Source organism: Solea solea, chromosome 9 (genome assembly GCF_958295425.1).
Source record: "Solea solea chromosome 9, fSolSol10.1, whole genome shotgun sequence".
NCBI lineage: Eukaryota > Metazoa > Chordata > Actinopteri > Pleuronectiformes > Soleidae > Solea > Solea solea.
In genome coordinates, this window is record NC_081142.1 from 1,930,730 (window position 1) to 2,160,242 (window position 229,513).

General features: G+C 41.5%; 1 protein-coding gene and 2 long non-coding RNA genes across 3 annotated transcripts; all 3 read left to right on the forward strand.

Moving 5' to 3' along the window:
* The first annotated feature begins 937 nt into the window (after window positions 1-937).
* LOC131465997 (uncharacterized) lies at window positions 938-4,389 on the forward strand. Its single transcript, XR_009241366.1, has 3 exons — window positions 938-1,161; window positions 1,717-1,790; window positions 2,810-4,389. It is a non-coding gene; the product is annotated as an uncharacterized LOC131465997 (long non-coding RNA).
* A 47-nt stretch (window positions 4,390-4,436) lies between these two features.
* On the forward strand, window positions 4,437-7,601 carry LOC131465904 (uncharacterized). The gene is made up of 3 exons (XR_009241350.1): window positions 4,437-6,895; window positions 6,970-7,118; window positions 7,211-7,601. It is a non-coding gene; the product is annotated as an uncharacterized LOC131465904 (long non-coding RNA).
* Window positions 7,602-28,812: 21,211 nt separating this feature from the next.
* On the forward strand, window positions 28,813-201,611 carry sema6bb (sema domain, transmembrane domain (TM), and cytoplasmic domain, (semaphorin) 6Bb). The gene is made up of 17 exons (XM_058638409.1): window positions 28,813-29,758; window positions 108,236-108,361; window positions 110,234-110,348; window positions 117,781-117,841; window positions 117,972-118,034; window positions 130,796-130,894; window positions 134,352-134,442; window positions 134,848-134,967; window positions 137,832-137,920; window positions 138,647-138,864; window positions 147,425-147,556; window positions 148,620-148,769; window positions 150,785-150,964; window positions 154,277-154,417; window positions 158,150-158,227; window positions 164,584-164,642; window positions 195,401-201,611. Exons 2-17 carry the CDS (start codon window positions 108,253-108,255, stop codon window positions 196,306-196,308), a joined length of 2,613 nt encoding a protein of 870 aa, XP_058494392.1. The 5' UTR covers window positions 28,813-29,758; window positions 108,236-108,252; the 3' UTR covers window positions 196,309-201,611.
* Window positions 201,612-229,513: the final 27,902 nt, after the last annotated feature.

Genomic DNA, 229,513 nt, shown 5'->3' on the forward strand with positions numbered 1-229,513 from the left:
AAATACACATTTAATTAATTAATGACACATTTCATTATTTAATGACACATTTCATTATTTAATGACACATTTCATTATTTAATGACACATTTCATTAATTAATTAATGGTGTATTTATTTATTTAATTTTGGCCCTTTTGGTCCTCCATACATAATAGAAATACAACAAACATATAGAATTCAGATGATGGGACTCACAGTAATATGTTTATAGATACCAACACACATTGGCGGTACGGAATAGCAGACAAGGTTGGGAGGATATAGGATGTGTGTGCGTGTGTATGAATAGGTGTATGTATATGTATGCATATATAGGTTGTTGTTTTTTGTGTTGTGTAGTATGCAAAAAAAATTTGTCTGCTTTATTTTTTTTAATGTTTTTAATGTTTTAAACTGTTTTTATTTCTATAGGCTACTTGATTTAAAAAAAATTAAAATTGATTTTGTTTTAATTTCCAATGTATTTACTTGCTTCTGTAAAGCACTATGAATTGCTTTGTGTAAGAATGGTGCTATACAAATAAACTTGCCTTGCCTATGTATATCTGTATATATATATATATATATATATATATATATATATATATATATATATATATATATATATAATTATTATTTATTTTATTATTTTTACTTTTAAGTAATAGTTCAGGTAGATCAACATTTCGATCCACCATCCATACCAGATGGTGGCGGTAATGCACCAAATCGTTGTTTGCCAACCGCCATAAAAGCTCAGAAAAGTGACGACACACGACACACCTGCTCATCTCCACGCAGGTGTTTTTTAATCAGCTCATGACCGCTGATTGCTTCCTCCTCCTCCTCCTCCTCCTCTTCCTCTTCTTACTTAATCTCCCTCCAGCCACGAGTTCCGTGATGTCACTTTGAAGAGAAGCTGCACGAGCCGTGAAACGAAAAAACTAAACGTAACTAGTGAAAGTGTTCCGGGAGGAGGGAACTTGTGGCGCTAATGCACCAACCGCCATCGAACCTCAACAAAGTGAGGGAACTTTAAAAAAAGAAGAGAAAACTACCGCCGCGTGACGTCAGACGCCGAAAAGGTGACCGCGTGCATCAGCTCCTGTATAAGGACGCAGCAAGGCGCTCCAGGATGGCGTGTTCGACCTGGTCCAGATTGGTGGCCCGTCCAGAATGGTCAGTAACTTTAGTCAAGTTATCTTAATAGTGACTCTGTTTACTGAGTTATTTGCTCAAACGTAGTTTAAATTAGCCTTAACTTACCTCAAGCTGTGCCTCATTGTCAGCCAGTTATCTGAATTAGCAGCTGTTTTGTCTGGTTACAGCAGTTAAATCATTGGTTTAGATAGAGCTGCAACTAATTTATAATATCTGTGATTTATTTTCAAGTTTGGTCCATAAAATGTTAAATGTTCACTGTTTCTAAATTCATTTATATTATTAAATTATTTGGATTCAGTGATTGCTTAAATAGAAAAATCTGAAACTCAAACACTTAAACCAGTCCATTATCAAAATAGACAAAATAAGACTAAAAACAAGTTAAAATGGCTGCTGTGCTGTGTTAACTCACTGTTCTACTCATGGTCATTACTATTGAGTTTTTCACTGGAAAGACTTATTTGTTTTGTATGTTAAATGTTTACAAACAGATTCAGGGTTATACATGTCTTTTATAATTCGAAACTTTTAATGTAGTCATTAAAATACAAACTTTTTTATTATTTAAAGGAACAACCTGCTTCCTGCTCACGGAGACCTGGTCGGACGCACCATTTACAAAAGTCTGAGTCTGTCAAAAGAAGGTGAGTGACACCTTTAGAGATAATTTACTACGTCATTGAAAATGTTATGGCTAATTTAACTGATGGCAACATATCATATTAATTTAATCACACATGTATTTTGTGTTTTTAAAGTGTGAGTGTGGCTGTATGAGGTACTGACTAGTGATGGGAATTCCGGCTCTTTCAGTCCCAAGTGGCTCCTTTTTTGTTACTTAAATTAATTTATTACCAAATTATGTGTAAATTGAATAACTAATGTAAAAAACATAAAATATAACATGTATTGTATTTATATGGCGTTATTAATAAATTTAACTTATACATAAATGTATTTCAAATAAAAAAAGACCCATTTTAATTTGTGAAAAAACACAACATAAACTTCAGACATAGGTGCAGCAACAGTTGCAGGAGTTGACACACTGTCACCTTCATTAGCAGAGTCCCTTGCTGGTCTTTTCTACAACTCCATTAATTGCACTGTTGGATGATTAGTTCACATATGCCGGTGCAGGTTGTTTGTGGAGCCTGCTCGATATGACATTTTTATTTCACAAAGTGTATACGCTGCCTTTCCGGAGTCTAACACTTTAAAATTTGTCCAAATTTGACTCCTTTTCCTGCGGTCGCTCATCTTCAGTAAAATGGTAAAATCCTCTTGTGCTCCTCCTCACTCTTTATGGAGTGTCTGTAACCCCTCCCCCCTCCTGCTCAGTGTAGTCACAGACGCAGCCTCAGTCACATGTTGACCAATGCGACTTTAAAAAACAGTTTAAAAACTGACATTTCTATACTTGAACTTAAAAGATATTCCTTGAATCTTAATCAACTTTATTCTACATCACTTAGAATAGAATTTGTGCTGGCAGCAGTGTTTTCACTGAAAGTGAGTGTTTATATCTCAGGCTGGGTGAACCATGTCTGTACCTCATACAAACACCTTACCTAGTTATTTTACACCTGTAACAGTATGAACCTGAACATGATCGTGGCTGGAGACTGGACTCAAACATGTTTTTGTTTGTGTTTTCCCACAGATTGATCTTCATGAAGATCGTCAAATAGTAAGGTGTGATGATTAAATTCTGGGTGGCCGCTGTGTCCCCACTCTTTCTTGGCCGCTGTGCCTACATCTCTTTACATTGTCCAACATGGCCACGTTCTCTCTCTTCTCCTGCTTTCCATCTGTCAGATAGCTGAGGTTTGTACATGGAGCATACGCCACAGGTTGGTTTTGTATGTTCCTGACCACTTTATTTGGTGGTCTGATCTGGTCCTTGTTGGTTCTATTTTTGTGGAACTGCTGAGCGAGTGATTTGAAAGAGTGAGGTGACTGATGGAGTGTTGGAAATTCTCTCTCTGAATGAATGTGTTGTGTGTGTGTGTGACTGAGATGCCTGGATTGAATAGTTAAGATGGTGTGAGAGTGTGATTATGTTCAGCAGTTCACATTAAAGTAGATCTGGTGTCTTGAAGGTCTTAGATACTTGAGAAGTTATAATGCACTAACATTTCCTTTTTAGGTCCGTCTACAAAGGGTGAGTCCATATTTTCTTATGTCTTCTCTGGAGGGGGGCTACCTTCTTGCCCTCCATGTGTGGTAGGGTTTGCAGAGTAGGGGAATAAACAAAAGAACATTTGTGTGTTGTGTTTTTTGAAATGAAGGTACTTAGGTGTCGGCAACTGACTTGCTAGTCTGGCTGCTCACAGCTAACTACTGAGTGTACATGCAAAGGTAAGAACACGCCTCCACAGAGAGGCGTGTTCTTGCCTTGCCTCTGTACTCTTAACCACTTTTTCTTTCCAACTGTTACGCAGGCCGCGGGCCATCGCTGTTCCGGCCGCCGTGTCGATCTGTCCTGGCCCTCCTCGTGCCTTTCCTCACTTCCAAAAGGAAAAAAAAAAATCAACTTGAACAGTTTGTTTTAGTTTAGATGTTGGAGGACCAGATCTTTAATATGAGGTTTAAAAAGATGTTGCTGTACAGTTAAAGCTAGATGGTGGGAGTAAAGTTAATGTTGTGCCTTGTAGGCTCGGTCACAAGGTTTAGACTTCTTGGCCGCTTGGCCTTTTCTTTTTTTTTTCTCTTTTCCAACGTGGCCATTAATCTACCGTTAGCCCTAGAACGTTCAAATAGATCCTGGTGATCTACAAATATAGTACCTGGCTTTAGATGGCAGCCCTGCCATAGCCTTAGTATGGCCATTACGTCCTTTAATGCAAGTAGGCCATGATTGCTAACTGTGCCCGCGCCTTCGTGATCTACTTGTGTTCTTGTACGTGTGGCCTTGCGCGTATAGTCCTTTTACATAGACAAACATGGGTGCCTTCCGCGTCCATGCACAGTAAGTCAACTAACCTGTACTTTTCTTCTAGCATCAGTCAAGAGGAGCACCGACATCCCTGCATGTCCATCTTAATTAGATTGCGTTTTAGTTAAGGTAAAATTTAAAATCTTAAGTAGTAGTTTTTCTTTCTTGCTTGGCCGCCGTGCCATTACTATACCTGCTCTCACCTGAATCTTTAATTCTTCATGGCCACTGTGTCATGACTGTTCTTGGTCTTTATGCCAGTCTATCATCTCTGATCTGTTTTTCTTACTAAGTTTTCCTGCTTGAGTGTGTGTGTGTGTGTGTGTGTGTGTGTGTGTGTGTGTGAGAGATGACTGATGTCTGTGTGTGTCTGGTCTCTGTCAGTCTGTCCTGTGTGTCTGGTCTCTGTCTGTCTTGTGTGTCTGTCTGTCCTGTGTGTCGTATTTAGTCACTTTTTTAGTCTCAACTTAAATGGATGATTTTAAAGTTGATTAGTTTGAGGCGTCTGATTTTTGCAGGAAATTCTGGTACCTTATTTTGAAATGGCTTTAATTTTTAAAGTTAAATTTTGGTCTTAAATCTCAGTTATCGTAGTTGTAACTTGGACTGTTGACAAACGTGGAAGCCGATGAGTCGTGTAGTAAATGCATCAAAGTTTACTGTAACTTGTCTAAAGTTCTTTCAAAGTGTTGTATTGATTATGATGAGCTAGACAAGGTCTTCCTTTATTGTCAACTGGTAATTGCTTTGATAAGATAACTGGTTCCTTTTATATATGCAAGTGTAGTCACATTAGATTGTAGGTGTTATTCAGCCCATGGATAATGTTATGATATACTTTAAATCTGGCATTTGTTGGCACACTTTTGAATATCCATTTAAAGTCTTAAACTTTACGCTTTGTAGTCGCTAACTGAAATCACATACAATATTAATGCTGACTTGTCTCACTCGCCAAGTTTATTTCCCTCTAAAGGAGTTGAACCTTTTTGTGTTCATAGTCTTTTTGCGCGTCATGTTGGGAGGCCTCCCAGCAGGGGATTGTTATCGTCCCCTGCAGAACTATGCGTTACTCGTCTTAGGGATGCAGGGCTATCCTGCACAGTTTCTTTCAAAAATTAGATTGTAGGTTTCAGGATTAGAGCGCGTTTCTTTTCTTTAGGAGGACACAAACCTGGCAGAGAGACAACTCGGATTATTTAAGTGAAAGTTGCGCCATCATGTTAAAGACTGTTGTGAAGTGCCCTCTTGTAGCAGGAGTGAGCAGCTGCAGCTTTTTAATTTATTTTTGGTGATTTGATTTGTTTCTTGGATTGAGTTGGTGTCTGGAGCTTTGTGGTTAACAGTGATCATGTAAACGTGTAAACACAAGTGATCTTTTGCCTCTTATTTGCGAAACTGGCAGCTGGTTGTAATGATAGGACTTTATGGCTTTCCCAAATGTGGGATTTTTGATGGAGCATAGGGTTAACACCTCACCATACACTAGCTATTTCAGCGAACAAGTGTCTGTAGTCCGTTATTATCCATGACTTTCAAGTTTCACAATTTAGGCAGCTTGTAGAGTCTTTAGGAAGATGCTTAATCCCAATGTCTTGGTTGGTTGCATGAGAAACTTCTATCTCTTAGATGTGTTGGCGAAGTTCCTCCTCTGATTGTTGTAGACTTTCCCTAAAGTTTCTCTCCGCTTTAACTCTTGTTAAGCTGTGCATTAAATGATTCCTCCAACTTGTCTCCATATCCATTGTTTTCTCCCTGCAGACTTCCACCACCCACTGCTGCTGTTGCCTCTGCTGAAGGTAGCCGTATCCTGATTCACTGCGTCTTCATGTGTTTGGGTAAGAAGTGTCATTAGACTACTAACAATGTAAACACCTTTAAATGCTTGATCTAATTTACCCAAATGGTTCATCAGTTTAGGACAAAAAAAAGTCATTGAATTTGACATTGTTGGGGTCAGTAATCTGACCTCTTAATGTTTGGGAAACATGCAAAAGATCGCAAGCTCTCTGCATGACCCAACAGCATCCATGTTTGAGTTATTTCATTGCTCAATTTTTAAATCAGTCAAGATTTTATGAGCTGGATCTTCTTCACACAACAGAGAACAAGGTAAATAGAGTCGACTCGTAACATGGTAAGGCATTTCGTCCTTCCCCTTCTTCTCTTTGTGTGAGGAAATCTGGCCACGGATCCTGACTGAGTGGCATACCATGACTGTGCAGTTTCCAAAATCAGATAAGGATCCATCTGATTTTGTGACTCAGCTTGTCATGATATGCATTAATCTTCCTCCGAAACAAAGGATTGGAATGGACAGGTTTGTAGTGTAAATCACATCACATGTAGATGGTGAAGCATTTGTTTAAATTGGAGTCAAGCATTTTCAGGCGTCTGCTTTGTCAATACTCTGGTGCCACGTCTTGCTAAACACACGAGAAGCTCTGAATTGTGAAACTGCTGCCTCTTGCAGATGTTACAACAGCAATGGTTGTTGAAAGGCTGCAAGGAGAGAAAATGAGATCTGAGGACAGGAAAGTGGAATTGATTTCATGCTTAGCAAAATGAGGGTTTCAGCAGAGGACCTTTATGTGGCGAGGCTACGGAATCAGAAGGAACGTTTGTCTGGGCAACTGTGAGATTTACAGTTTTTCATGCAGCCAACCAAGACATTGGGGTTAGCATCATCCCAAATGGCTGGTGAAGATTGCTTGTAACTGTCAGTGTAGGACAGGAAAGGCAGGTTTAAGTTAGGGAGGGCATCCATCGGTGAGCTCTGACTGGATGTGAGGACCTGTCACACTTGACCAGGTGAGCTACCTGAAGATTTTTCATGTTTCTTTTTTTTTTTCTTGTGACTTATCAAATTCTTCCTTGTTTTGAAGAGATGAACGCTGCAGCACATTCCTGGATCAGAGGACTCCATGTTGGACACCACGACCTGGTGATGACCTAGCCCAAGATGAACCGGCCCTTCTACGACGAGGACTTCGCCCAAGATGAACTGACCCTCTTTTCCACGGGATTACTTCAGGTACGTTCTTTCATATGGTAATCAATATGTTTTAATCCATATTTACGTAATACTAAAGCGTGCTGACTCTATTTATTTGATTTTTTTGTTAGATGGTGGACCTTGTACACATGCCTCAATGGCTGCTACGTCACTCTGCCCATCAGGACATGGTCACCGAGATTTTTTTTTTTTTTTTTTTTTTTAATGGACTTTAACCCCCCGTCCCCACTGACCCACTATCATTGAAAACTTGTATTTATTGCCTTCTTTATATCAAGTAAAAGTTTTGTTCTTAACTTTATGGTTGACTTGTATTTTTTCAGTGATTCTGTGATGAGGGTTATTTTGACAAGTTAGTGCTTTGAACTTAAAGATGTGGAATTCTTTTAAAACGAATTACACTGATCTGTTACTGTAGACTTGGCACCTTTTGACACTGCTCCAAGTGTTCGGTTGATTTTAACTAGAAAACTCAAACCCTATATGGATTTGTACAAGGTTTTAAAGGGAATATAATAATGGTGATGCTGCCACTTGCCCCCATCTCACAACTTCTTTACTTACCACTAAATATGGCTAATGCATAAAAATATGCCACTGAACATTACACTACTGTGCTTTCATTTAACTACAAATGTATTCTTACTATTTTTTTCATTTTAATTTTTAATTCTGTCTTTACCATTTTAAGCTTAAAGGTTTTATTTTTCTACTATGGAAAGCACTTTGTAGAGTTTTGAAAAGTGCAATTCAAATAGTTATTTGAACTCGAGCTGCAAATAACGATATTTTCATAATCGATTAATCTGTCGATTATTTTCTTGAAAAATGTTCTTATTTTCTTTTCTTAAACCTTAAAAATGTTGATCGGTGTTTGTCAAACCTGGAAATGAGGATGTTCTCAAATGTCTTGTTTTGTCCACAAACCAAAATGATTCACTTTTAATGATTTCTTTGTTATCTAGAGCAAAGAAATGAAGAACATATTCACATTTAAGAAGCTTAAACAATCAGAAATCTTGTTTTAATCATGAAAAAAACTTCAAATCGATTATCAAAATAGTTGTCAATTCATTTAGGAATCGATTAATTGTCCATCCATCATTTACCGCTTTATCCTCCACCAGAGGATTAATTGTTTCAGCTCTAATTTGAACAGTGTTGCAGTACCATTAACACCAGCAACACTGCAATGCTAATATTTCTGACTGTCTCAGCCTCAGATGGGTGATGTGATGAATCACAGATAACGCTCCACACATTAGTGCAGGAAAATATTCAGCAGTTAAATAAAACATCAAAGTGTGAGGCACAGATGTACAAGATGTTTCCCAAAGTAAAGCTCAGACTTGGGAAAACCGAGCAGTAGACAAAGAAGTCAGTGGCTTGGTGGCAAACACTGGTGACCCAAGATGGAGACGATTCTTCCAGTCTCAGCATCCAGTGCATCATGAATTCAACAGGAAGAAGAGATGACTGACATTTTGGTTGTGTGATGATGCTTTTGTGTTGTGTTTTTTTTTTTTTTTTCACCAGTCAATTATTTTATTTTTCTTGGACCAGAAAATGTTGAAAAATGTTGATCATTGTTTCTCAAACCTGGAAATGATATTCTCAAATGTCTTTTGTCCACAAAAGGAATTGGTTTTAATGATTTGTGTTATATGGAACAAAGAAATTCAACAACTAGTACAGCAAGTGGTTCTGAACGGGTTCGAGCTCTAGGGCTTGCAAGTCTCCGTGTGCCCACGTCGCCATGCGCGCCTCTAGCTCATCTCCCGTTCATTCTCCGCTTGCGGTACTAGTTATTTTCAGCGGCATCCCTGCGCAATGTTAGAGGGCACTTTCTGTTTAAAATGGCCCACTTCCTGTTGGGTGGAAGGCGTGTCAGTAAACGTGTTAAGGGAAGTTCCCTTGACTTGCCGATCGGACAATGTTAGACTTTACTTCCTGTTTTGGGCTTGTACATCCTGTGGGGAGGTCATCTTTTACGGACATGTTCAGGATGGGTCTGGGGTCTCACATCAAGTTTCACATGGATACAACAATCCATGTTAGAGCAGCATCTATAACTGTAAGTGTAATTCTGTCTGCCATCACCAGGGGGCGCAGTTTTCTTAATTTAATATTTTCATACAGATGTCTTTAGGGCCGGACTATCATCAATCCTAGCATGTTTGGTTCAGATTGGACCAGGATTCGCAAAGTTGTAACAGTTTTTTTTTAATTATTTTCTGCTTCCACGAGGAGGCGCTGTTTTCAAAATGTACCGTCTTCAGCAATGACCCATCATCAATCATAGCAAGTTTGGTTGGGATCGGACCTTCCATCGCAAAGTTATAGGAGTTTCGTTTGTTGTGAAAAATCAGAATTATCGCCAACTTTGGCGCCCCCTATATCGTACGCCGTGCGACATTTTCCAAAAACTTTCAGCAACTTTAGATCCTCAACTTGTCCACAGTGACCTCACCAAGTTTGAAGGTGTTGTGAAGTGAACTTACCACTCTCTGCTGCTGGTTAGTTAAAGATGCTTCATCAGAGAAGTTATAGCTGAGACGTGACAGTGTTTGCTGATCCACTGCTGCGTCACACTTTCATGCAAGCATTTAAAAACCCGATTTAAGGGGGAAACCAAAAACAGCCAGGACAGAGTTCTTGAACAGTGCACTTGAGGTCAGCTCAGAAACGTTGTGTGCAGCCGTCTGCACATGGATGCACAGAGAGGTCATGCAGAAGACCTGTCACGTTAGTGCTGCGAGGATGAAAACAAAATAACCTGATGATGGGAAAGCATGACATGCTTATGTCTAAGATGCTGCTGCACGTTTATGCTCATAAGACTCAAAGGTGTAAGTCTTATGAGAGGGAAGAAGAGGAAGTTCACATTCACACAATCAGTAAAACAAGGTGTCTGTGTGACAGAACGTGGCAGATGCTGTGGAAGATTCACACACTCGGATAGTTTCAGTCACATGAATGTTGGTCCATGCAGACATAATCTATCCTCCTGTTTGTCCCTGACAATGTCTCATCCCACAAAGGTATTTAATAATTACAGCGTTTATTTAAAATGTTATCTTGCAACAACACATGTCTTTTATTCAGTTTTATTTATTTTAGCCGCGTGTTTGTGTGTGTTTCCGAGAACATCAGTCTCACAGGGATTTATTTATTTGTTTAAATATGTCTAAAATATTGTTGTGAGCAGTAATAATTTAATTGACACAGTGGCATCATTTTGAAAGGTTTTTGGTTGTTCATTCTTGGCAGTTTTCACCTGTCTCCCGCTTATGTGCATACGCATGTGTCAGAGTTCAGTGAAGGACGGCGTCTCTTACAGTCATGTTTGTTATAAATCCCACACTTTGCATTATAAACTTTATAAATGAGGCCCCAGGATGTACTTTATGCCCGGACCCTTCATTTACCACAATAAGAAAACTCTTAGTGTCCCTATAAATGCTCATGAAAGCATAATAATGTGTGATACAACCTGTTACTGTGTATGGAATACAACAATTACCTCTGAATCACATTCAGTTTTAAGCACACATTATGGCCATTACCCTAATGCTCATGCAGGCAGCTGAGTTGAGCATCATGTCAGATGCAGTTGATGTAGTAAACCCTGAGAGGGCAGTCTTTACCCATTAAGTCCACTTTAACTGTGTAGCCTCGCCCACATGGAGCCACACTCATTCACATTTACATCCTTAAGATCTCGTCACTGCAGATGCACAGCAACTCCACAGCAGCCTTTGTTGTATTAAATATTAATATTTAAATATTGCAAAGTAAAAAAATGGGTCATGACTGATAAATGAGAACATACTGTCACAACAGTCGCATGTCGTTCATGTGTGTAGCTCAAGGTCTGGGAGGTGATTCCCACTCAACTGCCCGCTTTGATAGGAAAGTCACGTAATACTTCATCACCATAAAAACCAACACAGTGAATACTGATACTGAGGATTTTTCATTATTGAAGACAGTGTGCAGTTTTCATTGTGTCCCATTGTGTCTTTTACAAAGAGAGCAGATTAACTCATTAATTCAATAACTTGCAGCTTTTTAAAATCCAAGTTACACTCCAGCAACAGTTTAGGTCGTAGCACTTGTCTGGAGCCATAGGAGGGAAACGATGGTCAGAGAGGGGATGAATATGGATATATGATAAATAATGATACATTTCACCATAGGTTGTTTATTAAAATATGGACGGTCTTTTGGTTTCCCTCTGAAGCCAACCAGGAAATATGAATATATTGAATAGCCACTAGAGGGCAGCTCGTACTCCATGATAGTGCAGTATGGTAAGGTTTGGAATGGTTTTTGATTGAGAACAATACTTTTATTTTGTAAGTAGGTTTTTGTGCAGGGCCAGATGTATCGTGGCGGCTTGACGACATGGAAACACGACACAGCAGACAACAATCAGACAATCATCCAGCAGCTTGGTTTGTGGCTGTTTGTCTCAACAACACGTCAAACTTTGATTAGAACAGACTGAGTAATGTTTTTCTGTCGTCCAATCAGCTGACTGTCGACGGTGGAGCTGGTCTAGCTCCACCTGGACCGTACTGTACTATTTTATCCTAGTTCTGCAGAGGAAGGGTGCCAAAAAAATGGAACCGTTGGGCCTGGTTATTTAGGTACCAAACTAAACCGCTCCACTCGGTCGAAACACGGCTCCAGGCCCCACTATCATGAGAAACAGAGTTGTGTGGAGCTGCAGCATTGTGTTCCCTCATTTGGTTGCAGGTTTAATCCTGGGATCCCTGAGCAAGGCACACAATCCCCCATTGCTCCCTGTGTGCAGGAGCAGCACTTATGTGTGTGTGGGTGTGTGTACACTACTGCTGTGTAATATGAATGGACTAATTCACTATCACAGACTGGTGTGTGTGTGTGCTCCAATGTCTAATTCATTGTTTTTTTTTTTTTTTTTTTTTTTTTTTTAAACTTTATTTTTCATTCAATAAAACAAGAACAAAACACAAATACAGGGGGTAGACACTACTATCTTGCATAGAGATGCCATTTTGTCCATCTTGCAGTACATAACTCTGATTTCATCCGTAGTCTATAGGTCATTTGCTCCATTGATCGAATTTCTTCAACAATATCTAGCCAGTGGCTCAATCCAGGTGGTTCAGTTTTCAGCCAACTTCTTGTAATGGCTTTCTTAGCCGCAAGGGATAGGATCTTGAACAGATATACATCATTTTTAGCTATTGCCCCATCTGGTATCAGTCCCAGGTACATATGCCTGATGTCATCAGGGATATTATAACCAAAAATTTCCCCCACGATCCTCAGAACCCCGTCCCAAAATGATCGTATTTTCATACAGGACCAGAATATATGAGAGTGACTGGCATTCAATTGCCCACATTGTCTCCAACAGAATTGTTGTTGACCCAATTGTTTATGTTTAATTTGCGGTGTAATAAAAAAACGTGTTATGTTCTTCCAACCAAACTCCCTCCATCTCTTTGAACTTGTGGATGTGTGTTGGGTCTTGTAAATGGAATGCCAGTCACTCTCAGACAACTCAATGTTAAACTCTTTTTCCCATTTCTCTTTTATATACAATGTATTCCTTCCTTGTTGTTTCATTAATCCTCTATACAGTTTAGAGACTATTTTTGAAGGAGTTTGTTTATATGCACCTGTCAACACCTCAATCACATCATTCCCTTCCAATGAGAGGTCTTTCTTGATTTCTGTCTCATATAAGTGTCTTAATTGAAGAAATCTGTAAAAATCTCTGTTGTCCAATCCGAACTCAACCTTAAGTTGACCAAATGATTTAAAATGTTGCTTATCTATGAGTGTACATATAGCTGTTATTCCTTTGTCTCTCCACTTTTTAAAGGTTTTGTCTATTACACCTGGTCTGAACCTGGTGTGAGAAGGCCAGATCAACAGCTTACAGTCACCTGTTAACTTGAATTTTTTAACGACGTCGTACCATATTTCGAACGATCCTCTCAAAATTGAGTTTTCAACCTTAAGATCCATATGATCTTTTCCACCTAACATAGACTGTGGGGGGGCCCGACCCAGGTTCATCTCAATGTCCTTCCATCTGGCTTGATAACACGAAGAGCACCAATAGACAACATATCTTAACTGTGCAGCATAGTAATAATCTCTGAGACTTGGCAATGCCAATCCTCCATTTTCTTTGTCTAGTTGAAGGGTCTTGAATCGTATCCTCGGTCTGGCACCTGCCCAGATGAACCTGGAAATTAGCTTGTCCCATGCTGAGAATTGAGAATCTGGTACTTTAACTGGGAGAGATAAAAAAAGGTACAACAACCTGGGTAAAAGATTCATCTTGATCACCTCAATTCTTGAGCTGAAATCCATCACTAACAATGACCACTTTGCTACATCTTTTTGAATTTTATCGTTAATTAGCCTGTAATTTGTCTCATAAATTGTGCTATATTCCTGAGTTATTATCACTCCTAAGTATTTTATTGACTTAGAATTCCAATTTAAATTATATCTCTTCCTGATTTCTTCTTTTGGCTTGAAATTAAAGGATAAAACCTGAGTTTTTGACATATTCAATTTGTAACCCGACATCAATCCATATTCTTCCATTATCTTTAATAATATGATAAACGTTGTGTTTGGATCTTGAAGAAAGGTAATTATATCGTCAGCAAATAGTCCTATTTTGTGTTCATCTCCTGCCATCGTGATTCCTGTCAACTTATCTTCTTGTCTGATTAGTTGAGCAAGTGGCTCTATGAAGATTGCGAAGAGGGCAGGACTAGCACAACAACCTTGTCGTGTCCCTCTGTAGAGTTTAAAAGTGCCCGTCAGATGCCCGTTAATTTTAACTCTGGCTAATGGGTCAGTATACAATGCCTTTATGCAATTTATGAATTTATTATTGAATCCCATCCTTTCCAGTACTTTATATAAAAAAGCCCAGCTGACCCTATCAAACGCTTTTTCAGCATCTAAGCTGATCAGTGCAGCGCTTGTATGGTGTTTATTAACATGTTCTATAATATGAAGTGTGCGCCTGATGTTGTCCTGTGTTTGCCGTCCCTTTACAAAACCTGTCTGGTCCTCGTGTATCAGGTCAGGCAAAAAACGTTCCAGTCTTTTAGTGATAATGGATGTAAACAGTTTATAATCTACGTTTAGAATAGATATTGGGCGGTATGACTCGCAGTATTCTTTATTTTTCCCCTCTTTCGGAATGACAGATATCACAGCATCTCTCCAGGAAGGAGGGGCTATCGCCTTCTCAAGCGTCCAATTAAATGATTCTAATAGTACCGGGGCAAGGGCTTCTTTGAATTTTTTGTACCATTCATTTGGATAGCCGTCACTTCCAGGGCTCTTATTAGTCGCCAGTCTACCTATGGCTTTATCCAATTCATCTTTTGTAATAGGGGCAGTCAAATATCCATTTTGCTCTAAGCCTATTGAGGGGAGGTCCAATGAGATGAGGAATTGCTTGATTTTCTCATCGTCAACTTTCTCAGGCTGTGAATACAAGGTCTCATAGTAGTTTTTAAAGATTGTATGGATTTCTTCTGGGTCATATTTCAATGTATTTGTTGAGGGGTCCCTAATCTTATTAATTGAATTTGTTATTTGTTGCGTCCTAAGGCGCCTCGCCAATATTCGAGCGGCCCTTGGGCCTGATTCATAGAAAGTTTGCTTCACGGATCTCAGTTTATTTTCTATTTCATTGTTAATTAAGTTCTCAATTTGTTTCCTCTTTTCTTTAATCTGGTTACCTATTATATCTTTATTGACATTTTTGGGTTGTTGTTTCTCTAGGTTTTCCAATTCCTCCTCTAATTGATCATATTTTGATCTCCAGATTTTCCTTAGGTGAGCTGTCCGTGATATTAGCTTCCCTCTCATAACTGCTTTGATTGTGTCCCAAAGAATAGTTGGGTCGACCTGGTCGTCCTTATTATCATTTATACATTCATCAATTTCTTTTGTAATTTCTTCCACTGTGGATTTATTATTCAAAATTCCTATATTCAGCCTCCATAGTGTATTCCTTGGCCTGCTGTTTAAATGTAAACTAAGGTAAACCATGCTGTGATCTGATATATCTGCCGTTCCAATTGTGCACTCTTGTACCCTGTGTCTATCAATGCTATTCATCAGGAAAAAGTCTAGCCTAGAGTGTACTTTATGTGTGGCTGAATAGTGGGTAAATTCCCTATCACTTGTATGAATACTTCTCCAGACATCAAACAAGCCTACCTCTCTTATCAGGATTTTTAGGTCTTTTGATTTTGAGGATCCAAGTCTGCTTGTGCTTGTCGTGTCTAGTCGATGGTTCAAAATTGTATTCCAATCTCCCGAACAGACCAGGATTCCCTCACTCTCAGAAATAATTAAATCAAATAGTTTCCTAAAAAAGGATCTGTCCCTCTCTGGAGGAGCATAAACGTTCACAAATGTGACCAAAACACTGTCAATCCTGCCCTTGATTATTATATATCTACCTTCATCATCTCTTTTTTCTCCAAGCAGCTCAAAGTTTAAAGAATTAGATATCATTATTACAACCCCTCTCCTCCTACTATTTTTACATGAACTATAATATGTGTTGGTATACCCGAACTTTCTTAGCTTCTCATGTTCCGGTTTTGACATGTGTGTCTCTTGTAAAAATACCACTTGGGACTTATCTTTCCTAATTTTTGCTAGGACCCTACTCCTCTTGACCGGGTTACTCAAGCCATTAACATTCAGAGAAGCAATTTTCAAATTCTGTGACATCACTTAAACATAGAAAAATGTGAATTACTTTGTAGCAGTGTAAACCCCTGATAACACAAACAATAACAAAGACAGAACAATGTCAACTGAACACAGTGAAAAACAGACCTCCAAACTAGGAGGAGAAAACTCCTCACCAAGACCCCGTTGGTGGGCCGAGGGTAGATCCTATCACTAAGACAGGGCCCTAAGTGTAGGGTGGCTAGGCCAAACCTTTCCATCCTAAAGTCCAACGTAAACTATTTCGACACTCCCAGACAGTTATTGTCATTATACCCTAAATGAAGCCAGAAATGAGACCAATTCAAATCTTGTGTTCCAGACTCGTAGTGACAGTGATGAATTCTATTTCTTCATTTTACCTCCCTTGCGCTGGAGATCAACTCTCTGAGCATCGGTGTGATCACTCTGGAAACCCTGAAGCTTAGATCGTGCTCTCTGGGCAACGTCGTCCTCAGCCTCATAACGACCCGGTACCTTCTGCCATGATCCCAGCAGCTTTCCCAGGTGCGTTCCCCAGTCAGTCTCACCTTCGGTCGACGTCGCCTCCTCCACTGTGATTCCTCGTCTCCTCAGCTCCACTCTCGCCTCTTCTGCGCTGTTATAAAATCGGGCTCCTGTCTCCCAGTGGATGCGCATGTTCACATTTGGTGTTTGGAAGCGAACTCCTTTCACTTTCAGAGCCTTTTTGATCCCGTTATACTCTTTACGTTTCTTGACCACCTCAGCAGTGTAATCGTGATCGAAATAAATGGTCTTATTATTCAGCTGGATCTTTTCCTTCTTTGTTTTATTCCATGCCTCCTTCAAAACCAATTCTTTGGTTGCGAATTCCTGGAAATGTAATATGAATGCTCTCGGGGGTTTGTCGGGAGCGGACCTCCGAGGTCCAGATCTGTGTGCGCGCTGAATATTTAACTCCATGTCAGCCGGGATCGGCAACTTGCTTCGGAGGAGCGCTTCGACAAACTCCGGCACCGAGTCTTCTCCCTCTTCTCCTTCTGCCACTCCGAAGATGCGGATGTTATTGCGTCTGGAGCGTGACTCTAGATCGTTTAATTTAAGTCGCAGCGCTTTTTGCTGTTTCAGGCAAGAGCTCAGAGCCTCGGTCGCTTCAGCAGCCCATCTCTCAACCGTCTCCACCCTGGTCTCCGCCTCGTCCACCCGGTCCGCTAAGCCGTGAACTTCTGCTCCGAGTGTGTCCAGTTTATCATTTATTTCTTGTCCGAGATGACTGAATTCTTGTCGCAAAGTGTTGTTATCGCCTCGTAGGTCAGTTTTGAGGTCGTTAATCGCCTGAATTATGTCTGCTGGCGCCATGACGGTCGGATCGACTTTACCGCTGCTGTCTCTGGCAGTCGTCGTGTTTTTCTGCTTTGCGGGCTCCTTATCGTCGACTTTTTGGCTTCTAAGTGATCTTCCCCAATCCATCTATCTTTATTTTCAGCCAAAACTGAATTAAATGTAAACTTGGGGTTAAATTGCGATTTGTCTGGGAGAGCGATCTCACGTGCGTCCGACTACTCCATGCGTCAAACCGGAAGCCCCTAATTCATTGTTTTAATATTTAACAGTGATGCACCACAGAAACACACACACTCCACCAAAGAGACCATCATGTGCCCCAAAGCCTTTCATCTGTTCCTGCTTCACTCGTAGCTGCGCCTCAGTGGGTCACTTATTGAGGCCAGAATTGTTCTGGATATTCACTAATTGAAGATTAGCAGATAAAAGAAAAAAATCTCTCATCCCTCAGAGTAAACAGGTTACTCTCTACACTCTTAACTTTTCCTGCCTGGAGTCACACCTTTCAAGATAAGTGCAATAAAATCACAATTTCAACAGTTATGAGAATAAAAATGTGATCTTATTCATATAAATGTATCCTCAAGACATCTCGGCCTTGAACGGAATGCTTACTTTTACATCATTTGGTCATAATAAAAATGAAGGCCACACTGTATTGCTTTAATACATTGCAACACAGGCATCATAATGAACGATGCGATGCACTCTGATTTGCAGTATAATAACTATAGTTCAGACTCCACTGAACCAAAATAAAATGGAAAACCACAACAAACTGAACCAAAAATGCAAAAGGGATCGCCATAAAAGACTGAACTGTTCAATTCCCAGGTGTGTTTTTGTGTCTTGGAAGCATTTCACATGGAGGATTAATAGTTTCAGTATGAAATGTATAATTATCAAAGAGCACTTTTGCAAGGATGTGGTCTTTGTCATGCAGTGGAAGAAGCATTACAATAACACCATAATCTGTGCCATGTTTACTGCTAAACCGAAGTCTCAAGTGGACTGCAAACAGATTACATCACAAAAAAGAACCCAGAGTTACTCTCTGCTCTTTATTATCATCAGAAATGACACACTGGCCCTTCCCCCTCCATACATTAATAGCCGAGGAGATCTGTTTGGTTTTATCTGCACTACACCGTTGACCGGAATCTGATTTCCAACATCCTGAAACAAGTTTCCGGCATCTTGCACCATGAGGTATCAGTAACATACAACACAGCGACAAATCATCTGCAGGTTGAAACCAGATACGGACCTTTGCCCTTTCTATATTTTGCCCAATAGCCTATTAATATAGCGTAACAAATTGTACAAGTTGCATGAGAGAAGTTCTGTCACGCTGAAGCACTAAAAAAAGACAGGATGTGGACCACTATCACATGCTGCATGCACACAACTGAATAGTATTCCTATTATGTACTGACTGCTCGTTTAAACGTCTAGTGTGTAACACTGAGGATAAGAATGTTTATATAAGTGGAAAATGGCTTTAGACAGACAGACAGACAGACAGATAGACAGACAGACCGACAGCATTCAGTGTGACCATGTGAGTAGTGCAAAAGTGAATGGTGTACAGTCCAAGGGTGATACCAGTGCCATAACCAAATATTTATCGACATCATAAACGTAAGAAGGTAAAAAAACAGAGGCGATAAAGTACAGTCCAGTCAATCAGCATTAAAGACGGCACAGTTTGTGCAAAAGTCAGTAAGTAAAATCATTTTTATACACAGTGGCCTTTCACCTCCATACGTCTACACCGTCCTCACGAAGCCAATGCCTAAACTTGTGAAGGAGGAAATAAGTAAAAATTGAAAGAGTATTTTGTCTAATCCAATCCAACTTTATTTATAAAACAACAGCTAAATAAAATATAAGAAATGACATCATAGGCCTAGACTACAAACAATAAAACATACAATAGAGAGAGTATTTTGTCTGACTCACAGAAAATCCATCGTCAGGCTAATGTTTAAAATCACACATGCATGTGCAGCTGACAGTGATTTGGGTGATGAGCAGCATACAGTAAGCAGAGGCTTTTTAAGGGAGTGTGAGGCCCCAGGCAGGAAAGACCTGGGGCCCCCGACTGACCTGAACTCAACCCCTAAATTGAAAGCAATAACCTATAATATATCTGCCATATGTTTTTTAGACTGAGAGGAGACAGAAGTTAGTCCACTGATGAACTTGTTGTGAACATTCAGTTGATAACAAATCAACTTTTCCAGCTGCTACAGATAAAACACTTGGCCCTGACCCTCCTCTTTCTGCCACTTTCTTTTTTTGATTTCAATTGTTTGTGCTCTTAACTCTAAACTTGTGAAAACTGAAGATGAGCACGAAGCTTATTTAGTTTCAGAAAGTTCTGCAAACGAGAAACAACAACGTTGAGAAGTCAGAGCAGAGATTTCTTTTGTGAGGACGACGACGTCGTGGCCGATAAGAATCAACCTGGAAGTGAATACATTTTTGGATTTGATCTAAAACGCAGTTGAGTGTGGATGTGAATTGATTAATTAATGCATCTTTAAATGAAAATGACGAGTATGGATGAAGTTATACCCTGACAGAAATTAAATCAGTGGATGCCATCTTGAACTTTGTGTCTGAAGTTTATACTGTATGCTCATATGCAGAAGGAGAAAAAAACCCTGTAACTAATTATGTGCATCAGAGTGAGTGAGAGCTGAGCTTTGCATGAAGGTGTATCCATTTATCAAGTGTGGGCTCAGAAAGAAAGCTCATAAAACTCATTAAACTTTTTTTTGTGCAAGTGTAATGGTCTTTAATCTTCTGAGTCGAATTGCCCTGCGAGGAAAACTTAACAGGCTACAGACGTTTTATGACTGTTGTGCCTTTCGGCTTAAAGGATATTAGAAAAGTGATTTGTGGTGAACCTGGAGCGGACTTTAAAAACACATCATCTAAAAGATTTGTACCTGCACTCAGACAACATGGGAAAGACCAGGTCCCAGCATGCAACTTACAAAATGAAAAGCAACAAATAACAAAGAGCTGCGTCTCGTAGCGTCAGCTAACTTTGCCTCCACCGCGAGTGCAACATTTCCTCGCCGCGTGCTTTACGACTTCCTCTCAGCGTCGCAGTACCAGCAGCTGCCTTTGTCTTTCTGTCGGTCCTCGGTTTGTTTCTGAGAGTATATTTCACTCCAGAGCTGCCACAGAGGAGATAGAGAGGAAACATGACTGTGAAATATTCACCAAACAAACGCTCTGTCTTTTGTGTGACTGTAGTGAGACGTGAGGTCAAGTGCACATCGATTATTCTTTCACATCTTTAATCATAAAAAAAACTCAATATCTTTTTGTTTTGATCGTTTTCTTCAGTTTTTCAAGATAATATTCTGGCTAAAATGCCCCCCCCCCACTCTACTCTCCTCTGCTGTCTCTTTACACTCCATTTCCAATCCCAGTTCCTCTTCCTTGTCATCACTGCACCACAACTCATAATGGCAGATTGATGGCCGCCGCTGCAGAACACCGCAGTCACACAAAAGTCGCCCAGATTGCTCCCAACGAATTTACAGCACGTTGTAAATTATGTCATATTTGGACATGCAAATCTTATAAATGAATCAACACCTAAATTACTTACAACATCACTCTCAGATGCAGCTGCGAGTGCCAGAGCATTTTTGAATTAATAAACAGGAGAACTATGAGAAGCAGACGGGGTACATTTTCACTGGCCACTTTATTAGGTACGCTACATGCTAGACCCATCGTTAAAACAGATGTCTATCAGCAGCCAATCACATTGCAGCAACTCAATGGATGTGGGCATGTAGATAAGGTCAGGAAAACCGGCTGAGATTCAAACTGAACATCAGAATTAGGAAGAAAGGGGATTTAAGTGACTCTGCATGTGACACGGTTGTTGGCTGGTCTGAGAATTTCAGAAAATGCTGATTTACTGTGATTCACACACAAACATCTCTAGGGTTTAGACAGAACGGCTCAAAAATAAGGAATAAACAGTGAGCAGCAAATGTCCTGTTGATGCCAGTGGTCAGAGGAGAATGACAGGAAACCATCTCTGGATGCACTCCTGAGTTTGCTCGCTTCACACACACACGAGCAGTCACAAAAAAAAATCCATTAAAACACACCAGGGTGAGATTGTGATGGTAAATTTTGACCTGGCCTTGAGCTGTGGTGTGCTTCACAATGTAGCTGTGAGCATAAACATGTTGATATGAATGCATGAAACATAACTCTGACACTCTCTTTCCTGAGAGTGCTACATTTCCTTTATGGTCTGCAGAAAAGTAAAACAGAAATGATTTTTTCCGAGATGGAGACGCATCCATCATTTATGAAGCACGCGTTTCTCTTGCTTTTATTCCAACTTTTCATTTTCAGACCCGTTTTTGCTGCTGTTGCTGTAACGTTTACGTCACACTGAGAAGAAGAGGAACAATTCCAAACTGTGTTCACTGCCTTTATACTTTGTCTCCCACCAGGGAGTGTGACCGCCACAGCCGTCGTACTGTATCTCCATTGATGGGATGCTGTGCTCTAGGGTCAAGGTTAGGCATGAAAACCAAAGGGGACAATGTAGTGATTTAATATAGGACTTCAAAGTGTCCGTCTCATGTCTACTTTGTTGCCTTCTACACGGACATTCTCCCATTTAAACACGAGTTTTGCGTTGTCAAACAATCAGTTATCACAAAACCTTTATGACGTGAAATGTTTCGCGTCATAAATCAGTAAAGATACAAACTAAACAAGGAAATATAGAAACACAATCAAAATAAACATAATATATATTAAAAATACACATACTTTCTTGCCAATGTAATGGTATAGGACATCGAATGATGTGGCAGGAGTCTGAAGTGTGGTGCTTTAAGAGGTAGTCTGGTTGTAAGGAGTAGTTATATGAATTATTGTTGTTTTTCCATCATTTCAAACCAGTCTGGTCATTCTCTGCAATCATCAAATATGCATTTTCACCCAAAGAACTGCAGCTCAGTGGATGTTTTCTCTTTTCCAGCTTATTCTGTGTAAATCTGAAAGACGGCTGTGTGTGAAAATCTCAGTAGATCAGCAGTTTCTGAAATAAATCAGGTTTCTTTCTCAATCTGATGCCCGGTTTGAACTTCATCAGTGCGTCTCGACCACGTCTACGCACCTAATTTAATCGGATCATTAGCATTAAAGAGCAGTTGCACAGGTGTACCTAATAAAGTGGCTGTAGTATATAGTGTAATATAATATAAGTGTATATGGTCAAATTAGTTTTGACAAAACTGGTGAAATGATTCTGCATAATGTTTCACATTAAAACAACACGATAATAATGTAATGAGACAATTAAAGTGATCAAGTTATAATTGGATCATTTATCATGTTATAATGTGAACTGTTGCATGTTATGAGATAATTCATCGTTTCTTGTCATAGTGTGATTAGGCTGTACGTCATAATAATGTGACAATAGTCTGATATTTGTTTCTTTCAGCTTCTTTCTCTCTGGGGGTCGCCACAGTGGAGGATCTGCATATTTCATCTTGGATTTATTTTCATTTTTCTAAGCCGGAGGACCTTCCTGACCCAACCTCCCATTTATCTGTGCTTGGGACCAGTACTCAGAGTGTCAGGGATTGGGTATCTTACGCAGGGTACCCCAGGCCTTGACCTGGCGAGGATCCATTATTGGCAACCCTCTGGTTACCAGCCCAATTCCTTCTGAAATATTCTGTATGCTGCTTTAACTTAAGCACATTTTGGTGGATTTATATTTTGTCGCGTCTCTACTGCAAAATAAGATCTCCTACTTCTCCATTGATTAATAACAACAGTAGACATTCCCCTGTGGAGTTCTGATGTTTGCATTTCACTAGTTTCAGCTCTTCCTCAAAAGAACATGATGCTGATTTTGTAAAATACTATGTTCCCATTCAGTTGTGGTTAGAACTTCCCATTCTCCAGTTTCTCCAGTTAACTTCCACAGTCCAAAAACAAAAACATGTGATATGGGGATCAGTTAAACTGACTAGACAGTAATTTGACTGTAGGGGTGAATGCTTGCTTGTCTCTGTGTGTCCCTGTGATGGACTGGCGATCTGTCCAGGGTGTGAACCCCGCCTATATCGCCCTATGACAGCTGAGATTGGCACAGCATCCCCGCGACCCTCATGTTGGGGATAAAGCAGTAGAAGATGGATGGATGGATGGATGGATGTTCCCATTCAGAGGAAAATTGGTGCACACCAGTGTGATTGACAGCTGGTGTTGTCCAAGAGGAGTCTGTTTGCAGGTGACATCTGTGTTTATGAGGTTGTAAATAAAAACACATAGGAGGATGGGGAAAGTTTTGTTTTTGTTTTTGTTGTTTTATTAAAAAATGGGACGACTTCATCCGTTGACCATGACTGACCCAGTGAGGTCACAGTGTCTGGTCACATGAGCCCAGCACACAGTCTGTGTGTCTGTCTCTGCAGCTGGATGAACCATGTGATTAGATAGACAGTGAGAGACTGAGACTGAGGAATTTATTTTTGCCTCTGTGTTCTTGCTGAAATGGAAGTTATCAGAGAGACACTTCATCCTCATCAGCACACCAGCATTCATAGTGAGGACACTCACAGGCATGATTCATTCCCTAACCCCTTAAATTAACCTTAACCATCACAGCTAAATGCCAAACCCTGACTCAACGTCCTTCTAAGGGTCGACAGAACACGAGGACCAACCAAAATGTCCTCACTCCCTGTGCTTTGTAGGTTTTTGGTCCTCACAAAGATACAAGACCACACACACACACATGCTTACTGTGCCTCATGGGGGAGTACGGCTGTACTGCCCTTCACCCTTTTGCCTCGTGTCACAGAAAGATTAAAAAGTGCATTTCCCATCAAAGGTTATTTTCTTTTTCTTTCTCTCTCTGTGTTTTTTTTTTTTGCTCAGCTTTCTCTCAGCAGCTCTTCTCCTTTTATCTGGCTCAGGTCTACAGCCTGCTCACACACACACACACACACACACACACACACACACACACACACACACACACCGAGTGGGATGAAAGCAAAACGGATAACAAAATGGACCTTTTTTTTATTTATTTATTGTCAGCACACAAATTTTTTTTTTACAGGAGATGAAATTGCATAAGTTTTTTTTGTTTGTTTTTTTGTGGTGAATGATTTTATGCAAAGTAGCTGGAAAAAAAGGACAATAAGCAAATCTGGGAATTTAAAAGAGAAGGCTTTTGCAGAGCAGTTTTATATTAGAGTAGAATTCCATCAGCAGTAGACTTTAGAGTCACTGTGACAGTTTTCCCTCGCTCTCTACATCTATCACAATGCAGGGTTCCCCCTCCCCCCCCCCAGAATAACTCATTTTTTGGAAGTTTCTGGACGATGTATTTAGAACAAATGAGTTTTCCCTTATAAGTCATGCATTCAAATGTTTGCATGAGTATGAAAACAAAAACACCATATTTAAAAAAAAAAAAAAAGGGAAAAAAAGTGTTTTACTCTTTCTGGCCTCTTGGGGGCAGTGGAAACAAGCAGTAAACATAGACTACACATTAAAAGAAATGTGACATTCTGGAAAGAGACGCTAATGTGAATGTTACTGAAGTCTTTCCAAATGTACTGTACTTGTTTTGTGTCTCAGAGTGAAATGAGGTGGAGTAAAAAAACTTCAGAGTTCTCATGGTCTGAAGACACACACACACACACACAGACAGATGGAAAACTCCTAGTGCTTTTCTCTTCTGAATCTCTCTGAAAAGAGTGGACGAGTCTCCAAGCGTGAATTGATTTGCTTCCATTCAAAACCTTCTTGTTGTGTTTGGTCTGAAAAGACAAACCACCTTGGGTTTGGGTTCTTTTAGAAACATTAAACATAATGGCTTTGTTTGTGAAGAGCAGCAGATGCCTAATAGATGCCCGAATAATGACACTGCTGTTAAAGTGGTGTCTTCTGTTGTAGCTGCTGTCAGCTTGAACAAAGACGTCCAGCAGGTCTTCTCTCGAGACTCCGGGCAAAGTTAAGTGGACAAAGGAAACTTTCTTTGTAGGTTTGCAACAAAGTCACATGCTGATCATTGATACTGTTGATAAGTGTCATCGCAATCAAACTAAAACAGTATCTTACAATAAGATCAATGTTGAATAAGAAGAGAATGAATGTCGTTGGATTAACCCTCACAACACAGAGCTTTAGTCTGTTTTTTATTTACTGTTAACCCTTTAATAACATTTTAGCCTCAAAATGTCTGTCTGGACTCGGTGTTAAAAGGTTAAAACACACTGTATAGGTTATAAGAATGTGCAGTACCGAGTGTCTTATATCCTTTTTTTCAGCACAACCTAGACGATTTGATAAAAAAGTAATTTTCACCAAATGTAAAAACACATTTTTAAAATTGGAACTATGTCACAGTTCAAAATGCACAGAACAAATAGCTTTAATAATCAGTATAGCTCACAGTTTTTACATGTTGATGAAATTAATAAATACAAATCAAAAGTACAGTATATATTGGGGGTCACAGGGGTCACAAATTTAAATGACCTGAGGGCCACTGAGCATGTAGTCTGGTCAGGAGGGGGCCGGTCATAATGTGTCAAATAAATATATAATAAAAAAATATATACATACAAATACATTTAAGAAAATAATTTAAAAAAAGACTATATTATAGATTAAAAGATTATAATAAGATATTCCATCATGATATCACTATAACAATATTTGTGACAATATTTCGCAGAATTTCAAATAAAAATGTTTGTGTTGATATAAATGTTCATGGTAAAAACGTATTCATGATGCAAAGTGAATCTATTCATTAAAAAAAACATAGATAAATATGTAATTATAACTCCATTTTAAGTCGGAGGACCGCATGTGGCCCTTGGGCCGCAGGTTTGAGACCTCTGAACTAGACTTATGCACCACATCTAAGTGCTTATCAAAAGACTTATTCCACGGCTACAAAAAACAATCGGTTTTTATTTTTAAATCACTTACGCAACCTATATTTTCCTTAAAGAGTGATGTGTGATTTTTAGACCCGTACTATACACAATGTATAGAGATCTCATACAAAAAGAGTCCAGAAGAAATGAAGCAGAGGCCTCATTATATTCTGTGTGATATCAGGGGACACTTTTGTGTTTGTCTCTCAGATCAGTGGTTGACTCATTTGATTTGGCTCCAGTGATTAGCTAAGTGGTTAAAGAAAAGAAAAAAGAAGCTCGTCAGATGCTGGGAGGAGCATTTATTTAGAACAACACAAATAATTTAAGGCTCGTATGGAACACGCTGCCTTAAATTGCAGTGAGAAACAATTAAAATGGGCTGAAGGCTTATTGAGATTTAATGAGACAAAATGATTCCTTTGTTGTGTTCATTTACGCTCAATGAGAGAGATGCAAATGCAGAGCGACGTTAAATTCGGGGACAGTAACGTGTTTGTGGAAAAAGTGTTTTCAGTTCAGTGAATTATTTTATGTCATTACAGTAAATGGGACTCGCGGGAATTCTAATTGGATCTTGAAAACTCGCCTGTCAATGTCGACTTTCAGATAATTATGGAACAAATTGTAAATGAATGCTAATGGAGCCAACCTGACAACGAGGGAAACTTTTTATAGCGCAAAACCACTCTGGGCTAAATGATTTGCCGCAGTTAATACAGTTCCCTTTGTGACATGGTGGTTCATTGAGTGTCTTTCAGGTGCTTGACTTTCCACATATAAAGCTCACTATTGTCCCCAAACCTCTTTGAATCAGCCTTGTTGTTTTATTTGAATGTCAGCACTTAAATACTTTAAACTCACTCTTGACTTTCAAGTATAAAGGTTTCTCAGAGTCACATTTGAAAAAGAACAGGGCTGTTGAACTATGAGTCACATGTTTTGGTTCCGTCTGAAGCTCCATACATTTGGGTCCAGTATAATAGGCTGATAACACCAGCTGGGTTGTCTTCATCGATCCACCTTGGACATCTGGAACTGTGAGATACCACGCTGTTTAAACCCGTTTAAACCCAATTTACAAAGTTTGAATTACTACTAACTATTACTAACTGCAACTTAGTACTCGGCGCTGCCCTCTAGAGGAAGTATTGCGTAAATGTCCATGCCAACGCAAAAGACATGCAGGGGAATGTAGGTTAGGGATGTACGTTTTTTTTAAAAATTTAATTTAACAGTGGCGAGCCCAAAATTTGTTTGTGACCATGTTTTTTTCCCGGTCAAATTGGAGGTGAGGCCACGCCCAGTTCCAACCTCCGACTTCAACACAGCATTAGCCTCACTAAACTAGCAATCAGCTTATTATACAGTACCTGCTATTTCCCCGCCCCCTCAATGTTATTGGCTGGAGGACGTGAATGTTGTCGCCAAACAAAACATCGCAACCCAAAACAAAGCGTAAACGGAAATACCAGCAGAGGGCAGCATTTCTGCAGATAGCAACACACACTTTTATTGGCCTATTAAGGATGATTGACAGGGATTCTTTTTGGATTAATCCCTCCCCTTCATACTGATGTCACAACTGGTTGGTGGGCAGAGAAATCAGAAGAGAATCGGTTAGAGCAGCTCAAACTTTTTTATACCAATAAATACCACCTGATTAAATACTGAGCTCTTCAAGTAACACCATCATCATCCTCCTCTTCCTCACATATACTTCACACACTGGTATAGTGAAATTAGATTAAGAAGGAGCGAGTATTAAGTATTATGTAATATATGATAATATATAAGTATTATTTTGTTATTTGTTTAATTTTCCACTCAGATCACATACCCTGGGATGAATACTCGGACAGTATTTTCCTCCAAGTACCACCAGAGGAAGCTCACGTACCACTGGTGCTATACCTACCACAGTTTGAGAACCATGGAGTTAGACAATTGCAACTGTTAACAGCTGTTAGATTTGAATTATTATGTATACTGTAAGCTTGTCTGGTGTTTTAATTACAATTGGCTGCATGTTGATTGTCTGTTTTTGTTATTTACAGATTTATTTTGCATCATCATTTCAACACTTTGACTTTGAAATATTGTGCAATATCATGCTAAATACTTTCAATTTGCAACATCACGATGGATTATCAAGATATCATTTTAATTTCAAATCACTTATTAGTTATTTTTCCCCAAACTGTCTGACATTTTTTTCATTTTGAAGTTCACTGCCTCCACCCCGGTCATTTTGAGTGAATATGCTTTTAGATGCTTTTAACACAGATATAAAACATCACTTTCTTGTTTTATATTGTATTTTTCTTTTTGTGTGTAATATACCTGCCTACACCAAGAGGAAAATAACAGGATATTTTTTTTAATTATTACAAAAAAGATTTTTTTTTGTTCAACTCTCTGTAAATAAAAGTCATAAATAAAATATAGTGGAAAGAAGAACTCTGCTCTCTGTCAGGTGCACGCCCTGAATTTGACGAATGTCTCCACAGACATGATACATTCCACATTGTTGTCTCTACACAATAAGTTTAAACGTTAAAAAAAACCCAAAAAAACCCACAACCAAATTGGCCTCTAATCAATTCCATTCCAGTCGCTGCGTAATTCTGCTTCAGGTTTTGGCACTAACAGGCTCCAGGAGTCTCTCGTGGATGACAGCAGGGAGCTCTGGAGGAGATGCTGTAGCTCAGACCACCGCTAGAAGACAAACAGTCATCCTCACATATTCCTGCAGAGGAGCGCGCAGGAGACAAGAGGAGCAACTCTCGTTTTTAATAAACCACTGAATGAGACTTTGCCAAGCGCTGGATTTTCTTCTTCTCAGTGTGGGAGCAGACAGAAGGACAAGTCCTCTCTCTCTCTGTGTGTGTGTGTGTGTGTGTGAGAGAGAAGGATAGCGGAGGTGGTGGAGGACGCAGCAGCAGCAGCAGCAGCGATGACAGAGCAGCAGTCGTGCGCAGCAGCGGCAAAATAGACCGAACTATTGTAAGGAGACAGAAGACTGATGAGACAACTGGGCGACAGATGTCGTTTTTTTCCGTGTCAGTGAAAAGCTGGATGTGTTGTTCCTGCGTTCTCCTCTTCATCAGTCGCTGCCTCCAGCGTCTCCACGTTACTTGAGGACCTCGGACGGCTGTTGGTGAGAGGAGTTGTGCTCGTGCTCGTGCTTGTGCCGCCACCGCTGCTGCTGCAGAGACATGTGTCCCTGCGCGGCATAGAAGCTCTTTGTGGGCTGTTGTGCACCGGGGACAGGTGCTGCCGTGTGTGTGTGTGTGTGTGGGGGGGACACACGCGGACACACACTCACACATCACACCCCCTGTGAGACAGTTGTCTTGGGGATGTCAGGCCGGCGCACGGGATCAGTTTGTATCAGAGACAGGTGCGACAGGGCGGAGTTTTTTTTCTTCTTCCAAAGCCCGACACAGGATCTGGTAACACACTAACGAGCCGCCGCTCTCCTCTGACCACGCGCGGATTTTGTTTGTTTGTTTGTTTGTTTGTTTGTTTGTTGTTGTCTCCACTTCACCGGGACAAACTACTCAACGCCACAGTCGCTGTTTCCTCCGTCGACAACCAGAGGTGAGTGTTCCGCTCCGCGCCGCTGCTGCGCTGCTGCTGCGCTCTGTGGGCACGTGAGGCTCCGCCGCGCCTCGGTGCAATCTGTAGTGACTCCGATTATAATCCACGGGATTTTTTTTACATGTCGAGTTTATGTGTAACGACACCAGACTGGGCTGATACTGTAGAGCTGTCCTTGTGCACACTGATTTCATTTCATACTGCGTAGCCTCGCAGCCATGCACGCGCACAACCATGAAGCTTTTCAGGCTCTCCATCCATCCATCCAGTCATCCATCCATTCGTGCGTCCATCCAGATCGTTATGTATTGATCATGTATTGATCATTCGTTAGACTACATGATGGTGACAGTCACTCTATACTGCAGCCTCACTGTCACTCACGCATCTTTATTAGTAAGCAGCAGAAAAACACCAACAGATTTATTCATGATTTAAACTTATCCTTATTTTCAAAATGACTTCATTATAGAAAGAGGGACATGAATCATCTTCACCGTCTTCCTCTTTGTGCATCTTCAGAACAAGAAATCCTCATTTTTAAAGGCTGATACTGCACAAGTTTCAAGTCATTGACATTATTGATAAATCTCGTGTTAAAATGTCAGGTTAAATTGTGGCTTAAACATGTTTTATCAAACACAGAAACGCTGCACAAATGATGTCGTGTCTCTTTGTATTGGACCTTTTGTTATATTGATTTTGAGGAGAATGATATCAGTGATGTTGACTTATTGCCCAGGCTTATGTAAGACTTCAGAAACAGGGACATCTCTCTCTCTCTCTCTTTCTCAGACTGTGCTTATTGTCTGTCTCAAGGATTTTGAACAATTTAAGTCACTTAAGAAAAGCTTACTCTGTAAAGTTGCAGGACAATGTGGACACCATCCACTCTCTGTGTGTGTGTGTGTCCACTCCCTCCCTCCCCCTTTGCAGTAGCTGCTATCTTTACAGTACATTGAGCTTGTTTGTGGGATGTGGTGACAGAATCCCATTTTCTTGCTTTTGTGCGAGAAGCTGCTAAGTCTCTATAGCTGCCTCCTAAAGTCTCCTAAAGTTTCTCTGTTTAGGAGCTGGACATTTTCTCTCTCTTTTTTTTTTTTTCTTGTGGCCCCTGTTTCAAATTCAAATTGCTTTTCAGACGCCCCTTTTGTCCGACGCCAAAGGTTTGTGGACTGGAAGGAGAGACAGCAAAGTAAGTGAAGTCCCCAAGGGTCAGAGGATTTCTATAATGAGCCCCAGTGTGTGAGAGAGAGAGAGAGGGAGAGAGACATCTGAAGAAAGCGAGACAGTTCCTCCTTGTCCAAATGTGAGGGTATAGAAGCAGCCAAGGGAATGGCAGCACCTCCACTAACCTTTCTGTCACTCTGGCAGTGTGGAGTCAGCCTCACAGGCCAAGAGCCTCTTTAATTCCCAGGCTGCCGTCACATACTCCTGACAGCCAGAGCTCAGGAGGTGCTGTCACAGGTTTAGGTGACTCAGACGTGTCATCACGCACCAATGTGGACGTTACCTTGCAGGGCCAGACGCGCTGTGACTGCGCTGTGACTGCGCTGACCACGTGTGAATCCATGGCTCATTTTATGTCCCGAACAGCAGCTCATAAAAGTACAAAAAACACAGCAGACAATAAACGATAAAACAATAAAAACGATTGTTAAATGTACGTTTGACGAGCTCGCAACCCTCAGCAGGCACAGAATGCAAAAAGTATGTAGAGGCCTTGACACAGGCAATAAATCTTTCTCCTCTGCTGCTCGGATGAGACATCAGGGGGCGATGTTCTGCACCAGACTCAGTTTTAGACCTCTTCCACAGTAAGAGGCAGAAATCACAGCGGAGTAGGTGGTGAAAGAGAAGATGAAAAGAAGGATGATCACAAGCGAAGCGGCGTTGCTTCTTTGCCTCGACGGAGACGAGCGGTGCCCCCCCGCTCTCACATGTACTGACATCCTCTCGTAGGCTCGTCACGGCAACAGTAATTACTCCAGAAATGCTATCGGAGGGAATAAATTAGCAGACGACACAGGAAGCACTTGTCTGATATGATCTCTGATCTTATTGCTGCACCGGGCCTGGTTTCCATTTGTGTGGGAGCAAAGGACAAAACACCACATGAGCGTCGGGAACAGAAGCAGCAGCTGCTGCTTCTACTGCTGGTGCCTCAGGACTTAGTCTTAAGAAAGGGTGAGAATGGAAGACCCACCCAGAAATAACTAAATAACTTACTTTATCATTTTATGATATAGTAAGTGTTATTCCAGCTCCAGGTTGTCAACAAGACGGAGGAACCAGAATTATCAAGAGGCAGACGGCGGAGCTGCTGCACTGATACAGACTGTATCAGACTGTCATAGCTGGAATTATGAGGGAGTGAAGGGGAGTTCGGCTCCTCTGAATAAGACACAATCTCCCCCTGAAACCTGCTGTGACACATCTGCTGCTTTTCCATTACACAGTTCTCGCACTGATCGCCTCTACTCTACCTGGATCTACTTGATCTATCTGGTATCAAGACGCGTGGTTTTACATCACATCAGAGTTCCTCTTCAACGCGGGTGGGGCCGTCGTTTTATACGCGAGCGAAGCAGTTGTTTTTGTCACTGAATCATTAGAATCTGTTCATTAAAGAGATTAGTTCAGTACTTCCTGACTCCGTCTGACACAGTCACAGACTGAAATACGGCTCACGATCACCGGCGTTGGGCAGCGCTGGGCAGTGCTGCGCAGACTCCTCTGTTAAATATTGAGATTTTAGACATTTCCTTTGCTAAATGTTGGAGATTAACACATGTTTTAAGTCTCTTTAACTGATCTACAGTTCAGCATAGTTCGGTTTGATTCTTGTGTCGGACATCGCGCTCATGACTCTTCCAGTGACGACACTCTGACCAATCAGTGGCCGGCAGTCTGTCGACGTCTGTCGATTTTAGTAGAGCCGAATCGATTAATCGATTAATAATCAATTACTAAATTAATCGACAACTATTTTGATAATCGATATAATCGGTTCAAAGCTTTTTTCATGATTTAAACAAGATTTCCGATAGTTTAAGCTTCTTAAATGTGAGTATTTCTTAATTTCTTTGCTCTGCATAACAAAGAAATCATTAAAAGTGAATCATTTCGGTTTGTGGACAAAACAAGACATTTAAGAACTTCATCATTTTCAGGTTTGACGAACACCAATCAACATTTTTTAAGGTTTTCTGATATTTTATGGACCAAACGATTAATCGAGAAAATAATCGACAGATGAATCGATTATGAAAATAATCGTTAGTTGCAGCTCTAGATTTTAGTATCGACTCAGCTCATTTGGATCCTCACCAGAGCAGGTACTGAAAAGAGCTGCAGGTACCAGAAACTATCACTAATGCAAAAGCCAAAAAAGTTGAGTCTAGCCGAGTCGTGCTAGAACTGTATAATGGAAAAGCACCAAGTTTGTTATTTGGAATTTAGCAGTCTCGTTTCTCCAGAACCACGACAAAGATGTTTGCCCTTTGTCAAGATATAGTTGCTATTATTGTAATATCAAAGCCAGGTTTGTTTGAATGATATTGAGGCAAATGGATAACATGCTTTGTTAAAGAAAAAGGTTTTAATTCTCAGTCAGTATGTAAATAACCAGGATCCAGGATAGCCAGAGGAAATGATGTAAGGCCAACATGAGGAAAGTAATCGTATATGAGCGGTGAATTTAACATCAGAGCTCCTGTCTTTTACACTTTCCATCATTTATATTGCATCACTGTATTGCTTATTGTTTTCTTTTTCTCACGTTCCATCTTCTCATATTGCAGTTCTTATTCTCAGGTTGCTTTTAAACATCTTTTTTATATTGTATTCTATTGCAGAGCCTTCTTAAATTTCTATTTATTTATTAATGCATTTGCAATTTTGCTGTATGGCTGCTGATATAATAACAACATTATTACTTATCCATCTCATCTTTTCATGAAGTGATATATGGTGAAACCTGCGGTGTTTAAGGGACTTTATCACTTTACTTTCTTATTTGACTCCCAGAAACAAGAGCAATGTCATACGATTGTTCCTTTTTTAATTGATCCTTCATGTTATCTATAGATTGATTTAGCATAATTTTTTTTGACTCAAAACAAACACTTTCATCGTGAAACTCTGTGAATCACAGATGTTGTTATAGGTCATACTGTGATACATGTTTAAGCTTATACGCCCCACCCTCACTGAACAGTTTTTTCTGGTGATCAGCCACATCATGACGACAGATGCTCTGTGGCCCCTCGGTCATTTGAGGTTGTGACCCCTGGGCTGTGTGTGTTGTCGCGGCGCCCCCAGAAATGACGAAATTAAGCCGATGAAGAAGCGTTTAGTGTGCAGACCCTGTGCTTAAGTTCCCTCTGATGCCAACCGGAGCCAAGTCTGATAAAAACCATGTGCACTGCAGAGTCTCTTGGTAGTGAATGCTGATGAAACACATTCGTACTGGTCAAAAGTGCATTTAAATCCAAGATTTAGATTGATAGATAAGATTTGCGACTAACAATTATGGTAACACTTAAGATTAGGGAACACACATTCACCATTAACTAGGTGAATTAATTTAAGTAGCATACCAGACCTTTATTAGTAATTATTAAGCATATATTAACACCTTAATCAGGAAAAATCTTAATTCATGTCGTAAAAGAGGTAGAATAAGGTTATGTATAATAAGGTGTTAATACGTGCTTAGTCAGCACCTAGTTAATAGTGAATATGTGTTCCCTAATCTCAAGTGTTACCACAATTTATTTAGTTGTTTTTTTTGTGCCATAAAATGTCACATAAAATGAAAATGTTCTTTTCTTTGTTATATATTATTTATTATAATTCTTTGTTATATGGAGAAAAGAAACCAGAAAATATTCACGTTTAAGATGCTGAAAAATCTGAAAACGTGTGTTGATTACAACCGATTCATTGAATGTCAAAAAAGTGGACGACTTATTAAGTAAACGATTAATAATTGATTTGTTATTGGAGCCCTTCGTTGATTACACAGATTTTTTGACCAGTGGGAATGGGGTAATAATCAACCTTTTTCGGGGGATCACAGTTGCAATGCCCCCAACAGAAAAAGGATCCATAGCATTAAGTCAATGTAGTTCTGTAGTAGGTTGGTGTCGATGAGAGCAGTGGGATAACAAGGCTACATGTTTGCCCAGGAAACCAGGTGTCCCAAGTGCTTCTCCTCACAGCTTTAACAAACAGCTCACTGGAGCTTCACTAATCCCTGGCTACCAGTGCTCGGTGATTTATTACGGAGTTGGTTGATTTGTGGAGATCGGCCTCGTCGCACCATAAACGGGAAACTCTGAGGAAACAGAGCGACGGACGGAGAGTTTGTCCACGTCCGTCACAGCGAAACACAAGAACAATTGTCCGTCACGTTGTGTCTGTTTGCCTTCCTGTCTTGTATGGACAGTGTCTCTGTGTCTGTGATTCAGCAGTGTTAAGGCGCGCTTCAATGGGCTCCCTGTTCGTGCTCCGCTTCTGACGCCAACAGCCGCTCTGCAGCCCTCGCCTCGGAGCAAGTGTTGCACTCGATGTGCTGAAATAACAGGTGTCTTCACACACTGACTTAATCCCTCACGCCGCTGCGTTACATCACCTGTGACCCGGGGCAGATACAATTCACAGATTAAAGAAACAAATGTGGGCACAAAGCTTTACCTCATCCATCCAGGAACGGTGAAAACTAATTAGTAAACATTTGATTTCATAGGAAGTGGGTGAGAGAGGGAATGTGGCTCTCAGGTTACATGATTACCACTTGTTGTTGTTTGTTTACATTTACGCATACGTTCCTTAAATATGTCTGCTGTCCACACTTCTGGGTTGTTCTAGAGGACAGAAAACCCAGAAGAATAAACTGTTGTAGTCTGCGTGTGCTGACCCTGTTTGTTTGAAAACTCCTGGGCTGCATTTAAGTCTGGACGGGCGAAAATTGAGACACAAATTTGAAAACATTTACGCAATTAGTTACCTCATTAGTTCTTGTCAACCACAAGTCGAGCTGTGCACGGAAAGATCCTAGAACCAGCTCTGGGTTTTAACCATTGTTGTTTCCCATGACACTGAAAGTTAACGACTGCAGAAGTGAGTGCCCAGCGTATTGTTAGTATGGCCGCTGATTATTTGAACTGCTCCCTGCACAAAGTTGTTTTAGACTCTCCACAGCTCACACTTTGCACTACGGGCAATTAAATTGTCACTCACACATTGTCCACAGCTTCATCCTCCACATGAGGGTCACGGGTGGCTGGACAAAGGCAGGGTTCCTCCCGGGGTCCAGGTCTGCAGTCCATGACTGGGTCGAAATGAAATAGTAAATTATCGAATCATAAAACTGAATTTAATTGTGTTTAATTGCGCTCCATGTTTTAAGTATCTTTCCTTTTCAATCGGTTGTTCCGTCACATTGTGGACAGTTAAATGTAACACTGGCTGAAAATGCTTGGTTGCTGTGTTTTCAAATGAAAGCATGTATGTGTGGATGTTGCTTTAGGAGATCCAAAGCTCCCTTTTCTCTCCTTTGTGTTATAAGTTGTAAGTGACCTTGTATCTGCACTGACTGGAACACTGCAGTGATTTTACACATGAAGGTCAGTTTGAGTGTGAGTAGGAATATCACAGAAAAAATACTAGCTGTGGTCCGGAGGGACTTCAGGGTTATTTCTGATTGGATATATGATTTAAAATTGCTTTACAAAAGGAAACGTATGTGGATTTTGAAAGAGCTGGACATTTGACAGACACGTTGTAATAATGCTATAAGGTTTCATTACCCTGGCGTCTGCTTGCAGCACTGAATATAAGTTCTGTACTCAAGTTAACTCTTATGAGTTATATCCAGAGATATTTATTGTCTCATTTATCTCCATCTCATTATGGAGGAAGTGTTGGTGATTCACTGAATCCACCTGAATACAGTGGAGATGAATAGATTGTTGGTCATGGTATTCACAGCTGAGAAAATAACTTTAAAAAGATTCAGAAAGAATTGTGTCCCCCATAATAACTCATTATTATGGCTGTTGTGTTGTGCACCTGCAGAGGTGAACAGAGAAGGTGACCCCGGGAGCTGAAGTTTCTATTTGGGCAAAAATACTGTCGTTCCTTTGTGTAAACATTTTATTTGACTCATTTAATTTAAAAACGCCTCTGCAGACTCAGGCAAATGGATGAGAAGTGTCCTCTGTGTGAGCAGAGCTGTCGCCGTCTCCGTCAGTCTAGTCGGTGATTGACAGACTGGTGTGATGCTGTTTTGCTGCCTCGTCTGTGGGTTTGTGTTAAACCTGGCACCCCTGCCTCCTTTTTTCTCCCCCCGTCGTTCTCTCTTTGAAGCATTTCACCCCCAGTTTGTTTTCCTTCGCACATTCTCCCTCCAAACCTTTGCTCCCCCTCATTACCTCTCTTCACCAGTTTCCCCCACTCTCCTCTGTGGTCCCCCGGCTTTTTTCCCCTCCTCTCGCTCTCCACCGGACCTTGATGTCAAGGCCTCTCAGGCAGTGTGGTCTCTGTCTGCAGGCTGTCAGAGCAGGGACACTGCCCACTGGGACCCTGAATGGGACAAATTGACCGTAACAATGTTCCCACTTAGCATGTGGAGCTGGGAGAAAGAGAAGGTGAAAGGAAGGGCCTGATGATTGAGGTGCAGGCCAGCCGCACTGGGGGAGCGAGAGAGAGAATTAGAGGGGGGGAGGGAGCAGGACAGCTATTTGAAATATATGAATTGAAGAGGGCCGTATGTAAGGCATGGATTCAGCCATAATGATTCCAAGGAAAGCAAACTTAATAATGCAATAATGCAGCTTTTCAACGCACAGGTTACCAGCAGAGCTACAACAGTTGTGAGGTGAAAAGGTCAAATGTTACTGAACCTTAAAAAAAAAACCTCTCAAAAACATCTTGATCAGAATTGAAGAAAAACAAGCCCTGCAGAGGAAAAAAAAGTATGACTTTCGGCAACAGAACTGCAGTTTATACGTCGTCTCATTCTAGTGTATACTAGAGTGTATACATGCAGGAGTAATCAGGCTATGAATCCCATTATCCAGGTATGTTAGTCCGACTAAGACTAGCTTGATCTTAGTCGGACTAACGTGTTTACATGACATTAAGAAAACTGAATTATTGTCTTAGTCCGACTACAATCTAACTTTTAACATACAGTATTGGCTAATGCTCGCTTATGCACGTTGTTGGAGGATATTTAATGCATATAATGTTTTTCTAGACCATTCTCATCACATCCTCTCATCACGTGATAATTCTCTGGTGCTGCCTGGAGTACGAATACTTTCCCTTTTTTATCTCTGTCTGTTGCTGATGTGAAACAGCGTCACATGGGAACGTTATGTGTGTGTTTGTGTGTCTATGTGCATAAATACAGTGTAAAGTGACCTCACCTGCCCGACAGAACCTCTGTCGCCTTCAGTTAGCATTCAAAAAACAAGGTGGTCCACCTCTGTAGAGCTGACCCAGCTCTTAAGATAAATTTTTATCAAATTAAAATAATTTCACCTACATTTTGCACACTGGACCTTTAAAGTGGCTGTTTTTTGTTTTTTTTTAAATCCCCATATTCTCTCTATGTTGTACACAGACACACACATGCACACACAGGACTTGCTTGTTGTTGTTTGCCCAAGGCTACTCTGTGGGGTTGCCATAGCAGCAGGATAAACACGTACATGCTGGTGACCCTGTGAGCCCTCACACATACACATAACACACCTCGCTCTCAAGGCCTAGATGCCTTCAAGGGGGTGGGGGGGGGTGGGGGGGGGGGGTTTTGTGAAGCCAGGCAGTTTGATCTGCACTAAGGTGCTGGTGCTGCCATACAAAGGGTCAAGGGTCATCCAGCCCCCCATTAAAATGCAATAAGGGCTATAGCCGAAAAGGACCACCTCTGCCACTTAATCACACACTGCTGCTCCCCCATCATCTGCTCCCTCCCTTTTATCTTTTAATCACTTGTTTTTTTTCCCGCCACGTCTTCCTTGCACTCTCATTTCTCCGTCTGCTTTACGGCTCGTATGCGTCCAGTTCAATGCCAGCGCAGCCAGAATAGATGAGGGACTTCAAAGAAGGAAGCCTGATATAGTCAATAATAAGCGCTCTTTCATTTCTCTTTTGAAGACTCTCTCTTATTGTTGCTGTCTTTGGCAGCCACAGGCTCGCCCCCTTCCCCAGAGTTTAATTTCAATATTATTTTTTTGAATGTCTTGGAGAAGTTGGGACGGTGTCACGTTGTGTAAAACCCGAGGTTGTGCATTATGTCAAGGACAAAGAATGTGACTCCTGTCTCCAAAGAGGCTTTCCCGTCATGTAGGCTTATTGTACACCTCCAACTCTTGAGCGTGTCTTTCATTCACCGCTGCAGTGAGAAAGAAACATTGCCATGAGTAGAAACTCTGTCCGTCCCACTGGCAGCCGTCCACGTGATACTATGGGAAAGAGAATGAAAGGACAGACATTGACAGAGACGGACACCGACGTCCACTTCCTGGATACAACTGAACAATCGCTCCGTGTGAATGTGTGTGAGCTGAATGTTTTTCACGGCCTGTTTGCTTGTCATTAAGTTGCATTGACATAGCTCCCCTCCCCACGCTCACACACACAAACTTGTTTTTATATCTTAGTGAGGACACAGCACAGACATAACGTGTCTCCTAGTTCCTTATCCTAACCATAACCATCACAACTCAAGGGCCTAAAACCTGAAAAATCCCTTTAAAGTATTGGGGCCCAGACAAAATGTCCCCACAAGATCAAACTGTTCTCCCAAAGCCTTTTTTTTGGACTTCACAAAGATATAAATTCAAGTCCAGGCACAGCTTCTCTCGTAGTGAAGACACTGTAATGGCTATGTGCAGGTGGACCCAACACAAGAGGGTTCAGACAAAAATCAGTGTTTACTGGATGAAAGAAGGTCAGTCAAGAAGAAGAAAGGCAAAAAAAAACAAATCATTGAGCGCGAGAGAGAGGAGTCATAAATACAACAGCTCATGCACAAGAGAACTAACACTGGGGAAATGCTGGGATGCTCACAGGAAAACTGAAAAGACGACTCAAACTGAGCTTATACAGTGCTAAGAACGGGTGTCTGTCAATTACTGGGGGGGCGGAGTCTGAAATCAGAGAGAGTGGTGAGTTTTTTTTGAATAAAATAGGATATATGCCTTTGCAGCAAGAAGACCCGGGTTCACGACCCATGCAAATATAGGGATTAGGTAAATTGGACACTAAATTAACCATAGGTGTGAGTGTGAGAGTGTGAGAGGTTGTTTCTCTCTATGAGTGGCCCCGTGACACACCGGCGATCTGTCCAGGGTGTGACGCCGCCTATCGCCCTATGTCAACTGAGATTGGCACCAGCGACCCTCACGTGGAAGATAAAGCAGTAGAAAATAGATGGATGATGATGATATAACAAAAAAAAACTGTGACAGACATTTGCATTCCGTAGCCTCACTAAATGCAGAAACCTAAACCAATTCTAACCCTAAAACCAAGCCTTTACCCTCAAAAAAACCCTTTAAAGGGGTGACAGAATGTCCTCAGTCTCACTGTCCTCATGTTTTTATGGTTTTCTCGCGGCCCTCACAAAGGTACTCATACAAGAACACACACACACACTCATTTTTAGCTTGTCGAGCGGCATTCTGAGTCTTCCTCCCATCTATGAACCTCTGAATATTTAATTCTTAAAGCTGACAGATGAACCTGTACCACCAGCCTGGATTTTGACATGTTTTTGTTTACCGCGGGTTTAATCCAAGGATGAGAACTGAGCCCTCTGGCCGGCCTGAGTCTGACCTTCATGTGTAAACTCACCGCAGCGTTCCAGTCAGTTCAAGGTACAAAGTCACTTTCAACTTAGATTGTAAAAAAAAAAGACGTCCAGTCTACTCCGTTTTTATGTAGTATCACGTGACCATTCAGTTACACTGGTGTAAAGTTTTTCTGTTGTTTCAGATCGATGGTGAAAATAAAGACCAAAAAGATTTCTGAGACAGAGTGAAAGTGGAAATGAAGGAATGTTTCCACAGAGCTTTTCATTCACAGCTGATAGTGGAGACATGGACGATGCTTTTTAAGGGTCTCCATATCTGCTCCTTAAAAGACTTAAAAGACTTTTCCAATGAACTAACTTTTCCTTTTTTGGGGCTGTCCATGAAATGTGGACGGCAGCTGTGTCCAGTACATAGTTTATGCATTTTTAAACAAAAAGGTAGTAGTTTGGATGTAGCCTCACACGGCAACGTTTGAGCACAACAAGTTTGGTTTCAATATTGTCAGATCTATTTATTTGATTAATTAATTATGAACTATTTTGATAATCGATGAGTTGAAGTTTCAGCTTCTTAAACGTGAATATTTTCTGGTTTCTTTGCTCCGTGTAACAAAGGAATTATTCAAACTGAATCCTTTAGGTTTGTGGACGGAGAACATCGTCTTTTCCAGGTTTGGCAAACATCGATCGACGTCTTCCAACATTCTCGGACGTTTTCTGGACCAAACAAGTGCTCGATTAATTAAGAAAATAATCGTGAGTTGCATTTCTAGTCTGATCCGACCTCTGTCGTGGGCAGTGTTTGTCATTGGAGCCATTTTTGTTGTGTGCAGAATTATATAATCTTATTTAATTTAATTTTAGTTTAGTTTAGTTTATGTATAGTGTTTGAAGTTGAAGGAAGTGGTAGCATCTGAGGTACATACAGAAGACAAATGAGAGAACCCGAGTGCAATTTATGTATTGTTACTCTGTGAAGAGGAACAGCAGGGAGAACATGTTTTGTAGCCTTGTAAAGAAAGAAAAATCAATTTCCTTCAAACTGTACACAACATTTGGGGTATTTTCAGTCGTTGTTCGAGCTGTCAGGCGACTCTTTTGGAACTTTATCCTCTGAATGTATTCCTACACGTATCAGTGCAACCGTGCAGAAGCTGTGGCAGTTACTGTGTGTTGGCCAAAAACTAATAGATAGATATTATGGTGCTGAAAATATGCAAAACATAGCACATTTCATTTTTATATGAAAAATACGCGTTATATAAAGAGCGACACTTTTGCGGATTGTTGCGGTCACAGACGGTTTGTGCGCCGCAGTTTCATTTGCCGTGCCAGGTTGCTTTGATAGCAAAGTAGATCGCTAATAAGGCGCAGTTTAACTGTTGTACGGTGGTGAGGATGCTGGTCACACACACATCCTGAATCATTCCCCACATCAGTACCGCATGAATCTGGAAAAAAGGAAACGTGCCCCATGGGCACGACTGGTGTTATCCTGCTGCTGTTTTATAGCTGATTCATTTCTTTGGGAACTTCCAGCCCAAACGGCTCTATCCTGTAGTTTTATGGTCGCAGAGAAGCTGCAAAAATAAATTGAGAATGTGCTCATTGGCGTTGTTTGTCTCTGGTGGTGGCAGAATTGTTTACTAGAGCCTCAGCTGTTGTTGCTCTTGTCTCTGCTTGTCCAATCCGCTGTTCTGCCTTTCAGTTTTTGACTGTACTCTTTGAAATGAGACGTAAATGCCTAGTTTGCTGCCAAGCTTCGACTTGTTTTGGTGTTTTGAGGTAATTAACAGCTTGATTTGCTCTGTGACCGGTGGCAATCAGGCATGCTGAAAATAAAGAGAAAACCCTGAAAGGAAGCGAAAACACTGGCGTGCTGGCAATGGGTGCCGGGCAGTTTATAAAGTGAGAGGACGGAGTGGAGACTGTGACCTGCTGCGTCACATTTAAGTGAAGGGAAGCGCTGAGACTTTGATGGTTGCATGTGGAAGCTGAGCTGTAAAGGCAGGGCGACACCAACACTGACGTTTACCAACTGCAATCATGACCTGAAACGTCGCATGGAATACTGTCAAAGGACTTTGAGTTGACGTGTCTTCTGCACATGTCTGAGATGCAACATCTCTCCACAGCAGCAGGTGGTGGTAGCCTGTATCACAAAGGAAACCGAAGAGACGAATGCTTCACCAAACACAGGAACACATGTAAAGAGAGACGTGTTTGAGAGGGAGAGAGACGGAGATGTCTGACATGCAGTTGAAGCGTTTGTTGTTTAAATGCATCCACACAATGTTTTTATTACCAGATACGTTGTTATAAAGAGGCATACAACTGTATTGGGCTGATATTGGTACAGGTAGACACTCAAAGTTGTATTTTCTGTATTGTATTGGACTCAAATGAATGGCAATGAGCCATCAGTGCCATAATCAGGAGAATGCATCATGTTAAATGAGTTTTTCTTGTGGTGATCAATGAGAAATGATAAAACTTTACAGTGTGTGCATTATTAATTCTGCAGTCATTGTTTGCTTGATGTCATCACCTCGGGATTGCTTTTCTTCTTCAGCTAATGGACACAGTCAGTGATTTGTCCTTCTCCTCCTTGTCACTGATTGACCATGCTGTCAATAGGACACACCATGCTAATGCAACCCCACCAACGCTGATCGACGCTTATTGATTGGCCCAAATTAAGGGATATAATTATTATAGATTTTGACGGTCTGATTATTGTGGGAAAAAAACACAGATTCATGATTTGATTCATGGTGATATATTTTGGAGAGAATTAGGTGCAATGCTGCTTTTCCTGCGTTGATGCTGTAGGTATGAAAACACTTGATTCACAGCTACAGCTAAATTGACTGTAGTGGTGCTTTTCTAGTATGACTTGGCTCAGCTTGACTCCACTCGGTTTTTTTATGCTTTTCCATTAGTGATAGTACCTGGTACCTTGTGCTTTTTTCAGTACCTGCTCTGGTGAGGGTCCAAGGTTTCAAGGTTTCAAGGTTTTTATTTGCCATTTGTGCTTAAACAGATTGGAAATCTTGTGCAGGTTCTACGAGTCAGTTTTTTAGGAGACAGAAACACAAACTTAAGTATAAATATAAAAGTATAAAAGTAGACCTCAAATTAAAATATGAAAAATATTAAGAAAATGTAGATGTAGAAAAAATAAAAATATACAGATATACAGCACCCTTTTATATATATATACATATATTTATACATATACATATATACACATAAACATACATATACATATATATACATGCACATACACATATATTGATGAATTGCAGTATTGCACTGGGATTTATTGCACACCAAGTGAGCTGAGCCGATACTAAAATGTGACGTCGACAGTCTGCCGGCCACTGATTAGTCACAGTGTGTCGTCACGTGATTCATGAGCACGACGTCTGACACAAGAATCAAACTAAACAACGCCGAATTGTCTTAAAAATCCTGAAAACGTGTTAATCCCCAACATCTAGTAAAGGAAATGCCGAATCACAACCTGTTCAGTTGTGTTTCAGTTCAGTGACTGTGTTTGACGGAGTCTGTGCTCCGCTCATGCAGGAAGTACTGAACTAATCTCTTTAATGAGATTGTAATGATTCAGCACGAATAGAACTGCTTTGCTGGAACTGCAACTTGGGACGTTGTTTACCTAATGTAGCCACGTAGCTGTCAGGTGGCAACAAGTGTTAACAGTGTAGTTCTGTGGCTGGCACCTACCATGCTCGTCCATAATTCTGTGTAACCGATCGTGTCACCACATAACACTTTAAGCTGATGCACCACACTCATATACTGCCTGTGTTCAGCCAGTTGCACCTGCTGTAGCTTATCATGTTCCCCCCCCTGTGCTACTCTGGTTCATAGGAAAATACTGTTCTACCGTTTTAAGAGTCTGACCACAAACACTTTGGTGTCGGTTAAATAACTGTGACGTTTTTAACCAAGGTTAGGGGTTAAACTGGTTAATAGTTCCATCCTCTGGCCCCAGAGCGATCATCTGTTGGAAAGGAAAGGAAATTGGAAAAAAAAAAAAAGTGTGTAGTAATCAAGCGGAAAGAAGGTCATAAGCTGAGAGGAAGCAGAGGTGGAAAATAGTGGAGGAGTGTGTACGAGGAGGAGGCTCGTTCAGCCTCGGCTGCTGTGGAGAAGTGGAGGGAAAGTGGGTCTTTGAGTGTTCTCGCCTAAATTAACCACTCAGAAGCACCAAATTAATGTACAGCCTCGCTGTGGGTGCTGATGTTGCTCATCTCACGTGCATGTGTGCCCTGACCAAAAACAAACAAACAAAAGCAGAGAAACTGCAGCCAAGAGCTGAGTGAACGCGTGATGAGACACATGGATCTAAAAGCTGAATGTCAAGGTTAAAGAACAGAAGGATGAGGATTTGGAGAAGAAGGGAAGGTTAGCTGAGAAGCAGGAGAGATGAAATAAAGAATGGGGAGGAGGAGATAGAATCAGAGCCAGGATCCATCTGGAGGCAACAGGTCTGGTGACAGCCGGTGGGATCATGATCCAAGTATCAGAGACGTGGATGACAGCCAGGACTCTCCTCATCCAAGACCCCCAGAGAACCGGCGAGTCCACCAGCAATCTGTCCCCTGATACTAACAATTAAACACTAGTGGTTACGAGACATGTTTTGTTCTAATGGATCATAATTGTTCAAACTAAAAGTGGACAATTGATTTCATGGTGTTAGCGCTGCTGTCAGAGATGAGTGGATTACATGGCCCGGGGAAAAAATGGAACGTATTTAAGCTTCTTCACTGCAGATCTGTTAATGCGGTACATTATGTCCCACTTTGAATTCATTTACATTCATTTCACTTGGTACAAGTAGCGGTAAGAATGGCAGCCACAACCCAATATGGCACAAAAGCAAGAATAATTGATATCCTACATGCATAACAGCTCCTTCTAAAGCCTGTGTGCGCTCACAATAGAGCTGTTGATTGGTAAGCCCTCAGCACTGGGCTCTCTGTGGTCACTGTGCATTCACAATACCATGGCTTGCGTGTTCACAGTTGCGAGTGGGTCATTCGAATTTGCATGTAAATGTTTTTCACCCCTTTGGCTGCACCGGTGGGGCAATCGGAATGACTCTCTGTCTGCGCCATTTAGAGGGAGGCTGCACTGACTGACAGTGACATTCAAAGCTTTCACTCGGTGTGTGTGTGTGTGTTGATGTGCTATCTCGTCAGTAGACGCTTTAGTGCCCAGTCGCATTCTTCATGGCCTGATTCGCTCTAAACGTCCGAATCAGACCTTGTCGTCCCACATCCTCCCACCTCATCATCCAGCCCTTGGAACCTGAGCTTGGCCTCCTCCATTGTCCCATGGCGCCACTGAGATCGACACTTGCAAGGCTTTTCTTACTCTCTCTCTCACACACACACACACACACAGACACACACCTCCCACATGGCGATGATAGATGCATGTGCAAACGCATATCTACACCACGGAGGAGTGTTTGTTCTTGACTCATGTGGCACGTCCCGAGGTTTTGCAGTCTGTCAGGCATCTATCAGCCTCTGCTGTCAGATGATACATGGTCCTTCAAGTCGCTGAGCTTCACTAACTTAGTCTCTGCGCTTGCCGGGCGAGGAAGACTGATGGGGCGTCGGCGGCGGGAAGAGAGTCACGAGGGAAAGAGACTTTGAAGGAAGAAAGAACTGGACAGGAAATGCACAAATGTTGAATGAGGGGATTAATAATCAAATATGAACTGTCATAACTGCTGGAGTGTGTATTTGTCAGGGAAGTGCATTTCAAGCAAAAGAATCTGATTTGATAGTCACCGTGGTTTATTTGATGAATTTTCCCAAACCTGGTTGCACACGGCCAGAGTGCACAGCTCAGAAGAAACTGCATTTTCTCATATTGCGACATATTGATGTTAAAATTAGAATGTCAGTTTCAAATCACGGCGCCTGGTGTGACATGTTATATGTACATAAGTATGTTATAAGTATGTACAGAGGCCAAATGAATGATAGTTGCACTGGTAATGTTTATCTTTGTGTTTCTGTTGGAGCTTTTTTTCATGACCAAACAACAAATATTCAAAATGTATAAGAAAATCCCCATTTGACTGATTACTGAACCATTTCTGTCAAGACCAACATGCGGTGCTTTTTCTGTCCGTCTCTTTGTTCCTCTCCAGTCTGGTTTGGGTGTATCTTGCGTCTTTGTCTGAGTGTATGAGACTGTCTCCATCATCGCGGGACATTTAGTGTGTATTTATACTGCATATAATCTAAATAAACACAGAAACTGCTCAAGAAGTGTCCCCCTTTTTTCCAGTTTACGCATGGTGTGTTTGATGTGACGACACTCCAAACATCTCTCTAATCCCCCTCTTTGACATTCGAGCACTCGGTTGTTTTATTACAATTATGGGATGTTGCCGTATGATTCCTTGGCCGTGTGGTAAATGGAAACATTGATTTGTTGCCGTTATTACGTCTGCTCTGCTGCTGTTGTGCACTCGGTGCTCGTCTAAATATAGCACAGCGGTGGCAATTTGTTTTTTTAAAGCCTGCTACTGCCCTTGTAAAGCTCGGGCTGAGATCCTTCAGCTCCTCGTAGCCATCAATAAAGTCGTGAACAAGAGAAACGAGCGTGTCTCTGGTCTCTGCAGAGAACAAACACGTGGTGTAGACCACATGGAGGGATTGGCTGTGTGTCGTGAAGTGACCCGTTGACCTGCACACACCCTGATGCATGGACCCCTGAAGTTAAAGATGAGAGAGGAAGTTAGTCATGGAAACAATAACAGAACAAAAGTGCAGCCAAAGTTGACAGTTCCTCTGCAGAGCTTTGATGGGATGGCAGACAGGAAGATGTATCAGATGCACTTTTTGCACCCTGCCATTGCTATGTATAGGTTTTCCAGACTGAAAATGTTGGTTCTAAATTTTGCTGTGTGGTGGCTAATGTTCAATTTTACGCTGGGTTCACACTGGATGTGTGACGGCAGGTCCATAAACAGATCCCTGGCTTTTTCACTTCTCGCCATGCTCGGATGTTTAGTCATGTGTGGCTCCTCCCCGCTCGCTCAGAGAGTTGTTTCCTCTTCCTCGCCTCCTCCGACAACATCTAAAATGATGCTATCGCCGGTACCTGGCTGTGGTGTGTGTTTGTGTGTGTTTGTGTGTGTTTGTGTGTAGTGCCGTAAAGCAAGAGACCTGAGACTTCAAAAGACCTCCTGATTCTTCAAGGCTAACAGACATTTTAACCCTCACCGGTGACTCTGAAGCTGTTAAATTAGGGTAAAAATCCTGCATTGTTCTTCTTCAAACGTGAATATTTAATAGTTTCAATCAGTTATGATAATAATCACAAGTTACAGTGATTCTATGAACCTGGCTTTAGTGTGTCCTGGTTTTGACAGAATACTCCAACGTCACGTCGAGACATTCTTATGTGTGCATCAACATGCAGTGCACTTGCTATCTGCTGCAGCTACTCTAACCTTTCAACAGTTTCCTGCTTGTGTTTTATACCATAAATAGCTTTGCTTTTCTGTGTGTGTGTGTGTGTGTGTGTGTGTGTGTTTTTATTTCTCTGCTGTCTGGCTCTGTGCAGCAGCACAGCGAAACTCAATCCCAGAGCCTCAACTGAAGTTAATAAACAAGAGCTCGCCTGCTCGCACAGGCTCAAGACATGTCGTGTAGTATGAAACATTATGGGTGCAGTAACAAGGCAAGAGCATTGACTGAGCCTTTCCGCTTGCATGCATTTGTTCAGAAGAAAAGTGGTAAAAGCCACGTTGTTCCTGTAACAGCAGGAAAACAGAGGCCTCAGCCAGAACGCCTAAATCATCCTGGAAACATGCAGCCAGTGATCGGCCCCCTGCCTTCCCAGCATGCCCTTAGCTCATAATGGCAGCATTTTTTCAACTCTCTTTTTACGTTATTGATGAGTCTCTGTGAGCATGTCTTTAATTGTGCCACCCTGAGGGAGAGAGCTGAGTGCTTTAGTTACAGAAACACTGGTGAGCACTGTTTCTGCCAAATGCTAAAGATGGTAGTAATTCTTAAATGAAGTTTTTTTTGGGTGTGGGGGGGTGGGGTTTTACGACTTGCCTGCCGGACAGTGCCACTCCCCTCTGGTGGATAACCTTGTTCATTCAAATGTTTTTCTTCTCTCCTTTTTCTGGGCTTTTTTGGCTTGGGCTGCTTCACCTGGCATAGATATCCCCTCTGCTGTCACCAGCGCCATTAACGGCCACAACAAAGTAGCTTTGAAGCTCTGCAGGGCTTAAGCCATAATAGGAGCACAGCTCCACACTCGCACCATAATAGATGGAAAGCTCAGGGGCTCCACTGTTTGCTCCTTAGTTCATATTTCTGCCCCTTTTCATTACACGAGGCTCTAAAGACGTTGGGACCAATTACGTTCTTCTGTCTTTTTCCGCCTGACTCTCATCTCTGTGTGACCAGACTCTGACATTAAAGGTGAAGTCACAATACAGACCATAACTATATAACACTGATGCTGCCAGAGTGGTGAATGTGTGGCAGTACAAATCGTACAAACCCCTCTGGAGCGATCTTCATAGATATAGCCGCTGGAAGCTCTGTATTTATTGCTTCATTTTCTGCTAATTAGATGCATTATGTTCATTGCCTTTTGTCGCTTTTCAAATTTCAATCAGTCTGTTAATTCGCCGCCTTGCAGTCTTTAACCAGCTGGCTCTAAATGCAGACTTTTTTCATGCCTTGGTCTTTATTGTGCGCTTGTTTTGTCGTCACGCCGGCCAGTGTTGCAGTCTCTGCTCGTGTGCGTGAGTGTAGGTGGGTCGGTGGAAGTGACAGTGTCCTGTGGCTGCTCTGGCATTAATATGAGGCCAAGGAGAATGTGAAGAGGATTATTTGTTGTGGCAGATTCTTGAGTCAGTCCACGGAAGGAAAAGGCCAAGCAGCTGCGAAAAGCCTTCATTAATATAATAACACTCAATGCTGATTACAGCTTGGAGGCCTCACATGCCTTGTGCGACATGAGCCGCCTCACCATGGTCACCATCCGTCATCTGAGGTGACGCCTATGAAAGTTGTGCCACAAAGTAATCAACAATCTAATGACGATGAGATGGCTCTCAGAAAAACAAGCACACAAGCAAGACTGTATTTGCCTTAAATAAATACAGTGGGAATAATACACAAGTCTTTATATGGGGTGTGTGTTTATAGGTCATATCTTGTGTTGTTGAGTCAAAGTTAGGATTCAGTTTATAAAATAAAGGGGGGTAATTGTGATAATTGTCCAGAAGTCACAAAATAGTTCATAAAAACGAGCCAAGAGAACTTTGAACTTTGACATATAAGACACTTATATCCTCTTATACTCTTATATTGCACATTCTTATTGCCTCTGTATATGTTTTAACAAAAAGGGTTAAACTTTAAACAGTTATATGCACATTTGATTATTATATTATTTATGAACCATATGAACCATATTTATGAACCACTTATAAAACACCATCCTTGGTCTGAAAAAAAAGAAGAACTTGAATATCCTGTCATGTAGGAGGAGACTTTTGTACCTGACATGTGCAGAACATCTCAGTCCACATGGGAACGCCGAGTTTGAAATGGAATTTGAAATAACCACCAGCTGCCTCCTCACTTTTTATTGACACATTTGCCACTTTACGATATGAACAAGCAAGAAGGAGGGGAAGCTGATTATGCTCTGCAGTCACCTTCTGCGTGTGTTTAACGGGCCATCGGCTCAGCATTTCCTCGTCTTTGTTGAGATGGTTCCCCGGTGCTGATAAGACATTAATTGCCCGTGTGCCAGTTTACGTGCTTCTTTCCTTGAGAGTTGCCAACCAGGCAGAAGCTGCCTTTGAGACATGCTTTGTTCCCATGAAAAGTCTACATCCATATCTTTGTCCGTAGGTGGTGGTGGTGGTGGTGGTGTGTGTGTGTGTGTGTGTGGGGGGGGGGGGGGGGGGGGGGGGAGGGGGGAGATTTCATTTCCATCTGATAATCCCTTTTCACTCCTGAAATTAGTTTCTTTCTCTTGAGGCTCACAAGCAGAAGAAAAATTACAAATGAGGGAGGATTACAAATGTAAAAATGTGAAACAGAAGAGATAGGGAAGTGTGTGTGTGTGTGTGTGTGTAGGAGGTCTCTCTGTCAGCAATTGAGGACCCTTACTGAAACACTCACCTGCCTTAAATGAATAGATTTCCTGGATAGCAGCTACAGGAGGAGGGGAGTGGGGAGTGTACACACACACACACACACACACACACATACAGGACTGTAGCTCATTAATGCACCTAAGCACCACTGGCTGCATCATGCAGGCAGCGGGTCAAACCAAAAGAGTCAACACTCACCACAGGCCATTCTGGACTGGGTAGAGTGGTACAGCTGAGCCTCTGGCAAGTTTTAGGTATCACTCATTAGTGCCCATGCACAAACTAATGAAGAGTCCGGGGAGGAGGAGGAAGGGGAGGAGGAGGAGGAGGAGAAGAAGAAAGACAGAGATAGAGAATGAGGTACAAATCAAACTGGGTAAAAGAAGGAAAACACAATCTTTAGCACAGACAGTAAGAAGCAGCTCAGCTAACAACCGATGATGTTTTTCACTGAGGAGTCAATGTCGACTCAGACTTCAGGCTTCAGGCGTGAATGTGTAAATAAAAGAAAATATGCGGTGATAAATTTTAAAGCAGGCATGTTTCCCCAAAGCTAATGCCACATTTTGGTGAACTAGTTTTCCTTTAACACGCACACACACACACATGCACGCACGCACACACACACACACACACACACACACACACACACACACACACACGCACACACACACACACAGGAGAACAGTTAGAAACCTGCATCAGCTTTAGGGCTGCAGCAATTAATCAAGTAATGGATTATAAATTGACCACTAAATTTAAAAGTAATTGTTCTTGATTATAACTGATTGATTTGTTCAAGTTTAAAATGGCAAACAAAGAAGTTCTCTGATTTCAGCTTTTTATATGTGAAGATTTCTGGTTTCGTTTCTTCGCTGTTACAAAGAAACCCAAAAAAACGCGCCATTTGAGGAATGTTGTTATTTTTTAAACTCATTTTCTAGACTAAACAGCAGGATTGACTGTGTATCAATGTGTAGAGGGGGTTGTCTTCTAACCATAAGTTTGGAGTTAGACTCCCGGTTCCTCTTGTCTCCATGCCAATGTGTCCTTGGGAACACGACTCCTGGCAGCATATGAGTAGATGTTGTGTGACAGAAAATATGCCACTAAAAAGGCTGCTCAGTTGCACAAAGTCAGTACAGTCCCCTGAAAATTGTTCTAAAAACAATCCTACATCTACATCTATATATATGTTTGTGGATCACCACCAAAGTCAAATAATTTGGAGGTGGAGGTATATGCACTGCAGAGAGGAGGAGAGGCAAGACAGGAGCAAGCAAACGTGGATGAGTTTGAAGACCTGGGGTCAACCAACCAAAGCAATGACAATGCACGAGAGCGGGGAAGAAGGGAGTGCAAGCAGGGTGGGAGTGGGTGGAGACGAGTGTCAGGGGTGACGTGTGACTGAAGAATAGTGGTCTGCAAGACGGTAGTGAGACCCGCTATGATGTATGGCTTGGAGACAGTGACACTGTCTAAAAGACAGGAGGCGGAGCTGAAGACGCTGAGATTGAGTGGCTATGATGGACAGGATTAGATATTAACATATTTGATGGACAGCTCAGGTTAAATTGGGTGGAAATAACTTGAGAGAATGAAGATTGAGACGGCTTGGTCATGTGCAGAGGAGGGATAGTGATTATATTGGACAAAGGATGTTGAAAATCGAGCTCAAAGGCGACCACAGTGAAGGTTTGTGGACGTCGTGAAGGACGTCATGAGGACGGCTGGTGTAACAGAAGAGGACACAAACTATAGACCCTTTCCAGAGCTACGTCACAGAAATGTGCGTGCCAGTGTCAGAAAACACACTCGTACCATTAACTTGCGTTTGTTGTGCTCACTTCATTTCATGTGAAATATCATTTATCAGCTCTTTCTGTTAGATTACGATGAAAAGCCTGGATTTCACAGAAATGTGAGTGTCAGTGCACATATGTATATGAAACCTATGCTGCCTAAAGTTATGTTGTGGTCTTGGAAGTTGCTAGCTTGTAGTTAGCTGCAGGCCGGCTAGCGCGTTGCCATGTAAACATGGTGTGCTAAAAGCGTTCCTTGTAAGACTTGGGCAGACTATTGTCGTTGGCTAGTACTGATTTATTTAGGTAAAGAGGACCGTGGACATACGTGCTATTTGCTTACCTTTGTATACAATGAAAGGGTCTACAGGACTAGATGGAGGCAGATGTTCCCGTGTGGTGCCCCCCGAAGAGAGACGCTGAAAGAAGAACATATAACCGACATCCTCGGAAAATTCACCCAAATCCATTCCTTACTTTTTGAGTCACGCTGCTCACAGACCACAGGCCTAAACCACCACCGACATTGTTGCCAACCACAAAGAAAGAACATATAAAATAGCCACCAGTGGACAACTCAGCTGGTTTAATCAAAAAAAATACAATTCAGTTTGAATGGAAGTGTAATGGCCGTCTGTGGGAAGATGAGTCCACCTCTCACATCATCATTAACATTTTTCCTGAAGAGTTAATGGTCTGAAATGCTGTTCCTCAAAAGAAAATGATGTCCATTTTGTAAATGATGTTCCCATTTGGAGGAGAATAGACGATAAAGCAGAGCACATGTGACGCCAGTGTGATTCGCGGCTGGCATCGTCCAATAGGAGCGTGGCTGCAGGTGACGGTCTGCTTGATTAGTAGTGGAGCCAGATTCATTTGGACAGTGTGGTTTCACAGTAAAAACATTGTTAATTAATCTCCATATACATCAGGACACTGTGTTGTTATCATTAATATTGTTATTATTTCTGAAGCTCTCTGTGTCTACATCCACGGCAGTTAGTTCCTCCTCCATGGCCTCCTGAGACTTTAAAGACCTGGACTAATTCTCCGGCTTCATATTCTTCTTGTCATTAATATGACTTGATTATACATAGAAAAGAGTGGGCCACAGCAGTGAGCCAACCAAAGCCCAAAAGTGTTTACTTGGCACCAGGAGTGAGAAATCAAAATGCCCACTCATGTTGACTCATTTGTGTCTTATATCATTCTGACGGCTGTGAACAGACCATTGACATCTCCTTCTCTGTCAGATATGGATTTCCATCTTATTCCGATGGTGATTTAGTAGGTGAGGTTTGGTCTTTGTTTGTGTCAGGCTATTTCTGCTCTTTGCGTAGTTGTTTTTATGATGATGAAGGAGAGATTTACAGTTAATATTGTTGATGTGCTTTGTTTCTATCACACTCTCCATTCACTTTTCTGTATTGCTCGAGCTGAAATGTGAAGCAGAACAAGTTTATGAGATGAACGTGCTGCAGAGATGAGGCAAAATAAGTCGTCATGGCGACAGGCTCGGGGGGGTAAAGGAGATACCTCGTGATCAGAGGGTTCGATCCTCGATTTCCTTTAGTGTGTGTCGATGTTTTCATGAGCGAGACTCAGAAAAGCACTCGGGAGAGTACGGTTAATTCTGTGAGGATTACTCAGATTTTTGTAATCCTCATCCATACTTAAGCATCCACATACATTGGTTGCTTAGTTGCAGAAAACACGAAGAATAAGGAACAGGAAAGAGTGAAAAGTAAAAGCATTTTAATTGGTCTGACATGGAGGTGAGACTGTAACCTCACTCCTGTTGACACCTTTCTAAGGCAAATTTTGAATATGGGCCATAGAAATACGATTTAATGATTGACTGACACATTTTATCAATACCCTTGTCATTCATTTAACACCTTTTTGTTATTCTTCACCTGGGCAGAAAATACTGTGCTAGATCTTCACCTTCGAAGAAAACACAGAGACTATTTTGGCTTAAATGAAAGAAAGGTACAGAAAAAAGCTTCATTACAGTTCAGGGCTGATATCAGAGGAGAGACTTCAAATTCTCTGTGTATTTGTTATTTTCTCAGTTGTTTAATTGTGCAGCCACTGAAACTGCGACATGTGTTTGATGCAGGGCCGTAGCTAAGTTTTTGAGGAGCCTAAGATTAAAATAACAATTATGATTTTTTTGGTGCATTCATTTTTAATTTAAATGCTACGAAAGGCTTTTGGGCAAGTGTAATTTTAAGGACATTAAAGTTGGGGAGGGCAGCCGTGGGGGCAAGGCTCTACATTAGCCCTCCTTGCCCCCCTGTAGATCCACCCCTGATTCTCTATTTTCCCACTACATGGTCCCAGCTCGCCTCGCCTCGACCTCGGCGCTTCATGGTTTGGTTGGTTTTCCATTAGAAGTAGTTCCTCAATGTGGGCGTGGTCATCACAGCAGCTAAAAGATTAAAGAAAGAAAGAATATAACCGTGCTGTGCCAAGTACTGTAGAGTCGATGACAACAAACAACATGTACGTGAATCAAGTCATTTTCAAAAGGTTTTGCACGTAAACAACATGGTTGTTTTTGTCTAAAGTTGTTTTTTTGGGTTGTATTTTTGAGAACATGATGTTTGCTCATGTGTTTGTTGTTTTAGAGATGTCAAAACAGTGCAGGAAATATCCAGCTAGGAAACGTGGGAATTGTAAAAATGAGAAAACGACTGCCTTGGTCTTCACGGTGCTCTTAATGACGCTCATTTAAGCCATTTTCGTGACAATTAGCTCTTGAAACGAGAGAGAGAGACAGACTTCAGAGGAAAGGAAAACACAACCCGGAGACATCACCCTGTCGCAACTACACAATTATGTCTTTCATTACAACTGGAACGCAGCATGGATTGCCTGTCATTGCAGCGAAGTCTGGTTCAAACACAGACGTTAAAATGTTTACAGGGCTTTCTATTGCTATGTTTTAAAAGTATTTTTAATCACTTGCTCCTTAATATAGACCATCCACAGCCTCACACACACACACATATACTCTCTATATATGTGTGTGTGAGAGGCACGATTATATATATATATCCATATATATATAGAGAGAGAGATAGATATATATATATAGATATCTGCTTTATTCAGTTCAAGTCTATCTTTATATTTAGGGCAGGGACACATTTACCTTTAAAAGAGACTTTGGTTTGGGGGGAAAAAGTGTAAAACAAAGACAAAGCTATTTCCTGAGTGCATTAAGACATAAGGCAGTGATCAGTAGTAACAACTGCTTATTTGTGTCATTACTGGATTGTCTGGAACTGGACTATCAAGCTTTGAATACCTGTTCTTCCTGGAGGACGGTGTAAATGGGTTAGGACTCCTCTTTAATGTAATGGTGTGTGTCAGTGTGTGAAATTCAAACTGGCATTTTAAGTGGGCACAAGTCTCTGCTTTGGATGGTTAAATACAGAGAGAGAGGGAGAGAGAGCTAGATATGATGAGATCAGGCTTCACCACTGTTGTCAAAGGGAACTAGAATAGAAACTTGAGAGGAATCGTAGTGACTGTATTCAGCCACAGTTCATACTGTGTTGTAAATATGCAACATATTTTAACTTGTACAGTAGGATGATGAGTCACGAAAACAACATAAGTATGAGCTGTGAGACTGGGCTTGAAATGGTGACCAGAACTTGACCTGAATCCAAAATAAATTATTGAACTGTTTTCATTGAAATAAAAACCAAAACAATAAAACTAACAGGTCAAGAAGGTTGAGCACACAGTGAAGAGATTTATTATCTCTGTCAATGAGGTTGTGTTTGTATGTTTATCTGTGAGCTGCATCACTCAAAAAGTAAGGGACACATTCTATGGAGATGAGGGTATATATATATATATATATATATATATACAGTACATGTACATCGAATCTTTTCTTTGTTGGCCTATTACCCTCATATATATATATATATATATATATATATATATATATATATATATATACATACACACACACACACACACACACACGCACACACACGGGTAGAACATGCAGACACCAAAGAGAAAGGCAGGTAACCAGGGGTAACCACTGCACCTCTGAGCCGTACTCTTAATGTGTTACAGTTGAAATTGTGAGATGCACCTTCCCGACATGTGTTGCTTAGAAACATGAGCTGCAGATTATTTATGCCTCTCACCTCAATTATGACATTTCGGATTCACTTCTTGCAAGGACGATGTGTAGCTTATGATGATGATGATGATGATGAGGGATGAGCATTGTGGAAAACCCAATTCCTGTGTGGTCTTGTGTTGGGTTTGATGCGATTTGCTAAGATAACTAAGCATTTGTCTTTTCTTTCACCTTGTGTCGCTGCCAAACTGCCGTTGGACGTGAGTTACGTCTTCCCAATTTAACTGCGACCACAAAACTTGGGTGTTGCAAGACGCTGTAGCTGTGTTCAGACATGAACTCTGAGGTAATGTCAGGAGAATTGTGTGCGGACTTTCTCAGGAGTTTGCCACATGTTCGTATAACGAGTGGTGTGGGAGAGAGTCTGGCTGAGACACATTCACAACACACAGGAGAATCTCTGGAGGAACAGGGTGATACCTGAATTAACAATGAGGGAGACGGAGAACTCACCCCCTCACACGCTGCGGGTTATGTTGATTTTTGTCCTTTTGTGTTCTCACATGAATTGTCTCCGCTATAATCTGGAGATTATATTAGGGAATCCGGCTGGAGTGGCTTCTGTGGACATTTGTGTTCACACATACAATCCCTGCAGATTGTGCATGTTTGTGTCTTTTACCCGGGGCATTAGTGATGCAGGACTTGCTCTATGCAGTTTCACACTTATGGCGTGAAAGTGGGCTAAGAATCTGACCCAGTTCTCTGCTCTATGGAGCCCTTTCTCTTATGTCATTGTATCTTTGCCCTCTGTCTCCTCACCATTGACCACTGACCTGCAAGCCTCTGGCTATCTGAAACAATTATCTAGATTGTGTCTATGGAGTCAGTGAAGGCATCACTATCCCAGTACATCCCAGGTCAGTGGCAGTGAATGCGTGCTAATGGCCTTTACTTACGACAGTGTGTGATTTCAGCTGAAATGAAACCAGCCAGAGAAGTGATATTTGTCTCCATGGGGGCGTTTGTACCAAGCAGAGCAGAAGGAAGTCTTTTCAGAGGAAACAAAACACATATGAGCTTGTGTTTCAGTCGAGGTTTTTGCCCCAGTGTCCCGCTGACCTGTGGTTTGTCCAAAGGCAACACAACAAGACGTTTCTTGACTCTTTTCCTTCACTTGGGTCACTTCCAAAATGATTCCCATTGCTTTCCAAAGTGGCTTTAGAAGAATGCAGCGTGGTGCATGCCAGAGGAGTAAAGAAATAAATGGCCCTCCAGTGAGAGTTTGAAGTGGTTGGAGGAAGACTGTGGTCGGCTGTAGTGCAGCTTTAGAGAGGCCATAAGAGCGAGCAGCTACAGATAAAGGCCAGCAAATCATAATAAACTGCTGAAGTATTGAGAAGACAGCGAAACCAGGGAGGGATTGAGAAAACACCAGTGAAGGGAAAAGCAATGTTCCCCCCTTTTTACATGTTTGTAATTGTTTTGGTGTGTGCATGTTCTCTCCCTCTCTCCCTCTTTCTCTCTCCCTCTCTCCCTCTCTCTCTCTCTCTCCCCCCGTCGCCTTTGCAAATGATCATCCTGACACCAGGGGCGGTCTCCCTGAAGTTCGAGTGCTTGATGGAGTTCTGGCGGTGCACAGACAGGGCCTGGAGACAGAGCTCGGTTAATTAACCAAAAGGCTTTAAACTGATTCTCCGGGAATGAGGTGAACATTTTCTCCACAGAGAGAGAGAGAGAGAGAGAGAGAGTGTAATCTCACAGGTAGTTTCAGGCTGTTTGCTTTGCTGCAAGCAACAAAGGCCGGGAGTCTTATCAGCTGGAGGAGAGGAAGGAGAGAGGAGGTACCACTCTCTGTACCATTTTGGTTGCATTAGTCACTGCAGCTGCTTTATATCCCCCCAACTCTCTTTGACACTCCATCAGTGTATTTTCTGCCATTTATGGGCATTTCTGTCTTCACACTGGGCTTTTACAGGAGACTCCCCACAGGCTCAGTCTGTCATATTTACAACAGAGAATGTGATTCCACTGACAAAAATGTACCTGCGCGTGTGTGTGTGTGTGTGTGTGTGTGTGTGTGTGTGTGTAAGACCTTTTTATGAAGCTGAACAAGAATGTTGATGAGGACGGTAAATACGCGGTGTGGGAGTGTTTGCAGACAAAGCACACGGGGTTCTTGTAAACCAGTGGTGGAGATGATTAAACATCCATATCATCCACACAACGAGCCCCGACCGCTTTACCTCCCTCTCATTCGTTCTCACTGTCTTGGGGCCTGATTTTTACTCATTAGAATGAAGGCGGTGTGTAATTGTTTCACTTTGTCTCAATCATTTTACACAAGTCTGTCTTAAATCACCTTCATACTGTGTAAATGTTTATATTTCTATTTTTATATACTGCAAAATTACATTTCACTCTGTGATATTTATATTCTATATGCTGCTAAAATCATATCTCACACTGTGATATTTATATTTCTATATTTCATATACTGTTAAAAAAAAAAAAAAAAAATACACTTCATACTGTGGAAATAGTCTTATTTATTATTTTTTATACCCTGCTATGGGTCACGTCTCATAGAAATGCACTTTTCATATTTAAACCCTGCTACAGACCTGCTATTTCATATTGTGCAATAAGAATTTGATGGCTGTATATCCTTTTAATGTAGTACGCTGCAACTGAAAACCCACCTCACGTTAACTAGGGTCACTTTTCTTTTTAATGTCCTTGACCCATACACTGGTTGTTGTTGTTGTTGTTGTTATTGTTCTTCGTTGTTAGCTGTATGCACTTTCAAGGTGAAGTCAAGTAAATCTCGTTGTACAACTTGTATAATGACAATAAAGGCATTCTATTCTATTCTATTCTAATTAGTGCCGACCGATAACCAAGATCAAAACAGTAACTACTAATATTCGTTGTGTAAATTATTATTATTATTCCTCCTCGTTCAGACATCTTGGAGAAAAGCCTCCACAAATCCTACATGGAAACATGCGCTTCAACCACGAATGGTGGGGTTTGGCTTTTGTAAATGTAAAAATGTTTTCCCATTGGAAATGAATGGAGACCGCAGATCAAATCAGATGAAATTCCACTGGCCTGGCGACCGACGTACGGATCAAATCATGTGCACTAATGATTAAGAACCTTAAGGAGGGCAGCATTAGACCTCTCAGTTTACAGCCTGCCAGAAATTATTATAATTATTAGTTGGTGTGGAATGCTGAGTCACGGTGTTGCTGTTCTCTCATTTCTGTCAGTAAATTAGGAGTTTGATGCCAAAAATGCTGCGTTCTGTTTCTTTTTCCTGGCTTTTTTAAATGTTTGTTAAGGCCGGGCGATGTGGCTTATGAATAATATTTTTACATTTTTAGGCTGTACCTCGATATACAAAATATATGGGGATATAAATCTGAGCACAGGTGGTTTCTCTGCAGTCATAAAAAGTTTTCTGTTTAGAGATGTTTGCGCTTCCCAAAGGAGAGTGAAAATACTCTAAATCTAATCTAATCTACTGTTTATGATCTGTATTAGAAGAACTTAAGATACACCTGGTTTATTTCTTTGGCTTTTAAATGACTATAAATGACTTAAAATGAACTTTTTAAAATATCATTTGCATGTAATACAATATTTAGTGTATTTCACAAATGTATTCAATATAATAAATATGATCATTATATACGTGAGAGTCTTTAAAACCAGGGAAAGTCATCACAGATTATTATGATATCACCGTCTCTCACGTATGTAGATAAAACATAGATATATTGTCACACCCTCCATCTCCTGTGTCCCGTGTCCTGTGATTTTGGAGACAGATAACGTCCTGGCCACTGTGTCGAGCGGCGGCTGCTCCGTCATCGCTGACTCCAGCAGATAACGTGCAGCTTGTGCTCGCGTGCCGTGACCTCTCATCTCCACACGTGACCTCTCATCTGCACACGTGACCTCTCATCTCCACACGTGACCTCTTATCTCCACACGTGACCTCTCATCTCCACACAATTTGCCTCCCTGGCCCCGTGTATCACAGACTTCTCGGCCTGACATTTCAGCTTTGTCCTCCCGCTTCGTCCTGTTCCTCATTATGAAACTGCATCCATCGTCGTCACAATGAAAAGGCCCTTTCAGATGGTGTAGCTTGTGTCCTCATTGCCCCCCCCCTCGCCCATGTAACTCCTTTTATTTAAATCATTGTCTGTACACTGCGTATTATTCCTCCCTCCATTTCTCCCACCCTTTCCTTTCAATCCCTTCACACTCTGCCATGGTTAGATCACCTGCTCTAGATTCTCACCTCCTGCTCAGCTCAACATTTCCCTTCATTAAGCCTTGTTGTGGTTGCTCTGTAAATTGGCCACATAGTAAAGAAGACGGTGCAGGTCTTTGAACGACCATGTCGGTAAGAGATGCCTGGCTCCCGCTCTGATTAGAGAATGAGGTAATGATATGACAAGTGCGAAGGCATGAGGTCGTGGGCGTGCTGTTCGTCTGTCATTCATCTGTGCAGCAAACCGATCGACTGTGAAGTGACGAGCTCTTGCTTGCTTTACACTTCTTTAGTTAAGACAGAGGGACTTTAGTGTTAATCAGCTGCAGAGTGAGACTGAGGAAATATTTCATTCACTTCAGGTGCACTTGAACTCCAAATGCTGCACATTCATTTTTTATGGGTCTGGCTGCTACAGGTGAGACTGTCGCTGGTTGCCCCCCCCCCCCCCCCCACACACACACACTCTTTCTTGCATTTTGAATTTTTTATTTTTTTTTCATTCTGTCACGTCTCTGATTCTAAATGTCAGCGACGCGGTTGGGTGGTAAAACTTATTTTTGGCCGAGAGCAGACTTGGAAACAGAAACACACACACACACACACACACACACACAGAGTGAAGGCAAAATGCAAATACAAACGTGCACAGAAACACAGCCACCACCCACTGTGGACAACTAGAGCCACTTTTCTCCTCGAACAAACTTTTGGGCCTCGGCTTTTTCTTTTTTCCTCTTTCAGCTGCAAATGAAAGTTGCATAAAACAGAGGACAAAGTGGACCCTCAGAGTCTCGACACTTGAATGGCTTTATTTCTTTCTGGTAGAGATGTAGTGTCCTGCTCTGCCAAGTGTTTTGTTGACGGGTCGCGGCCCCGCGACACCTCTGTGAAGGAGCCTACTGTACATATTGTCAGCTGACAATGAGATATACTCGACGTCCAACGGATCCCAGTCGTTTCAATCCTCGTCCCTCACGGCGGAGCGACTCGCTCCAAACACCAGCTGTAAGAAACACATTTAAAAGGTGCCATGTCGCTTCACTTTCCCACATACACACACACACACACACACACACACACACACACACATCCGAGAAGGCATATATCTGCTTACTGCTGCGGGGCCTCTGAATGAATGCCATACAATGAGGTGTGAAAGAAAGACACACAAAGATGTGGTTTGAGTATGTGACTCTGCTCCGAATCCATTTAACTCCATGTTCTCTTTACAAATACGTCGGAGCATCTGCAGATGGCATCGCGGCGTCCCAGTGGGAGATGAGAGAGGCTGGTAGAGGGTGCTTCACTACATGACTCCTTTCTACTTACTTGACACATATCTCACACACACACATACACTGACTGCCACTGAAGTCCCATTGCAATTTGCAGTGGAAATGAAAAGAACTCAAACAGCAAAGAGAGAGTTTGACAGGGTGTGAGTGCTTTTAAATATGGCCCCTTTTTTTTTCCTTTATGAAACACCACTCAGGTGAGATGAAGACATAAACACTGCTTCGTGTCTATGAGATGAATTGAGTCTAAGGTGTTTATATTATCTAAATGTCCTCCTCTATTTCAAGTCACTTTGGTTCCAAGCCGAAGGAAAACGGCTAACAATAGGTGATTTGTTGCCTTTGTGTGTTTATACTCAACTTAGAACTTTAAAGGACCATTGTGTTGGAATAATGAGCATCTATTAGCAGAGATGGAGTATGATATTCTGTTTTTATTGGTATATAATCTCTTGTTATACTGATGTTCATGCCTATGTAGTCTGTTGCACTGCTATTTTACTAGAGTAAACCTGAATGGACAACCCATACATTGGCCTTTTGCGTGTTTATGTTGCTCGACGGCCTCTGTAGATTCTCCTAAATACGTGGAGGATCACTTCGGATCTGGGCCGGGCGAAGTCTGTTTGACATGATGTGCTATAACCGAGTGGACCAGAGAAGATTCTGTGTCAGTCAGCACTGAAAAGAGGTCACACACGTGTGGAGTGTGCAGATAAAGGCTAACTGGCAACCGTTGCAGCAGGAGTTACAAGAATCTCACTGCAACAAAACTACAAAGTTGGAAAGCTGACAGTTAACAGTGTGTAACCATGATGTACGTGGACTTTTTAATCCTAAATATGAGTGGGTTAAGTTCGTCATGCTCCTATTTCAATCAGCTCGAGTGGCCGAGTCCCCAGAGAGTCCCCGGGCACAGGGGAGACGTCTACTGATGTTACTGATGTTACTGATGTTACTGATGTTACGTCACGTAAGACAAGTTTGATGGTGACACCTTGTAAATGAACTTGTTGAAACATTCAGAGGTTAGTTCAGTTCAGCTCAGGTCAGCTTTGGAACATTTTTCCGGGGGGGAGTTACAGGTTTGTGGTTCAAAATGTTTTAACCCATAATGCCAAACAATGGTCCCGCAATTATCCTTTATGTAGACAGTTATATAGACTTCCTGATTGAGTTATTGGAACCTGGCATGGAGCCTTCACAGCATATTTTACTCTGACAGTTATAGGAAGAGGAAGAGGACACAAGGGATAGGGTAAGATGGAGACAGATGATTCACTATGGCTTCACTCCTGTGTTCTCAGGAAAAGTCACTTGCTTGAATGCAGGATGAGTATATATGTGCTGTCTTTAAATTAAAATGCAAACCCCTCCTGCGGCGATTCTAAAGAGGCCTCAGACTTCCTAATCGACTTATCAAGCAGCACCTCGGGTCCTAATGTGCCCATTTACATTCATGCGGCTCTGTACGTTTAACTGTTGGACATGCACATGAGCTGTTGTGTCTGGAAGGCAAGGAAGAGAGCGAGGGAGAGTGAGCGACTTTGGTTTTAAATGACAGCATAAAAACAACACTAGGACCAGTGGAGTTGACTCACGACGTACTACGAGCGCTACTATTTGTACATGGACGCGACTACTTGTGGTTATTCCACCAGTATAATAAAAAGGGATGATCGAGCGAGTGCCGATCAGGTCATGTTCTGCTCTGTGGCTTTTAGGATGAGGGGGATTGTGTTGTTTGGCCTTTGTACAAGGATCAGAGGTGTAGGGAGCGATGCCAAAGAAATACTAGAGAACTGCCAAAGGACAGGGGGGCGAGTGTTTAACAAAGTTCCCCCGCACTTGTTTTATTTGGCCACCCAACGCAACAATACACATGACTCCCATTTGTCCTGTTAACTTAATCTCTCTCTCTCTCTCCTTCGCTCCCTCACCTTTTATTTCCCTCCTTCTCTCTCTTTCTCTCACAAGTTTAGAATCTCACGCTAAAGGCAAAGTCGTTTCTCATTAAAGAAACTGAATCAGCCTCAAACTGCCTGTGGTACAATAGGGACCTGACAATATTACCAGGCTACAGGATGACCCACCTTTTCCTGGCCGCCCTCCAGAACGCCAAGATTTATGAGTGAGTGAGGTTGTGAGTGAAATTGCAGAACCTGAACCACGGTTATTACTTCTGAGCAGCATGGACACCACACTCTGAACGAGTGGCCCGTGCTGTTGTGAACATTTGTTCTTCAAAACTCTACGTAGTCGAGGAGAAGGTGAATGACCACAGCAGAGGGAAGGTTGGTTTACTACTTGTGTATCTTTACACTGCAGGCAGGACAACGTCTTTAATGGATACTATTGCTCCTGGAAAACAGGTATCAGGTGCAGTCAGGAGTTGATGGAACATCACTTGGTTTAAGTCAAAGGCTTTAATGGAACGGGAGTGTTTTGATGATCAGCCACAAATAACACACTGCGACTAAAATCCTTAAATTTGAAGAAGCCACCGAAGTGTCCCTACGTCTGTCCACTTCACTTTGTTGAAAATTGACCTTCAGACGATCATCCAGTACCAGAGAAGTGTGTACGCAATGATACACCGGTGTTGTTAGAGTCGGAGTGCTTTAGTGACATAGTGGGGACTTTTTTTGTTAATCCTTTATTTCATTTCATTCATCCGTTTGACCGCCCACGCCGAGCGACAGCGAATATCCTCATTGTATGAGGCCACTCGCTCATGTTGTCCTCCCACACCCTAAAATTACACGGATGTGAAACGGACCCGCATTTTAATTTACGACGTTGTTAAGAAGGCAGACCTGCTCCATTCACAGATACGAGGAGAAAACAATACCGGAAGGTGCCACACGGTAAAATCAGGTCTGTGACACATGGTTACATCAGTGATGCCATATTCTAAGCCAGCCAATCACACGGCAGCAACACTCTGCCTTTCGATCAATGGTCCTGCTGAAGTTCACACTGAGCATCAGACTTTTTACTGACTTTAAACGTGTCACGGTTGTTGGTGTTAACTGGACTGGTCTGATCTACTGGGATTTTCATCTCAGGGAATTTATAGAGAACGATTTGAAAAAGAGAAAATAGTGCGGCAAAAATGCCTCAAATAATAATTTGTTCCAACCGCAGCGAGCAGGAGAACATCTCTGAATGCAAAACACGTCAAACTAGAAGCAGATGGACCACAGCAGCTAAAGACCTCACTGGGCATTTTATTATATACATATAATCCCTAAAGAAGTGGCCAGTGAGTGTATAAATTAACATGAAAGCAACAGATCTGCCCATGTAGACATGTCATCTATTGTCTGACTCTCTTTTACACTCGTTTTCCTTTATTTTTGACTGTTTTGCAGCACAGTCTATTATAACCAGTGTTGAAATAACAACTTAAGGGACATGTGTGCGCAGCTACTTAGAAGAAGAGCCAGCTTCTCTCGCTTTGAATTACTCGTTCATTGGTTAAAATCGCCTGTGAAGGGCTGGAAACAGAGCTAGACGAGGTGTAGAGGTGACGTTCTCGCTCAGATCACATGACGTACATTATTCTGACAGGTTATTATGGAATTGTTACTCAGTGAGGAAAAGTAGATGTTGTCTACCTCAGCTTTAAAGCACCAGTATGTAACTTCTGTTGCCCCCAGCTGAGGAATTCTGAGTAATTTCCAGAATCTGACACCGCTCCCATCCCTCATGCTGCCAATTTGAGTATTTATTTATTACAACAAACTGATGAACACCTTTTTTTTGCGTGTTTAAAGGTTACGTTTTTTTTTTAAACTCCTCATTCGCTCCAAAAAACTTGGACTCAACATTTATAGGTGCATGAACATCCATTGGCCTCAGAGGAGCTGTTCCCAGCAGCCACCAGGAGCACTTTATTCAGCTGTTTGTCACGCTGTAAGACATGGGAGACCTCAATCTCTGCTGTCTCCATCCACCATGACCTGCCACGGCTCCAGCCTGAGAAGACACTCGTGGAAACTCCCCAGTTAGTGCCACAGGTTTGACAGCGAGGTTTCTGCCTGACTGTCATTGTGACGGACTATTGGCTAAACGGGGGTCAAAAGTCATGTTTACATAGCAACTCCTCCTTTTCCCTGGTGTCGTGTCAAACAGGAGATATATGGCAGGCAGGGACGGAGCAAAGGGAAGCTCGACTTGAGGACAGGATTACAATGACTTTCACTTTCACAAACACAGTCCTTCTTTTTGCTTTGTCATTAAATGCCACACACACACCAGAGCAAACTTTAATATTATCATTTAAAATGAGTAACCACTGGAGGATTCACTATATCTGTGGCCAAACACCGTTTCTCTTTGGCTTCTCAAATGCTTCTCTTGGCTTCAGGAGAGGCACAATAACCCTTAATGTTTTTCCTCTGTATGATTAAGAGCTGTCATGATTGATTTCCATGCTGCCATGACTCTGCGTGCTGAATCCATTTGGCTCCGTCTTCATTCTCCAAACCTGTCACTCCTCCTTGTCTCTTCCTCGTGTTCTTGTTGTTTTCTTGCTCCGCTCCCACCGCTCGTTTGAAATAACTTAATGCCGTTGGCTCCATTGGACGTGGTCTGTTGTCGGTGTGTTGGCACGCGCAGATGTTTGGATTTCAACTGCCTCTGAGATGAATGCTAAAACTGTGCAGGCGGTTTCAGGCAGATGCTCAGCTGGGCTTGTGACGTCTCAAAGTCAGGGGAGAAACTTCTTCACAGCAATGTTGTGTCTGACACTGCAATCCCCAGCTCTACTTAGCTCTGCACTGAAGATCACAGGAAATATATCTCTGTATGTACTGGGGGGGGGAGATGATGGCAGCTGTGGTCCACCAAAGTGTTCTCTATGAGTCATACAGATGAAAGTCACAGCTCTGATTCCCGCCGGCTGTTTCAGGTAAGATTGGGTGACTTTTGCTTTATTAACTCCATCATTTGGCTGTAACTCCACCTGTGTGTGTGTGTGTGTGTGAGTGTGCTCTTGCATGTGTGTCTGTAGAGAGTGAGGACATTTTAGGAAAGTGAGGACATTTTGGCTGGTCCTCACATTCTGTCATCCCTGAAAAGGGCTTTTTTCAGTGTTAGGACTTGGTTTTAGGGTTAGGTTTGTGTTCAGTGATGATGGTTAAGGTTAAGGTGATGGTAAAGGGCCAGTGAGTGGATAGGACATGCCTTCTATACCATCTCACTTAGGTGCAGCTCACAGCTTAGCTGTCAGGTAAATCAGCAGATTTACCAGAAATGCTTCCACACAATGTTTTGTAGATGCTTAAATTGTCCACTCAGGAGGACGGTGTGGCTCGTGTCCTCCAGTGTCACAGCAGAATATCACAACATTACTGTCTTATTCAAAATGGATCCAAGCCGTAACGCGCCCGGCATCTTCTTTGACTTTCTCCCCCTCATCCTTCTTCTCTGTCTGTCTTTCCTGTCACCATTTCTGCCGCCCTGCTCCATTTCCTCACATCACCCCCCCCCCCCCCCTCGCTCCGTCATTGTCGCGACTCTGACTGGAGTAAACACAAGGTTGTCACACGATTCATTCCCGGCCCGTCTTGATGCAGCTGATGAAATGCTGTGTCCTGTCCTCACACTCAGAAGTGGGCGTAGAGCGTGAATGACAGCAAGCAGGTGGGATCGGGGGTTATAAATGAAGGGGAGGCGGCTTCTCTGAATGCAGAGGAGTTGAAACACTTGCCTTAAATCGCTTTAGGGCATAAATCACAGCATTTGATTTTGTTCAGTTGTTCAGTGTAACGCTTGATTCTCTCCCAAAGTCATGTGCTGTTTTTCTCTAATATGCAAAAATCCATCCTTAGATTTAAATCCAGCTTTTTTTTATTATTATTAGATTAGACAGACTTTTAGGATTTGAGCAGAATAATCACATTAAAGAGTGAGACCTTGCTAACAGGCTCTCAGTTTCTCCTAATTTACCAAATTGATTTAAATTTAATTCATCGCTCCTTGAATTCAGCTTCCCTTAGGAGACCCGTTAGTAGATAATATATACAATATAACATGGTTTCCAAGTGTAAGTAAGCAGGAGCATGGCTTTGCTCCTCATGATCCCAGTTATACGAGTCTGTGTCTCACAGACAGAGAAGATTTTAAAAAAACTGGGTTGGAACTGTGACAGGTTAAGATGACAGGGCTGGAGTCAGAAATAATGACAACAGGTCATATGTCAACAAAGTATGAAGTCAATTAAGACTTCATTTTACAGTCTCACAGTTAGATATCACTAATTCTCCCACATTAGGCCTTTCATTTGATGTACATGTGAGTTTTTGTTTATCTCAGTGTGTCGGCTCCGTGTTAGGCAAGTAACTCTGCTTCCTCGCCCAATGTCAGCTGGCATTGGCTCCCGCTCCCCGTGCGACCCTCAAAGGATAATTGATCCAGATAATGGATGGATGGATGGTTTTGAACTGACAAAGAAAATTAATTATTGATTCAGAGACATTTATTTGGAGATTACCAGGCCGCATAATAAATTCCATGACATTAATGTAACCAAATGGAGCACAGCTGCAGAGCAGAGACTGGCAGCAGAGCAGTTAAGTGCTCTCTACACATACACAGGTGCATTTCCATTGGTATTCTTCTCATTCACTGCACTAAAAACAGGTTAGTACTGTCAGGATTCAAGTCGGATAGCAGGGGATTACAGGGTAGGATGGCCTCTTTTCCTCCCAGGTCTCTCTTTCTCTTGCTCTGTGAACCTCCCTCTCCCTCTCCCTCTCCCTCTCTTTTTCGGCATTCTGTTGGAGTGTTGTTGAGACCTGACAAGATCCCTGATCAAGGGACTGTGCTGTGGAGCAGCCGATAGCTGCGTCTTCTTCTTATTTCTGCCTGAAATACAGACAAACAGCCTGGTGGACAGAGAGGCCGACAAGTAAAATACTGAAGGAAAGTAAAAAAGTACGGCTTATATGACAGTATTGATGATCTGAGAAGTTAAGAAGCTGTGGTTCACCTGCCAAGGTGAAGTCAACTTTTTATAAAGAGTAAAAATGTTGAAGAAGCAAAATAAAGAACATGCATCTTGATGATATAACATATAAAGTCTGATTTCTTACAGTATTTTAAAATTGTATCCTGATATTTTGGCCTTTTTATGAACTCTAATTTGCCAATTTAGCTACAGTGCACTGGTCATTAAACCATCTTCTGTGAAACATTGTCATATTTACACTGTAAGACAGATATTTACAAGTAAGAAAGACAAAGTGTGATATAGAGTTGAGGCGCTGTAGGCTGAGTCATGTTTGCATTGTTCGTGTTCAGCTACTGTCTGTTGATGGCTGGTTATTATGTGTCCTTAAGAACCTTTACAACTGTATCAGTCAATTTTCATTTTCAGCCTCTCCTGCACCAACATGGTGATATTTCACTGATTACGCCGTGTAATGTAATTGCTCAAATATGCAGCTGTTCTCTGGGGGAAGGTGTCTTGGTTCCTTAATCCATCTGAAAATATCATTAGCCACATTCACATTCTCCAATTCTCATCGCATTGGTGAGATATGAAATGTATAAATGTTGTATTACACAAAACAATACAATACAAACTAAAGTAATACAGTATTTGGTGCAGGGAAGAGGAAAAAAAAAATACTGTCACAGCCAACATTTTTCTTAAAATATTCAATCAAGTTGAAAACAATTTAAGCACTGACTTGATTAATATCGGCTCTTAGTAAGTTATTGGAAATGATGAGATCTATTGGTTTTTACAACTCACGTTATTGCATCAGGCTTAAACAATGCAACAGCAAATCCAAAAAGAGTGATGGAAAACCATTAAACACACAAACACCCAGACATTGGAACAGTTATCAATTTATTTGAACAATTTATTTTTTAATTCTCCAGGAAATGGAGGGAAAGGGTGGAGGGATGTGAGGTTCAGTGGTACAGAAGAGCCTCTTTAATACAAGGCTATTGATTAGTTGATATTTCATTTGCTCAGTCAGTAGGGAGTGCACAATGTGGTAAAGCTTGACAAGTGGAAAAAAGGACCAATTCATTTAAATGTTATTGTCTCAATTGGCTCCATTTTGATTAACTGCATCTGGCAAAGAGTCCGTTTATTCGAACTATGTTTTTTTTTCTTTTTCCGTCATGAGGCCATTTGTCATTGTCATTTGGTAATAAGAAAAACGAGGGGGGTGGGGGCAGAAAATTGACCGGGCTTGATTCATTGGATTGATGTATGGTACATAGTCCACCCATAGACTGTGTATAAAAATGAATGCAGTCTTCCTGTTGCAAAACAAACTTCTGCTTTAAAGCTTTAAGTTGGTGCAGCTGGAGTTCTAGTCTCTGGGTTTGAGAATGTGTGACTGATGCCAGGAGATGCATACATTTAGGTGTAGTAAGAGAGAGAGTCTGACCCGGTTGAAGGGACGAGAAACTGGCAGCAGCAGGTGTGGTGACAGGTCAGGTACTTAATATGACAGAGTGCAGTATGAGGCCATGGTTTACCAGTGGGACACATGGGATGAACCACTCGTCGAATAAGGAGTCAGTATTTATATTTATATTTTTATATTTTTATATTTTTTATATATTTTTTCTTTTTTCCTTTTTATACATATGTTTCAGTTTATATTTAGACTGTACATAGACCTGCATGCCTCTTATGTTTCTATTGTGTAACATATTCTGGAGCTGCTGAACTGTGAATTTCTCTGTGAGATGAATAAAGTATCTATCTATCTATCTATTTGGAGAACATGCCAGCTAGAAGGTGATTGGGGGAAATCAGACAGTGAGGACAGATCATAGACGTAACCATCACAACTAAGTGTCTAACCCTAACCCTTAATTTAAACCTAATCCTAACCCTAAAACCAGGTCTTAATCCAGAAAAAGCCCATTAAAGTTATGGAGCCTAAATATGTCCCCACAACGATAGGTTTGTACATGTTTGGTCCTCACAAAGATAGAAATACACATACACACACAAGATGAGAGAATAAAATCTCCAGAGAGGAGACTATGAAGCGGTGAAGGTGCTGATATACCACAATCTACTTTCACCTTCTCACAGTTAAACCTATTCTACCCTCATTTTATGCTTCTTTGTTCCTATATTTCTCTCCACTTTATGCAACCATTTCACATCTACTGTCTCCTCCCTTCTTTCATCCTCCTGCCTCTCCTCATAGTTCAGTCTAACTTGTTTTTTTGGGGGTTTTTTTTCTGTTCTTCTCTGTTTCTCCAAAATTTCCATACTCTGTCAAAGTTTGGCGGAGTGTTTTTCCATCCTGCCACAAGCAGAGGATCAAGACTTGTCCCCGGTCCATTTAACTGACTGATGACTTCAAATGCAAGACAGGTGTTCTGCTAAAATAACAGAGGGAGTGCAAGCACAAAAACAAAACTGGGGCCTCACGTTACAATTTAATTAATACATAATTAATGAGTTTCAGTCTCCTGTAGTTTTTGCCAAATTGGACAAAAATTGGATGAGACATCTGTTCTGGAACTCACAAGATGAGCCTTAAAACTCACCTTAAAACGTCCTGAACTGCCTTCAGAATCATCAGGACCAAACCGATAATTACCAAATAATTGCTTTATATGTAGGATTTAAAATCTGGATGATTTTCAGTAAGCGAGATAGAAATCAGGATGACTGATGTGACTGTGAAATACTTTTTGGTTTACATGCTACCGTAATCAGAACATAAAACACTGGTCTCATCCCCACATACCCATTAAAAGACTTAAAACCGTCAAAGCAGCTGTCAGTTACTGTTTGTTGTCTTTTGATTCACTTCCTGTATGTTAGTGCTGTTAGCATTCCCTCCTTCCTCCTTACATCCCCACACAAGCACATTAAATGGTGATTTGACATTTATTCATCAACAGACAGCAGAGGGTACATAGTTGTGTAGTTGGTTCGTGATGGGGAGTTGTTTTGTTCTCTGACCACTCCTGATCACAGAATTAATATTATTATTCAAATGTAATGGGAGAGTGCAGCTCAGCGTGTCAAAGTACCATAGTGGCGGATGTGTTTTGTGTGGTCAGCGTCCACTTCCCTCTTTAAAGCAGAAGTATGGAGTGTCTTTACCCGAATATAGCAGCTTCAGAGTCATTGTGATGGTGAAATGGCTTGACTGTCTCCACTCCCCCTACTGTCTGTACTGTTGATGACCCGATGATGATCCTCAGAAGTCTCAGGTCTTGTGAGAAACACAATTTGGTTCATGGAACTTCATATACACACCCCACACACACTATATCCGTCTGCCAGGTATAAGATCGAGCCAGCGTTAGTGTTATTTTAGATGATGACAAACTTTGGAGCAGCTTTTTTCAGATGGCAAGAACTGAAAAACAAGTGTTCACTGACTCTGTTGAAGACGAATGCACATGGCCAGGAGAGCGGAAGCAAGGGGGGAAGTGTAAGTGGTGGGTTTTTACATCTCAGTGAGGATAAAGTATTAGCCAGTGGAGGGATGTTTACGGTGGTGTCATAAAAATATGTACTCCAAAACTGCAGGGGGAGCTCCGTAGAGAAAAAGGTTGATAAAGCGTTGGATCTTCAGCGTGTAAAAGTGTTTCTCTGACAGCAGCTTTGACGAGGCATTATTTTCAACTCTTGTAGTGTGAACATGTTTGGGATTAGAAAGACACATATCTGTAAAGATTATGTTAAGATTATGTTGACTGAGCCCAGTTTTAGTAATCAAGTAAACAAGTTATTTAAAGAAATAATAATTCATGGTTGAATAATCCCTCGCTCACATGCCTTTGATGGTCTTACGCTGCGGCTTCTCTTCCATAACCTAACCCGCGCTGTTCGTAATCTGTAATCTGGCAGACAAAAGAAAACTGAAGATCGAATTGCTCTGAAAAATATCTTTAAACAAGCACATTCCCTGACAGCTGTAAAGATCCAGACTGGTGGGTCCGTTTAAAGCCTCAGGACAGTCTCATTTCTGATTTCCATTGTGTAATTCCAGCCCATCACACAAAAGCACTGCAATGGATTTGGGAGAGTAATTTGACCCCTGTCAGATGGTACAGCCCTGGGCACTGTTGCTTTACTAGCCAACGTAGTTTACCGTAGAACAAAGTAAACCAGGCCTCAGCCAGCTGGTAACATGATCTGCCCTGCAATGATTCCCAGGCATCTGCGGGTCACGCACACACGTCTCTCAGAGAAGATCTCACGTCGGAGAGGTCCAGTCCCTCACCCCTGGTTAAAAAAAAGAAACCTGATCCAACAAATACACACACACACACACACACACACACTTTTACACGCCCCCTCTGATGGTCACAGGAGTGTAAAAGGGACAAGGCTGACTTAAGTGTAAGACCATGAAAGAGAGAGGGAGAGAACATGATGTGTTCGGTATTGATTGGTATTTGATCCCTTCTAGTCGCTCCCCTGAAGGCCCCACGTTGACCTTAACTGAGTGTCTGAGTCCTCGTGCGCACACACACACACACACACACACACACACACACTGAGCGTGATATCTTGCCCTTGATGGAGATGGTGTGAGATGTTGCAGAGGCGTTGGGGGCAGGAAAAAAAAGACAAAGGGACAGAAAAAAGAAAGAAAGAATAAAGGACAGGATTTGGCTTTGGGCATGTGATGGGAGACAAACGGAGTGACTCACTGAGTCCATTATGAGCTGGGGAGGAGTGATGGTTGAGAGACGGATGACAAAGATGGGGCTTTTAGGGCATGTGAATGGATGAAGAGATGAGGCAATCTGCTTATCCAGCCTATTCACCACTCTCCATCCTCTCACAGTGTGTGTGTGTGTGTGTGTGTGTAATCAGACTTACTTTGCCATCAGTTATCATCATCATAAGTACACCATGCATGCATTAGCAGTCTGAACTAGGCCTGAACAATTTGTAGAGACTATCTAACTGAGATTCTGTGACAGATATTGGGATGTTTTTAAGTCTTGGTTCAGTTCATCATTCACTGTGTGATCGTTTTTAGAGCTGTAGTGCACAACGTTCAAATACCTGCATCCAAACTATTGTCAAACGAGTTCACGGCGCATGGAGTTTGTTAACAATCACGGCCACAATCAACTCACCGGGTTACACTTTTGTTTTTTTAACTTTGTTGCCGTGGTCCCTTGAGGAGGAGGAGGAGACGTCAAAGAGGCAGAGGTGCTGTTGCCAAAGCCCAACTAAACGTTATTCAGTGTCACTGAAATCTGCTCAGATTTGTGTAGTCTGATCCAGGCGTCGCCTGATGGAGGCAATATCAAGGACATTTTTAAATCCATACCCAGCCCTAGGTGCGAGTAGAAGATAGGACAATCAGTAAGGTGATAATTAAGCTGCAGCCTTTACGATTCGCTAATTGACTAGTTTTAAACGATTAGAAACATGTACAGGCCTAGTCTGTGTTGTTACCGGGCAAAATCTTCGGTTACCGTACATTTTTGCGTATCTCTCGCTCCGTTCGCTCGTCTCCATATTTCTACATGTTCCTCCCACTTGTGAATTCCCTTGTTTTTTATCTCTGCCAGCCCTGCCGTGCCCTTCTCCTTCTAATCTATGTACATCTCTTGCTCTTGCTTCACCCCGTGTCCCCTTTTCTTCTGCTTCCCCTCTATATATTTGCCGTGCCCTCTTCATTTGTGCTTCCTCTCGTCTCTGTAACTGTTAAGTCTTGTTTTATAGTTCTATTTGCTGGCTGGCCCAGACGCTGTAATAGAATTGCTCCTTCCTACATGGACAACAGTTTCCAGGGTAACAGAAACTGGGGGGAGAGAAGGCCACAGAGTGCACCGTGGTGTAGTCAGTTTTATCAGCAGAATGTTTGGGCCCATTTCTCTCTCTCGCTCACACACACACACACACACACAATCCCGGAGTTTAGAGATGAAGATGTACGACCGTAATGTTTCCATCACATTTTTACCGTTTTCATTTCCTGTGATTGCATTTACTTTTGTCAGAATGAGATAAGTGTTGGCTGCCTGTTGTGGAGGTTGAGGAGGTGATGCATGTCAATTGTCTGAGGTAATCCTGACTGGCATTTGTAAGGAGATGCAGTGTGAGCTGGAATACCTCGCAGCCATTCACTGGCATTTCCTTAATCACCCCATCTCATCTTTTATTACCTCGCAAAGTCATTCTCTTGTGGGGTTGTGCCGCCGCAGATGTTTGGGCTGCCTGCAGTACTGGACACAGTGGCAGAATAAAGGAGAGGAGACAGTCAGACATTATGACTGTGTAATATTTTCACTTTACGTCTGGGGATTTGTGTTAGAGCGTAGAACTGCAGCATATTCTCACAGGTCCACAAAACTACATTAAGAAAATAATCGTCCGTCGAATCTTTGTCCGCTTTGGGACTGAGAATAATCTGACAGGGTAAAGATCACATAATCTCCTGTTAGCCAGATTATTAGAGCACATTATGACACACATTGTTAGAGCTCTCTGTTCAGCCTTGCACATTTGAAGGAAAATAAACCCCAGTCTCAGCAACAGGCCTTGACATCCCGTGATTTGCCATAATCAGATTTTCAGATAAGCCTTTTGTCTGATTTAGTTTTTATTCTCTTTAGTTCATTGCAATAACTTTGTACGTGACTGTATTTCACAGTTTGGCAGCCAGACTCTCAGGTAGGGAGGAAAGTATAGTACGCTTTATCATCCACATGAGGGCTGTGGGGAGCTGGAGCCAAACCCAGCTGACATGGAGTGAAAGGCGGGTACGCCTGTGGTCAGTGTAGAGGTTCCCAACCTGTGGATATCCAGAAAAGTACCCATGCACACTGGGGGAGAACATTTGCCTCTTATGTATTGTCCGATACATCCGTTTTCTACCACTCTATCCTCCACATGAGGGTCACGGGGGTGCTGTGCCAATCCCAGCTGACATAGGACGATAGGCGGGGTCACACCATGGAGAGATCACCAGTCTTATCCTTATCCTAAGTTATTTGGTTTTATTTTGCAGTTGAAAATTGCACATTTAGTGCACAACTGTTTAAAAACCAAAGGCATTAAACTGGATTACTTGTCAAATGCAATGTTTTATTTTTTTATTCAAGATCAGTATTGCAACACTTTTGCTTCACTTTGAATAAAAAGCTTTTTTGAGGGGGGGCCAAATCAAAAGGCTTGGTTGTGTTTACGGCTAGAGTTTGCAGCACTCACAGACACTTTGTGATTTCGTGATACATGACTGTTGATGACGCGTAGAGGCTTTCGACAAACAAAGTGTTTCACAAACACATCAAACACCACGCCTTATACATGCACTTGAAATCAGACGTCATCATTTGTCTGATTTCCATTGACCCTCCGCTCCAGTAAACCGTCTAAAGATAGAAGCATATGAACAGACAGCAGCACTATAATCAGCCTGCTGCCCACCTCTCTGGTGCCAGTAGATCCCGGTGTGTTATTCCTGCCTACTGTAATGGCATTATGTTTCTATAAAAGGGGATGAGATGAGTGATGGTGTAACCCTGTAGGCCGGCCCGACCACCGTAGGAAGTTTAAAAGAGGCGCTGGTAGGGTGGGCAGTGTGTGCACCGCGGGCCACTGTGAGCACGGCTATATTTAGTCTGACCTGAGAGCAGAGGAGACCGGGCAGAGAGACAGGTGCACTGGTTGGTCATTATGGAAGAACACAAGAGTCTCACAGTCCAAGGCTGATAATGGGGCCTCTTCTGACAACTACCTATAGCTCGAGCTCACTGCCTATATTTAGCTCTGATTTGAGAGCAGTGGCTGCATTTCTTTTGAGTGTAAGTGTGCAAATGTGTGCAGGGACTCTGAGAAAACAGTGGGCGTGTGGGTGGGGACTGGACACTGGCGGACCTGTCTCTAGGGAGACTAGCATCTGTTCGAGGACGGCATATACAGTGTTTGCAGCATTTGCTCGGCCGAAGCAGCCAATCATTGCAGTGTTTCCTCCCTGCAGAGTAACGCATATCAGCGTTACAGAAACGGGAGCCGCCTTGCAGTTTGTGATATCTTTGTAACATCAAATGCAGTTGACTGGCAATATTTCTCTTTGTTTCTCGCTTAAAAAACTGTACAGATAGGAGTCTTTTTTTCTGACCCACACAGGACAAATGCTGCTGGTTGCATGTATCAAGTGGACTTCATGCCATTCTTGTATGCTATGCCTGTCTGCATGAGAACACCAAATCCCCTCAGGGAGTCACTGAAAAATCAGGAACTAGTCAGAGTTTCAGGCTGCTCAACCTTGGACTGCTGTGCGAGATAAAAAATGTTGCGTCACCATACTGAACTTTATTAAAATGACATTGCTTAAACTTTGTAAAGCTGAGTCTGTATTTGTGGCTTTTCAATTGAAAGAGTGCAGTGCCGGCCCAAGCCTTTACAGGGACCGAAGCTGAATTTGAGCTGGGGCCCCCCTCTCCCACCACTCAGGAGTGGTCGGTGCATGATAGTTGTGTTATTGTCACTCTTGTTGTCTCTAACCTTAGACGGCAGTAAAATCACAAAAGTGTGCAAGTGTGTTGATACTGAACTTGAATTCAATTAAACCAGTTTAATTAAAACTTAGTACAAATGTGCACTTAAATGAGCAATCATAAATATATCAAAGATATCAAGTATATAATAATAATATAATAATAATATGATATGTCAGTATGTTTTTTAGTCAGTTAGTCCAAAAATAACAATCATTATGATCCAGAAACAACAACTGAGCCGTATAATCTACCAGAGCCACTCTAGACATTTCCTTCAGTTTCTTAATGCTAAGCTAATCTAACTTGAGCTTTGTTTTTACTGCTCAAAAACAGTGTTGAATCTAAATGATCACACCAGATTAAGACTAAGAGACTCACACACTTCATGACCCGGGCTAATCTCTCCATCTCTGAAGTGACATGAGCCTAGAGGTCGGATGTAGAGGTCACTTGGTTTATCTTACACTGAAAGGTTGTCATGGACGTGTTTGATCAGTACCAACTCAAACATGTTGAAATTGAATTGCCCTACATTGGCCATTCATTCCGAAGCTCACAATCTCTATTGTGTCATTACAACTGTGCTGAATGAGAGTAAGTCAGGTTACAGTTTGGCATCAAGGTGTAAAAACAGAACTTGAACCCGGCACACTGCGGTAATCCTAGTCCCTGATACACACATTAACTCCTTCGTAACAAAACTCCTCATAACATGGATGACGGACTAATTCCCTGATGGTGGTGTTTTTTGGATTTCATAGAGAAAGAGCCGCGCTTTAAAGCACAGAGGATAGAAAATCAGATTTTCACACACTCTCTGAGTTGATCTGTGCATTTTTTGTCTAGTTTGTTGCATAACAGAAGAAATGAGTTGGGAATTCAGCGTGACACAGGAGATACTTTTATCCTGCCCTGCCTTTTGGCTGCACATTGCAACAGATGAAGAATGTTCCCTATTTCATGCACAGTCCATGGCAGTGCTCCGAAAACTTGTCTTGGTGCTGTGAGGGAGGAATTTGTTGGAACGGATTTGATTGAACTGCTGCACAAGTTGTGCTGTGTTTACTGTTGCTAGGTGAAGCTTCATAATTGAGGCGTAGGATTCACCGATGACCTTTAGTTGACTCATAAATTGTCAGCTGGACCCTTCACCTCTGGCCCATGTAGTCCGCCCTTAGATCTCGCGGGGAATGCACCATTTAAACCATTAGAGTGTAATTTGAGAGTTAGGGGCAGGTTGAATGGGTGGGTGGGTGCATGATGGTGTTGGGAGGCAGTCAGTGAGTCTTTATCAGTCTTATATTTCAGCTCAAAAAAGCCAAGGTCAGTGTCCCAATGGAGATGCTTTGCATTCTGGGTAAAGTGAGCAAGAGTCAAAGCGGTAGGGGGTTAGTGACGGCCTCTGCTTGAGGAGTAGGCGGCGAATGAGAGAGAGGAATGGAGAGAGGTAGGAGGTTGTGGAGGAATTTGGGGATATGGACGGTTGTAGAGGTCTGACCGGCCCGAGGCAAAGAAAGAAATGGAACAGGGCCAAGATGAGAGAGGGAAGGGGTGACGTGTCTGCCAAAGTTTATAATTTAATCTCTGGTTGCTGAATTGAAAGTCCGAGTGCATGTAGTTTGGTGTAGCGCTCATTTACGCTTCCTCCCAACACTTTTCTCTTAAGTAACTTAGTCTTTAGTAGCCTGTGTGTGATCTGAGCGGGAGATGTATGAATATGCATGAGTTGATTACATTAGTGCATTCCTCTCTTAGCATATTTTTTGAAAAGAAGCCGAGGAGCTAAAAGAGCTAAAAGAGGAGATGGAGCAAAGGCTGAAGGCAAGGGCCTAAGAAAAAGGGAAGGATATGACATAAGACTTTTGTGAATAGTAAAAGGAAAAGGATTCAGCACTGGAAGCTATGTGCATATTCTAAAAGAATCTCAGAATCTAGTCTAATTATGTTTTCTATCTTGTTAAAAATCATCCTGAAGTTGAAGTTTGCACTGTAAAAATAGGCCGGGCAGGAAAACAAGTTAATCCTATCATTTGTTTGTGGGCAACCAAATCCTGTAAATTAGATGAATAGATACATCTGTTGGTTTAACAGACATAAGAGACCAATTAATCCGGTGAAGTGCCGGAGTTTAGTCAGTCTGTGCATGCTAGTGCATGCGTTTCTGTTTACTTTATTGATTTAAAGGCTCCCAGTCCAGGCAATCAAGATTTTTAAGCTTTGCCATTGATTCCTTCATGTAAATCTGTGCAAACACGCTCACGTACACAGACAAACAAGCCCCCCTCCCTTCAGTCCTCACACCTCTTTACACATGCGTCCTGCCTGCGGCTCTGAGCTGCAGAGTCTGTATCTGCCCCACTTTTCTTTTCCTGCAGCTTCTCCTCAGCGGACACAGTCAGCAGACTCACCGCCCATTTATCAGTCAGCATTAGGCTGTGGTAGGTAGGAAGACAGGTCAATCCACCCACAGATGGACCTATATTAGAGACAGACGCTTCATCCTTCCGAGGCAGAGCTACAGTAAACCCGTCCTCTGCCAGGACTTAAGTTGAGGACGTCTCAGTGGGATATGAATTATAGAAGTTAACGCCGAAGAAGGAATAGAGATACGTTGAAGGATTAATGAAGGATTGATTAAGAAAGGGGTGTCCATTTCCCCCCCGAGTGGTTGGTTTATAAACACATCTAGATACATGAGCTGCTCAGGGGAAACACTTATGATAATGGAACAATATGATTCAATGAAATACAATTCTTTGTGCTTTCTCAGGTACAAATTAAAATCAGCCAAACCAGCAATTATTTCAGAACTGCTTACCGGCATTTATGTTAATTTGAGCACAGTTGGACAAAAACAACTATTGTATACTATAATATCACACATTATATAAGTATGATGTATGAGCAAACTTTGTCTGTTTGACACACACACACACACACACACACACACACACACGCTCGTCATCGCGTTTTTGCGTCAACGTCTGAAGTGATTCCGCAAAAGTAGTTAAATATTGAGTCTCACCAACATTGTGAAGCAGAGCGAGTCTTGCGGGTGCAGTGAATTTTGCAAGAGTCTCTTTTCTAAGACTTTGAAGACGCAGCGAGGGAGTAAAAGCAGAGCAGCTAAACTAAACCGATTCATTCTCGGGACACCGATCGCTTCATCGTGAATCATCTGCCTATTGATGCATTTCTATATTTTACTGAATAACCACCACACAATTCATGAGGAATAAGCCTGCGAGCATCTGCCTTCGTCAAACAAAGGACGTTGTCTGTCAATATCATTCTTTGCAGCCCGCGCTCTCTCTCTCCCCCTCCCTCTCTTTTCTTATCTCCACCTCTTTCTCTGTTTTCCCCGAGCCCATAAAAGTTGGAGCAGTAAAACAAGAAGATAAAAGGAGAAAGAAGAAGCGTGTGATGTGATGGAGATGAGAGAGATTATGATGAAATGGGGATAGATTGGATGTGGATGAGAGCCACAGGTGTCAGGTCTCATCCTCTCCTCCCTCACACAATCTTTGCTTCTTTTTTTTTTATTTTTAAACAAATCCCACATCTGCCTCTCATTCCAGCTGTTTCTTCTCCCTTTCACTCCCTGCCTGCCACTGTTTCTGTCTCCTTTACTCCTCCCTTCATATATATATAGGACGCCGCACATGGTGTGGAGCAGCGTTTGGATAATTAGCAGTTGTCCATTAAATATGAATGAGAGCGGGTTCTGTGGGAACCAGTGAGTGGGCCTCGCGCACAGACTCATCAATTAAACAACAGAGATTCGCAGCCTTTTGATTAAAGATAAAGAGGAAATAGGATGATGATCAATAGAGACCTGTTAGAGAGTGGCAGAGCAGATGAACAGAATGCATGGAAGGAAGGAAAGAGAGAGAGAGAGAGAGATGAGAGAAGAAAGATGCACAGCAGCTCCCCCTGAGACGAGCTTCATGTGACAGTATTAAAAAGTGACTGGATGTGTGTGTGTGTGTGTGTGTGTGTGTGTGTGCGTGTGTGTGTGTGTGACACCGGTGTGTGCGTCGGCGTGTGAAGACTTCACTTGACAGCAGCAACATGGTGGGAAAGTGATCGCGATCAGTCGCCTTCCATCGTTACTCTGCCCACGCAGACCGATGCTTGGTCCGATGCCAAGGTGCCAGAGTGCCAAACCCTGCTGTCTCTTCTCACCCTCCTTTTTCCCTCGGCTGACTCTCCCCTGCCTTCTCTCTCTCTCTCTCTCTCTCTCTATTGTTCTATCGCCGTTTCTCTCCCCTCCTCTCACTGTCTGTTGCTCCTTGTCTTCTCTCATCTCCCGCCTTCCAACCGTCTGTCGCTACATCTCTGTCGTGGTCAGTTGTTCAGCGTCTCTCTTTCGTCGCTGTGTTTTAGTTTGAAAACTCTGGTGCTGTGTTTTCCACATTTACTTCATGATTGGTTTTCACCGGCCATTGTGTCACCTGCACTCATTTGTGATGCTAGTGAACACACAGCCAGTAAAGCAGTCACATGGAAGTCCTGAGAAAAGCTCGTTATCAGTCCAAACCAATGATGATTCTCCATTCTTTTTTGCCTACTGGAGTAAGTTTTTTTTTTAGTGTGTGGATGTGATTATCTTTATTTTTTTTAACCGCAGTTTTCAAAACTTGTGTGGTCGTTTAAAATCTCCAGGGCTGCATTTCTACTATGGATGATAACGATGACACTTCTAATCAGCTGTGACTTGACCATAAAGACGTTAAAACAAATAGATTGACTTTGATGTTACAAGAAATCCTTGCTCTGACTTTTCACCATACTCGTTTCTCGTTGGTAATACTCAGCAAACAGCTACAGAGTACAGCATTATATTTGAATGGTTACATGAAGTGTTCATTTTTATACACGTTGGTATGGAAGCTGGACGTAGATCGTTTTATCTGCAAACGTAGTATAAATGTCGCCTCATTTTTCTCCCAACCCAGTAGAGATTTAGAGGTTTAACCCACTTTCAAACAATTGCATTAATTTAATACAAGGATTCATGTTCGGCAGCATGGAAGGAATTGCTCACAAGCTTGAATCCGGTTGTTTTTAGACAATGTTGCACATTCACCAGCAGGCACAGCCACCAGGACACCTCCATAAAACCTAGGGATTACACTCACACACTCACACACACTCACACACACTCAGCGCTGAACATATGGGCTTTTCGAGTGGCCTCCCACATGTTCCCCCCACTCAGCAGCCTTGAAGTTCAGGCCAACTGTGTCGTGAAAGGCCTGATGGGCGCCTGCACTCGTGCTGTTCATTGACGCCATGTCTGATTACTGTTTTGCACCATGCAAAGGAGGCGTTGTTGCTAGGCTGCTGTCCAATAAGTGGCTGTGAAAGTGGGCGGGCGGTGATGTCATGCTCCTCAAAAACACACGTGCCCGGGCTCCATCATGAGATTAAAAACCCGCTGCCTGTCCCTCCTTCCAGGTGATGTATGAACGGAAATTACCTTCCGCCCACATTTCCTGTTCATTTGCTTTTACTTTGCTTCAGGAATTGGCTGCAAAACAAACACACATCAGCTGGGAAACAGGTAGCTTTACTCTAACACTGTTCCACTGTGAGTTACACAACAATATAATATAAGATTAAGAGCTTCAAATGGGATCCACTTTGGCTCAGCAATTCATTGATTTCAAATTGAAATCACAATTTCAAACAACACAATAAGGAAATTGCAAAGGCTTCAATGTAGCATATTCTGTACGCACTCGTGTTGATAAAACAACATTTTCTAAAATGTTCTCATCCGAGTGATTTTTAATCTGAAGCTTAATTTAGAAATTAGAAATCAAATCAGGTTTGTCAATATCTGGCAGAAAAGGTGCAATTAGAGCGTCTACCGTGCAGGATATTTCTCATCATGTAATGACTATCAATGACTTATGCAGACTACAGATGAAAAGATGTAAAGCCAGAGCTGAGAATGAAAATACCAAAATTATTTATAGGGATTTTGTCTGACCTTGCTGCAAAATCCTGCTCCAGAAAAAGGTCACATTATTTATCAGTGCAATGTCTGTTTGTTGTCTGTGTTCTCTGTGGCTGTGTGACAGAGATACCTGTGGAGCTGTGAAAGCTCTAAAGTCTTGGACCTTCTCTTTGTTGTAATCGTGTGATAGTGTTATGATAATGGCTGAATGTGTGAGGCTGGCCTCATTATCACCGTGTGTGTGTGTGGTCGACCTTGCTTCATCCCAGTTCTCCCAAGTGTGCTGAGCTCAGACAGCATTGATGGTTGGCAGCTGAACGATTTTCTTTTTTGTTATAGGTTGTTGGTAAAAGAGAAAACAGAGCTGCTTTTTCTGTGGAAATGCAATCATTGCTCAGCTGTTGACTCTGTTGTTTTTTTAATGTGCAGCATTCAAGACACTCCGTGCTGTTAATGAGCAAACTTGTTGCACCTGGGTCACTGAGTGAACTGATGAACCACACCCAAGAGTATAAACCAAACACCCAGCCGGGGCGAGGCATTAGCAAACCCAGCGGCTGCTTGGGGAGCATGTGGAGAAAAAAAGCATTTTAACATATTAGAGAAATGTCGCTATATTAAGACACATAAATAGTGTTTATCTTAAGTTATTTGGTTTATTTTGTACATTTATTGTCCGATTGCACAACTAAGTTTTGAATCTTTAATCTTTGTAAAATTTGAATTTGATTAAAATCAGATTAAGACCTTTAAATTCAACTTGCTTCTCAGGTTATTTTGTTGCATCTGGTGCTTTTAGACCAATCAGAGTAAAACCAGCCAATAGACAATGCACCTCAATATCTTGTCAGCAAGTTAAGATAAGCTAAGATACATTTATTAATGCCCCATAAGCGAAATTCAAATTGACACAGAAGCACAAAAGGTCGGAGGTAAAGAAGTAAAGAACAGAAACAAAATGTAGCTAAAACAAAGGATAAATAATCTCCACATGTACAGTATATACATGACAATAAACAATGTGCAGTAGGTGAGATATGATATGAGAGTATGTGATATGAGAATACAGATCCAGTTTTCGGTTGCATCTTCTGCCCTCGGCGTCTCGTCTCTTCCCCTGAAGGCTGCAGTTCTGTTCTCTCGGCTTTACCCTCGTTACTCGACCTCCCTTCAAAGCAGTTCACTCATCATGCATGCAGGATGAAGTGAAAATCAGCTCTCAGCAGCGACTGCAGCTTGTGTCGCAAACGTCCTGTTTCACCTGTAAAAGTGTTGTGCTGTGTTTGCAGGTGCGAGCCTTTTTCTGCTTTGCTCCACTGAACTTTGACACAGTTCTCTCAGAGAAAGAGCTGCGTTTGCGTTCACATGCTCTCGGATAACTTTTAATTCAAAATGAAAGCTCTCAATTGTTCTGTGTGTAAAGTTTTCTCTCATTAGTTGTAACACAATGCTTAAGTGGATGCGTTGGCAGGGAAACATGGCCTGAGGCTGACATCAGCATGTGAGGACTGGGCAGACGATGCTTTGTAACGGAATTAAAAGAGCTAATGAAGGGTTTGTATTATTTTTGTTTACTTTGTCTCACTAATGGATTTGTTTCTTATTTAAATTGATTGACCAAAGGTGGTGGTAAATGTGCTAAATGAATTCTGTAAAACAGGGATTCTGCCTGATATGTGATTGGAGAATAAAAGCTTAGGGGGGAAAAAAGGCTTTTAAAATGGACTATAAAGATGTTGTTTTGATGATCATTATTTCCTGAAAAGGACCCACCGGTTTGATTCTTTGTTGCTCTGCAATGTAAGGACACATTTGGAGGAGCCTTGGAAATGGTACGGCCTCCTCGAGGTGCTGGGACTCAATTATTAAGAGGTGGAGACTCTTCTGCACACGCTGACACACATACACAATCAAATCTACCACCCGACCATGACATGAACCAGGAAGTCAATAGTTCCATCGTCCCAACAGTGCGTTATCAAGGTTCATTTCATCATGTAATCACTTCTGAGTGTTAACTGCTTCACAAATGAGGCCTAACGTTTGCACTGAGGCCAGAGACAAAAGTTAACAAGTTTATTGGCTTCTTTTCCGCCTTCAATAACATCTTTTTGAATTGAAATGATGCCAGCACAGTACAGAGACTTACAGAATGTTAGGCTGTTTATTACATCGGAATAGAAATGGTTATGTTTAGCGTCTTAAACCCTCTGTAGAGCCTGCAGGTGCATGCTGGGGGTGGTGGTGATGCATGAGCTTAATGCATGAGCGGCAACACCAGCACAGTGCAGAGAGAGAGAGAGAGAGAGAGAGAGAGAGAGGTGGGAAAACACTGCAGATTAAATTGCCCGCCAAATTGAGCGGGCGTGTACGTGAGGCGTGTCGCATGGACATTCAAATGCAGCTGGAGTCGACAAACTGAACTTGGTCATCATTGTCTCACGTGACCCATTCTGAAGCCTCAAGATTAGCGATGTGGCTAATGCTATGTTGACGTTTGCAGCCAGAACCTATTGTGTAACGCTCGTATTTGCCATTTCCTTTGAAATGTTACATAATTAACTAAATCCAAACTAGAGATTGAGAACATCATCTCCTCAGGAAAAACGTTGACGTTATAAATCAAATGGACTTCTATTTGCAACCAGTGAAGTCACTTATTTTCTGGTTGGCTTCGGGAGGAAATTGGAAAACTATAGTGCGTCAATATTTTTTTTAATACAGTTTGTGCTCTGCTCTAATGTGTTAAAACGTGTGCCCACAAGAAAAAGAAGATGTTCTGTGACGCAAACCACGGTCCCGGAGATTTGTCAAAGCAGTTCATGGAGCGGCTCTGCTCCTAAACATCGAACCTCCAGCTCTTTTAATTATCCGTCAACAGGGGGAAGCAAATACAGCTCACACACACACACACGTAGTTGATTCTCATATTCACTGAGGCTCTGCCAAAGTCAGTGTCTTGTTGCCATAGCGGCCACTGGCATTGAGAGAAGTAGCAAAGCTTGACTGTAGAATCTGGGAGAGCAAGAGCAAAAACATAAAGAGGCAGAAATACACAGGAAAGAAAGGAGAGTGTGCACAGCGAGCGCTGGAGGTTCAGGTTAATGAACATCATCGTGCTACAGCGTGTTTGGTCGTTAAATTCTTGTTGTTGCTTCCTTTATCTTTTTGTCCCTTTTGTTATCATCTCTCTGACGGATTCTGCCACAGCAGGACTGGCAGTCGTTTCAAAGCTCGCAGAGACTTTTGAGGTGATAAATTAATGTGTGTGTGTACATATATATATATATATATATATATATATATATATATATATAAAATGTGTTGAAGAATGGCGACAATCACGTTTAAAATGGTCACTGCAGTTGCCAGTTTTTTTGCAAAACATGGAAAGGTGGAAACAAGAAGCTGCACTTGTACTCAGTGTTGCACTGTGTTCACGCACAGACACATGCATATGGTAACTCTAAAACTGTCCGTTGTATTTTTATGTACATTGAACCTATTTAGTTGTTTTTTTACGTGCCAGCAACAGGCAGAGATTGAAAGTGAAAGTGTGTCTGAAGCGGTGGAGGATTATCACATGATGAGAGGAGATGAATAACAGACCATGAAAACACAAAGAGAGAGGGGGGAGTATAGCGTTAGTTAACCTTGGCTGAAGTTTCCTGTTTTTTTTTAAAGTATCCACACTGGCACGTCCTTTTTAGCTGTCTATAATTATAAATATCTCCCTGGCAGACCTTTGTTTTTCTTCTCCTCTGTTTGAGACATTTTTTAGAGGGGTACTGAGGCTTTGTATCATTCAGTATTTCCAAAGCTTAGTAGCAAGCTGCTCTGTGTTTGCTTTGCTGGCATCCCGTGTGTTCAAGTGCAACTAAAGCCGTGTTTCAGCCTGTTTAGGTACACTACAGTACATATTTGTTGCATGTCCATTAGGAGTAGTACCAAAACAACCAGCCCCAACAGTTTCACTCTTTGGCACCGTTCCCTTTGGGTACCAGAGTAAAATGGTATGGTCCGATCGTTGTAAATGTTCCATGGAAGTCGAGGCAAACGCACACAGTCACAGTCCATTCTCATACAAAGCTTGACAAACACCCGCAAACTGAGTAGGAAAAAAAGTAGTATAGTAAATATTGAAGTCATGGTAGTTTCATGTCTTAATATATATGACCTGTCTCACATATAGCACCTTTAATATATAGCGTGTGCCTGTAATCAGGAGTCTGCGGTGTAAAGAGAGAGAAGAGAAAGCAAAAATGAAGCGGCCATTATGGCCATAGTCTCATAAAGCCAGTGGTCTAAATCGGGAGAGCACAAATTGATTAACTGTGTCTGTCCTTTTGCAACGGTCCTTAAATTCCACTTAATGCCACTGTAGCGGCTTATCACGCGTGTGTTTCTTTGTGTTTGTGTGAGTTAGTGTTTGCGTGTCCTGAATAATAGTGATAACGGTTACGTGTGGAAAAGTTTTTGAAAGAAGTGTTATTCAAACTCTCAGTTTGAGTACAAACGGACGATGGGGTTGTGACGGCTGTCGTTATCTTGTCACAAGGCAAACTGCAAGCTGTCTTTCCGCTATCTTTCCATTTGTCTCCAGCCAGTCCAGTCCAACCCTGTATTTTTGCTTTTATCTCCGCGTGTCATTGAGCACTGACTCTGAAATTCATTTATGCACACTTTTACTCTTTGCTACCTCCATTTTGCCACTCTGTCTTTGTACCTTATATCTACTTTTTACCCTTCATCTTCACTGAAAGATTGCTAGATTGGTATCCCATCCCTCGTTTTCTTTTCTTCCCTTTCCATGAGGGCTTTCCAGGCCTGACATCTGTCATTCAGCTGCATGTGGTGTTTCCACGGCTGCAGATGGAGAATGTTTGGCTCGTTTGGACGCGAGTCCTGTGTAAACAGAGCTACTGTACGTCTTCAGCACAGCTTCATCAGCGCGGATTATACTGGTGCAGCTTTGTGATGCTGGAAATCCTGTTTACAGAGCACTGAAGCCTTTAGCTTTCACTTTCAGCTTGGAAATGATTGATTCTTTCCTTAGTTCCATACATTGAGGACATCAGAGGAATACCAAACTACAAGCGATCCATAAAATCATTAGGATTCTTAATCCACTAACAGTTTCATGACAGTCCATCATATAAGTCTCGATCTTTCATTGTGGATCCAGAAAAAAGGATAAAGCGCAGACCAGCGCAGACCATATATATATATATATGTATATATATATATATATATATATATAATAACCTTTTCAGCCACATTGTTCAACCCCATTATTTTTAGCTCTCTGGTTCTAGAACTACTAAGAACAGAACACACACTGAATTTGTGTTGTTTGTGTACTGTAGTGTGCACATCATAATAAGCTATTTTTCACACACTGTATTGACTGAATGTGAATGCAATGCTAAAATTTGTCTTTATCAAACTGTTATTCCAGTGCTGGTATTAAACATTAGCCTTCATGCTCTGAGGCTGGAATTCTCTTTTTGTTGGATAAACCAAGTCTGACATTGGCAAGATGATATTGAATAGTTCTCTTTCTCACATGGTCACAAAGAACAGGCAGTATGAGGGAGAGAGAGAGAGACAGAGGGTGAGAGAGACAGAGGGTGAGAGTCAGAGACCAACAAAGTGGCCCCAGGGCATCTGTGCAGCAGTGAAACCCTGGAGATCTGTCGATATACAGGCAGGTTGTTGTTGCAGGATCAATGGAGGCCTGGAGTGTCGTTTCATTTGTAATTGCCATGTGCACTGACAGAGCAGCACATGCACCATACGTTCATGTGTGCCAAAATCTTCACGCCACGTCTCACTGGCGTTCAACAATGTTTTCATATTCAGGCTGCCAGTGAGGAATCATTAAAGCCACACACACACACACACACACAACACTGTTAATTTAACTACATGAATAATATAAATAAATAAATAAATCCAAACTCAGCAGTTGCTACTCTGTGGCTTGTTTCTAATTTATTGACTTGGTGGTCAGCCATCCGCAGATGACTGACCGCAGGTAGTAAACGCGGTAAAACATCAAGGCGTCGTCAGCGTAGTGGCGCATCTTAAACAGCATTAACAGTTTAACAGCGGACTAAATGTTAAATGTCACCTTCCGTTCAGGTGGGAACATGAACCAATGTTTACACGGATCAGCTGATCCTCAGCTGCTGCAGCTACCTTCTGTTCCCTGATCGGCTGAAAACAAAATTTCATTTGTGGCTTTTAATTGCAGCTATGATCACATCCATGCTGGATATCATATATCAGGCATTTGCGTTGACATTTCCAACCACACACTGTAGTGTATTGTTATGTATGCAGCTAACACTGAGCAACACTGTGATGACTTGGATCCATTAACTCGTTTCCCATAGAGTGGTTTTGTTTTACCCCAGTTTGAGATGCCTATCAGAGTGGGCAGGAAGGCTGCTCGAATGGAGCCATTAAACTCTAACTCTACTTCATCCTATGAAAAGAAACTGTCTGACTGATTTTCTGTCAGAAACAATCATAGACTGAAAAAAAATAATGGACTAATTATCCTGGAAAGTGCCTGAAACCTGCATTCTTACTGAATGGTCATCAGGGAGCAACTCTCTGTTGCCAAAAGACGTCCATTAGTATGAAAATCTGTGACAAGATTAAATAGAGTTATAACGCCAGTAAATATTTTCTTGAGGAGTGTATGATCTCAGTCTCTTCTTCCAGGTTTTACAGCATGAGGTTCTTTTTGTAAGTTATGATCCCATTTAGAGTAAAATAGATGTTAACGCAGGGTCTTCTTTTAGGGCGTGGCTATGGAGTGATTTATTGTTATCATTTTATTTTATGATGATAATAAATACTTTATTTAACCAGGAAAGCCTCATTGAGACGAAAAATCTTTGGGTCCTGGCCAAGACAGTAAAGTGTCAAAATATAACATTTCAGCATTCATTAAAATAAAAAACATAAAACATCTACAGATTAGTGTGACTACAGTGTATTCACAGTTAATTATTTAAAAGCATTTGTGAGACCACTTATTTAAGATTGAGCTGTTATAGAAAATGACTTCAAGCTGATTGAGGTACATGGTGCGATGCCCTTTTTCTCAATTAACCTTTGGGACATTTAACAAAAACTCCCACTTTTAGTCAGATCCATCCCTCGCTTCTTCCTTCACTGGTCGCACTGGCTAAACCGCAAATCCCAGGACTTCAGAACAGCAGAATACAAACCCGAAGGTGACTTCACATTGGTCCCTGTAGCCATAATAATGTCTGCCGTAGCCATATGATGAGAGCAGCAAGAGATTATCAGGTCAGACGTGCTCATAACAGCAGGGTAATCGCTGAAGGATCCAGACGAGGAGGTGGTGCCTGCAGCCTGGTGGACGCAGAACACTTGACCACACATTTGGTGAGGAGTTTCTCCTGCTGTGTTCTCGCATGAGTTCACTGGGACATTATCCAGAGATTTTACCAAGGAGCTGGCAGGGGAATTTCTGGAGAGTGTCCAGAGCAACTTCAGTAGACAAGACAAGTCACAGAGCAGCTTATGAAGCTGTACTGTATTAGTTCAGTAGTCAGACATTAAGATGGATTGTTTTGGTATTTACAGCGCTCATTTATATTCATATTAGTTTTTTTATATTTATACTTATTCATAGAACATCCCACTAATCCACCCATCCATATATACCCAACAATTGCATATTACTCTCTGTGTACATATATATATATATATACATATTCTTGCACTTGTGGTGAGATGCAAACCTCATTTCATTACCCGAAACTTGCATTTGAGTAATGACAATAAAGTTGAATCTCATCTCATCTCAAGAGTATTTTGATTTGCACATGTATAGAACTGGTGACCTGTCCAAGGTGTAACTCGCCTTTTGCCCTTTGTCAGCTGGGATTGGAACCAGCAGCCCTGCGACTCCACTAAATTAGTAGACTATGGATGGATGGATAGAATACCTGTATACAAACATTGATAATTAAAAAAATACATAAATAAATGCTTGAGGGAGGTGGAAAAATTCAGCGTATCAATAAAAACGTAGATGCAAATGAGTTTCGTTTTTTACAAAAGAGGCTGTTGGGGAATCTTGTGACGCTGGAATTTCTCTCCCACTTCCGCATTTCACTGTACTGGAAAAATAGTGTCAGATATAGCAATACATTCATGGAAACCTCGCAGTGAAGAAAAACTGTGGTCATGCTAGTTTCTCCTCTCACAATAGTCTCCATAGTCCATCAACAGTGCAGCCTGAGGTCAGCCTGTTGTTGTGTTTCTGTACTGTCCGCACACATGCACTGAATGGATCATATTTACAAATGTAGAGAACCTCAGTCAAAGAGAAGTGACAGATAGAGACGAAGAGTACAGTATATGCAATTTTATTCCCTAAGCATCCACCTTTTATAATCTTCTTCTGGGTGAAATCAATTTTGAGATTATTTGTATGCATAGTCCTGCCTGATAAGAGTTTTGGAGGAACCTCTCTTGTGAAAATAAGTTCTTGAATAATAAGTAAAATAAATTTGGATTTGTTCCTCAATGCCTTGTTGTTTGTCCTCCTGTCTGTGTTTTTTAAATGGCAGCCTTTGTCAATGACCACAGCCACGGAAGATTAGTTTCCTGTCTGTTTGGTTCTGCTGTGTTTTACCCGGTTGCTCGAGAGCCGAGAGAAAGACCAATCAGTGAATGAGCCACTTTGTTATTTGGGGGACAAAATGTCTGTAACGACCAATCTGTGAGAATGGAAGGAACACAAACAATCTGTGCACTAGGCCGGTGCTTTAATGGGGTGATCAGAGCATCGGTGCTCTTGTTTCTTGTTTTTGTTATGTGGGGATTGTAAAAAGCTCAGATAATCTTCTTCATTCCTCTGCACTGACTTCATGACAGGTAACACAGAGCTCCACCATACAGCCTGTCAGCCTCACGTATCATTGAGCATGTGCTGTGCTCCAGCCTTCACGATCAATATCACCAACGTCCCGCATATGTCACCTCAGCTGCTCATTGGTAAAAAAAAGCACTTCACATGTCGGTTCATCTGCTTTGTGTAACCGGGAGCTCATCACGGTTTTCCTCTGCTCTCGTATTTTCATTTCTTCTTTTATTAAATTAATATGACATCCAGAGCAGCGGCCATTGACTTCCAAGGGAAATGACTTTCATTGATTTGATCCGCTTCATGAGATGCCAGGTACTAAACGATGCTGTTGAACATGCGAGTGATCTGGCAAGAAAGCTCGTACTTGAGCCTGCGCTATGCAAATAGGAATGGTTGTCATTGGCTGCCTGAGCAGAGAAAAACCAATTCAGATGTTATCTGTGAAGTGTGTCATGAATGTGACATCGTTCAGATCTGGTATAGACATCCAGCCTACGTGATCCAATCACAGGGAGATCAAGCTGAGTACAGGTTTGAATGCTCTTAATCAATCCTCAGCCCAAATCACATTTGTAAACATATCCAATCAGAATCTGATCTTCCTGACCAATTTTTCACATTATATATCGCAAGTGATCAGATCCGATCTGCGTGTGTCCATATTGACATGTTCTAGTCTTGTTTTCCACATGGATTTCTATAGTTACAGGCCACGCCCCGAAAAAACAACTAGTCTAAACAAAATCAACAAAGTTGGACGACATAAAACTGTGTCCGTTTCTTCTTATTTTTAAACTATTGTTTCCACTGTGATGATCGTTTAAACCACCTCTTCCATCTCTTCTGGATCTACGTCGTTGTCATTCCAGTCATGCTGGGACGGACACAGAATCCTATCTGAGCGACTGAGATGTTCAGATTGGAACGGATCTGTAAAAATCTGATCAGAATCGCATTCAAACCTCCGTTTGTGGCATTGGAAAAAATCTGATCTCATGGGTTCAAAAATCAAGCTAGATACAATGTGGATATGCTTAAAAATCTCATTAGGGCTGCAGTCTAAACAAGGCCAATGTGTCCTCAGATCTGATCACAAAAAACACAGTTGGAGATGGGTTGGGTCTGTCCTCAGGACACAATCGAGCCCCCGCCCCTATCTGACCAGCTGTTGTTATTTTTGTTTTTCTCCAATACTTTTATTTATACATTAATTTATTTGTAGCCACTGTCACAATAACATCACTGATCATACCATGATTTCTTTTATTACTGCGTATTTCATGTTACAGCAGCACAAATAGAGCTTGACTGGAGCTTTCCTTGTCTCATTTCTCGCTGTCTCTCTCACACACACACACTCAAGACACATCCAGGACACATTTTAATGCCATGTAGGAACAGTCTGTTCGCATGTGATTGGCTCACAGAGGATGGATGTCATTAGCAGGTCTGAACGTGTGTGACTCCACAAATGGAGGCCAAACCCTGGAGCATAATGGGGTAAAATAAAGAAAAGAAGCCGTCAAGCATTACACGTCCTCTCTGCCTGCATCACTGAGGTCAAGGAAGCAACATCTCTTTTAATTCGTCTCAGACATGCACCATTGTTTAGAAGCGCTCAGGGGCCTCTTTTGCGCTTTGTCTCTCCACAAGTAGAGCTAGTGAATGGGCACACTCTCTATCCTCTAAATTTACTCTCACCACACTCCTTCATGTTCTCCTTCTCTTCTACTGCACCCACCCCCCCCCCCAACCTCCCAAACCCCGTCCCTCTTTCACTCTACTCCATCGTCATCTGTCTCAATTGTTATCTCTGTCTGTATGGAGGCGACCACCACCACCCCTCACTCCCCGCACTCCCCTCACTCCCCCGCTTCATGACTTATAACTCTGCGCTTGGCTGAAAATCTCCCTCGGAACCCTCCATGTAAACACATAACTGCTATGGCTCTCTCTGCTCAACTGTCCTCCTCTTACAGGCTTCCACATCATTCCTCCCTCCCTCCCTCTCTCTCCTGTCTCCCTCTCTCTCTCCCTGTCTCCCTCTCTCTCTGCCCTTCAGCTTTCAAAGCTTGTTCTTCAGAACTCGTCCTGTGAAACTCATCCAGAATCCCACAGTCAGCCAGTCACCATAACCAAATCCACTTTTGCCACAGGCACAAACTGATCGCAACTCCTCAAGGGAGGGGGTGCTTAAGAAGTGGAGAGTGTTAGAAGGATGGGGGGGGGGGGGAGCAAGAGGGCAATAAAATGTCAGGCTTGTGGGTAAAAGCGAGCCAGCCTCCTCACCAGGCCCTTCTAAATAAACCATCTAATCTTTAGTGTCTCACCCGTCTAACTGAGGGTGAGACGCATTAAAACGCGAGAGCAAAAAGAAAGACTTGATTTGCTGCGAGGCTCGAGCGAGAGCAGAAGCAAAAGGAGGGGAATGTGAGATAAATGTAATGAGGTAGAGGTGGAGGAACTGCGTTTGACACGAGCAAAGACAGATTGGGGAGAATGGATGCAGATAGCGACAGAGAGATGGAGGCATGAGGAGAGAGAGGAAGAATACTGTTTAGTGTATGGCTGAGCTGGCAGCCCTCAGCACTGATTAACATGCTTCTGAAACACAGTGTGAGGCTTCACATTCATGCACAGCCAATCTATGTGTGTGTGTGTGTGCAGAGAGCGTGATGTTTGACATCAGCAACAGAATTGCATAGAGACATATTGGAGAGTTAAAATTGTTGGACCGTGGTCAGGTTTTTTTTGGTTTTTTTACGGTTTGGCTTGTACTCATCACAACAATTAGAATACAACTTGTTGATAATGTCACATTAAAAGTTCTCCTGAAGCAGTCAAGCTGTCGGCAGGTGAATTTGGTTTTCTTTAAATGCCTGAGCAGCAGCTCGTCATTGTTAGACAATGACTCTATGTCTCTTTCCAGGACCATTTTTTTCTGGTCTTTATAATTTATTCATTATTATACGTTGCTTTAGATGTGAATTCTGTGCCATTTTATTCATATGACACATGTTGATGTGCAAAGGTATAAAGACTTGGTGGTAGGGCTTTGAGTTGAGATCATTAAAGCAAGTGTCTGGAGAAACTAGCATTTGCAGACTACACCAAAGGAACTGGAGACATTCGATCCACTGCTGTCAGCTCTACCCTAAAGCTCCGCCCCATTGTTTGTACTAAACTATAAACTTTTTATGTGACTTGCTTGACAACGTTTGGCTATTCCCTCTGTTCAGGGGTGTATGGGTTGGTGAGGGCTACAGTCATAGTCTTTTATTTTGTGTGTTGGTTTTGAGTAAAGACCTTTGTTTGCTTCATCAAATCCGACGGTGAAGTCTTTTGATGGTTGCACAGTCCAACCCTTGAACCACAGGTTGTGTTGCAGATTGGACATGTGTGTAGTGTTAGTGGCAGTTGTGGGTATGTTTGTCCTGAGCCTCCTTTATTGTCTCCTGGCTGTCCTTTTCGTCCTCTACTATTTGGGTCCCAGTCAAACATATGTTGTGTTTTCATCATGGTAAACGGTTCAGTTTGGTACAGTACTGTGAGGTTGGGAATGGTAAAGCTCTGGGTCAGGCTTGAGTTTCAAGTGAGAGCAGTACCTTTCTTTGGTAGGCGGGGTGTAGCCACCATCGGACACAGCCTACACGTAGTGTGATGTTGTACCGGCGCAACAACAACTACAGCGGCAACAATTGAACCGTTCTACTTGGTGGAAACACGGATTTGGTCGATGGCAAACTCCATGTTCTCAGGTCTGGTGTGGCCCTTCTTTAAACCATAGTGACCACAGTATAGCTGACCATATAGCACTCTGTGAGGCAGCCGATGTCACGGCACACATATCACATGACTGAGCCATCAAAGTTGCTGGTTTGTGATTATGGGCTCACTCACACAGGAATGAATCCCAGCTCACACCTGTCGTTTGAGCACATTTGTCAGCTGGAGGCATCTGTCGATTGACACAGCAGTGTGTGTGTGTGTGTGTGTGTGTGTGTGTGTGTACCACAAGATATCTGACATTCAAAGCAACTGGCAGATAAAGCAGAGAAGAGAACCCAGAGTCACTGCTGTGCATGAACTTGGATGAGCAGGTGTCTGATAGGAGGGGAATGGGGGGAAAAAAAGGTGAAACGAGAGAATGAAAGAGGAAAGATGAGGTGGGAGATGCATGTGTGAGTGTGAGTGAGAGCTTGCAACCACATCTACAGCTTTGAGGTTCACGTGTATGTGATTGTCAGTGTGAAATCAAAGGCTGGGAACGTGCAGGTAAGCATTTCCATCATTACCAGTTGCTTTTACCGGGAGATGATCCACCTCCCTGTTACATGCAGTATTATTTTGGAGTTTGTGGCTTATAGCATTTGGTTTGGTGAAACGTGACTAAAAGAGCTTCAAGAACATGAGCACATGGAGATGTCGTTGAGGAGTTCAAGATGTACACAGACCTCCCTTTTCTTCTGTCCTCCTCTAATGACGGCTCTTTCCTTCACTAAAACAGAATCGCTTAGAGCGACAGTTTCATTCTGTCATGTAACAGTTGTATTATTCAGCGGTACCTGTGTATTGCACATTCCGACCTTGCACATGCTTTGTGCAACTATTCAGGTGTGCTTTAAAAGACCGGAGCGCTTCATTCAAGGCCCCCATACTTACTGCTCACGTCAGTCTAATGCTGAGATTCTAAGGAATAGTCCTAAAATGTGCACTGACATGCTCTCCTATGCATTTGATGAAAAGACCAGTAACAGTGTCAGCACAAATAAAAATTGCACACACTGAGAAAAGTCATCGAGTTTGCCTTCCAGCACCTCTAAAGCTCACTAATTAACACATTATATCTTGTTTGTTTTTATGGAGGTGGTGGTGGTGGTGGGGGGGGGGCTGTTTCTTGGCTGAGTGCAAGGATTTCCTGCAGTCAGCTTCAGGCCAAGAAGAACTCCAGCTCATATTTCTCATAAAAGCAACAACAAAGAGCAACAAAGTATCCTCCGTTTGACATACTAGACACTGTATGTGCTAGATATAACATTTCAATAAGACATGTTGTAAGTTTCCACTATTGCAGGCGTCATGTACTTCACTTCACTCATTCATTTCATTCATGTGTCAGCCAGTCAGGATGTCACCCATTGGTTTGTGAACTACTGTTGTGCAGCCTTCATTGAAGTGATTTGGTTTGTTTTGGCTTGTCCACTGAGCTCTCACCTCCGTCTGCAACCATGCAGTCACACATTGTCTCTTCCAGTGTTTCCCAAACCGTTTACATGGACACCAACTTTTTAAAGACGACCCACCATCGCCGTAATCTGTGGCAAGAGCATTCAAGGTCAATAAGGTTCACCGCAACGATGAATGTGAACTAAAAAGAAAAGAAGCCTTTATTTATTAGACATTTAGATTTCATTCAGGTTTTTTAAAAGTAGTTAAAGTTTTTTCATTTTTATTCCCTCAGTAAATAAGACTCAATACTTTCTTTTACAATAAGCGGATACAAACCAAAGTCTCTGTTGAAGTGAATGTGCAAAGTGAACAGTGCAAGCTGTGGAGTCTGTTTTCATTTTGCAGTGACCTGCACTTTGCCCTAACTGTTCTGTTTTTGGCTGGGCCTCATGCCCCCACTGATAGTCACTTCTTGCCATTTGAGTAAACGCTCCTCTCCGTATGGTTCACAAGCAAAAAGGACAAAACATCTCTGGATGGGAACGTATTGTCCTATTGAGTCACTGCTGTGTATTTATACAAGATAATACGTGTCCTTGGGGAATTTAAGCCAAATAATCACATCAAGAGGGGGTCCTGTCATGCTGCAGAACCTCTTACTGCCATTAACAGGGTTTCTGTATTATTTACAGCCATGCTGGAGATTATCGCCTTCTGTGTTTTCCTTTATTGGCTTTATGGAGCCTCCAGCTAGTGATAGATGGATTTGCTTTTAGTCTCCCGTCAGTCAGAGTGTGTTTTCCTTTCCTTTTTACTGCAGTGTAGCTGGGTTCCTCCTACATGGTTTGAGTGTGATTTATGGCCCCGGTCCCTGATCCTTGCCCTGCTAATGACGGTTGTAAACTGGTGGGAAGCCAAAGGTCAGGCCAGTCTTTGCTGTTGTGATGTGACACGATGGTTCATGCGTCGCTTTATCGATGAGTGAGATCCCAGTCAAAAGTGTTGAGCAGGAGAGGCACGCTGAAGTGACACGGTGGGAAGAAAAATGAAGGATAAACACGGGGACAGAGGGAAGGAAAGGATAATCTCAGTGCTTGTTCTTGGAGAGGCTCCATTCTGAAACACTGTAATTAACCTGCAGACACGCGGAGACGTCGACAGACAGAGCTGTAAAATCTTTGTTCTACTCTATCTAGATTGCAACTCGTGTCTCCGGATGTGTTTGCAGCTGTAAGTTTGAGGATCTTGAAGGTTAATGACGCTGACACAACTCCAGTGAGAGCTGCAGTTGCACTCAAATAATATCCATTCATCAACAATAAGCTATTACAGGAATTACATTTCTGCTCTGTCATCCAGCACCCGTTAGCCAGGCTACCTCTTGCCCATTAATGGGAGCGTATCTACAGCAGAGAGAAATAGCTGGAGATTATCTTATTTCACTACCAACCTTTAAATCCCCTGAAATGATATATCCATTAGACACATTCTCCTGTGGAAGAAATATTGTACTAACTGATAAAAGTGGCCGCTCTATCAGGGAGCAGAGACACTGATTATGATTCTGATAGAGGAGAAGTGCCATGGAAATATCCATTTACACATGCTGCACATAAATCAAGGCTGCTTCTCCTGCATGGAGAAATATGTGCAAAAAGGTCACTATTTAATTTTCAGTCACTAGCACTCCCCTTACTTTCTCTCCCCTCTCTCTCTTTAAACATGTACAATGTTATTAAACCTCCAGGATGTCGTGGTGATGCAAATATCAAGTAAACAGACCCAAGGTCACTCAAATGAGGCAAAGAGGAGGACATGCTGCGTGCATCTTTGGTCAAGTGAAGGGAATTTCTAAATCATTTTTGCATTGGGTTTGAGAGTGAAGGCTTAATACCCAAAGGACATTGTTGTTTTGTTGCAAAGCAGATTTGAAGCAAGCGAAGTTTATTCATATATATAAGATTTGATTTGAGTGTTGATACAGCACACAGACCCAAACACAAACAATCACAATGAGATACAGTCGACAAAGCCAAACTAATCTAATGCACTGTAGAAAGTAAGTGTTCTCATTTTGCTAAAGTTGGAGCACGTCTCAGATACTCTCTGAAAACCCCGGAGGTCTGGTAGGTCCACGCAGCTCAGGAAAAAACATGAATTTAAAGGTGTAGTGTTCACTTCATGACAGTTAAAGTGTCAGAGTGAATTTGTGAATTGTAATTTTATGCAAAATTAAGGAATTTTTTCTAACCAATAACAAATTTTCCTCCTCAGTCTGTTTTAGTCTAATTTCAATTAGGGATACATTGATTATTCGATTAATTGATTAGTAATTGATTACTAAATTAGGAAATTACTATTTTGATTATCAATGAATCGGTTTGTGTGTTATTTATATAATTAAAACAAGGTTTCTGCTATTTCAGCTTCTTAAATATGAATATTTTTGTTCCATATTACAAAGACATCAGAAACAGATTAATCGATGCCATAACCACATGATTTCTCTAAATATAGCATCAGTTCAAGTTGATGAAAGAAACTTTCATTGGTATCGTGGAATAACAAAAAAAAGTAAAATAATGATGATGATAAAATAAAAGATATAAAAAAGTTGCCAATGACTATGGGTTTTGGAGATCTATTACCAATATTCGTGTCTGGGGAGTCATCACAAACTATGCACATGATGTTTCTCTGTGTCTATTGATTTACTATGTTTTCAAGACATAAAAAAAAAGTTTTTGATTCATGGGAAATGAGCTTCTGGGACATAAGGTCATGCGCAACTATAGCACTAAGATTTACAAGCTCTGTGCTAAATGGGAAAATGAGAACATGTTTCCTACCACTGAGGGTGTAAACCACATTCTTGTTTTTTTCTTTGCTTGAGGTTTGAGATGTTGATGATGTAGAACATGCAGTTTATTATGTTTTTAATGAACTGCTAACTGCTAATTTAAGCCATGTTTCGACAGCCCACACCCCGCCTACCAAGTAAAGGTACTGTTCTGAGGCTGAAGCCTGACCCAGGGCTCTACCATTCCAAACCATACTGAACTATACCAAACCAAACAAACCGTACCACGATGGGAACACAGCATGAATGACCTGGCCTGATCTCTGCTAGAGGTGCTGGAGGCATGAGATAGTTCAAACTGCCAGAAAGAATCTTTGTACAAATAAACCTTTGCAGTCTTTTCTCCATCAATTTGAACCTATCCTGTGTTGCAACATGTGCAAGTTAAAGTGGTTCAAGTATTGAACCCTGAGGGACTCCACTTTCCCACACAGAAAAATAATACTCCTCTATGCAAGTTACAAACCAGGCAAGACGTGACCCAGAAGCTCCCTCCTACGACTCTGCTCTTGGCCCTGTGTGACAATAAATCTGGCAATGCAAAGGTCTCATTGGCTCTCTGCTTTTCTTCTTCTCCACTGGCTGTTTTTTAGTCTCTCTCATTCTGTACATTCTTTGGCTTCACTCTCTGGATATCCACTGTGACTCCCCCTCTCTGACTGAATGCTTCACTTGTCTTTCTTTAACCTCTGTTTCTCTTCATCACTCCCTGTAGTGCATTATTTTTGTCGTCTCTATCCTGTCTCGTCCTCTCCACATTCTCCCACCTCAGGTTTTTCTTTTCTTTTCATAACTTTTCATTTCCATCTCTGCCTTAAATCATCCTTCTCTCTCACGCACACACATCTTATTCTTTATTCTCTCTCTCTTCACTTCTTAGCAATGTAAAGCATCCTATGTGGTTCCTGTTTGAAGGAGAGCCCGGCAACATCAAGCTATCGCCTGTCTTTGATTTTACACACCCCATAAAGCAGCCTCTCAATCTAATGAACATGACAATTAAGCCACTCTGGGAAATCTATGGGGCTTCTTTTAAGTCCACTTAAAGAAAACAGTCCCCTACTGCTTACTTTATATCTTGTACTGACACATTCCTATGGACCAAAACCTCAAGGTCATCTAGGCGATGTGGTTCAATAAAAGTGGAGAAACCCAAAGGTCATCTTCATGGGTATTTCTTTGAACATTAACTCCTCTGCAAAATGTTCTAAGATTAACGCTAAATTCTTTTAGTTTTGAGCTGTAGCTTCAAACCCATCAGGCTGTTGCTGGCTCCTTTTCTGTGTTGTTCCTTTTTACTGAGCAGTGAAGTGAAATAAATGGGAGCAACACGTCATCCACTACTGCTACTGGAGCTTGTTCAACTGCCACGATTGCTGCCACTTCTATTGTTGCTGTAAAGAACAAACCGTGGAAAGCTGTTCCGCAGCTGTGGCAGTCTGTAATGAGGCTAGAGAGAGAAATGAGAATGAACCTAAACAGAAATCTTTGTGAGCCAGGAATCCAAGACAATTAACCTGAAATACTGTATGTTAAATAGCCACAGCACCCAATAGATTATAGACTATAGTTGTAATATATGCGTTATGTGCAAATTATAGTAAAGCAGAGTAAAAATGGAAAGGAGAAAGAAGTGATGAACAGCAGGAAAAATATCTATACAATATGGTAACATTTTGAGAAGAGAACGACGGTGGTGTGAAAATGGATCTTATGAGCGGAAGGATGGCTCAATACCACTTTTTCATGTCCAATACTGAAGTCCTCACTTATATAGATATCAGTCCAATACAGTTGTTTTACGAAATGAAACTTACCTGTTTTGCATTTGTTTCTCCTTGTAATCTTAAAATATAGTTTTCATGACGTTAATGACAAGCCTGTGCCTAGTGAAGCATTTATGTGGTGTTTAGGCTTTTTGGAGCATATTGGATGTTTCGTTCTCTTCCTCTGATGATCCAGTGAGTTTGACCAGTATTGGACTGATACTGACTTTCATATCAGCTCCTCACTATGATAATATACTATTGTCTCAAATACAGAAAACCTGAATAATACTCGTTTTTTGTCGACAACTGCTACCGTGCCCCCATTAAATCCCCATAAATTTCATTACCATTTAAAACAGATCTAGGACATGCATAATCTTGGTTTTCTCAGAATCACACAGAGAACGAGTATATCAACAAGGCCAGAGCTGAGCGAGAGCAAGACCGAAGCCAAGGTGTAAAGAGATGATGAAAGGGAAAGAGGTAGGGATGAGAGAGTGAGAGCCATGGCAACCATAATAAGTGACAAAAGCATTTCAGAGCATATTAGTGCTTTCATTTGATGATCAGGTGCTTTATTTGCATGCAAAGTATCCAAACACTATCCTGCAGCACAGGGCCACTGTGTCTGTGTCTGTAGAGCCAGCGTCTAATTCCACATCACCGAGATTCTTCACATCTCCTCTTTGCCATTAAGGCATTGTTCTCTTCTAAGCCTCTGCTCTTTCCCCTGTATCAGAACAGAATCAGACATCATTAGGGCCTCGCAAAAGACACAAGACGTCATTGATTTGCCGGTGATTTGTTCACTAAGTTATCTAAGCCGCCCTTTGCCGTTATCATTATACTGTATAAGGTGGCATTAATGATGTCCAGGGAGAAATAGCACCTTCTACGCCCAATTCCCTTCAGCTCTTACAGCAGCTAAATAATCTCTTAATGACTTTGTTTAGGAAATGACTTCGCTAAACGCCCATAACCACATGGATCTGGAGCTGCACTGGAAAAGAACAAGTCTATAAAGTGAGTTCAGGAGTCCTAATTCATTAAAGCAGTAGTAGGTAGGATTGCAAGTAAGCCCCTCCCACCAAAGAAGCCCCCTGTTACCAATTCTAGATTAGCAACCTTTCCACCAAAGGGCAGAGTATGTGCTGCTGCTTATTAAATCAGCCTATAGGTGTGTGTGTGTGTCCCCTCTCTTAGGTGACTATTAAAGTCTTCATTCAAAAGCTAAATATCCCCAAGTCTGGAAACAGAACCGAGAGGAATTGTACATTTCTAAGGCTGCATTCGCACTACTCCATTTTTGTTTTCCAAAAACTACTTTACTAACTACTTCACACTGAGGTTTCATAACACTGCTGACTCCTAAAAACAGACACCTTTGGAAGCTACATTCAATTCCTGATTGGTTCTTACAAGTCACTAGTACTAAACTATCAGCTGTGATCAACTTTAAGTCTCAATTTCACCTCATTGTTGGTCTCATAATTGATAATAATCAATCTCATGATCTTGGTTGTAGTTTCTTCTTCCTAATACTGAAGAATACTTGTGAAACTAAACAAACTAAAGCTGCAGAGGAGAGAATCGTCTTCCTGTTTACACCAGAATGTGCATGCTCAGCATTTAAGTATGGATGCAGATTATTTCTGGGACAGAGCTAAAAACGAATTTTCATCTGGAAAGTTGCTGTTTTAAAATGGAAACGTTGTATTAATGTCGGCTTTGTGTTTGCATGTTCTCCCTGTGTGTGTGTGTGTGTAGGGGGGTGGTATACAAAAGGTTACATGTTGCCTACATGCAACCCTGGCTTTAAGAGTTAACACAGGATAGTTGCAGCGGATGGAGGAATTGTAGCTGAAATGTGACCAGATACGGGTTTAATTTTTTTCCCTCCTCTGTTGTCACTTGCCATCTGTATTAACTTGGCACCCAAGTAAGGTTGCTGGGACAGTGCCTGAAATCAAGCTCAGTCCCTGAAAGTGTTTGTCACAACACTGAAAACAATAGTCCCTGTGGGGGGGAAAGCGGACACAATAATTTGCCTCTGACAGTATGTTTATTTGTAACAAGTTTCTTGTTAAGTACCTGAAGCCCACACGATGTGTGCCAACCTCAATATGGCATCAACTCAACCTTTTAGTTTCATAACTGGAGCACTGAAGCGCCGCAGGGTTCAGAGTAAAGATTAGCATCAACAACATATGGCAAAAATGTTAAATTTTGACTTTCAGTATGTCTCAGTGTGTGATGATAAAAGTATTTACCGCTTGTGCCACACATAAAGGATTTTGAATGGATTTGACTGAAGCCATTTGTCATGATTACACACACACACACACACACACAGAGAGAGAGGGAGGTTTGACCAGTTATTCTCCTTAGGACATTGACCTCCATTCATATGAACAGCCTAAGCACAATTCAAATCTTAACCAGTGCCTCAGAAATGAGATTCTGCCTCATTAGGATTAGTTTTGGTCTCCATGAGGACTACTGGTCCTGACAAGGTCAGTGTTTATACTATACACACACACTGACTCTAGTGTATCTACTTATTCTGCTGTCCCATGAAATTGTATAGCCCTGGGTATCTAATTATACTAATCGAATGCATACCGCCTGACATTTATTCATACATTATTAATAGCAGAAACAATCGAATCTCTGATTGGATATACCGACTTCCTGACTTCTCATCTCCCCTCTCTTTTCACTGTTTCCCACTTATCTCTCACTCCATCTCGCTGCCACATCGCGCTACCCCGTGACCTCCTTTCTTCTCTCTGTGTGACTCTTTCCCCTTCACCTCCTGTAATTTTGCTTGTGGGTGTTGAGTAATTAGCATGCCTCCCACTTTTATTCTGATGTCGGAGCACGGAATTTGAGAAATGTCCCATAAAGATTAAACATCCCGATAAGGTTATGTCAGGGACTCCATTAAGGAGATGGGCTGCACAATGGCTGTTTGTATCCTGCGGAGGAGAGAGAGCATATGTGAGAAAGAGAGAATGAATGTGTGAAGAAAGGCAGCTCCCTGTGTACTGTATCAGCCTTCTCCATTGGTCGCTTTTATTCCATTTTTACATCTTTTGTTTTCCTGCGCATGTTTTCTGATATAATATCATAGCTTATAGCTGTTGAATGAATAGAAAGTTGTTGTCGTTGGAGTGTACAGTTACACTGACTGATTTGCATGGTGAGTTTACACACAGCCGGAGAATTGAGATTCTCCGGGCGACGTCATGAGCCTCTGCTCAAAATGGAAAGAATTCAGTGTGTGGGCACCCGGAGCTCTATGGCACAAGTTGCTATATGTACTGGGGCAAAAACAAAAAGGGGCGAGCAAGGCAAATGGTCAAAGATGCCATAAATTTGGGCTCCGGCTGTTCAGCCAATGAACATGAGTGGCTTGATCCGACCGGCTGATGATGTTGCACAAAATCGTTGTGATCACAAAATTTGCGTTTGGTGTGAACGCAGCATTAGTTACTCTGATTTACTGGTGCCTATATGTTTACACCTTAAAAACCATCCATGTATTAATTCCTGGTTGTACTGTTGATACCGGCTCAGAGAAGACCGTAGGCTGTTAGCGACAATAGACAATAAAGGCTATAGCTATCGAGGAAGGTCATTGTGAAGGGCTTCTTTGTTATCGCTGCTTTGTTTGAATCTAAATTGCAGTTTTGTAGTAAAGATGAACTGAAGATGACATAAGACTCTCATATCTGGCTTTTGCTGTCAGTGTGAAAGGTGTGCTGTCCTTCTCCAGGTCAAATAACTCTGCAGTTGTCTCAGTTGTTTATCGGCTCAAATCACTAGACCTAAACATGACGGTCATAAATATGTTGATTTCGTCCTTTTCCGACAGTGTGCACCGACCTGCCACCTGCTTGGTGTTTAAACCAGAAACAGGGATGCTTCTGGGCTACATGCATAACTTAGCAGCTAACAGTGCTATCTATAGCGTAGCTGCTATTAGTATGCTTTAGGGCTTTAATAGTGAGAGCCAACGGTTTTATTTACCTACCAAAACCAGCTCTCATGCAGACGTGCCAACACTGGGATCAGATGTAACCAATATTAGCTTGTAGCTCACTCTAAACTGTCTATTTAGTAGCAGGTTTAAAGGTCCAGTGTGTGATAATTAGTGACATCTACTAATGAGATAACAGCAAGAAACAGAGTTTACATAGAAACCTTCTGTCTGTTTTGGCTGCTGCTGAAACATGATAGGGCAGGATGTCGGCCTCCATAAAGCAAAGCCCTTATAAAAGGCACAGTACATATAAAAGGCTACAGAAACCAAACTATTTTTATTTTATATTACATTATAAATACAGTTATGGGTAATTTATTTAATTTCTGGCAATAAAACCTGAATCAAATGACACAGACTGCTGCTTTATATCCAGAAAGTACAAATTGGACACCGTACATTAAGCAAGGTGTTTGTTGTTGCAGTGTTTTCTGCCTCGTGCTTGCGTGACCACAGTGAAATGCTTTGGTGTTTTGCATAGAGACGTCCAACCTTGAGTATTCAAATTAGAGATGTTGCAGTTGTGCCCGGATGAAAGAAAGGTTTTGTGTTTGTGGTGATGGGGATTTTCAATGCAAATGATTCACTGTTGCATCCAGCATTAAGATATGAACAAGATTAAAGTCGCGTTAAGAGGAAGTTACAGTGTGTTTGGGACAGTTCCAGGAAAACAGGATGGAGAAGGGAAAGATTTTACTCATGAAATTAGACCTTTAATATAATATAATATAATATAATAACAGCGTGAATAGAAGACCAGGTTGGATGGACATGGATTTTGACCACACATGCTATGAGGTAACACAGAGGTAGTGACCTGCTTTCATGTCTTCTGAGGTTTGTGGCTTTTCGTCTCATAGCTTGTTTCCTATGAGACGAAAAGCCGTGGGAGTCATTTTCTAGATGGATAGCGTAGAGTAGTAAGTTAATTTGGGTATGATTTGTATTTCCACATCCGAGACCTACGTGTGCCTCAAAGCCGCACGATGAAAAATACCGACCGTTTAACACTGCCGTCAGTGAAGTGATTTGCGTCGACGGCAATCGTTTAATTTAAGTAAACTACCACTTTGCTCCCTCTGTCATTCTCTTTCATGCGTAATGCTTAATGTCTGAACCTCTAAGGGACAGATTTTCTATTCATGTACAGGCCATGTCGTGGCCTCTGTCCTGTCATCAACCCTTCTTGTGACACTCTGTGTGTCATAGGTGATGTTTGATGTGGTTTTGTGACTGGACACTTCTCGCTCAGCAAATGACTTAATCGCTCTAAACTCTAAGCAGCTCTTTATCTTGGCTCACATCAGAGAGAAGAGACAGAAATGCTGTGGGAATGTAAAGATGGATAGATTGATAAAAAAAAAAAGAAAACGGCCACTTTTTGTCAGACAGTGATTAAGTGAGTGAATGTCTCTCTGTCTATGTACAATTACTGACCACTTTACAAGTGCACCTAATACAGTGGCTGGAGTGGCACCCGGTGTGGTCGTTCTCTCCCAGAGAACTGCCGCTCACTGGACCAGTCTCTGTAAACCCCAGTAGATCAGCGGTTCCTGTCTGGTGTCAACAACAAAGGCAAATTCAAAGTCACTCAAGTCCTCACATCCTCGTTCAGGTCTACATGGAAATACAATGACTTGTTACCATGTGATTAGCTGAGCGTTCTTGTGAGTGTACGTTTATATGCTGTACGTCTCACTCCTCTGCCTTAACAACCACTTTCTATTTTTCTGTCTTTTTATCTCCGCAGACTACAGTTCTGTTACCATGGCAACCACGGCCGCTCCCTCCCTCTTCTTGCTGTGTTGGCTCCTCCGAACGGCCAGCTCAGCGTTCCCAGAGGAACTCGGCCCCGTCAACTTCATCCCCACTGAAGGTACTGACCACGCAGAGTTTCTCACCTTCTATCTGCCTGCTCGTATGTGTGCCCTAATATGTCGGGTGCAGAATGAGGAGGAGGAGGGCCACGGAGGAGGCTTTAGGTCATGGTGTGGGCTGTTGAGGTCAGACACGGTCTCACACAAAGGGTGTCGAGGCCAGAAGGTGTGGGGTCATGCTTAGGAATGAGCTCAGTGAAGGAAGGGGTTGTCACATCTATGACTTTCCCACACACGTGAACACATATAGCTACACACACACACACACACACACACACACTGAGACCCTCAAGAGACAGAGCTCCATACACACCCAGACTTTGAGTCTCCATATCAGCTTGGCAGTCTCCAGTTCGGGCCAGCCCTTGATTGATTGCAGCTCAATACGATTGATTGATGGTTTACCCGATGAGTCCAGACCCCTCTCCTCATATCAATACGGCTCACGGTGGAAAGGAGTGGAGTGAAGAAGTGAAGTTGTCAGGCTAAACTGAGTGATACACTGCAGCGAGTCAGCAGTTGCAGTTTAAAGCAGGTATAAGTGAAGCCCCGTGTTTTGTGTCACGTGTGCGTGAACCAGCGTGAGAAGAAAAAACAACAACAACCTCATGGAGCTCAGCAATGTCACAGTTGTTGACGAGCGCTTTCCCAAGATGTAAAAATGTAAGGTTTGCCACTCAACAGAGGAAGGAAAATGAATATGTGCCGCACTTTTGCACAGGAAATGACAACCTGTTCTCATCCAGAGCAGATGCACAAGGAAAGAGAGGCACTCGGCTTCCCATGTAAACCTACTTCTGGTGGATAAATATCTAGGTTAGGCTTAGTGGACTTCATATTATTAATATCATGACCAGTAATACATCATATTTTCCTTGTGACTGACTGCTTTGTACTTGCTTGATGCTCACAGGGACATTAAAGTGTGGATGGACACTCGAGCATCTAAATGTGCCGCCCGGTGTGTCTCTTCCAGGTGTGGAAGGAGACTCTGTGCGTCTCAAAGACGACGCCAAGGGACATGAGAAAAGTGGTGTTATATGACGCTCTCGTAAATGAATAGGGGCTGAACTCATGCTAATGCTGATCGGACTCCAAGTAAAAGAATAATAATTTGTCCCCCAGAGTGAATACCAAGTAAAAACACTCCCACTGACAGAAATGTGGTGTATTAAAGTACATACATCATGCTCATGTGGACACACAGTGTGAGACAAACAGAGGGAAAGTGTGGAGGTGGAAAAGAATGAATCACAGTGGATCCTGGGAAAGAGTGATGCTATAGAAAGTGATTACATGATAGAAATGAAGCAGACAAAACACAGAGGTGACTGGGACGAGGAAATGGACAGAATGGAGTATGGTGTGGGATAAAACAATAATGATGGCAAGGACACAGAGAGAGGATGTGAGGATAATAGATAAAAATACTGTCTCATTCACCTCAGTCAAGGTCAAAAACAAAATAGCCTTACTGGTTTTCAAGCAGTGACTCATCTAATTGATTTGTAACTGTTATTTCCACTGTGTCACACCTGTGGGATAATATGGATGTGCTTTTGTAATCTCTATCTTATTTCTGTGTCTGATTGCTATGCTGATGAACACATCACCACCATGTAAAGGAACAATTCATCAGTCAGCAAAACGTGTGAATGTAACAGTGCCGTGTTTTCAGGAGCGTATTTGTTTGTGCTGTGCTCGGCGTCTCGGATGTGCTGCTCCTCTCCAGGCCTCAAGCTCCGTCTCCACATCAGCCCGTTACCGCTGACAAACTGTCAAAACAAACTAACACAAAACTCACATTTCCCAAAGATGGATGTCAGTTTAGGATCAGTCACCGCGTGTCTCTGTGTCTCGTTCTCCGACAGTGGTGAGAAGATACCCGGTGTTCCTGGGCCGACCCCACCGAACATGGCTGAGACAAGAGCCTCTGCACATCCAGAGGATCCTGCAAGTCAATCGAACGCTCTACATCGGAGCCAGGTACAACACACACACACACACACACAAGTTTCCCCAGTTCCTTTGTGATGACAGGTTACTATGAGCTTTGAGATATCTGGAACCATATGTGAGGTGTTTTTAATTGGTTGTACCACACAAGCACACAGCTACAGGTGACATCACATAACATTTCAGGTCTGAAATCCCTGGGTTATCAGCCATAATTACTATAAAGCTAATGGTATGCTACATCATACATGTATTAAGACTTTGTTTGGTTGACCACACATTAGTTTTTTCAAGTTCATTGTGTTTATTGGTAGAATTTGAATATATTCTGTGTATATATGACTGTGTATATATGACAGTTTGACAGTAGGCAAGATTATTGCTCAAAACAAGTCCGCCATCTTGTGCTGTTGGTTGAATACTGTTCAATACGAGTGGGTCAACATATTGATTTGGTGATATATCGTTGTCCTTCCTCGTCCAATACAATCATCGATATTTACTTAACAAATTAAGGCGCTCTAAGGTTAGCAGTGCGTGGGTACTTCATGTCTCCTTGCGGCGGCGCTTGGGCAGAAGTTACCTGGCCAAAGTAGAGGGTGTTTACAGCGGGATAATGGCGGAGAAAGCGAGGTTAAAAGATGCTCCATCCACGTTCAATACGTAGACTTTATGCAACTTTGTTCTCTATGTTGTGAATAATCATAGAAATCCTGCACTTGTTTTCTTCAGTTAGACAGATATCGCAATATGATTGTCGTGCAATATGTGGATTATCACGGAATTGTTGTATCGTGATATTATTGGTATCGTGGAGCATGTATCATGTATCGTATTGCGAGGTACCCTCTGATTCCCACCCCGACTGTTCCACATTACAGCATGCTAAGTAGAACTAAGCAGAAAGTAATATCAGTCAAGTACAATGTCCATCTGCACATGGCCTCGTGGACATAACTCATGTTAACATTTAAACGTCAGCTTTGGTTATTTTTAAGACGCTGCTGTAAATGTGTTGAGAAGTAGTCACATGTTACAGATGCTGCATCTGCTGAGGATACTTGGCCTGACAAATGTGTTTTGGTGTGGTCTACATGTGTTTGTGAGTGTGCTGAATGTGCTGATCATGGACAGACAGTAGCCGTGGAGGTCAGGAGCTCCTGACGAGAGGCCGGCCTGCTCAGCTGCACCAGCACCAGCACCAGCACCAGCTTCACACTGTAAAAAGAAAAAGCTACATCTGCTGCTCCCTGGAGCCAGTCAGGAGCCAGCCTGAGCTAACAGAAAACATGCACCTCAAGATTTACTGCCCATGTTGTCAAAAAATTTATTTGGCTTGAAACATGCTTAAAAAAAAAAACCTGAGACACAGTCAATTTTCACATATGGTGCTGGTTATTTGCTGTAGTGGCAGTCTGAAAGAAGATTGAAGTGGTTTCCAATAAGAGACGCCACTGTGGTCCAGGAAATGACCCGGTGCCTGGCCTCCAGCTGGTCTATGCTCACTAGTGAGAGCTGGTAGTAAATATATCAAACTATGTAACATGGTTCCAGCCATTATGTCTGTGCAGAGAGGCTCACACATGCCATGATAATAAAAGTGCACACAGACAACTACAGCTACTGTCGTCTGTGGGTCTGCTTTAAAACACGGCCCGAGCTGTGACGCAGTGTAAAATAATGTTGATTTCAATTCACAGCTGCAGAAATCAACACTGAAGAGCCCAGGTAAACTGATACGAATGTCTCAGCCAACAGGATGATAATGAAATGCGAGACTTGCAGGCAAAGAGGGGAGAGGTGTGATGGCAGCGAGTGAGATACAGAGAGTGTGTATTTATATATATTTTTTTTAAGTGGCTAACACTGTTTGCAGCTTCCCGAGAGAAAACGATCCATCTTGAATAGAAAAAAAATAAAAAAATAGGATCCGTGTGCAAATGCAGCCAGTGACAGCCCAGCAGGAAGGCAGAGTTTTTTTTTTAAAGGTGTAATGTATAAATAAGTACCTGTGGTGGCAGGTAAGACTGCCAAAAGCTCCTACACAGCGCACGGCTTGATAAGATGCTTCACTCATCACCAAATCCTGTCACCATTAGCATAGCTGCTCCTCTCACTGCAAGCAGCACTACATCTCTGACCAAGCACCTGCTGAGAGCAGCTCCTCTGACTGTCCGTGCTAAATGAAAACAAACTATGTATTTGCTGGTGGCAGGTGGAGTAAAGCACCTCGCTGTGTTTTAAACCCCGGGAAAAGATGAGCAGCTGTGGGTTCTCTGGTCTTTACATCCACAGAGATATTACCCAGCTTGGTTTGGAGCGTTTACCTTGAGATGACCGTAGACATGCAGCTCACTCTTGATTTGTTCCAGTTCTGATGAAGCAAAAGTGATTTTTGCAATCTGTGTCCAACCATCTGTGTGTGTGTGTGTGTGTGTGTGTCACAGGCAGAATGGGAAGCTCTGCTTCCTCTAAAAATGTCATAAAATAAATAGCCAAATATATTCTTTTGTATTTACATCTATTGGAGGAAAGGCGGAAACCACTTTTTTATCGTCAGTGTTGTTAAAATATATTATACGACGACACCAGAGTCGCCTCTGTCGCAGTCCCATGTGGATTTTGCGAGTGAAGCTCAGAAACACATAGCATTTGCTCTGTGACAGAGTCCATTTCCATTTGTACATTACTGTAGTAAACACTGTAAATGAAAACAATATTATATCATTTCCTTGTTTCAGTTTTACATAATTATTGCATTTTGTTGGTTATTTCATTCATTTTTATAGTTTGTTTCATGAATGCTTTTCACAAAGCGAGAAACAAAAATGAAACACAAAAGTCAAAGTATAAAAATTGCAGACACAGAGCGAGAGAGGGCAGAATTTATGTTTAAATAACTGGGTCTGAAATGAGCTTCCCCTTGTTCAGAGACCAGCAACCACCAACCACCACAGGTGTGGGCATGTTTTATTAACTGCAAAGGAGAAGTGTGCGCTCTTCCTGCCAGGTCGGGGGCCAGGTCAGTTTATTAGCCCTCAGACACTGACCTCAGAGGTCACTGGAGGGCACGCAGACTGGTCACAGACTGGTCCAATGACTCATGGCAGCTCTGGAGAATAAAGCAGCTGTAGTGAGTCAGTGTACGACAAATATTATATGCACTTAAACAATGATGTAGTGGAAGATGGGCACATACAATGAAACTGCAATTATTTATTGAATTTTTATTCTCTGTGTGTTTTTGTACATGTCGTTCTCTCTTTAGCTGATGAGAAACTGCACTTCTAAAGAGCTGTTGTGGGTGGATGTTGGACACCTCCTCAGTCTCTTTTGCCCGGGGTTTCCCTATTGTCCTTTAAAACACTGCTGCCCTGCAGCTTAGCCACTGTTGGTGGTGATAAGAAAGTAGGATGACTCACAAATGGCCTCTGATCAGATGTTAAGACGACCTAAGGAGGTGGATTCGTTCGCTGATTTGACAAACAACCAGTTATTCTGCTGCTAAATTTAACCTGCTGCTGTAACTATAGTAATTTATTCAACAATAACCACAGTCTGCTTTTTCTTTTCCGTCCCCTTGTCTTTGCTTCTTTCTTTTGACTCCCATAAGTGCACATCATTCTTGAACTCAAGTGACAGTGACATTTTTTGGCAGCGACTCTAGAGAGTGGCATTTGGCCTCTTAAGTGAGTTTGTGTTATTGAAGTCTCCTGTATTTTGCAGGTCGTTGAATGTAAAAAGGGTTTTTTCCTGCAAAGCACGCAAACAGAGAAGAGTAGAAAAAAGCTACTGTCTTCATTTTAGGTGGAAAACTCTAGGGAGTGAATGGTTGTTTGTCTCTTTGATGATAACCTAGTCTCCACGGTGTAGCCCACCCTTAGCCCTATGCATACCTAGTGTTCCTGAATGTTCTCGAGATGTTTCTGTATGGACACAGATTACTGAGGAGTTAGAAAAACTTGAACAATGTCAGATGGAGATGTTGGAGTATGGATATATAACCTTATAGAGACAGACAACCTTGCACAGACAGACAGTCTTCCTGCCTGACCTTTCACCAAGCTTTATATTAACATAAACTTGTACACGCTCACATACACAGACATGCTGCAGAACACCATCCCCCGTCAAGGTAACTAGTTATTTCAATTTTTATGCCTTCATCCAGCAGAGCAGATTCTCCTGCAGACTCAACGTGACTCAGTGCTGCTCGCACTAAACCTCAGCGCTAAGACGAGCATGAAGAAGACGAAGAGGGGGGAGAACTGAACTTCTTTCCAGGAGAAATTGGCAGCTTTAGAGGTCTCTGACTTGACCCGAGTCTGCTTTTGTTTCGACGAGTGGAGGAAAATTCATGAGCTAGTCGGGTTAGAAATGTGGGAAACACTGACAGTGTCCCTGTCTAAGGTCCAGGCACGTGCACATTACGCACGTGCACACAACTATGCAAAGGCTGCAGCAGAGTTTTTGATTTGTGAGATTAAGGAGAGTGATTTGTAAGCTTAGGTGATTCTGTACGTTATGCACCGGTGAGTTTAGGTGTTTCAAGGCTGTGTTCACATCCCGCAACAGAAAGAATAATGAAATGTTTAAATCTTAACACAGTTCACATGTTAGTCCCTGAATCCTAACTTTAAATCCACTGACACATACATAAACAAACAAAAGCACTCAGGCCGCAAGCTTTGCATTATTTAACCAGAAGCAGACAAGAAATGGGATGGGGAGAGAAAATGAGAAGCAGCAGCATAAATAATTCCCCCTCTTCTCCAGCACTATCATGGCAAAGCGCTGCTCGCTGGAAGGCCTGATGCTGTAGTCATGTGGATGAGATGACGCCCCACAATCAGGCCCGCTCCATTGTTTAGAGAATGCTTGAACTCTGACCTGTTAAGCAATGGACACATCAAGCACATGTTTAGTGATTTTGTAATTGTGCCCCCACTCAGCCATTGTTGTGGTTTGTGTGGTTGATTAAGAGCACGGATCTTCAAACAACAGGAAAGGCGATGAATTATTCAGGAGGAACCTGGTGGCACTCGGCCTACCTATGTCCTCGTCAAGTACACATTCTCACTGCTCCGCAAATACAATAGAACCACTGGGAAATTAATTGCATAAGCACTCTTGCACTAGAACTGCATTTTTATCTCTGATCCCAAACAAGCCAAAGCTACAACTAACTAAATCCGACTCAAGCCTTACAGGCATTTGTAGATTTCATATTCAAACCCGTCCCTGAGCCCAGCATAGTCTCAAACCCACTCCTTAGTCCTGTTTGTTTTGCTAATTAGGGATTGGACAAAACCACTTTGTGTGTGTACAACACCAATATCACAAACTTGATATTAGTCCAATAAAGTAATTTTAGGTCATTTATGAACTATGAAGCTGTTAACAACACATTTGTGCTGAGTCATTTCAAAGACATAATTCTCCAACTGTGTCACAAATATTGTTCTCCCAAAAAAGAAGGAATTCACGTCCCAAATATGACTCATTTTTTACATTTTTACAGTCTGTGCATAGTGAAGCATGCGTTTAAAGGATTTTTGGATTGCATCAGATTTGACATTTTTATCTGTCCGATATATGATCCAGTGATTTTGATCAGTATCTGACCCATACCTGCCCATCCCTATTGCTAATCTTAACCCAGTTTGTACTGCACGGTCAGGTGTTGTCATATAAATAACAGACCAACATAGACAGAAGATCCATCACCTTATTTATTAAAGGAATTGTTTTTTTCAAGTGTTATTATTTGAAGTATTGACATTTTGCTGTTGGGGTCGACAGTAGCTCGAGCGAGGTGGTAGAGCAAGTCGTCTTTCAACTGGAAGTTGTGGGAAGTTGTGGGTTTGATTCCCAGCCACCCATTCACACATTGGTGTGAATGGGTGTCACGTAGAGCAGCTCTGACTAGAACAGTGCTATGTAAGTACAGACCATTGACCATAGCACATTATCAACAATAATAACAACTTTTGTCCGATTTACTAAACTTACCCAACGAGGCAGCAGTAACCCGACAGCTTCAGTGTGCCCATCAAGTACAGCCATGTCCTGAATGTAAATGAATGTCCATTAGTTTCAAACGATAGTCATATGCGTTCACACGGTTCTGACTAAGCCTATTATCTCCACATGACTCTCCCTGTTTCTCGGTATAGTGGTGTTTAACTCTCATGTCGCCCAGCAACGTTTCCGTGCTGAACGCGGGGAGAGATTCATTTTATTTCAAGACCAAAATCAACAGCACTTGTAAAGTGGGACGGCTGCACAACAGGTTGGAGTATGATTGGGAACACAAATAAGTGCCCATGAAAAGATTTTAAAAGCTAAGAAAACTTTCTTTCTTTCAGCAGTTTGACAGGAAAAATACCACTTTCCCCTGCACTGCCAGTGTATAAACACAAATGCTTCCTCAGTCAGGTCTGATAGTATTACTTGACAGAGCCTGGAAGGATGCAGCATACAAACTAAACATTGTTTCTATTCCTGAACTAAACATTGAAGGCTTAAGTCCAACATTTAACTACTTCAACTGTTCACAAATGACATGTAACAAGTGATCTTGCCCCAACCACCTGACCTAACCCTAAACTAAACTAACTCAAGTCTGGCTCCTACGTTTCTGGCGACATGTGGATAGAAATGTAACTTGGACGTACGGCAAGTGGAAATAAATGTGCAAAGCCTTCACACAACTCTCTCGCCTTGGTGATTGATGAATTAAAACGGTACCTACGAGTCGAGCCGATTGGAACCTGCCTACAGCTAACAAAAGAGAACATGAAGCACAGCTGGGAGCCAGAGCTGGAACAGTGATACACCTTGATATTGCTCCAATTAAAGTACTACTGCAGATTAGCACATTGAAGGTTATTGCAGTATCTGAAAAGCCGTGTTTTGAACACCATGACTGTGTGTTTGGTGGCAGGTCTTAGACCACGTGTAGGCAGCGTGTGTCGGGGTGTTTAACCATCAGTAAAACAACTTGATTAAATCTCCCATTACTTTGAGTAAGATGGATAAGCCAAATTCAGGGGCCTGGCAGTAAATTCAATCCAGAAAGTCAAGTTTAATGAGCAGAGGCAAAAGGCAAACGGGAAATATGAGATGTCATTATGCAGTCAGACTCGATTTCTCATATATCTGGGCAGAAATGGAAGACATTGTAAAAGCTGCTTCCTAATCTCTGCAGGTCTGCGGGACTTTAAAGGAATTAATGTCTCTAATATGCTCACATTGCTTGAGCAGGATTATACACATGGTGGAGTACTATTTATAAAACCACAGAAAGAGATTGAGTTTATACTGGAACATCTTTATTCAGTTTGTATTAAGTGTGTGCCTGGAGTTCATCCAAAAGAAAAGCTGCATCAAATTGCTGTGAGCAGAGCAGTTCTTCTCCCTATAGACACTGTTCTTTAGCTCCCTGTCTCTCTCTTTCCAGGGATGACCTTTTCCGCGTGGAGTTGGACATCGTTGCGGGAGACGAGATGTTCTACAGTAAGGTGAGCACCTTCTGGACAGGACGCAAATAGGATTGCCGATCATTAGGCTGCAAACAATTACTTTTCCTCCGCTGAGGATTGTAAATGACGCTGACCAGCTGTGTGAATCTGTGTGCTCTTTAATGTACAGAAAAGAATCTGGGAGTCAAACAAGAATGACATCAGGATCTGCAGGATGAAGGGCAAGCATGAGGTAAGTCAGCCTACCGTCATCTTTCCTTTTTCTCGGTTTCACCAAATAAATATGGTTTAAAAATAATGCCGCACGCACAATAATAGCATGAAAACAGCACCTCACATCTGTGTTGTTTGCCCACAATTCTTCTGACAAACAAGCAGCTATTTAATCCTGATTTTGATTTCAGCAGCTTAGAAGAAGCTCATCATAAGTGAGAAGAAAACATCACTTGCCAGAGTGGAAAAAAACAGCATTTAAGTCATGTGTTGATTCTCAAGAGACTTTTTTTTCCATTGTGTCGTTTGCTGTAAACGTGAACCACATCTTAACTGCTTCTATTCAGCTTTTATATTTGTCAGGGTGAATGATAAATGGCCTGTATTTACAGTATATAGGGCCTATTCAGTGTTGGTGACAACTGAGAGGCGCCTTACAGTTTTGCCATTCACCCATTCACTCTTACATTCATACAGCAGATCTATATGCAGCGCTGTTTCTAACACAAATCAATTATTCCCATTCACACGGTGCCAATGACTTTGGCATGTCGAGCAAAACCGGGGATTGAACCCGGACCTTCAGGTTGGCAGACAAACTTCTCTACCACTGAGGCTCAACCATCCTCATGGCAAACCTGTAAATCAATGGGAAACCAACCACGGATGGTGACATCAGACATATTGGTGTGTTAGAAATAGAATCCATGCTGTTGTTGGATTAGATGTATCATTTCTATCACACTGGATTACGTGAAACATCGTAAACAGTGCATGGACATGCTTCATGGACATTTAAAGTCACTGTCAGTACCTCATACAACCACACTTAAGCCCCATTTCCACAAAGAGGTACCCGAAAATAATTCTTAACCCTCCAAAAAAGAGCTCTTTCATGTTGTGAGCGACAGTCCTGCCTGCTGGAACTGTGGAGAGTGGAGGCAGTGACTGTCATTGTCATCCAACCCCATCATCGGCTCCTGCAGTGCACCAGTGTTTGTCACTTGCTCCACCGTCAGGATTTTAGGAATTCAGTTTGTGCCCTCGTAAAATGCAGGTGGGCATCAGGAAACAGACGCAGTGAGGGAGAGAGATGGGGGGGGGGCTGGTGAAATGTCCCACAGCAGCGGACCTGCAGCCCACGCCTGAGTACCTCTAATGTGTGTGCATGTGTGTGTGTACTGGGGGATTGTTGTGGTTGACAGGGGAAACATGGGCTCTGTCCCCTGAAGGCAGAGGGAAAAAAATGACTTATTTAACACACTGAGAGAACACCTGACATTACATCTGTGTGAGACGGTGCAGACAGCAACACAATGGAGAATAGAGGGAGGAGGACGAGGGGAGTGCTGGTCCCTGTTGGCCGGCCCTGAGGACAGCTGTGGGGCTGACTGAGATATGAAAGGTCTTCTTGCTCCTAATGAGTGTGCTGCCTGGTAATACTGTGAGTCACACGGCAAATGTGAGCAAGATAAGAACACTGCCAGGTCGTCTCAGTCAGCTCTCTGGGCTCACATTCATACAAAGGGATGAGCCCGTGTGTGTGTGTGTGTGTGTTATGACCTCAGACGTAATCAAAGGCCATCAAATGAGACCGTGTCGTATCAAGGGCGCCCCACAGAGATCAGGTGCAAAACAGGAAATGTGTATTATAACAACATTAGCATTTAAAACAGGAAGTGCAATCCTAGTTCAATGCATTGGTGAGCGCAGGAAGTTTCTGAAATACAGAATTAAGGAGCTGTGTAAATAAATATAAAGTGTGTATATATCCTCTCTAAATAGATAGATCTGCACGGATTGGATGATGTGCATAACTGTGTTTTTACAAGCCTTCATTCTTTCCCCCGTTCATGAACGCAGCACTAGCTGTCCAATTAACTGTCGCTACATGAATGATGCGTCACGCAACGTTAGGAGTGAGGGAAAACGTAACGCGAGGAAAACAATACAGCAGGATTTCTGCAGCGAGTCATGGCAAGCATTGTTTAGTGAGTTAAGTATACTCACAACAACACATCCAACATAAACAATGAAGGAGTTGAATTCAGTCGGGAAGAAACAAGTTGAACTTCCCTTTTCCACAAAGTCCGAAAAAGTAATCACCTCTGAATGAAACATGTTGTTTTTGCACAAAACTAAATGTGAGCAAATGTTAGTTTTTCTTAATGTGCAAAAAATAGAACTGAGATTTAACCGAGACTCAAAAACAATACAAACTGAACCGTGGGCTTGTTGAACCGTTGCACCCCTGGTGTTCATGCACAAACCCATACACCTACATTACTGTCCCACGCTCTGTTTTATTTAAATAAATATCTAATGTTTTTGGTTAATATTCACAGCAATAGGTGCATATTGACTGTCTGTTCTGAGCAGCAGGAACAGAGTCACAGCAGCGGCGAGTGACAGTCATGTTTTTACTTAATATACGTTAAATACGTATTCACCAACAACGTGTAGAACATTGTCCTCACCATCATCCACCTTCAACTTCCTCTCCACTTTCAGCCGTTTATATTTGAACACATCTCGACTGTAGACCCTTGTCTTGCTGCCTCTCCGGTCAAGACGTTTTTGAGAGAGGTACTGAGGCTTTTTAGGTTTTTTTTCCGACACATACTGCAGCTGCAGCTCATTGTGTTCGACTAACTCTGCTGGCAAACAGTGTTGAAGTGCAGTACGCGCTGCATTATTCAGTGTTTGGCACAGCGGGTGACACAACAGACCAAAACACCAACTCCAGACATAAAGAGAGCTTGTGGGCCACAAATGAAAATTTAATTTGTGGAATAAACTGACCACACCATTGTAATCAGTGAAGCCAGTATTTCAATTTAATATGTTTCCTTAGTCTCTGATGACGCATCTTGGTCATTTTACGACTTAATGTTGTGCATTTCGTACATAATGTGGATGGGTGAATGGGTGAATGGGTGGATAATCACTTGCACTGACTGAATATTTAATAATAATAAAAAAAAGAAGAAGAGGCATCGTTTTCTGGATTAAATGAATGCACATAACACATAACAGAAGCTCTTACACACATGTAGGCGGGTAATCCTCATCTCCATCACCTGCTGCTGTATGTTCATAAATATTCATGAGTTCAGTTGCCTCTTTAAACTCTCCTACACATATATGAACACAATTAAACGACATCAGTCACTCACCTGCTCCTCACACTCTTTCTCTCCTTCACTTCACCTCCTGAAAATGTTCTGCTTGGGGGGGTTGGTTAAGTCAGATGTGGTGCATTCACAACCTCATAATAGGTTTTGTAATTAAATATTTCTGCTTGGTTGATCACAAAGGACATAGCGCTTTCCCTAATTAGGGAAAAAGAAAAAAAAATCAATATCCTAATTTTTCCGCCCTTTTTCTTCTCTGGTGTTGACCAGATGATTGTTGGTGAATGCAACAGTCGGCCCGGCCGTCACTCACTCTGCATATTCTTGTCATATTCTTCTTTGTCCTTTGCTGTCTCCTTATCTCTGCCGTGTTTGCCATTTTCATTGTCTCCCTCTGTCATTTCCTCCCCTTCCTTCTCCCCTTCCTTCAGTCCGTCCTCCAGTGAAAGTGCAAACACACACTTTAGGTGTTTCCCTGCGGTGGCTGTGTGCCGAGTCACGTCAAGCCGTGGCAGCCTGGCATTCTCATGCAAACAAAGGCCATGCCATATTTTAGAGAGCTTTTGGGGCCGCACTTAATTGATTGTTTGATCAATATTTGGTTGATCTTGCTCTTGGGAGTGTTTTCAGTCATCTAAACCAAATCCCTTCTCTGGGTTGAAGCTTCAGATTGAGTTTCACAGCCTTTTTTGTGGCAAGTAAATCGATTTGTAACATAAACACCTGGTCCATTTGTTTTACCTTCTGTTTGTGAGGTATCTTATTTCCCTAACCTTGGCTTTGACTATGGTTTGACTCATTTTACATTTAATTCTACATTTTGCCCACTGTTTTTCCCCCTTACTAAAGTCAAAGTACATTTAAGGTCAGCCTTAAATTTAGAGAAGATCATCACATTCACAACTTGTGCTGTAAGACGGCCAAGTTCACCAACTATAGACAAAAATGCTCCTGCTGGAAAACTGTGTCATGACACTGCTGAGATTTTGTTTCCTTTATGTTAATAAAAGCATAATAAACACAATTACCAAGGTGCTTGTTAACTGTTGATAAGTACATAATAAAGGGTTTATTATGTATTATGCCTCTATATGGCATTAATATTAGCCTCTTATAGTCTTATTTAATCCCAAATAAACCTATAATGTTATAACTTATTAGAATTTATATGTAGTCTGATTATTGTTGATAAATTTACTGTTTATAACAAGTATTTGAACTGTTCACAATCTCCCTTTAGATCCTACAAGAATTGTAGAAGCCATAATACATTTGTTAATTCTGACTTTATATATATATATATATATATATATATATATATATATATATATATATAATAGCTTTTAGTAAAAGCTTATTTCAAGGACCTCTAAATAAAGTGTTTTCCTCTCTCCCTCTAATTACTCGTGATACTTGTCAGCATTTCCTTTGGAGTGTGATTGGCTGTCAGTGTTAAGAGAAAGGGACTGTATCCACATTTGAAGTCATTATCAGTGTTTGTCATAAATTTGGCATCGTGGAGGTTTAGAGGAGATGACTAAACCACGTTTTATTCTCAGTGTGGTTAAAGGCAGGATATAAACGCTCTATTTCAGAGGCACGTTTTGATGAATCTCTTCAAATCCTCTTTACGTCCTGACAGCTTTGAATAAATGACAAGCTCTATCAACAAAAACAAATATGATAAATGTCATCCAGGGAGACGGTCGGGCTGTAAAAAAGCTCATCCCATCATTTCATCCCATCTCAGATGAAATAGTTAGACAGCATACACCTGTCTGTCAACCTGAGTGTGTGCTTACCTGCACACAGCTGTGAGGATACAGTTATTGATGCAGTGATCCTCTTCCCACCACTTTCTTTTTTGGTTCCATGCTTTTAAAATCTATTTATTAGAGCTGTCAAAAGATTCAAAACAAATTCATCTCACATTTTGAAATTCATTAATCTAGATTAATCACAATTAAAAGTTTGCTTTTCATCTAATGACTCCAGACACTTTGCATTTTAGACACCATTGTTTAATTGTATCTTTCTTTTTAAACACAGAACTATGTGTCATCTTAAAATAAAGGCTCGACATGGAGGACTGTCGTCCTGTATGCAACTATGTACTTCTTCAGCATCAGTGATTTTGTCTTTAGTTGGAGGGCGAGCCACATGGGTCACTTAGGTTATCGTCAAGGATTAAAAGTCAGTGTGTGTGTGTGTGTGTGGTCACCAGGGAGTGGACGTCAACTTACCCTATGATCTGTTGCTCTTGCTGCAGGTCAGCTCCACCGCTGAGACTGCCACATGGCTGATTCCCCTGTCTGTCTCTCTCCCTGTCTCTCTCTCCTCGGGTGTGTGATGTTTGTTTGAGGCGTGTGGTGTTTTCAGTCAGAATTACCATCAAACATAGACAGAGGGAACGCGGATTAGCATTATCACGCTGAGTAAGACCGTAGCACCCAGAACGGCACATTGCTGCTAATTTGGTACCACTGTTAATTTATCCTCCGCCCACGTCGGCAGAAACAAACACACACTTTTCCTCCTGTCACACACACACACACACGCACACACACACACACACACACACACACACACACACAGTCACTCAGGGATCAGAAGGGGATTTTTTTTTCTGGAAATGACTGACCTGTTGTTAATGAATTGGGAACAAGACCCGCCAATTTTGTGTGTGTGTGTGTGTGTATTGTGTATCAGTATAATGAGAATGTGCGAGTGTGTGTGTGTGTGTGTGTGTGTGTGTGTGTGTGGGAGAGTTCTGGCTCAATGGTGGCTCTTGGCAGAGCGACGCTCTCCTCTCCCTGGTCGCTAACATCAGGGGATCAGCCAGGCGTGTAATGGAAAGTGGAGATTTAGAGGAGCAGCTTGCTAAATATGACCCCCTCATGTCCTTCTTTAGATGCCTCCTATTGCACGACTGTTTGGCAGAGCAGGTCATCGTGATAACTTATTATATTTTATTCGATTACATAAAAGGCTGCGGCTGCTCCTTAAGCAAGGGAATGAGTTTATGCATGAACCTACTTTGTGATGTGATCAGACGAAACACTGGAATGTTAAGTGTAGCCGACGGTAAAACACCACCTTCATTATGTTATAGGAAAAAGCCTCGTCATCGTCATTAAAGCAAACACTGAGCTCAGGCTTAGGCCAAATGGAATCATCTCAATCTAAAGGCTGTCTTTGCGGACAAGAGATGAAAAGCAGATGCAGGAGGAGGGGGAGGAGGAGGAGGAGGAGGAGCCTCCTGACTGTTGCAGGTTGTGTTGTAGCTACGGTGAACTTGTCAATCCTCTGAACTGAGTGATCACTCTGTGATTTAGGATGTTTTTTTTTATGTGCATGTCTTTAAGGAAAATGTGTGTGCGTGTGCGAAAAATTACAAAAGCAAAGAATGCACCAAGAGCAGAACGAGCCTGGTGAACATCTGCCTCGAGAGCAAGGAGAGTTCCACTGCTTTGTGTCTGGTTCATAACCTGGAGTGATTATAATAAATTGACATCAATTTAATCATGAAAAACCTGTATTCTCTTGAGTTTCCATCAGGGGGCGTTTCCACTGGTTTGTATGTGATATCATAGCATTATCCATGAATATGAATTCTCACTGGTCAAAAAACCATCTAAAAATGGGACAAACATTTTTTCTATGAGCAGTGGGAATGTGGCCCGACATGTCACTTCATTACTTTAGTAAACATTTTTTGTTTATGGTCTCAATTAAGGTTCCTGCAGTATTGACTTTTTGTGACCCTTGTTTTTTTTTTGTCAAACTGTTCATGCTGCTGCGATATTAACTGCAAAGTAGTTAAAGTATGAGCTGCACTTATTTCCCTGGCGTGCTGTTGCTTGGTCCCTGCTCCTTTTCTAACGCGTTTGCCATTTAAATGACTGTTCATACATTACAGAGCTCAGCCAATGTGACAGAACCCGTCCCAAAACATTATCGTTTCTACGGTATATCGCCTCCTTTTGTGGTCAGCGGTTGTGGCTGCAGTTTTCCATGTAGCTGCAGCACAGGGAGAGACAGCACAACATGTCCCTTATGTGTTCTTATACAGTGAATCAGTGCAGAGACACATCTGACATCTCAGCTCCAGCTGCTGTCGTGACAGGAACACACTCATTGTGCCACCAGTGAACCAACCTTCAATTATCACTAAAAAGAAGGAAAAAAAAAAGGTGTAAAGAAACTGTTATTTACTGTGTGTGTGTGTGTGTGTGATCCACGGTGAGAAAATGACTTTGACTGCAGTGGACGTGATGAGACGGTGAATCTGCCAGACTGCAATAATTGCGACAGCCTTTAGTCTCGGTCAAGTTTCAGGTCTTGGTCTATACAGCAGGATTTTGTAAATGATGGTCCTAAAGGGTTTTCTTCAGGGTGTGGCTACAGTGTGATGAATGGTGACATGTTGCTCTCTCAGGAAGATCCACCCAACTATCGTCTCTTCTGGATTTAAAGCAGAACTTTGCAAGTCTGGTCGCCTTTTTCTCCACGGAGTACATATTTTATGACACCGCCGTAAACACCCATCCACATCCATTGTCTACCACTTTATGCCCAATGTCATAAAAACTCCCCGCTGATGCTCCCCCCTCCCTTCCCCTCTCCTGGACATGTGCATGTGTTTTCATTGGAGCCATGTCCGTGCCGGTCGGCATCTATTTTGCATGTTTCCAATTCACTCCCTTCGTGTTTACTCGTGTGTGGCCCCTCTCTCGTTCAGACAGTTCTTCCTCTTTTCCTCCGACAGCGATTTTCTCTGTCTCTTTTTCGCCAGCTCTGCCACGATGAAGATCTAAAATAACGCTATCGCAGCCTCCATCTTAAAGCCAGTACCAGACCTCCTGATACTGAGGACTCTGCGTCAGCAGCCCTGACCTTGCGAAGCTGGTTTTACCGCTAACAGATAGAAGGGGGAGTGGAGACGGCCCCTAATCTCCCCGCAACGAGCCACTTAACCATCACAGTGACTGTGAACATTCTGCATAGCTCTGCTTCATAACAACCAAGATGGTGCTGGACAAGTTAAAAGACGAGACAGTTCACAAACCAATGGGTGATGATTCATAAAGTCTGTGTTTGAAGATTCAAACTTGGTCGCAGACACTCGTGTCCAAATCTCTCCTCCGTCTTCTTAAAATGTCTCCCATCCATTTACAACTATGTCCATATTGTGTAACTCATCTGTGCTGCAGATTAATATTTTAGAGCCCAGGCAGCTTTGCCACTGTCGCAAAAGGGAGCAGGAGGAGAAGGAGAAAGATGAGGAGGAGGAGGACGAGGAGGAGGAGTTGGGCTGCAGTCGTCTGGGTTTAGGAAAAGCTTGCCAGCCTGCACAGGTGGTGTTTTGTCTGGATTCTGCCCAGAGAGGGGAGGAGGAGGAGAGGAGGAGGAGGAGGAGGCGGCATCAGGACAAACAGCATTTTCATTTATATATAAAAGTTTAATTTAGTGATTCACCACTTGATCCTTTATAATTAGTGTGTTTGTTTTTATCGTGGAAACCACAGTAAAACCTGATTCCTGCTGACTGAATTATTCGACTTAAATAAAGACAGACTCGTACCTGGAAGAGCCAATTTGCATGTTGGAACTGATGACGAGGGTTAATGAAATGCAGCGGGGGGCGGATTTCTGACGATGCCTGTAAAGTGCAAATGGAAATCGTGGCTCACTATCTGACGTCGGATGATGTCGGAAAGGATACAAGTCTTGTTTTTTATCATGAAGCGTTTCATTTAATATGTGCGAGCGCCGCCAATTGCCTACATTTGTGCAGCGGTTTGGCTCTTGCATGCAGTATTTACTGGGCTCTCTGAGACGCTGGCAGTGGGACAGGGTTGTTATTAGAAGTGCTTCATCTGGCTTTGTGATTACAGCTCTGACCAAGCTGACAGGCTGCAACCCCGCCGACAAACAGCATGCAAATGACTCGCACACAGACCAGCACGCATCTGTGCTGTGATGCAGACACACACACACACACACACACACACACACGCATATAAGACATGCAGCAACACGTGACGCACACTGCCACTCCTAAATGTTGTCACATAGAAATTTACACTTGACACATGCTGTGCACCTGCACACACACACACACACACACATGAAAACACATCCTCTCTTCTGTTTTTTTCCCTGTTGAAAAACGAGAACTCTGCAGGGAGCGAAGTGGGGGTGCAGGAGGTGTGTGTGTGTGGGGGGGGGGGGGTGGGGTTTAAGCATCTGGAATAACACTTATTCGTCTCTCATATCACTGCTTTGCCTCTGATCTCTTACACGAACGCACGCACATACACACTGTCATTCCACAAACCCACTATCACCACCACAGCCGCTTCAGCTCAAGCCCCGGACTTCTCTTTCCAATGACATCAGAGGGGTCAGTGGTCTCCAAGTAAATCTAGTGTGTGTAGTGTGTGTGTTTCAGGTATTCCTCTTGTTGTGGGGACCTACATCTGTTTACACAGTCACAATATGAACATTAAAAGTCAAGTCTGCACGACATGTTGTATGTTTAGATTGTTAGGTCAGTAGTCGTTATGGTTAAGGTTAAGGTTAGAGTACGTCTCTAGGAAATGGAATGTAGTCAAGGTGTCAGAACTGGTGCAGTCCAGACTGGGAGACCAGTTTTCAGTGTCCCCCACCCATGAGGTACTGTACATCAGCACTCACTCCACACTCCCTCACTCACACAGGTGGCAGACTGTGCAAATACAAGCTGCTGTCGACACCTTTCTGCTTTAAAAGTCAAAGGTCGTGTCTGGAATTTAGGTTCGATACTTCCACGGAAAACAAAGCAAAACAAAAACACACCTCCTGCTGCTGCACATTCACTGATGTGTTGACATCGCAGCTTCCCATGAGGACCTAAGATAAGTCTGTGAGGTCACACAGCATTAAAAGAAGCAAAGCTGGTGGTAGATCGAGTCTTCTGTCTCCTCCATACCGATATCTGTGGTTTAGAATCGGCCCGATCCCGATCCGATACATAAAAACAGCGCAGAATGGTGTAACAAACGGAACGTCTCATTGTGTGGAAAAGGCTGGGCTCATTCTTTTGTACAAGGCAACATTTCATTTTTAAAGCAGCTTTGAGTGGTTATCAAGACTACAAAAGAGCTACAGTATATAAATACAAACTATTTACTGATTACTGTAAATATGTTAATTTCTTTCTGACCTTTTCTGTTGTTGTTTTTCTACTTTTTAAAAAATACTTTAATTTGTTTTATCTCCTCTGGCTGAAAACTCCCACACAGTCAAACGAAAAGAAATATAGAAAAAATAAGAAAAGTAAAACTCTTAAAACTGCATCTGCTCCATTACATTTAGATTTAGATTTGGTGGCAATATTTTATTCTAAAAGACAATTTTTTTATTGTGTGTGTGTGTGTTTTTGCGTCTTTAATTCATTTCATATGCAGAGTGATGTTTGTATTTTTTTCTTCTAACAGTGACAATAAATCTCTACCTATTTAAACCCACTCATTAAGTCAGAGGTCACATGGTTCTTAAAGCTTTGACTAAAATTGTCTGAATATAAACAAACAAAGAAATCACTAGAACTACTTCAATTGCAAAGTGTTCATGCTCACAATTTAAATCCTATTTCATACTTTGTTTCCTTTGCGTCTCTATTTTAATCCACAAAACAGAAACATCATATAGGAGTTTGGTAAAAGCAAAGGAAATGTTGTTAGTCCAATAGTAATCCACAAGTCTAAATGAGGAGCAGACACGGAAAGTGAACGGACACTTTATATAAATAAAAGATTTAGTCCCTGGATAAAGAAAATGAAGCCAATGCAAAGCTCCCAGCTTTAAAAATACTCTTTCTTTCAGTGATATGTGAGGAAACATTTAGCTGAGGAGTTAAGGGTCTTGATCAGCTATCCCAGAATCTTCTTCAACACAGCACAATGTCCTCTTTGAAAATCATGGCTCCATTTGTAGGTCGTAAAATTAGGTATGTTATTTTCAAAGTTGTTAAGTTTCCATGGCAATTAATGGGAATTCAGAGTGATTCAAAACTGAAGGTTGGGAACTAAGATGGAGTTGGTAATTAATATTTTGCAGCTAAAAAAACAGATTTGATGGAAATACGGTTGAATATCAATTCTATTCCTCCAACATGCATGATTTATAAAAACCTGAACTGTTGAAGCTAAACATTTAAGCCCAAGGTCTAAATAAAGCCAAATATTGTTATGATTCTCAATAATTCCCATAAATGCCCATAATTCCCATTGAAAGGTTCAAACAATCCTGATCGTAAGCTCCCATGGAAAAGTTCTGGAAGTTGTCCATGAATTTTTCACCCTTTTTCGTTCTCAGTGACTCACACCGCTCATTTCTTCCACCATTTCATCCACATTATGGATATTATCAAATATCTATTTATATCAAAGTCAAGTCAAGCAGCTCTTTCCACGTCAGGTCCTATAAAGAGGAGGCCAGACCTCCTCCTGCATCACTGTGGAGGACACATAAATGGAACAGGCCTGCGAGTGTGCATCATTCATCATTGAGACATTTCCATCAAACAAAACATGCATGTGCACATGCTTGTGGGTTCTTATGCTGCACGACAGTTCTCTGTGAGAAGGACAGAGTGTCCTGTGTCCCTTTGTAGAATCTGAAGCCTCCTGCACTTTGGAGCAGTCCCACAGCGGGTAAACTCAGCCGTTTGAGGGTCCCTCCTTGACTTGGAGAAAGATCTATGGTCTCCTGCGGTTTGCAGAACTTGAGGCTTCCAAAACGGCAGTTCACAACCCAATGGGTGACGATACCGCGTTTGACTTTGACGAGTAATTGCACCAGAACCGGTTCATTGCACAGCAGCATCTTGACACATCGCAGCAGGAAAATCGCATGCGTAAACAATCCCATGAATTCCTCAGTTTCAGGGCACGCGCTGGTTAACTGTCCCATGATCTGAAGTGATCAGTAACACCTGTGCTTTGGCTGCTGCTGCGTGTGTCCAAACGGCAAAAGGCCCATTGGATGTCGCTGCCACGGCAAATACACACTAAAAAAAACAGAGTCACATGTGTTTAAAAATGTAAAAGCAACACACACACCTCAAGGTCGTGGATTGACTGAAAGGGTAAATTTACAGATGTATATGTACCTGACGCTGTGGCTTTCAAGCAGCCATGAAGTCATGTAATGTTTCTTATAGTAAACTGTGACTTCTGGTTTATTTAGTTATTAGATGAGCATCATGAAGTTTGACGCCTCACGGTGGTGAAATTAGTCTCAACTCTGCTGCTTGTTTTGAAATCCAGAGGCTGGTGTGGATTTACCGCCTGTCAATCAGCAGCAGCTGTGTGTGTGTGTGTGTGTGTGCGTGTTTGTGCGTGTGTGAAGGAGGGTAGACACTTAAAGTCTCTGTGGGCTACGTTCAGGCTGTACCAGAGTGATTGACAGCGTTAATGGCGTGATAATTCTACACATCAGGCAACTGAAAAGCTTCATTTCACAGAACAGGCGGGATAATCAGTCTCTGAAAAATAAACTCCCTTTTTTTCCTCCATTCACTCAGTGGTTTTGCCGTTATTTGCTTCCCGTCCTGCATACTAATCCTCTCCATCCGTTCTTCTCCTCCTCTCTCCTGCAGGACGAATGCCGTAACTTCATGAAGGTGCTGCTCAGCAGACGAGGAGGCCTGTTTGTGTGCGGGACCAACGCCTTTAATCCGCTCTGTGCCAACTACACTGTGAGTTCACATCAATCACGCTCACACCTGCTCACATCCACTCTTCCAATGGGTGTGACATCACCAGTTAGGTTGCCATCATGCAAACACTGCGACCGCAGAAGAATTAGAAGCCACGACTTGATGAGTGAATACCGAGCACCAGTCTCTGTTGACATATGGTGGTGTTTTGTTTGCTGCATCTATTATTGTCAGAGTATTTGCTTTTTGCACTAAGTTGAGAAATATTGTGGTTTAGTCATCAGTGCACTCATACATCCTCTCACCCACTGCATCTGTCATTTTGGCTGTCGCCACTATTTTCATTACAGGAAAGCTGTGGCGATGTTTCAGTCATGTGCGTTCAAAACATCATCCCTCATCATCATCATCATCATCATCATCTGTTTTCATTGCACTCGTTGGTTTTTTTCCACCTTTTATCGACGTGTTAACTTCTCCTCCTCCGACTCCAACGTGTAAAAACCTTTACGCGACGTCTTTACTAATGAGTTATTAAATATCTGTGTTGCGAGAAGAAAAAGTGGCTTTGCTTCTTTCTACCCGCGCACAAATGATTCATTCATTCATTTAACAACATGCACCACAGAAAATTACAAATCAAGGAAAATGTTTCCAGACGAAAGCTAAAACGTGACGAACAAGACTGGAACGTGTTTTACTTATTTTCCCCTTGATATTTAATGATAAATGCTAATGAAATATTCTTGATTTTCACTGTGTTGAGCTCTCAGGGCCACCGTACGTACGTCTTGATTAAAGTTGTTAGGTCACCACTCGAGCTAATGTTGACTCTGTCTTCAGCAGTCATTCATCCTTGCTGTCTGGCACCTCCAGTGTCTCGCTTGCCTGAGATACAACACTTGTTGTTCCTCGGAGGTTAAACTTTGTGGCCTGCAGAGCGAGAGCGTTTTTAATCAATGAGAGAGACACGATGTGACTTGTTTGACTGCTCTGTTTTCATTTATTAGTGGGCAAAAAAAATTAATAAACAGCACTTCCACAATTTGATGCGGGCTAGAAGATTTGACTCGGATTTCAAAAGCCTCCTGGGGTCATTAGAAGATTCATCATGTGTTGAATTCCTGATTTATTGGACTTGATGACTAAACATGATCCAATACTATTTCCCAATATATTACAGCTGTTTAAAAAGCTCTTTTATACTCCTTGAGTAAATAAAAATAATGAATATCCAAAACTTCCTCAGCATTTGCCAAGTTACACACCATTTATTCTAGTCACAGATTTTGTATTAAAACTAATTTAGGGGAATTTTTTTAAGCCTGTTTAAGCCTAAGTATATATATCTACATATATATATATATATACATATATATATATATATATATATATATATGCAGTTTAAAAATAACACACAGATATATATATGTATAAAAAAATATATATATATATATATATATATATATATATATATATACATATAAATAATAATAAAAACAGAATACCTTCCCAATGAGTCAAGCATTTAGGTCACGCCCTAATGTATATATCTATATATGTTGTTGCAGAGAGAGTTGACTCTTTTTGTTTGTTTTCAGTGTAGATATATGAGACACTGTCTGGGACACAGATGCACTGATAGCATTGCTGGCAGCAGGGAGTCAAGGACATTTAGATTTTAGCCACTTAACAAAAAGGCTCACCTCTTAAAATCAACACCTGCTTCAGTCTCTGAGATCATTCAAACATAAGACGGGTAACTGTCCCACACCACAGTCCACAGGGAAATGCTTGTTAACTGCTTCTTCATTTGGTGAGTTTGAGTCACTTGAGTAAATCTGAATAAAGAATTTCAAACACCTAAGAGACGTCATAACATGTTTGAACTTACAAATAGAGGCAGCAGCAGATTAGCGACTCCCATGTGCCGTGATGTGAAATCACTTCTTTTCCCTGAGGACTTTGTTGTGGGAAAGTGTGCATGTATAATGTATAAATAAATATCGCAGACTTGAGTAGATGTAGATTTCCTGTTTCCTCTTAGAAAATGAATGACCACTGTGATTCAGCTACAACTGGACATGATGTCACTCCTGTCGCCACTGAGTCAAGATTAGTATAGTTCACGAAAACTAACGAGATAAGGAAAAGTAAAATTGAAAAAACATTTTTGTTCCATGAAATGAACAAAATGAGTTTAAAAAATAACTAACTCAAACTGAATTGTGTGTTTATCAAACAAACTAAAGCAAATTCAATTGTATATGTGTAAATATTGTAATAAATATTAGTTTTCGTCTTTGTAAATTCATTTTATACATAATCCTTTTGGGTTCAAAAGTGTTGAAAGGTTGTATCTGAGACACAATACTTATTATTACCTTTTTGAATCTTGCAAGTACGCCATAAAAAACTAATAAAAACTTAACTAAAACTAAGCATTTACAAAAAAACTAATAAAAACTAGCAAAGCTACTATAAAAACTAATTAAAACAAAGTGGTTTTAAAAACACAAAGTCAAAACGGAAGTAAAACAAATGAAACATCCAAAACTATCAGGTCTTATGCAGAAGAAGGATCCAGAGGACAGTCAATGTTGTAGGTTTTCCTGGAGCTCGCGTGTTATTTGCATGTATAGTTAGAGGTGGTATGTTTATTTTTCCATCCAGCAGCAACTCACTGGTAGATGGTAGATGAGGAACAACACATACATATTAACCGTAGCCTCGGCTGATTCGCCATCATTTAGCCGGAATAATAAAGGAAGGATGAAGGCAGTTGAGCTGGAGCGAGGAAGAGTGTGGAAAAGAAGCGTCTCGCTATCAAAGGCTTTTTCTTTTTTTGTTATTCTCAGTCTCTGAGTTTCAAACAGAATACAAGAGTGAAACACAGTGAAATGTACCTGGGCCCATTATCTGTCAGACACTAATGACATCCTACAACAGTGCGTATCACACCTGTCTTCTGCCTCATAGGCCGTCCTCGTTCCCCCGGGGACTAGTTAGTGATGCTAGCTACTGTTTTATTTATAGCAGAGTTTTAATGAAATGACACCTACAAATTATTTCTTTTTTCAGCTGTGGCTGAGAATTACAGCATCCAGTGGAAATAGTTTGCTCGGGGCTCCATGTGTTTGTGAATGTGTTTGTGAAAAACAGAGATAGAGAACGCGTGCGTGTTTGTGCGAGAGCTGGAAAATTGTTTGGATCGTCGGCGTGACTTCATGAGGGTGCGCTGTACCCCCGCGCGCCTGCATGTGTGTTTATCTGTTTTATTTATGTATGAGAACGCGTCTCTTGTTGTTGCTGCTCTGCCTAATTGCCGCCAGTGAATCATTAGTTTGCACTTGCGGTAACACTCTCTAATTGCCGTTCTCCTGTGCCTTGTTTTCATGCGACGCCGCTGCCGACGCGTCCGGATTGTTTTTGCCGTCTGCTGATTGAGACATAAAATGTATATGTGTGTGTGTGTGTGTGTGTGACATGTCCACAGGGCGACACGCTGGAGATGGTGGGAGACGCGTTCAACGGGATGGCGAGATGCCCGTATGACCCCAAGCATGCAAACGTGGCTCTGTTTGCAGGTAAGACACGATGATGCTGATGCTGATGCTGGCTATGACACTTCCACTTTATGCATCTCCTGTGTTTTCCCTGTCAGACATAAACACTTCACTTTAATCAAATCAACAGTGTTCTGTGACTGAAACTGTGGGGAGCCATTACTGTTCACCCGTCACTACATTATCTCATATTGGCTGCTGTTTTCTCTATGTTTGTTTGTTTGTTCCTTGTGTGGGAGTTGTAATTATGCTAATACAATCACATTGTTGACTCGTCAGTCATGTCATGTTTATGATGCAGGACTTTCAGAGAACAGTAACAATTACTCCACTTTTATTGTTTGTGGTTATGTTGTTGCATTGGCAGGCTGTCCAGCTCATTTGTGTGTGTGTGTGTGTGTGTGTGTGTGTGTGTGTGTCTGTCAGAGGGGAATCTGTTTACAGCCACAGTGACTGACTTCCTGGCCATTGATGCGGTGATCTATCGTAGCCTTGGGGACAATCCTGCTCTGCGCACCGTCAAGCATGACTCCAAGTGGTTCAGAGGTATGTGTGTGTGTGTGTGTTCTTGTTTTCTTACCTCTTGAGGACATTTTCTTGGATAAACACTCTGAGTTAACTGAGCTAAGGCCGAAGTCTGACTAAGACAACTTGCTGAGTCTGACTATACATGCAGAGGAGAACATTTAGAAGATTTCTTGGCCGCTAACGTCTGACTCCACCTTAATGTCACAGAAACATACTGTGAGATGGATCAAGCTGTGGTTCTGTCCGTTGGTACCGGCGGTACATGTTAATCGTGATACAGATTAGATGGAGCATGTCTCTTGTGAAGAAAGACGCCGCCAGATCCAGGAGAGAAACCCACAACATCTTCTTCTACTCCCTAAATGTTGGTGCATGCGCAGAACGCCAAGTCTGACTCTAAGCGTATACATGCAGGAGTAATCAGACTATGAATCCCATTATTCAGGTATGTTAGTCCGACTAAGACTAGCTCAACATGACATTAAGAAAACTGAATTATTGTCTTAGTCTGACTAAAATCAGACTTTTAACATGCAGTGACTGACCTTGTTAGGACCAGCAAAACTCATGGAGACCAAAACCTGGTTCTAATGAGGAAGAAACTCTCATTTCTGAGGAAGTTGTTCACTTTAGAGCTAATATTTTAATTGTGGTTAAGTTAAGGTGCAGGTTTGGTATAAACTGGTTAGGAATAATGCTTTAATTAGGGTGTCCAAATAAATGGAAGTCAATGAGAGTCTTTAAAAGGATAGTTGCACAAACCTGTGTGTGTGTGTGTGTGTGTGTGTTAATAGTAACCTTAACTGTGGCCCTAAAACCAAGTCTTAACCCACTCTAAGCCATTTTAAGAGGTGACAGAACGTGAGGACCAGCCAAAATGTCCTCACTTTCCCCACAATGTCTTCACTCCCTGTGGTTTATAGGTTTTTTGGTCCTCACAAAGATACTCATAAAAGAACACGTGTGTTGTTGTGTTGTATAAAAACTTTTTTTTTTGTGTCCTTTCGGAAATCGCCAAAAGGACAAAAGTCGCCTCACAACAAATGTCAGATAAGCAGACAATCCTTTAAGAACATCTCTCCCAGACGTCGACGACACAAACAAGAAACCAACAGACACGTTTAAGTGCTCTGCATCGTAAATAAATAAATAACAGGATCACTGGGCCACTACGAGTATAAATAAATATGGCAAGAATAAAAACTATAAAAACTAAAAGAAATAGAACATGTATAACTGTCTGTGTGTGATAGGTTGCGTCCACAACACTTACTGTAGCAGCATACAGGATCAACATGTGTCTGTATGAGGAGCAGAGGAGTCAGCAGACTGTTTGTTGCGTCCACACCAGAGACGTCGAACCCAACACTGACAACTTTACAGATTACACATTATCAGATGCAGGCGTCGGTGCCTGTCCTGCACCGAAATGCAAAGCGTGAAACTCGTTTCTCAGAAACACCAGGGAGTCATAATGCGCTTATTGTTTAGTGTGAAATCCTCTTTCACCGTGTAATGAAATTAAACGTGGCCTGTGCCTCTTTCTCTCTGCCCTCGTGTTACCTCAGTGTCATGGGAGAGAATGGAGGTACGGTTATTATCGTAAGATGGTCCGCTTACAATTATATTTCATCATTTTGTTTGCAAATTCAAATTCAAACGGTGAATCATTGTGTAAACACAGCCTGAGATTACTTAATCCACTGGTCTACATGCCGATGTGTCCCTGGATAAGAGACTTAATCTGAAGTTGCCCCTCACAGCTGTGAGGACATGTGATACACTATATGGACAAAAGTATTTGGCCACATCTGTTGGGTATTGAATTCAGGTGTTTCAATCAGGCTTTGGCCCCTGATCTCCAGTAAAGGACAATCTTAAGACTTCAGCATAAGAAGACAACATGTCCTTTTCTATTTCAACGTTCCAATGAACTGGAGCAGAGATTGTGAGTCAGGTCTTCTCGTCCAACATCGGTGCCTGACCTCGTAAATGCTCTACACCAGGGGTGTCAAACATACGGCCCGGGGGCCAGAACCGGCCCGGGGGCCAGAACCGGCCCGCCAGAGGGTCAAATCCGGCCCACAGGATGAATTTGTTAAAATTTCACACTACGATTACAATCTAAACGTAATGTCAAATATCATATTTTTCTCTTCCAGATACCTGTGACTAAATGTCTGTGCCTTTTTAGATCCAGTGTAATGTGTAAATAGTGCATTTAGGCACGATATTGTTGAAATTGCACTTATATTTCTCAAGAAATGTTTATGTTTTGTAAAAAATATCCTTCATTAAATGTAAAACAAAGGAGAAAAAAAGCAAGGAGTTCTTGTTGTTCATAGGTTATTATGCTATTATTTTACTATTTTACTGGTCCGGCCCACTTGAGATCAAATTGTGCTGTATGTGGCCCCTGAACAAAAATGAGTTTGACACCCCTGCTCTACACCATGACTGGACACAAATCCACTTAGAAACACTTGAGAATATTTAAGGAAAGTCTTCCAAGAAGCGTGGAAGCTGTTCTAGCTACAGAAGAGAGAGCAACTCCATATTAAAGTACTGCATTTGTATTTGCATAGGTCACCACAGTCCCTGTTTGTGTAATGATCAGACGTCCAAATACTTTAGTCCATATAGTGTGTCATTGTGTGTGTGTGTGTGTGTGTGTTTGAATGGTAAAACTATAGTGTAAACACTGTGATTGGTCATCAAGACGAGAAAAGTCTACATTTACTTTCAGTGTTGTCCTCTTTGTCTCCGTGTTGACTCATCGCATAAATATTGGCATTGCCCTCGGCGTAAATGCACCGTCATGTTTTACCTGAGATGATTTTTGACGTGACTGTTTCCACTCATGACTGTTTATCACGTTACAGAGCCGTACTTTGTCAGCTCCGTGGAGTGGGGACCTCACATTTACTTCTTCTTTCGAGAGATTGCCATGGAGTTCAATTACCTGGAGAAGGTAACGTTATGCTTTCACACTGAAGAGCTGCTGCTTGTCCTCTCAGAGCATCTTTACAATAACTGCAGGAGTATACAGTATGTGCATGTACTGTTAATGTATTGCTGTAAAAAATAGATGCCAGTCTAATATGCTGCTTCTATTTGAATTTCAATAGCAGCCTTTTTCCCACAGCTCCACTGACCTTTCATTCTCGCGTTTGTTTGTCTGCATATCTAATCCAACAAACAACTCCTGTATGTATTAACCTAAGAAAAACACTGTTTTCTACTCTTAGGATTCATCATTATGAAAAAATACCCGTGTCACCGAATCCATTGCTGTAATAAATTCACGACTCATATTTGAATTGCACAAGGTTCCCGGCTTTGACATGTTTGCCAAGCAAATGGATATTTAAACCTCGCTGCCATTGTGCAGATGAGGGCGTTCAAAGAAACAATTTTGAAATGTTCTGACATGTTCATGAATAATTGATAATGAATTTAGCATTATAAAACAATGATCTGTCATAACAGGGTTTCCGCTTTGGCAAATAACATGCAAATGACTCCCGAGAGATCACACTGGGGTTGAAAAGAGCTTTTAAACATCGCAGTTTGAAGATAAAAGCCAAAGCTACTGTAAACCCCCACCTGGAGTTCTGTATATGTGAGTTACAGCACGGCTGCCACTACATCGCGCTCAGATCTGTGCCAATGTCTGTGGCGTGGTCCCTTCTTCCAGGTGGTGGTGTCACGCGTGGCCCGGGTGTGTAAACGGGATCAGGGCGGCTCTCAGCGCGTCCTGGAAAAGCAGTGGACGTCGTTCCTGAAGGCGCGGCTGAACTGCTCCGTCCCCGGGGATTCCCACTTCTACTTCAACCTGCTGCACTCCACCAGCCCCGTCATCAGGATGCACGGCAGGGACATCATCCTGGGAGTGTTCTCCACACCGGCCAACAGGTACGACACACGCGACACACGCGACACACACGACACATGACTGTAATGAATGTGCACAATGACAGATGAGTGTCTTCCAACCTTTTCCCTCAGATCCTGTTATCTATTATAACTAATAATCTATTCTAACTTATTATCTGTATTTGCGACAATATATTTCACCGTAGCCAAGGCGAGGCAGCTTTATTTACAGAGATTTATCGACAGATTGGAGGTGCTGTTCAGACAAATTTAAAAACAAAACATTTGAAGACAACACAGTGACAGAAATCAATACAATGCTAAAGATTACAACCTGGACCACATTGTTAAAAAGTACAAGAAGAACAAAAGTGTTCAGAGACACAATAATATATAATATCCTACACAAATAAAGTGAATATAAGGAAAAGAAAAAAGTTGAAACTTTTTTAGTCTAAAAAACTGTTCAAGTTATTATTAATACTCCACTATCTTTGCCCATGGCATCCAAGCAACTGAGATTCCTGCTTTGGAAATCCTTGATTTAGATCAATACTCTTTGAATAAGAACCGGTTTGTGTGCTTGTTTGAATATGAGGGCGGAAGTGGAAAGATTTCACTTTGTCGTCTGTCTCCGACTCCTTTGGGACATTAAGTGAAGAGCGGAGCAGGAGATCGTCAGATATGTTCACAATTTCCTGAACACAAAAAAAGAGGGTGTAGCACCTGCAGTGAGCACAAAGGAGGCTGAACCATCGTCTTCTTACTCAGAAATCTTCTGCTGTATCCTCACATGAACATTTGACGGGGCTGATAGGACAAGTTGCACAAATTGTCCTTTCCAACATTTGCATTCTTGCACACAGCCCTTGTGGACAGTGGAAGGAACATTTCCAGACTCAAGTGCATGTCTCAAAGCAGCTACAAAGAGAAAAAGAAAGAAATACAAAGACAGAGAGGGGCATCCTCCCTCTCCTCCCATGGAGCCTTGCACAGACACCCACGGTGGAGCTGGACTCACACGGCTCACCTTGACATTTTTAGCAGACCACCAGAGTTTGTGCCCTGACCGGTGAAATCGGAAAGAGCAAGGCTTCCTACGGGACGAGCAGAGCCCCAGAGAACTGAAAGAGGCCGTGTGGAGGTGCAGAGGTCGAGATGGTAGGGTGCAGAGTAATTGAAGACACATGGAACTCTTTCATCGAGGACAAAAGGGTGATTTGCTGAAAGACAAAATGAAATTGAAGAAAGGTGAGAGGAGCAGAGAGGAGGGGGAGATGCTGCCTGGTAGATGGCAGGTTATTGGAGAATGAGGTTATTTGTGGAGCCAGCAACACAATGGCAAACCAGATGTTATAATAACGAGAAGCAGAAAGACGAAGGTATAAAGTATTTGAAGAGGTTTTCATTGATAGTAATGTTCTTCTGATTCTCTTACATAAAAGGTTTTAATGCTCCAGCCGGTAAAGTTTTTCACATGTTTACCTACTTTTTCCCAAAGTGATTTCATTTCCTCATATTAAGAGTAAGCGGCTCCATCTTTGAAGGTAACATAGACTAACATTAAAAGACTGATGTAGTCTTGTAGAGTTTAATGTTTCAATCTCTAATTTTAAAGTATTCTACAATTTGCCATGATGTCCATTTTGTAAATTATAATCCCGTTTAGAATCAATCATGCATCAGGGCGTGGCTAAATTGACGTTGTAAAATCCACTCCTCGGTTCTTCCCCAGCATCACAAACCATGACGACAGATACAGTCTTTTACCTCTTTTAACACCTTATTATCATTTCAAAACCATAATGCTCCAACTGCATGGAAGACCTTTGTAGCCCTTACTCATGTCAGGTCACATGACGTTACCGATGCTTATTGAAGCATTTATAGGTAGAAGTGGATAATGTTATTTTGGGTTCATTATGGTTTTTTTAGAACGTTCCCTCAGAGGCAAATCTTAATATTGAATGATCTGGTATTTTGAAACTGACCTTGTGTTTACGCTTTACGTTCATACCAGATTTTTCCTTTTTTCAGTATCAGACTAATATCATCCCTCAGTGGAGAAAGTATTCATTTGTTTTTGCCTACATTAAAAAGAAGATTCAATTGGGTAAATAAAGGGCCGTGCTTTATGTCACTCCCGAGCTGCACAGAGAACATCCGATTCAGATACTCTGTGGATTAAAATAAAGCAATGCTACATCACATCCAAGCCTAAGTGCCTCAATTCATAGAAAACAATTGAGTATACTTTGCTGTGATGGCCCCACTCATCTTACGCCACGTTAATGGTCCTGATACGACTGAGTGTGTCTGGTAGCGCAAGCAAATTATAGCTGTCTACTGTCTGTTATTTGACTCTGGTCTGGAATCAATGCAGTTTTTCCTTTAATTGCAGCCAGCAGTAACTATCACCTGCCAGTTGATCCTGCAGGAATAAAAGATAAAAAGAATTTTAAAAAAAGAGTATAGTGCTTTATCAGTTGCAAGATTGTGTCTCAAAGCAGCTTCTGACCACCCAGCAAGAGACAGGAGAGAAATAGGAGAAGATAAAAACAGAGACAGCGAGTGAAGGTAAAAGGGGAGAAGACACGGAGGAGAATAAAGGAAGCGATGGCGGACGGGAGGGGGAGAGACAGACGAGAGACTCAAGGACAGGGAAGTCAATAATGGACAACACGTGCATCCCTCGCTCTCTGAGATTTAAAAGTGTTTCATCAGCTGCATCTTATCTACGTGTTTGGAAAGGCTACGCTGCAGGAAGAGGCCACTGCCTGCGGAGAGACATGGATGCTACACACACACACACACACACGTGTAAAAACACACTTACAATGGCTCCCAGATAACAGCGTTTACACAGCATGCCACAGAGGAGCGGTATTTGAACACACACACACACACACACACACACACACCTGCCGGTGGCTCTTATTTTAAATAACTGTGATGGGGTTCAGATGGATACGTCGGGACACATATGATGGAGGAATATGAACACAAAGAGAAGGAGAGAATGTGTGAGGTGAGCTGCAAATCTCCCGCTGGCCCCATGTGGCCCACTGTGCCACACCGGCTAAGTGCTTGCCAGACAAATTGCTTTGGCTGGCAGCATGCGATGAAAACAGCGTGAGACAGGACCTGTGAGTGGAGGGACAGCCACACTGTTCCCTGACACTTGGCCCCGTGCTGCAGGTATGGAACTGCAGTCTGAGAATGACAGGGTGGAGTCATTGCCGAGAATCTCTCTTCTGGTACTGGGGGGGGGGGGAGGGTGCGACTGTCTGAGGTTACCGGTCTCTCCCTGTGCTCACATACCTCAGGGATAATTTTACAGCCACACACTTAAGTCTTGCATTTGCAGGATTCTTGAATTGCTATTTTTCACGGGAGAAAATCAACCCCAGTTGCCAGTTTTTCTTTGTGCATCCACCTCAAAAGCCCCAGGCCCTTCCTTGAGAAGAGGAAAGAAAGACCAGCTTGGATTTCCTACTGAGCATCTGAGTGCAGTCCTGATGCTCAAGAGGTTGAGGAGGCAAACGGGATGAAACCACTGCAGCGAAGAGAAAAGTCCTTTTTTTTATATGTTAGTCAATAAGTTTTTTTTTTTAAGTATACGTTGAAAAGAAGAGCGACACTGTTACTGAAAACAAGCAATTACCGTCATTCCGCCGGTGTTACGGCAGCTGAAAGCATCCACTGCTGGTGGAGTAGAGTGACGTGGGCTCGTTATGCTTAATGGACTTGTGCAGGAATGCAAGGAAAACATCCCATGTGGAGTAAAGCAAATGTAGTGCATCCTGAGAGCAGGAGGTCATGTTTGTTTTTGCCCGTAAAGAATCCCATATGACAGGGTCAGACAGCAGGAGGAACATCCAAGGAGGACCAGGAACAAGAGGAGAACTGGTCACATGTGGGACAGCGGTACAGGATACTTCTGCTGGGACTCTACGGGTAGAGAGAACCCAGGAATACACGTTTTGTTCATGACATAAGTGACATGTCATCAAAATGAACTCACACCAGAGCAATGTCACAAGAGTTGCTGCAGAAGTTTCAGCTGCTCCACACGGACGAGGGTTAGAGATTAGAGAGAGGAGAGGAAACCAACGGGGAATTGATGTGAAAAGGTCAAAGAATCGGAATGAAAAACTGGGTCAATGGGATTCAAATATACAGACGAGGCTGGAGGAGAGCAGATGAGAGCGAGAAGGTGGCGGAATAAAATAAAAAGTACAGCTGAAGATAAAGGGCAGAAGCTGAATCGGTCTGGAATTTGAAGCCTAATTTAAAATATGTAAATATTTTATGCTAAAAAAGAAATGAGTCAAGTGTCAGTACCTTATTTTTATCAGAACTAAGTACCAATATACAGTATTAGAACCTAAAGAAGTGAACGGTGTATAACTTCAAGCAAAATAGGTTTTAAAGTTTTATACGATGTAAACTGTAAGTGAAGTACATGTTTATGTCATTTCTATCACTCATCATCCCTAAAAACTGGAAAAGAAAATGCACTTCTTGGCTTCTCTCCAAATGCTTCACTTTGACATTTGCTTCTAACGAGCTGTTTTTCACTGAAATCACTGGTTAGTCACTGAATCATGCTTCCTATTACCGGTAAAACTAAAACGTGTCACTTTTACACCTTAATAAAGGAGTAAGACGTGTTAATTGGTGAGATGCTGCAGCCAGACATTCTCCCTTTTTTTGTTTATGAGGCTAAGCTGATTCGAGCTTCATATTCACCGCTGACTACGACATGAGGGTATTTTGTGATCTTCTAATTTAACTCTGGCCAAGAGTATTTTCCAAAAATGTCAAAGTGTTACTTAACAAATGCCAGTGAAGCGTTGCTGCTGTGCGGCAGAAAAGCGAATTATGTATTAATGGGCCTGAAGGTCATGAGTTTAGTTCAGAGAGATGCCGTCTGCAAAAGTTTCTCTTCAGTGAAGCCGTGAAGACGGAAAACCTTTCAGACGATGAAGATCTATATGAGAAAAGAAATGAAATGGTCCGAAACATGAGATTTAATATCCAAATAATCTAACCTTTAACTTAGAAATAAAATAAAATAATAATCTTAACAGAAAGCTCATGTGGTTAAATCATACTACTTTTCACATTTGGTCATGATCATGTGCTACATTTGTTTCCTCTAGTAAAAGGCCTGAGATTCTTTCTCCCCCTGATTACCCAACCCTCCTCTTCCTCATCTGCTCGTCAGAGGTTCTGCGTATCTGTGAGTCCAGAGTTCATCTAAGCCGTCAGTGAGCTTGTTAAGTAGTGAGGAGGTAGTTAAGCCTCCACACGCTCTCAAACCGACTCCCTATGAATCTGGCCTGGACGTCCTGTCACTCAAACTCAGCCGAGGGGAGAAAGTGAAAGGTGATGGACAAAGAGAGAAAGAGGAAGGAGAAGAATATTAGAGAATAAACAGAGGTTTAAAGCTTTCGGACGAGAGTCAATGGACTTTCCTCCTCCACCGACTACTTACAGCAATAAAGTCAAACAACAAATCACACAAGCTTAATCAGCTGCTGATCACTTTAATTATACTTAAGCTGCGTTTGAGTTACAGAGGAGCAAACGTGCGAGTTCAAACATAAACTACACCATTATGTAATCGCAAATAATGCAGTTTTCATTGCAATGCCTGTCATTTACATTTACAACGGAGATAAACTGTCCAACAGAAACACACACACAGTATACTGTATATACACAGTATATATAGATTAAGATAAAGGTTTTCCTGTTGTAATAGGAAAATAAAGCTGAGCTGTTTAATGTCACAACAATGCACCATGTACACCTACATTCAATTTAGAGTGTCCAAACCCACATATACATATATATATGTACATATATTATATAAAAAAATATATATTTTATATAGTATATATGTACTGTGCGTTGTTGTTGTTGTATGTGTCGTGACATAAACAAATCACTTCCTGTATGCAGTAGCTGGTCAACACAGGATCTAAGCGCCACTATACTGATAAATACAGAGAGTCGTGTGAAGCTGAGAGACTTTGAATATGACATTTGTTGTATTCAGAAATGAATAAACAAACAAAAATGTTTCCCCATTTCTAAATGAAAGCCGTGAAAAAGCATGTCGCCCTGTTTGTGTAAAAATCCATTTGCTGCAGTACACTGGCTCGTGTGGAAGATGTCCAGGAAGATAATTGAGAATTAAATACTAGTGAAGGAAAACAACACAAATGGACAGTAAAGTGGGAGAAACAATCACAGAATACGTGAAAGAAGTGGAAAAACAGCCTGAGGTGTTTTGTCTTACTTCTGTTTGACACAGGAGAGAACATGGGAGGTAAGGGGTGAGAAAAAGGTAGTGGAAGAAAACCAGGCTGGCTTCAGCACAGCGCTGGAACACACGTCACACACGTCACACACGTCACACACGTCACACTCAACATCTGGTGCCTGTGGCCTTTAGACACGGTGTATCGTCCACAGATCCGCCTCCAGCTCCAGAGTCACATCCCTGCCTATGAACGATAAGTACTGACGGAGGTGGCGTGACCTGATCAAATGGCACATCAGAGCGAGAACAAATGAAATGCTTCAGGCACGAGCCATCCCAAACAAACACAAGGAGAGAAACGCTCCATAATCGCGCGGCCGCAGACCCTCAAATCACCAGTTGGACGTATTTTATTTAATGTGAAGGAGAAAGGAGAAGATATGTGGTGTGTGTGGGATTCATGAAGCAAGAGGCTGCAGTTGACTCAGTCTCTCAGGGTGTTTTTTTTTAAGAGATGTTAGCACTTAGTCACTAACTCTCAAACTCCAAACACCATTAGTCATTGACATGGACACATTCAGAGCAGGGAGTTGAGTCTCAGAGCAGGAAGCATGGGCTGCTTTTTGGGTTTTTTTTTACTCTGCAACTCATTCCTTATCTCATCCTGACACTGCTCTCTTTATTCCAGTCTGAGTTGTGCTTTGTTTCTGTCGCCACGATAACTCCAAGTGTAGCAATAGCCTCAGAGAAGAGGTGGTGTAACTTTGTATCGCTGATTGATTTTTGTGTGTGTGTGTGTGTGTGTGTGTGTGTGTGTCACGCATAGTAAATAATCCCAGCCCACAAGACACAATTATGTCAAGATACAGACCAGCATGACAGAATAGAACTTATATTACACATAAACCTTATGCACAATAAGATTTCTGGATTTTGAAAAGACATTTATTCAATACTGGTATTTTTGATTCATCACAATGAGGAAAATACAGAATGAAATGTGACTCATTCTTAATTTCACACACAACATTTTTAAATCTGCCAACCTCCAGGGTTCTTCTTGATAAGTTTGCTCTCACGTAATGTTTTATCACACTAATTATGCATGATTTAAATATATGTTCACAATTTTGGTCTTAATAAAATGTCCTTTTTTTGCCATTTCTCTTCCGACCTAGACAGTAACTTGTATTCGTGCTGCGTGATAAATTATTGCAAGTAAATCAACGTCCTCAAAAATAGCCTTTAGTCTTTTTAGTCCATGAGGAAAATCCTCTCCATCATCCTGTTTACTGTCATGTTAATAAAATGATTCCTATAATTTGGGGCCACACACGGTGGAATGGTGGTTACCGCTGTTGCATTGCAGCCAAAAGATCCTGGTTGGAAGAAGGGCCTTTCTGTAGGGAGTTTGCATGTTCTCCTCTGCTGTGCGTGGGTTTTCTCCAGGTTCTCAGATTTCTAAATTGCCTGTATGTGTGAGTATGAGAGTGAATGCTTGTTTGGGATTGGCACCAGCAGCTCCACGACCCTCACGTGGAGGACAAAGCAGTAGTCAATGGGTGGGTGGATGGGTTTATTCAGCCAGGAATCCAACCCATATCACCCTGAACAGGCAGAATAAGAACACATTTGCAAACACTTAAACAACAATGTTGTATGACTGTGTCTCTGCGTGTGTGTGTGTGTGTGTGTGTGTGTGTGTGTGTGTGTGTGGGCTGATGCTCTGTTCCCGTCACAGAGGTCACACAGAGTTAAGCGTCCTCCTCCTCCGTGCTCTGGGCTTTTCACTGGAATATGCTGATGGCTTAATTTCCCTTAAAACTCTTTCCTTTCTTTTGTGAAAAAGGCAAAGATATTTAGTGACTCATTTCCTGTTTGGTCTAATTGTCCAAAACTTGGAGCCGAGCCCTTTTTTGATAGGCCAGTGATTGTATCTGCTGCACACCCGCGGCGTCGACGGCATCCTTTTTCTTCTTGTCTTTCTCTCTGTCTTCATAACAATTTCCTTTGTGTTCAAACATTAAATGTCAAATTCGAAACTGCCAAAATCTAATGTGTCATCTTCATTGGGTGTCTGTCCTTTTCTCTCACTCACAATTGATTTCTATATTTTTTGCTTTAGTCTGTTTTTGTTATCTTTTCTTTTTCTGTCGCTTATCTTTTCTGTTTCCTGTCTGAAGGTTAAGTCAACACAACAAAGGGCTGATAGTCGCAACAATTTTTTAATCAATCAGCTGTCAATCTACCTCTGTCTCACCTCTCTCTCTCTCTGTGTCTCACCTCTCTCTCTCTGTCTCTCTCTCTGTCTGTCTCTCTCTCTAGTATCCCAGGTTCGGCGGTGTGTGCCTTTGACATGGAGCAGCTGGCGTCCGTGTTTGATGGGCGGTTCAAGGAGCAGAAATCACCCGAGTCAATTTGGACGCCTGTAGCAGATGAAGTCATCCCAAAGCCAAGGTGCAGATGGCTGTAATCATTTTGTGCACCTGTGCTCAGGTTGTTAGCGGACAACTGTGTGGAGAGAACAGCAGCAGCAGCAGCAGCAGCAGCAGCAGCAGCAGCAGCAGGAAGAACTTTCAGAAAGTTAGAGCTAAGAGTTTCATGTTTGAGGTTGAGAGTTCACACACAAATAAAACAAACACCAAGTCAAACAAAGTTGATGAAAAACGGTGCATGTAGATGAATACTTTCATAATAACCTTTCATTCATAATCTAAATCAGTTGATCTGAGAGAGTTATAGACTTCTGCATCTTTCGTCTCTGGGGAAATCTGGCTACAGATTATGTGAAGAAACTTGAAAAAGGACAGAGTCTAATTTTCCAATATACAGTTCTAGCACTAATCGACTGGACTCGACTCGACTCATGGACCTGGTACTTTTTCAGTAACTGCTCTGGTGAGGTTCCAAGTGAGCTGAGCCGATACTAAAATGTGACATCAACAGGCTGCCGGCCACTGATTGGTCAGAGAGTGTCGTCACTGGAAGAGTCATGAGCACGATGTCCGACACAAGAATCAAACCGAACATTGCCGAACTGTACATCAGATAAAAAGTCTTAAAAATCCAGGAAAATGCAGTTAGTACTGAACGATTCTGTGAGCAAATCTTTTTAATCAACTGATTCATTTTTTTGATTACGTTACAAGTCAGCATAGTTTGACAAACATATAGAATAACGTCTCTGCCGCAGTGCTATAAAGACCCCGCCCACATTGGCATTGTACTAACAGGAAAACGACGTGACCGATACCGAACCGAGTAGAGTGGAGTCGAGCTGAGTAGTGCTCGAACTGTATGATGGAAAAGAGCCATAAAAGAAGCAATAACACAAGTGTCACCTATTCCATCTCTGTGAATCTTGTGGAATCGAAACCTCTAAACCAAATTACCACTCAATCAAATCATTCATCAGTCTATTGATGAAAATCACCTGTGTGAATGTGTCATTATTATAACATACTTATATTAGTCATCAGAGGTTTGGTCTATCTAATGATCTTATATGAAAACTTCCCAGACCCGGTGGCTGCGCTGTTCAAGGATCCAGGTTTAATTCGTCCAACGCTTTCCCCGATGACATGCTCAACTTCGTCAAGACCCATCCGCTGATGGATGAAGCTGTCCCCTCTCTTGGACAAAGACCCTGGATAGTCAGAACCATGGTCAGGTGAGACTGAACTCTGTCCAGCACTCGGAGGAACATTTTCAATGACACGTTCCTAAATTCTGACAACAGACAAATAGCTTTTGTGAACCTTTTGTGGTTTTAGGTTTTGTATTGTTTTTTTGAGCCATGGCAGAAGCAGGAGGATTCAGATAGTTGCCTTTAGAGCTGTTGTTGAGCCATAATAAGCTGAGTTTTACAAAAATTGAGTAACAAAAAAATTAAAAAGACATAAAAAAGCAAACAAAGCAGGAGGGGACGGTGTAAAGTAAAACTAAAAGAGAGAAATACCTCGAAACACAGGGACCAGGAACACATGAAAACCACATCAACAAAGTGAAGTGAAACAAATGAAGCAACAAAGACACTGACGAGCACAGGGACTACATACATAAATACACTTGGGAGGCGGGGATAATCAAACACAGGTGAAACTAATAAGACACAGATGAAACACATCAGGGCACGAGGACAGGAGAGGAAGTAAACCTAAACAATGTGCACACTACAAATACTACAAAATAAAACACGAAACCAGACAAAGAAAACAGAAGAAAACAGAATAATGTCGGGTTCTAGGGGGCAGGTTCTCGCGTGTCATGCAGCTACGGAATGTGTTTACGTGCATCGTCAAAGACACATTCAGGATGAATTGTGAGGGTTTAGACCTGTGATGTGGATGTGATCGATCACTCTGCCAGATGTTAACATCAGGTCTGGACAGGTCTTTAAGGTGGCAGTTTTTCTATTACATATTATTACATTCGTATGATAAGTGAAATCCATACGATTGTATATTTCATCTTGAAAGTGGTGGAACTATTTTTCTGTGGAGCTCCCCCTACAGTTTGGGAGTATGCATCCATTGTCTATGGCTGACGCCCCCCCCCCCCACACCTTCCCCTTTCATGTCCATGTGCTTTTCTCTGCAAACACAAGCCGTGGAGCCACGTCCATGGTTGGCATCAGTTTTGCATGCTTCTGTGTTTTTCAACTCTAGCCATTCGAAAATCCAGTCCAATGTTTACTCGTGTGTGGCCCCTCACTCTGTCAGACCATTGTTCCCTCTTCCTCGCTTCCCCCTGACAACAGTTTTCTCTGCTTAATGTTCGCCGGCTCTGCCATGATGAACGTCCAAGATAACGCTATTGCTGCCTTCATGTCATAGCCGGTACCTGGCTAAGAGTCGTGAGTGTAGTACCGTGAAACAATTCATGTTTCTTGTAAGACCCCAGACTTGGCGAGCCCTGTTTTCCCACTAACAGACAGTAGGGGGAGTGGAGACAGCCCCCAGTCTCCTCCTAACAAGCCATTTAACCATCACAATGACCCTTACGCTGTTAAGTTCAGTTAAGTTAAGTTCAATCCTGCCTAGTTCTGCTTTAAGTTATATTTCTGATCAACATAATTTGGAAACTACTCAAATGACAAGTTGCTGAATTTGTGTACAATGATTTACGGCGTATTGCAGGCACACACAGATGCGTGTATGTACTCAAACACACATGATCTGTCTCTTCAAGCTGTTAACGCCGTCTGTCAGAGACGGTGTCGTAGCCTGTGGTGACAGGAAGCAGCTGTAGCACATGAAGTCGCACATAAATGCTTGCATTCCTCTCTCTACCTCGCTCCCGCTCTCTCTAATCCACTGTATGGAGTCCAGCTGCCAACCAACCACCAGGGGATTATGGGACTGCATGTATGTGGAATATTAAACACCCGGCGCGACATGGCTCCTATTCTCATCTATTGACTCATACACACAGGCCTGCTATTGTTCGCCAAGTAGCAGATATTACTAATGACTGAAAGTCTGCTGTAATTGCTTTGTTTTGCAGATTTGATGAACAATCTCTTTCTCTGCAGAATTCATTTCATTTTGCCGTGACTCAAGAGGAAAATGGCAGATTATGATTTTAATTCACACCAGTCCTTATTATATACTCAAGCCAATCAGTCATTACCCTTTTAAATCATAATAACATGATCATGTGCTCTGCCCCTCTCCTGCTGCGCAGGTACCAGCTGAATAAGATTGTGGTGGATACAGAAGCCGGGCCTTCCAGAAACCGAACCGTCTTGTTCCTCGGCTCGACCAGAGGAACCATCCTCAAGTTCTTGATCATGCCCAACCAGGACAACACGGTCACCAACAGCAACATCTTCCTGGAGGAACTGGAGGGCTTCAACCCCGATAGGTAAGCATGTCAGCGCTAATAGAAGTTCCTAATGGTTGTTTTACTAAACAGTTTATTGCAGCTGCCAATGACGCAGAGAAACCTGAAAATTAGGGCTGCGAGCAGCATGAACCACTTCCTCACACTCACTGTGACACCGCATTACCGGCTTGGCACGTCGTTTCAGAAGCCACATGAAATGTACAATTAGCATCCTGCATCACCCGACAGTCTGTTTCAAACCTTTGGATAACAAGAGCAAGTCACAACCCTGTTGAGCTACCTGATGCTTTGCCTTTCCAAGCACCACAGTGCACTTTTAGCTTTCCATATGTGTGAAGGCACATTTCAAAGTCGTGTCAAAAATGCCTTAAAACTATGAGAATTTGCAGACTCTGTCTAGACAACAAGGAGAAATTGGAACTAAGTTTTCACAGACATTGATTTGCTCCACGAGAGGAAACTGATGCTGAAAGATGTCATTTTCCACTTATATGAGGGCAAAGTTCAACATGTCTGTTTTTGAGGGAGCCTTGAAATGGTGTCTGTTTGTTCTTTATGTAAAGCTACATTAGCCCTTACATCTTACATCTTATTCCCTTTAAAACAGTTCATATGAAATGATTTTTAGCCAGAGTTTTGTTGGCGAGTTGCAAAGAGACAGAGCAGCAGTGGCCTTTAAAGCATAAAATGATATGTGGGATTGATTTGTGCACCGTGAGTGATCTTTGGAAGAAAATTGAGGATAGAAATGTGGGAAGAAATACACTTTTTTTTTTACACTTTGTGGAGATTTGGTTTCCAGAGAAATTCACACAACAGAGCTGGGGCTGAGAAGATGCAAACCCAGGGCGAGAATACAAATATGAGTAGAAGGACAAAAGGCAACAGATTAGAGGGCTAATGTTCATTATCAAACCTGGTTATCTTTTAATGAGGTGGCGACACACTATTAATGGGGCAAAAACATCACAATGTAATAAAATGATGATAAAATCACATCATCCTTAATCTTATCCAAAACTACACTGACAGGAAATGTGACCTTCTATCTTTTGTCTGAAGCAGAATCACATTTAATATCTGGATCGAGACCAAAAGGAAAAAAAAAAATGAAGTGAATCAGAAATCCTTTTTTTATGCTTTTGTTCTTTAAGATGCACAGTGTCACATGGAAGGGAGCTGCAGGCTGTCAGAGTTCACTGCTGATCTGTCACCAAGGCTAATTAGAATCATTTTTAAAGTAATACATGCTTCCAAATACTGTGTTTTTTTACCACAGTAATTGTCCTCCGTGATATATATGCTTTTATTTCCCTGCAATAACAGCAGAAAGTCTGGAAACACACTGTCTTTGCATGCAGTCCAATCCATTTGCACTGTCCCACTGCTTATTTCGTAAACTTTTCCCATTCCCACCCATGCAGCGCTCAACAATTTGCGTCCCAGTTTATTTGTTCTGCTTCAGACATGAAGCAATGAGGGATAGTAAAGGCAAATGAAATGAGGGGAACTGTGTGATGAATGAGCTGATGGCGCCTGGAGCCAGAGTGTGAGGGATAATTTAATGTACATGGTGAGCCCACCAGGAGGTCAGTGACAGTCCAGCTAATCAGGACACAGACACAGTGCACAGCCACATCAGCGTCTTCTTTTCATTTTGTCCTTTTATGCTCTGGGCCACCGCGCCCCCCCCCCCCCCCCACACACACACACACACACAACCTCACCTCACATACACTGACAAAGCAAAGTTGTAAGCCACCACAGAATATGTAGACTCCGTCCTTCTCGAGAAGGTCAGCACATTCAGAATGACTGGATTATGACTGGTGTGTCACAGTGGACCAGGAAGTGACCTGAAAGTGCTGCAACACTAATAGGCACTAATAACAATCTGTCCTCAGTGATCTCACCATGTGTCCTGGATGCATCTCATGTGACTACATGACATTGGATGAGCCCGGTATTCAACTACACACTGAGATACACCAATCCCACCGGTCAAAAACTTGTTTAATCCTGGATTTGAATGAGCGGGAACATGTTTAATCGGTATTCACTCACCAAGTCCCAGGTTAACGTGCTAATTTCTTCTTTATCTGTGTAATTTTTTTGTAGCTTTGTCATTGCTGCATCGTTTCTGGTACAACACTAAGATGCACATTCATCTTTCAGCCTTCAGCGCGGTCATTAGCCACAAAAGTCTTACTTTTTAAAACACGGGACAGTGCTTGATTTGTCACTTCTCCGACTTGTTTTGTTTCCAGCGCATTTATGACGTCACATTTCACAAGTGGGTAAAAAAAGAAAAAGGTTGAAAGAAAAAACTCCACGGGGCAGAACGACCACTGGCAGTGGGAATGGTGTTAATTGCCTCATTAAGCTGGTTTACACAGGTTTAAAAAATCACAACTACACCTGCTAATTTTAGTGTGAAAGAGGCAAAAAAAAAGAAGAAAAGTGAGGAAATGAGAAATAAGACTGTGAATCAAAGCCCTACTGGTGCTGCTGTATTATTGATTTAACCATTCAAAAAAGAGTTGTGTTGTGACAGTGGCTATTAATAAATCAGTTGCGATTGCATACACGTGGAATTTGAACAAACTCCTCCATGGCTTCAAATTTGAACAGGTCACTAGATGAGATGAGGATAAAAAGTTAGGAAAAGGTCTTGCAGATTCAAAGAGGCGTGGCCACTGCAACCATCGGAATGTTGGCGAATTTTAACCCTCAACCAAGGAAGAGAAAGTGACCTGTAACTTCACTGCACATTGACTGATTGACTAGTTTGCTCCTGTTTCTCTACATCGTCTCCTTCTCCTTTCATTGGCTGTGAGCAGCCCTGTAGCAGGATGATAGATTAATCTTAATGACTGTGGGCGCAGTCGCAATGTTATTATCATAAACCATGCAGATACAACCGATGCGTGAGTGTACACGTGCATAAAAAGGTATAAATCCAGCATAGGTTGTTGTTGGCTGCTGTAGCTCTAAGTGCCAATTAGATGTGATTCAGCTCCTGGAAGCTGCTTTTTCCACTCTTTTTATTTTGATGACCAGCTGACCCCTCCCCCCCCCCCCCCCCCTTTGCACCGCTACATTCAGCATAATGCATATTTGGGTTCACACAATAACATGATCTGTCCTCACTTTCACTTTTATTATTATAGTTTTATTTATAGAGCTGTTAAAGTTTGGTTCAGTGTTTCACATTAAGGATTCCTTTTATCTTGAGGTCGGACATTAAATGTGCAGGTTCAGGCTGGTAATTGAAATTTCCTAATGCATTTTTCTTTTCTTTTTTTTTGTTTGTGTGTGTGTGTGTTGCAGGTGTGCTGAGGATTCTCCTCAGGCCAGGCAGCTGCTGTCTCTGACTCTGGACCAGATAAGCCACACTCTCCTCCTCACCTTCCCCTCCTGTGTGGTCAGAGTGCCGGTGGCACGGTGCCAGCTCTACTCCCGGTGCATGAAGTGAGTCCTCACCAAATTCTGTCCAAGTCCGGACACAGCAGGGCAGCATAATAAGAAACAGGGTGACTATTTAGCATCCAGCAAATGTCCTTGAAGCCCTGCCAGCTCGTGATGCGCTGCTCTGTAGCTGACTTGAATTTTCTTGCAATGATAATAATAATAGCAACCGACATGTCGCCCTTGAGCAAGGTGATAATCTGCTCACTGCTGTGTGATACTGAAATGACTCAAAACACAATAAATTGAACCAGTAAACTTTCATAAAATCTGTTTAATACACTGTTATTAAAAGAAAAGCTGTATTATTAGCGCTGACAGTATTTTTCTCCATATATTAATAATAACAAACATATTCCTGACAGTATAATACAGATTCTTATACATAAGTATGATAATCTGGACGATAATCTGCTACATTAAATCCTGAGCTAGTTGTTCCTGGTGTAGATGTGTTTTCTTCATGGTCAGCTTTAATGTATAATCACAATGTTAAAATCATCTTTATAGCTTTCTATTTCCATACCTCGTCCAGTAGGTATTAGATGATCAGAGGCCACAAAGAAGAAGCAAAGTAAAACTTTATTTGTGTGGAAACACACAGAGCCCCTGAGGTGCAGGGATGAACATTTTTAGAGCAAACCTTTGCTCCTCAGGAAATCTCCCCAGATCTCTGCGGTCCCATATCCGAGTCAACCTTTTCTCCCTCACTCACTCATATTGCAGCTGGAGCTCCGTGGCTCCTCGCTCCTAACATATGGAATATGAGTGCTGGTCTGGGGCAGGAGGCTGCAGAGCTCCAGGGAGGTTTCACAGGGAACAAGTGTCATGCACGGTGAGGCAGGGCCACCTGAGGCACAGGGTGAGACGGAACACAACAATTACTGTGAGGGAACACAAAAGTTTTGTGAGAGAATGAAGTTTGCTCTAAAAAAAAAGGTCCCACCCTGACCCTAGGGGGGCTCCGTGGAAACACAACAGGCCTAACACAAGAAATGTGCACCTTTAAAAATGTTAGAATAAAATGAAAATGAACAACCAATTGGAAAAAACTAAATTAGAAATAATAAAAACGTAGAAATGAAATAATAAAATCCATAAAACCAGCAAATGCACTAAAGATAAGAGGAAAAGACCATGTTCTGAAACTTAAATCTTGTAAAGCTAAACTTTAAAGGGCATTTCAGTCAGACAAGCTACTTTTTATATATTTAAGGGGCGGTTCACGTGCAGCGTCAAATATATTATTTACTATCACACATCAAGTTTTTCAACGTGCCCTTTGATACTCAGTTGAAAGAAGAAGGTCACACTGGAAGTAAACTCTGAACCTCCATCGTCCACACGAAGCTTCGGAATCAGCTGGTGAAGGGTTTGATGCTGGGAAACGCAGTGTTAATAATGTGTTCATTAATTCAGTGACGTTTGTTATGCCGGCGTTTTGTTTATTTAACAGACGGATGCAACAGGAGCTCAAGCTTCTCTGTCTTGTTTACAGCAGCAGAAGTCTGACCTCACCATTTGCCTCTGACGTGTTGACACATAGGCAGTGGGGGGGGGGTAATGTGTGAGTGTTGAGTGTTGATGTCTGTGGTTGTGGCGCGTTGGCGATCAATTAAATTCACACCAGCGTATCAAACGTGCACTGAACCAGGTGAGACACACATTCACTCACTCTTGTCTCAGTATGAGAGTTAATGTCCTGTGTGTGTCTGAGTATGTTCACGAATCATTAGTGACATCTCAGCAGCTCAGGTTTGAAATTTGTAACCTCTGTTTGTGAGAGCTTTTGATTTTAGTCGCTGATGTGCTGGTCGATGTCTGACCAGCTTTCAGCTCACACACTCAGATCAGAACATCTTCCAGTGAAAGCTCTGGGGCCACGTGGTTCGTGTGGTGGTCAGCACTCAAGCAGCAAGAAGATCTGGGTTCACAACCTAGTCAGAACAAGGGTCTTTCTGCATGTTCTCCCCATGTGTTGGTGGGTTTTTACCGGGTTCTCCAGTTTCCTCCCACAGCCGAAAAACATGCAAAATGGGGATTAGGTCAAACTGGACACTCTAAATGGACCATAGGTGTGAGAGTGAATGGTTGTTAGGCCCATCATTCAAATCTTATGTTTTGCAGTAAACCACTGTTGAGGTTCTCACGCTGTATTATTAGTCAGCATTGAATAATCCCATGTGGAAAACTACTTCCAAATATGCCACAGGCTTGTACGTGTATACAATGCCTTCCATTTACGACTGGTGATCCTTCACAATGAACATTTGTATTTTGTTAGACATGACCACGCATTTTCACTGTGATTTGTGGTTGTGAATGAATGAGTATTTTCAAAAGCAACAAAAACAGCCTGTTTGCTGCAGATGTCAAGGACATCTTGAGATTTTAGAGATGTATTGTTGTATGGAGAAACAAAAATGTGGTAAAAATGTATCTAATTTAACTTTTCATCTCATTTAGCTTTGCCTCCTGAAAATCAAATTCAGAAAACATGTCTTACAGAGGACACACAAGCTGTTTCAGATATGAACTCCAGAAAATGTACCGACAATTGAATCCAGACTTTTGTCAACCAACTGTGATGTCACCCGCTGGTTTGTGAAGCTGCGGGTTTAGTGTTTTGGCCAGCACCATGTTCAACCGCACTTAAATAAAAGCCATTGGTGTCGTCCCTTAAGGGCCGTTCAAGTGAATATCAGTTTAGAGGAAGGTGATGGAGGCACTCAAAAGAGAAAAACAAAAACAAGGTAGAATGTTCTTTAAAAGCCATAAGTCTAATGGTTAAATCATCTTTGTCAAAGCCACAGTCAAATCACAAAAACACACAACATACAGACTGTCCTTGTTGCGATTAAGATGTCACCTATAACCAAACGCTTAAATCTCAATTTTTTGTGTTATTAGTCCCACATCTGCAACAAGGAACACAACATTCACAAGAGCAGGACATTGTCCATGTTAGAAACCAAAAGACAAATATCACCTGCAGCCAGGCTCCTATTGGATGATGCCAGCTGTCAATCACACTGGCGTCCACTCGCATGTTTTTCTCTAAATGGAAACAAAAATTGACATCATGTGATATTAAAGAAGACTTGAGACTGGTGATTGAGACCATTAACTTCAACCCTATGGTTACAAGGCCAAGAGCAAGAGGAAAGGAATTGCCCTTGTAACTGGAGGGTTGCCGGTTCAAATCCCATGGATGGATGGGTCAGTGGGTATTCTAATTATAAATGCACAAACTTCCATTTAAACTGAGTTATTATTTTAGCCACTGTTCAATGCATTTGTATTTTCTGACGAGGCTCACCCTGCAAAGTGAAAGACCACTTTTCCATTTTTCATACACGGCCTTTGATGCCGACACTCGTCCACTCACTCATTCATTGGGAGGTTTTTCTCCGGTGCTCTAACATGGACTCACTTGAACATTTGCCGCATAATATTTGACTAATGGGCTGACAGGGAATGTTCTGCCAAGCGTCTGCCACTACATATGCGAATATTCCCATTCACACATACTGTACAGCAATCATTTTAAATAAATGTCCAGAATTCATTCATCGCATGTCTGCAAACAGCCACACGGACATTCCAAGGAAAGATAAGCAGTGTACAAGCAACAAGAAAGAACTGAATAATCTATAATGTATGAAAACCATCATCAGTGTAGTGATTTTTTTGAATTACAGTCAAGAGCAAATGGATGTTTTTGTGTCTGTGCAGGAGCTGCATCGCCTCCAGAGATCCTTACTGTGGCTGGACCAAAGGAAGCACCTGCTCTTTCCTCAGACCTGGAACTAGGTTTGACACCTCTCTGATTCTATATCCATCACTGTGACACATGTACACACACTGTGCGTCACACACCAACACTCTGCCAGTCAGGTTTGGGTCTCCTGTCTCTCTCAGAATGTTTTAGTGTCTTCTCCTAAACACGTGTTTTATATTATTTTGTTTTCGTTTGGATTCCTTCTTCCTCTCAAGGTTGTGTTTCGGACAGTAAAGCCCATAGAGACACATAAATTACACTTCTCTGTTCTGCGCGTGACAGTTTGAGCCTCTGAGTAACATCGGTGTCCTCTAAGTAGTCACACCGTCTCCTCTGTCTCCTCTTATTGATTCAATATGTTCACTGCTGCTGCTGTGATGCAACGGCAGGTTCTTTCACTTAGTTTGTTGTCGCAGAGTTGTGTGTGTGTGTGTGTGTGTGTGTGGTCAAACAGTCCATGCTCAGTTAATGCTCAGTAAAACACAGTTTAATTGCATTTAATGTCTTTGTCCCAGTAAACAAGCACTCAGTTTATTGAATGTCCATCTTTGTTCTGCACAAGTACGACTTCTTCCAACTATGTCCAAACAATTTACAGCAAGTTCAGGGATTTTGAATAAAATAATTATATATTACGTTCTTAGTAGTTTTTTTTCTATCGAATAAATACACATACAAGTTATTCTTAGAAAGATAAAAATGAACTTATGGTTATAGTTACTTATAAAAAAGATGTTTTTTGTAAGAACTCATTCTCACTCTTTCATTTATTAGTAGCTCTTATGAAATAAGATACACGAGAGGCAGAGGATTGTTACATGTTACCAACTGAACAGTCTTTCAAAATAAGAGCCACTGACTTCAGCATTTTACTTCTTCTTTTATCAAACGTTTGCCGTCACACTTAATGATAAAAATTGCTTACGATCGATATCTTAAAAAATTAAAATAAACAGTTTTTAATGATATCTTTCATTCTACTAGTTAACTCAGTCGAATGAAATAAAATACAAGTTTTTATGTTTCCAGCAAAAGCTTGGCATCAAATTGTCATTCTTATAACATATAATTCACGTTTTTTATGGTGTCTTTCATTGTATTAGGTAGTCCTATATAATAAAATACACATTTTAATGTACTTCCACACCTGTTTTAATACATTAGTGGTGACAGGAAGTCGTCACACTTTTGCACAAAATCAGGTTTCCGGTGCAAATCAGTTACTCTGAGTTTTCTTACTATACTTTTTCTTACTTAAAAATATTCAATGCATAATCCTGATCTCACGGTCAGTCTAGCAAGTGTACAGACCCAGACATTTGCCATGTTTTTTCTTTATCCTTTGTGTTCCAGCTTCTTTATAGCATTATTTCCAGGTCAAAGCCTCAGGGGGAGGAAGTGAAGCCAGCTTCAGTCCGGCTGAATGTTCACCTGCAGTAGTAATTTGACTCCCAATCACAGTTTAATACAATTTCAGCTGGACTAACATGTTTACATGTATTTTAAGTCCAATTTTAGTTGGACTAATCCAATAATTCATTTCTTTCTAACATAATGTTAAGATACTGACTGTCTGTGAAGCACATACACACACAGATAAAATGCTGTCTGTGTGTGTGTATCTCCTTGTATGCCTGGCCACGTTTGTGTGTTAGTGTTTGTGTGTTTGTGTGTTTAGTGTTTGTGAGACCTCCCTCCTCCTGCTGCTCAAACTCTGCAGTCCGTCCCGACAGTTCACCTCCAGCCTTCGCTGCCTTCGCCCGGTGAAATCAAATCTCTCTTTAGTCAGACGGCTGACTGCATTAGGTTTGAAAGGCACATGTGTAGAAGCAGCAGAACAGACAACATGGGCCTTAAAGACCACCTGAGGCCGCCCGCTTATACTATTAAAGGCCTCTGTGTTGGTCTGATTAGATTTAACAAGGGCAGTCAACTCGACAATTGATTTTGCATCGAGTTACTGTGGATTTCCTCTTTGTGGAATCGTGCAGCTCCTCTTTGCAAACAGCACAAGGGTAGTTTCATCGTAGTACGTGTGTGTGTGTGTGTGTGTGTGTTTCTCGTTTTCCAAGGTTTATGTGGTTCACTGTCACAGTCATTCAGTTAACAGTGTGACACAAAAGTGTGAAAGTGGTGTTAAAACAACTGTTGACTCATCATTGTATTGCATTTAATTCATTTGTTGTGTATGATGGTTGTATATGTCTGTTTGTGTTATAATCTGTAAACTGTTGGACAAGAGATTTTTAAATCTCAATCTTTTCACTATATACACTATGTTTTCTATATATGTGAGAGCAGCTGTGGATCAGTGGGTACAGTGAGTCACATTCTTGATGGAAGGTTGGCAGTCTGATCCCGGGCCTCATAGTTTTAGTCGTTCCCAGAAACCAACAGATGGGCAGTGAGTGGGAGACTTTATGCAAGGATTTCTTTTCAGGATATTACTTAAGATATAGTCAATATACCACGTGCATGATATTAAGTTGTCAAACATATACACACATTTGCAGATCAGTGGTAGAGCAAGTTGTCTTTCAACTGGAAGGTTGTGGGTTCAATTCCCGGCTCCACTTGTCTACATGCTGATGTATACTTGGGGAAACACTTAACCCCAGATTGCTCCTCTGAGTGAATGGGTGTGACTGAGTGAAACTCTAATGTAAAGCAGCTTTGAGAGACTAGAAAAGTGCTATATGAATACAGGCTGTTTATACATATATATATATATATATATATATATATATATATATATATATATATATATATATGTTCATACAGTTTAATTAAAATTGCTACTTTCCGGTGACATTAAACAATATGAGGTGTTAACTTGTACATATTTGCTCTTGCTAAGATGTATTTTGTGAATTAGGCAGCAGTGTTGAGGAAAAATAATGAAGCCTCTCTGGGCTTCACCCTTAACCCAAATTGCTCCATGCGGTGTATGGGAGAAAAAGTGCTGCATATCAATGTGCTGCATGTGTGTGAATGGGTGAATAGCAAAAAAGTGTACTGTAAATTGTTTTCAGGGCTCATCCTTACTCCAAAATCACTATTGGCCCTTTTCCACTGTGAATGGTCCCAGCTCGCCTCGGCACGGCACAGTTTAGATTGGTTTTCGGCAGTGTTCAGCTTGTTTCTTGTGGGACGTCTCGTCCTGTCACGGCACTCTGACCAATCAGTGGCCGGCAGACGACGTCACACATAGTACTTACTTGGCGCTTGGACCCTCGCCAGAGCAGGTACTAAAATTACTATGCTAGTGGACACACAACTTAACCGTGCCCTGCTGTGCTGAGGCGAGCCGGTGGAAACACGGCATATATACAATCCATCTACTGAATCTTTTACTGTAATTCTAACGTGTGCCATTAGAGTGCCATAGCAGACTCAATGCAACACAATAACACCAAGCAAATAGATGTATTTGCAGGTCGTAACAAAGAGAGAACAAATAAAAGAGATGTTCAGTTGTGTTGAGTCCAATTTAATGAAACATTTCACAAACCTAATGCAGAACATGTAAAGCCGTTCTACTTTAAAGTGTGTTTCCACTGTTCAGAAACATTATCTCGATGTATATTTTGTGAAATTGCTCTGAGAGAAAACTGCACTACAGCAATTACTGTTAGTGAATTATTAGCGGGCGTTATTTCCTCCTTAATAATCCCATGTATCCCCTCGGTGCAGGCGTATCCTCTGGGATGTAAGCACTCATGGCCAGACATCTGTAAACACAGTTCAGCATTCACAAACATATGGTCTTTATCACTTTATGCTTTATTATTAAGCTTTTAAAGCTAGTATATCTGGGGAAAATGGGGTGGAAGGAAAAACATAAAAAAATTAAAAAATACGGAAAAACAAGCACACACACCCACACACACACACACACACAAATCTAATGCAGACAAAATAAATTCCCCACAGTGCACAAGAGGCAACCAACTGAAGAAAAAACATTGCTCTTTATTAAGATGACAACCGCTGTAGGTTCACTACACACTTGGAGCCATTTGTTAGAGAGATTTGTGGACGTTTAAACCACAGATGTTGACTGCGTCGCTTCCTGAGCCTTCAGCTAATTGCAGAATACTGACTTCTTAGTCTCGTATCCCGTTCAGCTCAATCCATCATCCCCAGACATTCAGGCTTTTTTAAAAAAAGGTTGTTTGTAGGGTTCATGCGTCGACAGTGAACAACCGTGGAGAAACTTTAAAATGTGTGTAGTTTTTGTTGTTGCTATTTGCTTTTGATTGATTCAGTTTTAAAAGACGCTGTTTTCACAGGGCTTTAGCAGTTATGAGTAAGCTCATATATATTGTAATGTTGCTTCAATTATTACGTAGGCTTGCATCATATCACCTGAGCCCCGCTGCTGCCGAGTGCTCGCTGGTGAAAGTGATTCTCTCTCAGAAAAACTGCTTGGTTACATGTGTGAGACTCACTGGTTATCTCTGAGGTTAGTTGATGTTCTTTTTAGATAGCTGGTTAACTATTTTGGTGAATATACTGTACATACTTAAATGAGTACAAGAAATATCTTTTTTTTTGACCATTTCTATCCCAGACAAAGCATGTCAGTTTTTTCACAGGTTAAACACATAATATAAAATGTGTTAATTAGCGGCTTTCACATGTATTGTCTTTGTCTGCAGAGAGAACAAGGCAGGTTATTCCCTCCAGTTATTTCATTCAACTTAAACTAAATCAATTTTGGGCTGCAACTAACGATTATTTTCATCATCGATTAACCTGTCGATTAATGAGCTTGTGTTTCCCAAACCTCAAAATGACGATGTTCTTAAATGTCTTGTTTTTATGTTTTTTTCTTGTTATATGGAGCAAAGAAATCAGAAAATATTCACATTCAAGAGGCTGAAGAATCAGAAAAGTGTGTTTGAATTCATTGAGAAAAAAAAATAACCTGTCAAATTGATAAATTGACTTGCATGAGTGCACGAGCTTCATTGACCTCATTTACTTGGACACTAATTCTGAATAAGACATTCCGATGAGGATGTTTACGTGTGTTGCTAACGGACTATTTAAATCAGTGTGATTATGACTCATGTCTGCGTTGCGTTCACAGCTGCATGATAATGTGATTAAGACGTGATGCGTGCGTTCAGTATGACGTTATTCAGGTTACAGTCATCAGAAGATGCTAGAAGGCATTCATCATGTTAATATATCAAAATATTGCTGTAAACCTAGATGTTAAAGTCTAGTTTCTAATCTGCGTTGCACAAATCACCACTCTGAACTTGGGGCATTATGGGGGATTTTTCTAGGTCAGATCAATTGACAGCAGCAGGTTTGGGCAAAGGCTGACGCCTGCTTTATCAGCCTTGCTGTGTATCTTTTGGATACTTTCCAGAAATATGACTGGAGGTCTGGCTCGGAAAGTTTTGGAAAATGTCTGGAGTGACATTTGTTGACATTTGCGTGCATTTGTGTTCTCACACGGAAACGTCTGGAAAATCTGACAGAAACGTCTGGACGTCAGTGTGTGTCTGAAACAGCTTTAGACATAAACATGAGAGAAAACTCACTGGAGATGTTTTTCACACCTTCATCACGACACGTATATTTATATATTTTCTTCTGCCCATTGTAACCTTTCAGTTTTTCCCTGATTCGCTGAAAGCCATTGTAGGTTTTTCTCTCTCTCTCTCTCTCTCTCTGTCTCTGCATAAACACCTGGTCTGTGTGCTGTTCTCATTTCCTCTCCATTTCCTCACTTCATCATTTTTCCTCGTCCTCTGGGTTTTCCACACTCCTCTGTTGTCCCTGTGGGAAATGAGTTTTGAATCAGGGGGCTGGGGGTTGTAGAAATATGTCATCATTTCCTTAAAGTAACAGGAAACATGTCATGTTTGAGGCTTTGTTTCTGTTGAAGACAAATTTGTCTTTTAGCATGTTTCTAATCAAGTTGTTTTAGGACACTTTTAAAAGGAAAAAGAAACTCCCTACTTATGCAGCATATTAATTACATACTTTTGAAGTACTCTCTAATACTTAAGGACATGTAGTTTATGTTTATACCACAAATATTTGATGTGGAGAAGTATGCTTAGGGAGAAATGTGCAGTTTATTGCATTAATTAGTGTAATTAATAACTCCTTTAGGCACACTGTAAGTTGCTATGTTTAAATTATAGTGATGATTATTGCAGGATATTCAGCAGCTCAAGGACCTCGTCTGCTCCCTTGCTTTTCTATCGTGTTTTTCCCAAATTGTCTCAGATTTTGAGAGTCAGAGAAACTTGCAGAGATTCGTGTGTAAGTCGTCCTCTGCCGTGATAGTTTTCCTCTGCGATAGTGAATCTGTGCTGTGCCTCCGTGTTCCCTGATTAATGACTCTGTCTCTTTTCCTCTGCAGACTGCCGTTCGAGCAAGATGTTGAACAAGGGAACGTGGCCCACTTGGGCGACTGTGACGGTAAGAGGAGTGATTCTCTTTGTCTCTGTGGGTGCGCGCGTGTGTTGGAGCTAATCGCTCTGTTGTCTTTGCCCAGATCCTCAGATACCTCGTGTATCTGCAGGGTAAACAGCAATTGGGTAAATGAAAGGAAGAGCCTGTATGGTGGTGTCCGTTTATCCAAAGGAAATCCACAAATAAACACAGAGAGAAGTCCCACTTGGGGGAAGTATTTCACTTCCCCCAAGATTATCCACTACAATCCAGGGGCGTTGCAAGGGGATAGACAAAGCAGGGAATTGAGAACCACTGATTTTGTTATGCCTGGGCCACACTGGATCTGCAGGGTTTGTGCGTGGGTTTTCTCCGGGTCATCTAGTTTCCTCGCACAGTCCAATAACATGACGCTCTAATTGAACCGTCAGTGTGAGAGTGTGAGTGAATGGTTGACACAAGATGTCATCGGTGCTTCTTAGGTTGACAACCTGAAATTGTGACCCGGGGTGAACGACCTGCTTTGTTTAACATAATGACACTCAACACAGGTAACCAGCCTGCAGACGCTCAATACATGGATTTTTCCACCCGTCAGTCTGAACTGAGAAAGCTTCTTAGATGAGAGGTTCAACATCTTCAGTTTAATTAAAGCTAGTCTCCATTGTTTTCTCTCTCTGTGCTGTTCACTGCAACATAGACAGTCGTTTATCGTTCACCACAGTTTCAGTGCCTCTGTTTGTCAAATATGTCACAAACCAAAACAATTCAGAGTAAAAGCATTTCAGCGTAGCTTCCAACTTTGTGGTAACAGTACGAAGAAGGCCCTTTTCTATTCCAACGTGACTGTGCCCCAGTGCACAAAGCAAGGATTATAAAGACAGGGTTGGACGAATTTGGGGTGGAAGAACTGCACTGGCCCACACAGAGCCCTGACCTCAGCCACCATCGAGCACCTTTGGGATGAACTGGAACAGAGATTGTGAGCCAGGCCCTCTCGCCTGACCTCATATATGCTCTACAGAAGGAATGGACACAAATTCACAGATAAACACTATGTAAAGTCTTCCAAGAAGTGTGGAAGCTGTTAAAGCCAATCCTCCATATTAAAGTACTGTGTCTGTATTTGAAAACGTCATTCAAAGGCATCCAAATACTTTGGTCCATATAGTGTGGCTTTTATTGTGAAAGGTTTGCAGGGTTGTAAGAGTCATGGCTTCCTACTTAAGAGTCTTGGCATGTCGTAGAGTAAATCGCCCCACTCACTTATGGCCGTTATCAAATGCAAACCTTGTGCAAACTGAAGCCTGGCCGTGACAGCTGCAGATCAGTGATGGAGCAGTCACGGGTGTGGCTCAGGCCTAGACTGGGTCTCAGGAGTTTGAGGTCTCTGGGTAAGACGGTTAACCTCACATTACTCCTGGTGGCTGCATGTGTGTTGCATATACAGTAGATGGACTGTGTGTGAACATGTGTGAAAAGTGTAGAGTAAATAGCTCTGAGTGGTCATCAAGACCCCAACACCACTCTGAAAATAAAGACCATTGATCATTAACATGTATCCAGCGTTTGCACACAACACATATTTTGTGGGAATCCACATAAATTCTATGCTGTGCTTTTCCCATGAGACTGTAGTGACAGTGGTTGGAAAGCCTTTAACTAGGACCAATGCCAGAAGCTTGTTTTTGCTTGGTTTAGTGAAAGGATCCCATGTGCCGAGGGGCCTCTCAAGTCCCTCCAAGGTCTTGGCAAGATCTTTGCTAAGATCCACCGAGCAGACGCTCTGCTGCTCTTATTTTTAACTCAAAACTGGAAAGAAAATCCCAGTGTATGTTTTTAGTAACTTTGTTCTTCCTGCTGTTTGCTCTGTTTTTACTTGTATTCTATCTTTGTGTTGGTCTGGTAGATGTTTACATATGTTTGCATATACACGGTGGATAATTATATTCGACTGCAGCTTGGATTCCCCTTGATGTTCCTCATCATTCCCCCCCCCACCCCCCCTTTCATATCGTTATGAAAATAGAAGTGGTACACAGCAAAAGCGAAATCTCTATTCTAGTTACGCTGAGGTTTTGGATCATCCCATGACAAATCCCCCCCCCCCCCCACCACCACCACCCGCTCCCTTTGATCTGAGCGCTAATTCCAATGCCTTCAAATGAATCCTTTGCTTGTGAAAGTTCCCTGGGTTCATGTGAAGTGCTCCTGGAGAATACGACAGATACATACTGCATAATCTCAACCTGCAAACAACTCTAATCCTGCTTCAGATGGGTGCCATGTTTGATGCCGTTCCCTCAGTTCAGGTCCCCTGACCCACCAAACCACAGGGGAGCCACCTCTGCAGCTGAAGCTCACCCTAAAGCAAGTCATTTGTCTTCATGAAGCTCATGTGCAGCTGCATGAAAAACAGGTTGTGCTCGGCATCCATCTTTAAAGCTGTAGTGAGTTGCTTTGAAATATAAACAAATGTCCACTACATTCAAAGCTATTAAGTTTGCTCAATGCTGATTAAGACTATCAGCTCCGCACATCTCTCTCGCTTTGACTCCCAGTATAGCAGTGTTTTGTTTCCATGTCTTCTGTGACATTCATGCTCTGCACACAGAGCGACGCAGTAGAACTTTGCCCTGAAAATGCCATTATTTTTGGCTTCTTGTGAACGTGATCACGTGATATAAATGTGTGCTACGTCAACACAATATAAAGCAAATCAAGGACTCCTCTAATCCACTGTCTGGCTACATGTCTACACCACACCGCTCCTATTTTCCTTGATAGAGTCTGGACAGATGTACAACAGATAACAGACACAAGGACCGTAGAAACAAAAATTGATTGTCGTGCAAAATGGAAGGTAGGAGGTCTGTGTTTGTCTGATTTAAGACAGGCAGCGTTAGCGAGACGAGCAGCACTGTTTTTCTAATTACTCCAAAGGCCTCAGGGATTCAGATTCTGCACCGGAGCTTTAAAGCTGCGCTGGAGAACTCGTGATATTTAGTTGTTGTTCATGTTCTTGTTCTGCCTTTAACATGATTTTCATGCTGCCTTCTTCATCTTAAATGCTCTGTCAAGCAATACTATCAGACCTGACTGTGGGCGCGTTTATGGCTATACAGTGGCAGCACAGAGGAGCATTTATCCCATTAAACTGCCTATTGACTGCATTTTTTACACACTGAGTTGAGTAGGCTTAATCAGGACTTTGTGAACTCATTAGGAATAGGAACAGAAATTGTTTATATTTAAAAATGTATGCCAACCCACAGCTTTATGTTTTGTTTGTTGTGTTATAATAAATTAGCTGAAAAGCAGACGCTCTAAATTGACCCCAGCCACATCCAGAGTACTTCTTACGCTGATTCCAAAGCCAAGATAAAAGGCAAGGTTGCGTCAGGAAAAAAATCTCTGACAAATCAAATATGTGGCTCATTCACTGTGTCAAACCTTTGAGAGGAATTTCTTCTCCTGAACTTCTTCACTCCAGGAAACTTCTATGATCATTACTCCATATCTGCTCTACACCAGTGGGTGACAGATGAACATAATGACTCATGCTCAGTCTTAATGAACTGTTTTACAAGCATCAGTCTTGGATCCTCTTCTGCACTTGTTATAAGTTGACCTCTGCTGCACAGACTTGGAGTTAGAGCAAGTAATGACGCTCCTCCTGAAGGTGTCGTTACATCAGCTTTCTTCTCTCTGGGTGCTGTAAATCACAAAAGTAGCTGCTTTTTTTCTGAATGGGTTGTAAAATGTCTATTATCCTTAAAGGAGGGCTCCAGTGATTTAATAATTCACTGCCATAAATTGAGTCAGTGGTTTTTAAAATGGCCAAAGCAGCAGAAATACTCTGACTTTTAGTGTTTAATAAATGAGAGTCGCCTAACATATTCTATCATCTATCAATGAGTTAAACACACACTTGCCTGTTCATTTCCTGCAGCTTTTTAGTTCCTTGCTGCATGCTTATGTAACATGAACTGAACTCAAGCAATCTGGCTTTTCTCAATGGCCTCAGCCTGAACCTGTGCTGGGGCTTGGATTGGGTTTTATTGGACAGAAGCTAAATTAAAATGGCACAAAAGAGGGAATGACTGGCATTAAGAAGCCCTCCCCTGGTTGCACAAACTACACACACACAGAATTATTCTGTTAAATATGAGATTTTAGAAATCTGCAAAGTAAATAAATCTGGCCTTACTATACTACTCATTTTACAAAACATCAATACTAATCCAACCTTATGTCAAATCAGTCCACACGTGGGTAGCAGAGGATATTATTTGGGTCCCCAAGTAATTTTGCTGAATTTTTTTCAAGATTTATTGAATAACATTCAGAAACTGAAGATTTACTTTATCAAACATTTATCAAACATGGTGAAATAATGTTCGGTGTTACAGAAATACTCAGTAACGTCATATTATGCACAAATGAGTTCTTGTTGCGATCTTTTAACAATTGTGAGTTCATATCCATCAGCTCATTGAAAATACCCTCCAATAATATCAACATGAAAACTGAATATTTCTTTAATATTATCCTCTTGGATCACACATCAGACAAATTAAATTGTATTCTGCTAAATTAGCACACAGGCTCATTTCTATATTAAGAGGCAGCGTTTCAAATCATATTTGAGCACAAATTAGTTTTCCCCTAATCTTTCCTTAAATTAAATTTATTATAAGAGTAAAAGAGAGATAAGAGATAAAGTATGGATCTTCTGCAGCTACTGCAAGTGACTCGACGAAGCTTCCTCCAGAGCAGCAAAAGCATGTAATTAAGTTTCCTTTCAGTGTTTGAAAAATGAGAGAGGAAATAGAAAGAAAGAGAAATAAAATAAGTCTAAAGTTAGTAAAGTGCGTCTTTAAAGGTCCAGTGTGTAACATCTAGAATGGTTTAATTGCAGAAAGAGAATATACAACCCATAAGTCTGTTTGTATAAAAAAGGTTTGGTTTAGCAGTCTAACAATAAGCTGCTCATGTCCATGTTGTGCCAATTTGTTTCTACAGCAGCCTGAAATAAAAATGAAAAAAAACAGAGGATGTGTTTTGCATTTTGAAGGTAAAACTTACACAGATTAAAAAAAGAATGGCATCCTTTCTTGTATTTGTGGGCCCCCGTCGTTCCCCAACGCACTTGGGGGGAAAAAGAAAGACTGAAAACGGATAATAATGCTGATTTGTAGCCATCAAAGTGCCTCAGTTACACTGAGATGAAAGTATGCAGCTCCGTGGTGTCTGTTTTTCTTGGACCGGTGTCAGACTGAGATGTACTGTCCTGCTCTTTAGCCTCATCTTTGAGGAAACTCACCGCCCTGAGGCACATTTGCTCCTGCGTCTGATCCCGTCATGAAATAAACCCAAGCTGAACTCTATTGACAGAGTAGAACTGTGTTGTCGCCGGATGAACACGAGCTGCCGGGCCGGCGTGGCTGGAAATGTGAGCCTGCATCTTTGTGACGGCTGCCACTTAGACACTCTGTCTCAGGTATTGTGATGGACTCGGTGCAGCAATCGATCTTTTCATCATATCCGTTTTTTATTTGACACTTTCATTGTCTCTGAAATGGATGCTTTTCTTGATGTTGGTTAAAACCAAGTGCATCGTTCTTTGTCCTGCTGTAAGACAAAGATTCTTTCAGTCGTATTTCGACAGAGGAAGCCAGAGCAGCGCCGCCTGAGTGGGCTTGTTATGACAAACTGTCACGGACACCACTAAGATTTTAAAAACTGCCTGTGTTAACTCTCTCTCTGTGTGTGTGTCAGCATCATTTTCATTCAAAACACTGCAGGGGCATGTTTGCCAGATTCTTATGAAATGCAGAAATAAGGAGCTGCACTTACGCTCAGCATTACACAAACACACTGTAACTGCCCCACCGTCGGTTTTATTTGTATAAAAATTTGACCTAATTGCATGTCAGCAGCCAGCGGAGAACAAAAGTGTGTCTGCTTTCGATCAGAGAATTATCACATGATGAGAGGAGATGAAAAGGGAACAACAATGGAACATAATTAGATTTAGTGACAGAGAGAGAGAGAGAGAGAGAAGCACTTTTCTATTATACAGTTCTAGCATGGCACTGGTGGTATTTAGCTGGTGATCGTGAGCCGAACCACGACCCGTTCAGCAGTATTTCAGTTCAGCGACCGTGTCAGAGGGAGTCTGTGCCTCGGTCATGCAGAAAGTATTGAACTAATCTTTTTATTAACTGATTCTAGTACGGTTCAGTACAACCAAAACAACCGCTCATCATTCATTTGTGTGTTTGTGTCGTGTGTAAAACAACGTCACAGCAGTTTCGTGCGGTGTTGCTATGACGACCAAGTCCACGTTGAGGAGGTACTATAGTAATGGGAAACGACGTGACTGATACCAAACCGATGAGAGTAGAGCCATAGAAAAGTGCCATTAGCTGAGGTTCACCGTGTGGCCTGTGTGTTGTTAACTTCCTTTTCAGTTTTAGCCCTTGATATTTTAGACGTCGCTGCCTCCAGAGCAGCAAAAGCATGTCATTATGTTTCCTTTTAGGGTAACAAGCGCTTGAAAATGAGAAATTAAATAGAAAGAAAGAGAAATAAAATAAAAATACAGTCTAAAGTTAGTAAAGTGCATCTTTAAAGGTCCAGTGTGTAACATTTACGAGGGTTTATTGCAGAAATAGAATATGCCCATAAGTATGTTTGTATGAGTGTACTCGCATAAAATAAGTTTGGTTTAGCAGTCTAACAATACGCTGTTTATATGTCCTTGCTTAACAAAGGCAGCCATGTTGTGCCAATTTGTTTCTACAGTGGCCTGAACTGACAAAACCAGAGGATGTGTTTTGTAATTTCAAGCTAAAACTTACACAGATTAAAAAAGAGAGGCATCCTTTCTGGTATTTGAGTTCCCCGACGCTTCTTCGCTGGTCAAGACGTTTTTGAGAGGGGTGGTGAAGCTTCTTAGATTCATTATTTCTGATACGTCTTCTGCTGCTGGCATCCCATATGTTGAAGTGCTACATCAATAGTAGTCGTGAATATACTGGCCGCACCACTGTCATCAGTGAAGCGCGTTTCCGTCACCTTTGACGACACATCATGGTCATTTTATGTCTTACATATAAAACCTTTAACATTCAGAGGACAAACAGTGTGTATTTGTGGACATATTAACACACTCCTAAACTCATATATGGGGCTTGGATTTGTGGAATAGACAGAAGGGTCATGGTTACTGAATTTCATGTCTCCATCTTGGACTCATTCCACCTGTCTATATTTTGACCCCAGCAGATGGGAGGTGAGATATCATCTGGCCCATCTCTCTCTCTCTCTCTCTCTCTTTCTCTCTCCCTCCCTCACTTTCTCTCTCTGGGGAAATTCTGCAATCCCATTTCCACTCACTTTTTTTGCTCACTTCTCTCCTTGAGGAGGACTCTCATTCTGTGTCAAACTAAATTATCCCCCTCTTCCTCTCGTCAAAAGTTACGCTCAAAAACGGTTTTGGCAGTCAATAATTATAATACATTTGGGTATTTCTACTAGAGAGAAGGTCATCTCTATTAACAGATTCTTTGTTTTACTTGAGTCTTTTCTTTTCTTTTTAAAAGGAAAGTCACACTGGGATTAAAATCTCATTTGAGTCCATGGGTGAGGAACATGACGAAGAGGAGAGAAGCTCTCATTTGTAGTTTGACCAATTATGTTAAAGGAGACTTTGACTGAAATGCATCAGTGACTGGCTTTATATGCATATATAGAATAAATGATAAATAAAGAGATTACCCGAAATAGAGATTGGGGAGGAGGTAACTGGTAAAGGATTATCTTCATCAGCTGGTCCCATTCACAAGGTTGGGACAACTCCAGTTGACCACAACATAGATCGGATCACTTATATAGTAAATAAGATTAAAATGATCATTGTTCTACTGTACTGTTTTATAACCCTTGTATTTATCCTCTAGGACAAGATAGTTTTACATCCTTTGGTCAAGAAACTAAAGTCTGTGGCTGCAGAGGTTGAGGCATTGTGTATGAAGCTAAGCTCAGACGACAGGTATTTCAGGCCAATTTAAAAACAAGTCTGGTCTCAAACCTGTACTGATATTTGGCTCTGATTACCTTGTAGCTTAGAGTGTGCCCAGATCAATTCTTCTATCCCCTTAAGCTGACCACAGAATGATCCTGGCTGTCAGATAAATGCAGTACTGTGCAAAAGTCCCAAAGCACCACCGACTTTGCTGTTTGTATGTCTGTCAAATTCCTTGATCTTTGGCATTTGGACTGGATTGATGTGGCTGAAAGTTGGTCTTATACATATATATGTATATATATGTATATATATATATATATATATATATATATATATATACATATATATATAGGGAGTGAAGAAATACAAAATACCTTTAGCTATTTACTCAAATGCAGTAAAATATTTCCAAAGAAATGGGGGAATGTGTTTCTTGTGCTGTCAATAATCATATGATTGCAGCCACCTCTTTTCTTACATTTGTCTCACACCATTTGTGTAACAAATTGCACCTGAGCCTATTCTAGTTCTTTATTTCCAATCTTTCCAATTGCTGTGAGCGACAGAAAGAAGCAGTGACTGTTGTGGCAGAAATCTCAGAGAGAATGATACATCTTAAGAATTTAGCCGAGTTAAACCAAACCTATCTGTGTGGTGATATGCTGCCAGAGTATTTGAAGTAAGAAAGTATGTTTCTTGTGTTTTCTTGGCTCAACCAGCCGCTTGCATTGAGCAAATTGTGCTGGTGGTTTTGGACTTTGTCTCAAAATGAGTAACTTTGCCAAAGTCTTTGCTGCTTCTCTCCCTCATGCTTCATCTCCCTCTCCTTCTCTCTCTCTCCCTCTCTCTCGAGTCTCAGTCACTGCTCCACTGATTTCAGAGCAGCCTTGTCGTCAGACCTCAAAGGGAGATGGATGGACGGCCTTACTTAGAGCTCAGCTAACTGCCTCCCCTCTCGCCGCAGCTGTAGAGAAGCGATTGCTGGAAGGAGAATCGATTTTCATCTCTTCTCTGGCTGATGGCAGTCAAATAGATATCAAGGCTGATTCTGCTGTAGGAGAGAGGAATGGGGCTGAGGAGAGTGGGGAAGGAAGGGAAGGGGGATCCGTGGTAAATCAGATCAAGCACTAGAGAGCAGAGCAAAAAGAATGAGTAAGGGATGAGAGATCATAGGGAGAAGGAAAACTTTGAGGATGGGAAGGGTGAAGCAGTTTGGAGGATCACAAGCGGGGAGTCATGAGGGTGAGGGAGGAAAAAAAGAGTCATGAGACGAGAGCAGAGAAAAAGAAAATGTGCAAGAGGAGCGTTGAGGTGATGTGGTAACAGGGTAATCACATAGGGAACTAAGAGAGAGTGAGGCTGAGGAGAGGATGAGAGCTCTGAGAATGGAGAGAAGTGCAGAGAAGAGAGTGTCGGCTATTTTCACTGGTGCTCGGCCTGGACCATTGTGATAAATGGACCCGGTGCCAGCGGCGTCGCTCGTGTCACAGCACTGTCACTGGCCTCCTCAGTGTTGGGCTCGTGGCCAGGCTGTAACTCAGCCAAGGTGATGTAAACCACCTGCTTCTATCCACATCATCTTTGCTTTTCATTTATCACCCAGCTGCTGCCCTTTCCTTACATCACGCTGTTGTCTACGTCTTTGTTTTGCTACAGTCTGACGGACCAATTTGTCACGGGAATCCATTCAAAGGCCAAAAATGCTCACGCCAAACCAACGAGCTGCAAGTCAGGAGATCACAGCACGAGGTCATTTAATTACAGAGACGTATATGAGGAAGTGTAAGCGTATTAGCTCAGAGTTGTTCCTGGTTTGCTCTACACAATATATTAGTATTTAAAGTGATGCCATGTTTGGGAACCTGCTCTGATCAAAGCAGAGTTTGGGAGCATGTCTAATTGAGATGATGTGTTGTAGGAGGGACACGTTGATGAAAGAGATGAGGTCAGAGAAATATCTGGGTTCAATTATGTGCAAATGTGTGTGTGCGTGCGTGTGTACACATGCACGTGTGTCTATCCGTATATATATCCATCTATTACCTTTATGGACTCTATTTCCCCGCAGGCTAACGTCATTATTCCGTAATTTCCTGCGTCCAAACAAACACACATGCTCTTCTCAGGTTGCTCTTCCACCTGCTCACATTTGCAACACATTTTCTTGGAAACACACACACGTGCAAAGAGCTATTTTAAGTAAATGCACAAACACGTATCTCTAAAATCACAGGGGGGAAACAAAAATGTTTGAAACACATATCAAAAGACTCATGTAAATGTAATTAAGGCAGAGGCTCTCTTATCCCAAATCATATCTACAGCTGCTTTAAAGCTGGGGTCTGCAAGTCTGGAAGAGCTTGCAATAGCAACCTACATGTTGGTCGAAATAAGGCAACTGATATATATTCCACCCTCTCCCACCGGGCTGCTCGTCAAAGCTCCACGCCCAAAACACTGGAAGACACTGTCTGTGGTGGAACTGATCGTTGTGGCTGCACTGTCATTATTCTGTGACTCGCTGTTCAATCTGCTTCAGTGGTGTGTGTCTCTCTGGCTTCTGGTCAAGACACCAGCCATGTGTTGTGGATGCACACAGGTAGACATGTCAGTTAGTCACAGACAGGCACACAGGTAGACATGTCAGTTAGTCACAGACAGGTACGCCAGCCACTTGAATTGACTGGTCACAAAAAGAGAAACACAGAAAACACATTACCATTACGTAGTGTTAAGTTTTTAGTGGTCAAGGTCTTTATAAATGAATGCATTACAGAGTGAACAGAATTATGTGCTGATCTTTAAAGATCTTCACAGACTTTTTGGCACTTGAACATGATAAAAGAAGAGGCGACAGACACGCCATGAATGTTCACTTTGACTTGAGGATGAAAGTATAAATGAGTAAATTTAGCACAGGGATGAAGTGTTAAGTTTGTCCACAGATCATAGTGACCTGACGGCACGTTTTAAATTCCTCTTAAAGCTCTGAGGTTTAACATATGGAGGATTTACATCCATAGGCAAAGGCCTTGCATTATGGAGGGTTAGGGTTGGGGTTATAATTCTCTTATATTATTATTTTAGGGTTAGAGTATTATTCTATTATTCTATTATACTCCTTATTGTAAGTCGCTTTGGATAAAAGCGTCTGCCAAATGACATGTAATGTAAAAATGTAATGTAATGTAAATGATTAATTCTTACATGCTGGACCTTTAAGTCAACAGACTCGTGTTAAATGAATTGTGATAGTGTGAAACTGCATTGGTCAGGATTGTATTTATGCACAGTTGTGCAGCTGGCGTCTAAAATGACAGAAATCTATGTGTTTTTGGGTTGAGCAGTTTATCTGGCTGCAGAGTAGAGCCATTAATGTTTGTGAGTGATTACTTGTGTGCCCTTTGAATTAGTGGGTTCTTCACTCTGGACGACTCAGGCAGCGTGACAACCTGCAGCTAGATTTGTGCTGGATTTAGTTTTAATGATGTTTGAGCAGAGCACACTCGGCGGACAGAAATCACCTAACTGACTCTGAAGTGCTGTTTTTTTCCCCCTGTGTGTGTGTGTGTGTGTGTAGGCGTCATTACAAGCAAGCGTGTGGGTGAGCGCATGTGTTGAGAGGAAACAGGTAACACAAACCACTTCTGTAAACGGTGGAGTGAGTGCGATCTTGGTTCAGGCATCAGCACACGGCGTGGGGTGTCAGATCCACTTACGGCAGGTTGTTACCACGTGTTGATTGGCTTTTTTCCCAGGTCGCGACCCTCAGTGAAAGACAGACCAGGTCCCGCATAAACATGATCTGTTAAACCTCCGGCGTCTCTTTTTTAATTTGTCACGACAGTCTTTAAATCTTTACCTGAAAAGATTCAGGTCATTTAGCTTTAGACTCTAAAGAAGTATCAGATATTTCAAGTATATGAATTTTCCTGCTAAATGCTCATTGTACTTAAAGTCAACTCTGGTACGCCAGAGTTTTAATGCTGCAATTAAAGACTATTTTGATAGCTGACTAGTCATTAATCATTGAAACGATTAATTGGATGATTAATCACACACTTACTCACGGCTCCCCTTAGTTACCATCTATTAAATTTAGCTTGTTTTACACATGTACTAACATACAAGTTAAGTTCATAATTAACAGCCTAGAAGAGCACCAGGCTGTCTAGAGTAGTTACCAAGCTGTCCAGCACTTTGCCTGCATCCATGCCCTCTTTGCTCATCAGAAGATGTTCTGTTGTTTTCTGGAGGACGCACTCAAGCTAGATCATGATTTGATGAGTCTGTCGTGACACCAGCGTTAAAAAATATAACGATATAACCAACAATTAAAAGTGTCAGCATCTGATTTTGTCATCAATTTTTGTCAATTTCTGCACCGTCAGTAAACTGGAGCAGGAGGCAGCGTGTTTGGGTCTGCACATGGAATCATAGCAACATCCTTCTTCATCATATTCCTACACTCTTCCTCAGATCTGTTTTTCTCCTGAGTTGATAAAAGCAGAGTTTTCCCGTCAGTGAACCCAAAGCCGTCACTGTTCACACACGAATGTTCACACATACTGTACACGCTCGCCACCCATTTGTGCCGTGAACTCACTCAGGCGTAATAACATCGCTTGTGTTGCCACAGTGTAGCTACAGATGGGAGCAATTATGGTGCTGTGAAAATATTTCCTGAAGTACGGCACTGTTTTGACTCGTGGGACAGCGGGATGCAATCACTCAGTAATTGAGGTCCATGAAAACATCAATGAGGCGAAGGCGAGGTTGTGCCATTCCTTCTGCGGCGTCACGTCAGTGAGGATGTCGGTCACCGCGTTAGACAGGACACACTCAGGCAGTCGGACTGATGTGAGGAAAGAAAGTTTAAATTTACAGCCGTGGTCTGTTCTAATTCCCTTCTAATTGCTGCGGGTTTGGAGAGAAGCTTGAGCTGCGGCTTTGTAGGAAGGACTCGCATAGTTGGCAGCTGGATAAAGCATCAGGACTCACTGTTAAGTCCATTCTTTAAAACATCACTTTTAGATAAAAATGAAATGAAAGCTCTGTTTTAAAGGTAATCCCTGTCCATACTAGGAAGTTGATTGTCTTTGCAGTTGTTTGCTTAGTTTCAGACAATATTATGCTGGTTCCATCCAGGTCATAGTCATCCTCTGTAGTTAGCAGTTGCTTGAATAAAGTGGAAGTTGTTTCACCTCTCATCCAAGAGGGTCTAGCATTTTACTCTGTTACTCCGAGGGTTAGGGTGCAGAAAAAGGGCTATTTACTATTCCTAAGCCGTACTGTACCAAACTGAACCATTCCGCTCGATGGAAACACGGCTTTAGTATAGAGACAACAAGGGTGAAAAGAACACATATTTCATTTATTAAACCAATGATGAGACGAGGTTTTTCACAGCAGATAAGAACCAATCAGGAAGTGAATACAGGAAAGTCATTGTTTTCTAAAGTCTTTGTTTTTGCCCATCTACACTAAAACGCAGCCCCAGAGTTGTCAAATGAAAATGGCAGTAACAATCTGCTTTTATGCAGGCGGCATGTATACTGTCACAGACAGACGAGTGTGCATGGCCTAAGTCTGATGACTGATGGCTGAGACAGACAGGAAATGAGAACGTATAAGTAATAAAGGTATAGTAGTTGTTTTTTGGTTTCCTCCTTCAGACTGACTCAGAGGGTTCAGTAACCTTGTTGCTTCCCGTCTTAACTCCCTCCACTGTCACTGTTGCAAGTCACACACACACACCAAGGGCATACAGAGAGAGGCAGGGTGCTGGAGAATAGACAAGCAGAGATAGAGGAAGTGTGGTGTATTGCTTAGACATCCCTCGACACCAGAGTGCGTAGTAACTCACACATCTCTGCCCCCCCCCCGAGGAGCTTCTGACTTAAAGAGGAAAGCTGATTCCCTGCAGTGAGTAAGCTCAGCTGATTAAATACGAGGACCTTAAAACACACGACATGTGTGTGTGTGCTTGCGGGAAAACATGAAACACTCTTATGTTGTGTGCAGTGTTTATTTATTTCATTTTTTTGCCAGCTTTAAGACGATAAGAATAGCAGCTTGTGCCTCTTGTGGAGGTGCGAGGACTCCGAAAGGGCTTTAGGTCTTTTATCTCACTGCATCCTCTGAGTCCAACCCTCTGCTCCTCACATCTTCTTCCCCACAGTGGCATCATCAGAGGGAGAGAGAGAGAGAGACAAGACAGGAAGGAGAATAGACTAGAAAAACAGATCGACCCCAGTGACCCTTCACAGAGCCACAGGTCCTCACTGTGTGTGTGTGTGTGTGTTCTTATATGGGTATGTTTATGAGGACCAAAAAACTTATAAAGCATAGGGAGTCAGGACATTTTGGGAAAGTGAGGACATTTTGGTTGGTCCTCACATTGTGTCACTCCTTAAAAGGGCTTTCTGATGGTTAAGACCTGGTTTTCAGGCTAGGCATTTAGTTGTGATGGTTAAGGTTAGGCTCAGGGGCCGGGGAATAGGAGTGGGGAAAAACATCGGTATTTGCGATGCATCGCGATTCAGACGTGAGGATTCTGGATCAATTCACAAATGTCCAAATTCCGATTATTTAAATGAAAAATAACGTAGAAAAGACGGAACTCTGCGCTTTTTCCCCTCAACAACGAAACCAAAACAGATGTCACGACCTCGCGGGTGAAAGACGGTAGGAAAGTAATTACAGGGGATGCTTGGAAATCTGTTGCCATCCTGGCCCCTGAATCAGTATCGAATCATGAGGCACCTTGAGATTCCCACCCTTACAGGGGAATGCATGTCTATGAGGGTCCTCACTATGAATGCAGCGCAAACGTGTGTGTATGTGGGTGCGTGCAGAGTTGCTATCTTTTAAAGATGAAGTGAAGTGAAGTGAGATTTTGGGTGGTCGGCTGGTTTACATATAGCCTGTAGTTTCTTTATGAATTTGGTTTTTACTCACATAAAAAAATACAGAAGCTGAGTGAAAGCCAAGATCCTTCCTGGTTTTATGTTCTTACATCAAGACGAGGTTCCAATCTTCAAAAGCCCACTGATGGGGTTCTTTTACAGTGAATGAGGCCCTGCTGCAGCGGTGATAGCTCAGAAAATATACTTTATGAATTCTGAAAAGGAAAAGAAAAGAGGAATCCATTTCAGAAGAAGGACTACTCACTGTGTGTCATATACAGTTTACAAAAAAAAGACATATAGCTTCACTGTGTGTTGTCCCTTAAACTAACTGCACATTTTTCAAAAGGAACAAGAAGTTTATTTCTCAGTTTCAATGAAATATCATTATGAAAGTTTAACATTAAGGTTGATTTTAATTAGCCAGAGATCACAGGTATTCACCTAAATCTGTTCACACTGTCACATTATGAGGACTTGTCTTTTTTATAACGTCAATTATTACATTTTAAGGTGAAGACATGTATGTTTCGGATAAGGTTAAGGTTAAAGTTAAGGTTAGGTTAAGGGTTAGGATTAGGCCAGTAGTAGTTATGGTTAACAGAGAGTCAGTCTCCAGGAAATCAATTTAAACAACTAATTTCTGAAGCTCTGCTTAAGGTTTGTGATTAGATTTGAGTTGTGATTTTAAGGTTTAAGGTTAAATGGATTTCTTTGGTTAAAGTTAAGGTTAGGCAGTTACTAGTTATGGTTGCAGTGGTGATAAGGTTTTGGTTTGACTGAAAGTCAATACAGCGTCCTAACAAGGATAACTATGTGTACATGTGTTTGTGTTAGTGTGTAGTAACCACTACTTTCCCTAGAGGGCTGAACCATTAAAGATTTTGGAACAATGCCATTAGTGAATCTCAAGGGTTCCTTGACTGTTTGATTCATATCTTTGCATTTTCATCCTCGTCTTAGACACATAAATATGACCTAAATAAAAATTGGATGTCAAATCAAAACCACAATTGCCTCATCTGTCAGTCGCTATTTGATATTTTTGTTTAGCCTTCGTTGCAAAACTGCAAGTCAGGACTTGTCAGTGAGCACATGCACAGGAGGAGGGAGAGAGCGACTGAAGACCATGTCCAGTGCTGAATAATAGTTCACCAGTAAGCTGGAGGTGATGCCAGCAGACGACTGTAACTCTCCTCTCACACCACTGCGTATTGTTTTTGTGTCTATCATTCAGACAGAAATCGACCCAGGTCATTTCTCCCTAACTCCCCGCATCCAAGAACACTTTTCCTCCTTCTTGCAACACATCAATAACACATCACTAACACATCAATAACAACATACCTCTTTTTCTCACACTCACTCCCTCTCTGTCTCCGTTGTCACACTCTCTCGCTCTCTCCTCCTCCACATCCTCCACTACTTCCTCCCCTGCTCTTCCCGTCTTTGTCACTTCTCTCGTCAGCCTCTTTCTGTCTCTTTCAAGTCTTGGGTTTGTCGCCACGCCTCAGTATCGATCACCATAAACCCCCGGTTAGTGCGGGTCAGCTGACAGCTGCTGCGATCCTGAAGGATGAGGTTTCGGACTCGGGATGTGTCGCGATGGCACGTCCGCCTGCGAGGCCTTGGCCCGTGTCACAGCGGAGACATTTCATTAAAGGTGGACTGTAAATTAACACAACGGGCAGGTGGACGGAGCAAGAGTCAATTCAATCTCCCGGCAAAAGCCTTAATGATTTAATCATTCTGCTGAACTTTTACAGTAGATGTTTCGTACGACATCCACAAATTCCGAGCTGGAAATGTTAACATAAAAACAAACTGGCATGTGTTTGCAGCTGGTGGGTGTATGAGTGATGTACGTGAGGATGCAGCATGTGAGAGGGATTAAGCTGAAATTGCCTGGTTCATGATTTGGGAATGAGAGATATGAAGCCTCTGGGCACATCGTTAAACTAATGCTATGCAGTCCTCGACTCCAATTTATTGCCTGTGACATGTTTGTGAATATTTATTATTGCTCTCCAAGTTCTGCTTTTGGCTTTGCACCGAAAAGGAGAGGATCAATTACCAAATGAAAACAGCAGCCGACTCCGTCGCCCATAAGTCAGGAGCGAGCGAAGGAATAAAAATGACACCCTACTGAGAAACCCACATGTGTACACGTGCACACATGGAAAAACAGCCACAGCCCAGTCGCTGTGTTTGGACTGGATGCGGCCGATAGTGCTAATGGACTTGCCTTTGCAAAGCTGAAGATTGACCAGATTGGGGGGAAAACAAGATCTCCTGATAGAACTAAAACCATAAATGTAATGAGGAGCAGCAACACATGTGCGAGGGCTGTGAGGGGAAAAAAAACTGCATAAAATCCTGTCGCTCTTGATTACATGGCAGCAGGAGGGACTCAGGCCCCCACTGATGATTTTAACACATAGCTTACCCCTCTAAGCAACTCCACATTAACCTCATTTACCCCAAACAGAGACGTTTCTTTAAGTGCAAAAAGAAGAAAAGAAACCACGATGGGAGAATAGTAGAGTCAAGCTGGGGGAGGGATGGAGGTAGGGGGGGAGAGGCGGAGGAGAGGAATTTATACGCAGCACGAGAGTCGTGCAGGTATGTAATTACGCAGTCATCATCGCAAATCCGTGACTCTGAGCCAGGAAAAAGCCTGCTCTGCCCTCACTAATAATGGAAGACTTGAATCTATTAACAGCAGGATTTTCTCTCTTTTTTTGCCATTTGCTGTTTTTATGGAGTTTTAATTGCAAACACATGGCTGGTGTGCATAAAACTTTTCACATATTGATCATTTGGGTGCGAGAGAGACACGTCTGACTGGCCCTCTGGAGCCAAATGGGGGAGGGAGGGTGAGGGTGTGTGTAGTTTTTAATATATTGATCTTTATTTTATCGTGGAGTCACGCTGAAGTCTCCAGCAGCTTCCCCCCTGCAGTCGTGCACTGAGAACCCTTTAGGTGGGGGGTGAGTGACTGTAAATGGTTTTTACAATCATCCTGAAAGTAAACACAGTTTACGAGCAAACCAGGTTTAGTCCAAATAAGGAGTTCTGCGGCTTTTGGACCTCGCTCTCTTTTTTATTTAAAGTGCTTTTATTCTCCCTCTGTTTTTTTTCCCCATCCTTAAACAGATTGGTGTTTGATTCACAGCTCACTATAACATGAGGTGAGAGAGAGAGAGGGAGAGAGGGAGGGAGGGAGTGTTGAGGAAACAGATGTATAATTTATCTGCTGAAAGAAAAGTAATAATGGATATAACAAAGTGTGGACAGGAAAAAAAAAAACACTTTAAATCAGCTTTTCTTTTCCCACACATCCAATTTAAATCTCATTTGGCGATGGTTTAAAATGTCATTATTATCACATCTGCTGATGGTTGTCTGAACGCTCTAGCTGCTCAAATCAGATTTCAAAGTGTCTCTGGCCTCACGTTAATGGTGACACGCAGCAACAACGTCAAAACTGCAATACATCACGGTTTCCTTCATCACACGACGAAGACTCAGCAAGTTCTGATGCACTTCCACTTATCCTGCGTTTCACAAACGTTTGTAAAATAAAATAAGGTTGAGTTTTGGTCTAAAATGTCTTCTTGTAGCTTTTTCTGCAACATCGCAAACCACATGAATACAGTTCATCACAGTACTACTAGAACTGTATACTACTCAACTCAATTCTACTCAGTTTGGTTTTAGTATCTCCTCCACGTGGGCGGGGTCATCAAACCACGACTGCGCAAAACTGCCGTGATGTTGTTTTATATGCGACACAAACGCACAAAGCAGTTGTTTTCGATGTAACTGAATCATTAGAATCAGTTCATTAATCACGATCGGCAGCTTTCAGCAGTGCTGTCACTGAATACACCAGACTCCTCTGGTAAATATAGAGATTTTAGACATTTCCTATGCTAAATGTTGGAGATTAACGCATGTTTTCAGGATTCTTAAGTCTTTTTAACTGATCTACAGTTCGTCATTGTTCGGTTTGATTCTTGTGTCGGACGTCGCACTCATGACTCTTCCAGTCATGAAACTCTGTTGACGCTCAGCTTACTTGAAAATTCGGCGACCAAAAAATCACTAACCCAAATGGAAAAACAAAAAAATTAGAGTAGAGTCGAGCCAGTTCCAATAGAACTATCATGGAAAAGCACCATTAGACACCAGATAATACAATTAACCACACAAAACAATTTCAGCACAGAGAGAGAAAACTTTCCCTCTCTATTTGACCTTTTATTCCCAATCAGGTTTTAGGATAATTGATGCAGAAAAACGTGCTTCAATCGGCTTCTGTTAAATTACAGGATGAGATTTTCACCTACATCGTTACCAAAGCAACCCACGCAGACAGGTTGTTTATGTCTGGACTTACAAATCCAATTTAATCACTCGCAATTAACAGTGTGGACAGTCTACCTGAAATGATATGATTTAAGAAAAGAAATTAGGACGAGGTGCTAAAACCTAGAAACAAAACAGTGGCTGCTGGTTTTCCCGGGAAGGAAAAGTAAAGAAAGATAACGAGCAAACTCAGCGAGCCGTGGGTGCAACGGGTGTGTTTGTCGTCTCTTATTAACACGCTCACATTCATACATTCATGCACACCTATTCACACTCACAGCACACGTGCCTTACCGCGTGCACCCCTGCGTTAACATGCAGAGAAAGCGTGGATTGTGAGGATGAAAGTGCCTCAGATCAGTGGCTGTGAACCGTCACAGTGGTAACGTGTCAGGTTCCACCGGGACGCTGTGAAGTCTCTGTGTTCTGCGTTGACGTGCCGTGTTTCTGAGACGTGGATTTTCCGCAGCTGTCAAGCGGCATGAGTTCCCCCGTCTGGTTTTTGATGAAGGAACTTATTGAACTGCATGCAGCCTGAAATACGTCCTAAATTAATTAATTAACACCTACAAACACCTCCACACAGTAATTAAAAGTGATGCAGGAATAAATCAAGTGAACCAGGCTTCTTGGTTTCTCTGGTGATGAATTTTTCCACTTAATTACAACCTTGCTTTTCCCTCAGTAAATCTGGTCATCAGCATCATCAGAATTTGTTCATAGGAGAGGCTTTTTTGTTCCTTCTTTTCCCACTTGTTAAACATCCGTTGACCCGTTAGATTAATCTTGCAGACTCTTTTATGGGCCCTAAAACATTACACATTTGCTTGTTGAATCACTCACATTCACTCTTGGTTTCTGTGGACGGATATTAGGGAATAAAACATTTCAGATACTAATATATCAGCGGGCTATCCTCAGATGTTATCAAACCCCAGTGCCAAAGAAATTGTAATTACGGTGTAATATTTTAAAGTTAAGCAATTCATTTTATCATAAAAAGATAACACAAGCAGGACCAACTATGGAGAACTTAAATTACATTTAGTGTGTTGGATGTAGTGTTATCAAAAGGTAATACTGCATTTTGTAATTAATAAATTACGCCTCAATTTGGAGGCGTAATGGGGCGGAACCTAACATGGAATTGTGAAAATGGAAAATAGAGAAGCATAGTATTACTTCCCCGGGATTTTAACTTCAGGAAACACGTATGGATTCAGCTCACATAAACAGCTTTATTGTCATGAACAGTAAGCAAAGTTGTTGCCACAGCATTTCACAGTTACATTTCACATCATTAACAGTCACACTTGACTTTGCCTACAGTACAGTGTACATCACATGTTACATAGTTTCTAGTACTTGGAGATGAAATGAGATGTTTTTACATGTTTCTTCACCATAACGTGAATAAACTAGACAGAATGTAAATGGACAACGTGCAATAACAAATCCACTCTACACTGCACTGAAAAGGGCAATGTGCAAATTTCAATGACACTTTATATCACTGCCGCTTTGCATTGATATATGTTTGATGTCTATTTGTGGTTGCACTTAATGTATTGCCGTGTATCACTTAGTATATATTACTGTATATTACTGTTTTTATGTGTTACTTAAGGTACGTTTTATAAATGAGTGTGTGGCACACTTACATATGAATATGTACAATAGAAATAAATAAACATTTAAACAGCTAGATGTACATCATGATACATAATAACTGTATCATGCATTTGTACATAAATGCACATTTATCCTTCATTGTAAATATCTTTCTAAATATTGAAAACATCAAAAAAAATCAGTAGAGAATAATCAGGGTCAGACGGCGGTACAGTGGTTTGCATTACTGCCTCACAGCAAGAAGGTCACCGGTTTGTATCCCAATTTGACCAAGGGCCATTTTGTGTGGAGTTTGCGTGGGGTCGCTCAGTGCGCTGCAGCTTCCTCCCACTATCCAAAAACATGCAGATTAGGGATTAAGTCAGATTAAGACACTTTCAATTGACTGTGAGAGTGGATGGTTGAGTGTCTCTGTGTGTTTGCCCTGCGATGCACTGGCAGCCTGTTCAGCGTGTACTCACTTTTCTCCATATGTCATCATGTGGAGGGTAAAGCAGTGGAAAATGAATGAATGAATGAATGAATGAATGATGTCTATAAAATAAAAAGTAATGCAAAGCTAAACCCTGTTGTAGCTGGACTGTTCTCAGATGCCATACATCACTTCGACGACAGCAGTAACATATCCGTGGAAATTAAAACGATGAAACTTATGAAAGTGTGATTATCTTCCGGATGCATGCTTCTAATCAAATCATCATCACTGAAGGTGGTGTGAAAATTACCCTTCATCTGACTGTCTGTCACACACACACACACACACACACACACACTTGTTCACAAGTCGAAAGCGCCGCCAGACTGTGATCATAGGCCGAGCAGATACACAGTCGTCTGCCAGTGTTCTAATCAAGGGAAATGTTCAACAACTGGCGTGAAGCTTGCAGGGATTTTCATTAATTTCCCTGACTCACCAGCAGAATGGGAGGAGGGAGAGAAGGTCAGAAATGAGCGAGAGGAAGATAAAAGGAGGAAACTTAAGCCTCTTCCTCATTTTTGAACATTTAACAGGAATACCCAGGATTTGTGAACCTGGGTGAACCTGCTGATAAAAGGCAATTCATTCCATTCCCATTGCTTGTGCTTGTTCTGCCCTGTGGTGTTTTGTTTTTTTTTACCTGCGCATGAACGGTGACGTCATGAATGTTCCTGAAACAAATACAAGTAGGAGGAAGAAATGTGTTTTTTTTTCATTTTCCTATGTGTCGTTGAGTCAAAGTTATGATTCATTTTATATCCCATTTTTAGCAGTGATATAACGTAGCAATAATTGTGCAGAAGTTACAAAACAGACCGCTTTTCTTTGCTTTTTGTTCATAAAAACGAGCCGAGTGAACTTTGTTCTAAATTTCACATATCAATCCAATTTTAAACATGTTGAGTACTTTTTGCTCTGGTTTAGTTGGTGAAAATGATTTTTTTTTCATCAGATTGTCTAGATTGTGCTGAAAAAAAGGATATAAGACACTCTATTTTGCACATTCTTATAGCTTCTGTATATTACTATATGTTTAAAAAAAAAAAGCAGCTGCTCTGTGTTCTAAGGGTTAAACCAACTGATGAAATTTAAAAGAATATTGAGCTGCAAAACGAAGGTTTGGTAGAGACGTTCAAGGCTAAACTAAGCGCCAAATCATCTTATCTTCATCAGGCAAAACCTGTTTTTTATATATACATATTAACCTTTTTTCTAATCCAATCTATTATGGCACATTTAAGAGAAGTGCCCATTTTAAAAAGTTATTTGAATTTGCCACAGAATATTGACTTTTGACTCACTTCACCTTTTTTTTTCAATTTAGTTGAAAAACATGTAAGAAAAAGATTTATTTTGAATGAATCTGTCCGCAATTTACTGATCAGTGACCTTTTTTTGACTTTTTGAGTTACAGACAGACAGAAAATCCCTTAATGGAGACATTTCTGTTATTGAAAAGAGTAAACGTATGGTTCACTAGGAACATTCAAGGCTAACAGCTATGCTTGTGGCAGGACATATCTGTGCATCATAAATAATGAAACAGACAAAAGAAATGTTCCCACTGATGCCAGTTGGAGCTGATAATTTGATAAAAAAAAAAAAAAAAATGCATTATAGAGTCATTTTACCTGGGAGCAGTTCATTTTGACATCAAATTTTGATTTATTTGTAACTATAGTCTTTAGCTTTAGTCATATTTTAGTCTAGAATCCGTAGTAGGACTGCGTGTTAAAATCCCTGGAGTATCAGCACATCAGTAGGAATCATCCTGGGTGACCTGCGGGTGTGTGTCACACTAGAGGCCCCATGCGGTGGTGAGCTCCTTGATGGTCCTCCACTGGTCACACCTTTACGTTCCAGCCTTGGCCCTCGGCCCTCTGCTTCGAGCGCTTCATCGACAGCTTCCTCCCAAAGGACTGTCAGCTCAACGATGAAGACGTGTCGGCAGGATTTAGACCAGAGAACCAGGTCTGGAAGGTGGGAAGGTAAGCCTCTGGCTAAGGTCTAGTTGGTGATGGGTTGGTCAGTTGTTTCTCCCGTTCCCGCATGAAGGAAATGAACCTGGGAAGTTCAGCCAGGCTTTTGGAGGTATGGCATCGGTGGTTACCCTCTTGCGCTCGAGTTCAGCAGCCAAGCACTTCAGCACTTGATTGTGGCGCCTGGTAAACCTTCCCTGAGTTAGGCTGGTCCTACAGACCACCAGGTTGTGTCGTCTTTTCTCTTTCTTCCCAACACCGCCATTTATGCAACTTTCCTCCGTGTTGACATCCAGGTAGATCAACCTAAACCTCTTTTTATTACTCTTCACTTCTGCACATTGGTTCTCTTCCCAGTTTGTCCCACCCATATTTATTCTTTGATGTCAGTAGATTTCCTCATAGTTTTTGTCATATCAACTTTACTTGACGTCTCGTTTGCGGTGGTGAAAAAAACAAAACATTGATGATGATGATGATTATTATTATTATTATTATTATTTTTATTAATAATGATAATAATAAACACTGGCAACGATGCAAATTCCCGCATCATTTTCACTACGACGTGCGTTCTCTTTTTTTAACATTAGCATAGCCATTAACCATGAATATTTGAATTTTTTTTCATTTTATCATTTGTATAAACTGAAGGAATGATTGAAGTTTAACTAAAGTAAAACATATGAAAGGTTTAGAAGTAGGGGGAATAAAGTGAGGCTCAAACATCACTCGCATCATTACAACCACCCAGTAAACGTAAACAACACGCTTCATTGTGAAAATAGATTGTGTGGGAACAACCTGATTTGAATTGAGCGTGTTTAAGTAAAAGTTCCTTTACTTCTCTTCTGATATTTGAGCCATGACTCCCATTATGCTGCCACCCTTGGTGATCAAAGGAGCGCTGGGTAAAAGACAGAGATATGGAAAGAAGGATTAGCTGCTCACAGGAGGTTTGAAAGGAGTTATAGGATGAGGAGCAGATGACTGGGAGAATAGAGACAAAGGAAATCAAAGGGAAATTATGACTACATTTTCAAGGCAGTATTGTATTATATACATATATATAGATATAAACACAAAAATAGTCCATCAGTAAATGTTGTCTTTTCTCCTCCAAACTCTCCTCGTCTTTTGTTTCTCCTCTTCACCCCTTTAATCCGCTCTCTTCTCCTCCTCTTCATTTTCTCACCTCTTTTGTCTTAGCACTGAAAATCTCTCCTCACCCCCCCCCCCCCCCCCCCCCTCTTTTCCTCTCATTGTTGCGCTTTAATTGGAGCTGGAAGCCACAAGACAAGCAGCTCGCTGTGCATCAGGCTGACAGGCAGACCCGTTGGCTTCTATTACGCTTTAATAAGTGAGCAGGATTGGAAGAGCGAGCGAAGGAGCTGAAGGGAGGAGAAAAGTGTGCAAGATACTGTCACCACTTGGTGGGATTGCAGGGGGATGGAGGAGGGGGGAGGGGAGGGGGAGTCTGTCTGCTGTCACACAAACACACACCACACCAAAATCTTTGTTCACTTTCATCATCACCCTTTTCCGTTTATTGCCGCTGGCTGAAGATTTGTGTGCGTTGTGCATCCGAGTGAGACAGTTTCATGTGGGAGATGAAAGAAATTGACAAAATAATTACCATATCGGAGTGTCCGTGTCAAAGAGTGGAGGAAGTGAGTCTGTGTTCACACAGTTGTACAGTAAGTGCACTAACTAACACACACACTTGTCAAGTGGTGTCCTCGTGCAGGAGGATGACAGCGGTATTATTGCACCTTGCAGGATTTAATCCAAAGTGCCACACATGCAGTGTAACTCTGGACCGCAGACAGTCGAGGTAACTGTTGGAGAAATATCTACAGCCTCTGCAGCTGAGTACACCAAGAACAATCCCAGCTGTGATGTGTAAGAGAGAGAGAGAGCGAGGAGAGAGGGCAGATTTGTGGTTTCTCCTATTATGTTGCCATCTTGTTCGGACTTTTAATGTGGTTGCAGTGTGTCGTGTTTTTTTTATTTATAAAGTCATCAAGGCTGCGGTTTATTGATGATAAAAACATCCAGCCATTAATCAGTTCATTACCTGACGTCTTCAGCATGTGTGTGTGTGTGGGGGGGGGGGGGGCATAAATGAACAGGCAGGCACTGTAACCTCCAAATACCTTTCCATGTGTTGCATCTGCTGCCTCCCACCAAAAGTGCCCCCCGCCCTCCTGGAGGAGCTTTAATGTAATTGAAGCTGGCACTCTCTCCAAACTGAATATTGGAACTGAAACATGAAAATAAATACAGCTGGAGTGTTGAGGCAGCAGTATGTTTAGGCTGCTGCAACACAGATGCCAACAATGTGTTCAAGGAGAAAAGAACTTGCAGTGAACGAGCACAACACAGTGAAATTCAGCATAAACACACGAGAGCATGGTCGTTTGAGTTACTACACAAAGACTAAAAAGAGACATCTGTGCTGTTTAGCCCGTGTAACCACACTGTGGCTGTGTGACAGGCTGAGGGAGTGAAGTCGTGATATCCAAATTATGAGCTGCCATCTGTGTTTGGGAGCAATTTTGAAATACGACGCAATCATGTTTTTATGTCCTACTGGCTGAAAACTTAGCCCCTAAATAAACATTATTACGCAGGTAAATAAGCACCTTAAAATTTATAGCTGAAGCTTAATGCATGGAGCAGATTCAGAGAGCGTTGCATGAGAAATGCATCTTTCCTGAACACTATTTAAGCTCAAAAGATTAAATGGGAATTTATTATTACAAGATGGAGAAAATAAACCTCCGTCAGTTTCCCACAGCGTCAAGATCCAGAGTTCAACCACATAACACAGAAACTATAGCACTACATTAGATGCAATTACTTTTTTTAGCTTAGTTGAACTTTAGAGTTGATGACCTACATCAGGGGTCAGCAAGTAAATTACGCCTAGGGCCAATATTTTTGTAAGCAATTGAATACCGGGCCAAAGCATCATATCTTCATCAGGCAAAACTAAACTATTCAATCACGTACGGAGCTCCTGACATGACATGGGGGAAAAAAAACTCTCATTTGTTTTCCGTGGCCAGTAATAGGTATAACATACACACAAAATACTGATTAATAATATTTATATCATTCCCATTAATTACCTTGAGAGCTGCAGAAGCAAAAATGCAGCACGATGGACAGAGATAGTGTGACTGCGTGTTGGTGAGGAATCATTATAACAGTGCTACTGTACACGATAATACACGGTGTATTATTAATAATACACCGTGTATTATTAATAATACACAGTCCCTGTGTGACGACTGCGCGTACATATATTCTCTTCACGATGATTACGGGAAGTTTGAATCAGTGAATAACTTTCTAACTTTAATTAAGTGTCACAGTTTCAACCAAGGGTGCGCTCCATTTTTACCCAGCTGTCCCAGGTTGTTAATGGGAATGATAAACCCACAGTTACACCTATTTCGTGGCAACAAATTAGAGCCCCCCCCCCCCATGTCATGTCTGGGGCTCTGTAATAATAATAATATTGCACAAAAATGACACATTTGAGAGATGTGTTGGTCTAAATAAGGAATTTCAATATTAATTTACCGCAGAATGTTACTTGTGTCTTCAAACTGCTCCTTGTGTTTCAGAATAGTTAAAAATCTGTTTTTTTTTACTTTTTCAGTTACAGATAGATGGACAGACACTAGATAAAGGAAGATAATCCCTTAGAAGTCCCCCAATGGGGACATTTAGGTAATAAATAGTTCACAAGCGTTATAAACATCTGCTAATACATAAATCTTGAATATTAGAACTAATAAAAAAAAATCTAATCCTGCTGAGTGAACGTTCACCTTGTAACTAAACTTTACTGCTGAATATTATTAATTATAATATTATTAATATGTAATATGTTCTCATAAGAGGTAAGCAGAGACCATTTCGATAGACGGGGGAAAGAAACCAGTTGATAGAATATGAGATGCTTTTATCTGAAGGTGAACTGAGCTGAACTGCATGTCACATCATTAACACTCGGTAACTACGGCCTGTGTCCACATGTATCACCAAGAGTATTGGATTAGCGATAAAGCACTAATTAATGCTGAAAAGGACATTGATTGACCAACAAGGCCGCTTGATTAACGCCATGTTCTCATCAGTGGGAAACTGCAGATTCGCTGTGAGGAAGGACTCGCGTCGTGAATGTCAAGGACCCGATTCACAGAGCTGGAAGATGATGCTGTAAGCACCAAGACTTTCATTTCATTCTGGATTCCCTGGTTCTTTACCAAGTGCAGTTATGCTTTAAGGCCACTTGAACCGCACTGTCCTGCAGTTATCAGCTGTTTACAAACAGTACTCTGCAAAAGTCCAAGGCCACACGATGATATAATGACCACTAAAGGCGCCTATTTTTAAAAACTAGACTATGGGTCATAATCCACTGCTGCTGCTGCTGATGATGATGATGATGATGACGATGATGATGATGATGACCAATGGAGTCATTTGAGTTCCAAGCTCCTGGATATATGAAGTTTTTTTTTTATGTGGTGTTGTATTTCTGAATCTGAATCTATTTTAGCACTTTAGTTGTTTACGTAGTATTAAATTAGGATTAGTAGATTAGTAATAGATTAGTGTATTGAATAAAGTGTATCTGGTTGGGCACATGGTTGGTGTAGTGATTAGAAACTGCTTTGTGCATGGAGTGTGCATGTTCTCCCCATGTGTCTGTGGGTTTTCTCCGGGTTCTGCGGCTTCTTCCCAGAGTCCCACAGAGGTTAATTGGTCAATCATGTGAGAGTGAGTGGCTGTTTGTCTCTGTGTGGACCTGCGATGGACTGGCGACCTGTCCAGGGTGTACCGTTCGCCTCCTATGTCAGCGGGGATAAGCACCAGCAGCCCCTGACCCTCATGTGGACGAGGATAAAGCAGTAGATGATGAATGAATGAATGAATGAATGAATTGATTAGGATCACTTCTGAGGCGTTTCAATGGAGATTTGGGGGCCGTACATTGAACCCGAGCGCCGCCAACAGGCCTTTGAAGACTGTGGTGATTCATTTTGGACTTTTCTCTTTTGTTATTCAGCTGTATTTCATTTTCTTTTTATCTTGATTCTATTTCCTTGTGTATCTTGTCAATTTCCTGTTTTACTTTCTAGCTTCTTTTATGTGTGACTGCTCTTGTTTTGGTTCCTGTCTTGTTCCCAGCACTGATGTTTTTCACTGTGTTCCATTATCTCCTGCTCCTTAGTGTATTCAGTCTGTGTTCTCTCCTCTTTCCTTTGTCACTTAGTCTATTTAGTTATGTTTTTAAAACCTGTTGCACATTAGGTGCCTTCTGAAATCTTGTTTTTTTTTTTTAGTTTAGCAAAAAAGGGTTTTTCATTAAATCTTATATACAGTATATACACAGGAGGATGGGCAGGCTGAAAGAGGAAAAGGGACCAATTTAAACTTTCCATCACATCTCAACTTAAACATACACTGCGTCAACACAGTCGTTTTCATCATTTTTGACCACAACTTTCCATTAATTTCTTTAGGAAGATTTTCACAGTGTTTTCACAGCATTTTACCCGTTATTTCTTTGATGTACTTTTGTAAAGTGTCTTGTTCCCCTGCCACCATGTATCAGGCACGTTGTTTTCCATTACGTCACAGAACCCCCTCAACACGGATGGGGTCGCCATAGCCAGGCTGTGCGAAACTGCCGCTACGTCGTTTTATACGTGACACAAACATGCAAACTAGTGACGAGAATCATTACAATCAGTTCATTAAATAGATTTGTTTAGTACTTCCCGCATGACCGGAGCACAGACGCCGTCTGACACAGTCACTGAGCTGAAATACGACTGTTAAATATTAGGATTTTAGACATTTCCTTGCTAAATGTTGGATTAACACATGCTTTCAGGATTCAGAAGTCTTTTTATTCCATCTGCAGTTAAGCATTGTTCAATTTGATTTTTGTGCTGTAGTCTGTTGACGTCACATTTTAGTATCGGCTCAGCTCACTTAGAACATACTATCACTAGTGGAAAGTAGAGTCAAGTCGGGCCAGAACCGTGTAATGGAACAGCCCCATTAAATATAGCCAAACAGAAAATTATTTCAAGCAAGCGACTGTATAAAAATAGATTTCGTTGTGGTTACGGGTAGAAAACAGTGATTATGGTGTTATGTGTGAGCTGTCCTGCACCGATGGCTCAGCACAGCAGTTTCTCACACGCCGCCAGTCTACAGCTTAATGTAAATGTGTATTATACGAAGCCACAGGCCACATTAATTAACCACCAGGCTGCTTCATGCTAGGTATGCGCACCACAATTAGCCCCATTTATCCCCATTAAAACGTCATTTGTCAGATAATAAAGCATGTTTGTTTAAGAAGCCGTTCTCTCTATTTCCATTTGTTTTCACATTCTTTGTGCTCCCAATGTCTCTTAATGACCTCCATTCATTTTCTGTGGGATAATGATTTATTTTTGTTGTCCCTGTTGAGACAGTCCTCCCTCTTCCGCTATTGCTGTTGCAATTTAACAACTATTACTGTTTGTCTAAGGCCCCAAATGTTCAAGTTTGCTTTTGGCCACTTTTCATTTTCTCTTTCTCTTTTTTTTTTCTTTTCCTTTTGTCTGCTTTTCTGTAATCTACTTTTCTTGGCACAGTGTTATTGGATTACTTGGTGTTGTGGTCCCTGGAGCTCACAAAGCAAAGAACATCTTCTCCTTTGGCATTTTCCTAATTGATCCATGGCAGTCTGAGCTGTGGTCCAGCTGGGTTCATATCCTCAATAATTCATAAACAGTTCTCTCCCACAGAGTTCATCTCACATTCTTTTTCAAATGAATTACAGAAATGAATGGTCTTGTGTGTTGACATGATCTATATACCCTTGTTTGAACACCATGCCTTAAGTTCAACCTTGTGTTCATCTTTGCATACCGTGGTGTAAAAATGCAGCAAGGAAGAAATACCAGTATACATATTTGAGCAAAAAGTTCATATAGCAACATATGGATCGGAAGTGTAATGGCTTTTTATGGTTTGAAAACATTCAAACATTCAAATTATTACTCAGTAGTAGTGCCACACTTGGCATCTCGCTCCATAAAACCAATGTTGTGAAACATGCTAGGGTTGAGAGCTATTTTCAATCAGGAAGACAGTTATTACAGCTATTAAAATCACCCTCCACTTTATTTAATGAAGGCAATTAGCTGGAGATACCTTGGCTGGAAAGCCTACAACTACTCCCACCCACAGAGTGGAGAGAGAGAAATTAGGCCATTTTGTGTTGCCATTTGTTAACTCCCACATGTTTAACACAGGAAATACCGACGCTGTTCCACTGATGGTTTCTTCTCTCTGTTTTACAGGAATGCTGCTACAAGAGAGTTTCATCGAGGAGCCTGACGGCCTAGTGTCTGTGAACCTGCTGGTGGTGTCTGCCGTCTCAGCCTTCACGACAGGAGCCATCCTCTCTGGCCTCACAGTCTGCTGGATTATGAGCCACCGCCACCGTCACTCCCGCAGCTCTGGAACCAACGGCGCCCGCCGCAAAAGTGACAAAGAGCAGAGCATGCTGGGACAGGGCCGCAGCGGCTCCGTAATGAGCGTGACAAGAACCAGCGGCGGTGAGAGGAGACGTTCGCAAGTGGACAATCCTTTCGTTACACCCAACGGCTGGCCTAAAGGAGACATGGACCCAGGACTGCTGCCAACACCGGAGCAGACCCCACTGCAGCAGAAACGGGGCATGCGTCTCCCGGACACTGACTGGGACCAGAGTCAGACCTTCCTCACCGCTGTCGGGACTCCCTGCCCCAATAACTCTGTCATCTACCTGAGCTCCAAGTTCCTGCATGGAGGTGGAGGTGGTGGAGGCATGGTCCGGATAGAGGACCCAGGGGAGGTTATGCTGCCCCTGCATACCGAGCGCCAGCGCTACCTGATCCTAGCCACCCAGAGAGGGGAGCACGGTAACAGCCGTCCCAGTGGCACGCTGAGGAACTCAGCAGGAGAATACATCTACCCTGCCACACCACAGGACTCCCCCGACCGACGGCGGGTGGTTTCTGCTCCCACTCCCCACATGGACTATGGGGAGCCTCGCTGGAGTCACGATGTGCTCAACTACAACAGCAACAACGGAGCACCCTATCACCCCCAGCGCCAGGGCCTCATCAGGCCAGACATGCATGGACCTCGAGGGCTCGGAGAACTGGCTGACTTCAGCCATTTGCTAGGGAAGAACATGGGAGAGCGCACCCCCAGTGGCCAATGAGGTGAAGTACGTGTATGAGTCCTGACACCAAACTCTCTCTGAACACTCATTCCCTCCAACAGAAAACTGGAATAAGTCAACCCCTCTGACTAGCTGTCCTGGTCCAAACTACTGTCCCCCGTCTGTCCTCTCTCACTGGCATTCAATGTTCAATGACGTCATTCAGCTGGCTAAAGAGAGAGACGGAGAGAAAAAGAAACACAGAGCGTTGAAAAGAGGAGAACACTCTCCTCATGTCTCTGTTCCTGTGCTCTTCATCTGAGGTGCACCCCTCTCTACTGTGTTAGTGGTACAACCCAGAGAGTGTGACTTTGACACCACAGGACAAACAATAAGGCACAGGGAGGGGTGCAACGGAAGGGGAATCTTCAAAAGGGGCAGCGTGGTTTGTTTTGGGTTTTTTTTGGTTTTTTAAAAAGACAATTTTGCTTGTAGCGCCAAACGTGGAAGGTCTCACCCCACCACAATGTTCACTCTTTTGACACCATGGAAATTCTGCAAGTGTGAAATTTTCTTTCTGCTTTTGTTTTTTTGTTTTTATTTGTTTGTGCCCGTGGCATCCAGCAGACTACAGTGTGCTTTTACTTTTTGGATTTTGAATGAGACTAAAACTGTTGTAGCTGTGCCAGAGGGCAGTGACTCTCAATGAATCATGCAGTGTGTGTCTGTTTGTCTCGCTGTGTGAATGTGAGAGGTCACAACAACCCCAACCAGTGTCCTGTCTTACCTGTGAAGAAAGAATTGCTATATATTGAGGTGTCTGTAAACAATCATAGAGAGATCCATAGATTTTATTTTCTGTCTCTCTCCAGGTGTTTACCAATCAGAGGTTTGGGTGGTTGACCCATAGCTTAGGAAGGGTTGAGATTCTCAACACCTCAGCAGTGAAACTGAACAGAGCCATGATAACGTGACAGAGAGCAATAATATGTAAGAGACATTTAAGTATGACGATAAAGCCAATTCAATCAGATATTTTTTTACTATTATCACAGATATCTCAGTAGAGCAAAACTTAAACGTCAGAAAGAGCAGAGCGCTTGGGAAAAAAGGAACAATAGCTCCCCTCCATTCTTCTCTCCTTCGCTCTCTCACTCTCTCTCTCTCGCGCAGTATCCCTGGATCTGTCTGACCTGACCTGAGGCCTCCCTGGGCTCCACAGCCCGTTTGAAAAGGGGGAATGTGAGCTGTGGTTGTCTCGCTGTCTAGCTGAGGCTATGAGGCCTGGCCGCTTGGGATCTACATTCAGCCTTTTCTGCCCAACAGTGAGCCTCTTTGTGTCCCAGACTCACGAGGAGACTGCGGCAACAAATGGCCGTTAAAGAGTCAGAGACCGAGTCAAGAATCACAGCTTAGCAGAATATCAATGAAGAGGACAGCAGCTCCATCCGTCATGTGAGATGTACCAACTCTGCTGTGGGCATCTCTAAATGCTTCGCTCACTTGCCAGGACAGGGAGGAGCTGAGAGCTGAAGCTGGAGCCGGGGCCAGACTCTGGCCCACTGTTAACTGTCACAATGGTCATCCCTTGTGACTTTATCCCTTTCTGTCTTTCAGTGTGTCTCCAAACAAAGGTGGGATAAAGAAAACAGATGGGTATGGGTAGACTTGGGTGTGGAGTTACTCTTTTTCCCTCTGTCGTCTTTTGATGTTTTCCATTTTCGCCTCTGTTCTCATCCCTTCTTAATTCAGACGTAGATCCAGAGATAGTTTTAGTTCATCTGGGTCAATGTGGCGTTTTTGTGTGTGTGTCCGTCAGCTGCTGTGTGAGTCTCTTAGGGCTTATACCAATGAATGTGTTGCTCATATTGAGTGCAACCCCTCCGCTTTGATCAGTTTTATTCTCATTCACACCCTTCCTGTTTCCTCTTTTGACTCATTAGTGTTGTGCTGCAACCCTATGCTTGACATTCATAAATCTGTGATAACATTGTCAGAGCCATTTGTGGGATAAGTAAATACTGTACATTATATCCAAACCATTTCACAGTGCACAAAGATGTACTGATTAAACTGAGATGTTGAATCACACTTAGCTGAAGAGAACAGATGGTAGATACCCAGATAATAAACCATTAAGTACGAAAACTAGGGCTGAGTGTTGTTTTGGATTTTTATGGAACCAGAAGCCATTATGATATGACGCATTTTCAGATTTTGAGATAATAGTTAAACACATGTTCAGAATATACACACTGTAATTTGTTACTTATAACGGTGTTGTTACTCAACTGCAGCTTCATTCTAACATCAAATATTGTATGGCGGTAGATTGTTTTGGTCTTGATATCCAAACTGAAATATTGGCCTCAGAACTGAAGCTAATTCGATGGCAGACAATATAGCTGATGTGTTTACGAGAATGCTGTAACATGAACGTGTCCATTTGCTCTCACAGCTATCATTAGTTTTGTCGATGGTCTCATTAGACAGCTACTTTCAACATCAATGCTACTCATCCAGCAGCTACCAACAGTCAAAGCCAGTCAACTCGCTTGCGAACACGGCAGCTACGTTAGCAACATTAGCATCTTTAGATCCAGATCATTTCTTCAGGAACTGGTGGAAACCAAAAATGGAGCTAAAATACAATTGAATATTACATTTAGTTTACTCACGTTCAGTGACCAATCAGTGAATGAACGTACTTTTTTTTTTGCTATATATATACTATATTATTTTCACACCATAAGTGAAGATAAAATATCATACAATGTAACTATTAAGACCTTGTTTTTACAAAAACAAACTATACATTTCTACCAAATACTTTTTATTTTCTGTCTAACAGAAAATCCATAAATCAAGAAATACCTGATCAAAGACAAAGTACATGTGATACCACGGCTGAGATTTGATACTCAGACCTAAAAAATATACCACTGAGAGTGTGAGGTAGAGGGGGAGACAGGGAAGGCAGTGTGAGAGATTTATGAAGGCAGGGACGGAGGTGGAGGTCATGCAGAGGAACATGATGTCGCTGCATTACCAACTCTCCACATTAGTGTAGTGTATTCTTTACATATATTCCACCACGAAACAGGTCATTAGTATCGAGGATTCTGAGCTTCCCAGCAGCCTGACCCGAGCCCTCATCTTCCCCCGTCTCCTGTCTCCGCCATGGCCTCATAGCTCTCTGTGTGTTTATGTGTGTTATGTACGAATGAGGCGTCTCCGTCTCGGCCCGGTGTGCGCAGCCAGCCGTGTCCTTGCTCTGCATCTCCTACGGTGTTTCACTAAACATGCTTGATTAGGCAAAGTACATTCCCCGGCCCTCTTATGGCCTGACGAGCCCATGAGAAGATTACTGCAGACACATCGGCACTGAGAGGGAGGGTGGTGCACGTACAACCAGCTCCTTATACCCCTCCACCATCAACCACCACACACACACACACACACAAAAACCAAATATGGGAAGCAATTGAATTAAGATCAGAAATAAAACTCACGCTTGAAATAGCCAGACACTGGCTGCATCTAGGAAAGGTAGAGTACATGATGTTATCTCATTAACTGCATCATTTGATTACCTTAGTTGAATATAATGGAGCAGTTAAGAATTCAGATATAACCTCATGCAGGTCAGTGTGTTTATTAAAGCCATCATTCTCCCTCTTCTCCACATACTTCATGTCATTCCAGGTCCTCCTCTGCCAACAGCTGCACCTTGTCCTCCTTCTTCTTCTTCTTCTTGTCCTTCTTTTGTCCATCTCTTTCACGAACATGGACGCACATCATACATATCTCTTCCTTTTTGTCCTTGTTTGCCGATAATTTTAAATTGCTAATTTTACGAGTTAGCGACAGAAGCAGGAATCAAAGTAATTCACAAAACCCCACTTTATTTCAAATCGCATCTTTTGTTCTACACTTTCAAAAGCCACTCTAATGGAAAATTGCTCTCCTTTGAAATTACTTTCTTTTTTTTTGTGTGTGTGTGGGGGGGGGGGGGGGTTGTTCTGCAAACACAAACACACTTGTTTCCCTTTTGTCATCTTTTCCCTGCACAAAGTGACACAGACGTAAAATTGCCATCAAGTCCCAGTAACCCGGTCTGTATGTGTATGTTGTTATGTATCAGGTTTGTGTATGTGTGTGTGTGTGTGTGTGTGTGTGTGTGTGTGAATAAACCATGCCTTTGTGTGTTGGGGTTGTTTATGCTGTGTGCCCTCCAGCCAATAACTGCCATCTTGCCCTGCAGTGCTCTATGTTTTCGAGAGAGAGAGAGAAAAAGAGAGAGTCCAGAAACTGAGGCTAACCTGTGGGTTTAATCCACCAATCACAGTGAGGAGAGACATACGAGCGCAAAAAGCACAAAAAAAGGCTAATTCAAAATCAGCATTTGCTTCTTTTGTAAAATTGTAGCTGTATTTAGTCGGCACTGATCTTTTTTTTGTTGTCATGTTCGTTTTGTTTCTGTGATAGATATTTTGTTTTAAAAAATTATATGGGAAATTATTGTGATTTCAATTCTGTGTGTCAGTTGTTAGGGCAACAGTGAAGACAAGCCTGATGACTATTATTATTATTATTATTATCATCATAATTATAATTATAATTACGATTATAATTATGATTATTATTATTATTATTATTATTATTATTATTATTGTATTGACAGTGACAATGAAGCAGTACTGTGAGCAGCACTGAGCTGCTGCTGTGTCCTGTTGGGATGCTGAATATAAAAGGTCTAAAAGGAGGAAGAGAGTGAAGGAGTGAATGTTTTAAAGGTTTTAAAAAAAAAGAGACTTCTCTCCAGTGGAGTGGAGTCTTCTGCTACTGTGAAGGACTGCGCTCTCGCCAGAGGCTGCCCCCCCACCCCAAAACCCCCTACACGCCACCTCACTCGCCCCCCCGGGTGACCTTTGGGGCACAGATGTCATCAGATGACACCACAAGTTCCTACTACGTGTACATAACCTTGATGCTTACATGTAATTAAAGTGCCGTAGCTGCATGATGACACAGCCTCTGTGTGTGTACAGAAGTAGCCACGTGTGAAAATTTGTACAGTACATACAAGTGTGTGTGTGTGCGTGTGTGTGTGTGTGTGTGTGCTTGTGTCCGCGAAGAAACCCGTTTTGTCGTCACACGAAAAAAAATAAACGAAAAACAACATGTGCATGCACCCTCCGACAACTGCACAAAGCACACACACACATAAGACACAAAGACACACACACACACACATACACACACTCCAGCAGTTGTTCACCATCCTCCACGTTGTCCTGAGCTCTGCCTGTCACTCCGCATGGAGTCAACTTTCTTATTCTAATAAACCACTCAGACATCGACCTCTCAGTCTGATCATTGACCACAGTGTGTTTGACTTTCCTTATTTGGTTTAATTTGTCCGTATGTCATTTTTGTTTGTTTGCGATGTCTAGTATCAGAAGAATTGTCATCTTCACAAATATGATGTGGAAGAACTGTTTGGCACAAGTAACATTAACACAAGCCACAGGTTAAAATAGGTTTAACTTGAGTTAAAGTATATAAGAATTAAAAGAAGTATGTATTATACAGAGTGGCTGCATGGTTGACAGAGCTTTTTTTAACCAATGTAAAATATGTGTACAGTTCATGTGCCTTTTATATCATTATTAAATCTGTGTACACCACTGGAGATGGATGATATAGTACCTCTTAATGTTTTTTTGTAAATGGCTACCTGGGTAAGATATATAATTAATGCATTATATAAGAATAATAAGGTACAAGATGTCAACGACAATAAAGAAAACATAGTATAGTACATTGTTGTGGTTGTTCAGTATAAGAAAGCAAGTAAAGTGTCTAAGGAGATATTTTACGATTAAGTTCAAAAGAAAACACAAACCTGCTTAACAACAAAAAGATGATACCTTCATGTTTCACTACCAGCTGCACACAGTGTACTACCATCTTTATTAGGTAGGGGGTGCTGTAGCTCCATAAGACTATTATTGCAACAGAACCCAAAAGCCTGGAGCATAGTCATTAACTCTATCTATCTATCTATCTATCTATCTATCTATCTATCTATCCATCTATCCATCTATCCATCCATCCATCTATCTATCTATCTACACATCTATCTACCCATCTATCTATCTATCCATCTATCCATCCATCCATCCATCCATCTATCTATCTATCTATCTACACATCTATCTATCTATCTATCTATCTATCTATCTACCCATCTACCTATCTATCTATCTATCTATCTATCTATCTATCTATCTATCTATCCATCCATCTATCCATCTATCTATCTATCTATCTATCCATCTATCATCTATCTATCCATCTATCATCTATCTATCCATCTATCTATCTATCTATGGTGGTGCAGGACCAGCACAATCTCACACACAGTTGTTATGATGACTAGAATAATGAAGAATTGAGAGCAGTGCAGCAGCTTCTGTCCTCACTTTGTGTCTCTACCATATAGAGCGGAGCTCCACTACAGAGTCCCAGCTCTCATCATCCATCTCAATATTTGGATTTCAAAAACCCACTTTTTCCTCAGCTGGATAAAACTCTTTTTTAAGACTTACTTTGTATAATTTACTATAACAAGACGGAGAGTCTACTATGTCTCTTCTTTAATATCCACATATTTTACTTCTTTAAAACCAAAACAAACGACATCACAGATATATCAGGACATGACGATGTCTGATGTCACAATACTGATATAATACGGATACAGACATACAGTGTGTAGATACTTGACAGATTGACAGACAGACTGAGGCGTGTGGTATAATGTGATATTATTCGGTCTTGTGGAGATACAGAGATGGTTTTCTTCCTCATCAGCAACGATTGGCAGCACCTGTGTTGTTCTCCCACAGCTGAGGGCAATCATCCTGACTGGGAGCCTCGGTATATAAAGACAGGCTGGAGTTTCCTCCTCCTCCTCCTCCTCGTTTGTTTTGCCGTCTCTGGAGAGTCAATACATTTAGAGGGAATTGTGCATAGATTTGTTTTGCAGTTGGAACACGGAGGTTTTCTGTGACAAACACTGTACAAAGACTGTGTTTTCTTCATTTTGGTCATTCATTTTATTTCTCCCTGTCCAGAGGCTTCTGCTTCACTTTTGGGTGGAGTTTTTTTATGTCTGTGTGGAGTTTCAGTCCCTTTCAGAAACCCACAGGCCCAGATTTTTTTATTTTTTAAATATATTTCGCTCAGATCTCTCTTGTGTCATGCCATTGTGATTGGATTACTGCAATGCATTATACGTTGGGGTAGTTCAGTCGTCTTCAGCTGCAGCAGCACATGTGGTGACGGGGAAGGGGACGACGTGATCATGTCACCCCTGTTCTGGCTTCACTACACTGGCTTCCTGTCACCTACAGGATCCAGTTCAGAATTTATTTTATTTCTTGATTTACAGACATTTTGAAGAACAGAGATTTGGCATCAAGGATGCTCCAGTCTAGTATATGATATGCTATACTATAGTCCGACATCTCCTATGTGCTCCTGGACGTTGACTAATAGATCAAGTCGATGTGCTCCGACGTGGTACAACATACAGACATAAACATGGCAAGAGGAAGAGCGATGCTGCTGTTGTCTCTGAAGGACAGACCGTCCACACTGTCCTCTTCGTGACTCCCAGGAATGGGTTCACAATCTTCTTTTTTTTCCTTTTTTGTGTCTGAGCACAAGACCGCGAGCAGTAACCGTGATTGACAACTCCTTGCCCCGCCTCCCCGATGACCTATGAACTCTCAGGGTCATACTTAGCGTGTTGCCACTCCCCTGAACAAGACACAGTGGGGAATCCGTGCCACCGTGATTGATAATCTGACACAGTGACCATCGCGAAAGACATGAATATCGTGTAGTTGTCCAAAACACACCTACTGACCTTCAGGCACAATACTGGCTAATAACTATTAATCATATTTATGATTAATAGTTCTATATGTAGAGGTGCCTGACAATATCCACCTGATTTAAATGCAGATATGTCTGGTATTGTTTACATGAATAAGACGCAATGTTAACCACTCTTTTATTAGGTACACCAGCAACTCGCTGCATTTAGGGAAAAAAAATTGGATTTTCTACACACAGAGTGTCGCTCATGAGAGGAAACATTCACTGAGTGGCAGCTCTCTGGGAGAAAATGCCTTGTTGATGGCAGAGGTCAGAGGAGAATGAACAGACGGGTTTGAAATGACAGAGAAAAAAACACTTGCGACAACCGAGGTTTGAAGAACAAAGGCTGAAGCGAACTCAGCGGCTGCTTGGTGCCATTTCATCACCAAGGGGGGCCCACAATAGTCTGTGGAGGAAAATCCATTTCAACAGGTTAAAGAAATCTAGATATCTTTAGATTTATCTAGAAATCTAAATAGTGTTTATCTTAAGTTGGATTCACTCGTGCACATCCGTTAAAGTCATTAAACTGGTTTACTTGTTTAATTCAGTGTCAGGGTCACCACACACTTAGTGCAGCCCTTTGAATACGAACGTGCAAATTAACACAAGGCCACTTTTGTGATTTTGTGAAGCCTGCAAGCCAGAGTTATATTATAGGATTACATTTCACAGTACGTACAAGAACGTGCTCTGTGAATAACACAGGAAGCAGCCGCTCGTCTCTGCATAGATACACAGAGATAGTGGACACTCCACAGGGCAGCAGGGGGGAGTCCTGCTGTGATTTGTTGTGGTTTTTAAGTGTTTTGGTAGATTTTTGCTGTATTTTTGCTGCCACTTAAATAATTCACAGTACATTCAGTAGGATCACAGCTGCTGACGCTGCTGCTTACCAAAACCCAAGTTGAATTTTCTTGCCTAAATCCAACCAAGGCGTCATATTAACCAGGCGGACTTCTAAAGTTACACTGGTGTGGTGTAAATAACACAATTTGTATCAATAATATTCGACATAATATATATATATATATATATTCTCCGGGTTTCCATTGAGTAGTTTACACACTACTTGGTGTTTGTCGTGAAAGAACTGAAAAAAAATAAAATAATGCAGGTTCCCTGCAGCAACAGTGTTGACCACCAGAGGGCAGTGTAAGATTTGTTGAGAAAAACAACTCAAATTCCCTGAGGCTGAAATGAAATCACTCCATTTTGTCCTTCAAACTAAGCTACAGACCAACTGACTTCAAACTCACTTAAAATACCCTTTTAATATTTTAATATGAAGGGTTTAAAATATGTTCAACTTGAATGTGTTGAATTCATTAACTTATTGACAACTTAAAGTGTTAAAGAGAGAAAACAGTAATGAGAGGAGTCAGACAGAGAAAGGACATTATACTAAGAAGGGGATATATATGATTTATATAGAGAGGGAAAACAGAGGTGAATTTTGAATATAATAATAGACCAGGTTCACAAAATCTAATTTGACAATTTGAGTGGGAGCATAGTGCCTCCAAGTGGACATATAATATATACATTAAAATAAGTTATTGTCTCTACATGGACTTGGAGATTTGGAAAAACTGTTGGGCAAGTTTTGTTGGTTGTTTTTCTACACTTTTAAAGACGACATGTCCTGGTGTTAAACATTACCTGTACACATGTGTTAAGGTCTGTTTATCAGGAAATGGCAGCAAGTCTTTGGTAATTAGTGATTATTAGTCGAGTCTCTGTGGGGAAATTCCCAGCCGGTCTGTCCTCATGGAGGTTAGTGTGAGGACAACCATGGGAGCTGTGGGATTCGAACCCCAGGCAAAGGACAAACACATGCTGTCACACACACACGCTCAGCTACACAGTCCTTTTGGTGTGTGTTATTTTTGTAGAGGTGTTGCTGATTATAGGATTAATGCTCAGGTTCCAGTGTGTTAATGACTTGTCATTTGTATGTGGAGGTTACACGAGGGAGGGATTGAGTGGATCAGTTGACTGCAGTAAGGTAAGGTGAGGTCTGTATTTACCCTCAGCTGACCACATATTTTATTCCCTTTACTGGATCAGCCCCAGCATGCATGAACCCAGGAAACCTCGGCGTTGCTTTCAGAAACACACTCACAAACGGCCAACACTGCTCTTCTCGTATGTATTTCCAATTCATCAAACAACTGCTTCACCGAAGCCTTTTTTTTTTTTTTTTTGCAGCTGTAATGTCAGAAAACATCATAACACACCCATCATTCAGACACATTATGTATGGAGAATGATGATAATGGAGATAGAGATGAGATGATGAAGACGTTTTTCCCCCCTCTAAATGATCCTGTAATCTGATGTTCCGTCATTAGTGTCAGCTCTGAAAGAAGAAATTGTGTCGTTGCTGCAAAAAATAAGAAGGGTTATATTTTGTAAAGAGAACAAATGACGGGGTTTATGACGGAGGTTTTGTCATTGGTGAAAAGAAAAAAGCTGAGGCTCTGCAGGAAATGAGGAAATTGTAATATAAATGTATAATTACACAAACTTTGTGTGTGCGCCCCGTGTTCATCAGGGTGTGTCTCCTGCTTTACCTCCTCCCTTTCTGCTGTGATATAACAGCAAAGAGCTCCGTGACTTCTTCATCCCTTCTGTTTTGTGCTGTCGTTTCCTTATTTGGATATTTTATCTTTTTTTTTCCTTGTCATATGTAAACTTTTATTTATCATCATGTGTCTGACTGGTGACTTTCTTTTGTTTCACACACTGTGTGTCAGTAATTAAACTCTGTGTTCTGACTCTGCACAATACAGAGAGTGTGACTCCATCAATTACAATGATGATCCAAAATCCAAAATCACGTGCAGAGACACGGTTATTTAATGGTTGAATTCAGGATTTTCTTCTGTGACGTTCTTCTGTGAAGCTGCAGGAGACATAAGGAGGTCAACTTATAGATGTGAGGGTTTATTGGGGCAGTAGAGCAGAACACTGTTTCAATTGTGAGGTTCTCTGTCCCATTTCGACTCCCTCTGTACCCTCTTCAGTACAAGGCCCATTATTGCCTCAATCACTTGTCCAATCTCCCAGTGAACTGTCCTCATTTTTGTTTTCTTTTTTCCCCGGCTGCACACACACAGACATTATGCTTGCTTTATGTGATGCCTGAATTACCTCTGCCATTGTGCGGCTATACGCCATCAGTGATGTAACCAGGCGTGTCCATGGAAACGTGGTTCAGGGGTCAGTGTGCTGCAGATGCACTATGATGAAGTGCAAAAAATGCTGTAAATTGGCACAAAGCGGCTTAGCGTGACTGGACTTTGAGTGAGGCTGTGCTTTCCTCCTCATCTTAAATCATACAGCAAATATGGACAAACATATACGTGTGTGTGTGTGTGTGTGAGCTGCTTCTATTCCTTAATTCATTGCCCTCATATTTCTTTTTTTTTACTTTACTTTAAACTCTTTATTTATTCTACTAATCATTATATATCCAGCTCTTTATTTTTGAACCTGTTTCCACTGTGCAGCCCTTTTATATGTCAGTTAATCTATTTATCGTGCTGATTTCTAATGCTTTTCAGCGACCGCTTCAGTGTGGTAGGTGTATCATTGTTGTCGTGTTTCCTGCTGCAGATCAAATTTCCTTCAGGGTGGAAATGAAGTTGAAGTAAGTCTATGTCTCCAGGTCCCACAAACCACAAGCAAATCTAACATAAACATTTTTAAAATGACTTATTTTTGCCCATAAACTCATTAGTGATAGTGAATTTGACCTCTGCATTTAACCCATCCTTTTTTTTTTACACACATCAGTAGTGAGCACACAAGCCGGGGGATTGGGTGCCTTGCTCAGAGGCACCACAGCCCTTGACGTGTACCGAGATTTGAACAGGTGGATGAAAAGCATTTCGTTTTTTTTCATTTGTTTTCCATATTTTGAATTATTCCCTGTTTCATGACACTGTGGGGAGTGACAAAGATATCGCACATGGTCACACACAAACACAATCATAAACACGGTCACATCACATGCAGAGATCACTCGGCGGCTAATGGATGAGTGCATGTGTTGTGACTATAAATTTGTGTCAGTGTGTCAGTCCCGGTCCTGGTGATTAGCTGCAGTGCTGATGTACTGTAACACAATGAGGGTTGGATTAATTGAAAACCGAGCCTTCTCCGGGCCGTTATAGATCATTCCCTGTGATACGTCTTATCTTGTGCCTTGTCTTACCGCCGTCCACCAACCACAGCAAGACGGAAAGTGAGACCCACAGGTCTGATATGCAGCACTCGCCCGGAGAACCCAGGAGCTGCTATGACTGACTGCTGCTTTATTTACTAAGGGAAAACCAGCCACTGATTTAATACCACCAAAGCCACAAAATGGCACATTTGAACTTACTGATAGAGGTAGATCTGCATCAACGACTCCCGTGTGCCTTGATGTAAAATTGTTATTTTTTCCCGTGGGCTTTGGTGCAGCAAAGTGAAAAAGTTTGAGTCCGTACAAAGTGACACAAACGTTAATTTCCTGTTGTAAAATTCTGTGTAACAGTGTGGAAAAAGAAAAGCAGCATTTATCATCCCCTATATGCCACTAACTGATCACTTATAAAGTCCCAACATTTGTTACACAAAGGAAAAAGTAAGAAAATCCAAATAAAAATGTTTATACATGATACGTGTCCATTTGAGCCATTTCAGTCCAAGGATGATGGCTTGAGATGAACGATGGCAAAAGCATTTGAAAATTGGATGAACTGCACAAATCCTTGAAAAAACCTGCTGAATGAAGGTTCTTAATTCTTCTGTAAATGTATTCATTCAATGTTACATTTGCAAACTTTTCTAAAAACATTGAGTTATAACATCTCCCTCTTTTTTCCCATCTTTTTTTTAATGCACACTTCTTGTTTCAAAACTCACGTCCACAGTAAGGTCATAACATTTTGAACGTTTAAATCAGTGCTCACTTTTCTAATTATGCATGTCCATTATACGTACACGATATGTTATAATTGTGTCTTATTCACATCCCATTCACCACAGGACTCAATCAGCAGGATGAGAAAGACTGTGCGACAAGGGAAATGTGCTCTCACCCTGCGGCAGATAAATAAGAGCTTCTTCTCTACATCCTGCATATACCCGTAACAATGCCTTTCTCTAACACCATTGTCATCCACAGGCAGCTGTGGCCTGAAAGGAAATGTCAAACCATGCTCTTTGTTGGCTCCCGCTTTGTGATCACACAACAATAATTATTATTATTGATTATTCCAGAGGAATAAGGACCTGTACTGAGACGGAAATCTCAAAATCCACAAGGATGGAAAAACAGAATGCAGAATATTAAGAATTCAATATAATTGTATGTCAAAAATGTAAAACAGCGACAGTTACAGTGACTGCAATCCCAAATGAAAACAATGTAAGGGCGTGGTTGCCAGGTTTTCTGGAAAATTAAAGGAAATGGAGGTGAAAAAATACATAAATGTCGCCTTTTTAAATATTACACATTGTCATCTCTGCTCTTTTGATATTACTTGATTACCATGACTGGTAAATTTGATTATCTAAGGTGTCATTTCATTGTGCCCTGATTGGCTCCATTCACGCACATCCACAGTTTGTGTTTGAGACAATCACATCACCTGATTTCAGACCATTTTTCCCCCCTGTAACCACACACACTGCATATGGACGATTGGTCTCCATGACAAAAGATTAGCAGCTATGTGTGTTTGTGTGCATGTGCGGGCATACATTTTTCCTCCTCCTCCTCCTCCTCCTCCTCCTCCTCCTCCCCAGAACGCTGTGTTCATGGACATATGACCCTTCATTCTATAATACAGTAAAGGGAGGATCATTTCTTTTTATCACTGATGGTTGTCAAGTAACACGAAAGGAGCAGTGGAACATTACCCAACATTCTATTCATAATTTAAGTACAGAGATTACATTCTCTCATTGAAAAGCTTTAATGATATATATCGCTCATCCTTCCACCCAGCTGTCAAGCAGGGAAAGAAATATGCTTCACATGAAAAATGGTACCTGTAAAATGCCGTTTATTGAAAAATACAATAAAATCCCTTTTTTGTTCTTTTTTATTTAAAGTGTCCCACTCTTTCTATGACTGCACCTAATCCTGTTACAGCTTCTATATACAGATTACACAACTGATCACAAGTTGCCATCACAAGATGTGGAGCAATCACAATGTCTGTGAAAGAGGAAAACAGGAATATCTTTGTTGTCTTGTCCATGTCCTCGTTCCTTAGGCTGAGATGCTGTGCTAAATGTTTCGTCCTTTTTTCAAAGATTGTTTTATTTCTCTCACATCGTGAATTATCTTTGAAAAAAAAAAAAAAAGGAAACGAGAAGGTGGAAAAAGCCTGTATTGAATTAATAAACTGAGGAAAATCCCAATCTGGGTCACTTGAAACGGTCCTGGGACAAAGTTTGATCTATTATTCACAACTTGTGCACCAGGGCTTTGTTTACTGATACTTTGTTATGTAACGAGAAATCCAACACACGGAGACAAGTAAGTAATGCCGACATTACATTACCAGCACTGGCTGATGAGAAACGCTGCACGTTCACAGGCAACTGTAATTATGTCTACAGTAAAGTGCTGCATATACTGTCAACACTATTTGAGTCATTTCGCTCACAAAGTCACATTATAATGTCCTGTAGGAGCCAATATTGGGTCAGTGTAGTTAGTGCAGGATTATATGGTATTCAAATGACAATGCACTGCAGATCTTTGATGTTATTAGATAAAAGACAATGTGGATCTTTGATGTTTTTGATATGTCTTTGAAAATGTGATGAAGAGTGATCATGCTTTCCTGGCTGGAAACATGTGTGTTAGGAGCTGTGCTAGATTTTTTATTTTTTCTCGTTACTGTTAAAGCTATAAACCTGTCATCTACAGTGTGGGAAACATCAAAGGGAGATTTTCATGTGTTGCTGATCCAAGAGACGCTTGGATATATTTGGATGGAAATGTAACCTGGATGTTTGGCAAGTGGAAATAAACGTGCGAAGCCTTGACATGACTCTGAGGAACACAAACAGTACATACGAGTAAAGCCCATTGAAACCTGCCCCAACAGGTTATAGATGTGAGGGGCTTTGGAGTCATAAAAAAGTGTCATATTGCATGTGTATAAGTCCACATGCACCTTTTGTTCTCTCAGATATCATTACAAAAAACACATAACAGAAAAATAATAAAGTCTGTCTGATCTGCTCTAACATGTCTTTATTGAATCTGGACAGAGATTAGATTAAAGCTCCTTGCAATGACTGTGAATATTACTGAGCAGCATATAAATCCCAGCATCACTGGACAATTTGTGTTTCCTCACAGACACCGTCGTTTTTCCATGCCATGATACAGCCGCCACCGCCACCGCCGCCGCCGCCGCCTGTCTGTTCACACCTGTTTCATAAGAGGGATGAGGTGGTATATTCATGATTATGCACAGGTTTGACACACGCCAGTGACATCTGCAGTATATATATATATGTATATATATTCATATTTATTCATTTATATAAACAGTACTGTGCAATATTTTCAGGCACCACCAGCTCTGTTGTTTTTTCTGGAATTTGGAATGAAGTGATGCGACTTAAAGCTGCTCTTATATATTAGCGAGCTGTCAATGAGCTCATGTGTATGTCATGCTCAAACATGTCTTGAATAAACCTGGTGTAATAGACGTTTTTTACTGCAGATATTTCTTTAAATCAAATAGTAGGACAAACACAGGATTTACCAGTAACATTAATTAAGGTTCCACTCCAGTATTAACAGAGCTGTGTTACTGTTCAAGTGTAAGCGTAGATCACGCTAAATAGAGGATGTTTTTGTTTTTCTGATTTGTTTTGTTTTGTTTTTTTAAACAACAAAAAACTGCATACATATTTTTTGGATGTGTTCCAGTAAAGTGAAATTGAAATAATTATCCTCTATTGTCGTTATAGCATTGCTGAAACAACAAATCTAAATCTAAAAATCTTATATATATATATATATATAACAATATATATATAACACCCCCCCACCCCCACCCCCACTCCTCACCTTTCACTTCCTGTCTCCAATGTGTTGCTTATCTCCCATTTTATTTCTGAATCTAGTGTTTTACCCCTCCATCATATTGAATGCATGCATCTGTGGCCATGTTTAAAACATTTATACCTCATGCATTCACATATGTGATGTGTAGAGAAAGCACAGCGAGTGTCAGTGAGGTTAATGATATTTTACGGGGTTTATTGTTTTCTCCATACAAAGGCAAATCAGCAGTTAACTGAAAACAAACACACGAATGCATGTATTCCTTCCATCCATCCATTTTCTACCGCTTTATCCTCCACAGGAGGGTCACGAAAATACTGTATGAATGGTTTTATATAAATAAAAGTCTATTGAGCATTTATGGTCTATGAAACGTAGCCTAGTTATCTTCAAGATTCATCTAGTTTTAACGATCTGAAAATGGCTCTGTTGTTTCCTCATAGATTAGATTGTGATTATCATCATTATCTTGTTTCCTACTTACTTTCTCACATAAAGTGCACAACATTTTACCGGGTGCACATTTACACATACTTATTTACATATCAGACGTGCATCTTAACGTGATATATAATATATATATATGCAATATAAATGTTCACTGTGCCTTTGTTTATAAGTGTGCATCATTTGCATTTCCCTTCAGTTACTTTTTCTAATACTGTTTATGTATATTGGTACTTATTCATTCAGTTCTTGTACAGTATATTTGACACAAAGCTAGGGTTTGGGTTTTTTTGTCCGTCATCTTTTTTGTTTTGTTTTGTTTCAGATCTGTGCCACAGGTGCACCCTTGGGAAATTGCTGTGGGAATAACACACAAGTCCTTAAATGGACATCCTGGGGGGGGTGTTTATAGGTCACATCTTCAGGCGTTACGAAATGCTTTTATTCTTCTTCTTCTTCTTCTTCTTCTTGTGTTGTTTATGATTAAACAACACATTTATGATTAATTCCCTATTGCATTTTGAAAAATTAAATCATTTTTCTTTCTTTTTTGTTGTTTTCTAAAAATGAGCCAAGTCAACTACTTTGGCTGTGAATCTCTTTCTTTTCAGTTCTTGGTTGGTTGGAGTAGCTGTAACAAAAGCAATTTCCTCCCCAGGGGATAAATAAAGTATTTTAGATTCTGAATACTGTTTGCTTCTGTAAAACCATTTTCTTGTTGTGAATGTATGGTTTAAGCACTAAAGGCACCAAACACATAGTTTTGCAAGGCTAAGAAAAACATGCCACAGTAATAAAACATCCAGTCTCCACCTGGTCATGCAGTAAGTGTTGGTCTGCTGCATGAAAGACACGTTGCTCCAACTGCACACTGAAGGTAAGAATTGTACATATATACTGTATATCAGCTGAATGTGTGACACTTTGTTCAGATGTTCCTATTTTGTTACATTTAAATATGAAAGGGGGAATAATAGATGGCCTCTGAATTCTCTACATTAATAACAACGCAAAAACGCAGAACCTTGGAGAGTACATGTTCTTGATGAAAACATGCTTTGAGAATTCCGTGTGTTCAAGTGGCGACTCGCTGAGATACCACCCACAGGAGCCTTGAGACTCACAATTTCTCCAGTTCACAAACGTCACTTGCAGCCAGGCTCCTATTGGATGATCCCACACTGGTTTCCACTCATATGTGCTCGTCTTTATCATCTACATTCCACAAAGTGGGAACAGAATTTACAAAGTTGACATACATTGTCTTATATTGACCTAAAACTACCTCAGTGAACTTTTACAGACGATATAAAGCAAGGGAGACGTAGAAGCTCATTTTCCCTCAGACTTCCATGTAGTATTTCATCCAGGTTGGCTTCAGGGGGGAAACAGTCTATGGTGAGAACATGTTTTTTGGTAGCAGGTCCAATACAATGTTTTTCTTCTTCATCTTCCCTTGAACACTCAGACCTGAAAGATCCAATCTTAAGTGTATAGCCTTCAGTATGACTGTTCACACCTGGCAAATAAAAAGCATCCTTAATGTGGATGTATTCAAATGCACGTCTGACTACACAGATGTGTTTGTGTGTCATACCCGGTGCTTGTTAACAGTGTGTCAGAATCCATTGTGCAGCTTCGCAAAGAGAAGGAATTCAGTGCATGAACGAATACATGTGCACCAGCGGCCGATACTGACGCCACAACAACAACTGGGCCAAACTCAGAGAATGTTGTATGTTGTAAACCAGAACCAGGACTTACGTATGTGCTGGAGGAAAGTGTTGGACAAAACACAACAAATGGAAAACTCTTGAAAACTGTTTTTACAGTTGTGGATGCAGTGCGCTGGCTGCTTTGGACCCTGAGGCCGACAGAGGGAACTTTATAGACACAGTTAAAGAAAAACCTTTCCTGGATCTAACAGGTACCAAACTAATAGAATCAGAGTACACCATGGGCCGCCAGTTCCTTTTGAAGAAACTCAGTGAAAATGAACTTCCTTCAGGTGATGGAAAATGGACCTTGAGCAACAAACTAACCACATTCAGTGGTGCCCTGCAAGCAATGCTCACTGTGATGAAAACACTAGGCAACACATCAACTGCTATGTGCAAAAACTCCTTCTCCACACTCAAACACAGCGGCTTCAACTGTATTAAGAACCGGAGTACAACATTAGGCCTCCCCGCGAAATGTAAGCGCCCGTCCACTGATTTGCCTCTGGCGCCGGCACTGGTGTGTGTGACTGTGCCATCTGCTCATTTACTGTTTTTTTTAGACCAGGTTTGGCACAAAGACTTGTTTCAGTCAGCGAAAATGTAACACAAAAACAACAACAAGGGTCAAAATCAAAAGTTAAGGTTGTTTGACAAAGAGGAAACAAAAGCAACACATCTAGCGTGTTGGACCAAGCCCTCATTTGGACCAGCACAACGGTTACATAACAGAAACTATTCTATTTGCATGTTCAATGTTCAACTGATTAATCTGGTTTAGCAAGATTATTAATACCTGACAAACAAACAAGCAAACGTGCAGGGAAGTATAATGCTGTAATTATAGTCACTCTGCTGCGTGAGCTGTAATTTACATCAGAGCAGCTGATCCTATGAGGTAAGGAGGCCCGAGGTGCCATCACGCATTCTATCACCAGGGGCTTTTGTTTCACTGCATGTGAATTATTATTCAAAACAAACCTCGCCACATGACTCAATAAACTCCAGAGAGGGACGAGGGGGGAGATCCATAAACAAAGGCATGTCTCTCCTGCTGAGAGAAGAGACTGTTTTGAATTGACCAGAGTAACCAAACAAATCTAATAATCGGCAGCATGTGTGAAGCGAAGAGTGGCATGTTTGTCCAGTCTGAGAATTACTGACTGGAGATTGTAACAAACAGTTCATTTCAGGCCCAGCTATTTATACATAAATTCTGCAAACGAACAAATATAATTAAATAAATACGTAAATTTAATGCAGAGGCTGCTACTAGAATATGAAAATGAAAAACAGCTGATTCTGAACAAACTGGTGACATGTTCTGATCACGTTCTAGTGCACGTCTAGTTATTGAAATGTAAAAACAACACAGAACATATTTGACGACATTTTAGAGGAAGCTGAGCTCCTGTTAACAAGCGCATAAGGGAACTACGGTGGCCTTCACAGACCAGAAAGGATCTTCCAGGCACTTTTTATTGAACAAATGCTAGTTCTCCTCAGTTCTCCTCCTAGTTTCAGTTCTTTGTTTCCTGTTTTACTTTGAAGTTTTTTACCAAGTCCAGTGTTGCTTCCTGTCCTGTCTTCCCTGTTGATTGCCTGCCCCGCCCTAATGTGTTTCACCTGTGTTTTGTTTGTCTCACCTGTGTTTGATTGTCCCCGCCTCCCTCGTGGATTTAGTCTCTGTGCTCCCCAGTGTCTGTGTTATTCTGCTTTGGCTTTTCATGTCTCAGTCCCATCTGTTGCTCTGTTTTTCATGTGTTCCTGATCCTCTCCCTCTGCGTTTGCTCCATGTTTTTTTTCAGTTTGACTTTTTGTAAGTTGCCGCCTTTTGTTAATTTTTACAAAGTGCATTTGGGTTGTCTGTTTTTTAAACCTGTTACAGGATGTTGTTCTTGCATGTTTGTGCATGCAACTGCTCCTGCTTCAGATCATTAAAATGCAGGTGCTGGTTTGTTGGTCCATTCAGGCTGCTGAGGAAACTATGCAGGATTTTTATCAGAAAGATCATTTGCTTCACGACACTTGCCAAGTGCTATAAGATCAAGGCAGTGGCAGCGTTATATTAGACATCAGTTCATCGTGGCAGAGCCGGCAGAAAAGAAGCAGACAAGACCATTGTCAGAAGATATGCAGACGAGCATGACATGGCTCCACGGCTTGTGTTCACCGGCTCCATGAAAACAAATGCACATGTCCAGGAGAGGGGAAGGGAGTGGGGAGCGTCAGCAGTGAGTTTCTTCAACAGTGAGGATAAAGCGGAAGACCACGGATGACTGGATGTTTACGTGGTTGTGAAAATATGTACTCCAAAACTGTAGGGGGAGCTCCACAGTGAAAAAGGCAAAAAAGCGACCAGATTTGCAAAGTTCCACTTTAAATTGTAAAGTAAATATGTAATTATACAAATAGAATTATGAGTGTTCCATACTGGACCAGAAATATTGGGACTTGGATAAAGTTGCAAATACAGTTGTGTAGTAGAGGCACAGCTGGCCACTAGGGGGCCCCCCAAATAGTTTAGCATTTTAACATATTAAAGACATCTAGATATCTTTCGAAATATTGAAATATCTATAAATATCAAATATCTAAATATCAAACCCCACCCACATGTTTTGCGATTGTCCAAACTTGTTGGAATACTCGCAAAAAATAAAGAGCGATTAAAACACGTTTGAACATAGAATTACCACTTATTTTAGACTAGGAATCAGACCACATAACATGGTGGACGAAAGTAAAGCTTCATTATTGAGAGATTTTGTTGGACATTTGACTGCTAATGTATTGTAAAAACATACCTGTTAAACTAGAATAAAAAGGTGTTTATCTTAAGGTATTTGGGGTTTATTATTTTGCTCATTTAGTGCACATTTGCACATCAGTAAGTATCCAATTTTACCTAAAACACAAATGACACATTTGTCAATTTATGTGAATGCCATGGTAGTCAATTTAGTCATGTCTCCTAGAAAACAACTTTTGTATATTTATGATCATACATGTTATCGTTTTGTTTTTGATTTTCGTTTGTATGTGTGACTTCTTGCTCTTACTCATTAACACACCCATATGTCAAAGGAAAAATACGAGAGGAATGAAGATGAACCCGGTGATCTTTGATTAATAGGGTATAATTAAGAGGTAGGTGGAGAGAGAGAGAGGGAGAGAGAGAAGGAGCCTTGGGTTGGTCCTTCACATGACCTGAGAAATGGGTGAAAACAAAGCCTCACCCTCATCACCTACTGACACTACTGATAAAACAAAACGAGTGTTGTCCTGTGACACAAGTTATGTGCTACAGTTTAAAAGAAAAAAACACCAAAAACATTCAGCAACTATCGCTGTAGTCAAGTGACTCTGAGTCCAACGCTGCGTCTGAGTTCTAAAATGGCCTCTAACACTCCACTTAGAGCTGATGTTCAAATAAAAACAACTGATATACATAAAACACAAATTACACAATTGTCACTTTGTTTACTATGCAACACAGCAATAGGACACAAAGTGTGAATCATACAGCAGGTGTTTGTGTGTCTGTGACCTCAAACTGCAAGAAGAATGAAGATGAACTTGGTCTAATTAATGAATGAATGAATTATAATTAAAGGATATCTGGGCAGAGAGAGAGAGAGATTGTGCCTTGGGTTGGTCCTTCATGTGACCTGAGTAATGAATGGGTAAAACCAAAACACCACACCCATCACCTACTGACACACATAGCAGATAAAACAAAAGAAAGAAAAATGAGGAAACAACGTGATTCTCAGAAATCAGCGATGAGAAACCCCAGCACTATGTTTCCGTCAGTGCGTTCACGTTAAAGTCTAACTTTAGTAAGACAATAAGTCCAACTAAAATCAAGTCTGACTAACAAACCTGGATAATACGATTCTTAGTCCGATTACTCCTGCTTGTATACGCCAATATAAATAAAAGAATAGAGATATAAAATTAAATTAAATTTGAGTTTGGAGTCAGATTCAGAGATGATATAATTAAATGCTTAAAAGTGACGGCAGTTAAAATATTATATGTCAATTAGTAAATCAACGTAAATGGTTCAAATAAAAAGACAAATAAATGAATAGAACAGTTGGTTTGCTTTTAAAGTGGAACTTTGCAAGTCTGGTCACTCTATGAAGCTCCCCCTGGTTTCAGAGTACATCATTTTTACAACATCCATCCATTGTTTACCGCTTAATCCTCACTTGTCATGATGTTGGTGCTTCTTCGTGTTTTCGGTCATACTGCGGCCTGTTTACAGCCGTCCGTCTCTCTTTACTAGCTCAGTGTAGCTGTTGTCTCCGTCTGTCAGAAAAACAAACCACTGTGTGCAGTGTGAGAGTGAGAGAGAGAGAGAGAGAGACAGAGAGAGAGAGAGAGTCGTCTGGAGCTGCTAGTTTTAATCAGCATTGTGTTGACTCATTAAACAGTTTGTGTATATTTCAAATGTGTGCACTCGTCTGTGCAGGAACCATTGTTGTAGTCTAGTTACTCTGAGTCCAAGTCGTCAATGTTGAGTCTCAGTCGAGTTCTAAAATGGCCTCCAGTGCTTTACGTCTAACACAAATGACACAATTGTCACAATTTCCAACAGTTTATTTACTGTGCAACACATCAGCAGAGCAAATAAAGTCGTGTGCACACACATAGACGTCTGTTGTCAAGTGTGTGTGTTTGTGTGTGTCTTCTTCCTCTTCCTCTTAAACATTAACACACCCAAAATATGAGAGGAATGAAGATGAACTTGGTCATCGATGATGAATTCATTGATTATAATAAGAGGGTAGCTGGAGAGAGAGACAGCCTTGGGTTGGTCTCTCATGACCTGAATAATAAATGGCTAAAACCAAAGCACCACTCCATCACCTACTGACACACATGGCAGATAACACAAAAAAATGAGGAAGCACCATCCTTATTCTCACAAATCAGCGAGGAGGAACACCAGAGACAGAAAATGCTTCAGTTAGTGTGTTCACGTGCACGTTTAAAGTCTAATTTTAGTAAGACGATAATTCACTTTTCTTCACATCATGTAAAACATATTAGTCCAACTAAAATCAAGCTAATTAATCTTAGTCTGACGAGCAAACCTGGATAATACGAGAGAGAGAGTCGTGTGGAGATGATAGACTTTTTTTTCCAACTCTTTTTATTCAGATTTTACAAAAAAAAGGCAAATTATGGTGTTAAACAGTGAGCCGACTTAATCAGCTTTGTGTCAACTCATATTTAAAAGTTATGCACTACAGTTTACAGTTTTATGCACTTACAGTCAAAAAAAACACATTTAAAACACAAAGACAAAACAAATGTTCATACCTGTCGTCTGTGCAGTGACCATAGTTGTATTCGAGTTACTAAACTAAACTAAACCATTTTAGGGTTTTGTTTTTGATCTGTGTGTGTGTGTGTGTGTGTGTGTGTGTGTGTGTGTGTGACTTCTTCCTCTTAAACAAAAACACACATGTCAAAGGAAAACTATGAGAGGAATGAAGATGAACCTGGTCATGTGTGATAAATTAAGAGGTAAGTGGAGAGAGAGGGAGAGAGAGAGAGAGCCTTGGGTTGGTCCTTCTCATCACTTGAGGAATAGATGGTTTGTCCTGGGTATGATTTAAGGTCTATGAAGCATGTGAGGCATTTCAAACTCCTGTGTGTGTGTTGTCTGGGCCCCAACACCTTTAAAAGGGCTTTTTCAGAGTTAGGCACTTAGTCGTGATGGTTAAGGTTCGGGTAAGGGGCTAGAGAATATAATTATGTCTATGATGTGTCCTCACTAAGATATAAAAACAAGTTTGGCGTGTGTGTCCTTGGATTTGTCACTTTGTGAGGACCAGAAATCATATGAACCATGTAGAATGAGGACATTTTGGCTGGTCCTCACATCTTTTAAAGAGATTTTTGTGGATTAAGACCTGGTTTTAGGGTTAGAATTGGGTTTAGGTTAGGGTTAGGGTAAAAGTTAGGCTTAGGCACCTAGTTGTGATGGTTAGGGTTAGTGTCAGGTCTAGGGGAATGTAATATGTCAATGAAGGTCCTCACTAGAGCTGAAACGATTAATCGATTAATCGATTATTAATCGATTACTTAATTAATCGACAACATCTATTTTGATAATCGATAATCGGTTTGAAGTTTTTTCATGATTAAAACTAGATTTCTGATTGTTTAAGCTTCTTAAATTTGACTATTTTCTTAATTTCTTCGCTCTGGATCACAAAGAAATCATGAAAAGTGAATAATTTTGGCTTGTGGACAAAAGAAGACATTTGAGAACATCATCATTTCCAGGTTTGACAAACACCGATCAACATTTTTTAAGGTTTTCTGATATTTTATGGACTAAACGATTCATCGATTAATCGAGAAAATAATCGACAGATGAATCGATTATGAAAATAATCGTTAGTTGCAGCTCTAGTCCTCACTATGACATGCAAACATGTTTGTGTGTGTGTGTGTGTGTATGAACTTGAATCAAAACACATGTGGACATTACAAAGTCACACGCCAATGTTTTCCAAATGTAACACAATCAGACTATTGTTGCTGCTCCTTCAGCTCCTTCTTCCTGAAAGGTGTGACTAACGGCCATCACACCCACACACACACACACACACACAATCACCTTCTTGAGAGCAGTTGATTACAATTGATCACACACTTTTGTTTTTCCTTCACAAACACACACACACACACACACACGAGCATGAATTGCAGGTGAGGCTCTAAAGCCAGTAATTAGAGTTGGTCATTAATCAGCAGCGGCGTACGCGTTCACTGCCCTGTTGGTTAAACCATCAAGTCACTTCTCTCTCGGCTCAGGTGAAAACCAATCCACTCGACGTGAACAAGTGTGTGCATGTTGTTTTTTTTCCCCTGACTGCACTTGTGTTAGAAGTAAACAGGCGTTCTCTGAAAGCCAATCACGCATCAGAGGAGAACACATATATGTGTCAGTGTGAATCCATGGTGTGTGTGTGTGTGTGTGTGTGTGTGTGTGTGTGTGTGCATGCACATACTGTATGTGTGTGCATTTGTGGGTGTTGCTTCACCTTCAGGTCAGATGATTCATTACAGACAAGCCATGGGGTCGGGGGCCTTGTAAGGCTGTTGTCATGGAAGCAGTGGAAGTGATGGAAACAGCAGATCTGCTTTCAGTATCATCTTCAGATTGTTGAGACATTATCAACTTGGCTTTTCTCTCTCTCTCTCTCTCTGTATTGTGTATTGTGCATTGTCCACTAAACATGGACTGCTGTGTTTTTGGTTGTCTTCACATGGGGGAGCATGTAATTCAGTCAATCAACCAATCAGACTTTATTTATATAGCAATTTGCATACAAAGTAACTCGAAGTGCTTCACAAGGCAAAAACAAAGCTCCGCCCCCATCGCCCATGGACACACAAAGCAGAAAAACACAAAAGAACCAGAAATGAGAAAACACCATCATCAATCTCAGATGAGAAACCACCACAGACTTAACATGTTTCTATGATTGAAGTAATGGTAATACAGAAAATAAAAGAATAGATTTAGAAAATGAATTAAATTTGAGTAAAAATAAAAATAAAATTAGGGATGGTATGATAACACTTTTCTGTGTCAATTTAGGTTATCTACCAATCGCAAGATCAGTCTGATACAGTCAATTTTGACCTTTTAAACAAATGAAGCTGTTATTATTACATTTGTGCATTTCCAAAGACATCATTCTCCAACTATGTTACAATTATTCTTTCCCCAAAACAAAGAAATAAACAGCCCACAACAAGACTCGGCTAAAAATGCTGTGGCTGATTTTTATTTCCATTTTTACAGTCACAGTGAAGCATGCGATATATTCATTTATCTGAACCATTATGTTGATTGATTGATTGACCTTATAACTGCATTATATTCTCTCCATAATATTTTAACTACGGATGAGCCGATACGATACTTGGTACCAGTACCATACTGGTCAAAATCCATTACGTTATCCTATAGTTTAAAATACAGTTTCAGTATTTTGTCATTATTTTCGGAGCCTAAATTATACGTACATATCTCATATATGCACATATCTCGTTCTTGTTCTTCTGTATTTCTTTTTTTATGTATTAGTAGTGGTGATAAGTGAAGCCTCACACTTTTACTTTCATAGTGTTTTCATTTCATGTATAATTATGTTTTTCATGCCTCTAAGTCGTTTGACAAAGGATGGCACTGTCACTGAAGTGACTAGACTTGAACAATAGTTGGCATCTGTAATGATACATAACCTCTTCCTTATTCTTTCCTTATTTCTGTCATTTGTCACGTGATTTCACTGCTTGTGCTGCTTCTAGCAAAAATGCGGGTGACGGCAACTATTTCCTTGTTATAGTTTGGACGAGAAACGGCAAAAATGTCTGACAAACTGGTGTTGAAGTGTTGTTATACCTCACGAGTGTCGTCTTCACCAGTGAGTGAGAATTAAGCCTGACATACTTTTGGTCTTTTCATGACTATTTTTTGTTGTTTTTGTTGTATTCATCCATACTGGTTTTACTGCCCCATGAGCCCCCTGTCTGATCTCTGCTCTTGCATTGATATAAATACTGTTTTTAAAATAGTTTTCTGACAAAGCTGAAATAAGATGCTACACTGGCACTGGAGTTGTGCAATAAATCATTATTCCATTTTTTTTTAGTTTTTGCAGAAAAAGAGTCAGACGGTCAAAGCGGTTCCCCGTGGACACACCACAGGTCATGCTCACGCTCACATGCACATATCTTTGTTTTTTTCTGAGAGAGCTCCACAAACACACACATTCACACTCCCACACTAAAGCCCCGGGCCTCAGACAATTTCAGATCTTCTTCTTAATCTGTCTCTCTTCTCTTCTCTCCTCTCTTCTCTTCTCTCCTCTCTTCTCTTCTCTCCTCTCTTCTTTTCTCTCCTCTCTTCTCTTCTCTCCTCTCTTCTTTTCTCTCCTCTCCAGTGTTGTAAACTGGTTTGCCAAGGAGGAAATGGAGAGGAGACGGCTAAAAAAGTGAATGTGAGAGCTAAAAAAAAGTGCATGTAAAAGCTTAAAAAAGTGTATGTGAGAGACAAAAATCGTGAATATGAGAGCTAAAAATATTTAATGTAAGAGCTAAAAAAAGTGTATGTGAGAGCCAAACATAGTGAGTGTGAGAGCTAAAAAAAAAGTAAATGTAAGAGCTAAACGAGTGTATGTGAGAGGTGTTTTGTGTATGTGAGAGGTAAAATTGTGGATGTGAGAGCCAAAACTAGTGAATGTAAAAGCCAAAAAAATGTATGTGAGAGCCAAAAATAGTGAATGTAAGAGCTAAAAAAAAGTGTATGTGAGAGCCAAAAATCGTGAATATGAGAGCTAAAAAAAAGTGTATGTGAGAGCCAAAAATCGTGAATATGAGAGCTAAAAAAAAGTGTATGTGAGAGCCAAAAATCGTGAATATGAGAGCTAAAAAAAATTGAATGAAAGAGCTAAAAAAGTATATGTGAGAGCCAAAAATAGTGAATGTGAGAGCTAAAAAAAAGTGAATGTAAGAGCTAAACGAGTGTATGTGAGAGCTGTTTTGTGTATGTGAGAGGTAAAATTGTGTATGTGTGAGGTAAAAAAGGATTTATGGCCTATACGGCCCCTCATATAGTATACGTGACACACATTGTGGACACTTTTTATCAAATTATATATTACATGGGTGATATGTGATGGTGTGCAGACTCTCTCTTTAGGTAAGACGTAACACATATAACGTGTGATGTGACCAGTGTTTGAAAGTAATCAAGGGCTACGACATCAAGTGGCATTTTCATGATACGTGTACTTGAGTAATGCCATCACCTTGATCTCCACATAATTACAGAGGAAATCCCTTCCTTCTTCTCATGCATTAAAAGATCAATTCTTTTAATAGCCTCTTACATGATTTTGCACTATGGATTATTTATACAAGTTATAAGATTACTGTTAGATTAAACCAGTGGTTTCTTTCTTTTTCCTGGCGTCCTGCAAAACAGCAGCGTGTATCATCAGAGTCACGTTTCATGTCTTTGTCTATATTTGTGTTTACAACATCACCAAATAAAATATGTTTCAAGTGATCGAATGTCTTGTCCAAAAGTCGTGCAAATGAAGCAGTTCAAACCAGCTCCACCTCCTTCAGTATCAAAGCTTCAGTGTGTAACATTTAGTTTATTGGCAGAAATTGAATAATCGTTTTAAAAAATCTATATTGTTGGTTTTTGTAGCCTAAGAATTCTGTTTTTTTTCATACCTCACGGGCCTTGTCTCATGTTTAAAGGCAGACTCTTACTCCACAAACAAATGAGTACAGATATGCCCACATAAATGAAATGTATAAACCAGACAAGAAGAACGAGGGAATGTCAGGGAGAGTGGAGACAACAAGTGTTTACATCCTTTCTGGTACATGAAGGCCATCGTAGTTCCCTGAAGTGCTTGGGAAAGGCTGGGGTGAGCAAAGAGGTCTTCCCTCTGTGACTCTCTGCACTCTCACCACTATGTCAGTCATTTGTACATCCTGGAACTTTAAAGCTGCAGTAGGCAGGATTGCAAGAAAAACATTTGATTGTTAATTCTCATCCACAGGACGTTAAAAATGACATTTTTATGAGATTTCTTTCTTTGCAGTGTAGCAGCTGTAGCACAAATAATAAAATCTCTCCCTCTCTCTCTTTCTGCACTGCCGTGTGGACTGTAATTGGTCACTGACTCTCGTGGAATGACCCTGATGTTTCCAAAGGCTGTAAACAGAACGTGTGTCTGTGCTGTTTCTCTTAGATCACTTCGTTTACATTACATTACATTACCGTTTACAAAGGTTATTGATCAATAGCACCCCAAAAAAAAGTCCTACCCACTGTACCTTTTGTAATTGTTCTTATACAATACTATATCAATCAAAAAGGACAAAAGCAAAAGTGGGATTTCTCATGAAGGACCTTAAGAAAGTAGAAAGTATGAAGTTACCATGGAAATGTGGAAAGGATTAGCACATAATTAACAATGAAGGCTTCGGTAGAGAAAAAATAACAGCAGATGGGGGGGGGGGGGAAGGGTGAGGAATGAGGTAATGAACTTCCAAGCCTCACACAAATGCCTTTGGCTCTTTGCAGCTGATGAAATCGTGGTTACTCAAGGATACCAGTGGAAATGAAGGGATTTACTTCTAATCTAGTTGAGAGTCAACACTGTCAGTTGTTTCGAGGTTGTGTGACGCTCGGCCCCGGGTGTAGCTCGAGCTGTTTCCTTTGTTTTTCTAGGACTGACAGGTGGAACCTGGTCAGAGGTGCAACACACTTGAGCAGACCAGAGGAAGAGAATGAGATGATTGAGTGGTATTTACATATGAGCTTGGATCAGTAATGTCATTGTGTGCGGACGCATGAGTGTGAGCTAAGTAGATCTGGACCTGTTTTTATGGGCATGTTCACTGCTGTCATCTCCACATATGATTGGAGTCTATGTTTATTTTCACAATTCCATCAAAACCCTATCAACAACTCTGCCAATGCCTGCGGTCGCTCCTTCCTGTCAGATGCAATGTTATCAGGATGGAGGCAGAGCGATATCGACAGAAGCCCTGCGTGCAGAAGCAGCGCGGACACATAAGCCACAGTAAATGTCAGCATTAATTGGATGCCTATCGGTTAAATATTGCCCGTCAAGACCAAACAGACAGCATGACTCCCGGTGACAGGAAGTGAAGCTAATCGGTACCTGAGGAGAATAAGTTCAGTCATCTCTGGTATCAGTAGCTGCTGAGTGAGGAGAAAATACACGGCCAAAAGTGAAATGAAGGGCACTCCAGTTTGCTGCATGTTTGTTTAGCCCATGAGAGGCATGTCACCCATGACACGTTTGGTTTACCTTGCCACAGGCGAAACTCCATGACTCCATAGCCGGTGGGGTTGTTTTGAAAAGTACAGTTTCCGTTTTTAGGGTTATTTGAAGTCTACACAGCTACTAAAACTGGGAAAAAAAGAGCCTCTCTAATCATTCCCACCTGTCCAAAAAAAACAAAACAATCAACCCCAGGTTGGGGTCAAATTTAGCCTCAGGTCAAATGATTGCAATGCACATGGATTTTTTTGTCAGCTTCAGCTCCAACTGGCATGTGTGAGAACACAAGACTCTGAGTGAACATAATGATTTTCAATTATAAACATCTTAGGAATATGTGTGCCAAGTTTTGAAACCACTTCCACACCAAAGTTCATAGAGACAATTTGCGTCTCAAGCTCTCAGGGACACAGAAGCTGCTGGTCAACTTGTTTGCTAAGTGTGGGCCACTTAGGTAGATGAATGAATGAATGAATGAATGAAGGATTACAAACATCAATGTCCTAAAACAACACATTTAAACTTGCTAATGGAGGCAGCAGTCGATCAATAACTCCTGTGCTGGGATGTAAAATCGCTGAGATCTATTAAACTGTGTCCCAAACCTGATCCCCTGACTTTTCATCTTCTGCCCTATAGCACATGTGGGCAGTTGGTGTTATTTTTAACCCGTTACAGTAATAAGCTGAGGTGACTTGCCAGTGGATTCATTGTTGTCATCAGCTGTCCGTGGCTGGAAGAACTCAAAGAATTGACAGCAACTCAGATTACAAGTCTTGTAAGTGGAGCTCGCCATAGTTTGCCATGCATCAAGGTTGTATATCCACATTTTAAATGCAGTGTAAAATAATCTTCCATGTGACCACGTGAGGTCAACCAATCAAACAGCTGATGAAGACTGTGTGGCTCAAACATAAAAACACCATGAAAGTGTGTGAATTATACAAGATTATGTAAGATTATACCTGTTTTAATAATTAAACATGAAGATTATTATTATTATTTTCAGCCGCCGTGCTCAATGTCAACACAGTGGCAAACTGTTTGGAAATATTAGCTCCGCCATTTGTTTTGAAGCAGCAATCAGACACCAGGAAGGACGTCCCTTAGGTTGTGGAGGGGACAGACGTGATAATGACCAAGTGCAACGCAGAGGCAAAGGAAGATGGTCCGTGTGGTTTGGCACACTGACCTATTGACGTGGACCTGGTGCAGGTGAAGGATGGGTACAAACCAGATTACAGCCACACGCGGAGTCTCGGTGAGAGAGATTAGAGGGCTTTTGAAAGAGGAGAAGGGAGTGGGTTTAGCAGGATGAGGAAGGGGAGAGGAGAGAGGATTATGGAAGCCAGAGCTTGTGGATCCCAAAATAATCCTCTCAGTGTACTGGGCTTTATGTGCTGTGGGGGGCAGAGGCCAGTTTGAGCGATTAAATTGTTGTCGCGTTCATGTGCCACACTTTGAATGTGCACAGAACTCGTCTGACCGTCACTGCCTCTGAACATGGAGGGGTTGGATTTCTCCACACACACACACACACACACACACACACACAGAGAGAGCGAGAGAGAGGGAGTATACACAGAGACGGGCACATTCATTAATCAGGAAAGCTGGTCTGCTGCTACGTGTCTGTTTCTGCAGCTCTAAGCCCCTCCTTCCCTTCATGCTCCATGTTCTAATTTGGGTATTGCCATGGTTACATAAGATTCAGGGTTAGGAGGTCAGTGGCATTGCAGGCAAACACCGGATGGATGTGTGACTATACCTCACGGCGACGGCGGGACATGCTGAGGGACATAATGAAACCCAAGAAAGATGGCAGATGAGGATCAGGAAGGAAATCATCACACTGACTAAAGCATGTAAATGGGAGGAAGAGGAAGTTTATAGAGTATAATAAAGAAAAACATTTTCCCAGCATTGTTGTTAAGCTGTGAGTTTGTGAAAAGGCAGTACATAATTGCAGTGCATGCATGCTGATTTATTTTTCCTTTTTTTTTTGTCTGTTTTGAGCAAATTGTTTGGCGAGTTTGAGAAGCACAAACTATAGGAAAATATAGTTAAAATGGCCTCAAGCATGAGGCGGGGAGGACAATAGAGCGAAGTATGGACATAAAGCAGGGTGGTGCTGGATGTCAGTGTATACACAAAGTGTGATACAATTCAGGACAAAAGCATTCAAAGGAAGAAAAAGACAGAGAGCGTCAGAGAGAGAGAGAGAGAGAGAGAGAGAGTGAGGGAGGAAGGGAGGAAGGGAGGAAGGGAGGGGTGTGAAAGTTCCCTGCTGCTCCACTAACCTACTTACCATAATCTCTCTCTTCTCCTCATTTCATAACTGAGCCTGAGTTACATGATACATTAGTCATCTTTCCCACAGTTACAAATCAATGCTTTTTATCAGCGTTCATCAAAGCAGGGGCGTGACTGACTTCTCGCTCTCTGCAGGAAACAATGACAGGAATGAAGTGCGTGTTGTTAGATGGATATAATTTACACAGTTTGACAGTTACCTTGTTCAGTTGGTGTTGTTTAATGATTATTTCCTTCTTCTGGATCCAAGTACACATATCTTTCATTTCCTCTTTGTTGGGTTTTTTTGTTTTTTCCCAAACTCTGTTTTTATTTTCATGGAATGCAAATACATGAAGAAGCAGAGGATAAAAGAGTTCAACACGTAACGTAAAAATAAATGGGTTTTTCTTGGTGTTGTCATTTCTATGTTGTTATTTCACTCCCTGTGATGTTTTTATTTTCTTGTTTTGATTAAAACACAAGTCTCTCCAGGCCATGTGGCTGTCACTGCGGGGATTTGCTTGAGTTAAGTTGAAGTGTCTCTTTCAGTTGTGACTAACTGGTTACTTGATTACTGAGAACCTTCACAGACATCATTTCAGGCAGTCAGGAAGGAAAACAAACCCCAGCACACCAACCTGTGATCACACTTAATTCTTCTGTGTTAATCCACTGATTATATGCAGAGGTTTTTTTTAGTATTCAGCCAAAGGAAAAGTGAGGACACAGCAGTGTTTTAGTTCCAGAGTAAAAAGCACTGCTGCAAACTGTAGCTTATGTACTGAGAGTCATAGGTCTTATATTTGTGCTTTAGGTTTATTGATGGAACATGCATGGCAGCAACGTGTGTGTATTTTTAAGCATGAGTAAAAATGTGAAAATGTCAACGA

What these genes read in the sequence shown, in the direction of transcription:
- sema6bb (XM_058638409.1), top strand. Translation starts at nt 108,253, where the DNA reads ATGGCAACCACGGCCGCTCCCTCCCTCTTCTTGCTGTGTTGGCTCCTC. An exon ending in GAAGTCATCCCAAAGCCAAG is followed by an intron (nt 147,557 to 148,619) that starts GTGCAGATGGCT and finishes AAAACTTCCCAG; the next exon opens with ACCCGGTGGCTGCGCTGTTC. An exon ending in CCACTTGGGCGACTGTGACG is followed by an intron (nt 164,643 to 195,400) that starts GTAAGAGGAGTG and finishes TCTGTTTTACAG; the next exon opens with GAATGCTGCTACAAGAGAGT.